This window comes from Mytilus californianus, unplaced genomic scaffold (genome assembly GCF_021869535.1).
Source record: "Mytilus californianus isolate M0D057914Y unplaced genomic scaffold, xbMytCali1.0.p SCAF_15, whole genome shotgun sequence".
Lineage (NCBI taxonomy): Eukaryota > Metazoa > Mollusca > Bivalvia > Mytilida > Mytilidae > Mytilus > Mytilus californianus.
Genome location: NW_026262637.1, coordinates 29229494 through 29517851, shown reverse-complemented (window position 1 = coordinate 29517851; position 288358 = coordinate 29229494). Strand labels below are relative to the sequence as shown.

Here is a 288358-nt window from a genome sequence, read left to right as displayed (position 1 = left end):
TAATTTATTACCAAACAGAAAACAATAAACTTGCGGAAAAGATGGTATACCGCAAACATGAGGTGCAAAGATTTGTACACCATATCCGGATTTCGACAATTAATGTCTCTTCAGTGATGTTAGGAATCGAAATGGTATTTGGAAGGCCATATACTTTACCTCAATTTAGGATAGACTCTTGAATTTTGTACGTGTGCATGCAAAACAAATTTCTTGGTAGAGGGGTCTACATACAGCACAAACAACATTTTCCAAAAGACCAAATGAGTGAAAAAGTATATTTTAACAAGAAATCAGCCCAACAATGTTAGATCTGTAAATTTGCATTCGCAAATTTTTAGTTCTTCCCTCGCCGAGATTCGAACTCATGATACTGAGATATCGTGACACCAAATCGCCTGCACTGTATCCGACGCGCTAGACCACTCGACCACCTAGGCTTCATAATAAAGCTTTCGGTGGCCGGGTGTTACCTTTCCTCGTCAGTTTTAATCTAGCGTCGTAATACAGTACATGATATATAAGGCATGAAGATGGAATTGTTACAGATCAGCTGAAATATCTATTGTAAAGGATCCTACAAATTAATGCAAGATACAGTCATAGAAATAATTATATTTATAAGTACGTCTGAACCAGTGACAACTCTACACCAGATTTATCCATCGGATCACCAGTAGTGATGATGATACATGGCTGTGTACATTCTGTATATACAACTCGTCTAAACATCAGCCCAACAATGTTAGATCTGTAAATCTCCAGGGCGTGTATTTCCTATCATGATTTCCTTGATAGAGGGTTGTCGCTCACAAGGCAGCTATTAAAACCAAGAGTTCCAAGTGGTGACGTTGAAATTGTCTCTTCGTAAATTTCATGGACGCCATCACAAGTTTGTTTGCCGTTATGGAATATCCGTTTCACAGAAGTCAATGGATATGTTCAAACTGTTTTAACAATCCCGCCCCCTTTCCTCCGAATGTGACCTACCGAATGTTTGTACTAGCATGAGCAACACGACGGGGTCCCACATGTGGAGCAGGATCAGCTTAACTTTCCGGAGCACTTGAGATCAACCCAACTGAGTATTTGGTGGGCTTCGTGTTGTTCAGTCTTTGGGTTTCTATGTTGTGTTTTGTGTCCTGCTGTTTTAGTTTTCTTTTTTAGCCATGACGTTGTCAGTTTATTTTCGACTTATGAAATTGAATATCCCTATGGTATCCGTCGCCTCTTTTTTGTCCTTTAAGAAATCTACATGGCTTAAGCGCGGATCGTGAATGAACTGCAAAACGTAACTGTTGGATGATGAAATAATCATATTATTGCATAAATGTTTGCTTAACATGTAAGAAGAACCCCATTAGACTTTATTAGATAAAACAAGTCATTTGTATAATGTCGAGCTAATTGTAGGATAAATTTTAAATAATCGTTTGTATGTTTGAACAAAAGTCCATCATTAATTTACTGTATGTATTACTTGAAAAAATGACCCCCTTTTTCCACAAATGTCGCATTAAAACGTGTTAATCCCGACATAAGGATTCTCGAAATATACATAATAAATTCAAGTGAAACAGTGGCGTATATCACTGCCTGATTATTTTTTGAAGCAAGAAAAAGGACAGTCACATGTATTCTAAAGTAACAGTGACAATAGTCCAAAACATTGACTACCTTAAATATGCTTAACTAATGCTTAACTAATTGTATAGTTTTATTGTTGATATTCACCCCATATGTACCAAGTGTTAGATTAGTTTTATTGATATTAAAGAAATTTTTTGGTATTCCTAAACGGAAGATTTTCTACACACAGAAGAAGACGTATACTTAACAACAAAATTATTTTCATTTACCTGTGTATATATGACGCAGGTTTCTTCAAAAGTGATGATTTTCTAAAAATTGTTTGACATTTCACAGTGATATCATACTTTAACTGGGGCCTCGGTGGCTGAGTGGTCTTAGTAATTACTACTGTAATCACTAGCCAGTCAACACTGAGGTTGTGAGTTCGAACCCCGCTCGTGCGGGTGCACTCGACTCCAGTCTTAATTGACTAGGATTGTCAGTTTTCCTATCGAAGGTCGGTGGTTTTCTCCGGGCACTCCGGCTTCCTCCACCAATTAAAACTGGCCGCCACGAAATAGCCCAAAAGCGGTGCTTAAAAGTGGCGTTAAAACACCAAAAATCAAAAATCAATCATACTTTAACTTTGTTTAAACCTGTTTATTTACTTTTGACTTTAATTATTTATCCCTTGTAATTTTTTATTAACTGTGTATTTGCATTCAGGTGTCACAGGTCAAATTTATTCGTTCATTGTGTGTTAATTTACGTTTTTTTGATTGAGTTAAGCCTTCCAATTGATATTTTATAGTGTGTTTTTCTATGTTGTGATGTCATACTATTGTTTCAGAAAAGGGAGAAGGTTTGGTACCATTAAAACGTTTAATCCCGCTGCAAATGTTTGCACCTGTCCTAAGTCAGGAATCTGATTACAGTAGTTGTCGTCTGTTTATGTAGTTCATATGCGTTTCTCGTTTTTATATAGATTAGACCGTTGGCTTTTCAGTTTGCATGGTTTTACACTAGTAATTTTTTGGGGCCCTTCATAGCTTGCTGTTCGGTGTGAGCCAATGCTCCGTGTTGAAGGCCGTACCTTGACCTATAATGGTTTACTTTTATATATTGTAACTTGGATGGAGAGTTGTCTCATTGGCACTCATACCACATCTTCCTATATCTATTAACTTTAACTACATGTTCAAATATATTTAAGAACTTAGACAAAATGAAATAATAACTTTCTTTTGCTTCATTATAATGAATGATACAGATACAAATTATTCTTTGTTAAAAACTCTACTTCAAACAAGAGTTTGCAACTGTAAAACGGAAATGACATTTTTTGTTTGTATACGTTTGATCGACATTTTTCAACGAAGTACGCATTTATATGGGAAATTATTGTACAAGAAAATAAGGAGATGTGGTATAATTGCCAATGAGACAACTATCGACTGAAGTTCAAATGAAGTGAAAGTAAGCAATTATAGGTAACCGTACGGCCTTCACTAATGAGAAACATTTATTCCGTGTGGTCGGTTATAAAAGGCCCCAACATGAAAAATGTAAAACAATTCAATTGAGAAAATCAACGGCCTAGTTTGTAACAAAACTATTTACGAACAACAAACATAACAGACATATTAAAACCTGACTTAGGAAAGGCACATAAAGAATGTGCGGGATTAAACAAGTCTGTGAACACTCAACCCGCTCTTGACCTGGGACAGTTGTGTTACAGCACAACATAAGAACAAACTGTAAAAGCAGTTGCAATCGACCTAACTCAAAAGATCGCTTCAAGACACAAAACAACTAATATAAAACAATAGACAAAAGCATCGAAATAAGAGTAATCGAGGTTACTGAAAGGTAGTTCAACTGAGACAATTTCAACTAATAAATAAATCTTGTTCTCCAAAACTGAAGTATCACTCATTACACTTCCAACGGATTTAGTGTTAAAACATTCTGAGAAACGCATACACGACCTTGTGCAATGCCAAAATATAAGTAAACTGTATCGACAGGATGGATAATCAAATATAGTTATATATTTAGTTATGTTTTAATTTAAAAAAAAACAATGTGAATGCCAATAAAAACAATTTAAATTGATAACGTTTTAAGATAACATTATTTAAAGGACCAATTAATTTACGTGGATCGTATATATATATATATCTAAATGTGCGGGCTTTATAAACCATATTGCTGTATTAGATTAGGTATGATATACCGTTTATAATAAGAACTCTACAGATACAGCCGACCTTCCCAACCAAATCAGTGCATTTTTGAAAGATTTTGGAAAGGTTACAAAACATTTGTGGTAATGAAATTCCTGACTTAAAACTTTATCGGACAGTAAGACATAAATTACGTTCATTGAAACCTAAAACAGGACTACAGTAACGAGCATGGTTAACACATTGTGAAATATGTACAGGTAGAAGGGGGCTAAAGGAAAATCAAACGGAAAATTAACAATTGGGTACGAAAAATCGTCTCTTTTGTCGTTAAGTTTAGTCTAAGATTTCCCGTGAAGTATTAAAATCTAGATAAGGACAGGTATTGCTGTCTGTATTTTATTTACTGTGCTCTTTTTCTTCTTAATTCATGTCGGACATCTCGGATATCCTCTACGTGTAATTGCTGTTTTTTTTTCGTTCGGTTGTTTTCTCACGACGTCGATCTCCCATATCCTTGTATTCTTATGATATACCCAGATACCGTAAAAAAATACCCCTCTCCTCCCCAAACTCATAAAGCAATGAAAACTTATATATATAGCAAATTTGTAACTTGGATATCACATAATCCTAATAAAATTACTTGTTCAAGTGATCATGATTTAATCATTTATTTTTCTATATCGATAACGACCTGTCTTAACTCCAAAATCTAAGACTTGAACCAACAGATACATATTTTAACAAGCCATGCAGTAGCCAAAAAGGGGTTTCAGGGATTCGCACAAACCCCTCTTTGAAAACAAATAAGCTCATTTAAAGTCGACGTTCTGATTGAACTTTGACTATTAAAGTTGAGATTTTGTTTGAACTGTGACTATCAAAGAGTCGATGTAACCCCATAGAAATTCCTGGCTACGGACCTGAAATTAAATGTACGGATTTAATTCCATTATTATTGATTATTACCTTTACACACATGTAATGAGAAAAGAAATAAATATAGAAGGAAGGAAAGAGAGGGAAAACAATAGAAAATTTTATTCTAACATCAATAGATCAATAGTTGCAATTTATATAAATGACTGAAATCTTCATTTTTGTCACTTAACCATTTTATACGACTGCAAAAATGTAATCTATCATAATTATGAATATCATGGTTTTTTCATCCTATGTAAAATTACTCCGATAGTGATCGAACCCGATTTGCGTATAGAAATATGGTCACCATGAATTGTCTCGTCAGGCCATAACATCTTTGTAGAGGTTGCTGGGATGACTTTTGTTTGGTGACCGTTTTATGAATGTGCATATAAAAGAGAAGTCAAGATGTGGTGTGATTGACAATGAGACAACTCTTCAAAAGAGACCCAATGACACAGAAATTCACAACTATAGGCCACTGTGCGGACTTCAACAATGAGCATAGTCAGCCATAAATAGCCCCGGAATCACATATGTAAAACAATTCTAACGAGAATGTAGCCGGTTACTGTACCGTGTTAAGCTTTAACCTACCTTCGATTGCAACTTTAGTCATCCCGTTAAAGCTAGTATACGCACTATTTTCTTTCAATAGCCCCTTTAGCAATTAAACAATGGAGACAAACAGTTTATTCAACATCAAGTTTCTATTCTTGATCTTTACATACATACTCAATATAAAAAAAATATTAAAAAAAAAGAAATAGATTGCTAATCGTATTTTTTTTGGATTCACGGGTGATCGTGCGAAAACTGAAAGATTTGCAATCGATTTCAAGAAGAATTTTTGGGATACAGACGACAAAGTGAGACAGTGGTACAACCTAGAAAATAAAAAGACACCAGGTATGTAGACTATACCTTTACCAAAAAATTTCTTTTTTTGAATCTTCATGTGTTAATTTATAACAATTTACATAGAAATTTAAACAGGTTTTCTAGATGTTGAAGATAAATGTTTACGTCCTATGGACAAAATATAGTACAATCGTTGAATGAAATTGTTTCAGAAAATGACAAAAAAGAGCAACATGAACATGGGTTCAACGAAAATCCTGAGGAAATTAAAGCAGATCTTCAGAAGAGTGGTAGGTGTGAATCAAATGATATGAGAGTGAAAGAAAATTAGTCAGAAACCCAACGGCACAAAACAAAAAATCATCGCAAGCGAGGTAGACATGTATCTCAACAAACAACACAGGGATCAGTGTCCCAATGTACAAACGCACAAATTTAATTCACTACTAGTGAAAATAAAGTTGTGAATATGATTATTGTATCTGTCACTCAGCTTTTTTCGCAGATGATAGATCAATTTTGTTATAGATGTTCTAAATTTACCATTTTCTCACCAATTTTTGAAGCGATATTTATGTGTAACAGTACTCCTACCCGAGGAAACGACCCGAGATGCATTGATTTTTTTTTTGGGGGGGGGGGGGTGGGGAGGGAGGGGGTTATTGAAATGATGTGAATTGTTTACTTCAAAAACTTATTGTGTACAAAAAAAGCCAGCTTAGAAACTATAACCCTCTACAAAATCGTGCTATATAAGTGTGAACTTTTCTACAAATCTCAAGAGTTTCAAAGAATTAATTGGGAAACTTGTATTTGGTTAACATTAAAACCAACGATATTTATCGTATGTAATATTGATTATAACATAATTTGTACCAAAATAATTTTGTTGATATTGCAGGGGCTACATTCATATCATATCATATATAATATAATAAATTACTTAGTCTAGTATAACTCAGTGTGAATCTCCGTTCATTTATTTTACAATATCTCTGATCAATGCTGAATCAGAAGGTTTTAAGTGACCTTGTTATTATCTTTAATTGGATCTTGCAGAGTTGCTCTTTACCTCATTAAGCTGTGGTCATTCATTGAAATTCCGTAACACCCATCCCAATGTTCTCAACTGTAATAAATCATAGGTTAAGGTTAATGTAACCTATGTATAAACAACATTCCGCGCTTAAACTGATTTGACAGGAAGACGTTCAGTTAAAAATTTAATATAGACATTGATCTTCATTTGGTAGTTCCCTTTAATTCATAAAATTGGCAAAGTTAGATGTGTACTCGTCGTTGGAGACTTACCACCTATCCTAAAGCTCTAAATAGGTAAGAATTCCACAAACCACCTTTATCAAACACCTTTTTTCAAGGAAATGGAGTTTCTTTAATTTCTTAGACGTTAGATTTATAAAACACTATCAGACTTTTTGAAGACGTGATATGGCACTCACACAAAAAGAATCAGTACGAGACAACTGTGGGAGATAGAGGGCATCAGGCTCCTAAAAAACTATAAACACAATGTGTTCCCTATTATGTTTCAGGGCCCCTGTATTTTTCTGACTTCAAAATATAATTAAACTGTTCATAGGTACAAAAAATGAAAAGAAAAGGTTTATGATATATCAGTTTAAAAAATCTCAGTGTTGCCATGTGTTTACGCAGTTTGAAAAGCGCGCTTTATTTATAAACCGGAAGTATACATATACTATAACCAGTATTGAGCTCTTTTAAAATACAAGGTAAGAAAATTAAAGAACTCTCTCAAAAACTGCAAAGGAACTTAAAATTTTTAATCAATATTCGACAGTCAAACTTAGGAATTGAAATCTGAACATTCGAAAATGATATTGTATGTATCGAATACAGTAAATTGTAAGCCTTTTACGGATACTGTGGTTCCACTGTAGTGACATGCGCAAACAGATTTATGGATATCAACAACGATAAAATTATACTTAGGAAGGATAAAATCTAGGACGCCTTACTTTCCATTAACTCACTGAGAAAGACTTTGTCGGACGGGACAGTTGCATCGAAGAAAATAAATTCTTTAATTTTTCACAGTCCCAAATCAGCAAGAATATGTGATTAATAAAAACAACTCCTTATCAGATATCCTATAAATAGTACGGGAAAATCCAAGTCAGTAAACTTATAAATATATTATGAACTTTGGGTAATTTTCCTCTCTATTGGCACGAGAACATACAATAGATTAAAAAAAATCACACCAGTGCTGCTCTATCACAAAATAAAGTTTTTACAGCGTAAAACACTAATTCAGTTGGAACAAGTGGCGTATCCAAGGGGTAAGGGGAGGGGTGAACCCCCTTTTTTGACGGTCAATACCTCTGAATGGGTACATAAGGTTGGACACCCCTTTTGAAAATGGTTAGATCCCCCCTCGGCCCTGGGGACAAATTATATCAAAATTACAGAAAAATCTAGCCCAGCTATATCTAAAAATATGGACAATTCTATATTAAAAAAAGGGGGTGTCTTTTATGCTAAATTGTATTAGGTATTTTCAAACTTTTGTTAACTGTTATTTTGAATAAATATGTGCTGTAAACTGTTATTGACTAATTAGCTGTCATCTTGATTTTTTCCATTGACATTCTTGTAAACTGTTATCTTTAAAAACAAATACCCCTGTTCACTGTCTTTTCAGTCATATTGGATTCATTGTTTTCTGTTTTCTTGTTTAAGATCGATTAAATTGCTGCTTGTGGTTATCAGTATTTTAAATTTACTGTTACATGTTATGAGAAAAATCTAAAAGTGATAGACAGCTTCAGACATTCTAAACGTTTACATGTAATTTCATTCCATTACGTAATGTTTCATGCATAAGAAATGATGAATTAAGTGTAGAAAATGACAACTGTTTGTTTGTGGAAGTTTTGTTTACTTACTTAGCTATATGTTATGTTCTGTTTTTGGGGGTATTTTTTTGCTTTAGAATAAGAAATACTATTTTGTTTAGACTTTAGTAACATGATTTTTTTCTCCCCTGTAATTTCCAAGAAAAAGCTATTTTTAGATTTTATTTTTCAAAACACTTTTTTCCAGGACACAAAGATTCAAAACATCAATTAACAATTTTAGTAAGAATTTCAGGTTAAGGAATTTTTGTCAATGCTCGATCTCCGTGTTTTTTTCCCTTCGATACATAGTGAAATGTTTTGCCCCATATCACCCCCTTTTCTTTTCATACAAGACGATTATTCATAAAAGGAGTCTCAATTTCTTTTGAGACCCAAATAATGTCAATGCTAAATATAAGGCAAAATACCGAGTTAGTCTTTTCCCGCCCTTTTTCAATAAAATATTTCGAAAAAGAGTTCAATAACCTATGAACTTTTTTTATCTCCTTTTGTTTCAGAACTAATGCTCTTCTGATGTTTTTAATAACATCAATTTTAATATCCAGTTTAAAAAAAAAATTAATTGACGTCATCTTTAAGCAAGAATAATTTAGGTATAGCACGACCATACAAATCCTTGCATTTAGGTGAAAATCATTAAACAATTACAATATGTTGTATTGAGGTTTCTTTCGTCACATCTGGCACCCTAACCCAGTCTTACATTTCGTCAGCGTTAGCTAATACTCCGTCGATCTATCGTCGAGCAGTGGTTCAGGATCACAGGCTTAACAATCTAGCGAGGTAGCAGGGTAGCGAATTCTGCCGAGGTTTCCCGCTTGTTTGAGGTTTAAATTGTTGCACCTTCTATGCAGGATCGAAAGTCATATTGTTTGCAATTACAATTAATTTTGATCATTGCCAATAACATTTTAATACGACGGCAAAATTTTTGTTGGTGTCGTATAATACTATGATGTCGTCGTCGTCGGCTTAGGCGTCTTCCAAAGACACATTTGGTTTCCGGACAATAACTTAAGTTTAAGTGAATGGATCTCTATGAAGTTTTACCAGAAGGTTCAATACCACAAAAGCAAGGTTAGGATTTTGGGGTTATGGTACCAACAGACTCGGTTTATAAATAAGGGGCCAAAAACAAGCATTTTTCTAGTTTCCGGACAATAACTTGTGTTTAAGTGTATGGATCCCTCTGAAATGGTACCACAAGGTTCCATATCACAAAGGGAAGGCTGGGATTGAGTTTGGAGGTAATTGCCCCAAACGTTCAGGAAAAAGGGGCAAAAAACAAGCACTTTTTTAGTTTCCAGACAATAACTTGTGTTTAAGTGTATGGATCTATCTAAAATTGTACTGCAAGGTACCATACCACAAAGGGATGGCTGGGATTGAGTTTGAGGTTAATCACTCCAAGGGTGTTAAAAAAAATTGTGGAGGGGAGAAGTTTTTTCAAATTTTTTTTTTTTTACCTTATTAATAATATTTTCCATTTTTACATTGATTATTTCTGATTTATATATAAAAGCAAAAAATACTGATATGGCAGGGAATACACACCAAACCGGACGTGTAAATTATTATATATAACAGATTAACTTAGTATTGTGCAACAGCACAGTATTGCGCAATTGCAAGAAATCTTCAACTACAAAGAAGATCACTTCTAACCTCTCATCAAATCTGTCAGAATCTGTCAGGAGAACTGTTCTAGGACAGTATGTAGAACTGTCATCCTGACACCTTTTAGACAGTTCTAGCTAGAACCGTTCTAACCTAGAACTGATTTAGACAGTTCTACCTAGAACTGATCCTGACAGTTCTACCCTAGAACAGTTTTAGACAGTTTGTGTGGCTTTATCAACGATAATAATAACACTGAATGGTGACCAGTGAGATGCTCTAACTGCAGTGACGTCATTAATTATAAAAAAGAAGATGTGGTATGATTGCCAATGAGACAACTCTCCACAAGAGACCAAATGACACAGAAATTAACAACTATAGGTCACCGTACGGCCTTCAACAATGAACAAAGCCCATACCACATAGTCAGCGATAAAAGGCCCCGAAATAACAATGTAAAACAATTCAAACGAGAAAACTAACGGCCTAATTTATGTACAAAAAATGAGCGAAAAACAAATATGTAACACATAAACAAACGACAACTACTGAATTACAGGCTCCTGACTTGGGACAGGCACATACATACAGAATGTGGCGGGGTTAAACAAGTTAGCGGGATCCTAACCCTCCCCTAACCTGGGACAGTGGTGTAACAGTACAACATAAGAACGAACTATAAAAATCAGTTGAAAGAGGCTTAACTCATCAGATAGATAAAAATTTAAATACTACAAATACATTAAGAACTGTTCTACAATCCTGACAGGTTTGGTCTGTTCTACGGCTAGAACTAATTTGGTCAGTTCTGCTGACAGTTCTACGACAGTTTTAGACAGTTCTACCCTAGAACTGATCCTGACAGTTCTACCTAGAACTGATTCTGACAGTTCTACTTAGAACTGTTCTAGGACAGTTTAGAACAGTTCTATGACAGATTATTCTGACAGTTCTAATGAGAGGTTAGAAGTGATCTCCACTGTACATATTATTGCACAATTGCAAGAAATCTTCAATTGCACAGTATTAAATCTTCAATTTCACAGTATTGTGAAACAGCACAGTATTGCACAATATCAAGAAATCTTCAATTGTACATGCGCAATAGCACAGTATTGCATAATATCGCAGTATTGCGCAATAGCCAGAAATCTTCAATTGAAAATTAATACATATATTCTAACCCATTTCAAATTTTTATGATCTTTCACTGGCCACATAATTTATTTTGTGTCAGAAACCTATATTATGTCAAAAATGTGATCAAATCCAGACTTGAATATTGTGTCCAAACTTGCACCAAGTGTTCTTAGAGCGGTCGTATCAGGCTGCGCTCGGCGAAGCATTTCATTGTTATTTTATTATTTTAATAAATATTTGAATGATTGAAAATTGTGACTTCAGTTTACAACACTATAACATTTATCATTGCAATTTTCATTGATACAAATGCATTTCTGGAATTTCCGATACTATGAAATAAATAGAATAATGTCCTTATGTTTTATTTAAACCGGACTTGAATCAAATGCTTTTGATTTGTGTTAACAAAAACCAGAGACATGCATCCCTACTGTCACTGTCGAAAAAAAAACCTGAACCAATTGTGTACGTGTGATAAATGTTTTGATAATTTGCAAACACAGATTTTAGTTCTACGGTCTACATCTCGAGTCTTTTAAAGCATAAGTGGGATAGAAATTTTATTTTTTGGGGGGAAGGGGCAAGAAAATTTATAATTTCACCTGATAAAACCATTTCGTACCTCATGGAAGATATTTATGTCTGTTATCTCCAATCGTATGAAAGATTAATTATATACGTATGCAATGGAAGATTTTTTTCAGAAAATTATCAATAAGTTCCCTGTTATTTCGAGTTCTTTGATTGGTTACATCCAGAGTTGCAAGTTTTTATGCAAACATGCGTTCCTTCCTGAGTGAATGTCAAAGTATTGGTGCGGCTTGTGTAGATTTTGAATCGCCTGTGACGAAAGTCGTAGTATCCGAGGCATAGGTACATGTATTACAAGAATAGATTAACAAAGGCCAGATGGGAAAGGCGCAAAATTGTGGCAGGGATAAACATATTTTGTGTGATCTCAACCCGCCCCCTATACCTCTAACCAATGTAGAATAAACAAACACACAGCGAAACGCACAGTAAAACTCAGTTCAAAAGAAGTCCGATTCCGATGTTAAAATATGCAACAAAAGAATATAGGCAAGATGACAAATGCACAGCGTTATAGGTTGATTGTGAACTGTACAGACAAGTTTTATAGATTTTTTAAAGACATTGTATTTATAATAAATGATATTTTGGATTTTTTTTCTTTTCTTTGGTCAGTAAATTGTTTGAAGAATTTTGTGGTTCATTTCTTATTTTTTTAAGCCAAACGTCAACTATATTTCATGTAAAGTGTACCACCTCAAAACAACCTATCCAAATTATACTCATTTTAAAGATTTATTTTGCTTGATTTTAATAAGTAATAATAATGAACGTCTAGATATTCATATTTAAATATAAATAGTGTCTTTATAGTCGTTAAAGATAAACTATATAAGAATTAACAAATAAAAATGACATAAAATTTTAAAGAACCGATTTCTTTGCAGGTAGAACAAGCTTTATGAGCAATGGACTACTTAGAGAAGTTAAGACTGGCAACTGAGGATAATAATGATATAGAGGTCCAGAAAATAAGAGTGGAAAAAATTAAGAAATCACAGTTACAGGGTTTTATAAAAATTGCCCTCTTGATCATTATGAAAAAGACAGTTCATCACAAGCATTGCTACCAACCGATCTGGACCCAGCCATAGCTATCAACTGATTTGCTATCAAAGCTACTGGTAATGGAATTGTCTATACCGTTATGTCTCTAAAATGAACATGTTGCTGATAGAATATGCCTTCTATTAGCATTAGAGTTATACCAGAAAGTAGTATGAAAAGGCCGATTCTGCCGCAATCGCATTTTCAAGGGGAAATCCTGCATAGGACCCCCAGCCCCGACGGCCAAATGCAAACGGACGGCATCCCTATTGAGCATAGGGTAAATACAAGAATGTCATATGTATTCGATGGTAGAAAAGTCGTTCCAGAGGATAGTGGGGATAAGGATACCTTAAAGGGAAGGATGTCACAGATTAAAATAAATAAAGATATGACATCCGAAAGAAATATGATGGATTTCTTTCTGGAGAATGAAGAAGATTTGGAGGATAACACCCCAACCCCCCAAAGGCAGCAGCAGTGCTGCAATGCTCCAAACATAGTGCAGATGGATGAGCATACCGAGCAGTGTCAAAAATGCGGTTCACAATCCACCAAGTCGCGATTTGAGCATCATCAACTAGGGGAGCAGAAGACCACTTGCAATGTTCCGCTCAAGAGGAAGAAGGGTCAGTTCTGCAAGAGCAAGCCCGGGAAGGATGGTCTCTGCTGGAGACATAGCAAGCAACCACGCCAGCAGGAGGAGGAGGAGACCATCCCAGTCGAGGGTAAGATGGTGGTAAAAGAGACCATGAAGACCCTCCGTCAAATAGCTAAGGATGAGGGTCTGAGGGGGGTCAGTAGGAAGAACAAGGAGGCCTTGGTGAAGCTCATCGAGGAGAAAACCACCCATAAATTTGCCCGCCAGGAAGTCTTCAGCAAAAAGCAGCTCAAAGCGCTAGCAAAGAATCGTGGCCTCACCAAGTACTCTCAGCTCAAGAGAGACGATCTGATCCAGCTGGTGGAAGAGGACATCAAAAACGCTCCAGTCGAGGATGAGATCAAGGTCATCGATAGGCGGGAAGCTCTGAATGGCGTATTTGGCACGGTCGTCATCGAACCCGCGAAGCCGCACGATATGACCACTTTTCTGAAGGTAAGTCGGAGCACCATCACCAGCGCCATCTCGAATGCACTCGTTCAAAAGAAGGGATTGAAGGTGCACTTAGTGCTTCTAGCAGAGCTGGTGAAGACCAACCTTGCGACCGGAGAAAATACCTACATCACCCCTACCTTCAGATCACGCACGACAATGATCACGGAATCTGACGACCTCGAATTGGAGATTGCCTTCATGATGGAGAAGGTCAAGGAAAATATGGCAAAGTACATGCGGGAAGGGAGCGGGTGGACTTTCAGCAGCGTCGAGAAGCTAGAAATCCACCTCAACCAATTCAAGCCACTCAAGGGGGGCTCCTTCATATCAACCCCATCGGCTCTCGTGAAAAAGAAGGCGATCGTCAATGTGAAAAATGAGGATGATCGCTGCCTCCAGTGGGCAGTGCTGGCAGCCCTTCACCATGAGGAAGTCGACCAAAAATCCACCAACCGCGTATCGCAGTACAAGAAATGGGAAGAAGAGCTAAAATTCGAAGGCATCGACTTCCCAGTCTCGCTCAGGGCGATCGATAAATTTGAGAGGCAGAATCCCACAATCAACGTCAACGTCTATGGCTTCAACGGCGTAAAGAAGGGTGAGGATGAGGAAGAGGATCTTCAGATTTACCCCCTCAGGATATCTAAGAATACGGGCCCCACCCACGTAGATCTCCTCTTCTTGACTCGCGAAGGTAAGCAGCATTACTGCTGGATCAAGAGCCTCTCACGACTCTTGAGCTCTCAAATCTCTGAGCACGGTCATGAGCTTTTCTTCTGTCGCAGATGCCTTTCCCACTTCTCCAGGCAGAATATCTTGGACGAGCATATGGAATATTGCAGCAAGAAAGATGCAGTCAGGATCGAGATGCCGGAAGAGGGGACCACCATAGCCTTCCATAGTATCAAAAAGATGATGAGAGTCCCCTTCGCGATCTACGCGGATTTCGAGTGCTTCACAGAGAAGCTCGACACCTGCCAGCCGGATCCATCCCACTCCTACACGAATGCCTACCAGCTTCAGCGACCTTCAGGCTTCTGCTATCACGTGAAATATGCTCACGGAGACTACAAGGATCCGGTCGTCTACTGCGGGGAGGATGCGGCAAAGAAATTCGTGCAGTGCGTGGAGGAAGAAGTGCAGGCCATCGCCAAGCTATACAAGGAGAATAAGCCCATGGAGCTGACTGACGACGATAAGGTGAGCTTCGCAGAAAGCACGCACTGCTACATTTGCGGAGACGAATTGGGAGAGGATAAGGTCCGGGACCACGACCATCTCACCGGGAAATATCGCGGCGCAGCACACAACCAGTGCAATCTGGATTTCCAGCTTCCGAAGCACGTCCCCATCCTCTTCCATAATTTGAGCGGGTACGACGCCCACATCTTTGTCAAGGAGCTTGGCCACACCGAGGGTAAGATCAACTGCATCCCCAATACCGACGAGAAGTACATCAGCTTCTCCAAGCAGGTGGGTGATCTGGAGATGAGGTTCATCGACTCGTGTAGGTTTATGCTCAACAGCCTGGATACCCTAGCTAAGAATCTCACCCCCGACCAATTCGCGACCGTGAAGACGAGATTCAGCGATCGCCACGAGCTGATGATTCGGAAGGGGGTATTTCCCTACGATTATATGGATGGACCAGCCAAGCTGGAAGAGACTCAGCTCCCACCTAAAGAAGCCTTCTTCAGCACGCTCTCCGGAGAGCATATCAGTGATAAGGATTACGCACACGCTCAGAGAGTCTGGGAGACCTTCGAGTGCAAGACCCTACGCGATTATCACGACCTCTATCTCGAGACTGACGTGCTACTGCTAGTCGACATCTTCGAGAATTTTAGGGATATCTGCATGGCCAACTATGGACTCGATCCTGTCCACTACTTCTCCTCCCCCGGGCTATCCTTCGATGCCATGCTAAAAACCACCGGGGTTAGATTGGAGCTTCTTTCCGATCCAGATATGCTGATGATGTTCGAGAGCGGGACAAGGGGAGGGGTGGCCATGATCTCTCATCGTCAAGGTAAGGCCAACAACCCCTACATGGAGACCTACGATCGCTCCCAGCCCACCAAGTATCTCACCTACCTCGATGCCAATAATCTTTACGGGTGGGCGATGGCGCAGCCTCTTCCCACGGGGGACTTTGAGTGGGTGGAGCCGGAGGAGATCGACGAGATCCTGAGCTATCCCGACGACCACGAATATGGCGCCATGGTAGAATGCGATCTCGAATATCCGCAGGATCTTCACGACGCCCACAATGACTACCCTCTCGCGCCCGAGAACGTGGAGATCGGTAAGGTGCGTAAGCTTGTGCCCCATCTAGGCAAGCGCGAAAAGTATACCCTCCACTACAGAAATCTCAAGATGTATCTGGAGATGGGGATGAAGCTTACGAAATGCCGTCGTATCATCAGATTCAGACAATCCCCATGGCTCAAGCACTACGTGGATCTGAATACTGCTCTTCGCGCCAAGGCCAAGACCGACTCCGAAAAAGACTTCTTCAAGCTGATGGTCAACTCCGTCTTTGGCAAGACCATTGAGAATATCCGAAAGCGGGTAGACGTTAGGCTGGTCACCACCGAGAAGCAGGCCCTGAAGCTCGTGGCCAAGCCCAACTTCGATCGCCGTGTCGTCTTCACCGAGAATCTAGCAGCCGTCCACATGAAGAAGACCAAGCTGAAGTTTGATAAGCCGATCTACCTTGGAGCCTGCATCTTAGATATCTCGAAGCTCCTGATGTACGACTTCCACTACGGATTCGTGAGGAAGACCTACGGCAGTAAGGCCCGGCTGCTCTTCACTGACACCGACAGCTTGGCCTATGAGATCCAGACCGACGATTTCTACCAGGATATCACCCCGCACGTTGAGGCTAAATTCGACACTTCCAACTATCCTCCTGAGCATCCCTCTGGCATCCCCACCGGCAAGAATAAGAAGGTCCTCGGGATGTTCAAGGACGAGTGCGGCGGTAAGACCATGACCGATTTCGTGGGGCTCCGGGCGAAGCTATACGCCTTCAGGATGGATGACGGTAAGGCCACCAAGAAGGCGAAGGGAGTCACGAAGAGCGTCATCAAGCGCAGCATCGCCTTCGAGGACTACAAGCGATGCCTGGACACCCAGCAAGAGATCCATCGACCGATGAATATCCTCCGGAGCCATCTCCATCAGATCTACGCGCAGGAGATCAACAAAATCGCTCTTTCCGCCAAAGATGATAAGCGTCACATCCTCCCCGACGGCATCAGCACCCTCTCGCACGGCCACTATCGAATCACTCACGGGTGAGGGCACTTAGCAGACTCTGACGGGTGCGGATGCCCATCCCGCACTTGGCCCATACCTAGATAAATGAGCATCATTCGCGTGCACAACATAACCCTTCCCAATAAACCTCTTTCGAATGTAGACCTTGTGAAAGCCACCAAGGACCTAGGAATCCCATGTTTCAGAGGGGTATTCATGCGAGATACCCTACCACCCAGCCCGCGCCGCATCGAATGTGGAATCTTGAATCACGATAGCTGGGAAGGTCCTGGAACGCATTGGACCTGCTGGTATAAACGTGGGCCGGTAAAGTATTACTTTGACTCCTATGGATTGCCACCGCCTGACGAGATGGTGAACTACTTACAGCCTGAAATTCGATATAGCACGGATGAATTACAGCAGCGAGGCTCGGTGGTGTGTGGTCACTTTTGTCTGTACGTGTTGAATATGCTGTCGGCGGGGAAGTCGCTAGAGGACGCGGTCTTCTCACTCTATAAATAAATGGATAAGTTTGGATCTCATGCAAGAAAGCGCGCATCCCTTTGGCGAATGCTGCAGGATTTGGATATGAACGACAATCGCATTACTAGCCTAGGACATCCCAAGGACAGCTCGGATGCTGTGACAAAACGGTGGGTAACCCAAGAGTTGAAAGATGGTATGAAAGATATTGATAAATTAGATTCTGAGTGTAAACAGATGCAGAGGACCATCAAGCGAATGCAAAAGGAGTATGACTCATCAATCGGAGAACTCACAAAAAAAGTGATGACTCTAAAAGATAGTAAAGTCGATAAGTCAAAATGTGCCTTAACTAACGGGGGTAAGATAAATGCTGAGCTGGATATGCAAAAGTTTCACGTGCTGAATCTCCCACTCCCAGAAACTGACAATGAACCCGTCACCAAAGCCCTTTACGATCGTCTACAGTCGGATTTGGATGCATTGAGGGTTTTTGTCGAATTGAAGCATGCTTAGTTTTCCAAATCTTTCCAGTCTCAAGGTTGAGACCGGAAAGGTTGTTGAGGATTATTGTAGATCTGATTGTGGGACCCACGAGTTAAAATTCTTAGGATAACCCTTCCACTTCACAAACACCTCATTAATCCCGTTCTTGGTTCGCCTGCGGAGGATCTTCTCTATGCGGTAGATGTTTTGATCAGTTTTTTGAAGTTCGGGCTCATAGAAGGATCCCTGAATTTCCTCACCACTAAAATCCTTGAGATGATAGGTGGGCGGCTGAGTGTTCAACACTAGGGAAATGGTGAATACTTCCTCGGTCCAGCGGGGTGTGTATCCCTTCTCGAATGTACCTTTCTTCTTGGTGATTCGGACTTTGTCACCAGCACGAAATCGTGGTGGTTTCATGGGAAGTATGCTGCCGTAAAGGTTCCAATACACCTTGTTTTCATGCTCCTTGTGACTTGCGGCGACAGGGGTCATTTTGATGGATCGGTGCTTGGTGGTATTGTACTGGCGAACAAGATTATCCAAAACATTGATGTAGGTGCGTGTAGAGTTGGCCGAGAAATATTTGAACATTTTCTCTTTCATGGTGCGATTCCAGCGCTCAACCACACTCGACTTCTCCTCATTTTCGGTGGAGTAGAGCTCAATATCATGCTTTTGAAGCAGCTGATTTACATCCTTGTTGTAAAACTCAGTGCCTTTGTCTGTCCAAAGCTTCTTGGGCATACGCTCCTTGAACACCGCTTGAAAGGCATCCCGCACCGTCACCCCCTTCTTGTTTTTGAGTGGTATCAACCAGCCATATTTGGAGAAGACATCGATGATGCTCAGGATGAACTTATTTCCCTTGTTGTCCCTAGAAAAGGCACTCATATCAACAAGGTCGGCCGCCCAGGTCTCATCCACACCACCCACTACCACACGGCGTTTTTGAAACTTACGTCGAACTGGTTTGTGCAACTCCTCAGCTAAATCATCGGTCCAGCGAACTTTTTTTTTTTAATACCCAGACCGAATCGAGCTTTGGTACCGATGATGGGTCCGACGATGCTGCGGTCCATGCGTTCGCGTGTGGTAGGGTTGGGAATGGTGTTAAGCGAGGCTAGCATAGCTTTGTCACAGATGGAGTTGCGTGAAGCGGTATCCTTATGCTGAGCATAACAAAGATCGTGGTGATATGCAGCCTGGTCCACTCGATTAATGGGTTTGGACCAAGCCTTTGGGGTGCCATCGGGGAGTAGTCGCTTGCTAAGTTTAGTCCCTGGCCCGGTGAAGTTGTGTCCGGGGAGATGCATTTCCATGGGTAATCGGTTGATTAGTTTGTTCATGAACCCTGCACCGGTTGTAGCAACAAACTGAGACTTCTTGGCACCGCACACCTTGCAGTTGCCAAACTTCCTCCGTCGCCCGTTGATGGTATTTGTTTCACCAGGGTTAACTGTGTCCGTCTTCCTACGACATTTCACGCAGAAGATCATCGTTATTTTATTTAAATAAATGAACGTCGAAGACATTTCCTACAGTGCCAACGCTCCCAAGAGGAGCAATCACTACCTCCTACCGCAGCGGTCGATCAGAGGGTTGATCATTGGGAAGTCGGACTGTGGTAAAACAACGCTGTTGAACAACCTACTCCTGCGCGATGGATGGCTCGACTACGATCGATTGTACGTCTTCGGAAAATCGCTTCACCAGCCCATCTACCAGCTGTTGCAGCAAGCGCTGGGAAAAGGCTTCCCTAAGGAAGATATCCGAGACCTCTTACAGTGTAGGGGTAAGTCACCCTACTCGTTGATCGATGTGGTCAACGCCTTACCATCACCACGACACCCGAGTGGTATCGACACTGTTTTCTTCGAGCAAGGGAGTGATGTACCAGACCCCCGAGAACTCGACCCCAGTCGCAAGAACCTCATGGTGTTCGACGATTTGATGCTGAGCAAACAGAACACGTGTGAAGACTACTACGTGCGCGGTCGCCACAACAACGTCGATTGTTTCTACCTGTGTCAGAACTACTTCAAACTACCCCGACAATCGATCCGAGAAAATGCAAACTTCCTCTGCCTCTTCCAGCAGGACGCAAAGAATCTCGACCATATTCGGCGCGATCACTGCAACGATCTTACCAAGGAACAATTTGACGCTCTGTGTAAGCATTGCTGGTCCCAACCCTATGGATTTGTAACCATCGATCTTACAAGCCCCAAGTCAGCAGGGAAATACCGATGCAAATTAGAAGAGTTCTATGAGGTATAAAATAAAAAAAATGGATCACTTGCAGGAATTTTTCCTGGAGAATCAACGGGACTTGGATCGGGAGTTTGAGAATGCTCCCAAGCCCTCACGACCACCCCCTGAATGCAAGCACGAGTGGGACTCGGTCGATATGACAAGTATGTGTTGGAAATGCGGTCGCACGATCATCCGCCCGATCGATAGCAGTAGAGGTGATTTCGACGCATGGAACTCTGACCGTCTGTATGGTAAGGTGCAGCGTCCCCCACAACCCCAATGCCCTGCCAAGACGATTCGAGGCCACCAGTGCACACACCCATGCCAACCGCGTAAAGACCTCTGCCTAAGACACTTGAATCTTTCGAAGAAAAGGGATCCGTATCAGCTGTGTAATACCTTCATGTGCAATTTATCGCGTAAAGACCTTTGCCTAAGACACTTGAATCTTTCGAAGAAAAGGGATCCGTATCAGCTGTGTAATACCTTCATGTGCAATTTATCGCGTATGGACGTTCGAACCAACGCTTCGGGGCGTTCACACCAACGCTTCGGGGCGTTCACACCAATGCTTCGGGGCGTTCGAACCAACGCTTAGGGGCGTTCGATCCAACGCTATGGGGCGTTCGATCCAACGCTATGGGGCGTTCGGACCAACGCTTAGGGGCGTTCGACAGCGTTCGATCTTATAAATAAATGACTTTTATCAAGATTACCGACCCTAAGCAGCGTGAGGCACTTGCTAGGGAGTTGCAAGACACCAAGCGGAAGATTCAAGCCAGTAATATGCAGCATCGTCTCGACAAGATTGGACTCAGCCGAGACCTTTCCAGGGTGTTCAAGCCTGTGGTTGAGGCTCAGCGGGAAGCAGCTTCAAAAATCACCAAAACAATCGAAGATTTACCTCCAGCAGTGCCAGCCCTCCCTCCTCCACCGCCCGAGTTTGCCGACCCACTACCCATCGCACCACCTACAGACACCGTCCTCAGACCTCGAGCACAGCAGTATTTGCAGCTCAGTATGACTCCTTCCGCCGACCACACCTTTGGATTGCGATCTGAAAACGATGGTATCTTCATCGGAAGCTCACCAGTTACTTTTGACGATGATGATATTTTCGTAGATGGTGTGAGGTACAAAGGAACCCTTGGCCTCTGGGAACTCATGGTGAAAAAGAAACCAGAATCGTTTGAGCCCGACGACCTTTACGACTATGCAGAGATCCTGAAAAGTTCCGGTGCCATGTATCAAGGCAATTCCACCCTCTCGAGAACCCCGAAGGCGAATAAGAGTTACAAGTGGAAGGAAATCGTATCCCACATCTACAAGAAGGATAAGTTTGGCAGTGGGCTGCAAACCGTGTTTCTTCCTTCCAACTTCAAGCAGCTTCTCGATCGCTTGGAACTGTGTGCTGCAGCATACCGAGCAGGAAACAATGGTGTGCGCAACGAAATTGTGTCGATTATCGATGCTATGAAAAGGGGTAGACATATCAGCATCGAGGAATATAAGGCACTGCATCGTAGCATCCTATAAATAAATGTTGCAAATCAAGAAAGGTTACGCTCGAAAGTACGCCTACGGTGGTAAAGGACTGTTTGACACAATCGCCAGTTTGGCTGCACGCATGTTTACTTCCTCTGCCGCCCAGACCCTAGGAAGTAAGGCCGTGAGTGCTGCCACCAATGCGGCCTTGAAAGGTGTTGAAAAAGGGGCTTCCAAAGCCGTCGACCATGTGGTTGATAAAGTGACCCGCCCCAGAAAACGCAGTAAAACCCCTCAACAGCCTAGTGTTCAACGCAAAAAGCCAGAGCAAGTTCGGTTAAACAATCTAATCTCCGGCTCTGGTATCAAAACCATCCACGACTTCGTCCAACGCTATAAATAAATACATTATGTCTAACATTCTTACAATCACCGAAGGGTTGACCTTCGACGAAAGTCTCCAGGAATATCAGGTTCGAGAATACGAACCACAAGCCGGTGCCCAGCTGAACAATCCCGGTGCTGAAATCCGAATCAACATCGAAACCCAGGATTTGTTCCTACACCCCGCCGAAAGTTATCTCGTGGTGGAAGGTCGACTTCTCAAGAATGATGACACAGCATATGCCGATGGCGATCTTGTGTCGCTCACCCATAATGGTATCATGTATCTCTTCAAGAGCATCAGTTACAGGCTTTCCGGTCAGCAGATCGAACATATTAACGACCCCGGCATTGCCACCACTATGCTTGGAATGTTAACCTACCCCGACGACTTCTCCAAATCGCGGGGTCTCAACCAACTGTGGTATAAGGATTCTTCCACCGATGCTGAGGCTGAGAACACTGGATTTGCAGCCCGCCATGGATACATTATCACCAAGCCCACCAACAAAGGATCGTTTTCGTTTGCCATCCCCCTAAAACATATTTTTGGATTCGCAGATGATTACAACAAAATAGTGTACGGGTTCAGACACGAACTCTCACTCGTTCGCGATTCAAATGCTAATGCCATTTTGAGAGCAGCTGCCGTCAACGATCCGGCAAAGATCGTCCTGAGTAAACTATCGTGGTTCGTCCCTCACATCACCCCCTCAGACGAAAATAAGATGCAACTGTACAAAACCATCCAAAGTAAATCCAAGATCCACTGTGGATTTCGCATGAGACAGTGTGATTCCATAGCCGTTCCCCAAGCCTCACAGTTTAACTGGCGCCTAGCTGCCAAGAGTGGTCGCGAAAAGCCTAGATATATCATTGTTGCCTTCCAAACCGACAAAAGTGGTGACCAAACCCATAATGCTGCCGTGTTCGATCACTGTCGATTGCGAAATATCCATGTCACCCTCAACGCTGAACGTTATCCAGCAGTCGACTATAATGCAGCTTTCAACGAAAATAGGATCGCCAGAGTGTTCAAAGAGGCCTCCGACTTCAGAAAGAAATTCCATAACATGGACAGTCTCCTCAGTAATGGTGGGATTAATCCCTCCGATTTCATCGACTTGTACCCCTTGTTTGTGATTGATGTGAGTCATCAGTCTGAGCGTCTCAAAGAATCCACGGTGGATATTCAGATCAGAGCCGAATTCGCCCGTAATGTTCCAGCCAACACCGAGGCGTTTGCACTTGTCATTTCCGACAGAATCCTACAGTTTGAATCCGATGGTCAAAAGATGAACGTTGTGTACTAAAAGTAAATGGATAAAATTCACCTACAACTCCTCTTTGCCAGTCACCCCGCCGAAGTCTATGCGATCGTAGTCAAGGCTAGTAAACAACTCAAGGAGCAGTATGACGGTATCGAAGAGTGGAAGCAAAAATATGTGACAATGGTCTACCATAAATAAATGGATAACACATTGTTGCAGCAAATTGCTAATAACACCGACCCCAAGCATGGGTTTTCCTTCATCGTCTCTGGAAACGATAGCCAAATCCTTACCCGGTTCAACCCCCCACTACAACTCAAGGAATCTAAGACCTACGAAATGGCATTAGTAAACCTCGAAACCTATAACTCCATCCCCAACATTCATACAGGTAACAATTCCTTCCGCTACTCCCCCGACGATGGTGCCAACTGGTTTCCCATCGCACTGAGCACAGGTTCCTATGACATCGAAGACATCAACAATGAGATCCAGCGGCGGCTACGGCTCAACAAACACAAAACGAAGATCATCATCGATGCCAACCGGGCAACCCTAAGAGCAACGCTGACCCTCGCCAGACACTATCAAGTAGACTTCAACGTTGTCAATAGCATCAACACCGTCTTGGGATTCGAGCGGCAGATTTACACATTCGATATGATCACAAACGGCTATACGGAAGGGGAACATATTGTAAATATCATCAGCATCAACAGCATTCTGGTGAATAGTGATATCATCCATGGAAGTTATGTGAATGGTACACAGCAGTCTACCATCTACAGCTTCTTTCCCGCAGACGGTCCTGGTATGAAGATCATTCAAACCCCAAAGAATCTAGTATACTTGCCGGTGACCTTGCGAACCATCAATCGCATGCAAACGTATCTCACCGATCAAGATGGTAGGCCCATCGATTTCAGGGGTGAACATCTCACCATCCGCTTTCATCTTCGTGAGGTATAAATAAATGACTTATCACGAACAAGGTTTGAACTTGACAAAAGGTCAAGCTGATAAACTACAACGGGCTTCCAAAAAAGGTTGTCCGGTCTCCATTCGTTTGTCCCACGCAAACCTGCAAGGTGAACACAAGATGTTGCTCACCACCCGCCAGGTTCAAAAGATCGCCAAGCTCCTACAAAAGGGTACTGGTGGTATGGTCCTAGAGTTGAGTGCGACCCAATTGAAGGAAAACATGCAGAAGGTGGGTGGCTTCCTACCAATGTTGGCGGGGCTGGCAATGAGGGCACTCCCCATGTTAGCAAAAACCATTCTACCCGCCTTGGGTGTTGGAGCCTTGAGTGGTCTTGGTGGTGTAGCCGTCAACAAGGCCTTAGGGTCTGGATTGTACCTGAAACGTGGTGGATGCGTTTGCACCGTGAAACCTAGTGGCAACGGTCTCTACCTCAAACCTTCAAACGCCCGGATCACCTATGGTGATGGACTCTACTTGAAGCGTGGTCAGCAATTCCACGACGGAGCTGGTCTAATCTTAGGTGCTAACAGCCCCTTCAAAAATATTCCCCTCCTCGGTATGCTCCTATAAATAAATGGATGATTTAGATTCTGGATACCGACAGACCAGAGTCGAATGTATGAAGATCAACTCAACGCGGATATTCATAAGTATCAACGTACCTTAAACAACTATAAACGACTCGACAAAGAAGTGTCTATATTACAGGGTGCGTGTTCCGTAGCCAGTTTGATGTTGACCAGCTGCACCATGGGTTCAGCTTTGACCGGTATAGGTGCTATAGCCTCCCTTCCCCTAGGATCCCTAGCTTGCTTGAGTGCCACTGCCGTGATTGTACTCACACTGATCTCAAGGCGTATAATAAAAAAGAAGAAGAAACACCGCGACACCTTGCGATTGGTACAGTCCACAAAATCCTTGGTCGAACAACGTATCAGTACTGCTTTGGCTGACGATGAACAGATCGATAATGCTGAGTTTGGGAAGATCGTTACCTGCCTCAAGAACTACTACAATGAGAAAGATCAGCTGCGACAACCCCTATCCAGTTTCAGTGAGGAGCTTTCGAAGTGTGCTTCCTAATCCCCAAAAAAGGCTTTCCAATGGGTAAAAGTCTCACGCCGTAATACTACTTTCACGCTATAAAACGTCTCACGCCGTAATACTACTTTCCCGCTATAAAAAGTCTCACGCTGTAATACTATTTTCCCGCCGTAAAAGTCTCACGCCGTTATACTCTTTTCCCGCTATAAAAAGTCTCACGCTGTAATACTATTTTCCCGCCGTAAAAGTCTCACGCCGTTATACTCTTTTCCCGCTATAAAAAGTCTCACGCCGTTATACTCTTTTCCCGCCGTAAAAGTCTCACGCCGTAATACTCTTTTCCCGCTATAAAAAGTCTCACGCCGTAATACTCTTTTGCCGCCATAAAAAGTCTCACGCCGTTATACTCTTTTCCCGCCGTAAAAGTCTCACGCCGTAATACTACTTTCCCGCCATAAAAAGTCTCACACCGTAATACTATTTTCACGCTGTAAAAAAAAAACCTGTGATACAAGATTTAGACTCTTTTTTAATAATGTGGGTGGTCCTTAAAAGGACCGAGATATTCATGTATTGATTTAATCAAAAGTCACCATTCAAGTTCAATACATATTTCATGTAACATGTCGAGATGTTTGAAAATGTCTCTTACTGGTAAGTTACATTTCAATATTTTCTGATGTAGATCAGCAATCTGGTAAAATTTGACCAGTTTATAAATATAACTAGCAGAATACACAAGTTCGTGCTTTGCGAAGTAGGGACACAACTCATCCTTATGTAGCTTCAATTTTTGTTTCAAAACAAAAATAGTTTCTCCTTGTCCGAACGTATAGAACAGTACATTTCGTCTTGTGTGATCGATTTTCTTCTGTAGATTTTTAATTCTAGTGATACAGTCCTTTTCATTTCGCAAATCAGGCGGTAATTCTGTTAAATCATCATCTTCTTGTTCTTGGTAACTTTCCATCAATTTTCGTTTGAACATTTCCCTTTCTTCCTGCTTCGTTCGTTTCTGTGCATTTTTTTCCCTCTCTTTTTCACATTTCGATATTTTCGCTGATTGCTCAGCAAAGCGCTCGAGTTTTGTCCAGTACTCGTTCAATTCCTGATCGCTAGGATAAGCGTTGCATACGTAGTTTCTGAAATCATCCATGATTGTACAAAATACCTTCCAGTCTTCTTCGTTCATTTCTGTATAATCCAAACAAAACAACGTCAAGTTAGCAACACTGCAAAACGATAACGTCTTAAAGCCCGCGTAAAAAGGACTATTGACGTACTGCTATACAATAAGGACATTACTAAAATCTTGTGCGTATCAAATGCGCATGCGCCGTAAAAAACGTCACACATCATTCCGTTACACTTCACTCCACACATCGTTTCACGATGTGCTCCATTCCGCTTCACTTCATGATGTGCTCCGTTTCAAGCATAAAAAAAAAACTTTTCCAATCCGGCAGAAATGTCGGATCGGAAAAATTTTTTGTACCCCACCCGGCCCATTATTTTTTTTTTTGGACTTAATTTCTCACAAGGTCGTAAGAGAAGTACTCCTGCTTGGTCTTTTTGCTGACTTTAAAGCCTGTACTTCTCACGAAGGCTCCTACCATGGGTCCCGTCTCTCTGTTCAGTCCACTGCAGGCCCACACCCTATTCGTTTCTCCTTCTCTGTTTTTCAAGGTGAGGATCTTACTCTTTCCAAACTTACCATCTACTTCCACCACTTCCAGGATTTTATAGATCACACCGGTTGAGAGTTCCTTCCATTTCAGGGTTTCCAGGCTCTGATCCTTTGCCTTTTCCTCGAAAACATTATCGTTCATAAAATCGTTGTCTACGATTTGTGGACTTCTGAGTTCCTCCATCTTTTGTACGAAAGCCATATTTTGTTTCTACCCTAGGATTACATCCTTCTAAGGTGTTTGGGTTTTGTGCTAAACTGAAAGACATTCTTGTATTTACCCTATGCTCAATAGGGATGCCGTCCGTTTGCATTTGGCCGTCGGGGCTGGGGGTCCTATGCAGGATTTCCCCTTGAAAATGCGATTGCGGCAGAATCGGCCTTTTCATACTACTCCAGAAGATAAAACTATATGCCAACCTTACACCGCTTGAAGAAGTAGCAAGGCATCCTGAAACAGTCAATAGGAATCTTGACCATCTGTTTACCGGTTTACCACAAGATAAATTATTGAAAATCTATGACGTGGCTAAAACCATGGAAGATACCATAATGTACGAAGCACTACCAACATGCCATACTGGAAATTTGGCAGGGAAGATAAACATAATGGCCCAGCAAATGTTTTTAACGTCTCAATTCATTCTGTTTTCACAGATGCCTGTAGAAGTACTCGACCACTTCTGCATAGGAAAATAGATCCAATCAACATGACCAACCAAACCTGCATCAGCGAAACTGACTATGTAGAAGTAGATACTCTTGGAACAAGAGATGGAGATTTAGTTGCATGGTGGTAGATAGTTGTTTGTTTACAGTTTAGTGTTTTTATTTATTCATTTTGGTGTATACATCCTATCAAGACATTGTAGGATGTTTAATTGTAATATTCCTGAGTGACAGGTCGAAAGAGTGGAAGCTTAAATTACATACAAACTTTATTGCAAATAGGAACTACTACACACAATTATTGAATTTTGATATTAGTATATATAAATATATGTGACTGAATTCAGTCATAGACTTAAATTTAAAATTTGTTTTGTATATTGTATAGATATTTCTACTGTACAAACCCATGTACCTTTTGAATTATGGTACCGGTGACTGAATTCAGTCAAGATTTTCATCATTGTTAACATTAATATGTGTATTTAAAACCAATTTGGAATAAATTATCTATACTAAAATCTATTTTTGAAAAAGAATATGATTCTTGATGTTTGTAAATTGACTGAATTCAGTCAACAGTTTTCCAATGTACTACTTTCAAAGCTGTACCCCTTAGAGCATTTAATTGTTGTGTGGGGTATTACACACACCCAACTACTACCAATCTCTAATTTTAAACGTATTATCCATTGAATATTGCAAAGGTATTTCATTTAATTAAGATGGAAGTTCCAGTGCATGTTTGATATATAAATAGACAAGATGACTGAATTCAGTCATCACTTTGGTGTCACATATGCAGTTTTTATTCATACAGATGACTTGGACAAAAAGAATTTCATCAAAAATTAATCATAATTTAAAAGTTCGAATAAAAAGTTATACCGTTCATATGTATATGCTTATTCTCATTTATTTTGTTTTTGAACATGCTCAATAAATTATTGTTGAAATGTTTTCTCTGGCTTATTTCATATGTTGCTAGTCCTATTTGAATAAAATAGTATATTCAGCATGTGGAAGCAAGTACCCAATGTGATTTTATTTTGCCAAAAAGGGACCGAAATCTTCATGTTTTCCTATAGACTAAAAAAATTGTATATTTACATTTGTCATCTTGCACTTCTTACAAAATAGCTGCATATACCTAAGGATACACTTTGTATCAACAGCTGTCAAATTCTTTTAAGATGTGGAGAAAAATCAGTTGTCTAAATTTTAAGGAGGTGTTATTAAGCAGAATCTTGCTAACTCTCCATATTTGACAAATCAGAATATTGACAAGTTGAATCAGAAGGTGTTTCTGCTGTATGTGTTTCATTTTTGGATTTTCAATTTCTTCAGAAGCAATCCTCTTCTCATTTTCAGAGCTAAATTCACTTAAATTCCTCTCAACTTTCTTCTGTCCGTCTTTCAGCTTTTCCTTTCTATCATATAGTTCCTCTTCATCTACCAAGGTATGTCCATTATGGACCTTGACGATACACTTCAGACAGATAACTTTACTGCATGTTTTACAGTAAAGACTGCATGATAAGTTAGTATGATCTTGGCATTTCACGTCACCGAAAACGAAACTGTCCCATGAATCATCATGTTTGCCTATCTCCTGGATGTTTATGATTTTATGGTCCTTTGCAATCCTTAAATGAACTCCAACTTTACATCGATCACACATCAACAGGTTACAGTCAATACATTTCCAAATAATCTTATCAAAACCTTTACACAGCTCACAGCCAACTGGTATCTGTCCCTTTGGTAAGGACTTATAAAGCGCCATTTATATCATCAAAATGTCGAACTTGTATACTTCCTTGTATACTAATATACATATTATTGAGTGTGTTATCAATTAAACATGTACCTGTAAAAAAATGTGCTGATTCATACGAACTTTAAATCAAAATAACATATTAAAATAGTCACAGCCCTTGGGTTTTTTTTTAATTTACAACACACATGTTCATTCTTTCATTTAATCTTTTTTATCTTATTTTCATTTCATTTGTATAAAATAAGTAGATGTGGTATGATTGCCAATGAGACAACTATCCAACAAGGTTCAAATGTCCTGGATGCAAAGAACTATATGTGATCGTTCAGTTTTCAATAATGAGCAAAACCCATACTGTAGGTCAGCTTTGAAAGGTCAAAAATGACATGACAAAATGTGAAACAATTAAATCTCAAAAAACCAACAACCTGAAATTATGACAAATAAATTCATGAAAATGAATGACAGACAGCAACAAACCACAACCACTGAATAAATGACTCCTGAATAGGGAAAAGGCTTTCCCCCTTAAATATGAAGGCAGTTATTATGGAAGCAAGCTAGGAAATGTACATAATTATATTCCCATACAGAAAATTTGACACATCTACATCATGGGTGAAAAATTGCTTCAACAAAATTCTTTGCCAGAAAGATAAAGATAGGAATCCAGCATATCTTGCATGTGCAATGTATACATGTAACAGTGGAGGTTCCTACTTTTCTACAATATTCCTATATTTTATTAATCAATTAAGACTGCTTTTTGTGATTATAAGTCCTTGCAGATTTGGAAAATAATTAATCTGGCCCTACAATATTCAAAATTGTTTTGCCTGGCTTGGTTTTTCTATGAATGTGTGTCTTCTTACCAAAAACGGTGATTAATGAATAAGAGAATGACCATTTGAATAGGGGGAAGGACTGACAGCTTTCGTGCCACTTTTTGCATTTGAAGAAAATGAATAGTCTGAATCTAGTGATAGTTAATAATTTGCCTTTTTTAAGTGGAAATAAATATTCTTCAAATTTGCCAAGCCCAATAAAAGTAAATGGCTGTCCCCTTATAGCACATCAATTATAATACATTCCATTATAAAAAAATATGGTACCATGGTGCTATAAGACCCCGGGGTGAACATCGTTCCATGTATATATAATTTACTAGTTCCCTTATCATTTTCTAATGAATACGGTTCCAGACAAATGTATATTTATACATGTAAAAAGATATACAATGATTATACATTGTATACATGCACATGAACAAATTTCTGGCTATTTTGATAATACGGAGCTCCCTCTTATTTGTTATGTTTATAAAAAAATCTACCCGGAAATATGTGTTTAATTAAAGCGAAGTGTGTTAATATGTTAATATCAGTGACAATTCACCCCAGGTCCCAGTTCCCATGTTATAACAGGAGACCTTAACATCGTCCATTGCCGAGAGTTGAAATCATTCCTCAGTAAAGGACCTAAATATCGTACCCCGTCAATTATTAATTGGAACGAGTGTCGTAACATCATCCACGACTTTCTCCGTACTTACTGCACGAAATGGATAAAACGAGAAAAAGCTGGCAAAAAATCCTTAGATTCTTTTTTTAATTTAGTAATGAACATAGTTGATATTCGTATTAAACATTTTAAAGAACATTTCACTCCTATCAACAACAATAATAACCCTATTTCTCGTATCAAACATACGCTAAAAGAACTCGCCAAGGAATTTGTTTTTGTCTCGTCTGATAAGGCTGTCAATAATATCATTATTGTTTCACGTAAATTTTATATTGAAGTTCTGCAAAAGGAAATCACGAATTCACCAACATTCCAACTGACTCCATTTTCGGAAAATGACTTCTGTAACAAACATAAATTTTTAGCTACCTCTTTACAAGCAGAACCAAATATAATGAATGTTCCAACTATGTACTGGCTTCCGAAGCTGCACAAAACACCTATTCTATTCTACTTACTAGTACACTTGGTACAATCAAAAACCTGGTAATAAATTGTTCAAATAAGGCGTTTGAAAATAGTGGAATTAATTACTTTTGGAGTGTCAAAAAATCGTTGGAAGTACTTGATAAATTGCATGCTCATATTGGTGATTTCGAATCTGTTCAAAGGTTTGATTTTTCTTCCCTATATACCACTTTGCGTCATAATTCCATTAAGAAAAAATCACAGACCTAATTAAATGGGCATTTAAAAAGTCAGAATGCAAATATATATAATCAAACTCTTTTAGGTCATTTTTTAGTAACACAAAAAAAAACTATGTCAATTGGACCTGCTTTGATACGATAACTGCACTTGAATTTTTACTAGATAACATTTTTGTTCGCTATGAGGATTCCGTATATCGTCAAGTTATCGGAATTCCAATGGGGACTAACTGTGCACCACTTATTGCAGACCTGTTTCTGTATTGCTATGAGTTACAAGTTATAACTAAAATCAGCAAAGATCCATCGAAACAACATCTGATACAAAAATTTAATAACACTTTTAGATATTTGGATGATATATTGGCTCTCAATAATGACGGCTTTAGTACGTACACTAAACCGATTTATCCTGCTGAACTGACTTAATTTAAATACAGCTAATACTAACATTGAACACTGCCCTGGATCTTGATATCTATATCTTTAACGGGAAGCTTGATACCAGAATTTACGATAAAAGAGATGATTTTTCATTTCCTATTGTTAATTATCCATTTTTAGATTGCGACGTTCCCTTGTCGCCATCTTATGGTGTTTATATATCTCAACTTGTTCGATTCGCTCGTGTATATAACAACGTATTTAATTTTAACGAAAGAAATATCTGTATTACTGGAACATTATTACACCAGGGTTTTCGATATCACAACTAGTCAAAACATTTACTAAATTTTATCATTGGTACAAGGACATCATTCGAAATATAGTCAACATGCAGACATCTTATACGTTCAGGTATTTCACATCCAATCTTTTATGGTAATATTCTATACAAAGCACAAAAATGTGGTCATTCACCTCAAAAGTTAACCAAACTTTTAAACAGACTTATTCAGAAGGAATATAGTTACGATACTGTTGTCAGGTCATTAAAGATGGCATATTTTGGAATTAATATTGATTCACTCATAGGGTCTTTGCATCGGAAATAAACGCATTTATTCTAAAACCAGTAACTGTTGTTGGCATGGTACGGGTTATGTTCTTCTCATATATTTTATGATGGTATGAGACTAAACCCCTAACGGGAGGGATTGTGCTTGATTTTCATATGATAAAGACATAATCTTTCAATCAGTTTAATTGAGGTCTGGAGCTGGCATGTCAGTAACTGCTAGTTGTCCTTTGTTAATTTATGTATCATTGTCATTTTGCTTAGTTTCTTCTGTTACCTTTTCTGACATCGGAATCAGACTTCTTTTAAACAGAGTTTTCTGTGCGTATTGCTGTGTGTTTGTTTATTCTACATTGGCTAGAGGTATAGGGGGGGGGGGGGGTTGAGAACTCACAAAAAATGTTAAACCCCGTCGCATCTTTGCGCCTGTCCCAAGTCAGGGGCCTCTGGCATTTGTTAGTCTTGTATGTTTTTTTTAATTTTAGTTCATTTATATGTTTTGGAGTTTAGTGTTACGTCCATTTTCACTGAACTAGGACACATTTTTGTTTAGGGGCCAGCTGAAGCCCGCCTCCGGGTGCGGGATTTTCTCGCTGCGTTGAAGACCCATTGGTGGCCTTGGGCTGTTTTCTGCTCTTTGGTCGGGTTGTCTCTTTGACACATTCACCATTTTCCATTCTTAATTTTAAGTCGATTGACTTATGGTGTTTAATACCCCTTTTGGCACTCTTGGCTTCATCAAGGTGGCAGTTTATCCTTGTGAAGGAGTACCAAGTGAGAACATGCGATCTTCAACAGGAAAACTGGAAATCTTAGTATATTGAGATCGGAGTCTAATGCACCTTGCACGAGAAGGGCTTAAACTCAAAATCTTAGTGATCAATGTAGTGTAGATGAACTACACTGTACTTAGACCACACGGCAACTAAGGCCCCCTATACACATTGATATATACATGTACATGTATAATCTGTGGTAGCTGTAGGATGTATTTGAAAAGCACTTATAAATGTTAATCAAAGTACTGACGTGCCGTTTACTCGGATAAACCCAAGATCTGATGGCTGGCAAATGAAATAAAAAAACGTTCTGCCTCAATATAGACTACTAGCAGTTGCTATTTCAAGTCAAATATCAAACATTTCAGCCATATTTAAGAAGTAAACCTACTAGTATTCAACATGTAATCAATTGTCTAGGTTCTGTGGGCATAGGGGGTCGAAAGGGATAACAAAAAAGAATGAATGTGTTTTGCGCCGTACTGGATAATGCATTTCGATCAGACGTGATTGTGTTTAAAACAGATCCCCTTCCCCAATACAAGACTGGAGAAGTTTATGTGACTATAATTCTATACTCAAGTGTATCTTGCTTGTGTAAACAGTATGCGTAGACCTTTTTTGTTCTTTGATTAGTTTTAAATATTTCTAACTTACTCACTGTTTCTTAATAATGCCATGAATCCACCATTAAATTCATGTAATTTCTACCATGTCTATAGTAGCAATTGTTTTATTTGTCTTTATGAATTTTTCAAACGGAAGAGGTAAATCACAGGAGCATATTTTGCTTTGCGTAGTTTAATCAGTAGTGGATCAAGGAACTATTTAAAAGGGGTGTGGTTTCATGTCAGTTAGGAGAGGAGGAAAGAGCAAAACATTCTTTTATACTAAATACTAATATTTAAGATATGAATAAGGAGATAATTAGTTAAAAGTCAGCGGGTCGGCAACCTAACATAAAAGATTGACATGCATAGACATCTATTGACTACTTGCGATATTGAAAATTCAAAGTCTATCGGAAATATCGTTTGGTTTGCTTGAATTCAGAAATTGAATTAAGTGCCTGCTAAACTTTAACCCCACACAGACACATTTTCAGTATAATCCACATCATGTTGCAGAAAACAGTTACCTACTACAGCGATGCCTACCACATATTCTATAGAAAATGCCCTCTTCCCAGAGTATAGACCAAGCATGTCAAGACTCGAAAACCTAAAACTATTTTGGTGTTTAGTAAAGTGGGTTTTCTTTCTGGCAAAATACAAAAGAAATATTGCCCAAGGTCAGCAACTGAAAGCATAAAGAAATGCATCAAGTTTGACCATCCAAATACATCGTTGTAATTCTTAAGTTGTCTGCATGATAGTAACCATTTCCGAATGTGAGTGTTTCAATAGTGAGATCATGTTCCTAAAAATGGATTAGCACTGATGAACGTGTACTATATATTTACACTTATACCTTGATATGATAGTTTACACTTTTCGGGCATCATAAAGTCAGGTGATATGATCAGAGTATAAAGCCTGCTTTGTACTGAACCGACACAATAAGTTTGATTCTTATCGTACTTTTTCACAAGGAAACTGTCCACATGTATAGACATGTCAGCCTACGCGGAAAATTATTCTGACTTCGTGTCGACCAATCTATGCTCTTACTACTAAATGCCCAGCCTACGCGGAAAATTATTCTGACTTCGTGTCGACCAATCTATGCTCTTACTACTAAATGCCGCGTGACTAGCGGAAACGCAGCAAAGACGTATTTCCAAGTCTTTGGTTTTATCCGGCCGGAATTCGAAATCCACAAGTTCCCGCACTCGAGGGGAGCAAGCTACAAAAAGACCACGAGGCGGCAAAAGAAAAATAGAATTTTGTAAACCATGTCTTTTGTTACTACCCATAATGACCTTAATATCAACTAAAACAATTGAAATATTTTTGAAAGTTCATTTTGGTGACACCCCCTGAAAATTTTCTGGATCCGTTACAGTTGATCCTTACAAACATTTGACAAAAACAAAATAAGGAAAGGGATTGTACTTTTATACTTCCGTCTTCTTTACTTCAAATTATATGTTATCACGTTAATCCGAGTAATATTATTGTACAAAATAAATGCATTCAGTTTCATGTATTAATCCCATGGTAACCATAATAGTTAAGAGTTGCCAGTTATATTGATAAGAAGTGAAACCTGATCGATCGATGATGTATAGATAGTGATAGTATTCAAACGGTATATAACTCTGTATAATTACGTCCGTCATATTGTTATTTACAAGGAACATGCATATGCATATAATTCTTAAAATCTTCCGCGTGCATTATGGGTAGTTAGATGACCCACGTATCTACCTGTTCGTTAATTATTATGATATTCATGATAATTACTGATATATATTTCTCAAGACAAAACACGTTGATTACAAATAAATGTTTTTAAAAAAGATGTTTTCATGAAATTTCATTGATAATATTAACATATATGAAGCGATAAAGGATTCCATTTTGCACTCGATAACGTCAGTGTAATCACATGTATACGCAGTAATGCTGTTTTAAAAGCACACACAGAAACTCGGCCATAACATTACTTCGGATTCCCTCACGGAAATCCGAGTAAAAATGAATCAGAAATGATAATACTTTGGAGCTAAAAGAGTGGGTATTAAGCATGACAAGCTATTTGTCTTGCCTCAATGAAGTTGCAGGTGACCTGTTCAAAAGTGGAGATTTCAAATTTTGAAAGAAAAATTAAGTAGTCTTCTCTTAGATCTGGTATGTTGGCAGTCTGATTTTTTATTTATTTCTTGAGATATTTTTTTTTACAAAATATAATCAAAATTAAAAACCAATTGTTCAGAGAACAATTGAAGGTCTTTCCACCAATAAAGATCTATTTTGATATAGAACTATTAAAATATCATATCCAGCGTCAAATGATAGCTTATTGTACACTGATTCCAAAAATACATGGTTTCTATACATTTTTTTCTAAATAAGGGAGATAAATTGTTACTTCCGGTTTGAAAAATGTCACTTCTGGGTTTTTTTTTATAGTTTACTTGATACTGATTCCAAAAATATACGGTTTAATATACTTTTACATTAAATAAGTACAAAAAAATAGCTACTTCCGGTTTACACATGGTAACTTCCGGTTGGCTTTTCCATGGTCAAGTGGCTTGCAACGTAATGCAAAAAGTCCCATGGCTTTATCATGTATACATATGAGGTAAAAGCAAAGGTCAATATCTAGAACGTCAAATTTACCTATGACCTTCAGCTCAATTTCAAGGTCATAAACCAAGGGCTTCAAATCAAAAGACCATAGGTCCTAATTATATATGGTTAATGAGTTATATTATTATATGGCTTATTTTTAATATAAGAGGGGAGAAAACTCCAATTTAATGTTAGTGTACCCTTTCAACCAAAATTTATGTGTTACGACATGTCGCAACTTACAATTTAGTAAAAATATGTTGTCGATATCTTATACGGTTTTTGAAAAGAATGGAAAATAAGCCAAAATCAAAATTTAAAATATGACCTTGACCTCTGACCTTGACCTTATTTTCTTTTCTTTGGACCAAGGACCTCAAATAAAAAGATCCTAGGTCTCTATCACTTATGGTTTACAAGATAGAAATGCATATCACTAATAACAAACGCATAAGGGGAAATAACTCTTATATGGAGTGTTCATATCGCTTCGGTCAAAATAGGACAAATCATACGAAGGATATAACGAGCTATTTTAGAAAATAAATTTGTCGCTTTCTTTTACGGTTACGGAGGAGATGCAGTCACAAGGAAAACAGTGTTCAGGGAGATAACTCCTACAAAGAAAATTGTTCGGCTTAGAATGGGTGAAAATAAAAAGCGCATAAACTGTATGATACTATATAAGAAATATCTAAGCGACATCTTGCGAAACAAAAATTTTACGCGAGAACAAAATTAGGCGGAAGAAAAAAAAAATAATAATAATGATAATAATAATAATAATAATCAGAACAAATACAAATAGGTCTTTCCACAGAAAAGTGGAAAGACCTAATAATAATCAGAACAAATACAATAGGTCTTTCCACCGAAAAGTGGAAAGACCTAATAATCAGAACAAATACAATAGGTCTTTCCACCGAAAAGTGGAAAGACCTAATTACAATTTTAAGTGCTATTAGACGAGATGGATGCTTATGGGATTAAAAATTTCTGTAAACCTGTTTTGGTAAAATAACCTTCATTAACATTATGTATCAAACAATATTAGTACAAACATTTACATCTTCTTTAATTTATTTTTTGGCATATTTTTGTCTGAACCACATTTGTATTAGTATGCATATGTCCTTTTTGTGATCAGATTTTACTAATATGCATTTACATGTTTGTATCATTTATGTTTTCAGAGTGGCAATCATTAAAATACAAAAAAAAAGTACAAATGTAAAATCCAAACATTTATTTGATATTAATATATACATAAGGCTAATATCTAATTCAAATTGATTAAATGCCAAATTTTAATAGCTGGTCCCTAAACAGCTGTCTTTTCATTTCATTCAATTTTATCTTTTTTGTGTTCAAAAAGCTTTGATACACTTTTGTTTCCTTTGTTTGAAAATTTATTCTTATATACTATACTTTTATATATTGAAACAGTTCCATTTGCTCTTTTCTATTCAAATACTATTTTTATCTCTCCCCTCACATGCAAAGCCTACTGATGAGTCCAATTGCATATGATCACATTTTACATGTAAACGGGACGAAAATCACAAGGTCAAACAGAAATTTAATTCAATCTTTTCCTTTTTGGTATCATTGCCAAAATATTTTTCTGTTTAGTACCTTTTTTGGTAATATCCTTATGGCGTGGCTCGGCACTTATGCATCCCGCTAAGGTGTTGTTGTGCTGTGGTCATTTTTTGTCTTCTTGTCTTTCATTTTTGCTTATGTGTTTTGTCTTTATGCCATTTTGTTTTTCTATGTTGACATATTTGTTTGTTTTTATAGTGATTAAGATTATAACACAATGTTGTCTGCTGCACCCCTTTTTTGACATTTTTACCTATAATGTCTGATTGTTTTGCCCACACATTGTTGTCAATATGATGGAATTTCATGCGAATGTAATGCAGGTGAGAGGTTTAGCTAGCTATAAAACCAGGTTTAATCCACCATTTTTAACATTAGGAAATGCCTGTACCAAGTCAGGAATATGACAGTTGTTTTCCATTCGTTTGATGTGTTTAAGCTTTTGAGTTTGCCATTTGAATTTTCCTTGGAGTTTGGTATTTTTGATATTTTACTTTTTTCTCTGATATTCTGAAGTATTAAAGTAATTCAACTTATATTATTAAATTAAAATTTTAAAAGATTCGATCAACTTTTATTATTCATTATTTCCTTTCAACACTGTATCCCTGAAACATCACTGGAAGATTTGCATATATGTTGAAGTTATGCATCCGCATTTTAAGACTTGGGAACTTATCATTTTTCAGCAAAATTTCGAAAGAGGGTGCATGTTTTGTGTTATCAACTTCTCCTACAGATTACAACACAGATCCCTGAAACTTCACAGACATACCGGTATGTTGAAGTTATGCACCTGCTATTATTGAATTGTTTGAAGATTTTTTTCACATTTTAAACATTATATATTGATTAGTCACAAATATTGCAACCCGACCCATTTTAAAAATTTGTACAGATATTCTGAAGTATTAATAATTATATCTTGCATTAACTCATATTTCAAAGATTCGATCAAATTTAATTTTATCTAAATCCATTAAATTTCAGTTTGGTCTTTCGGGTCTGGGCATTAAATCAAAGCGCGAATGCGCTGTAAAGGCAGTTACCTACAGGTTTTGTGATTTTATACTACAGATTATAATCAAACATATTACTTTTCAGGAAAGTCTAACAATATCAGATATTTAGACATGTTTCATTCCAGTTCATCATGATGGCTTGGTGCAAATTTATCTAAAAAAACATTGAGTTATATAATGTTCAGTTTTTAGTTTAAACATATTTTATTTACTCAAAGTAAAATGGATTGGACTTAAGTAAACCATACTTATGAAGTCCGCTCCGAATAACAATAAATAACAATACAATATTAATATGAGCATGCAATATTTCAAAATATACAATACTTTACGAGTCTAGCTATTGAAAAAAGATGAAACAATAAAAACGGAAATATTGGTAATGATGATGAGGATGATGTGAATGTACACTATTCATATGACAAGAAATCTCTCAGACCTTTTAATAAACTCGAATACATGTTGAAATATATGGACGTTTTGTTAAATACTTTTTGTTATATAATTCATCTCACAGAATCCACTCTTTCCAAGAAAATTTTTATTCTTCAAGAAAAAATTCTGAGCAAAAAGTTAATAATTCCAAGTATGTCATTGACTCTAAGAAATTGCCATGCCAGGTCACCAATTATTGTTTGTGATTGTCAAAGTGCAACTCAAAGAAAAATGATACTACCATATTTTTGTTATGTATGTCAGACTGGTAACTTTAGAAGGATGTAAAGTAGCTTCAGATAGTAATTCAAAGTACGGTTGGATTATGAAAAGTCCTATATTTGTACTAGTGGATGTATTACTATGCATATGGATTTTACCATGTACATTTATACTCAGGTTTACATAGGAATATATAAATACCAACTTCAATGTTCAATTTTGTTGAATTATATTCGAGGCTTGAGCATTTCTTCAGATATATTAACATTATTTGAAAGATCATGGTTAAGAGTGCTCCGAATGAATGATGCCTGGATGGCAAGAGAGTCAAGACAGAAAATATAATTTCACGACAGAGATAGGTATACAAGCCTGTGTTTGTCTATGAGAAACACATTGTCTGTCATGTCATCGATTCTAAAGGAAGAGAATGGGGTAAATGAAGTGTATAGGTAACTTACTGCTGTGTTTCAAACAATTTAAAATATATTAGCTATAAAAGCACTGTCTATATTACATTGACCAATGTTATTTAATAACTAAAGCACTGGTCTTGGAACACTGGGTTTTGTAAGAAGTACAAGCCATCTTGGCTGCCTTAAATACACTTGACTCTGTACTAAAGTAATCCTGATCCTTGTAACAGTTTGTGTTTGTTAATTTAAACACTGAGGAGGCTGTGAATTATCTTTGAGTCATTTTTGACGCTGCTGTCAACTGGGAACTTCTTGAGAATGTTTAAGATCCTTAAATGTCCACATTGGAGTGTGAAATAGTGAGCATTACTTTGCTGAGTTGAAAGTTAATTAACAAAAATTTCGGCATCAAAACCTTCCAATTGATGTTAGTTTAAACATATTTTATTGTTCAAAATGACAAATGGATCAGACACAAGTTTTACAACTTAGTAACGTCTTCTCCAAAACAATAAGAAATATACACATTAATTAATGAACACATCAAATATTTCAGGCTAACAAATAATTTAAGCATAAAGACATGAAAACAAAAAGAAACCTGTTAAAACGAATCAATGGATTTTAATCGAGTGCATCTTTTTTACAATATAAATAAAAACAACCACACCGAATTGTCAGTGTGGAATTATTAAATGCGCAAATCTTGTCTTGTGTAGACATAACTATAGGTTGCATTTCTGTAAATATCAACAATGCAATTTCCCATAGGAACTCCTTTTACGGCCTAAACTGTACCACGTTTACTATGAAGTTTTGAAAAAAAATTATATCCTAGAATGGAAAGTTCATATGCACTACAATTTTTTTCAAAGGTCAAAATATAGGGCTGTGCGGCATATTTTAAAAATTTGTACAGATATTCTGAAGTATTAATAATTATATCTTGCATTAACTCATATTTCAAAGATTCGATCAAATTTAATTTTATCTAAATCCATTAAATTTCAGTTTGGTCTTTCGGGTCTGGGCATTAAATCAAAGCGCGAATGCGCTGTAAAGGCAGTTACCTACAGGTTTTGTGATTTTATACTACAGATTATAATCAAACATATTACTTTTCAGGAAAGTCTAACAATATCAGATATTTAGACATGTTTCATTCCAGTTCATCATGATGGCTTGGTGCAAATTTATCTAAAAAAACATTGAGTTATATAATGTTCAGTTTTTAGTTTAAACATATTTTATTTACTCAAAGTAAAATGGATTGGACTTAAGTAAACCATACTTATGAAGTCCGCTCCGAATAACAATAAATAACAATACAATATTAATATGAGCATGCAATATTTCAAAATATACAATACTTTACGAGTCTAGCTATTGAAAAAAGATGAAACAATAAAAACGGAAATATTGGTAATGATGATGAGGATGATGTGAATGTACACTATTCATATGACAAGAAATCTCTCAGACCTTTTAATAAACTCGAATACATGTTGAAATATATGGACGTTTTGTTAAATACTTTTTGTTATATAATGCATCTCACAGAATCCACTCTTTCCAAGAAAATTTTTATTCTTCAAGAAAAAATTCTGATCAAAAAGTTAATAATTCCAAGTATGTCATTGACTCTAAGAAATTGCCATGCCAGGTCACCAATTATTGTTTGTGATTGTCAAAGTGCAACTCAAAGAAAAATGATACTACCATATTTTTGTTATGTATGTCAGACTGGTAACTTTAGAAGGATGTAAAGTAGCTTCAGATAGTAATTCAAAGTACGGTTGGATTATGAAAAGTCCTATATTTGTACTAGTGGATGTATTACTATGCATATGGATTTTACCATGTACATTTATACTCAGGTTTACATAGGAATATATAAATACCAACTTCAATGTTCAATTTTGTTGAATTATATTCGAGGCTTGAGCATTTCTTCAGATATATTAACATTATTTGAAAGATCATGGTTAAGAGTGCTCCGAATGAATGATGCCTGGATGGCAAGAGAGTCAAGACAGAAAATATAATTTCACGACAGAGATAGGTATACAAGCCTGTGTTTGTCTATGAGAAACACATTGTCTGTCATGTCATCGATTCTAAAGGAAGAGAATGGGGTAAATGAAGTGTATAGGTAACTTACTGCTGTGTTTCAAACAATTTAAAATATATTAGCTATAAAAGCACTGTCTATATTACATTGACCAATGTTATTTAATAACTAAAGCACTGGTCTTGGAACACTGGGTTTTGTAAGAAGTACAAGCCATCTTGGCTGCCTTAAATACACTTGACTCTGTACTAAAGTAATCCTGATCCTTGTAACAGTTTGTGTTTGTTAATTTAAACACTGAGGAGGCTGTGAATTATCTTTGAGTCATTTTTGACGCTGCTGTCAACTGGGAACTTCTTGAGAATGTTTAAGATCCTTAAATGTCCACATTGGAGTGTGAAATAGTGAGCATTACTTTGCTGAGTTGAAAGTTAATTAACAAAAATTTCGGCATCAAAACCTTCCAATTGATGTTAGTTTAAACATATTTTATTGTTCAAAATGACAAATGGATCAGACACAAGTTTTACAACTTAGTAACGTCTTCTCCAAAACAATAAGAAATATACACATTAATTAATGAACACATCAAATATTTCAGGCTAACAAATAATTTAAGCATAAAGACATGAAAACAAAAAGAAACCTGTTAAAACGAATCAATGGATTTTAATCGAGTGCATCTTTTTTACAATATAAATAAAAACAACCACACCGAATTGTCAGTGTGGAATTATTAAATGCGCAAATCTTGTCTTGTGTAGACATAACTATAGGTTGCATTTCTGTAAATATCAACAATGCAATTTCCCATAGGAACTCCTTTTACGGCCTACACTGTACCACGTTTACTATGAAGTTTTGAAAAAAAATTATATCCTAGAATGGAAAGTTCATATGCACTACAATTTTTTTCAAAGGTCAAAATATAGGGCTGTGCGGCATATTTTAAACGTTTATATGCCCGAACTTCTAAGAGTTTAAACTTACACTAAAACTCTGTACTACCCCTACCTTGACATCAGGTTTCACACGGATTTCAATTTGACCGATACGCATATGTATATTTACTGGTAACATTCCCAAGTTATGTTTTTACGAGATGAAACATTGAATGGAAACCAGTACGTAAACAACATTAATTATCTATGAATATTATATATCTCCCCAAAAGAGGCGTGGTTTGAGAAACAGCTGTATTTACAAAGTGCAACCTTTACTAACATTTATTCAATTAGAAAAATCTCTAAAAACACTTTTTTCTCACAACAATACTTATTTATCAGAATTATAGCCTTAAAGAAATCACTGCATATACTCTAAGTTTTCTTTTTCAGTACATTTTATACCCCCACCCCTGTTTCACTTTTTTTAAGAATTTGAAAACATGACTTTAATTATTGCCAGCTTACCCTATGTGCATGTTTTCTGACATCAAATGTCTAGAACCTGTTTTAAACTATTCTGATAACAAATTGAAAGCATTTCAGAATACTTTAAATGTAATGTTTAGCAGATAATCATTCCAACATTCAAGACTATATAAAGTGTCCAATCCTGCCTCTGTCTCCAGTCCACATCTTACTGTATGCCTATTTGTCAATGAAAGTTCACAATTTCTGCCTCAAGTGGTCAGTTTAGAAATCTTGTCACAACAGTATCATCTCTAACCATATATCTAACATAATTTAGCTAATATATGAACTAGAAGTTTTTAAACAAAGTCATATTTGCAAAAGTTGTATGTATGAAGATTCCACTCTTATGTATGAATTCATTAAAAGTTTTATAGAAATGACTGCTAACATCTGATTTTTGCATAACTTCCAAGCACGGTTATTGTTTTCTATACAAAAGACCTTTAAAATAATAAAATCATAGCATTTACAAGTTAAATTATTTGTTTTATGACGCAGGGGGTAGGCATTTTTCTCTGTTTTTTGCCCTTGGGGCCTCAAATTTCCTAAATTATTCTGCTGATTCTAGCAATATGGAATATTTAGTACATAATTAGGATAGAACATACTATTGTAAGTTTTATTGAGGTATTTTTGTATTTCTAGCTTGTATTTTTTTATGCCGCGGTCACAAAAAAGCACATTTAGGTATTACGGCTTACTTTTGGGTTATCGACAGGACAAAAACACCCCACCAATAATATTCAGGAAGGATCTATGAGTTTCAATGACTTCGAAGAGTAAATATAAGCACTTCTAAACAATTTAAATCACAAATATGCATATATATTATGAATTCATTTTGCATTCAGGGCTTTAAGTAAACTATGCATACTGTAAACTGTGAATTTATGCTGAGTCATCATAGTTATGGCCCAGGATTTTCTCCATCTTCATGAAATATTTATAAAACTTCATATTTGAGTTAATTTCATTAAAATCTCTGAGATAAACCAAATTTAGTGAAATTCTGTATGTTCTCTTTTTTCACACAATATACTAATATTTATTCAATTAGAAAACTCTCTAAAAACACTTTTTCTCTCAACAATACTTATTTATCAGAATTATAGCCTTAAAGAAATCACTGCATATACTCAAAGTTTTCTTTTACAGTTCATTTTATACCCCCACCTCTCTTTCACTTATTTTAAGAATTTGAAAACAAGACTTTAATTATTGCCAGCTAAGATAATACCCTATGTGCATGTTTTCTGACATCAACTGTCTAGAACCTGTTTTAAACTATTCTGATAACAAATTGAAAGCATTTCAGAATACTATAAATGTAATGTTTAGCAGTTAATCATTCCAACATTCAAGACTATATAAAGTATCCAATCCTGCCTCTGTCTCCAGTCCACATCTTACTGTATGCCTATTTGTCAATGAAAGTTCACAATTTCTGCCTCAAGTGGTCAGTTTAGAAATCTTGTCACAACAGTATCATCTGTAACCATATATCTAACATGATTTAACTAATATATGAACTAGAAGTGTTTAAACAAAGCCATATTTGCAAAAGTTGTATGTATGAAGATACCAGTCTTATGTATGAATTCACTAAAAGTTTTATAGAAATGACTGCTAACATCTGATTTTTGCATAACTTCCAAGCACAGTTATTGTTTTCTATACAAAAGACCTTTAAAATAATAAAATCATAGCATTTACAAGTTAAATTATTTGTTTTATGATGCAGGGGGTAGGCATTTTTCTCTGTTTTTTGCCCCTGGGGCCTCAAATTTCCTAAATTATTCTCCTGATTCTAGCAAGATGGAATATTTAGTACATATTTAGGATAGAAAATACTATTGTAAGTTTTATTGAGGTATTTTTGTATTTCTAGCTTGTATTTTTATATGCCACAGTCACAAAAAAGCACATTTAGGTGTTACGGCTTACTTTTGGGTTATCGACAGGACAAAAACACCCCACCAATAATATTCAGGAAGGATCTATGAGTTTCAATGACTGCGAAGAGTAAAAATAAGCACTTCTAAACAATTCAAATTACAAATATGCATATATATATATTATGAATTCATTTTGCATTCAGGGCTTTAAGTAAACTATGCATACCGTAAACTGTGAATTTATGCTGAGTCATCATAGTTATGGCCCAGGATTTTCTCCATCTTCATGAAATATTTATAAAACTTCATATTTGAGTTCATTTCATTAAAATCTCTGAGATAAACCAAATTTGGTGAAATTCTGTATGTTCTCTTTTTTCACCCAACATACTTGCATTTATTCAATTAGAAAACTCTCTAAAAACACTTTTTCACACAACAATACTTATTTATCAGAATTATAGCCTTAAAGAAATCACTGCATATACTCAAAGTTTTCTTTTACATTACATTTTATACATCCACCCCTGTTTTACTTTTTTAAAGAATTTGAAAACAAAACTTTAATTATTGCCAGCTAAGATAATACCCTATATGCATGTTTTCTGACATCAACTGTCTAGAACCTGTTTTAAACTATTCTGATAACAAATTGAAAGCATTTCAGAATACTATAAATGTAATGTTTACCAGTTAATCATTCCAACATTCAAGACTATATGAAGTGTTCAATCCTGCCTCTGTCTCCAGTCCACATCTTACTGTATGCCTATTTGTCAATGAAAGTTCACAATTTCTGCCTCAAGTGGTCAGTTTAGAAATCTTGTCACAACAGTATCATCTCTAACCCATTGAAGACCTGTTGGTGACCTTCTGCTGTTGTCTGTTCTATGGTCGGGTTGTTGTCTCTTTGACACATTCCTCATTTCCATTCTCAATTTTATTTTTTACAGAGTTTGTCTTTAGTGCCGTGTGGAGACAGTAGAGTGCCTCCCCGTGCTTCAGGTTTATGCTCTTATAATATACTAGATTATGGAGTGTGTGTCCGAGCGAGAACTTCTCTAGTTCATTACTTTAGGAATATTTATCAAAAAGTAGTATTTCAATATTCAGCCCCATTCTACTATTTAGTCAGACGTCAGTCGCTACCCTAATATACCCTTTCTTTTTCGGGTAATTAATACAGATAGCGCTTGACATCTTTAGCCGAACAGATTTATCATTTTTACATAATTTAATTCATTGTATGCTGGTTCATATTCTGGACGCCAGTCTTTGCTCCTTTCTAATATAATTCACAAACAAAAAACAAATATGAAGCTTAGAAATGGAAAAATATTAAATACTAAACTCGTTCAAAGGGTATCTACACGTCTCAATCTTCAAAATCGCTTATCTAAAAATACTACCATCGCTAACATTTTTAACAATAAAAATCGTGGTTACCCTTCTATCGATAAGTGTCATGCCAAAAAATGACTTACATGTCCCCGTCTTTCCACCAACAATACGGTAAGGTCCACGTTTAATGGTCGCACATTTTCTTTAAATTTTGAAACTGATATAACTTGAAAAACAAACAGTATAATTTATTTACTCACATGAAACAAACCGGGATGCGGTATTCAGTACGTAGGTGAAACTGGACGATATTTATCTAAACGCACTCAAGAACATCTGTATCGTTTTAAAAGACCAAATAAATTCAAAAGTATCATTTATCAACACCTTAAGAAGCACAATCATCCTTTTAAATATTTAGCAGTTCAACCTTTAGAAGTAGTAAATAAGCAGCCTGGTGAATCTCATTCAAAGTTTGTACGATCGCGGAAAATAATTGAATTAAATTGGATTAAAATATTACAGACAGTCTACCCTCTCGGTCTTAATGATAATATCATGGGAATTGGTAATATATCAAGAACCGATTCTGTTAACATTTTGGATATAGTTTCTAAAACTGTTCGTAAAAACCGTTCTCATGGTCGTAGAAAAAATCGCAATCAAAGAAAATTTCGGACCAATCATACCAATATTTCGGACCTAATTTCTATTTCAAAAAACAACGGCAGACATTATCTGTTAACAAAGCTCTGTTCATTACCGGTTAATAAGTTAAATAAAATTTTAGAGGATAGCAACACAATTTCATATAGCAGTCCTAAGTATGAAATCGTTCAAATTATAATGGCATATTGTTATTCTAAACTGTTTCCTAAAATTGATCGCCCTGAAGATCATAAAAAACAGTTTATTAAAATTAAGTATGTCAATAAAGGTTTTGATTTTGTAAATATTGCCGGTATTTTTAACGACCATTCTGTTAAAGAACAAATTCCGGGATATTTTGATAACACTGAGCTCCCTCTTATTTGTTATATTTACAAGAAATCTACCCGGAAATTTGTGTTTAATTATAGCCAATTGTGTAAAGATGTTAATATCAGTGAAAATACACCTACTTCATGTAATTGCAGTAATTCCGAATACATTTATGGACCCATTTCCCATGTTATAACAGGAGATCTTAACATCGTTCAAGACCGAGAGTTAAAATCATTCCTCAGTAAAGGACCTAAATATCGTCCCCCGTCAATTATTAATTGGAATGAGTGTCGTAATATCATCCACGACTCACTCCATACTTACTGTTTGAAATGGATAAAACGGGAAAAAGCTGACAAAAAATCTTTGGACTCTTTTTTTAAATCAGTAATGAACATAGTTGATATACGTATTCAACATTTTAAAGAACATTTTACTCTTAACAATAACCACAATAAACCTATTTCTCGTATCAAACATAAACTAAAAGAACTAGCCAAGGAATTTGTTTTTGTCCCGGCCGATAAAGCTGCTAATAATATTATTATTGTTTGACGTAAATTTTACATTGAGGTTCTGAAAAAAGAAATCACCAATTCACCAACATTCCAACTGACTCCATTTTCAGAAAACGACATCTGTAACAAACATAAACTTTTAGCTACCGCTTTACAAGCAGAACCAAATACAATGAAAGTCCCAACTATGTATTGGCTTCCGAAGCTACACAAAATACCTTACAAATATAGATTCATTTCGTCTTCAAGCCATTGTTCCACTACTAAATTGTCTATTCTTCTTACCAGTACACTTGGTACAATCAAAAACCTGATAATAAATTGTTCAAATAAGGCCTTCGAAAATAGTGGAATTAATTACTTTTGGAGTGTCAAGAAGTCGTTGGAAGTACTTGATAAATTGCATGCATATATTGGTGATTTTGAATCTGTTCAAAGTTTTGATTTTTCTACCCTATATACCACATTGCCTCACATTCTCATTAAGAAAAAATTCACACACCTAATTAAATGGGCATTTAAAAAGTCAGAATGTGAATATATATGTTCAAACTCTTTTAGGTCATTTTTTAGTAGCAATAAACAAAAAAACTATGTCAATTGGACATGCTTTGATACTATATATGCCCTTGAATTTTTACTAGATAACATTTTTGTTCGCTTTGGAGATTCCGTATATCGTCAGGTTATCGGAATTCCAATGGGGACTAACTGTGCACCACTTATTGCGGACCTTTTTTTGTATTGCTATGAGTTACAATTTATGACAAAAATCAGTAAAGACCCATCGAAACAACATCTGATACACAAATTTAATAATACTTTTAGATATTTGGATGATATTTTGGCTCTCAATAATGACGACTTCAGTATGTATACTAAAGAAATTTATCCTGTTGAACTTACTTTAAATAAAGCTAATACTAACAATGACCACTGCCCTTTCCTCGATCTTGATATCTATATCATTAACGGAAAGCTTAATACTAAAATATATGATAAAAGAGATGATTTTTCATTTCCTATCGTTAATTATCCATTTTTAGATGGTGACGTTCCCTTGTCACCATCTTACGGTGTTTATATATCTCAACTTGTACGATTCGCTCGTGTATGTAACAATGTTTTAGATTTTAACGAGAGAAATTTATGTATTACTGAAAAATTATTACACCAGGGTTTTCGATATCACAAACTAGTCAAAACATTTACTAAATTTTATCATCGGTATAAGGACATCATTCGTAAATATAGCTCAACATGCAGACTTCTTATACGTTCAGGTATTTCACATCCAATTTTTTATGGAAATATTCTTTATAAAGCACAAAAATGTCAGTATTCACCTCTGAAACTAACAAAACCTTTAAATAGACTTATCAAGAAGGGATATAGTTACGATACTGTTGTCAGGTCATTAAAGATTGCATATTTTGGCGTTAATATTGATTCACTTATAGGGTCTTTGCATCGGCACTAAACACATTTATTTAAAAACCAGTTGTTGGCATGACACGGGTTATGTTCTTCTCATATATGTTATGATGGTATGATACTAAACCCCTAACGGGAAGGATTGTGCCTGATATTCATATGATGAAGACATAATCTTTCAATCAGTTTAATTGAAGTCTGGAGCTGGCATGTCAGTTAACTGCTAGTAGTCTGTTGTTATTTATGTATTATTGTCATTTTGTTTATTTTCTTTGGTTACATCTTCTGACATCAGACTCGGACTTCTCTTGAACTGAATTTTAATGTGCGTATTGTTATGCGTTTACTTTTCTACATTGGCTAGAGGTATAGGGGGAGGGTTGAGATCTCATAAACATGTTTAACCCCGCCGCATTTTTGCGCCTGTCCCAAGTCAGGAGCCTCTAGCCTTTGTTAGTCTTGTATTATTTTTAATTTTAGTTTCTTGTGTACAATTTGGAGTTTAGTATGGCGTTCATTATCACTGAACTAGTATATATATTTGTTTAGGGGCCAGCTGAAGGACGCCTCCGGGTGCGGGAATTTCTCGCTGCATTGAAGACCTGTTGGTGACCTTCTGCTGTTGTCTGTTCTATGGTCGGGTTGTTGTCTCTTTGACACATTCCCCATTTCCATTCTCAATTTTATCTAACATAATTTAGCTAATATATGAACTAGAAGTGTTTAAACAAAGTCATATTTGCAAAAGTTGTATGTATGAAGATTCCAGTCTTATGTATGAATTCACTAAAAGTTTTATAGAAATGACTGCTAACATCTGATTTTTGCATAACTTCCAAGCACAGTTATTGTTTTCTATACAAAAGAACTTTAAAATAATAAAATCATAGCATTTACAAGTTAAATTATTTGTTTTATGACGCAGGGGGTAGGCATTTTTCTCTGTTTTTTGCCCTTGGGGCCTCAAATTTCCTAAATTATTCTGCTGATTCTAGCAATATGGAATATTTAGTACACAATTAGGATAGAACATACTATAGTAAGTTTTATTGAGGTATTTTTGTATTTCTAGCTTGTATTTTTTATGCCGCGGTCACAAAAAGCACATTTAGGTATTACGGCTTACTTTTGGGTTATCGGCAGGACAAAAACACCCCAACAATAATATTCAGGAAGGATCTATGAGTTTCAATGACTGCGAAGAGTAAATATAAGTACTTCTGAACAATTCAAATTACAAATATGCATATATAATGAATTCATTTTGCATTCAGGGCTTTAAGTGAACTATGCATACTGTAAACTGTGAATTTATGCTGAGTCATCATAGTTATGGACCAGGATTTTCTCCATCTTCATGAAATAATTATAAAACTTCATATTTGAGTTAATTTCATTAAAATCTCTGAGATAAACCAAATTTGGTGAAATCTGTATGTTCTCTTTTTTCACCCAATACACTAACATTTATTCAATTAGAAAACTCTCTAAAAACACTTTTTCTCACAACAATACTTATTTATCAGAATTATAGCCTTAAAGAAATCACTGCATATACTCAAAGTTTTCTTTAACATTTCATTTTATACCCCCACCCCTGTTTCACTTATTTAAAGAATTTGAAAACAAGACTTTAATTATTGCCAGCTAAGATAATACCCTATGTGCATGTTTTCTGACACCAACTGTCTAGAACCTGTTTTAAACTATTCTGATAACAAATTGAAAGCATTTCAGAATACTATAAATGTAATGTTTACCAGTTAATCATTCCAACAGTCAAGACTATATAAAGTATCCAATCCTGCCTCTGTCTCCAGTACACATCTTACTGTATGCCTTTTTGTCAATGAACGTTCACAATTTCTGCCTCAAGTGGTCAGTTTAGAAATCTTGTCACAACAGTATCATCTCTAACCATATATCTAACATGATTTAACTAATATATGAACTAGTAGTGTTTAAACAAAGCCATATTTGCAAAAGTTGTATGTATGAAGATACCAGTCATATGTATGAATTTACTAAAAGTTTTATAGAAATGACTGCTAACATCTGATTTTTGCATAACTTCCAAGTACAAAAGACCTTTAAAATAATAAAATCATAGTATTTACAAGTTAAATTATTTGTTTTTTTGACGAAGGGGTAGGCATTTTTCTCTGTTTTTTGCCCCTGTGGCCTCAAATTTCCTAAATTATTCTGCTGATTCTAGCAAGATGGAATATTTAGTACATAGTTACGATAGAACATACTATTGTAAGTTTTATTGAGGTATTTTTGTATTTCTAGCTTGTATTTTTTTATGCCGCGGTCACAAAAAAGCACATTTAGGTGTTACGGCTTACTTTTGGGTTATCGACAGGACAAAAACACCCCACCAATAATATTCAGGAAGGATCTATGAGTTTCAATGACTGTGAAGAGTAAATATAAGCACTTCTAAACAATTCAAATTACAAATATGCATATATTATGAATTCATTTTGCATTCAGGACTTTAAGTAAACTATGCATACTGTAAACTGTGAATTTATGCTGAGTCATCATAGTTATGGCCCAGGATTTTCTCCATCTTCATGAAATATTTATAAAACTTCATATTTGAGTTAATTTCATAAAAATCTCTGAGATAAACCAAATTTGGTGAAATTCTGTATGTTCTCTTTTTTCAACCAATATACTAACATTTATTCAATTAGAAAACTCTCTAAAAACACTTTTTCTCACAACAATACTTATTTATCAGAATTATAGCCTTAAAGAAATCACTGCATATACTCAAAGTTTTCTTTTACAGTTCATTTTATACCCCCACCCCTGTTTCACTTATTTTAAGAATTTGAAAACAAGACTTTAATTATTGCCAGCTAAGATAATACCCTATCTGCATGTTTTCTGACATCAACTGTCTAGAACCTGTTTTAAACTATTTTGATAACAAATTGAAAGCATTTCAGAATACTATAAATGTAATGTTTACCAGTTAATCATTCCAACATTCAAGACTATATAAGGTATCCAATCCTGCCTCTGTCTTCAGTCCACATCTTACTGTATGCCTTTTTGTCAATGAAAGTTCACAATTTCTGCCTCAAGTGGTCAGTTTAGAAATCTTGTCACAACAGTATCATCTCTAACCATATATCTAACATAATTTAGCTAATATATGAACTAGAAGTGTTTAAACAAAGCCATATTTGCAAAAGTTGTATGTATGAAGATACCAGTCATATGTATGAATTTACTTAAAGTTTTATAGAAATGACTGCTAACATCTGATTTTTGCATAACTCCCAAGCACAGTTATTGTTTTCTATACAAAAGACCTTTAAAATAATAAAATCATAGCATTTACAAGTTAAATTATTTGTTTTGGGTATCCCATGAATAACAATGAATCCACAGTAGTTACTACTCAGTTATTTGCCAAGGGTAAGTTATTTATGCAAGGCCCTCTGATTTCCTCTTAAAATAAAACGACAGTGAATGAACACAAACAAGGACCTAAAATTCTAAAAGATTAGATAGTAAAATTCATATAAATGAATGTGCAGTATTTACAAACTTGATTTCATTGTACTAATCATGATAGAGTTTGTCTTTGAATTGCTGATGGTTTTAATTTACTCCTTGTACTCTTCTTCCATGAATCAAGAACATTGTCTCCATATAATACACTATTCCATATTAAATCTTGTAAAACATCACCAAACAAACAGTTATTTCAAAAAAAATTGTAGACTATGTACCGTAAATTGCCTTCTTATCCAACTTGCAACAAAATAAGGTATACAAGTTATGAGTGAAAATAACTTGCAACAAAATAAGATATAAAAGTTATGAGTGAAAATGAATAATAGACACATCAGATGTGAACAGTCAATAGGTATATCATTTTAGAATGTTAAGAACAAAATAGATCTTAGTCTTAAAGTTGAAAGTATAGATGGATGGACCTTTAAATCAAAACAACCAGTTGTGTAGCTTTGACAAAATTACACTTTTCCATTTCAGAATTATGTACACCTTGGCCAGAGGGTCTAGAAGGACACGAGATTGATAGGCTTTTTCCATTAGAATCAGAAACAAATGACTACTGTTTTGCAAGTAACAACATCAAGGATCCTAAAGCTAGGAATGTCACAGTTAAGTTAATTAGATATGAGATCTTAGAGCTAGGAATGTCACAGTTAAGGTAATACTATCTGAGGTCCTAGATCTAGCAATGTAACAGTTGATTTAACATCATACACGATCTTATACCTAGGTGTATTACAGTTAAAGTTACATAAGGGATCTTAGAGCTTGTTCGAATTTTAAGCATTTCTTTACTAAAATCCTTGCTATAAATAAATAACGAAATCTAGGTATAGATATGGTCGCTAGCAGTATCTTATTTTTTCTAGCAAACAATGTTTAATAACATAATAATCCAATATATAATATTTATAACAACAATATTCAAATTTTTCATATCACAAAATGTCCAATACATATTAATGAACTGAAATCAAACTAAATATTATAATCATACATTAATATGTGACAATAAATGGCGAACTGACTGACTGTTGTAGTTACTGTTTACACCTTCGATGAACTGACAACCCAATTAATTTCTTTATATAGTATAACTGAACCCCACCTTTTAAACCGCCAAGGTATTTCACAAGCATATATTACCCATATATTTATATCCAGAACAAGAACCCGTTATACAACTACATGAACCAGTTTGAACCTATAAATAGTATAACTATAGTACAGGGAAAACCCCAAGTCTCAAAGAAAAGAAATACAAAAATTATAAAACATTTAACAAAGATTTTATGCCAACATGTATTCATAAGTATTCTGCAGTTGTCTCCCTTTGATGCTAATCAACAAATTTTCAGCTGTTGGATGATTTTAGTTTGTATTGTCATCAAATAAATGCACAAGTTGCAAAACATTTCCATGATTTGAAATCACAAATGTATCCACAACTTTGTCATGTTTACATGTAGGAAAAACTTATGTTATCCATGTGTAAAATTATAAAGGTTTTATACAAAGAGCAATATATATGTGGTTATGTCAAAAATATGCAATCAAGCCATCTGAAACAAATTATTTGTCATGTTAGACTTCAATTTTTACAAAAGGTACATCAACATGATGTAGAGCAAACTAATTTTCAAAGTTTGACATTTTTTTCTCAGAATTCTTAATGAATTAAACTGAGTGAAGCATATTCTAACATTGTTTAATGTTTATTTATTTAGTCAGTCTAAAGCATTATTCAACATGGTTAAATCAGTGTATTTGTTATGACAAGCTAGAATTTATATTAAGTATAAATTAAATGGCACATTTTTGTGTTTTGTATCAGCTTGATGTAGCACATTAGAAGTTAACCAAAGCAGCCAAAATAAAATTTCTTCGTCTAGTTGGAGATCGTTATGACAATGTCAACAATGAAGTTACTCTTACATCTGATAGGTTGGATAATGTTTTTATACCCCTCTCCAACAAGATATACTAATTTACTTCTGCTGTCCACCTTTCTTTAATACATTTCTTTTGCATATTTCTTAGAAGAGCTTCTCTATATACGGTACCAAGCCTTATATTGATAAGCTATATTATGGCACACATTTTCAGATTCGTTTCTTATCTACTTCCTATTTAATGAATACATGCAAGTTATACACATTTATGCATGAATTAACATTTCGTCCCATTTTGCTCATCAACTACAAATCAGGGCTTCTTGATATATGGTATCAAGCCATGGCTTGGTAAGATATATTATGTCACATATTTTTAGATTCGTTTCTAGATGCATTCAAACATTTTTTCGAGAAGAATTTCATTAAAAGAACAAGACAGCTTGATTGTAGAGTATAGTTAACTTTATTTAGAAGTGTAATCAGTAAATTGTTATATAAAGGAGAACCATTGTGAATATATCATTTGTTTAGCATCGTTGAATTGTTTAAAAATAAATATATAATTTTCATCGATAGTACATAATTAATTATCACATTGCTATATATTCATTGACAGAAAAAAAAAAGCCATAATCATGAATAAAGGCAACAGTAGTATACCACTACACAGATATTTCCATTACTGGTACTTGTTTCCATATAAGCAACCATAAATAAACGTTTGTGTCACTATTTTTTTCATATGCATTGAGATTTGTTCCTGCTTGATCCTTTACAATGAAAATACTTCTCCTTGGTATAGTGAAGTCTGAAGATCTGGCTGCTACAATGACTTTCTGGTCCCTGGTAATGAATTGCTCCTGCTTTGAATGATGCAATATTAAAAACAGAGTCAGTCCATCTATTTGTTCTTCCATTGATCAATTTCAATATAGGGTTGGAAGTTGACAGAAGAATGTTGCTGATTATGTCAACTTATCCAGTAAGTACAGTTCTAAACCTATATAAGACCTTAACATTATATGTTTCTTTTAAGTATCATTTGTTGTAACCTTTCGGTAAAATTGTCACCTACCAACAGAGTGCCATCAATACATCTAAAAACGTATTGAACATTTTCCAACTCTGTGGTCAATTCATTTGTGACTTTTTATTCAACTTGGGAACGGTGTTCTCTCAACCCTTTACCACATTCCAGTTTTCCAAAATTAAGTACTGTTAATTCCCCAGGAACAAAATTTGTTCGGTAAAGACGACATATTCGTGATTTCTTGAGACGTTTCTTCATTCAATGAAACATTAATTTGTGACTTTTGATTCAACTTGGGAACGGTGTTTTCTCATTCCAGTTTTCCAAAATTAAGCACTGTTAATTCCCCAGGAACAAAATTTCGTAAAGACGAAATATTCGTGATTTCTTGAGACATTTCTTCATTTAATGAAAAATTCAGTTTATCAAAATCTCAGTACTTCGTAAAATCTTTGAATGTGATGATTATTTCCAAAGTCTCACTCTTCAAATTCATATTTCTTATATCTTTATCAATTTTTTTTCATGCTCTAAGGCTCCGTAATCTTGATCAACATCTCGAACAAGATTATCAGGATATTGATCCACTACCTTGTGTAGTTTTGTCTTCTGATCAAGAATATCCTGCTTAAGGTGTTTTTGGATTTTCAAATAATTCATGAGCAATTCTCTTCTCTTCCTCTAAATTTGTTCTTGTCCTTTTTCGGTTTTTCCTTTCTATCATTAGATTCCTCTTCATCTATAAAGGTATCTTCATTATGGACCTTGACAATACATTTAAAAGAGATAACTTTACTACAGGTACTACAGTAAAGACTGCAGGGTTGCTTAGGATGATCTTCACATTTCAAGTCACTGAAGACGAAACTGTCCCATGAGTCATCGTTTTCGTCTATCTCCTTGATTTTTACGACTTTATGGTCCTTTGCAGTCCTTAAATCAACTCCATCTTTACACCGATCACTCATCAACAGGTTACAGTCAGTACATTTCCACTCTATCTTATTCACACCCTCCTACTGGGATCTGTCCTTTTTGTAAAGACTTAGAAAATGCCATTTTTATAATAATAATATAGGAGTTCCTTGTGTATGTACAAATATTATCTGATTCGTCCGAACTTTAAACAAAAAATATAAATAGTTACAGTCCTATTTTTTTCTAATATTTGCAAAATTTAATTGACAACACACATGCTCTTGCCTTCATTTTATTTTATTGTTTTGTCTTGATTTCATTTTCCTTCGTTTAAAACCTTACACGCAATGACTGTTACACGTTACTGAATAACTTGTACTCAACCTGAAACAACATTTTGCATAGGTCACTGTTTGTTAGTAAACTACAGATATACACTTCAGAATATTTAAATATCTTTTATATCTTGTGGACGTATTAGATATCTTCTACTAGCACAACCTTCATTCTATTCAAAGCTAATTGATTTGTATGTATATCATTATGCAGACTATCGATGTCTGTATATTAATTAAAATTTCTAATAAAATGAGTAAAGGTAATTGAATATACAAACATATTAGTAAATCACAAAGCTTATCCGATAGCTAAAACACATTTTATCATTTATAATACATATTGTTTAATATTTCTACAAACAGTGCTCAGTTTAATTGAACACTAACTTCCTTCAAACATAGATGTATAGACCCATGGCTTTATACATCTATGCTTGAAATGACATGAATACTTTTAATTACATGAAGCAAAATATAATATTTGATGACAAATAAAAATTAATCTGATGATTTCTTTTCCTGAATTTTTTTAAAAATAAAAACACAAACAAATACTCTAATAGTGAATTGTAAACACAGTATCATTATATATCCAAACATTCATTACTGTGACTTGATTGTAAGTGTTTTCTTTCCACCTATTGCAATTTTTTCATCAAATCAAACTGTTCGTCTGGTCAGATATTTCAACCAACTGCTGTAAAAGAACGACAGTCAAGTCATCTGAGTGCAAAGTGATAGAGAAAAGCATAATAACAATCCATTATGATTTGAACCACTTCATGATAATGTTGAAAGTGTTGCCTAAATTGCTAAGCTAAGTCTCATTTTTATTGTAATTCGAAAGGCCAGAGGTGGTTATTTTCGAATTGCTATAAAAATTACCTAAACTAAGTTTTCATACTATTCCTTTTAAAAAGTTTTCTAAATTGTTAATAATGAGACATCAGTTTGAATTAAAACATGTAATATTCGGTAAATTATATGTGAAGTTATGATATTTGGTCAATAAGTTTCCATGGGAAGATAATCTAATATCTTTTTATATCAATATTGATATGACTATAAATAACATATTTTACAGGTTTGAAGCATTTGTAGAAAAACACTGTTTTAGAAAAGTTAGATTGGATCATAAACAGGAACTAGATGCAAAAAAATGTTCACATGTTACAACTCATCACTGTTAAGTTACTGATCAAATATGAACCATTCCGTTAATCAGTATTCAAGAAATAAGTGACCAAATTCATTGAAATATTGAATAAGATCAATACCAGGTCTGGAATTGATTGAGGTAACATGTATACTGGAGCATAACTAATCACTGCCTTCCTTAAAAAAATAACTTACGCTTTACAGCTCAACATTATCAAGCTGCAGACCAAATATAAAATCTTCTCTTCCATAGTTATAATATAAAATTGTTTCTTTTATTTCAATTACCTTGCTTTATTATTTTTACATCCATAGTAATGCTACTTTCACTTTCTTTTCAATTGTTTATCATGAATTTATGTCAAGCTAGACAATGTCCTTAGTAACACAGAGCTACACACCCATGAACAAATGTTAATGAACAGTGAAACCAATAGGGAAAAAAAGATGCGACTTTATGGATACGTTGTAACTTTTTTATTTGTTTTTATGTTATTTTCATTATATTACTGCATATTCGACGTTATATTTTATATATATATATATATAAGCTGAAGAGATATTTATTGTCGAAATGCGCATATGGTGCAGAAAAATTGGTACCGTTAATGTTATTATATATATTTTGGTTCTGTGTATGTATAAAAGTTGTTATTATTTGTCATGTGTTGATGCTTTTGTTATTTTCATGTGCATATACAAATATTTTACTGGTCATGTTCATATACTAATGATCTTTGTACTTCAGAATAGTTACATTAGAGGAAGGTTTTGCACTATAATTGAACTCAACACAGAAAATAATGATGATGGATGACTGCTTAACTTCAGGTGCGGAATTTAAATGCATATTCAGGATGAAAACATGTTATATAAACTCATGCTGCTTTGTATTAAAAGTATACACAGAGCCAGATTTTAAACAAGCTAGTTCACTAGGTAATATATGTCACCCTACACAGACATATTATGTTGACTCCAAGCTGACCAGTTTTTACTCTTACTTCAAAATGCTCTATGCTAAGCGGAGAAGCAGCAAATACCAATTTTCACGTTTTTGGGATTGACCAGGCTGTGGAACAATAATGAAAATAAAATATATATTTGTTTTTGTTTCAGACATCACTATGATTAATTTCTCATGACATTCTCAAGATTTATAATTTTTCCCTCCGTAATTTGGACAGTGGGTAAATTTAAAATTGTATCTTTCGCTTTTTCAAGCAGGCTTTATTGCATATACTGTATCTTCAACATAAACAACCACTACATATTGTTTCTTTAAATTTAATGGACTTCAAATTTTGGTAAATTCATCAATTCTAAAACCGAGTTTTTATAATTTTCATTGTTTTTCTCTGTTTCTCCTGCATTCACTAGGTTTTAGACAGTAGATTTGTATGTTTTGTATTTTTCATCAATTTTACTGTCCAACTGTTTTAACTTCTCTTGATCTTCCTCTGTTAAATTCTCATCCTATAAAAGAAAGAAAGAAGAATAAAAATCCAGCAATGCAATTATATGGTAAAAAATAAAATATTCTATACAACACAATGATAAAATAAATTCTCATCCTATAATAGAACTAGAGGCTCTAAAGAGTCTGTGTAGCTCACCTTGGTCTATATGCATATTCAAGAAAGGACACTCTCCAACATAGTATACGAGAAAAGAATTCATGACAAAAATCTCTGTTTTGTTGATCTTGTATTGCTGATCATTTAGTCTGTTTAGTTTCTCTCTATCTTCTTTAGTTTTTGATTAAAAAAACAAAAGAGGGTATAAAAAAAATCCTCATTCAAGGACAACCACTACTATTAAGAGTGACAGTCTACTAACTATATAGGCAAAATTTGACTTGTTAGTAGATCTTGTCTTGCGGATCATTTTTGCTTATTCAAGTTTCTATCTATCTATTATAATTTTTAAGATATAAGGCAAAAAAGCAAAAAAAAAAAATCGTCATCAAAGGGCAATAACTCTAATAAGGAGTCGACTGACAATTTGAACCATTAGACTATTTGTAGAACTTGTCTTGCTGATCATTTTTACAACTTAAAGTTTCTCTCTATCTATTATGGTTTTTAAGATAATAGACTTTATGAAAAAATTGGTAAAATTTGTCATTTAAGGGCAATAACTCCTATAATAAGTCGTCTGACAGTTTTTGACGTATATGGACAATAGGTGGAGCTCAACATTCTGAACATTTCTGGCCTGGTCAGATTTTCTCTATTTATAACGGTTTTCAAAATAAAAGACAAAACTTGCATTTTACCCCTATGTTCTATTTTTTAGCCATGTCGGCCATGTTGGTTGGCAAGCGGGGTCATCTGACATATTTTTTAAACTAGATACCCAAATGATGATTGTGGCCAGGTTTGGTTAAATTTGACCCAGTAGTTTCAGAGGAGAATATTTTTGTAAAACTTAACAGACTACGACGGACGACGACGCCGTGTGATGATAAGCTCACTTGGCCCTGTGGGCCAGGTGATCTAAAAAAGGAAGAATAAAAAAAATGATTTCACTTTTTTTTTCAGAAATGTCAATGAGAGAAAACGGGTCAGTATATTTTCATTTTCTTTCTATTATTATGTTTGTTTTCCCCCTTTTCATACGTGACAATGGACAGAAAAAATATTTAAAAAGGACAAAACACAATGCAATGAAAATGACAAATTAGAGTATATCATTGTCAATAAAACACTGCAGTGGACAATTCTAACTGTGATTGTTTTTTTGACTTGCATTAATTAAGAAATAATTATTTCATGTCATATTATATGCTCATTTCAACATGGATAGCAATTATATTTGTTAATATCTTTATACCCAGCATTAGTGAGTTGTAAAATTTTAACAAATATAATACTTACCCATTCTAAAGTTACACAGAGCATGACATGAAAGAATTATTTCAATTTAAATTCAGACCTATAAGACACGATTGCTTGACAGCCATTTTGAATTGATGAAGCTTATCGTCATCAAAGGGCAATAACTCTAATAAATGGTCGACTGACGATTTCAACCATGTACAATGTATTTGTAGAACTTGTTTTGCTGATCATTTTTGCATTTTAATGTTTCTCTCTATCTATTATAGTTTTCAAGATATATGGCAAAAATGAAAAAAAAAAAAAATGGTAAAACTTGTCATTTAAGGGCAATAACTCCTATAATAAGTCGTCTGACAGATTTGACGTATATAAACAATTGGTAGAGCTCAAATTTCTGAACATTGTTGCTCCCATCAGATTTTTGAATTTTCTATGTATAACAGTTTTCAAAATAATAGACAAAACTTGCATTTTACCCCTATGTTCTATTTTTAGCCATGTCGGCCATCTTGGTTGTCAGGCGGGGTCATCGGACACATTTTTAAAACTAAATACCCCAATGATGATTGTAGCCAAGTTTGGATAAATTTGGCCAAGTAGTTTCAGAGGAGAAGATTTTTGTAAAAGTTAACGACGACGGACGTTGTATGTTTTATATATTTAATACTGTGATATTACACATTATATAGTCAAAGATCTGTACTTTTAAGGGACATCTGAAATAGAAATACATGTAGGGATCAGGAAAATACTGTGGTCTTGAGATTTAGAAATAACTATGTATTCTTTTAAGTTTTATTAATTTTTTCAAATAATTCCATATAAGGAAATTTATCTAATAATAGTTTATACACAATACAATGTATCTTCTATCTAACAGTTTAGAAGTCTCAGTGAATCTATTTTTAGGTACATGAATTTCAATTTATTTTTAGATTCTATTAGCAATTACTCCAAGAGGGGGTATGTGTATTGCTGACCTGATTATAAAGTAGCAATACGTTTTTATAATCAGCTATTATTTCACCGAAATCGAATTATCTACATATATTGTTAATCTGCAACAATTCACATAGAATATATTTAATCTTTGAACTTTAATGGACATTTATTCTTTTGATTGTGAAGACTGTGTTTATGATTTTTATCAGCTGTTTATTATCTAACATCACATTTAACAAACTACAGTATGGGTCCTAAACGAAGTGGATTTTTGGAGAATTGGACTTTGACAAGTAGAAATAACATTCGTTTCCCTTTAACGCTCGTAGGATGGTTCAAGTTAGAATTCCGGGCCGATGTCTTAGATGTCGGCCATGACAGCATGTACATAGACAAGACACGCCCACTGATTTGAATACGGGTGCGCGATCTCAAGATGCATCAACATCTCCAAGACAAAATATAAACAATGAGAATCGGACTGCTGTTCTCGTTGACTTGGTGTCAAAGCTAATGTCGAATGTCCAGAACCTTCAACAGAACGTGATTTCTTTGAACATGATTTCTTTGAACAATAGAGTTACTGCATTGGCAAATCTTAATCTTTCTACTAATAGTAACAACTTAAATCGTAGCGATAATCTTATTCCTACTTCTACGACACCGTTGGTAAAGAGTCCGCCAGTCCTTCCAAACACGATCCACACTAGTTCAGTTGTCCCTACAATTCCCAATTCAACAGCACTTACGGCAACTCCTAGTTCATCCAAAATTACACAATTGGGACAGCACTTCAAAGCCAACACACATCGTCTGTAAATAGCAGGGTTTCCCCTTCTGCTGCTGCAGGGGGGAAGAGCAAGTACGGGGATTCGAGGACAAACAGGAGAGGATATGTTCGCACCACTTACGGATATGCAGCTGAATCTCTTCCATTGGTGGAAAGATGGCCTTTATAATTTGAGGGGAATCATACTCCCCCAATTCAATAATACTTCAGATAGATTAATTCCTGCCGGGATCTACCCAGGAACAAATATGTATTTTAATGTATTATTTTTACTCGGCTAGGATCTCCCAGGAGTCTCGTTGGCCTGCTGTCATCTCCCCCTGGCCGTCTTAGTCTATATAGCTTTACACCTGCCGGGATCCTCCTAGGTGAACATTTCATACAGCATACAGTTAGCTGCAGGGATCTCCACAGCAGTAGGTTAATTCCTGCTGGGATCTCCCCAGGAACAATTATGTATTTTAATGTATTAATTTTACTCAGCTGGGATCTCCCCGGAGTATCGTAGGCCTGCTGGGATCTCCGGGCCCTATGTCGTTTATTCTCTTTAGTCTATATAGCTTTACATCTGCCGGAATATCCCTAGGTGAACATTTCATACAGTATAAGTTAGTTGCAGAGATCTCCCCAGTAGTAAGTTAATTCCTGCTGGGATTTCACCAGGAACAATTATGTATTTTAATGTATTATTGTAACTCCAATGGGATCTCCCCGGAGTCTCGTAGGCCTGCTGGGATCTACCCAGGTCGTTTATTCTCTTTAGTCTATATAGCTTTACACCTGTCGGGATCTCCTCAGTTGAACATTTCGTACAGTTTAAAGTTAGCTGTAGGGATCTCCCCAGCAGTAGGTTAATTCCTGCTGGGATCTCCCCGGAGTCTTGTAGGCCTGCTGGGATCTCCCCGGAGTCTTGTAGGCGTGCTGGGATCTCCCCAGGTCGTTTATTATCTTTAGTCTATATAGCTTTACACCTGCCGGGATCTCCCCAGGTGAACATTTCATACAGTATAAGTTAGCTGCAGGGATCTCCCCAGCATTGTAACGGCCATGACAACATGATGACAGCAGTTACATCACAAGCTATAGGTACAGATACAGATACAGATACAGGTATTAATAACAATATTGCTGATTAGCTATCTCGTTATCAGATGCAGAAATTCAGAATGCTACCACCGGAAGTAGAAGGAAAGCCATTACCTTGCCTCCTGTCATCACAAATAATGATGTGTTAGAAAGAACGACAGGTAATTAACTTATGGGACTTATCGTTAAGGATAAGAACGCAACAAACTTATAAATCAGCTTTACAATGTTTTATTTTATCATTTCTGAATATAAGCGGCATACAGGGTTCCATGAACTGTCTTCCAACTATTACAGAGGACCATCTGATTTACTTTGCAACACACTGTAAGAACAGTAAAAAATTGCAGCATGACACTATTAAATTGTATATAGCTGGGATTCGATATCATTATTTGCGTTCAGGTCATAACGACCCAATAGCAGGGACCGAACGACTACCTTATATATTGCGTGGAATCAAGAAATCGCGACTTAATGTTTCTATGAATTAGAATTACATCAGACATATTACAGCGTTTGTGCAACATGTTTTCAACAGAACTTTTCTCACTTTTCATAGATTTAATGTTGCATTGTGCATTTTTGGTTTCCTTCGATGTGGAGAATTCACTTATCGAATTAGCACTGACAATCTAAATTGCTTACTAATCAGTGATGTTGATACCAGTGTAGTTCCTTTACTTTTAGTGTTGAAACTAAGAACATCAAAGACTGATCCTTTTTTTTTTTTTATTCAACAACAATATTGCACATGCTGTTAACAGATTTCTTCACTGGTACAGCTATTTCAGTGGAGATCCCTATATATAAGTACCTAAAGACCAAGGTATCTTCAGGTATATATTTATAATTTTGTTAGTATATATATTATTTATCATTTATACATAATTTCTCTATTATCGTACTGTTATAACTCTTAATATGAACTTTATATAAAAAAACTGTAACCCTTAATATATCATTGTTAACTATCTGATAGATGTTGAGAGTAAAAAAGAATAACGGGTTATAGTAGTATTTTCGGAATTTGGTTTGTGGTTTAGTATGTTTATCTATTTTCCGGCTATACCGGTATTTTCAGCTTTTTTGTGTGGATTAATTACTTTCACTAAGTTTTTCTATTCCAAACATAATTGTATAAGCCACAGAAAGTATGTATACGTAAAATTTAGGTCTCAAAAAGTAAACATGATATGTATTTCCTCTGTGTAATCTATGATTAAAGTATATAAATATGTGGGACAAATAAACAGGTACCTTCGAAACTCATTGAAATTGTAAAATGAAATGATCATCTATCAAACAAGTAAAGTACACAGAGCTCTGTAAAGTACATATATAATAATAATATTGACAATTAAAAACCAATGTCAGAGAACAATTAAAGGTCTTTCCACAAAAAAAACAAGAATTTTGATATGAAAATAGTAAAAATTCGGTTAAAAATGTCATTTCCAGCGTCAAATGATAGCTAATAGTACGCTGATTCCAAAAATATATAGTTTCTATACAATATTTTTTAAATAAGGGAAATTATTTGTTACTTCCGGTTTGAAAAAGGTTACTTCCGGTATTGTTTCACTGTTTAATTGACATTGATTCCAAAAATATATGGTTATATATACTTTTACATTCAAAAAGTACAAAAAAAATAGCTACTTCCGGTTTACACAGGTTCACTTCCGGTTCGTTTTTGAAGGTCATATGACTTGCAACTAAATGCAAAAAGTCCCATGGCTTTATCATGTATACAAATGAGGTAAAAGCAAAGGTCAAAATCTAGAACGTCAATTTAATCTATGACCTTGGGCTCAATTTCAAGGTCATCAACCAAAGACCTCAAATCAAAAGACCCTAGATCTTAATTATATTTGGTTCATGAGTTATATCACCATATGCATATTTTTAAATAAAGAGGGGAGAAAACTCTTATTTGATGTAAGCGCACCCTTTAAACCATTATGCATGTGTTACGACATGTCGCAACTTGCAATTGAGTAAAAATATTTTGTCGATATCTTATATCGTGTTTGAAAAGTGGTGAAAATAAGCCAAAATCCTAATTTAGAAATGACCTTGACCTTTGACCTTGACCCTATTTTCGTTTTTTTGGACCAAGGATCTCAAATCAAAAGACGCTAGGTCTTTATCACTTATGGTTTACAAGCTACAACTACATTTTCTTATTAAAAATACAAAAGGGGAAATAACTCCCATATGTAGTCTCCGGACCGCTTCGGTCAAAATTATTTTTAAAATCCTGAAGATATAACAAGCAAATTGGTGAAATAATTTTGTCGTAATCTTTAACGGTTGCGAAGGAGATTTTTACACAAGAAAAACAGTGTTTGGGGAGATAACAGGGTCAGTCTCAAAATCGTAATAACTGTTCGATATCATATGCAAAAAATCTAAGCGTCATCTTGCGAAACAAAAAAGCACCGTCAGAAAAAAGTGGCGGAAGAAGAAAAAAATAATAATAATAATAATAATCAGAAGAAAACCAATAGGTCTTTCCACAGAAAAGTGGAAAGACCTAATGATATAATAATTATGCAGTTCAAATATAAGAATAAATCTTTTCTAGTATCCCTTTTCCTTCAATATTAATATATTTTTTTTTGTAATAATAATCCATTTTTAAATTCTGACTTAAAAACATTATACAGATTGATATACTTTGTCCTATATTCCGACAAATAGTGTATTTTATGTATAGTAAACACAATAACTGTAAGTAAAAAGTTCATTTCATAATAATGTTCGTCATCAATTTTATAACCCCAGATTAAATTCTTTAACCCTCTTGCTGCCAGTAGTTTTTCAAGGTTGCATTTCGTGTGCCAGAAAATACGACAACTCGACGTCTGTGAGTCACATGCCTAACAATGACGTCATTCGATATATGACGTCACGTCCTAATGACCGCTACATTTAAGACCCATTGAAGAAAAATATTACACTGTTCAATATTCGGTCTTTTATTTGAAACAGATACAGCAATGATGAGAAGCTTGCATAAATAAAAACATGGACATATGTGTCCCTCCGGCACAGCCGGTGTGGACACATTTGTCCCTCCGGCAGCAAGAGGGTTAAAGTAAATATATATGTCTACCAATCCTAACTCTTTCAAATAACCTATATATTATCCCCAAAACTCATCTTAAAAGTGACAAGTTACAAAAAAATGTTCATAGTCTTCTGTAAGGCTACAAAAATTACAGTTAGAGTTAAGGCTTATTTTCCATTGTTTTAATAAAACTTTGTTTGAAAGAATAAAGTGTAATAGTTTACAGCTGCACATTTTCAGTTAATTATCTTTAAAATATTTATGAATAAATTTTTGCATATATTGAGCTTCAATTTGTACATTTTTACATTTTAATATTCTGTTCCACTTAATATACCCAATTGGAACTTCTTTATCATATTCTATTAAAATTGTATAAATTTGCTTCGAATCTAATTTTTCTAGTTTATGTTTGCAATTATTCTTTTCACTTATATACAGTGAGTTATTTGTTAAAACTAGTTTTTCTTGAACTTTCTTCATTTGATATTTTAAACCATTCTTTTGGGATTGTTTTTCTTAATTTTGAGAATTCAGCTATCCAATTTGATTTCTTTTTTAGTTTTAAACTTATAAGTTTTTCTTCTGAAATTTGATCAACTGATTTCCCCAAATGACGTCTTGACGGATACATCTGTAGTTATTTGGATATTTAGTTATAGTATTTTTATTTTTTAACCATACTTTAATCATATCAAGATAAAATTCTGGTAGCTCATTAGAACCTGGTAAAGAGTATATATTATTAGCATTCATTCTTAAGATAAGTAGATCGTTTCCAAATTTATTTAGATAAAATTTTGGTATGACCATCCAATTAAGAAATTTATCAGCAGTATTTCTTTTTATCCAACCTATCTTAATAGATTCTATATATTTATCTATATTCACCATTTTTTATCCGCCATCTAGTTGGTCGTAGCTGATTACAGTGCGTTTAACTTTTTCTGTCTTATTGTTCCAAAAAAATTCATATATAATTTTTTTTAAATTTGTCTAAATACTCTTTGCCCAAAGTTGAAACTGTTGCCAAAAAGAGTAATATTAGGAATAACTAAATATTTACTAAATGTTCCTATCATGGTTAAGTTTCTTTTTTTCCAGTTAAATATAATATTTTCAGACTTTTCTAGCTGTTTTCAAAATTTAGTTTCTTACACTCTTCTTTGTTATGCCCAAAATATATTCCCAGACTTTTAACTGGTTTTTCTGTAAAGTTAACGTTTTCATATTTTTCTTACTGTGTTTTTGTTTCCCTAGCCAAATACCCTCTGTTTTAGATCTATTATTTTTTAATCCCAAAATTGAACCAAATGTTTCAATCATGTTAAGAGCTTTTGAAATATCTTGTTTTGACTTAAGAAAAAGAGTAGTGCCATCTGCTAGTTGACTTATCTTTAATGTATGGGTTTTTCCATCTATCTTGATTTCAAATTCTTTAAGGTTATGGTCTTGACTAATTTTACAAGCAAGAATCTCCACAGCAATAACAAATATTATCGCACTACAAGAACAGCCTTGACGTATTCCACGATAAATACTCATGGGTTTTGAAATCCACCCATTGTTTAAAAATGAGCTTTTTATGTCAGTATATAAAAGTTTTATCCATCTCAGCATAGAATTTTTAAATCCAAATTTTTGTAAAGCTTAAAACATAAAATTCCACTCCAGTGAATCAAATGCTTTTGAAAAAGAACAGTAAAGCACCCTATATTAAAATGTTCTGCATAATCTATGACATCTTTAATTTGTCTAATGTTATATCCTATATATCTATATATGACTGATCCTTTTAGAACAGGAGTGAATATAACAATAAATGAGAACAGTTTTGAACCAGTTGTGACAACGAATAAGTACTTAAAGTACCGTTTAGAAATGGGAGCCGTACAACTTTCTCCTCTATTCGTTGAAAGTGACTTTGATACAAGGCTTTTATATAGGGATTCTTTTATTATTTATGACAACTTTTAATACGCCTTGGTTATAACGAAAGCAAGTTTTGTGGTCATTCCTTCAGAATTGTTGCTGCTACTTCAGCTGCCGCATCTGGAGTCGAGGATCATGTTATTGAAACACTTGGCCGATGGTCCTGAGACTGTTTCACCAGATACACCAGGACTGATAAGAAGGTTATTTGTAAAGCTCATGAAAAAATGTGGTTTTTTTTAGTCTTTGTTATAGTTTTTATATAACCAATTTATATTTTAATGAAGCATCATTTCTTGGGGGCTTTCACTCATTCATTATTATGAATTCATTCAATTGGCCTTTATAATTCAAGGGGAATTATACTCCCGTAATTCAATAATACATCAGATAGGTTAATTCCTACCGGGATCTTCCCAGAAACAATTATGTATTTCAATATTTAAGATAATTCCTGCCGGGATCTCCCCAGGAACAATTAGGTATTTTAATTTATTAAGTTAATTCCTGCCGGGATCTCCCAGGAACAATTATGTATTTTAAGGTATTAAGTTAATTCCTGCCGGGATCTCCACAGGAATAGGCCTGCCGGGATCTCCCCAGGTCGGTAATTTTCTTTAGTCAAGTTGCTCACACCTGCCTGGATTTCCCCAGGTGACATCTCATACAGTTTTAAGTTTGCTGCAGGGATCTCCCCAGCATTGTTATGTAATTTATGTAAAACTTTTTTGTACAGGTTTTCACAGAATTTTACCAATTCTTTTAGGCATTTTCAATTTATATGTATTTTATTAGGTTTATAAAATTTTTAAGTTAAATTTTTTCAATGAATGAGTAGCCCCAAGAAAGCCAATAATGTAACATTTTTTAGAAATGTATATTGTTATGTAATGGTATCTAATTTGGATAATGATAGATATAAAAACATGTGGTATGAGTGCCAATGAGACAACTCTCCATCCAAGTTGTTTAGATGTTTAGATTCAGTATGTTATATAATAAAAGTTTTTTTGGAAATGTGTTGTGTATAAATTCAGAACAACAAAATTAATTTTCAGTTAATCCTTGAGAGAAACATACCGTACATATTATTTGATATTATGTTTTACCTAACTTTGGAACATTTATGTTTTTGTATTTCTTAAATTTTCTTTCATAATTTTTTTCTAAAACAAAAGTGATACATAATACTTATATACAACTATAATTTTGATAAAAGATTTTTTTATAAAACAGAAAAAAAAACAATAGATATTGTGAATTAGTGCTCACTAATTTATACCCTTGTTTTGGACTGGAAAGCACAGTAATTAGCTACCTTATATTAAACTAAGTATCAAATATGATACTGTGATGCCTTGTTGTTGAAAAATTTCTTTAATATGCATCAATGTAAAGAACAAACAAGTATCTGACAAACAGGAAGTAAATAAGTAACATATCTGATGGTGTGTCACAAGTAAAACTGACAAATATGAACCTTGGTACCAAATATCAAGAAATCCTGATGTATAGTTAGTGAGCAGAATGCAACAGAATTTCTAACATGAATTAAATGCATTGTATATCTAAGACACAAGCAGTATGCAGATAAGTGATGGTCTGAAAATATTATTTATACATGTACATGTAATATACATTGAAGCTTACCAGTATAAAGCTTGGTACAAAATATCAATAAGGTCTGATTTACAGTTGCTGAGCAAAAAGGAAGGAAAATTTACATGCATCAATTTGAATAACTTACATGTATGTGTCAAGTAGGAAGTAGATAAGAAACGAATCTAAAAATATGTGACATAATATATCTTACCAAGCCATGGCTTGATACCATATATCAAGAAGCCCTGATTTGTAGTTGATGAGCAAAATGGGACGAAATGTTAATTCATGCATAAATGTGTATAACTTGCATGTATTCATTAAATAGGAAGTAGATAAGAAACGAATCTGAAAATGTGTGCCATAATATAGCTTATCAATATAAGGCTTGGTACCGTATATAGAGAAGCTCTTCTAAGAAATATGCAAAAGAAATGTATTAAAGAAAGGTGGACAGCAGAAGTAAATTAGTATATCTTGTTGGAGAGGGGTATAAAAACATTATCCAACCTATCAGATGTAAGAGTAACTTTATTGTTGACATTGTCATAACGATCTCAAACTAGATGAAGAAATTTTATTTTGGCTGCTTTGGTTAACTTCTAATGTGCTACATCAAGCTGATACAAAACACAAAAATGTGCCATTTAATTTATACTTAATATAAATTCTAGCTTGTCATAACAAATACACTGATTTAACCATGTTGAATAATGCTTTAGACTGACTAAATAAATAAACATTAAACAATGTTAGAATATGCTTCACTCAGTTTAATTCATTAAGAATTCTGAGAAAAAAATGTAAAACTTTGAAAATTAGTTTGCTCTACATCATGTTGATGTACCTTTTGTAAAAATTGAAGTCTAACATGACAAATAATTTGTTTCAGATGGCTTGATTGCATATTTTTGACATAACCACATATATATTGCTCTTTGTATAAAACCTTTATAATTTTACACATGGATAACATAAGTTTTTCCTACATGTAAACATGACAAAGTTGTGGATACATTTGTGATTTCAAATCATGGAAATGTTTTGCAACTTGTGCATTTATTTGATGACAATACAAACTAAAATCATCCAACAGCTGAAAATTTGTTGATTAGCATCAAAGGGAGACAACTGCAGAATACTTATGAATACATGTTGGCATAAAATCTTTGTTAAATGTTTTATAATTTTTGTATTTCTTTTCTTTGAGACTTGGGGTTTTCCCTGTACTATAGTTATACTATTTATAGGTTCAAACTGGTTCATGTAGTTGTATAACGGGTTCTTGTTCTGGATATAAATATATGGGTAATATATGCTTGTGAAATACCTTGGTGGTTTGAAAGGTGGGGTTCAGTTATACTATATAAAGAAATTAATTGGGTTGTCAGTTCATCGAAGGTGTAAACAGTAACTACAACAGTCAGTCAGTTCGCCATTTATTGTCACATATTAATGTATGATTATAATATTTAGTTTGATTTCAGTTCATTAATATGTATTGGACATTTTGTGATATGAAAAATTTGAATATTGTTGTTATAAATATTATATATTGGATTATTATGTTATTAAACATTGTTTGCTAGAAAAAATAAGATACTGCTAGCGACCATATCTATACCTAGATTTCGTTATTTATTTATAGCAAGGATTTTAGTAAAGAAATGCTTAAAATTCGAACAAGCTCTAAGATCCCTTATGTAACTTTAACTGTAATACACCTAGGTATAAGATCGTGTATGATGTTAAATCAACTGTTACATTGCTAGATCTAGGACCTCAGATAGTATTACCTTAACTGTGACATTCCTAGCTCTAAGATCTCATATCTAATTAACTTAACTGTGACATTCCTAGCTTTAGGATCCTTGATGTTGTTACTTGCAAAACAGTAGTCATTTGTTTCTGATTCTAATGGAAAAAGCCTATCAATCTCGTGTCCTTCTAGACCCTCTGGCCAAGGTGTACATAATTCTGAAATGGAAAAGTGTAATTTTGTCAAAGCTACACAACTGGTTGTTTTGATTTAAAGGTCCATCCATCTATACTTTCAACTTTAAGACTAAGATCTATTTTGTTCTTAACATGCTAAAATGATATACCTATTGACTGTTCACATCTGATGTGTCTATTATTCATTTTCACTCATAACTTTTATATCTTATTTTGTTGCAAGTTATTTTCACTCATAACTTGTATACCTTATTTTGTTGCAAGTTGAATAAGAAGGCAATTTACGGTACATAGTCTACAATTTTTTTTGAAATAACTGTTTGTTTGGTGATGTTTTACAAGATTTAATATGGAATAGTGTATTATATGGAGACAATGTTCTTGATTCATGGAAGAAGAGTACAAGGAGTAAATTAAAACCATCAGCAATTCAAAGAAAAACTCTATCATGATTAGTACAATGAAATCAAGTTTGTAAATACTGCACATTCATTTATATGAATTTTACTATCTAATCTTTTAGAATTTTATGTCCTTGTTTGTGTTCATTCATTGTCGTTTTATTTTAAGAGGAAAGCAGAGGGCCTTGCATAAATAACTTACCTTTGGCAAATAACTGAGTAGTAACTACTGTGGATTCATTGTTATTCATGGGATACCATTTTTTGTTGATTTCATAGGTACAGGTGAACCACAAATTTGAATGTTGAAGTAAGTACATATTTTCCATAGGCTTGTAATCAGACTGCAAAAACCATGAAATCAAATATCCCAGAATATACAATTTTCCCTATATCCATGAAAATTGGTACCCACAACAATAAAAGAATCCACAATATCACATACCGGTAGAAAGAATACTTCTCTTTTTTATGTTTTAAGTGGATAATACTTGGTTGTTCCAGTCATTCCTTTGATCTATTCGTACCTTTCAAAGCTTGACCATGTTTTTTATGTGAAGTGGTGTTAAGTGTAGAAAATTTAGTATCTTCATCAACTTCAAGTTTCCCTACTTCTCGTGTATCATACCTTCATTCTCAGCTAAATTCTGCAAATATTTAGTAAAAACAATTCATAGCAAGTATTCACTTGCATGAGAGTGTTGTATGTATATGCATGCTAAAAACCAACAAATACCCATGCATTAGTATACCTTATATATTATATATATTACAGTGATTGTATTCAAAAAGAATTACAAGCTAAATTACTGTCAACAAAGTTTGGTTTTCTGTAAAATATACAATTAATATACTTGAGGTACCCCCCCCCCCCCCCCCAATTACTCCCCAACAATTGTCAAATCAAAACAATGATACAGTATAGCCAACTAAGAACAAAGATAAACAATCCTTCTAAGTAGGAGAGCTTTCTGGCAAGAGGTCTCAGCAGGGTTAGAGCTTTCTGGCAAGAGGTCTCAGCAGGGTTGCATTCACAAGATATTATTTTATTACAGTAGTAAATAAAATGGTCAGAGTCCGATAGCTCCTACAACAATTGACAAATCAAAATGGCTGTATAGATGGTATGGTCTAGAGAATATAAAGACAAATAATACAACAAAAAATGAAACTTTTTAGGCAACAGTCTCTTAAGTGATTTACAGATGGAAAGAGACTATTTAAAAATATGTGTTTTAACTGTTACCTTACGAAGTAAATGTTTGCAAAAAAAATGATTATGAACAATAATGTACAATAATATAAACTGTTGACACAGAGATATGTCTCGCCTATCGGCATTAAATTTAGAAAAACACAATCTGATGGACAGCAACATTGCTTATTCATTCAGTCACTGGACCATGATCTAATGGACAGGGCCTGAAAATAGTCGACAAACTGATATGTACAGACAGTAATGTAACTTTATAGAAAATATCGGTGTTATTGTAAGTAGTTCCTATCAAACTAACTTAAGCAGAAAAACTTAACATTGAAAATTGCTAATTAATTCAGTCACTAGACCATGTCTTTGGGGGCAGGGCCTCAAAATAGTCGTCAAACTGATATGTACTGATAGTAATGCGACTTCATACAAAATATCATTGATCTATCACAAGTAGATCCTATCAAACTAACTTAAGCAGAAAACTTAACATTGAAAATTGCTAATCAATTCAAAGTCACTGGGGGCAGGGCCTGAAAATAGTCGTGAAACTAATCTGTACTGATAGTAATGCAACTTTATATTAAATATCAATGATCTATCACAAGTAGTTCCTATCAAACTAACTTTAGCAGAAAACTTAACAATTGTTGACGCCGGAACCGTCGCCGGAAAAGCAATCCCTATGTCTCGCTTTCCGCGACTTTCGTCGCAGGCGAGACAAAAATGCAATTAATGCAAACACCTTTTCAGACTATATAGGTACGCTTTGCAAAGGATCTAATACTAGAGATCCTGTATCGGCCAACCTGGCTTATGTATAATGGCCTACAGATATTGACGGTCTTCTCATTTGGCACCGGGTCTTTAATAGCTAACTATTCAGTACAATTTTGCTCATTGGTAATGGCCAAATCAGAGACGGGTAATTGATCATATCTTTTTCATACTTTCATTATAGATAGTTGTCTCATTAGCAATCATACTACATTTCCTAATTTTTATATTCCTACTGAGAGTTACCAAGATATCAACTTGGACATAAAACTTAACTTAAAGTCATGGAAGCATAAACTGTGAGTTACAGCAACCTCGGTTTGCTAAGAAGCTGTCCTTCCCCCAAAAACGCATAATTCCACAAGTATAGATGATCATATTATTTATGGTTCCTGAAATATATACTTGGGTGTAACACCTAACCAAAGTCAATGAAGCATCAACTGTAGGTCATAAAAATCCATGTATGCCTTAATGCTGATCTTCTCTGTAAAATGCATACTGAGGATTCATAATTATTCTTGGGATACACATTTTTGCTGATTTAGTGGGTATAGGAAAACCACAAATTTAAATGTTCAACAAATACAAATTTTCCATAGGCTTGTATGCAGACTTGGGCAATAGAACAAAATCAAACATCCATAAAAATACAATCTTTCCTCGATCCATAAATAAAGTGACAGGGATAAGTCATGTCTTCTTTGACTGTTCATGACGTTAAAATACTAAATTCCTGGGATGTATTTTAGTTGATTTTAGTCCCTGATGCATGATGTTTTATTATTAATTGTTTTGGCTTTGAACTAGCTGTCAGTAACTGCGAGTACTCTCAAATCGTACTTTCTTTTTAATTTGACCTGTTGATACTATTTGTAATGCTTTTTTGTTATTTAATGTTAACATGGATCTTGTCTATATACCAGCTTTGATTATTTGGTATTTAATTACTACAAATTTTCACTTCTTCGTACTATGAACATCAAAATTATTTCATGTTTCCTTTGATGCTATTCTTGGACCTGTACAGGAAGTTTTATCTAGCACTAATTGTATATTTTTATTGTTGATATTCACCCCATATGTACCAAGTGTTAGATTAGTTTTATTGATATTAAAGAAATTTCTTGTATTCCTAAACGGAAGATTTTATACACACAGAAGTAAACATAAGTATACATAACAACAAAATTATTTTCATTTACCTGTGTATAATATGACGCAGGTTTCTTCAAAAGTGATGATTTTCTATAAATTATTTGAAATTTCACAGTGATAACATACTCTAACTTTGTTTATACCTGTTTATTTACTTTTGACTTTAATTATTTATCCCTTGTAATTTTTATTAACTGTGTATTTGCATTCAGGTGTCACAGGTCAAATTAATTCGTTCATTGTGTGTTAATTTACGTTTTTTGATTGAGTTAAGCCTTCCAATTGATATTTATAGTGTGTTTTCTATGTTGTGATGTTATACTATTGTTTCAGAAAAGGGAGAAGGTTTGGTACCATTAAAACTTTTAATCCCGCTGCAAATGTTTGCACCTGTCCTAAGTCAGGAATCTGATTACAGTAGTTGTCGTCTGTTTATGTAGTTCATAAGTGTTTCTCGTTTCTAGTTTTTATATAGATTATACCGTTGGTTTTTCAGTTTGAATGGTTTTACACTAGTAATGTTTTGGGGCCCTTTATAGCTTGCTGTTCGGTGTGAGCCAATGCTCCGTGTTGAAGGCCGTACCTTGACCTATAATGGTTTACTGTTATAAATTGTAACTTGGATGGAGAGTTGTCTCATTGGCACTCATACCACATCTTCCTATATCTATTGTACATTAATCTAACAAAAGTCAAGAGGCTGAAATGTAGGTCTCAGTGATCTACTTCCTTAAATGCATGTTACACCTCTGCCGGTGGACTATCAGTCATGAGGTATCATCTGCTCAGTAGTCAGTACTTCAGTACTGACATGATTTATAACAAACCTTTCTAAAATTGTCCGTTGATAAATTGTGAAATTATAAACTTTAAGAAACTATGAATGTTTCAACTCCCTCAGGCAAAGTTGACTTTTATGTATTTGGCTATTTTTGGTCCTTTTTGGTCATATAGCTCTTCAACTGTTTCGGTTCTTATTTTTGGTCCTTTTTGGTCATATAGCTCTTCAACTGTTTCGGTTCTTATACATCCTTGGTTTTCAAATATTCGGCTTTGAGCGCTCCTGATGAAGGAAAATCCGAAAAGCGCTTCTGACGCATGAAAATAACATGTTGATTTCATTTTTCACACTATATGTAGTTTGAATTACACTTTTACTTATGGTTTCAGAGATGTAAATTCGGGTGTAAAACTTAACCAAATGTATGTCATAAAGATCTACTTTTACATTGATGTTTGTCTAATTTAATTAAAGGCTCTAAAGAGCCTGTGTGGATCACCGATATCTTTGTATATCTTCAACAACGGCCACTTTCCAACATTGTAAACTAGAATATAATTAATGACTAAAATCTCTTTTTTATGACTAAAATCTCTTTTTTGTTGATCTTGTATTGTTGATAATTTTGTCTGTTTATAGTTTCTCTATATTTACTAAAGATTTTGCCCAAAACACAAAAATGGGTTGAAATCATCCTTAAGATACCTCCAATTAGAAGTTTACTGATACTTTCATCTTTGTTGACCGACTTCTAGACTTTGACTTGCAGATCATTTTGCAGTTTACAGTTTCTGCATTCTTCAATTTTTGCCCAAAACGTACAAAACGGTATTAAGGGCAACAACTCCTAAAAGGAGTCAACTGACAATTTTGTATGTGTTGACTTTTTTGCAGATCTTGTCTAGTTCATCAATTTTGCAGTTTTCTTTTTTTAATTTTCATAAAAATTGGCTGAAAATAGTCAGTAAATGGCAATATTAGGGCTATGTTTGTGAATTTGTAGATTTAGCCCTGATGATCATTTTTGCTATTGAAAGTTTTTCTCTATCTATTATAGTTTTCAAGACAATAGGCAAAAACAAAAATTTGGTGATAAATAGTAGACACAGAGATATGTCTCGCCTATATGTAATTTTGTTTTAAAAATGCAAATGTTCAAATCAAAAATGTATATACATTATGGCCAAAAAACTTGGTTGAAATAAAAAATGCTAATTCTAATGCAAATGCATACCAAATACCATCGACTTATCATAAATGGTTCCCTTTTACTGACTTAAACACAAACTTGAACATGTAATTTGTAGCCTTGGCATCTATGTTCGTGGGTCTGTCAGATCATTGAACACATTGTGCAAACTAGATACCTCACAGATGATTGTGGCCAAGTTTGGTTTAATTTTGCCCAACAGTTTTAGAGGAGTAGATTTTTGTTCAAATTTAAAGACGATGGTTAGGAACGATGATAATGAATAACTGTTTAATGTCCAGTGGCAAGTTGAATGCATTCAGGATGAGAACATGTTAATATGATATGAATATTAAACCTGCTTTGTACTAGATCGACACGCTGAGCCTGATTTTTTACATGCTATTTTACAAGGTAATAGTCCGTAGGAAAACATGTTTCACTTCCCAGGCACATTAATCTGACTCCAGGCCAACCAGTCTTTGCTCTTAAATGCTGTGTTTGATTAACAAAGTAGCAAATATCAATTTGATGAAAGTCTTTGGTTTGACCAGGCCCAGGATTGAACCCACAACCTCCCACATTTGAGGCAAGCACTCTACCATTGATGAACCTATATACAAGGTAAAGATTATGGACCAGCCAGATTCTGATATCTGGTTGCTGATACAGACGTTGACTAGATGGTACTTCAATACTTCATCTGTAACTTTTTGAGGTACTAAAAATCACCTTACAAATTGTTCTGTAACAGCTAAAACTATGAATTTCTTCATTTGTGTAAAACTTAATACAATTTGAAAAAGTTGCCACATGAAAACCATCCAAAGTCTTAATCCTTAGTCTTAATAACCCATTTAACAAATTGAATAACAGACGTATGTTACAACAGAACAGCAACATTTTACAGCGATAAATATATCTTTAAGTTAATATAGTGTTCTCTGCAAATTCTCTACTTTTTTTGGATTTATTTTCTATATAATTCAGTGATGCATGAATAAAATTTTAAGTTCAAGTTTTTGTTCAGTTTACACACGCTTAATATAATTCTCAAAAGTCTTCCTACATCACATATTCACCTAATGTCTTTCCTTGATGAAGGTTAACACTTTTATCATGTTTCTAGATAAATATGTCATCTGTCTCTAAGGTTCAGTTAGATATACAACTTTTAAATGTCTACAATAGAGTTGATATCTTCTACCCACTATATTCCTGAATATTCAATCTCATAAAGTTTTGCTCTATAATTTTCAGGACTTTCCTCACCATATCCACATCCTATGTAAAGGGTTCCTGATGTGGACAGAGCAAATAAATGAGGATATTGGATTCCAATGTCATAAACGCAGTAGTGTGAAATAAAATCTCCATCACTGTTAAAAATATGAACTACACTAATCTTCCAATCTGCAACCAAAATATTATCTGACGGTGTAGCAAGTATATATGTAACACTCAGAAACGTGTCCATCCCCCCAAACGTGTCCGATTCCCCCAAACGTGTCCATATAACGTCACTGAACCGCAAAACATGTCTAGGTGCTAAAGGGCACCAGAACGTGTCCTTTTTAAGAACGCCTTTTCGTGTCAATTTTTTTAAGAACGCCCAAACGTGTCCCTAAACGTCTCCTTTATATGAACGCTCAATCTTATTCATATTTTTAAATGCCCATTTAGTTATTATAAGTTAATTGTTTGCCTTCAAATAGCAATAACATGTCCACCAATATTAAATATATAATGTTCTTCAATAACAAATTTGGTTATTGCTCTTTCAATGACGTATACTCCTTTTACTCTTTCATCTATTGTCCTATCACCAAGTAAGACTAGAGAAGAGAAATATGGGCACTTAGGTCTTCTTCCGACCGACAGTAAAACCCTTGCCAAAGTAGGGCGTCCTTTTGGCTGTGCGGGATGTAAAGTACGCAGCCACGTCCGGTCAGAATGGGGATGTTAAATCCGAAGCCTTGTGTAGGGAGAGATAGATCTACATATTGTATTTATTGTAAATATGTTCTCGTCTTGAATATGCATGAAATATTTGCTACTGGACGTTAAGCAACAAACAACCAATCAATTTATAGACTTAAATATGCATGAAATAATTGCCTCAAAACGTTAAGCAATCAGTTGATCCATTATTTGTGTCAGTCGATTATTACCTCTTTCACAATTGATTTAACGTAATGTGACAGTTAAAAAGATGATGCACATTTTTTATCAGCTCTTCAAAGTATGTACTGGTATTAAGTTTTTAGTTTTAAAATATTTTTGGTTCGAGTATCACTAAAGAGACATGAACAAGAAGAATAAATTTGCATGTATCATTAGCATCCCTGATACCAACCTTATAATTCATAATCGTTAAGTACCCGAAGACATAATAGCGCTAAAAGTTTTGAGACGTTAAGGCGATTTAAAGTGGACACGTTTTGGCGAATAACAAATATCGGACACGTTTGGGGGATTAGAAATAGGACACGTTTGGGCGATTTGGGATTTTGAGGACACGTTTGGGCGGAATAGACACGTTTGGGGGAATCGGACACGTTTGGGGGGATGGACACGTTTGGGAGTGTTACATATATATAGGTGTAAATGGTTTGTCTTCAGTATTGACATCGTGATGACCAGTATAAATCCCTTTGATGTTTCCGTCCTGACCTATTACCACCACTCTCCCTCTAAAATCTTTATCTAAGGTATCAATTATACAGATATTTCCATTATTGATGCTTGTTAGCCTATAAGGAGATGTAAATAAAGGTTTTTTGTTACTGTCGTTCTCATATTCAGCTAGACGGTTTCCTGCTTGATCCATTACAATGACAGTACATTTTTCTCGCCATAGAAAACTGGTTGATATGAGGACTTTCTTATCCTTAGTGGTATGAATATTCCCTGCTATGTATGGTGAGATATCAAAAACAGAGTCAGTGACTCGTTGGGTTCTTCCGTCGATTATTTTTAATTTAGTATCAAAGGTTGACACAAGGATGTTATTGGAAATGTCAACTGATAGGCCACAAATCCTAATGCTTAAACTTGATAATACTTTAACATTGTGTTTTTCAAGTTTAATATGTTGTAACAATTTACGTGTACCGTCAGCTATCCATAGAGTGCCACCAGGACATCCAACAACGTAATGAATATCTGTTAACTTTGTGGACCATTGATTTGTAACCTTTAATTGAACTTGGGAACGGTTTTCTCTTAATCTTCCTTCTAGACTTCCAAAATTTAGTAATTTAAATTCACCAGGAACAAAATTTGGCAAAGAAGACATACTCATGGTTTCTAGAGACATATCTTCTTTAAATGTAACATTAAGTTTATCAAAATCTCTAAAGAACTTCATATAATCACTTGAAGCGATGATACTTCCCAAAGTATCATTCTTCACATGCATATTTTTAATCTCTTGATCAATTTTAGTTTCTTCTTTTCGTTTCAAGGATCTGAAGTGCTGATCGACATCTTGAACAAGATCACCGGCATATTCGTCTACTTTATTGTGTAGTTTTTTCTTCTGATCTAGAATGTTTTGCCTAAGCTTTTTCAGTTTCTTCAGGAACCATCATTTTCTCTTTCGCCGAGCTTTATTTGCTTAAATACCTCTCAACTTTTCTCTGTTCTTCTTTTAATTTCTCCTTTTTATCATCAAATTCCTCTTCATCTACAAAGGTATGTCCATTATGGACCTTGACAATACATTTCAGACAGATAACCTTACAGCAGGTTCCACAGTAAAGACTGCATTGTTGGTTGGGATGATCTTGACATTTCAAGTCACTGAAGACGAAACTGTCCCATGAGTCTCCATGTTCTGCTATCTGCTTAATGTTAACTATTCTATGGTTCTGAGCAATCCTTAAATGAACTCTATCTTTACAGCGATCACACATCAACAGGTTACAGTCAGTACATTTCCATTCTATCTTATTCCCACCTTCACACAGCTGACATCCCACTGGGATTTGTCCCTTAGGTGAGGACTTGGAAAACGCCATTCATATCATCAAAATGTCGGACTTGTATACTTCCTTGTGTAAAAAGGGTACACACTATTGATTGTTATATCAGTTACATATGTAAGTGTATAACAATTAAAATCTGCTGATTCATTCGAATTTTAAATCAAAATAACATAAATAGTCACAGCCCTGGTTTTTATTTTTAATTTACAACACACATGCAAGGTTGTTTCATTTAATCTTTTTAATCTTGCTTTTATTTCATTCGTATAAAATAAAGAGATGTGGTATGATTTCCAATAAACAAATGTATAACCGAGTCCAAATGACCTGGATGCAAACAACAATATGTGACCGTTGAGTCTTCAACAATGGGAAAAATCCATAATGTATGGTCAGCTTTAAAAGTTCCCGACATGACAAAATGTGAAACAATTCAAACTTTAAAAATCAACAACCTGAAATTATGACAAATAAATTCAGGAAAATGAATGACAGAGAAACAGACAGACTCCAGAATAGGGACAAGACACATAAAGAAAGCATTTTTTATGGAAGCAAGCTAGGAAATGTACATATATTCCAATGAATTTAATTTGACACATCTACATCATTGGTGAATTGTTGCTTCAACAAAATTCTTTGACGGAAAGATAATGATAGGAATCCAGAATATATTGCATGTACAATGTATACATGTATTACTTTGTACTTGTTTGGCTCTATAACTATTTTGATCTGAGCGTCACTGATGAGTCTTATGTAGACGAAACGCGCGTCTGGCGTATTAAATTATAATCCTGGTACCTTTGATAACTAATTACTTGAGGTTTCCACTTTCCTAACAATAATTCTTTTAAGACTTTCTACCTTATACTGTGGCATTTATATTTATTCTAAGGAGATGGGCTTTTTTGCAAAGAATAAAATGACAATTGTACATGAAATTAAGACTGCTTTTTTGTGATTATGTTACAGTTCACGATATTGAGAAATGTCAACTTTGTACTGCATTAATATTACTTCATATACTTGTTTAGTCCTGTAAGTTTTCATTTTGCTACTGTATTTCTTTTTTAATTAGTGCTTTACATCGTCTAAACTTTTAGAAAACAATAAACTAAACTTCCAGATATCACCAAAGCCATGAAAACATCTTATTTATATTAACTCCGTTTTTTTTTCTTCATCACATCCTGCTTTTGGAGTGAAACTTGTCAAAAGTCATTTATCGTAGATGAAGCTCCATAAGGGGGACCAAGGCCTCCTGTCCCCCTCTTAATCCGCCTCTGAAATAAACAACATTCTTCAAATTTGAGATGCTTTTAATATTGATCCAAGGTAAAAAAAAAAAATAAAAAAAAGGAGGTGTGTAATATAATATAGTATTCAAGCTTGCTTACTAACACAAAAGTAATTTTTCTTCTCAATATTTTCATTTAGCACTATGTGGTTTGAAAATAGCAAATTATCCCAAATTTAATTTAGATTATTTGACTCTGAGGAGGGGGGTCCTCGCAGATTTGGAAAATAAATATTCTGGTCCCTATTCAGTTGGAAATAAGTAATCTTACCTTATCATACATGAGCATATATATTCTGGCGCTACAATATTTAAAATTGTTAAATTGTTTTGCCTTGCTTGCTTTCTGTATGTATGTGTGTCTAAACAAAACGGTGACCAATTAATAAGAGGATGACCATTTGAATTGGGGGAAAGGACTGACAGCTTTCGTGTCACGTTTTGCATTTGAAGAAAATAAATATTCTGGATCTGGTCGGAGTGATAACAAATAATCTGGCCGCCTTTTTTAAGTTGGAAATAAATTTTCGTCAAATCTGCCAAGCCCACTCAGAATTAAATGGTTTTCCCCTTATAACACATCACTTATAATACATTCCATAACAAAATCTATTTAGATAGCATCACGGTAAAAAATATGGTACCATGGTGCTATTAGACCCTGGGGAAAACATCGTTCGAGTTCTTTATTTATATATATATATAATTTCAATTTTGCTAGTTCCCTTAATATTTTCTAATGAATACAGTTCCATGGAATTAACACAGACAAATGCACATTTATGCACGTAAAAAGATGTACAATGATTATACATTGTATACATGCACATTGATTGGTTGATAACTTATGGTGTTTAAAACCATTTTCAGCACTCTTGGCTTTATCAAGGAGGCAGTTTTGTTTTGTAAAAGAGTACCAAGTGATAACCTGTATATCCTAGTATATTGAGATCCGAGTCTAACGCATCTGGCACGAGAAGGGCTCAAACTCACAATCTAAGTGATCACTGTAGATGAACTACAAATGTACTTAGACCACTCGGCCATTGAGGCCCCCTATACACATTGATTTATACATGTACATGTATAATCTGTGGTAGCTGTAGGATGTATTTGAAATAGCCCTTATAAATGTGTTAAATGAATCTGAAACGGTAATTCTTTGGAGCTAAAAAGGTGGAGATTCTTTCTCTTGCCTTAATGAAGTTGTGTAGGTGAGAATTAAAAGTGTGATTTCCGGCGGCGACATCAACACTTTGTTAAAATTTGTGATTAAGTCAATAATGTTATATCGATGATATTTGGTTTGCAGTTGGGATAGCATTGGCAAGTCTCGTTTACATAGAGATTATTGGGCCAAGCCCCCTCAGTCATGGTCTAATGACTTTGAAACTTTTGATTAGTTTAAATGTTAAAGTTTCTCAATAAGTCAGTTTGAGGGGAACCACCAATGACGAAATAGTGATATTTAGTGTGTAGTATCAGCAAACTGTAAAAAGTTTGATTAGATCAGTTTGAGGGGAACCACTAAGTGTAAGTCAATGATATTTGGTATGAAGTTTTATTATGATTGGTATATCTCATTTCCATTGAGATGGTTAAGCTCGACCCCTCAGTCATGGTTCATTAGCTTTGGATGTTTTGCATAGTTTACAGATTAGGTCACTTACATGTAGGATAAGTCAATGATATTTGGTGTGCAGTTGTATTATGATTGGCATATGACATTCACACGGAGATGATTTTGCCCTGAAACTTAAATCATGGTTTATTGACATTGGATTGCAATTTTAATAGTTTTGCATTTTACCATCAAAATTACATACAGACATATCTCTATGTCAACAGTGTATTTCATTCAAATTTCTGTTTAAGGTTCAAAGTATTTAACTTGTTAGCACACACAGATATAATTTAATTATCTACAGGACATACATGGAATTCATTAGTTAAAATAACATTCTTGGTGACCCATGATATCTTTTTACTATTCAAATTATAAGCATTGTACAGTGACAGTCATCCACATAAAATACTATCAAAACAACTCTAATGGTAAAAGGGAGAGCGAATTTGGAGATACTTGTCAAAGAGAATGATGAAAGGGAGTGAAAATATGGGGATATTTTTAAAAGATGGCATTTTAACTTCACTCACAAGTGACCTGTCCAAATGTGGAGATTTCAAATTTTTAAAGGAAAAATAAGGAGTCTCCTCTTAGATCTGGTATGTTGGCAGTCTGACTTTTTATTTATTTATTGTGATATTTTTTACAATAAAAATTACAATTTTAAGTTTTATTACAGGTGACGGATGCACAGCAGTTGATTCCTTAATTGTCAACATCATGGATCTCACTTTATAGGGAGCTCATGGGATTAAAAATGTCTGTAAAACTGTTTTTGTAAAATAAACCCTTTCATTAACATTATGTATAAAACAATATTAATACAAATATATTCTACTTTTACATCTTCTTTTATTCATTTGTTTGCATGTTTTTGGCTTGAACCCCATTTATATTAATATGAATATGTCTTTTTTTGTGATTAATTTTAATTCTTTGTTTATTTAAAGGGGATTGCCAACAGCCAGAGTCTACGTGTGGGTCTCCTCAACATAGATATATACAAATTCACAATTAACAAAGAGTTTCTTTTTACAAACATGTTTAACACAAGACAAGACAATATGTACAGGACAAGACATAAGAATGTAAACTTCACACCCATCCAATCACTCACCCATTCTTACTCAGACGCACACGACTTTACAATCATGTTGGACTCAGTAATATAAGGTAATGATTAAAGGGGCATTAGCTACGATATATAAAAAAAATTAAAATATGATTTTTTTGTTCAATCATTAATGAAAGTGAAATAGTGAAATAATAATTCGCTTTTAGCAGCCAGTTTGGTTCAATTTTGTCAAAATAAGCTAACAAACATCGCTGATGAATTATTCACTTGCAAGTGAATAATTCGACCTCATTGAATCCGTATTCATGTGACCTTCAATTTAACCCCTTCGCTAAAGATGGGTTACGCATGAATTAGGCGTGTTCGATCAGTTATTAAAAGAAAAAGAATGTCAACATTGAAAGTGAACCAAGGGTAAACCATTTGATTAACTGATTCGATCCACAAACACTTATTCTTATACAGGTAAAAACGATGATTAACATATATTTTTAACCTATAATATGAAATCAGACAGACCTAGAAAAATGCAATTGCACGAGTTCACTATCTTTTTATATCTATATTTATGTTTATATCGGGATATATGACCGTCGGCAGTCTTCGGAGGTCACCTCGATAGTCAATAAGATGACGTCTAGACTAAAAAACACACGAAATGATGATGCATATTATCGAACTCATGCATTGTAAATTGTTTATTTTAGACTTTTCATAATTTGGATATACGTTTTAGTGTGTTTTAAATCAAATATGAGAATTTGAGTCAAATCGGTGAACATGAATTTGACAGCTAATGCCCCTTTAAGGAAAGACGATTTTGAGTACAATCAGGTCAAATGAAAAAAGAAGTATATATATAAGTGTATTCTTACCTAATATGTTTTATCACAAGGAAAACAGATAATACAAACAAGTAATTGATCTATCGAGAAAACCTGTTTGAAGCTTTAAAATATTGAAAAACACTCAAACAGCTCTAAATTAGCATCATCAGACAAATCGTCACTACCTTCTATTAAAATTTTCTTCAGGTAGTTAGGACAGAGATCCTGCAATATTGCTATATTTATATCTGGACAAATCAGATTCTTAATACCAACCAAGTAGAAGAGTAATCCGATAGTTCATGTAACAGACGATACCGATGCAGATGAATTAAATAGTGCTTTCAATACGGTTACCTGTGCAGAAATCGCAAAACCTATGTAATGTAAGATTACATTTGTACAAATGGTCATTTAATAAGGGCACTAAGCCCTAAACGTAATCTAGTACGAATCTTTTTCTCATAACCATGCCCACGTGAATATATTTTTTTACTACACAAATTGGATTCTTCTTTAACAACCTTTTGAAACACGCCAAAGATGTTGCTGAAATTAGTTCAGCTGACAAGCTATTCCAGTCTCTAATCGTAGCTAGAAGAAAGGAATCTTAGTATGCTACTGTTCTTGACCTGATTGGTATCAAGTTGGCATGACGTCTTAGGTTATAGTTTTCAGTGTTATGATGCCATTGGAATAATGGATGAAAATTACAGAGATAGTCTGGAACAAGATGATTTTTAAGTTTGTACAGATATGTAAGTCTGCGAACTTTACTGCATGTTTTAAGTAGCTCAAGTCCAACCTTTTTCAATAAAATGACGTTTTGTGACCCTGATTTCCCCAGTAGATATAATGCAGGCACGTCTCTGTACATGTTCAATGTTTGCAGAATCAGCTCTAGAAGAGTTATCATAGATAACATCTGCATAGTCTAGTAATGATCGAACAAATGTTTTTGTAACTTTTCAATGCATAATCTAGGTAATAAATGTCGCATTCTCAGGATAGTGTTTAGTTTACTGTGACATTTCTTATAAATATCAGCAATATGATCGGTCCAAGAAAGTTTATCATTCAAAATAAGACCTCAATGTTTATGGTGTGTAAATCTCTTTATATTTACATTATTTAAGATCAATGGAGGGTAGTGGGGTATATTTTTCTTTAAAATTATGAGATACTCAGTTTTTTGTGCATTGAAAGTTACACACCTTTACTGGGACCATGTGTTCAACGTGTCTAGGATAGAACCCTGGGGTACACCAGCATAAGTGTTTTTAACTCGATGATGTCTGGCCATTAATAATGACTCTTTGAGTACGACCCGAAATGTAATTTTCTATAAGAGACAAAAGAGAACCACATATGCCAAATTGTTTAAGTTTGAAAACAAGACCTTTGTGCCAAACTTTATCAAAGGCCTTAGTCACACATCTAAAAAGATCTTTACCGTTATCTAATGACTTGTAAATTTCATGAGTAAAAGTAATTAGTTGATTCACTGTTGAATCGTTTTTCTTAAAGCCTGAATTCTCAGTGTTAAGTAAATCATTAAATTCACAGAACTCATAAATACCCTTATAGATGATTTTCTAAAGGATCTTGGACACAGATGATAGTAGAGCAATAAGTTGATAATTAGACATCATATTTTTACCGCCTTTATTTTTGTACACTGGACACACATTAGATACTTTCCAGACAGATAGATATACTCCAGAACGAAGTGAGAAATTGAACAGTATGCATGGTGAGTGGCTTATACAGAGATTGAGCACAGTACTTCAGAATATGGTTTGATATACCATCTGGACCACATGACTTACGTGGGTTAGACTGAAGTAAATATTCAAGAACATCTGATTCAACAGCCGTTATCTCCTCAAGTCGCTCTATTGTAAGAAAAAGATAATGGCAGTAGAGCAGGCACGTCGTTTTCATGTTGACCTAAATGCATCTGAGCAGAAAAATTACAATTAAGAAGTTCTGCCTTTTCAAGATCATCAGATATCAGATTCATGTTTTCTTTCAAAGGATGGATAGCTCTATATGAATTGCAACCTAAAACAGATTTGCTAAGGGACCAAAACTTGTCTTCGTCTCTGCGAGTCCGTTGATATTTTTTGAAGCAACGATCACACTTTCAAATCGCTCGCCTAACCTCGTTACTCATCCATGGTTAATCCTTATGACGAATAGTTACAACTATATTTGGTATAAATTCAGAACAAGCTGAGGTGACAAGGTCAATCGTAAAACTAGAAATGTCATTTACATCGTCAAAAATTTCGTATGCGGTATCAAATGTTTTCATAGTGGCAATCATTAAAATTGAAAGTACAAAATGTAAAATCCAAACATAATATTTTATATTATATATAAAATAATTGTAATATCTAACTCAAATTGATTAAATGCAAAATTTAAATGGCTGCGACTCATTTCACAAAAAATCGTACTAGTGAAAATACTCGTAAGTCATGAACATTTCAGCATAACTTACAATCAATTTTAATCGTTAGATGTTTTTGTGAAATGAGTCCCTGGTCCCTAAACAGCTGTCTTTGCATTTCATTTTATCTTTTTTTACTTCAAACAGCTTTGATACACTTTTATTTCCTTTGTTTGAAAACTTATACCTATATACCTTAATATATTGAAAAAGTGCAATTTGCTCTTTTCTATTCAAATATTTTTTTAATCTGTCCCCTCATATGCAAAGCATACTGATGAGTCTCATTGCATTTGATCACATTTTACCAAGTGTAAACGGGACAAAACTCACACGGTCAAACAGACACTTAATTTATTCGTTGCATTTTTTGGTATCATTGCCAAAATATTTTCTCTGATATTCTGAAGTATTAAATTAATGCAATTTATATCTTTAAATTCAAATTTTAAAAGATTCGATCAATTTTATCATTACTTATCTTACATTACATATCTGTACAAATATCCTATAAATTTCAATTTGGTTTCAGGAGTCTATGCTGATGAAGTACCCAATGCAAAGCAGTGTAATTTGGAAGAAATTCACAAGAGGGAGGATGGTTAAGTGGGTTCCCAATTTGTGTTATCAACACTGTATCCCTGAAATTTCACAGGAAAGTTGCAAATATGTTGAAATTGTGCATTAGAGTCAAGATTTCAACACAGATCCCTGAAATTTCACAGGAAGATTGCACATACTGGTATGTTGAAGTTATGCACCTGTTATTATGGAATTGTTTGAAGACTTTTTTCACATCTTAAACATTCTACATTGATTAGTCACAAATATTGCAACCCAACCCATTTTACCAATTTTTACAGATATTCTAAAGTATTGTTAATTTTATCTTGCATTATTTAATTCATATATATAATATTCGATCAATTTTATTTTTTTATCTTAATCCATTTAATCTCAGTTTGGTCTTTGGGGTCTAGGCATTAAAAAATCAGAACCACATCAGTCATGGTAATTTTCAAGTGTTTCTCTTCATAGTATTCCTTCATTTTTAGTTCAATTATAAAAAAGACAGACAAACAAACTCTGAAAAAACCTAGTTACATTTTGCAAAATTTCAATCTGAAGAGTCAATTCCCACAGTGAAAAAAAGGCAGATACTCAAACTCAGATTATGTATCAATTTAAAGATGGCAAATAATTCATATTTAAGAGATGACATTTATAATGTGCTTCTGAGAACCTTATTTATATTAATTCATGTTTTGAGTTCTGTTATGATTGCATCGGACAAACTTGAAGGACAATAAGGAAGGGATGACCTTACATCACCAGCAAATAAGAGACCATCAACCAGAAAAATTAGTTTATGCTTCGAAACATGTGCAGGAAATTGCTACCCTACTTTTACCTTATTCCTCCAGTATCAAAAAGGCAACAGAAATAGAAAATAAATAAGCCTTTTTATTCAAAAGTAATTTATAATATCAAAATTTATTATGGTATATACCTAAAAATAAATTTGCTGTAAGGTAACATTATTACATGTCCTGTTACTTATTTCAATACAAAATATATTCTTATATATTTACATATATATATTATTTATAAACATATACAAGTATATATATATCTATATAAAAAAAAAGATTTGAATCAACATAAGTAGTAAAGATAAAAAAAAAAAAAATAGGAAATGAACAAGTGCATAAAGAAATATCTAAGAAATATGGTAACTATTAGAGGTTTTGCAAAATTTACGTTACCATATTTCAAGAAAATTGTTTCTTTTATTTCAATTTCCTTGCTTTATTATTTTTACTTCCAAGGTAACGCTTCTTTCACTTTCTTTTAAATTGTTTATCTTGTGTTAAGTAATGCTAGACTATATCATTAATAACACAGAGTTACACAGCCATGAATATCTGTCATGTAACAGTGAAACCAACTGGAAAAAAAAATGACTTTATTGATACATTGTGACTTTCTTTTGTTTTTATATTATTTTCACTATATTACTGCATATCCGACTTTATGTTTAACTATATATATATACAGTTAACTCTCGTTGTCTCGAACTCGGTTGACTCGAAATTTCGGATGAGTCGAAGTTTTCTCGTGGTCCCGAACTTTGTTCCATATAAATAGATGTATTTCGACTCCTGATGAGTCGAAATTGGATGAGTCAAAATTTCGGTTGAGTCGAACTAAATTTACGGTCCCAAATTTAACAAAAGCATTCAAAATTCATTATTTGTCTCGAACTAATACACATATGTCAAAACATGACCTCCGGGATTTAAATGGATTGAAGAGTTAATCTGACAATACACATGTAATTAAATTTCTGGTCACTGACCAAGGTATTGATTTATGACATTCTATTTCCACAAGTGTTTACCTAAGATTATCTTTTATCACCATGATAATTAATTAGTGATACATTGTTAAAGTTTATGAAAAATTATTTAAAATGTTTACAAAAAAAATTGATTAAATTAATCGTGATTTACACTGATGAGCTTGAATGTGTATAAAGTGGGAATTAAGACTTCCGTTGGTGATCACATAAAAACTACTCAATCGGCGTCTTTTATCTTTTTGTATTTTTTATTAAAAGAAAGATTGAGATAAAAGAAAATAAAAATAAATCTAAATTTCTAAAATATCTTGTATCCAAGAATAAACAATTTTGTCAAATTTAAATGACTTAAATAACGCTTAGATCTATTGGAAATTACTCTCTCGGATAAAAGCCACAGAAAATTTTTTTTAACTGTTCAAAGAAATAATTAAATAAGTGAAAACAATGTTATTATAATAATGAAAGACCATAACATACAAATCCATCGATATGAGACCAGAATATTGATCCCCTTCCTATATTCATCCGGATTTATTTTAGCTTTACCAAGGTAAGCAAGAGTTGTGTCCCTTGGTCTGTCAAACTTCCGGTTTTCGTTTGAGTCGAACTACGGGTATCTCGAAATATTTCTCTGGTGCGACTGACTTCGAGATAACGAGAGTCGACTGTATATAAATGTTGTTTTAATTTGTCATGTGTTTATGCTCATGTTATTTTTCATGTGCATGATATACAAATGTTCCTTGTACTTGTGATTGTATATCAATTGAAGACTTCAGAACAGTTTCACGAGAGGAAGGTTTTGCAGTATAATTCAACTCAACACAAATAATAATGATTATGGATGGCTGTTAAACTTCCAGTGGGAAAATAAAATGCCTATTCAGGATGAAAACATGTTAATGTGATATGAATATAAACTCTGGCTGCTTTGTACTAAAACGATACACAGAGTATTAAGATTTTTCAACATGCTAGTTCACAGGGTAAGAGTCCACAGGATACATGTTACCCTACACAGACATATAATTCTGACCCCAAGCCGACCAGGTTTTCCTCATACCCCAAAATGCTGTATGCTTAGCAGAGAAGCAGCAAATACTAGTTTTTAAGTTTTTAGGATTGAACAGGCTGGCAATCAAACCAACCACCTCCCACACTCTAGTAAGCCTGCTACCACGAGAGAAGTGAGGAGGTTCAACAATAATGAAAATAAAAATATATTTTTTGTTTGTTTCTGACATCACTATGATTAATTTCTCATGACATTCTCAAATTTTATAATTCTCTCCCTCTGTGATTTGGACCGTGGGTAAAGTATAATTGTCTTGTTCGTTTTTTGTTGAGCTGGCTTTATTGCATTTACTTTATCTTCAACATAAACATCCACTACTTATTGATATCTTTAACTTTAATGGACTTCAAATTTTGGTAGATTCATCAATTCTAAAACAGAGTTTTTATAATTTTCAATGTTTTTCTCTGTTTCTCCTGCATTCACTAGGTTTAAGACAGTAGATTTGTATGCTTTGTATTTTTCATCAATTTCACTGTCCAACTGTTTTAACTTCTCTTGATCTTCCTGTGTTAAATTCTCATCCTAATATGGAAAGAAAGAAGAATAAAAATCCAGCAATGCAATTATATGGAAAATAATACAATATTCTATACAACACAATGATTAAATAAATTCTCATCCTATAATAGAAAAAAGGAAGAATAAGAAAAATGATTTCACTTTTTTTTTCAGAAATGTCAATGAGAGAAAACGGGTCAGTATATTTTCATTTTCTTTCTATTATTATGTTTGTTTTCCCCCTTTTCATACGTGACAATGGACAGAAAAAATATTTAAAAAGGACAAAACACAATGCAATGAAAATGACAAATTAGAGTATATCATTGTCAATAAAACACTGCAGTGGACAATTCTAACTGTGATTGTTTTTTTGACTTGCATTAATTAAGAAATAATTATTTCATGTCATATTATATGCTTATTTAAACATGGATAGCAATTATATTTGTTAATATCTGTATACCCAACATTAGTGAGTTGTAAACTTTTAACAAATATAATGCCTACCAATTTTAAGGTTACATAGAGCATGACATGAATGCATTATTTCAATTTAAATTTAGACCTATAAGACATGATTGCTTGGCAGCCATTTTGAACTGATGAAACAAAAAAGGTTCTAAAAAAAACAAAATTTTATTATTAAAAAATGTACAAATAAAATAAACTTTCTTTTTTAAAGATTTGATATAATATCATGACAAGCAATTCTTGCAGAAATGTCAATTTTGACCTCCAGCATTTGTAAAAATACAACAGATATTGCAAATTCAATAGTGACGCCAAGCATTATATAAGAATGTTATACAAATATAACTATTTATCCCTCCCATTTAGGCTGGTGACAATGTCGGTGGAGAAAAAATGAAGTACCTGAAGAAAATTAATGCATGTTTAATATCCAGTGGCAAATTCTTTATTCAGGATGATAATATCTGATGTGATATGAATTTTGCCTTGTTCTTTGTATTAGACTGATAAGCTCAGTCTAAATTTTATCACAAAGCAGTCTGTAGCAAGATCCTACCTGCACAATTACACTATATTTCCTAAGCTATCAGTATAACAAATACTATTTTTGTTTACTTTCTCCCCTCTGGAAGAAAAAAACATTCTTTCAAATTTTCTCACCATCAATACTTTTAAATCTATAATAAAAGTAGGTAAATCATTGTCATTGAATGTGAGAGACACAATGTGATGACCTCTAATAAGAACTCGATTTTGTAACATGCATGCTTATTTTAAAAGCTGTTAAAGCTTTGGTATACCTTTATATTTATGTTATTTGTGGTTGCTAACATCTTTAAAGGTTCTTCCTGGATGAAGAATATTTCCATGGAATTCTAGACATATCCTCTAAAGTGATCTCATCTTCCCATGGTTCTTTAACCTGAAAATTACATGTTTTTAATGATTTGAATTATGAAATTCCGACACATTAGTTGTCAGAAAATAATTTTAAAAGTTTACGAAATTCATGAATTTACATCAAGTTACACTAGTGAAAATTTGAATATACAACAGAATAGCATATGGAATTCGTTTTTCTTTAAAAAAAAAAATATCAGAACGTAGGTAGAATTTAGTATTTTTATCTTCATTCTGATGATATTTTCTGTATTTCCCAAAGAAGGATTATATTTGATGCATTTATAACGCTTTTTGATTTTCCATTTCAGAGAGCCAAAATATGCCCTTGTCATTCTTTCTACCTATTATTTTTTTCGTGGGTACCAATTTTCATGGATTGTGGAAAAATTTTATTTTCATGGATATTTGATTTCATGGTTCTTCTAAAGTCTGCTTAAAAACCTATCAAAAATTTTGTACTTTATTGAACATTTAAATTTGTGGTCCACCTATTCCCACAAAATCAATGAAAATTGGTATCCCATGAAAAATAATGAATGCACAGTATTGCATGGTCCTGTTGCAGACAAAGTTCTTTGGTGACAGAAATCATCATACAGTGGATGTCTCAAAGTTATTGAGTTTACTCAATGAGGAAGACATTCTTTCATTAATGTGAAATGATGACATATAGGAACAGTTTTTTGCCTTTTCTTATCATTTCTATGTATGATAACTGTTGATTGTTGTATGTTTTTTACAATTTATACAGCTTACCAATGATTCATGATATAATACTGCGATTAGATACATTATATAGTCAAAGTTCTGTGCTTTTAATGGACATCTGAAATAGAAATACGTGTAGGGATCAGGAAAATACTGTGGTCTTGAGATTTAGAAACAACTATGTATTCTTTAATAAATTTTCTCAAATAATTCCATATATTCAGAACAACAAAATTATTTTTTTAGATTAATCCTTGAGAGAAACATACATGTTATTTAATATTATGTTGTACTTAACTTTGGAACATTTATTTTTTTGTATTTCTTGAATTTTCTTTCATAATATTTTTCTATAACTTCAAAATTTCTTTTTTGTAAAAGTGACACATAATACTTATATACAACTATAATTCTGATATAAGATTTTGTTTTATAAAACAGAAAAATACATAAGATATTGTGAGCTGGTTCTCACTAATTTATACCCTCCCTTTGTAGTGGAAAGACATACATATATACCAAACAGTATGGAGGTAGACATCAGAAAGTAGCAAAGCATAGGATTTAGGTAACTAATATTTAACTTAGTATCAGATATCTAGAAGCTGTGTTTAAAAATGAATTAAAAATTTGTTAAATATGCATCAATGTAAAGAACAAACAAGTATCTGACAAACAGGAAGTAAATATTGATTGATTAACGTCAAGTGGAAAATATTTCATGCATGTTCAGGACATGAACAAATAAATGAAGTAAATAAGTAACAGACCTGATTATGTGTCAAAATTAAAGCTTACAAATATGAAGCATGGAACCAAATATCAAGAAACCTTGATTTGTAGTTGGTGAGCAAAATGCAACAGATTTTTTTACACATGTATCAATGTGAAGGACATAAATTTTATATGATAGCAGCAACCAGTAATCAGATGTCATGGTCTGAAAATATGTCACACATTACAGCTTACCAATATAAATTTTGGTACCAAATATCAAGAAACCCTGATTTGTAGTTGCTGAGCAAAATTGGATGGAAATTGCTTATACATGCATCAATGTGAAGAACTTACATGTATGTGTCATGTAGGAAGTAGATAAGAAACGAATCTGAAATTATGTGACATAATATATCTTACCAAGCTAAGGATTGATACCAAATTACAAAAAAGCCCTGATTTGTAGTTGCTTAGAAAAATGCTACAGAAATGTATGAAATAAAGGTGGACAGCAGAAGTAAATCAGTATATCTTGTTGGAGAGGGGTATAAAAAAAATTATCAAACCTATCAGATGTAAGAGAATCTTCGTTTTGACATTGTCATTACGATTTACAACTAGATGAAGAAATTTCCTTTTGGCTGCTTTGTCATAACAGAAACACTGTTTGATACAGACTCAACTATGTTTATATATAATACATTAGACTGACTTCATAAATAAATATTTAACTTTGTTAGAATATGCTTCACTCAGTTTCATTCATTAAGAATTATCAGAAAAAAATTTCAACCTTTGTAAATTTATTAGTTCTATATCATATTGGTGTTTTAGTTTTTGTACAATTTAAGTCTAGCAGGACAAATACTTTATTTCTAATGGCCTAATTGCATATTTTTGGAAATACCCACATGTATTTGGCTCTTTATCTTAAAACAACACTGTTATACTTAAACATGGATGTCAAAACTTTAACTTAACAAAGTTATGGATCATTTATGATTTCAAATTGTGCAAATTAATTGCAATTTGTGCATTTATTGGATGTCAACACTAACTAAAATCACTAGCCCAGTAGGTGCTGTCATGAATTATCATTGATATGATAATATAATTATAAATTAATCATTTTTAGACTTATACCTCGAATTTGACATCAGCGGTCATCTCAGTACCTGAATCTATGACAAACGAGACGATTTTAATTTTGAAAATATCAATTTCCCCCACCTTAGTAGCAATATACCAACTTCACCTGCATATGGGATATACATTTCCCAACTCATTCGGTATTCAAGAGCTTGCAGCTGCTACTCAGACTTTGTAAAACGTCACAAGTGTCTGAGCAAAAAGTTGATGAACCAGGGTTATGTCAAAGAACGTCTCGTCCTTTTTCTAAAAAAGTTCATCGGAAGATACCAATACCTTGTTGATAAATATTCCGTATCAACTTCACAAATAATACATGATGGTCTTGATGTATAGATTCTAGGTACTGACGTTGTTTATCATCTTTATAACTTGTTATAGTGTTCTTTTATTTGTCTTTGTAAATTATTAACGTTAACTGTTTGGTCCATTTTTGGTAATATCCTTTAGACGTGGCTCGGTACTTGTACATCCCGCCATTGTGTTGTTGTGCTGTTGTCATTTTTTTGTATTCTTGTGTTTCAATGTTGCGTATGTGCTTTGTGTATATGCCATTTTGTTTTTCTTTGTTGACATATTTGTTTGTTTTTATAGTGATTGAGATTATAACACAATGTTGACTGCTGTACCCGTATTTTTGACATTTTTACCTATTATGTATGTTTGTTTTGTTCACACATTGTTGTCAATACAATGAAATTTTATGCGATTGTCATACGAGTGAGAGGTTTAGCTAGCTTTAAAACCAGGTTTAATCCACCATTTTCTACATAAGAAAATGCCTGTACCAATACAGGAATATGACAGTTGTTTTACTTTCGTTTGACGTGTTTGAGCTTTTGATTTTGCCAGGGATTTGTTCAGGGACTTCCCGTTTTGAATTTTCCTTGGAGTATATTTTTGTTATTTTACTTTTAACTCTTTATGAAACTTTGAATTTTTTGAAATACTAAGGATTTATCACCCCAGGAATAGATTATCTTCTATGTATTTGGCAAAACATTTCGGAATTTCGGGTCCTCAATGCTCTTCAAATTCGTACTTTATTTGGCCTTTTTAACTTTTTGATTCTAGCGTCACTGATGAGTCTTTTGTAGACGAAAAGCGTGTATAGCCTACAAAATGTTAATCCTGGTATCATTGGTGAGTTTATTCTTAAACAGCTGACATTTTGTTGATTAACATCAAAAGGAGACAACTTCTAAATATATAAATGCGGCAGCACAAATTCAAATAAAAACTCTGACAGGGCATATTCAAACTTGACCTGTATTTAAGGGTCAATGGAATTGTGTAATTTTTTTATTATTTACCTATTTCTATTATATTTCTGTTTTTAGATAGTGGTAACATCATTTTTAAGTTTTGCAAATCGGGTTCAATAAAGGGTAAGTTTTAACATTCTTCATTCTGTAGAGAGGTGTCCTGACCACCATGCATTAGTCATCTCAATGACTTTGTAGCATTTTTCTTAGCAACTACAAATCAGGGCTTTTTTTGTAATTTGGTATCAATACTAGTATGCTAAATGCTAAATTTTATAAAAAAAAACAAAAAAGGAATTTCAGGGCAATAACTTCTAGAAGAAGTCAATCAACTGTTTTTGACTTTATAGATCTTGTATTGCTAATCATTTTAGAGGTGGTTTTCAGCTTCTACCTATCTACATTTGTATCATAGTTCAAAGATAATAAACAAAAACCCATTAATTAGTAAAACATTGTAACTTAATGATAACAACCAGGAATTTTGATAGATCTTGCATTGCTGATCAACTGCGTCCAAATCAAATTTCTTCCTATCTATTATAGTTTTTAGGACAAAAGAAAAAAACATGAAAATCATTAAAAAATTGTCATTTCAAAGCAATAACTCCTATAAGTCACCCAAATGTTTCAGTGATATCGGCATTTATAAACACCTTGTATTGCTGATCATTTTGGCTGCCTACAATTTTTATTTATCTGTTTCAATAGTTTTTAAGATAATGGACAAAATAAGAAAATCACCGGTATTCAAATATCATCATTAAAGGGTAATAACTCCTATAATGAGTTACTAATGGTTTCGGTCATATTGACATATTTGTAGATCATGTATTGCTGATCTTTTTTTATGTTTTTTTTTATTTTCAAGATAATGGGAAGTAACACATAAGTTTGTAAAAATTCAATATTTAAGGGCAATAACTCCTATAAAGAGTCATCTGATCATTTAGGTGGAGGCCTTAAGTTGGTAGATCTTGACATTCTAAGCATATTTGCTCCATTGGATTTTTCCTATTTACATGTATTATGGCTTTCAAGATATTAGACAATTGATGCATTTTACCCTTATGTTCTTTTTTAAGCCATTTCAGCCATGTTTATTGATTGGCTGGAACAAAAAACACAATTTTTATACTAAGGATCATTCAGAGCAAAGTGGTTTTAGAGGATTTTTTTTAGTTAACGATGACGACAATGACGGACGCCAAATGATAGCAACAGGTTACATGGTCCAAAGGGCTAGGTGAGCTTAAAACGAGTTTACCCCATATGCACAATGCATTGGCTCTTCTTTCACTGTACCCACCTGACTGAACAACTGCTATCTCTACAATCCAAGGACAATAATATATAGACTGAAAAATTTCTAGCTCTATGATATAACTATGTTAACACTTTGACTGGAACATTTCAAGTTGTAGGATGTTATTACCTAAACTGTGATATTTCTAACTCTATGAACTTAGATGTTATGACCTTGACTTTAAAGTTTCTATGTCTAGGATTTCGGATAGTATTACCTTTGGATCCCAGACGTTATTACCTTGACTGTGACATACCTAGATATAGGGTCTTGATAAGTGTAACATCGACAGTGACATTGCCAGCTCTAAGATCTCTTATGAAATTACCTTAACTGTGAAATTCCTAGTAATACGATCGTGGATGGTATTATGATGACAGCGAAATTTCCACCTCTAAGATCGCTAATGTAATTACCTTGACTGTGACATTCCTAGCTCTAGGATCCCTGATGAAATTAATTGCAAAACAGTAGTCATTTGTTTCAGATTCTAATGGGAAAAGCCTGTCAATCTCTTGTCCTTCCAGACCCTCTGGCCAAGGTGTACATAATTCTGCAATAAAAAAGTGTTCTGTTTGTCAAAGCTACACAATTGAATGTTTTGATTTGAAGGTCGATCTATGTTTTCACATTCTGATTGATTAAGATTTTTTTTTTCTTAACTTGCTTAAATGATATAACTATTTACTGTTTATACCTGATGTGTCTATTTTTCATTTTTCAATCATAACTTTATCTTATTGTGTTGCAAGTTGGATAACTGTAGATAATAAGGTACTTTATTGTGTCTAATTTTAATTTTGAGATAACTGTTTGTTTGGTGACGTTCTACAAGATTTTATATAAAATGGCATATTATATGGTGACAATTTTATTGATGCAGGAAAAAAGAGTATAAGGATTTAAATAAACCATCAGGAAATAAAAGACTCTATAATGAATACACAACGAAAGTACCATTTAAGTTTTAAATATTGCATACACATCTAAATACCGAGTAAAAAGAAGTTTAGCAACATATATTTTAATAAGAAAAACTTCTAAAATTACATTAATTAGATTTAATAATTGAGTGTTTGTCGAGTTTCATATGAATCTGATGCTTTATTTTTTGTGTATCTTCACTATCATATTTTTCTTAATGTAATGTGTTTGTTTACGCTTTTAGTTTGAGAGATTCATTCAGTTATACTTCAAGAAGGAGGCAAAACAAAAACAAAAATAACTTACCTTTGGCAAATAACTGCATTGGATTCATTATTATTCATGGGATACCAATTTTTAGGATTCCTTTTATATTGGTGAACCTCAAATTTAAATGTTCAACAAAGTACATATTTTCCATAAGCTGACTCTGGAAAAACCATGAAATCAAATATCCACAAAAAATACAATTTTCCTCGTTCCAGAAAATTCGAACACACGAAAATAAATGTATCAGATACACCTACCAGTAGATAGAATACATCTTTTTTTCTAATTTGATAACAGTCATTCCTTTTATGTATTCCTACATTTCAAAGCTTGACACTGTTTTTTTTTTTCATTCATGTGAGGTGGTGTTAAGTGTGGAAAATTATGTATCTTCATCAAATCCTACTTTCCATACTTCTCGGGAATCATACCTTCATTCTTGACGAAATTCTACAAATATTTAGTATAAACAATTCATATTAATTATATACTTGCATATAAGTGTGTATATGCGTGATAAAATCAACCAAATACCCATAAAATTGAGGATGGAAACGGGGAATGTGTAAAAGAGACAACAACCCGACCAAAGAGCAGAAAACATCCCAAGGCCACCAATGGGTCTTCAACACAGCGAGAAAATCACACACCCGGATTCGGGCTTCAGCTGACCCTCAACAATAATGTGTACTAGATCAGCGAAATGGACGCCACACTAAACTCCGATACATATAAATGAACCAAAATTCAAAAACACATAAGGCTAACAAAGGCCAGAGGTTCCTGACTTGGGACAAGCGCAAAAATGCGGCGGGGTTAAACATGTTTTGTGAGATTTCAACCCTCCCCTGTACATCTAGCCAATGTGAAATGAATAAACACACCGCAATACGCAAAGTAAAACTTAGTTTAAAAGAAGTCGGAGTCCGATGTTAGAATAGGTAACAGAAGAAACTAAGTAAAATGACAATGATCATCGTAACTTAACAAATAACTACTAGCAGTTACTGACATGCCAGCTCCACATCTCAAATAAACTGATCGCATGCATAAATTTACATTCTTTTATATTACAGTGATTGTATTCAAAGGGAATTACAAGCTAAATTCTGGTCAAAATTTGAATTTTCTGTAAAATATACAATTTTAAAACGTGAGGTTATTACCTCCATCTTACTCCCCTTACAATTGTGATATCTACTATGATACAGTATAGCCAACTACACATGATGATAAAATTTTCTGGCAAAAGGTCTTATCAGAGTTCCATTCATAAGGGAACAAATAACACCCACTGAAAAGTCTCGCCTGTTTGACTGACCATTGATTTTATGTTGAGTCTTAAAGATAAAGGTTTTACTACAAGTAGCACATGAACTTAATATTTTTTAAGGTTCATGACAATGATATCAAGGTCAGATAAATCCTGTCAGACAAACATGTACACTTTAAAATTATTCCATACACCAAATATAGTAGACCTATTGCTTATAGTATTTGAGATATTGACAAGACCACGAAAACTTAACCATGTTCATTGATCCATGAAATGAGGTCGAGGACAAGTGAAAACTTTCTGATAGGTCAGATGACGCCTGCAAGGTAAGCACATACCAAATATAGTTATCCTATTACTCAAAATAAGACAGAAATTAACATTACAAAAAATCTTAACTTTTTTTTAAAGTAGTCACTGAACCATGAAAATGAGGTCAAGGACAATGGATATATTACAGACGGAAACTTCATAACATAAGGCATCTATATGCAAAGTCTGAAGCATCCAGGTCTTCTAATTTTTGAAATATTAAGCTTTTAAGTAAAACTGTGAGCTACTTCTCACTAATGCTATCCCCGCTTTCAGAATTTGTCAAACAGGAAGTTGATTAACAATGAATCTGAAAACATTTCACACAATAAAGAATGTTCATATGAGCCTTAAATCTGAAAACGCATCAAGGGGTAAAGTATGATCGCATAAACTGAATTACTACAACTTAGGTTTGCTTGGATGCTGGCAGACTCCCCAAAATGCATATTTCCACAAGTTTGGATGATAACATCCATTATGGTTCCTGAGATATGCACTAGGATATAACACCTAACCAGAGTCAATGAAGCCGGAAAATATAGGTCATAAACATATAAGTATGCCATTATGCTGATCTACTATGCAAAATGCATACTGTGGATTCATTATTGTTCTTCGGAAATCAAGCTTCGTTCTTCAGAGGCCTGTGGGTATAAGTTAACCACGACTTTAAATTTTCAACAAGTACAAATTTTCTATAGGTTTTTATAGATTTATCAAAACAACAAAATCAATCATCCACGAAAATACAATCTTTCCTAAAAACACGAAAATATATGAATCCTCAGTACAACCATGAATACAGAAGTGTTTCTGATCTTATTACTTATAGTGACAGAGATAAGCACTTAGAAATGACAAAAAGTAAAAGGCTGAATTGTAGTGCCTTCCAAAATGCATGTTAAACTACTTGTATTTTGGATGACCCATTAAGTTAGGGTTTCAGAAATGTAAACTCGAATGTAAAATTTAACCAAAGTCAATTAAGTCAAAAATGAATGTCACGAAGATATTATTTTGCATTAATGCTGGTCTACTTAGCCGACAGGTTCTAAAGAGCTTGTGTTGCTCAGCTGAAGTTATGAGCATCTTTAAGAACCACTTTTCAACATTGTAGATTGATTAGAATATAATTAATAACTAACACATCTTTGTTGTTGATCTTGCATTGGCATTGCTGACAATATACAAACTATACTGTTTGCCCAGAACACAATACTGTGTAGAAATCATCATTAAAGGGCAATACCTCAAATAAGAAATGCGACAATATAGTCTATGTTGACCAATTTGTAGTTCTTCTCCTGGTCGTCACTTTTGCTGTTTACATTGGGTTTTTTTTACTTTTCAGTAGTTTCACACAAATTCTTCTATGTTGACCAATTTGTAAATCTTGTCTTGCTGATCATTTTTGCTGTTTAAAGTTTGTCTTTACCTACTATAGTTTCATCAAACATTATTAGGATTTTACTGACGAATTTGTAAATCTAGCACTGTGGATCATTTTTGCTATTCAAAGTTTTTTCTCAATAAGACATTAGGCAAAAACGCAAAAATTTAGTTAAAACAATCATGTAAAGCATATAATTCCTATATACCATTTACTTATCATAGATGGTTGCCCTTAAACCGACATGAACAAAAACGAATAAATGTCATGCGTCCGAAGCGCTTTTCTGGGTAAACCTTCATCAGGAACGCTCAAAGCCGAATATTTGAAAGCAAAGGATGTAAGAGTTCCAAAATCAATGAACCATGATAATGATATGAGGCAGGGTCATATAATCTCCATGAAAAATAAAAAGCCAATTTTTATACAACTTCATACCAAACATCATTGACTGGCCATAAAACATTTAATTACACACTTTAACATGCAAACTAGCAAAAGCTTCTGTCAATAGACCATGACAGACGGAGCAGAATTAATCTCAGATGTGCAAATGATAATATAACTGCATACTAAATATCATTGACCTTTCACGAGTGGTTCCCCTTCAACTTACCTAATCACAAACTTTATAATGTAAACTAAACAAACTTTCAATAAATAGACCATGACGAGGGGGAGGGGCCAAATAATCTCCATGGAAATGGGACCTGCCAATGCCTATATATCTGAATAACAAATATGAATAAACTTCCATTAGTTGATTCCCTTAAACTGACATAATCACAATATTCAACATGTAAACGAAGCAAAATGTTCAAAGTCAATTGACCATGACTGACGGGGCTGGGCAAAATAATTACCATAGACATAAGATGTGTGCCAATGCGATTTTGCTCAGTAGTTACAGATAAGTTTTTGTTGAAGTTAACAGAGGACAACAACGAATGGGGATGATGGATGGCTGTTAAAAAGTTAAATGCATATTCAGAAAGAAAACATGCAAATGTGATATGAAAATTAACCCTGATTTGTACAAGACAGACACGCTGAATCGGATTTTTAACGTGCTTGTCCACAAGGTAACAGTCCGCAGGAATAGATGTTACACCACCCATGCAAATTATTCTGACTCCTGACCAACCAACCTTTGCTCTTACTCCTCAATGCCCCATGCTTTGCGGGGAAGCAGAAAACACCAATTTTCAAGTCTTTGGTTGAACCCGGCAAGGGATTTAATACACGAGATGAACACGCTACCATGAGACCACCAAGGAGGTCAGATGCCAAGTGACGACAATAGCTCACACTGGCCGTTTTCGCCAGGTGAGCTTATAATGTTTAATTACAAAGGTTTAACTGATCCTATTTGTTCGTGTTCACCAAGATATGAATTCAGACAGATCAACCACAATTAATAAAGTGTGAAATATAGGTCAAATAGTGTTCTTATTGTTCCCTGCTTTGCATGGATGATGATTTATAGAAATAAGATGTGGTATGAGCGCCAATGAGTCCACTAAAATGCAAAATTTCTCTAGTCAAGATAATCCTTCTACTTATAGTTACAATGATGTGAACTTAGGTGTAGAACTTTATAAACTAATATGGGTAACATGACCTTCTTCTTACACCACATTTATTGACTCCCATAGATGAACAATATAAAGTAACAAGGTAATTGACCAGCTAGTTTCTGATATCTGACTGCTGGCACATACGATCACTGGAGGTGTGCTCAAAAAGTTCTTCCTTCAATTTTTTTTAGGGAAACTGAACACACCTTATCAATTACTCTGTTACAGCTAAAACTATGAATTTCTGCATTTGTGAACTACTAAGTACAATTTGAGAAAGTTGCCACATGAAAATCATGAAAAATCATCTGAAGTCTTAATAAGACATTTAACAAATTAAAAACAGAATTATCTCACAAAAGATCAGTACAATTTTACAGCTATTACACTTTTGCTCAAGTAATACATCGTTAATAAATCTCTTTTTTAATAGCATTCAGTGATACACAAATAATAATTTCAAAATTCAGGTTTTTGTTTAATTAACACAGGCTTAATATCATCCCCAACGGTCTTCCTACTTTACATATTTAACTAATGTATGTCCTTAATTAAGTTTAAAGCTGTTATCCTAATGCTAGCAATTTAAATGTTTGGTTGGCTTGCTCAAGCATTGTAATTAAGATTGGCATCTGCAATCAATAGATAGGCGGGGCTTCAGCTTGTATATACATTATTGATACTTAAATGCTATTGGGTGTCATGTATAATGTAAACAAGTTGAAGTCCCGCATATCTATTGATTGCAGATGTCAATCTTAATTACAATGCTTGAGCAAACATTTATACAAACAAAGCAAGCAAGTTAACAAAACCTATAAATTGCTAGCATTAGGATAACAGCTTTAACACTTTAAAATCAACACAGATTGCCTTACATGTTTGTTTTAATATCCTTCTATGAAAATATTTAAATTATCTTAAAGGTTGTGTTATGAGTTTGACTGTGCCTCTGGTATCTTTCGTCCCTCTTTTAGATATACAACTTTTAAATGTCCACAATGATGTTGATTTCTTCTGCGCACTAAAAACCTGAATATTCAATATCGTAAAGTTTGGCCCTGAAAGTTTCAGGACAGTCCAGATATCCTGTACATCCTATAAAAAGGTGTCCTGGTGTTGACAGAGCAAGAGATTGTGGATATTCGATTCCAATATCATACACGCTATGGTATAAAATGAAGTTTCCGTCACTGTTCAAAATATGGACTAGATTATTCTGCCAATCTGTAACCACAATGTTATCTGATATCGTAGCAATCAAACCAGAAGGCACAAATACTTTGTCTTCAGTATTGACATCATGATGACCAGTATATATCGCTTTGGTATTTCCGTCCGCATCAATCACAACCACTCTTCCTCTATTATCATCATCTAAGCGATCTCCTACGCAGATATTTCCATGATTAGTGCTTATTGCGGTTAAAGGAAGCATGAAATAAGGTGTGTTCTTGTTATCATTATCATATTCAATGAGACGGTTTCCTTCTTGATCCATTACAATGACAATACGTCTTCCTGTAACCGGGAATGCTTTCCCTGGAATTCTGGCTGTAATAATGACTTTCTTGTCCTTAGTGATATGAACAGCCCTTGATATGAACGGTGCAATATCAAAAACAGAGTCGGTTATTTTTTGTGTTTTTCTATTGATCAACTTCAATCTAGTTTCACCTGTTGACACAAGAATGTTGCTGGAAGATATTTCATCTAATCCATAAATTTCAATGTCGAAACTTGATAAAACCTTTAAATTGTCTTGTTTTAGTTTTATTTGCTGTAACAGTGCATTTACATTGTCAGCTATCCACAGAGTGCCATCAGAACAACTTAGAATGAAATTAATATTGATTAACTCTGTGGTCCATTCATTTGTTACCTTTAATTCAACTTGAGAATGGTGGTCTATAAATCTTTTACTACCTTCTAGTGTTCCAAAATTAAGTCGTGTAAATTGACCTGGAACAAAAATTGGGAAAAAAGAAATATTCATGGTTTCTTGAGGCAAATCTTCATTTAATGCAACCTTCAATTTATCAAAATCTCTGAAAAAATGCATAAAACCCCTAGATGTGATGATACTTTCCAAAGTTTCATTCTTCTCATGAAAATCTTTAATCCTTTCATCAATTTTGGTTTTTTCAACCGGTTTCAATGTTTTGAAGTGCCGACCTACATCTTTGACAATATTATCAGCATACTGTTCCACTGCCTTGAAAATTATTTTCTTCCGTTCTAGAATTTTCTCCTCAATCTGTTTTAGTTTTTGATTTTTTGTTTCTTCAGGAGCCATCATCTTCTCTTTTTCAGCGCATAATTTGCTTAAATTACTCTTAACTTTCTTCTGTCCTTCTTTCAATTCCTTCTTTTTATCCTCAAGCTCCTCTTCATCTACAAAGGTATGTCCATTATGAGACTTGACAATACATTTCAGACAGATAACCTTACTGCAGGTTTTACAGTAAAGACTGCAAGGTTGGTTTGGGTGATCTTGGCATTTCAAGTCACTGAAAACGAAACTCTCCCAGGAGTCTTCGTGTTCCCCTATCTTCTTGGTGTTTACAATTCTATGGTCTTTTGCAATCCTTAAATGAACTCTATCTTTACATCGAACACACATCAACAGGTTACAGTCAATACATTTCCACTCTATCTTATTTCCCCCATCACACAGTTGACATCCTACTGGGATCTGCCCTTTCGGTAATGACTTTGAAAACGCCATTTATATAATCAAAATGTCGGAATTTTACACTTCCTTGTGTACAAATGGTACATACTAAAGGGGTGTAATAAAGGTATTGGTAGGAGAATTTCTGCCAATTCATTTGCATTCACAGATAGCACTCACGTCCTATCTACCTCTGGACTTTTAATTCATTATTCTGATTTCAGTTAAAAATGTTTAAAACCAGTTATATATAGATTAACTTTGCTATAAGTATTCTATTTAAATAAACCTTTAACACTTTGCATAGGTCACTGTTCGGCGGTTAAAGACAGCTATGCACTTCAAAATTATTAAATATCTTGTAAAGCTATAGTTATCTTTAATGTTCGGATGTGACTTTCAACCTATGTATCATATCATAATACAAACTGTCTTTGTGTGTATAATATTTATAAATCGAATAAAATGAAATAATTGCAATTAAATGTACTAGTATATTACAAAGCTTGACTGGTAGCAAAGGATAATGGCATTGTTATATAGTGATTAATATTTCTACATACAATGCTCAATTCAATAGTACATTATCTTCCTTAAAATGACATTATATGCAACCATTTTGTAAAACTTCATGGAAGTATGATAAACGAATAACACCCAAAAAAAACATTGTTGATTTTTTTGTTTTGGAAAAATAAATAAAAATGAAAGCAATTCGATTGTTTTACACAAGGTATTTATTTATATGAACATTTTTAACTTCAACATTCTGGATTAAAAATAGAAGTGAGTTGAAAGCAATGGAAGCGATGACCGGATAGGATACCAGGTATCTTACTTAAATTCATTATTTTATATTTTATTCCAAAAAAACAAGACTAAACAATAATAATTAGATGAGCTAAGCAGCAAATGATATATGACATAGATATCAAATTATATAAAGTTTCACATTTATTATAAGTAATCAACATCTGATTAGTAGTTGATATTTATACATTATCATATAAAGTTTATCAAATATTTTATCTCCAATCCACATCCTTTTTCTATATTATGAAAAAGTTGACACGGTTGATACCAACGTTCTTTCACTAGGTGATACAATTGTATTATTACTATTTAATCAACTTGATTTTTTACCCCAAAAATGTATATACATCAACCTAACATTAAGCGCTGTCCTCTTTGGTGTGAAGCTACTAATGAGGACAGCAGATTGAGCTTGATTCTATTTATACTTTTTCGTTATATCTTGAAACCAGATTTTAAGTCCCCAAAATATACCGTAATGGCATTGTAAAAACTAAATTCCAGTATTGTGTTTATGGTTATTGCAAGTGATCATGAAAATATGAAAAGGATTAATAAATCAAAGACAGTGTTTTGTTTGTTTGTTTTATCCAATTATGTTGAAAGGGCATTAGCTGTAAAATCAATCTTCACCAATTTGACTCAAATTCTCATATTTGATTTATAACATACTAAAACGTATATCCAAATTACAAAAAGTATAAAATAAACAAATAACAATGCAGGGACTTGATAATATGTATCAACATTCCGTGTGTATTTTTGTTTTTATTATACAATGTGACTTTATGTGATTATATGAATACATTTAAGTTAATTTTCATCTTTACCTTTTTATTATACAATGTGAATTGTTTGGAATATTACAACAACCTGTTTCATCTATCTATATATATAAATATATATCATCCTTTTTAAGAGCAAAAAAACAGCTGATCTGCAAGGTATACCATCTACTTGCCACTATTCATCATGTACGGTTTTACAACCCTAGATAAAGCTAATGAGGAAAGGCATTACTCAACTTACGAAAGCTATTTTTTTATATAGCCTAGTTGGTCGAGTGGTCTTAGGCCCTGGACACGGTGCAGGCGGTGTTGCCACAATGTATCAGATGCAAGGGTTCGAATCCCGCTGATGGAAGAAAAAAAAATTGTTTAGCAAATTTGCAGATCTAACATTGTTGGGCAAAATGTGAGACTAAGTATATATATTCATATATATAATTCGTCTTAAACGCAAATTTGCAGATCTAACATTGTTGGGCTAAATTTCAGACAAAATATATAACAATGTTAGATCTGCAAATTTCTGTTGAGACGAATTATTATACATATATATAATTCGTCTCAAATTTAGCCCAACTGTTATTACAATGTTAGATCTTCAAATTCGCGTCAGCATACCTTTGTTCTTCCCTTAGCGGTATTCGAACAATGCTTATGTATATATATATATATATGTTTATATTTATTTAGGTCCCCCTTTGTGTAGTAACAACTGTATAATTAAACCTTGTCCATTGGCTTTCTTATGATTAAGAAATGCCAGGCGTTAGATTTATTATAAAGTGCCTAGAAAATCAACTTAACAATGATGGAGTAGATCTGATTCTTCCTCCCCAACCAGGGCTGGAACCTCTCTTTGGGAGGTGTTACCTTCTTGTAGGTTTTTAACAAGGACAACTAATCCCAATACACGATGATCGACCTACTCATCTCATTAGTATAAATGCAGAATGATCGTCTTCTCATCTCATTAGTATAAATGCAGGATGATATCCTATGATATATTTTAATCAGCTATAGTTAAGAGGAGGGGACAAGGCGACTGTGCAATCTAGGCATGTTAAGACGTATATAATACAATTATAAGTTGATGTAACGGCATGGTAAGTAACATTATCACCCTAAACAACAGACAAAACATAGATGATCTGAAAGATATACCATCTACTTGCCACTATACATCATGCATTGTGTTACAACCCTAGATAAAGCCCACAAAGAAAGACATTACTCGATTAACGAAAGTTATATTTAATATAGCTGTATATCATATTTGTTTTTCGTTCATTATTTTGTACATAAATCAGGCCGTTAGTTTTCTCATTTGAACTGTTTTACATTTGTCATTTCGGGGCCTTTTATAGCTGACTATGCGGTATGGGTACCTATAGTTGTTAATATCTGTGTCATTTGGTCTCTTGTGGAGAGTTGTCTCATTGGCAATCATGCTACATCTTCTTATTTTTAGCTCACCTGACCCGAAGGGTCAAGTGAGCTTTTCTCATCACTTGGCGTCCGTCGTCCGTCGTCGTCGTCGTCGGCGTCGTCGTCGTCGTCGTCCGTCGTCGTTAGCTTTTTACAAAAATCTTCTCCTCTGAAACCACTGGGCCAAATTTAACCAAACTTGGCCACAATCATCATTATGGTATCTAGTTTAAATAAAATGCTCCGCAGGGCGCAGCTTGATACGACCGCAGAGGTCGAACCCTGAACAGTTGGGGCAAGTATGGACACAACATTCAAGCTTGATACAGCTTTGCATTTGGATTGTGATTAAATATTTGACACAGCATAGGTTTCTGACACAGAATGAATGTGGTCTAAGAACTTAAAAATTTTAAATTGGACATTCATCTATTATGGTCCAATATCCAAAATCTAAATACATGGTTAGATTCAGCATATCAAAGAACCCCAAGAATTCAATTTTTGATGAAATCAAACAAAGTTTAATTTTGGACCCTTTTGACCTCAATGTGGACAAAGTTGATAACGGGGCCCAAAAATCAAAAATCTAAATACATGGTTAGATTCAGCATATCAAAGAACCCCATATATTCAATTTTTGTTGAAATCAAACAAAGTTTAATTTTGGACCCCGATTTGGACCAACTTGAAAACTGGGCCCATAATCAAAAATCTAAATACATGTTTAGATTCAGCATATCAAAGAACCCTAAGAATTCAATTTTTGTTAAAATCAAACTAAGTTTAATTTTGGACCCTTTGGACCTTAATGTAGACCAATTTGAAAACGGAACCAAAAATTAAGAATCTAAATACACGGTTAGATTCGGCATATCAAAGAACCCCAATAATTCAATTTTTGATGAAATCAAACAAAGTTTAATTTTGGACCCTTTGGACCTCAATGTGGACCAATTTAAAAAGGGGCCCAAAATCCAAAAACTAAATACACGGTTAGATTCAGCATATTAAAGAACCCTAAGAATTCAAGAATAAAACCCCATTGAAATTGGTCAAGAAATAAGCAATTTATACGAAGTATCTTCTTTTGCACAATACTGTGCAATTAAATATTTCTTGCTATTGCGCAATACTGTACTATTGACAATTTCTTGCTATTGCGCAATATTGTGCTATTGGATATTTCTTGCTATTGTGCAATAATGTGCAATTGAAGATTTCTTGCTATTGCGCAATACTGTGCAATTGAAGATTTCTTGCTATTGTGCAATACTGTGCAATTGAAAATTTCTTGCTATTGCACAATACTTATTATATAATAATTTACACATCCTGTTTGGTGTGTATCTCCTACCATATCATTATTATTTGCTTTTAAATATAAATCAGAAATAACCAACTTAAAATGGAAAATTTTAAAAGAAAAAAAAAAAAAGGAAAAAAAGAAAAAAAAGGAAAAAAAAAAAATCCCCCCCCTCAAATTTTTTGAACCCCCTTATGATTCATCATCCCCAAACTCAATCCCAGCCTTCCCTTTGTGGTATGGTACCTTGCAGTACAATTTCAGAGAGATCCATACACTTGTCAACACAAGTTATTGTCTGGAAACTAGAAAAATGTGTTTTTTGCCCCTTTTTTGCCCCTAATTCCTAAAATATTGAGGCAATTACCCCCATCATCAATCCAAGCTTTCCCTTTGTGGTATGGTACCTTGCAGTACAATTTCAGAGAGATCCATACACTTGAACACAAGTTATTGTCTGGAAACTAGAAAAATACTTATTTTTGGCCCCTTTTTGGCCCCAAATTCCTAAACGTTTCGGCAATTACCCGCAAACTCAATTCCAGCTTTCCCTTTGTGATATGGAATCTTGTAGTACTATTTCAGAAAGATCCATACACTTACACACAAGTTATTGTCATGAAACTAGAAAAATGCTTGTTTTTTGCCCCTTTTTTGGCCCCTAATTCCTAAAATTTTGAGGCAATTACCCCCAAAATCAATCCCAGCATTCCTTTTGTGATATGGAACCTTGTGGTACAATGTCAGAGAGATCCATACTCTAACACACAAGTTATGTCTGGAAATTACAAAAATGCTTATTTTTGGCCCCTAATTCCTTTACTGTTGGTACCATAACCCCCAAAATCAATCCCAACCTTCCTTTTGTGGTATTGAACCTTGTGGTGAAATTTCATAGAGATCCATTCACTTAAACTAAAGTTAGAGTGCGAAAACCAATGTGTCTTCGGACGACGCCAGACGACGACGACGACGCCGCCAACGTCATACCAATATACGACCACAAAAATTTTTTTGCGGTCCTATAAAAATGTGTTCGATGACCCCGCCAACCAACCAAGATGGCCACCATGGCTAAATATAGAACATAGGGGTAAAATGTAGATTTTGGCTTATATCTCTGAAACCAAAGCATTTAGAGGAAATCTGACATAGGGTAAAACTGATTATCAGATCAAGATCTATCTGCCCTGAAATTTTCAGACAAATCTGACAACCTGTTGTTGGGTTGCTGCCCCTGAATTGGTAATTTTAAGGAAATTTTGCAGTTTTTGGTTATTATCTTGAATATTATTATAGATAGAGATAAACTGTAAACAGCAATAATGTTCAGCAAAGTAAGATCTACAAATAAGTTGTCATGACCAAAATTGTCAGTCGACCCCTTTAGGAGTTATTGCCCTTAATAATCAATTTTTAACAATTTTTCGTAAATTTTTGTAATCTTTTGCAAAAATCTTCTTCTCTGAAACTACTGATACAAATTTAACCATACTTGGCCATAATCATTATTAGGGTATCTAGACTCTAGTTTAAAAAATTTGTCCGATGACCCCGCCAACCAACCAAGATGGCCGCCATGGCTAAAAATAGAACATAGGGGTAAAATGCAGTTTTTGGTTTATATCTCTGGAACTAAAGCATTTAGAGCAAATCTGACAGGTGGCAAAAATGTTCATCAGATTTAGATTTATCTGCCCTGAAATTTTCAGACAAATCCGACGACCCGTTGTTGGGTTGCTGCCCCTGAGTTAGTAATTTTACAAAAATTTTGCAGTTTTTTGTTATTATCTTAGATATCATTATAATATCTAATATCTAATACTATTAATTATGATTTTAACCTTATTTTACATGATTTCCAAAGCATCAGTAAATACAGGTGAGCAACACAGGCTCTTGAGAGCCTCTAGTTATATTATCCTGTTGCCTTTTTTGTAATAATAAAAACATCACAAAAATTTCCAAATTTCCATTATGTTTATATATTCTTTTTATTGGTCATGTGCAAATACCATATGTTCGATATATTGGTCATGTTCCTAACAAATGTTTTTTTTTATATTGGCCACATGCATATAATAATTTTATTGATAATGGTCATGTGTTTATACAAATGTTCTTATCATTGGTCATGTGGATATACAAAAGTTCTTTAGGTTGGTCATGAACACATATAAATGTTCTTTTTATTGGTTATGTATATGTTCCAGACCATATGAGTATTTGGACCATACACATATGATCATGACCATATGCGTATATACTCATATGGTCAGAGTACGGGTAATTAAAATAATGAGCCTTCATAAATTAAAAGTTTCTTAAAATCAATTTTTGACTTATTCAATTAAATGGTAATTAAAGTTGCATGATTTATAGTAAAACGTTAAAATCATAGTAAAATAATGTTTGCATGGTCATTATCAATTTGTCCTTACGAAACACAAATGTCAACTGTGGAAAATAACTTCAAGGAATATCTAATTAAACTGATAAACAAGAGGTCAATTGTTTTACTCACAGGCATTTATGTCATTGAATACTCTCTCTTTTTGTATATATTTTGGTGTTTATTATTTTTTCTCTAGGAAATTAAAATTTCTTCAATATTTCAAATTGTTTTAAATTTGAATTGTTTAAAATTTGTCATTTCCAGGCCTTTTATATTATTTATTTATTTTTATATCTAGCGAAGGCAAGATAACAGATACATCAAGATAAAAGAAATTCAGTAAGTAAGTTGTGCCGTTTTGTGTTCAAGAATAAGCTGTGTGTTCCTGTGAAGGAAGTAGGAATTTATTCTAAAGATACCTATATGATCTGAATACTTGTATGGTCCGGCTCTTTAATAACCAAACGAGTATATACTCATATGGTCCGACCATATGAGTATACGCATATGGTCCAAATACTCATATGGTCTGGAACATAATTATAAATGTTCGTTTTATTGGTCATGGCTTTATCAATTGACGATTTAACAACATAATGCAAGATTGATTGATTGATGTTTAACGCCACTTTCAGCAGTATTTAGCTATTTCGTGGCGTTCAGATTTTATTGGTTGAGGAAGCCAGAGTGCTCTGAGAGAACCATCGACCTTCTGTAGGAAAACTGACAATCCTAGTCAATTAAGATTTGAACTCACAACCTCAGTGTTCACAGGCTAGCGGTATAGAAGTTGAACCACTCAAGACTTATCCACGACCGAGGCCCCTGTATTATGCAAGAGAAATGTTTTGCACTGTAATCCAATTCAATACTAATAATGAAAATAACAATATGATTTCTGTTTCTGGCAATTCTATGATTTTTCTCATGACATTGTCAAGTTTTATAATTCTAAAATATAGACCATGGAAAAATCATAATTTTCATTCTTCCTGTTTTAAATTGTTTGTCTTCAGCATAAACAACCACTTAATATTGATAACGTCAGATTCTAATGGACTTCAAATTTTGGTAAATTCATCAATTCTAGAACCGAGTTTTTATAATTTTCCATGTTTTTCTCTGTTTCTCCTGCATTCACTAGGTTTAAAACAGTAGATTTGTATGTTTTGTATTTTTCATCAATTTCACTGTCCAACTGTTTTAACTTCTCTTGATCTTCCTGTGTTAAATTCTCATCCTAATATGGAAAGAAAGAAGAATAAAAATCCAGCAATGCAATTATATGCGAAATAATAAAATATTCTATACAACACAATGATAAAATAAATTCTCATCCTATAATAGAAAAGAAAAAGAATAAAAATAAACTGCTTCGCTGAGCGCAGCTAGATACGCCCGCAGAGGTCTAACACTGAACAGTTGGGGCAAAAATGGACACAATATTCAAGCTTGATACAGGTCTGAATTTGGATTGTAATTAAATATTTGACATATTATAGTTTTCTAAATAAATGTAGTCAAAGAACTTTTAATTGGTCATATGAATTGAATTTATATTCAATTAAAGATTTCTTGCTGTTGTGTAATACACTGTGCTGTTGCGCAATACTTAGTAAATCTGTTGTCAGACTATAAACAAATAAAGTTCAATTTCTTCTCAATGTCATATTTGAAATTTATGAAAATCAATAGGGAGATTACATTAATAGCTATAAATAATTCACCAAAGTTTCATGAGAACTGATGAAAGCAATTTTGAGAGATTGTCCAAAAACTGGAAAATCCCCCCTTTTTTAATGAATAAAACCCCATAACTCAGAAATGTAAAATCTAAAATTTATACAATTCTAAAGGGAGCTTACATCAACAGATATAAACAATTCACCAAAGTTTCATGAGAACTGCTGAAAGCATTTTTTAGTTATTGTCCGAAAACTGGAAAATCCCCTTTTTTTTATGAATAAAACCCTGTAACTCTGAAACGTTAAATCTAAAGTTTATAAAAATCCAAAAGGGAGCTCATGTCAATAGATATAAACAATTCACCAAAATTTCTTGCAAGTTGGTGAAAGCATTTTTGAGTTATTGTTGGAAAACTGGAAAATTCCCCCCTTTTTAATGAATAAAACCCCAAAACTCAAAAACGGTAAATCTAAAATTTATAAAAAACGAAAGGGAGCTCACGTCAATAGATATAAACAATTCACCAAAGTTTCATGCATATTGGTTAAAGCTTTTTTGAGTTAATGTCCAACATGTTGAAGACAGATGGACAGACAGACAGACGGACGGACAGACGGTCAACGGTATACCATAATACGTCCCGTAAACGGGCGTATAAAAATGATTTCACTTTTTTTTCAGAAATGTCAATGAGAGAAAACTGTTCAGTATATTTTCATTTTCTTTCTATTATGTTTGTTTTCCCCCTTTTCATACGTGACAATGGACAGAAAAATATTCAAAAAGGACAAAACACAATGCAATGAAAATGACAAAATTCAAGTATATTATTGTCAATAAAACACGGCAGTGGACAATTCTGTGATTGTTTTTTTTACTTGCATTAATTAAGAAATAATTATTTCATGTCATATTATATGCTTATTTAAACATGGATAGCAATTATATTTGTTAATATCTGTATACCCAACATTAGTGAGTTGTAAGATTTTAACAAATATAATGCCTACCAATTTTAAGGTTACATAGAGCATGACATGAATGCATTATTTCAATTTAAATTTAACCCTATAAGACATGATTGCTTGACAGCCATTTTGAACTGATGAAACAAAAATGATCTAAAAAAACAAAATTTTATTATTAAAAAATGTACAAATAAAATAAACTTTCTTTTTTAAAGATTTGATATAATATCATGACAAGCAACTCTTGCAGAAACGTCAATTTTGACCTCCAGCATTTGTAAAAATACAACAGATATTGCAAATTCAATAGTGACGCCAAGCATCATATAAGAATGTTATACAAATATATCTATTTATCCCTCCCATTTAGGCTGGTGACAATGTTGGTGGAGAAAAAATGAAGTACCTGAAGAAGATTAATGCATGTTTAATATCCAGTGGCAAATTCTTTATTCAGGATGATAATATCTGATGTGATATGAATATGCCTTGTTCTATGTATTAGACTGATAAGCTCAGTCTAAATTTTATCACAAAGCAGTCTGTAGCAAGATCCTACCTGCACAATTACACTATATTTCCTAAGCTATCAGTATAACAAATACTTTTTTTGTTTACTTCCTCCCCTCTGGAAGAAAAAAACATTCTTTCAAATTTTCTTACCATCAATACTTTTAAATCTATAATAAAAGTAGGTAAATCATTGTCATTGAATGTGAGAGACACAATGTGGTGACCTCTAATAAGAACTCGATTTTGTAACATGCATGCTTATTTTAAAAGCTGTTAAAGCTTTGGTATACCTTTATATTTATGTTATTTGTGGCTGCTAACATCTTTACAAGGTTCTTCCTGGATGAAGAGTATTTCCATGGAATTCTAGACATATCCTCTAAAGTGATCTCATCTTCCCATGGTTCTTTAACCTGAAAATTACATGTTTTTAATGATTTGAATTATGAAGTTCAGACACATTAGTTGTCAGAAAATAATTTAAAAAGTTTACGACATTCATGTATTTACATCAAGTTACACTAGCAAACATTTGAATATACAACAGAATAGCATATGGAATTCGTCTTTCTTTCAAAAAAAAAAAGATCAGAACATAGGTAGAATTAAGTATTGTTATCTTTATTATGATATTTTCTGTATTTCCCAATGAAGGATGATATTTGATGCATTTATAACGCTTTTTGATTTTCCATTTCAGAGAGCCAAAAGGTGCCCTTGTCATTCTTTCGTGGGTACCAATTTTCATGGATTGAGGAAAATATTGTATTTTCATGGATATTTGATTTCATTGATTCTTCTAAAGTCTGCTACAAACCTATAGAAAATTTTGTACTTTATTGAACATTTAAATTTGTGGTCCACCTATTCCCACAAAATCAATGAAAATTGGTATCCCATGAAAAATAATGAATGCACAGTATTGCATGGTTGTGTTGCAGGCAAAGCTCTTTGGTGACAAGACATCATCAGACAGTGGATGTCTCAAAGTTTATTGATTTTCCTCAATGAGGAAGGCATTCTTTCCTTAACTTCAAATGATGATATATATAGGAAGATTTTTGCCTTTTCTGATCATTTCTATGTATGATAACTGTTGATTTTTGTATGTTTTTTACAATTTATACAGCTTACCAATGATTCATGATATAATACTGTGATTAGATACATTATATAGTCAAAGTTCTGTGCTTTTAATGGACATCTGAAATAGAGATTTAGAAACAACTATGTATTCTTTAATAAATTTTCTCAAATAATTCCATATATTCAAAACAACAAAATTAATTTTCAGATTAATCCTTGAGAGAAACATACATATTATTTAATATTATGTTGTACTTAACTATGGAACATTCATTTTTTTTGTATTTCTTGAATTTTCTTTCATAATATTTTTCTAAAACTTCAAAATTTCATTTTTGTTAAAGTGACACATAATACTTATATACAACTATAATTCTGATATAAGATTTTTTTTATAAAACAGAAAAATACATAAGATATTGTGAGCTGGTTCTCACTAATTTATACCCTCCCTTTGGAGTGGAAAGAAATACATATATACCAAACAGTATGGAGGTAGACATCAGAAAGTAGCAAAGCATAGGATTTAGGTAACAAATATTTAACTTAATATCAGATATCTAGAAGCTGTTATGCCTTGTTGTTTAAAAATGCATTAATTATTTGTTAAATATGCATCAATGTAAAGAACAAACAAGAATCTGACAAACAGGAAGTAAATATTGATTGATTGTTGGTTGCTTAACGTCCATTGGAAAATATTTCATGCATATTCAGGACATGAACAAATAAATGAAGTAAATAAGTAACAGACCTGATTATGTGTCAAAATTAAAGCTTACAAATATGAAGCTTGGAACCAAATATCAAGAAACCTTGATTTGTAGTTGGTGAGCAAAACGCAACAGAATTTCTTACACATACATCAATGTGAAGGATTTACATTTTATATGAAAGCAGCAACCAGTAATCAGATGTCATGGTCTGAAAATGTGTCACACATTACAGCTTACCAATATAAAGTTTGGTTCCAAATATTAAGAAACCCTGATTTGTAGTTGCTGAGCAAAATTTGACAAAAATTTCTTATACATGCATCAATGTGAAGGACTTACATGTATGTGTCAAGTAAGAAGTAGATAAGAAATTAATTTGAAAATATGTGACATAATATATCTTACAAGCTTAAGCTAAGGATTGATACCAAATATCAAGAAGCCCTGATTTGTAGTTGCTAAGAAAAATGCAACAGAAATGTATTTAAGAGGAGTGGACAGACATACAGTATATCTTGTCGCATATGGGTATTAAAAAAAACATTATCCAACCTATCAGATGTAAGAGTAACTTCATTGTTGACACTGTCATAACGATCTCCAACTAGATGAAGAAATTTCCTTTTGGCTGCTTTGGTTAACTTCAAATGTGCTACATCAAACTGAAACAAAACACAAAAATGTGCCATTAAATTTATATTTATTATAAATTTTAACTTGTCATAACAATTACAGTGTTCATGACAGACCATGTTAATAATGCATTAGACTGACTAAATAAATAAATATTCAACTCTGTTAGAATATGCTTCACTCAGTTTAATTCATGAGGAACTTGAGAAAAGCATTGTCAAGCTTAGTATAGTAGTTTACTCTAGATCATATTGATGTCATTTTTTGTGAAAACTGGTCTCTAACAAGACAAATAATTTGTGTCTAATGGCCTAATTGCATATTTTTGACATTACCACATGTATTGTGCTCTTTATCTTAAACAAAAACTTAATAATTTACACATGGATAACATAGGTTTTCTTACATGTAAACATGACAAAGTTGTGGAAACATTTGTGATTTCAAATCATGGAAATGTTTTGCAACTTGTGAATTTATTTGATGTCAATACAAACTACAATTCTCCAACAGCTAAAATTTTGTTGATAAGAATCAAAGGGAGGCAACTGAAGAATTCTATCTTGGCAGAAAATCTGTAATCTTTGATAAATATTTTATAATTTTTATATTTCTTTTCATCAAGACTAAGGGTTTTTCTTCCCTGTGCTATAGTTTTGCTATTTATATGTTCAAAACCGGTTAAGAGTAGTTGTATAAAGGGTTCTTAATTTGGATATAAATATATGGGTAATATATGCATGTGAAATACTTTTGCTGTTAAAAAAGGTGGGGTTCCGTTATACTATATAAAGAAATTAATTGAGTTATCAGTTCATAGAAGGTTCTCACAGCAACTACAACAGTCAGTCAGTTTGCCTTTTATTGACACATATTAAGGTCTGATTATAATATTCAGTTTGATTTAAGTTCATTTATATGTATTGGATATTTTGTTGTATGAAAAACTTGAATATTGTTGTTATATTATATATTGGATTATTATGTTATTTTAAACATTATTTGCTAGAAAATGGAAGTTACTGTTTGCAACCATATCTAAACCTACATTTTTGTTTTATTTATATTTAGGATTTCTGTAAAACAATGCTTTATATTAGAAGCTCTAAGCAAGATCTATTGTAACTTGAACTGTGACACATCTAGGTATAGGATCTCATATTGTGTTACACCAACTGGTATACCTTGACAGTGATATTTCTAGCTCTAAGATCTCTTATGAAATTACCTTAATTGTGACATTTCTAGTAATAGGATCTTGGATGGTATTATAACGATGGTGACATTTCAACCTCTAACCTCTAAAATCGCTAATGTAATTACCTTAACTGTGACATTCCTAGCTCTAGGATCCCTGATGTTATTACTTGCAAAACAGTAGTCATTTGTTTCAGACTCTAAAGGGAAAAGCCTGTTCATCTCTTGTCCCTCTAGACCCTCTGGCCATGGTGTACATAATTCTACAATAAAAAGTGTTCTGTTTGTCAAAGCTACACAACTGGTTGTTTTGATTTGAAAGTCCATAGTCAATGTTTACAACTTTTGATTTGGATCTTTTTTTTCTTAACTTGCTAAATTGACTTTTCACATCTGATCGTCTGTTTTTCATCTTCATTCTTACTTTTATATCTTAATTTGTTCCAAGTTGGCATCATTGTGGTAATTCTTAAAAGTTTAAAATTTCAATTATAAGCACTTTTGTTTGGTGAAGTTTGATTACAAATTACATATCATGTAGTGACAATTTTATTGGTACAGAAAAGTATAGTACATGTATAAGACAAATCAAAACAATCAGCAAGTCAAAGAGAAGCTCTATCATGAAAAGTACAATATTAAAAAGAACCATTCAATGGTACTCGTTTATATGTTTTTATACTTTCTTACTTTTCAATGTTTTAGGTGTTTGTTTATTGTATTTGTTTAAGAGATCCATTCACTTTTATTTCAAGCGGAAAGCAGAGGGTCAAGGGTCAACTTACCTTTAGGCAAATAACTGAAAATTTAACTCTGTGGATCCATTATTATTTAAGGGATACCAATTTTCTGGATTTCTATTGTATAAGTGAACCTCAAATTTAAATACATAAATTTTCCATAGGCTTGTAAGCAGACTTTGGAAAAGGATGAAATCAAATATCCACAAAAAATGCAATTTTCCCTCAATCCAAGGGAATTGGTACACACAAAAATAAAAGAATCTACACTCCCATATGAGTAGATAGAATACATCTTTTTTATTTTTTTTTTGGATAATACTTGGTTGTTCCAGTCATTTACTTCGATATATTCCTACCTTTCAAAGCTTGACACTGTTTTTTTATGTGAAGTGGTGTCAAGTGTAGAAAATTAGGTATCTTCATCAACTCCAAGTTTCCATACTTCTCAGGTATCATACCTTCATTCTCAGCTAAATTCTGCAAATATTTAGTAAATACAATTCATAGTAGTGTATCCACTTGCATGATAATGTTGCATGTATATGGATGCTAATACCAACAAATACCCATGCATTATCAATTTACCTTTCCGTATATAACAGTGATTGTATTAAAAAAGAATTATAAAAAAAAATAAACATATTTTTTGGGGGGCAAAAACTTTCTTTTTGTTTTGTTTTTCTGGTTCTTCAAAACTTTTTATAAATATCTTTCAGAAATAAAGACTTATGAAAGAGGGTAGGAATGCCCTTTACCATCAGGCGTCAAACAGTCCTTGTTTCTGAGATATAAACTTGGGCATACTACCTCACTAAAGTCAATGAAACCTGAAATGTATGTCATAAACATCTATGTATGCCTTAAAGCTGATCTATTCTCTGCAAAATGCATACTGAGGACTCGTAATTGTTCTTGGGATATAAATTTTTGCTGATTTTGTAGGTAAAGTAAAACCACAAATTTAAACTTTCAACAAAAGTAAAAATTTCTATAGATTTGTATACAGACTTTGGATATAAAACAAAATCAAACATCCATGAAATACAATCTTTCCTCAAACCATAAAAATATGGTGACATGGATATGAACCTGGACATAAAATCTAACAAAAGTCAAGAGGCTGATATGTAGGTCACAGTGATCTACTTCCTAAAATGCATGTTACACCTCTGCTGGTGGACTATCAGTCCCGAGATTATCATCAGCTCAGTTGTCAGTACTTCAGTACTGACATGATTTATAACAAACCTTTCTAAAATTGTCCGTTTATAAATTTCGAAATTATAAAGAAACTAAGGTTCAACTCCTTTAGGCAAAGTTGAACTTTGGTGGATTTTGAGTCCTTTTTGGACATATATGGCACTTAAACTGTTTCTGTTCTTATACATCCTTGGCTAATAAATGAGGAATGTGTCCATGGGACACAGATGATGCCCCCGCTTGCATATCATATTAAGTTATAAAGGGACATAACTGAAGAACAGTAAAAGTGACGCTACCAAAATTTGTTCTTGATCTGAGTTTTGTAGTAATAAGTATTGTGTATAAGTTTCATAAAATTTGGTTGAGGCAAACTTAAGTTAGAGAACGGAAACGAAAAGTTCAGCAATTTTTCCATTTGTAAAGGGGCATAACTCTAGAACGGTTAAAGTGATGCCACCAAAATTCAAACTTGATCTGTGTTTTGTGGTAATAAGCATTGTGTATAAGTTTCATAACATTTGGTTGAGGCAAATTAAAGTTAGAGAATGGAAACCAACTATGGGACGTACGTACGGATGTACAGACGGACAAGGGTAAAACTTAATGCCCCCTCCGCTACGACTAGGGCATAATAAATATTCGGCTTTGAGAGTTCCTGATGAAGGTAAATCCAGAAAAGCGCTTTGGACGCATGAAATTTATAACATGCTGTTTTCATTTTTTACACTAAATGTAGTTTGAATTACACTATTACTTATGGTTTCCGAGATTTAAAATCAGAGGTAAAACTTCCCCAAAGTCAATGAAGCCCAAAATGTATGTCATAAAGATTTAATTTTTCATTGATGTTTGCCTATAAATTTAATGAGAGGCTTTTAAGAGCCTGTGTGGCTCACCTGAATCTTTGTATATCTTCAACAACGGCCACTTTCCAACATTGTCAGCCCTGATGATCAAATTTTGCTATTAAAAGTTTTTCTCTATCTTTTTTAGTTTTCAAGACAATAGGCAAAAAACAAAAATTTGGTAACGAACAGTAGACTATGCAAAACATTCAAGGTCAATGAACCATGACCAAAGGGGCATGGCCAAAAAAACTGGGTTGAAATATAAAATGCCAATTTTAATACAAATGTATTACTAATACCATTGACTTATCATAATTTGTTCCCTTTTACTGACTTAAACACAAACTTTAACATTTTATTTTTAGTCTTGGCACCTCTGTAAATGGGCCTGTCAGATCATTGAACACATTTTTAAACTAGATACCTCACAAATGATTGTGGCCAAGATTGGTTAATTTTGCCCAGCAGTTTTAGAAGAGTAGATTTTTGTTCAAATTTAAGGATGATGGTTAGGAACAATGATGATGAATGGTTGTTTAATGTCCAGTGGCAAGTTAAATGCATTCAGGATGAGAACATGTTAATATGATATGAATATTAACCCTACTTTGTACTAGATCGACATGCTGAGCCTGATTTTTTACATGCTATTTCACAAGGTAACAGTCCGTAAGAAAACATGTCACACATCCCAGACACATTATTCTGACTCCAGGCCAACCAGTCTTTGCTCTTAAATGCTGTGATTAACGAAGAAGCAAATATCAGTTTGATGAAAGTGTTTTGTTTGACCCGGCCCAGGATTGAACCCACACCCTCCCACATTTGAGGCGAGCACTCTACCATTGATGAACCTATATACATGTATAAGGTAACAAGATTATTGACCTGCTAGATTCTGATATCTGGTCGCTGATACAGACGTTCACTAAAGGGTACTTCAATACTTCATCATTAACTTTTTGAGGTAAACTAAAAATCACCTTACAAATTGTTCTGTAACAGCTACCGGTAAATATATGAATTTCTTCATTTGAGTAACACTAAGTACAATTTGAAAAAGTTGCCACATGAAAACAGTAAGTCTTAATCCTTAGTCTTTAATAACCTATCTAACAAATTGAATAACAGACATATGTCACAACAGAACTGCAAAATTTTACAGCAATAAATATATCTTTAAGTGAGTATAGTGTTATCAAATTCTCTACTTTTTGTTCTCATAAGTCTTCCTACATCACGTATTTAACTAATGTCTATCCTTTATGAAGGTTAACACTCTAAAATCAACACGGATTCCACTTTATTTTTATCATGATTCTAGGGAAATATGTCAACTATCTTTAAGGTTCAGTTAGATATACAACTTTTAAGTGTCCACAATAGTTTTGATATCTTCTACCCACTAGATTCCTGAATATTCCACCTCATAAAGTTTGGCTCTATAATTTCAGGACTTTCCTCATCACATCCACATCCTATGTAAAAGGGTTCCTGACGTGGACAGAACAAAAGAATGTGGATATTGGATGCCAATGTCATAAACACAGTAGTATAAAATGAATAGGTGTAAATGGTTTGTCTTCAGTATTGACATCATGATGACCAGTAAAAATCCCTTTGATGTTTCCAGCCTGACCTATTACAACTACTCTCCCTCTATAATATTCATCTAAGGTATCAACTACACAGATATTTCCATTACTGGTGCTTGTTAGCTTATAAGGAGTTGTGAAGAAAGGTTTGCTGTTACTGTCGTTCTCATATTCAGTTAGACGGTTTCCTGCTTGATCCATTACAATTCACTTGGCCCTGGAGATATGGCTGATATTATGACTTTCAGATCCTGAGTGATATGAATATCACCTGCTACAAATGGTGCAATATCAAAAACAAAGTCAGTGATGTTTTGTGTTTTTTCATTAACCAATTTCAATCTAGTTTCAAAGGTTGACACAAGAATGTTACTGGATATGTCAACTGATAAGTCAAAAACCTTAATTGTGAATCTTGATAAAACCATAACCTGGTCTTTTTTCAATTCAATATGCTGTAACTCATCTTCTTTATTATCAGCTATATAAAGACTGCAGAGCTCCAGATAAGAATTCAACTATTGGGGTTTTTACCCTTGTATTTTTTAAGTAACTGAGTGAAATACTTTTCCAATTGCATTATGTATTCCAATTCACCCCTCAGGCTATTATCTTATTGGATTTTTCACCACCAAGTTCATGGATGCATTGGGTTTTTTTTCCAACTCCAAGATATTGAAATTAATTTTGTTATGATGTAATGATTTCATACCAAAATGTAACCTCCACTGTTATCTTAAATATGTTTCTTTCATTATATGTTTGATTCAACCGTTCTGTCAGTTTTGTATTTTCTGTAAATTTTTTTAAACCTGGTGCCCCTAGTGGAGAAATAACTTATTACCTTTCTAGAGCAAGAAGTAGAAGATGTGCCAACGAGACAATTTCATCCAAGTCACAATATGTAGAAATAAACCATATATGAAGTTCTTAGATGTTAGTAGTATTTGGGGACTATATTCATTTTGTTGTCTTGCATTTCTTGCCATGGTGTTGTCAGTTTATATTATACTTAAGTTTATTGGAAAAGAAAGATATCAAGAAAGTAAGAAAAAAAACCACTTAGTAACTGACTATGTGGTATTTGGTTTTGCTCATCGTTTAAAGCAGTACAGTGACCTGCCTCTGCTATAGGTGTTAACATTTATGTCATTTGGTCTCGGATAGAGAGTTTTTTCATTGGTAATTATACCACATGGATCTTATTTCATATTACAAGTACAGCAAATTTATCTATGGACTATGATGTGCTTAATCCGGACAAGTTTTCTATATACCAAGTTGGGTACTTTAGTCACTGTCACTGCAATTCAGTACCAATTGTTAATACCTATAACAGGTATAAGATTTATTCAATATGATTCAAGCACAAAAAAAATGCTAATTGAATTTAAATAAAAATTCTTGGCAACACAAATATTTATTTTTATTTCCATCTGTTTCTACCTGAAACAAAATTTTGGTTAATTATGTATTGTGATCATTGTCTCAGATTGTCAATTAAGAGGACAACTTTGGAATTTTAGACGGTCTTGGTTTGTACTGAGCATAAAGTCTCCCTCGACGTCGTTTCTTCTTGGTCATCCATAAACGAATAGATTGATAGGGATTGAATGATGTCGAAACTGGACCTAACATACTAATTTTCATCATAATGTTAAGTTGTATTTCTTTAAGAGATGCCCTATATTTACATTTAAGACGGTTTTGTGTACTAAAGCTTCTTTCACATTCTACGCTTGTCAGACTTAAGCATAGAGCTATCATTGCGAGCTTTGAAAATGCTGGCATGATGTCTTTGTGTAACAGTATAAGTCTTCTACAAAGTTGATAAGTGTCACATTTGGAGTATGCACCATTTATCATTCCTTTCAGTCTGATCCATTCCTCCTTTAGTTTTACTCCATCTATTAATGGTTCTACAATCTTTTCTTTAACTTCTGTTCCTTCAATAAGATTTCCTTCAACAATTTTGGTTTTCTTTTCCTGACCATAAAATTCAGAAAGTCTTTCAACAGCATTGTCAGTGTCTGTGACATCTGCGGCGATAACGCTCAGAGGTTCCAAAACCAAACTAAAATCTGTCAACAGATCTCCGTCCTTCCTGTGAAGTCTTTTCTTAATATTCTTAGACAAACTTTTTACATAGTCATCTCTGATTGTTTGAAATTCTTTATCCATGGTTGCTGAAAATGAAAGTTTCTCTCCCTTAAGCATTTTCTCATCTCCTGAAGTTTCAATCATTTTTCGCATTTCTAGTAGAGCTTCACCATCAGACACTTTCATGGTTTCAATTTTTGCAATTGTTCCTTCAATTAGGGGACGAATTTCACTAAACGACAAATTTTTCTTTTGGAAGCTACAGCTAAGTATACTTAGCTCTGTGTGAACGTCTAACATAAAAGCTGTTACTAGTACAACTTTGTAGGAAATGAAGTATTTATGCAATCCCTTAGCGACAGGTGATTTTTCAGCAGCAAATTTTGATAATGTGATACTATCGAAGAGTAAGATTCAAAAACAGCTTCCACTGCATTTTTTAGGCCAAGCCACCTTACAGAATGAGGATCCTTAACTGACAGTTCTGGTTCATTTAATAATGATTGAATATTTTTTAAGGCAAAAACTCGATTTGCTGATGCAGTTATGAAATTGAATAAATTTGTGAATTTGTCTCTAAATTTAACCAAAAAGTCTTTCTCCTTAATGGAGTCAACACAAGCCAGGTTCAGTCGGTGGGCCACACAATGAGTTTGTAGACAATATGGTGCATATTTGCTTTTAATCTGCACACCTACCCCAGTTGTATGCCCTAGCATAACTGCTGCACCATCAGTGGCTAAAGAAACACAATTTTCTAGAGAAATTCCAAAATTTGAAAATTCATCAAAAACACAATTTACTATTGTAATAGCACAACCATCATTTAAATGTATATTACTTAGAAAGGTTGTGATAGGTTCAGCATTTTTAACGTATCAGACACAAATAGACAGTCTTTTTTCTACCCCTATGTCAGTGCTCTCATCCAATATAACTGTGTATATAGGTGATGATTTAATATCATTTACTATAACATTGGTGAGTGTTTTGGCAATATAAGACTGAATTTCCGAAATAGTGTCCCAGCTTAAATTTGAATATTTGCATACAAGTCCGTTTTGCTTTTGTAAGTCTAACAATCCATTGACATTAGTTGTTGGCATTTCATTTTTCGATGCATGGTAAATTGTGTTGAATAAAATTTTATCATCATTTATAAGGGTGAACTGCGAGTCAGAATCTGTTTCAATCACATCACATTCAATATCCGAGTCAGTTTTAGTAATTGGGAAATTTTTATTGATAATATCCAAGTGCTCAGCACTCTCGTTATGTCTTATAACTGCTGAGAGTTGAATATTTGAGGTCCCTTCATGGCCCCAAATGCTCGTTATGTTTTTGTCTCTTGTGGCAGATTTACATTCATTGCAATATATATATGCGACCCCCGATTTATCGACTTTTTGTAGCCAAGTATACTTTTCTTTCCAGGAGAAGAAGGTCTTATCTGACACTGTGTGTCTTTGTTTTTTGCTAGTATTTTCATTTGATGAAGAAACGGCATCGTTAATTATTTCGTTTATTATGTCATATGTAAACGGAGTTGTAGCCTCCTCCACTATAGTATTAATAATTTGGCGTGCATACTTCTGTGCCTCCGCATGGCGGTCTGTTGTCATATAATTCAAAAGACTGTAAGATTTTGCAACTAGCGATGCTTTTTTTCTGCCTCGCCAACTCATGTTTTCTGAAATAAATTTTATCAACTGGTCCCTTATGTTTACCGGGGATACAGTTTTGAGCAACAGACGGCCCGAGAACACAGTTATTTTGTAGTGCATTTCTTTTAGACAATAAATTCAAATTAGAAAAATTGCACCTGCTCTATCTCAAAAAGATTTTTACAGTGTAGTGTACTACTATTGATACAAATAATATCAAAATTATAGAAACTTCTACCAGCTCTAACTCAAAATATTGACAATTCTGTGTTAAGGGGGGCTAAAATTCAGTTTGACAGCTTCAGACATTCTAATTTTTGACCTTTTTTAACTGGACCAAATCACTACTTAACATAAAGATTCAGCACCCAAATTTTTTTAACATGTAATTTCATCCCCTTACTTAATATTTCGTGCATAAAATATCAAGAAATAAATTGGGAAAGTGTATCAAAAAAAAATGCAAGTTATACACTGTTCACACTAGGGACTATATTCGTAGACAACGAAAACCAAATGACGATAACTGTGTCCTTGGACCTAATAGGATAGAATGACTTGACCAATTTTTATAAAACTTTGCATGACCTAAGCTTAGGAAATTATAAGATAGTTGGCTAAGTTTCATGGCCATAGAATCTATATTATAGAAACTAGGGCCAGTTTAATATTGAAATTTGGATGTTTATTTTTGACGTTTAAATCAAATATTTTCAACTGTCAAGATTTTGGCCTAAAAAATTTAAATATTGCAAAAATTTGCTTTTTAAATACTCTTGAATATAATGTAATAAGTATTAAAAGCAACGGAACACTCATTTGGTTTATCAGATCTATTACAGCTATTCAAATGTCAAATTTATATGAGCCTGTGCCTGAAAATAGAGATTTTCGAATTAAGGGAAGCCTTACATAAACAAACATTTTTTTCAACCAAGTTGAAGTTTTTGAAGTTTTTTAACCATACATTATTCTTCCATATATATTAAATGTACTTTAAATGTAAAGAAAAGTTACAAAAAGCATACCACATGAGTATAAAATGGTCTTAGGCCATGCAAGACTGAGAATTATTTAGAGTCGATTTAGGCCGTAGCCCATATTTACATGTAAAAATGCACACAGAGGCTATAAGAAATAGAAATTTGTTACTTTTTGCTCATTTCTATGCTGAGATGTCATGATACAAGAAGTCTAATTGCAAAAGTACTCTTGAATTCAACTTTTTTTTTGCAGACAGTACTGTCTGATGCCCAGTTTTTCACTTTTCAATGGAAAACTTGCATGTAGTTTTAGTCTCAATTGGCATATATTTGAACCACTTACTATCCTAAAGAAGAAAATTATGGTAGCATATAAAATGAATAGGGTGTACTGATCATTGTAACATGGTTTTATTTTTACAGATTTAGTGAAATATTTGTGATGGACTACTGATTTCATGTACAAAGCTCTTCACATTTCACATACATCAAACAGACCGTTTAACCAGGGACATAAATACAAATATTCTGCACATTTTTTCTGTGATAATCTACTTTTCTTTAGATTCAGATTTCACAAATGGTTAATTAAATTTGATTTAAGCATAGAAACACAAATATCAGGAACATAAAAAGCTGTCAGATAGAAAGTCAGCATGGCTCTTAGGCATAAAATGGAAACTGCTTTAAAATGCTTATTTTAGCCGTATATTGGCAAAATGGGACATTTCAACAGAATTTCTGTCAAACAAAGATGTAAATCCTTTACTATTATTGAGTTTGACAAATTGAAACCAGCAAACCATTCAGGAAAGTTGCCAAAGTACAGAATCTACATTTACAGAATTAATCTCTTAGGCCCGAGAACACAGTTATTTCGTAGTGCATTTCTTTTAGACAATAAATTCAAATTAGAAAAATTGCACCTGCTCTATCTCAAAAAGATTTTTACAGTGTAGTGTACTACTATTGATACAAATAATATCAAAATTATAGAAACTTCTACCAGCTCTAACTCAAAATATTGACAATTCTGTGTTAAGGGGGGCTAAAATTCAGTTTGACAGCTTCAGACATTCTAATTTTTGACCTTTTTTAACTGGACCAAATCACTACTTAACATAAAGATTCAGCACCCAAATTTTTTTAACATGTAATTTCATCCCCTTACTTAATATTTCGTGCATAAAATATCAAGAAATAAATTGGGAAAGTGTATCAAAAAAAAATGCAAGTTATACACTGTTCACACTAGGGACTATATTCATAGACAACGAAAACCAAAGGACGATAACTGTGTCCTTGGACCAGACACTTCATACAGGGACCCAGATCAAATTTAATCTGTGATCGTAGTTCTGACAATCAAGATGCAGATGTTATGCTCTATTTATAGAAAGTAAGTAGAATTCCCTCAGAGAATTCCTGTTATAAATATTACAAAAATAGATTTACGCGTCAACATTTCATTGATAAGGGTAAATAACGCACTCGACAGCGACTAGAAGGGTTGAAAACGCATAGTTTTGACATATAATTGGGTTTTTCTCTGCATGAATTGATCCACTACCTTGTGTAGTTTTGTCTTCTGGTTTAGAATATCCTGCTTAAGGTGTTTTAAATTTTCAGTTTCTTCTGCATCCATAATTTTCTCTTTTTCAGAGCTTAATTTGTTTAAATTCCTCTTAACTTTCTTCTGTACTTCTTGCATTTTCTTCTTTCGCACAGCTGACATCCTACGGGGATCTGCCCTTTGAGTAACGACTTGGAAAATGCCATTTTTATAATCAAAATTTGTTACTTTTATACTTCCTTGTGAATAAATGGTAAAAACTGTTGAGATAGTTATCAATTTCACAAGTGGTTGAAGATGAACTTCCTTCTATATCAAGCTTATCAATTTTGATGTATCATGTCATAATTGAAAATACAATGTATCATCAAACTTGTATTGAGAGATGAATCAAGGAAAAAGAGAAAGGCGGTCTCTTTTAAATACATGCGGCATACCTGCCAACTTTTCAAAATCTCCATGGGGGATTTTAAGCGCAAGAGGACCTAATGCTCCTCTTATATTGTCACAAGTGTTTTTAATCTACTACTATATTGTATGAATGAGTATGTATGTGCTTAAATATCCTTTTAACTCATTTGAATGCCTGTTTTGAGGTGTTCAGTTTACATAATAAAGAATTTCAAAATTTAGGTCAACACCTCTCATGGGGGATATCCCCCATAAATCGGGATGGTTGGCAGGTCTGTGTTGTGGTATTTGAATACAGAATCACAAATTTTACTCAAGAAACTTAGATTCACAGATATACTCTAAAATGTTTGTGAATAATACTGCATTGCTCTCATGTGTAGTTACACCTTTGTATGTACTATACAGAAATGTAATAGCATTACCCTGGGATGTTTTAGAAATGAAATGTATTTGCCCTGTTTATTTTTATTTTTCTTTGCCTTTATCATGTTAATATTGACATTTCCTCGTATGTTTACTAAGACTAAGACTTTACTGATGCATGTTGATGTAAAATAAACTCATTAAGATGTCTTTAGTGTTAAACAAACATGCTTTAACACAAACTAAAATGATTCAGAAAAAAAATTTTGTTTTGCCTTTTCATTTTGCAGTTTAATTTATTTAACCCTTCTTTAAAATTTTTTAGGATTCATCCAATTTTTTTCTATCAAAACTGTATGTTGCAGAAAAAGTATGTAGTTTTATTTCCAAAATATCCTGATTGTCTAGATAATGGTTTTATTTTTTCACCTGTTAAGGTGGATGATCATCATATATTTCCTCAGATAGAATTTTCTTATACTTTGCCAAAATGTAGATTTTACCTTGCTTTTTTCAAAGATATAATAAAAATTATGGGTCACTGTGCTAATTTTGCATTGATTATTACAAAGTGCAAGAGTCTTTATTACATGCCTGCACAATATTCCCCTAATTTTAGCCATCCTCCTCCTGAAACTCCTGGCTTATCCATGTTATTTGTATCAGGGGTCTGTAAAAGGTCATATTTTCCAGTCATGACTGATTCTAAAAGGTCCTTGACCAAAAAGTATAAAATTACACTGCTTGTCTTCGGCTGGATATAATTCTTATAAAATTCAATTTACATTTTCAGATAAGAACTTTCCATTGGTGGATTACATTATAAGGGATCAAGAACTGGTTGCTAAAAAATATTCCTGCCATTGATTGTTGTGCCAAAAGACACTGACTGTTACATTTATTTTGTTACACTGTTTTATTCCTGTCCAAATGGACATTTATCAGTTATGTAAAATTTTGTACTTTCTTATTACAGTATTTGTTTTATTATTCATCTAAAACTATGGTTATATAGTTTGGGGAAATTCAAATCTCCTTTAGCTAATGATGCTTAAGCTCGCTAAGTTGGAGAATGAAACCAAATCTTTGCAACAAAGCATTTAAAGGGGTACAGTGCTGCCATCTATCAACGGCCAAGGGGAGTAAACACTTTCATATCTTGTCATCGGTTATTCATAAAATAAGGATTCCATTACGCACACTTCGTGTGCTTATGAAATCTAAAATTATTGATTACAATGCCTTTTAGTCAATATTGCATTTTTGTTACAAGTTAAAAAACCTTGATTGCAATTCTTTTCCAGTAATAAATCTGTCACTCAGTATTATATGATGCTTTGTATTATTGATATACACTATTAGAACTAGAACTGGAGTGTACTCAGAAAGGAACCCAAGCCGAAAAATCAGATCATCTCCCCTTTAACATGTTAATGGAATAGGTTAATATTCCCTAGGCTTTGTTTCATCATAATTGCCTTAAAATGGAATAAAGAAAATGTCCAACCTAGCTGATCTTTTTAAAAATAGGATATATAAACTTTGATATACACCAATTGAGAATTCTGAGGATGTCATCTACTTCGACAGTGTTATCAGTAAGGACAATGGAGCTGGAAAGAATATCAAAGCCAGACTGAAAAAAAGCATAAGGCATTTTTGCACGACTCCAGCTCATATTGAAGTCTAGCCAATACAGTCTTAAGAACAAACTAAGAATCTATAACAGCAATGTTAAATCTGTTCTTCTGTAAGCTTCTGAATGCAGGAGAATAGTAGTTACTGATCTACAAAAAATTGATGCTTTCCACAACAGCTGTCTCAGAAGAATACACAAATGTCACAAGATATTTTGGCCCAAAAAAGAGGATATGTAGGTAGGATAACTTATTTAGTTATGACTTGATTTTATCTCCTTTATTTGAAAAAAATAACTGCACTTTCATTTATATAATATCTCATATTGATAGATTTACAATTGTTTATGCATGATGGTTTTCTCATCGGTACAAGGACATCATTGGTAAATATAAATCAACATGCAGACATCTTATACGTTCAGGTATTTCACATCCAATATTTTATAGTAATATTCTTTACAAAGCGCAAAAATGTCGGCATTCACCTCAAAAGCTAACCAAACCTTTAAACAGACTTATTTGGAAAGGATATAGTTACGATACTGTTGTCAAGTCATTAAGGATTGCATATTTTGGTATTATTATTGATTCACTCATAGGGTCTTTGCATCGGAAATAAACACATTTATTCTAAAATCAGTTGTTGGCATGATACAGGTAATGTTCTTCTCATATATTTTATGATGGTATGGTCCTAAACCCCTAACGGGAGGGATTGAACTTGATTTTCATATGATGAAGACATAATCTTTCAATCAGTTTAATTGAGGTTTGGAGCTGGCATGTCAGTAACTGCTCGTAGTCCTTTGTTTATTTATGTATCATTGTCATTTTGCTTAGTTTCTTTTGTTACCTATTTTGACATCGTCTCGGACTTCTTTTAAACTGAGTTTTACTGTGCGTATTGCAATGTGTTTCTTTTTTCTACATTGGCTAGAGGTATAGGGGGAGGGTTGAGATCTCACAAAACATGTTTAACCCCGCCGCATTTTGCGCCTGTCTCAAGTGAGGAGCCTCTGGCCTTTGTTAGTCTTGTATGTTTTTTAATATTAGTTCATTTATATGTTTTGGAGTTTAGTGTGACGTCCATTTTCACTGAACTAGTACACACTTTTATTTAGGGGCTAGCTGAGGACCACCTCCGGGTGCGGGATTTTCTCGCTGCATTGAAGACCCATTGGTGGCCTTCGGCTGTTGTCTGCTCTTTGGTCGGGTTGTTGTCTCTTTGACATATTCCCCATTTCCATTCTCAATTTTATTTCTGCAAACAATATTCCACTAGCATAAAATTTTTAAATATACATGTATGTGTAAGCAGCTGATGAACAAAACTTTGGCATTCAATCTATTGAATGTTTTTCTATTACTGAGGAACACATAGAGTAAAATGCTACTTGGAAATGAGTGGTTTTTTTAATCAACATAAAATGATGACCAAATTATTGATGTCTAAAAAAAATATGAACAACAGACTGAACCTGAATGTCAGATTGCTATGTCCCACTTCTTTGCATTTTGTTGCAGGCTCCATAAAGAGATAAATGGGACAAAATAACAAAAATCACCACTATCTATCATCTGGATAAGGATGTACAAAGCAGCTTCTAGGAACTACATTGAATTCCCAGTAATGACTTGTTTATATACTAGTAATGTTATCTAATCTATAAGGGAAGGCATGAATTATGTAACACTCTATTGTACACTTACTTTAACATGTCCCTGCCTGACAGGAAATGGAACAACAGACCATTTGAATGAGTGAGCTGTTGGCCATACATTTGTCCAGTCCTGGTCAACTTTCATTTTTAAATGTCTAGGTGGTTGTCTCTGGAAGTTAAAAACAACTATTACTGATGAACACATAGAGCATGTAGAGTAAAATGCTACTTGGAAATGAGTGGGTTTTTTTATTGACATTAATCAACATAAAATGATGATGTCTTTTGGTTTACGTTTGAGTAGCTGGTTTGCTTCTATATACCAAAGATCTCCTTTTATTCATATGAAAAACTGCTTTGCTAATAATGGAGTTAAAATTGTCTATAAGTTTGTGTTTTTCTTTGGTGTTTTTTCTTTAAACCATAACTCATGGTGGTGCTCTTAATGAAAGGAGGCTTATATGTACCATATACGCTAGAAAGACAATATAATGGTAGGGTTTTCTTTCTGATCACATGCTTGTCTTTTTCATGCTTTTTCCTTGGTATGTTTTTTTCCGATAATGAAATCAATTTTTCTATATTTTCCCTTTGATTTATGGAATTAAAAATTTATAGAGTATATTGATGAACCATGTAGAATAAGACTTTAAAACAAGTATTGGCAATTATTGTTACTGTAACAGTGATTGATTATAACATAGTAATGCTAACTTTATGAAATGAACACCTGAAAACAATAATATCATTAAAGACTTTTTCAAGTTGAAAATCAGATTGAAGTTTGTTTGTCTGAGCGTCAGTTGCACTTTTCACAAAAAAACTGTAAATTAAATTACTTGTAAGTCATGCACATTTCAAAATACCTTACGATCAATTGTAATCATAAGATTTTTTGTGAAAAGAGTCGCAGGACCCCAAATATCTCTTGACAGAGACATCCTGACCATGAACCTGATACATGTATATAATATTATATAGGAACTATTCACATACTACTCGTTGAAATCTGGTCCTTTGTATTCTCTCTTTAATTTCATGGACACCAGCAATCTTCAGCTGTCTAAAGTTTTCTTTCTGCCCTGAAAATAATTATAATAAAATGTATTCCTTGTAATTTCGAAACCAACAGGAGGCCTGGGTTTTTTTGTTTTTTTTAAATAATCCGACCTCCACTTGGATAAATAAAAAATATTCTGGCTTCACCTTCTGCAAGTATGACAAAAAAAAATTTCTTGCTTTGGATTGACTGAAAAAAAATTTGCATGGTAGAAAAAAAAATCTGGCTTGATAAAAAATTCCAGAGCCCCCTAGAAAATCAAATGGTTCGTGCTTAAATGGGAAATGCCTGATTTGAATCCTTTCAACAACAAAAATGCATAGCTAATTTCATAAACCTTTCAGCTAATAAAACAACTAGCACAGACATCATTCAAAATAATTTGCCATTTAGTATATACGTGTATAATGATCAGACATGCCAATGAGATAACTTTCATCACGAGACCAAATAACGTAGAAGATAGCAACTATAATTCAAAGTACAGGCTTCAACAACAAGCAAAACCCATATGGCATAGAAAGCTATGTTCTCAATTGATAAACAATATATTTGAACATCGATCAGTGGCGGATCCAGAAATTTTCATAAGAGGGGGCCCACTCACTGCCTAGGAGGGGCCCGCTCCAGTCATGCTTCAGTGATTCCCTATATAATCAACCAAATTTTTCCCAAAAAATTTTGTCACATGACATAAATCCACCTCTGTCGATATATTACTGTTGCCTCTAATATGAGAGTTCTGGGATAGTTGTTGTTTCAATGTGGAGATTGAAAAAGTTGTATCACATGACATTTTCTTATGGATCTGTCAAGTTTTTACACAAGTGAATGATTAAGCATATATGTAAAGATTTAAAAAGATTTTCATTTAAAAGGTTGACCATGCTTTTCTGGTTTGACCCCTCCACCAACTACATGCAAAGTTATACAAGAATGATCCTTAAATGATTCTAACTTTACATGACGACAAACCCAAATATGCATGTTGGAAATTATTTTAGATATATCTCTACTTCTTTAAATGCTAAAATTGAAATTTACAAAACATGTATTTCCACTATCAGAATAGAATGACCTATATAGCTACCATACATTTTATATGCCAAAACTTTCTAGAAAGCAAGTTAATAACTAAGAGGTCTGCATCCAGCAAATTTTGGTCGAATAAAACAAAGTAAATAGGTTTAATAATAGGATGAATAAGGAAAGTTTATATAAACCTGGTACATGTACACTGGTTGTAATTTTGACTAATCATGCTAATGAAAAGATCAAAACAAATGAGTTTCATTTTAAACAGACAAGATATTGAAAACACAATTCAACTCCTCATAACCTCTAATTTATCATGAATAGATAACAGCATGCTTGAAAACACCAATTTTTTTTTTTTGAAGTCTAAAGCTATGAAATTATATTTTTGAATATATGACAAATGCAAAAGTTCTACATCTATCTTGTTGAACAAATACATGAAAAGTAATGTTCTGATCTTAAAAAATGAAAAATTATTTAGTTTTACTATCAAAATGAACACCATTCATGCCATTGAAACATTGATAAAATCTTGATAGAAAAATCTCAAATATTATGAGGCCAAATCTACAGCAGAAAATTTTTAAATCTCCAGTTGTGACTAGGCAACTCTGTCACCTGTCTGCACTGTATGAACACTGTGTGGAGGAATTCCTATAACATGATCATGAGACCTCTGGTGACAATTTTTACATTACTTTTATTTTTTTGTATTTTCTTTTCATTTATTTTGCTATTTAATATTTTTTGTTTTTCTATCAAGCTGCCGCTAGTATTTAAATAAATTTAAAAAAAATAAAACAGCATAAAAACGATAAAAAACGAATAGGAAATGTGAAGGCATATTTTATAGAACTGTGTGTGCAGGCATCAAAGCTTTCTAGACTGACCAAATGACCTTGTTTATTATGTTCCGAAAGGATGTATAAATGGAAGAAGGGTCGATTTAATTTTGGTCTATAAACTGTGCCTCTAAAAATCTCTAATAATGTTCTTTCCGATTTTGGTTATTTTAAGGAAAAACTAGTAGCATTCAATTAATAATTATTTTGTTGGCCTTTAAACTTTGAAGAATTTATCAGGTTGGTACCTGCCAAAGAAAAGATTGTGACAAATACACACGGAAACAATCTTGAAATGTCAAACTGCAGAAATTGGTCATCTGTTCATTTTAATTCTTTTGTTTTAAAAAGTTATATTCCAAAAATTACAAACTGCTTAATAATACAATATCTTTAGACGGAGCAGATGCACCAGACATAGAAATATCTAAAGCTGTTCAGCACTGGAAGGCTCAAAGGAACAGTAGCCCAAATAATTATGACGGCGTCACAGCAAAAAATTAAAATAGCCTTTCATGACATCATAATTATTTGGACTAAAAGGAACAGAAGAATATTCTCTTGAAAGTTCTAAATTTAGACTCTTAAATTGAATTTTAACTCTATAAATGGACTTATCATGTGATTTCAACATGATCAATGTGTTGAATATGGGTGTATACCCGCCAACTCCCATTTACTTCCATAATTGTCATAAATTTCCGTGAATATTTCGTCTGCTATTTTATTCATAGGAACTGTACTTATCATCACTGCATGTTCAAATTTTAAAGAAAAATCCTTTATTACCAAAATATTTAGTGATATATATAATACAGTTCCTAAAGCTAATGATAATCATACTACTGCTTACAAAACTCATTTGTGACTTGAAATTTATTTTTTTTCGATTGTCTGGAATCCCTTTATAAATGGTCTGTTAATAGATCACCTTTTCCTTTCAGAAATATGTGATAAACTGGCCCTCCATACATATTTACTGCGCATGGGTGGATTTACCGGTCAAACACATTTCCGATAAAAACACAGATGACCCACTTGTTTTTTTTATTTTAAAATTTATATCAGATATTTTTGGGGAAATGAGATAAACTACATTTACTCAAAACAGATTTGTCAGTGAATCGATTTATATTAAATTTGATACAATTTGTATATACATGATATAACGAAGCAGAAATACATACAATCAAAGCCTTATGAGGGCGGATTTACCAGACTGCATTGTATATGTAAATATAACTGTATTTCTGACGGATTGTTTCGCATCACAATAGTTCACTCCAAAAAAAAAGGGTTTACGTGCTACAAATTTTAGGGCCTTCAAAAATTTCTGAGGAGAACACTGTGCACCCATGGAGCACAGGTTATAGGGCAAACAGACCCATATATCACTAAGGCCAAAATAAAAAATGTTTGTTTCCCCTCCCCCCACCCGGTTCAAAAATAAGCCCCCGGGTCAAAAAATTATTTTCCACAAAAAAATCGGATTTTTTTTTTATTCCAAAAATAATTTTTTTCCATTCCGACATTGGTTCTGATATTAACTGAAGTCTTCCCGGAACTCTCTGGAGTTATCTATCAATTTAGCAGTATGTATCGAGGGTAAACTGTCTGCTTGAAAGATGGGCAACAAGATCGCATTGTCGTCTTCTACACGAATAAATTTTAGCACAAGAACGTGTCAAAAGTGTTACCCATTGGCAGGAACAAAAGAGAAATCTGACTTTTGTCAGATATAATCATGTAATGTGTGCTTGACCTGTTGACCACAAGTCAAGGTAGCCATTATCTTTTGTTTACATAATGTGAAGAATCGTAGCGAACCATGACTTAAACATTAACAGTCTTCAGAAAACTTAAACTTAATGCAATAATATTTATCAATCATGTTTATCTTCATAGATATCCAAATTAATTTAATTATTAAAAGAAATAAGATATATAATACAAAAGACACAAACTATGGGTGGTAGATATTTATTCACATAAATATTTCAGGACATTTGATTTATTTTAAAAAAAAATCGTAAAGGTTCCGCAGAACCCAGTGTCTCGCCTACTTTTGCTGTTAATCGCTCAACAAAAATGAGATGAGGAAAAAATTTAATAAAAATATTCCTCTCGATACAATTTTTTAATTGTAAGAAGCTTCTGTCCAAGTTTGGTAAAAATCAAGGATAGTTTATGAATCTAATAAATGTTTTAAAAAATTTAACTGCAGACTGTATGTAATGTTAACTGGAAGAAAAACTAAGTCCATTTATAAGTAAAATACGGAAAAACAGGAATTTTCTTTTTACAAAATTTACTTCTGGATACTATCTTATGATCATAAACAAGCTTCTGTCCAAGTTTGGTAGAAATCCAAGATAGTTTAAGAAAGTTATTAAAATTTCAAAAACTTTAACCACAGAATGAATATTTGTGGACGCCGCCACCGCCAACGGAATGTAGGATAGCTATGTCTCGCTTTTTCGACAAAAGTCGAAGGCTCAACAAAAATATAGGATAAAAAAAATGAAAACAAATATGAGCATTACATAACCAGAAGTCAGAATTTTTTTTTCACAAACATCATGGGGATGGAAATTATATTTAACTGCTCTGTACTAAACTCATTGAGTAATCAGCCAATAGACAAGATATTCTTCAAAAGGGAAACATAAGACCTATGCTACCATTTACACATGAGGCTTACAAAACTACTATTGGATACAAAGTGACATGAAAATTATTAATATTTTAAGCATTTTAATTTTCTTTAGTTTTTAAGTAATAGATGTTACTTGCTAATGAACTCTAAAGTATACACTCCATTGCAATACAACACCGTAATATTAAATATAGTCTGTACAGTCTGCATGGGATGCCAGCTAACTGGTACAGTCTATAAATACCAGCATACCAATATCAATAAATGGAGTGCTCCGAAAGTAAAAGGAGGCCATACATACCTCAACAGAACAAGTGATGTATCTGATAAAAAATCACCCCAACCCGTTTATATATATATATATATATATAGCAGTGGTCAGGGTTTGTAACATCTCAGGATTAGGTCCCATAACTCATTATTGCAGAATATTTAATGAATATACATTTATCGTCTAATTGAATATATCAGGTAATCACTAATGGGACATTTTTGATGTCCGATTTGCCAGAGTCTACTACATTGTATATCAGTCAGGGGACTTACTTAAATGAGTGATTTTCTAAATCACTGATTCAAGTAACATTATGTCCATAAAGGTTGGAAGTAAGAGTTGTCTTTCTTTAATAATCACCTATTTAAGTAGTACAAATTAATCACTGGACTAAGTGATTTAATTCTATAGAGGCTTTAAATATAGAATACTAATGATCCAGGGACTAATTATGTTGCTAAAATTATCAGAACCAACATCTGTGTTGATAGGATGACCGGGTCATGTCAGGTGATGACCTTGTACTAAATCTAGGATAATGACATAAAAATCACTTGTTTAAGTATCATACCTCAATTTCCTTCCAAAAAATCACTTCTTTAAGTATCATTATTTTAATAACCCCCACTAATTTCAACACCCCCGAACAGTGAAATTTTGATCGCGAACAATAGAATTTTATTACATAATCTATAAGATGAAACCTTGAATTTTACAGGAAAAGTACTCCCACTGCTGGGAAAAATCTGTTAAGAAAGTATCAGTTCATTATGTAAAGCCATTTTTATAGCATTTTTTCAACTAAAATAGAATTTGCAGCTAAATGATTGCATCAAAGGCATAAACCTTGCTGCTTAAAAGAAGCAAAAAGTTCTTTTTTTTTTAATTTTACTAATGAAAAGATATTATCTAAACCTATGTGTTTAAAATTTTTGTAAAACTACAAAATCATAATTTGAGACAAAACTTCGAATTTGCTACTTAAATAAGTGATTTAAAAATCACTTATTTCAATAAGTCCCCTGACTGTATATAAATATGTTAATAAATTGTTCAAATAAGGCCTTCGAAAATAGTGGAATTAATTACTTTTGGAGTGTCAAGAACTCGTTGGAAGTACTTGATAAATTGCATGCATATATTGGTGATTTTGAATCTGTTCAAAGTTTTGATTTTTCTACCCTATATACCACATTGCCTCACATTCTCATTAAGAAAAAATTCACACACCTAATTAAATGGGCATTTAAAAAGTCAGAATGTGAATATATATGTTCAAACTCTTTTAGGTCATTTTTTAGTAGCAATAAACAAAAAAACTATGTCAATTGGACATGCTTTGATACTATATATGCCCTTGAATTTTTACTAGATAACATTTTTGTTCGCTTTGGAGATTCCGTATATCGTCAGGTTATCGGAATTCCAATGGGGACTAACTGTGCACCACTTATTGCGGACCTTTTTTTGTATTGCTATGAGTTACAATTTATGACAAAAATCAGTAAAGACCCATCGAAACAACATCTGATACACAAATTTAATAATACTTTTAGATATTTGGATGATATTTTGGCTCTCAATAATGACGACTTCAGTATGTATACTAAAGAAATTTATCCTGTTGAACTTACTTTAAATAAAGCTAATACTAACAATGACCACTGCCCTTTCCTCGATCTTGATATCTATATCATTAACGGAAAGCTTAATACTAAAATATATGATAAAAGAGATGATTTTTCATTTCCTATCGTTAATTATCCATTTTTAGATGGTGACGTTCCCTTGTCACCATCTTACGGTGTTTATATATCTCAACTTGTACGATTCGCTCGTGTATGTAACAATGTTTTAGATTTTAACGAGAGAAATTTATGTATTACTGAAAAATTATTACACCAGGGTTTTCGATATCACAAACTAGTCAAAACATTTACTAAATTTTATCATCGGTATAAGGACATCATTCGTAAATATAGCTCAACATGCAGACTTCTTATACGTTCAGGTATTTCACATCCAATTTTTTATGGAAATATTCTTTATAAAGCACAAAAATGTCAGTATTCACCTCTGAAACTAACAAAACCTTTAAATAGACTTATCAAGAAGGGATATAGTTACGATACTGTTGTCAGGTCATTAAAGATTGCATATTTTGGCGTTAATATTGATTCACTTATAGGGTCTTTGCATCGGCACTAAACACATTTATTTAAAAACCAGTTATTGGCATGACACGGGTTATGTTCTTCTCATATATGTTATGATGGTATGATACTAAACCCCTAACGGGAAGGATTGTGCCTGATATTCATATGATGAAGACATAATCTTTCAATCAGTTTAATTGAAGTCTGGAGCTGGCATGTCAGTTAACTGCTAGTAGTCTGTTGTTATTTATGTATTATTGTCATTTTGTTTATTTTCTTTGGTTACATCTTCTGACATCAGACTCGGACTTCTCTTGAACTGAATTTTAATGTGCGTATTGTTATGCGTTTACTTTTCTACATTGGCTAGAGGTATAGGGGGAGGGTTGAGATCTCATAAACATGTTTAACCCCGCCGCATTTTTGCGCCTGTCCCAAGTCAGGAGCCTCTAGCCTTTGTTAGTCTTGTATTATTTTTAATTTTAGTTTCTTGTGTACAATTTGGAGTTTAGTATGGCGTTCATTATCACTGAACTAGTATATATATTTGTTTAGGGGCCAGCTGAAGGACGCCTCCGGGTGCGGGAATTTCTCGCTGCATTGAAGACCTGTTGGTGACCTTCTGCTGTTGTCTGTTCTATGGTCGGGTTGTTGTCTCTTTGACACATTCCCCATTTCCATTCTCAATTTTATTGATAAAAGCTTTAATCACTGTCAAATAAGAAAGTAGTAAATATACACTTTAATGCTACACTAGTTTTATGTGCATATTTTGAAAAGTGCTTGGTAATCGAAATAAATACACTCAAATTGAGCACAAACAACTGATAAGTGGCCTCGAATGGACAAGTCAGACCATCCATGAACATGCTATGACATCCAGTTAAAAAAAAAGAGAAAAAAAAAGGACCTGCCTGCCTGGTCTGTTTACAAAGGGTAGACCCGGGGGAGAGGAAACAGACATTCTTTTAAATGTGGCCTTAGCCTTAGGCATGCAAGATGCAAGGGTATTAAACTTTGTGTTTAAACCATAAACTTGAAAAAGGTGCATATAATTTCCTGTAAATTTTTATTTTTGATTGTCAAAGGTAAGATGACTAATAAAATCATATTCTTCAGTAGCTACCTTCTCAAATTATTAATAGAAAACCGAAATATTGAAATGACATGAATTATTTGTCATTGAAGTTTTCACATTTTCGTGAATTTGGTTTGCCTGACAAAAGCCTTATATGGGAGAGCACTGCAACCTTGTTCCTGTACTTTCTCTGCACTAGATGAATACTGCAATCTACAACAAGCAACGAAAAATCTTGAACAGAAGGCATGTTTCTTCACTGTCAAACTTGACATGTTTGTGGCCACTGAATACCCCCCTTTTTCATAAACGTGAAATGACGTGAACTTCCGGGATTTGGATATTGTGTTGCAGCTGTCATGGCGGACGAATCTCTCAGTGCCCTAAATAGACGATTTAATCAATTAAAGCGTTGGGAAGAGTCTGAGACAAATAAAGCTTCACATTTACCAAAGGAGAAACCTCGAAAAGTTAAATTTCAAGATGGATGTGTGTTCCTAGCTGCTTGTTCAAGCGGTGACCGTGATGAAGTTTTGCAACTTCTGAAAAAGGGTGCCGACATAAACACTTCGAATATTGATGGTCTTACAGCCCTACACCAGGTAAATGACACTCAGAAATATCTGCCTACTTCCATAAGAAATGTCCCTCTTGATTATAGCACTTAATATATGTAGGCATAGTTGTTTCTGAGGCAGATTTCTAAGCAGTGCAACAGGGTCATAAAAAAGTCATTCATAAATGGTCCTCCTTTTATGGGTAAAGTGAATAGATATATATCATTGCAAAAATCAAAGCGAATGGTTAATTCAAAAAGCAAGACTCATTTATTGCATTAGAAATCAAAGTAACACAACACATAGCAAATTTTAGATCAGTGAAAAAAGATGTATCTGATTACCAAATAAGAATAGAGAGGACTTTCGAATACACCAATCTAAAGTTTTGTGAATGAGCTTCACTGGCTGCACAGGGGCCAATCGGCGTAAACGACGTCATCAAACAATTGATTCTTACTATGACATTATAACATAGGCATTGTGACATAGGAAATTTACGGGAAAGTGCATGAATTCGTAAGTTGTCTATTCATGCACTTTCCCTTCAATTTCCTCATGCAACAAGCACTTTAATTATGACATCAAATGATTTAAATAGTGAAGTGAAATTTTACCAGAACTTGTTTGGCTTTAAGTGACAGTGGAAAAGGTATAAAAAGCAGAGCTCCAGATGTGAATTCACAACGGAGATAAAAAGTGAGAGACACATTAAGGTATTCTGTTTCAAGCATCTGCAGCAGCATCAACAATGTATTAGTTGGTGATTAGGTCACTCTATGGAGAACTACTAGTGGTACATGTAGGTCAATGATAGTTGGTATGCAGTTGTATTAGCATTAGCAAATCTCATTTCAATGGAGATTGTTTGGCCCTGTACCTTCAGTCATGGTTCAACTGCATTGACTTTATAGATAGGCTGGGCTTCAGTCTGTATACATTATACTCTGCATAATACTTAACATCCAATAACATTATACAAGCTGAAGACCCACCTATCTATTGATTGCAGATGTCAATATTAATTACAATGCTTGAGCAAACATTTATACAAACAAAGCATTGAAAGCAAGCAAGCCAACAAAACCTTTAAACTACAAGCATTAGGAAAATAGCTCTAAAAGTAATTTTCCTTACATATAATTGTTAATTCTTAATATTAGTTATATTTTAATTAGTTACAAAAATTAATTGAATTCTTCGACTTTAAGACAACACTTTGACCAATCTAGACAGAATGGCATTTAGAAAGATTTTTAGGGTTATTATTAAAATTACTATCAAAAACATGAAACAACCAATACAATAAAAACATTTATTAGGCTAATGAAATGGATTCACACAACACAATAGTTCAATACTATTCAATAAACAAATTTAAGAATAACCAATATACGATCCAAAAAAAATAAAATTCTAGCAAAAATATAAATTTCCTTCTCAGTAATTAATCATTTTTAATAAAATAAAAATTTCATTTGTGTATGGAATGATTGTAAGGTGTGCATGTCTTTCGGGCAGGTTTCATATGACCTTGACCTCATTTCATGGTTCATTGGTCAATGTTAATTTTTCATGTGTTTTTCAGTTTATCATGTACTTTAAGCAATAGGTCAACTATATTTGGTGAATGGAAGGATTTTATGGTGAACATGTCTGTCTGGTAGGGTTCATTTGACCTTGATCTCATTATTATTATTTAATTATGATTAAAAAATAAGCTAGCCAGACATTTCAGGGTGTGCACTCTTGTGTATTTTCTGTCAACTTATATAAACTGGTGTCACTAATGGAGCAGTAACTGATTACCTTTCTAAAGCACATTTGATCAGCCTGGTTTTTGATGGGGTTAGTGTGGCTAAGTTTTTAGATTTTTATGTAGTATTTGTGGACTTCTTTTTGTTGTCTTGGGTTTCTTGCCATGGCGTTGTCAGTTTAGTTTTGACTTTAGTTTTGAATGTCAACTAGGTATCTTCCGCCTCTATTTTATACTACATTGGAAAAGGAACAGATATGATACAATGACACAAAGACAGTACATAACCACAGAATTCAACCTGCAAAACAGTCAAGACATCTTAGACTTTGCAAGTTGCATGATCCTTAATGCAGTGGGAACTCAAAAAAAAAGTCAGTATGAATATATGCAAACAAAATAATGACACTGTTTAAATTATTTGCGTCGGGATCACTCTTCTAGATTGACCTTCATTAGGAAAGTTCAAACCACAACATTTGTAAGCAAAGGCTTTCTAAATACATAAAAATGTCAGGAGTTATATAATCAAAAAGGACATAACGTACAAGTTCAGCAAATTCATCTATGATCAAGTGTTAAATTCCACAACTTTTCTTTAAAATCTATATACCAAGTGGGGTATGTCATGTGTACGTTAGTCACTACAGTTCAGTACTTTTTACTACCTATAAAGATTTATCTACTATGATTCTAGCACATAATATTTGCTAATCAAGTTTATTAACTGAAACTTTTGTCAAAAGAATACTTATCTTAATTTATATAAACGCTTAAAACCAAATATTCTCCTTTAACCAATAGGGACTTAAGACAGATAATTTTTCTAGGTAACTGCAAATAAGAATTTCCTGAATTTTGTTATCAGACCATGTAAGCATGCTTTACCCTGTAACACGGTTTCAGATTCAATGCTCATCAACTTCTTGTTTACCTAATACCTATATATATATATATATACATGCCATGTATGTAATTTTTGTCACATTTTTCTTGTAGTTGTACATATAAGAGCTTCCTGAAATTTGTTATCAGGTTTCATGTGAACATGCTTTACTGTACATGTGTAATGTGTTTTCAGATTCTTTTTTCTTCAACTTCCTGATTACTGAAAACTTAAAGTGGGGGATATAATTAGTGAGCAATAGTCATGATAGTTCACAGATTTATTTGTTAAATCTGGTGTACCCTAGCTCTACTATTTTATAGATATAAGGATGTTTTTGTTAAGTGTCGATAAATAGTGTGTCCAACTGCTAAGAGATCATAGAATACACTTTTTCTTACAAACTTCTTTTAAAAGCTAAAAAGATACACTAGGGACAATCAAAGTCTGAACATACACGTACCTTTGCACTTTGTCCAGATTTGGAAAAAACAAAATTTTTATACGACTGCAAAAATTAAAAATTTTTTGGTCGTATATTGGTATCACGTCTTATGATCATAAGATAGTATCTAGAAGTAAATTTTGAAAAAATTTGTAAAAAAAAAATCCTGTTTATCCGTATTTTACGTATAAATGGACTTAGTTATAAATGGACTGTCAGTTAACATTACATTCATTCTGTGGTTAAAGTTTTAAAAAATTTTATAACTTTCTTAAACTATCCTGGATTTGTACCAAACTTGGACAGAAGCTTGTTTATGATCAAAAGCTAGTATCTGGAAGGAAATTTTGTAAAGATTTTGTGATTTCAACTTTAGTCAAAGATCATTGAAGTCAGACCTTTTTTCAGTATGGCTTTTCCCTTCATTCCAAACTCTATTTTATTTGAGGATTAACCAAAACCACAAGCTTGCAATTCCAATGAATAAGTTTCTTGTAGAGGTTAACTCCATTCTACAGCTGTTGTATATTTGCATTATTGCCAATTGCAAGTTCTTGTTGCTAGCTAAATGTGACTTCTGGCTCTTCTGACATATCTTTCTTGCTGTTCTTAGGAATATTGCTTTGCTAACTTTAACTTCTGTATGGACAAACTACAAAACATGTAAATTGAAAATTAATCCTTCAGTTTGGGTTGTAAAGTGTCACCTGAGTTCACACATCTTATTTTTTTGCAGTACACACGTTTTCTTAATTTCCAGTATACATGTATATGTGATTACATTATGAACAACATGTACTTGACCTGATATCCTGCACTAGTTACATGTACTGATGAAGTAGTACTACTATTCTCAGTCATGAATTGAATACATGTATGAAATGTATTATATCTAAAAGTGTTTCTATAGTTTATGGGGACCAGGGGTCCAAAGAAAATTTTCAACTCTGGTGTGCACACAAAGATATTTTTTTTCCCATTTACTCTCTTTTCCCAAGTAAAGGAATAAAATACTCCATTTATATGTAGAAATGTACTACATGTAAGTATGAAAAATAATACTATCCTAAATTACTGATAGTTCCTACAATGCTTTCAAGTGTGTTTTGTATTGCCAGTTAGAGTTGCTGAGCAATAGATTAACTATATTTGGTGTATTGAATAATTAAAGGATGTACATAGGCATGTTAATCTGGCAGGGTTTGTGTGATCATGACCTTGAAATTGTTTAATGGTGTAGGTCTGTTTCTCCAATCAACTGTTTCAGATGCTATAAGCAATAGATCAAATATATTTGGTGTATAGACTGATTAAAGGATGTACATAGGCATATCCATCAGGCAGGGTTTGTCTGATTATGACCTTGACAATGTTCATGGTTCAGTACATGTAGGTATAGGTCCGTTTCTCAGATCAGCTGTTTTAGGTACTATAAGCAATAGGTCAACTATATTTGGTGTTTGTAATGATTGTTGGGGTAACATATCTGTCCGGCAGGGTTCATTTGACTACCTCATTTTTAACATTCGTTGGTCATGGATAGGTCTGTTTCTCATGTACATGTACTAATAACCAACAGATCAGCTATATTTGAGGTATGGAATGATTGTAATAGGTACATACCTGTCTGGTTGGGTTCAACTGACCTTAACCTCAATTAAATGAGTCTTTGACAATGATAAGTTTATTTTATGCCTGTAGTAAAACCTTTATCTTAAAGGCTCTCAACATAAAAAGACTTGTGGCTGTAAGCAGCTTCCAGAAATAGTACCAAAAGTCATGTACAAGTGATCCACATTAAACTATACAAATGTTTGCTCTTGTTTATTTGCAACTAATTAACTGATTAAACAAATTAATGCAGAATGTGTCCATGGGACACAAATGATACCCCCACTTGCATATAACGTTATAAAAGGGGATAACTAGAGAACTGTAGCCACCCAAATTTGAACTTGATATTAGTTTTGTGGTAATAAGCATTGTGTAAAGGTTTCATAACATTTGATTGAGGCAAACTAAAGTTAGAGAATGGAAACCAATTTCGGACATACATATGTACGGACAGATGGACGTACAGACGGACAAGGATAACACTTGCGACGGGGGCATAGTTATGAGATGTGGTATGATTGCCAATGAGACAACTATCAACCAGAGTTCAAATGAAGTGGATGTAAGCAATTATAGGCAACCCTACGGTCTTCAACAACGAGTAAAACCCATACCATATAATCGGCTATAAAAGGCCCTGACATGAAAATATGAAACAATTCAATTGAGAAAACTAATGGCCTAATTTATAACAAAACAATTTATTAACAAACAAATATGACAGACAAGAACCAATGACAACCACTGAACTACAGGCTCCGGACTTGGGACGGGCACATAAAGAATGTGGTAGGGTTAAACATGTTTGGAGGCACCAAACCTCCCCAACCTGATTTATTGTTTATTTTCTAAATCCCAGCACAAATATCTTTATTGTGGAAGGTCACCACCAGCTGCCAGTGACATTTTTATATTTGGGTGATATGTCACATGTAAGACTCATGATCTTTTTTGAAAGCTAAGTACTAAAACATAATAGTTTCCTGTCATTTCATATACACGTATATAAAATTCTGGATAATTGCAGCACTCCTAGTGATTTGACATCTTATTAGGAAGTTGCATCTAATGTAACGATATATTTCATATACGAAAAAAAACATAAATGTAAGTCTCTTTTTATAATATTGATAGTATTTTTTAAAGATTATAATATTTTACAATATTTTTTACAAAAATAACCGTTATCATTTTCAGCATCTTTTATTCAGTACAATTGCTAAACATGCTAAAGGTACAATGTTGGCAACTATCAAGATTAGAAACAGCAATGTAATCACTTAATATTTTATTTATTGATTATTTCTTATATTACAGGGTTTTCTTGTCTAATAATGTAAACCCCTTAAACAATAGATCATTGGTCATGTTAAGGGTTTCTTTGAAATATGTATATATGTTAACTGTTTTTTTAATTCTTGCTTAAATCTTGTGAACAATTGTTAAAGTCAGTCATAGTCACTGTTGACAAGCGGATGATGGTAACTGAAGTTACCACGATCCCAATATGGCGGAGGGGAATCCGCGTAAGATCTTTCCCTCTTAATTTCTTTGTTTTTACATAAATGTGGCTAACATTACTCGGCCGTCGTTTGGTTATTAACATTTGCAATGAGTCTGTAAAATATTAACCTTAAACAGCTGGTCTTTACTGAGATAATTGAACACAATAAAAATGCGATGATGATGGTAACTCCAAGACGGGATGGTGGTAACTGTCGATCAAAATAGTTAGAAGATAATGGTAACTTTTATATTACACGAGGTTTCTTTTCAATCATACAGTGTTTAACATCACTATACATGAAATGAAACACAATAACCCATCTTAACTGAAACCACTATATTGGAGTATAGACCAATACTAGGCGCAAGAGACAAAAATGTGTCGGAGAAACAAATTAAAATGTTTTGTAAAATGAAACTTTCTTTAATGCAACAATTTCACAAACAGTGTTGTAATACCAACTAAAAAACTATATATGTTTCAACAAAGAATCAAATAATTAAACAAATGAAAATTCAAAAGACTAAGCCTTAAACAGATTTATATGCAATTCCTGTTTCTTGTCAAAAATGAATAGATATAGAGTTTTATAAAAAAAAACCATTTTACTTGGAGGTAATGATGGAAAAATCAAAAGTTAAACATATTTCAAGAAATGCTAGGCATAAGAGTATGACTTCTTAGGGCATCACAATATGGGGTGGCGACTTTTTTCGGGACTCAGAGATTAGGCGGTTTTAAGCTCGGAATTTCGGGATTGATCCATTTGGGATACAGGAATTCCTATTTCAAATTTAAGGATGTCGGGATTAAAATTTCTTTAAATTCGGGGCCTCTGGTTTTAAGCTTTTAAGCTTGGGATTTCGGGATCGGACCCCCTACTCCCCTCCTCAATATAGTAGGTTTGGGAAACAGAAACAGGAAATAAACATATAATTGTGTTCAGCTTTAAAGTGAAACCAGAGAGGAATCTCTGGAAAACATTTCATACCATTCAAACTTGTCAGACACACATCCTTTAAATCGACATCATATTAATTACAATTATTAGGTATATATGTCATTTAAATTCGCAAATTCCTGAAACAAAATGTTAGCCCCCAATCATTCCATATTTTTCATTTTCTAAAATCATTGCCGGAAAGGTATTTTTTCCCTATTGATATCTCAAAATCAAAGCATATAGTGAATAGAAGGAACCTTTTACACATTTTATGTTTTACATAAGTAAAACAGAAATTCTAGATGTCCTGTGATGAATATATTAAAAGCAATTATCAATTTTAAGGACTTTAATGGTGCAAATAAATAATTTTAAAATAAGTGTAGACCAGTGTACAATGTAAAAAAAAAACTTACCACAATCAATCTACTTTCACTTTAGTAGGTGACTTCCATAGTATTGTCTTTTCGATAGAATACAAAAATATCAATGGTGAATATATATGATGAAATTGGTTATTTATAAAGATCCAGAGCAATACTCAGTGGCGGATCCAAAAGGGGGAGGAGGGTGGGAGGTGCAGGGGATTGACACCCCCCTTTTTATTGGAAAACGTGTCTTTTTCATGTGACAAATTGACAAAAAATGTTAAATAAAGTACTAGCACCCCCCTTTTGTCTGAGAAACCCTGGCTAGCACACCCCTCCTTTTCTCACAGTGTCTGGATCAGCCCCTGATACCGATACGTAGTACTCAACTATGGGTCATAATATAGGACGAAATACGTAACGTAAATTAAGGGTGAGGGGGCCATATGTCACGGCTAAAATTGTACATAGTTTTATACAACCTTTTGGCAAGTTACCACCATCCCAGCAATCAGTTACCACAATCTTTCAAAAATAACATGAACAGTAACCATTATCAACATACTTTTTTCACTCTCTATTTTCTAAGTAATGGACAACTGTTTAAGGTTAATATTTTACAGACTCATTGCAAATGTTAATAACCAAACGACGGCTGAGTAATGTTAGCCACATTTATTTAAAAACAAAGAAATTAAGAGGGAAAGATCTTACGGGGATTCCCCTCCGCCATATTGGGATCATGGTAACTTCAGTTATCATCATCCGCTTGTCAACAGTGATAGTGTTCTTCATATGATATTTTTTAAAGTTTGATTTTATGCAAAATCTTTAAAAATTGTAAATGGGCAACTTTATGTTCAGGTAGATAGTTTAACCATGGAAATTTTACAGTACTTATTAATGTTTTGAAATCTTCATGAATTCATTATGTCAGTTCGGTATTAAAGTGTCGCTGCACACATTACATACAATGTACATGAAGCAAAAGTGTCCAGAGATAAACTTGTTTATTGCATTGGATTGTATGTGCAATACATATTTAGTAAATACTCATCAGTATTCAGGTTGGAATCCTTTTATTCTGGCTTTATTAGAACACCATGTCAGCATTAATATTAACATAGCATATGATCATGATTTTTATGAAACCATTATTCCATTGTATCTACTAGAATATTAGTTACTATACATTGTATAGTATACAATCAATGCATTTTGAAAAATAAGACACTCTACTTAAATCTTACCATGTGGGTCCTGTCAATGGGTTAGGTACCACTTCAGGTTAAATTTGAATGGGAGTAAAAAAAAAGTTTTTTTTATACTTTTCCAAAATGAATTTTTTTTTTTACCAGTAAATGTATTGGATTTTTGTCAAAAATATAATATTGTTTTAATGCTACAGGTTGTCCAAATCCTAATAATTTGTTGGGATTGTTTACCACATAAAAAACATTATCAACCATTACTGTAAAGGAAACTAAATGAAAGAATGTAAGGCAAAATATGAGAAGAAAGCACTTCATGAACATCCATGAAAGTCAACATTTTGGAGAATTCCTGGACAAAGAGGCATAGGTCAAATAAAAACATGTATAGTCATCAACTATATTTTTTAATGACACTTTATTTCCTTTTAAGGCATGTATAGACGACAACTTAGATATGGTGGAGTTTTTGGTCCAGCATTCCGCAGATGTGGATGTATGTGACAATGAAGGGTGGACTCCTTTACATGCTACAGCTTCATGTGGATTTACAGAAATAGCCAGGTAAATATCTATGTAGATATTGGTTCCAATGGTAGATATTGTTTACAGGACAGATACATGTATATAACTGAATCGATAGTTCTCTTGTCATGACAACAATAGGAGTGTATGATAAGAGAACATTTTTTAGCCCTTGAAATACCTTGGGTAGAAAACTTTCTGGAAAGTTTTCTTGGCTTCTATAAAAGGGAATGATTTTTAATAATTGATCTGCAACTGAATAATGTTGAGTTGTAGCGAGTAAGCAATTTTTACATCCGCCGTGCAGCCACTTTCTGTCTGCAATCTTTTGAAATGTTATAACACTCATTGTACAATAAAAATTTTCATCAAACTTTTCATGGCTTCTATCAAGGGGAATGGTTTACATTTGGTCTGCTGCTTTATAATGTTGATTTGTAGCAAAAAGCTATTTTATATCCTCCGTCCAGCCCCTTCCTGTTTGCCTATAGTTTGAAATTTACAGCATCCATGCATTTTACAAGAAAAATTGTGTAAAACTTTTCTTGGTTCTTATTGAAGGGAATAATTTTATTTTTTTGTGTGCAGCTTGATTATGTTCAGTTGTAATGGGTTATCAAATTTGAATCCACCATGCAGCCACTTACTGTTTACCATTATTTTGAAATTTTACCATACTCAGTAAACAAGGAATATTTGCATCACATTTTTTCTGTCTTTAATGAAAGGGAATGGTCAGTTATGCTTCAGTATACATGTTACCTGATTGCATGAAGCAACGCAGGTCCAGACCCAGTATTGGTCTTGTTTTTTATACGACCGCAGGTAGTATTATGTTATGGTGTTGTCTGTGTCTGGGTCTGAAGACATTTTGGTTCGCAGACAATAACTTGAGTATAAATTCATGGATCTCTATGAAATTTTAGCCCAAGGCTCCATACCAGTAAAGGATGGTTGGGATTGTTTTTGGGATCTATTGTCCTTGTTTTTATTAAGGGCCAAAAACTGGTTGTATCATTTACACTTTTTCCTTTGGTAGAAAAAAACCACCAGAATAACAATAATGGTTACAAAATGATGTTGATCCATTATGACATTCACTTCCCTGAAGTTTATGTGTCCATGTATAGAAATGAGTGTCTTCTGTCTCAGGCTTATTGAAGTTCTGGAATAGATCTTTCATGGGCCATAGTACTGCAATAGTTGCTTTGATGTACTTCATAATGGAAGTAGTGTCATTCCTAGGTGTAGAATCTAGTTTGAAAAGTTTCTGATTCCATTTATGCTTATATTCTGATTCCAAACCTATCATATTAGCCTGATTTAGTTTATTTGTAGTTGACGTACATATTCTCTTGCTCATATCTTGTAAACTTGATTTTATTGACTTATCCCAGCTTTATTATACAATATTTCTCATTCACAAAATTGAAAATCTATTGTAAATAAAAGGTATTTAAATTTCCCAACCTGATATAGTGATATTTTTTCACCTCAGAACTATATATATTATACTGTTGTCTAATATTATTCATTGTTGTGTAAATAATAAATGTATATACCCCATAGGAATTTCATTGAGAAATACTGGTAAACAAAACTCTGGTCCGTTTATAATCTACCTCAGGTATTGTACAACCTGGTCCTTTAATTAGGACAGCCTATTTAATATTTAATTATCATTATATGGGTCAGGTTCACTTAAGACTAGGCTAGTTTTATTCATTTTAAAGGTACATTTATCTTGAAATTGTATACAAATGTGTTCTAATATCATTCTTACATTGTAAAATTGGAAATTGAAATATAAAGTTGTCTACATGTACCCTTTTTGATTTGTAAACAATTACAATTATTTTCTTTTCTTTGTTTGTTGATTAAAGTTAGATAGGGTAAATAAAGGAACTTTAAAGTTCAAGTCAAACACATTGAAGTTGCTGCATTTTAAGCACCTTTTTGATTAACTTTCAAATGGAACACTTCACGTTTCGGAATGTCAAAGTTGTATAAACATATTGCAGTTTTGGTAGATCCATGATGAATCACAGCAATCAATGAAAACACAGTTACATCTTTGTATCTTCAAGTTTTATCTTGTTTTATTTTTTTTCAATACATAAGGTGGAAAGCAAGCAAAAGAAAAGTCAAACTTATAAGATAAGGGATATATGAACAGTGAGAGAAACTCCAACATACTTTTAAGTTATTTATTATCCCATTGATTCAAGAAGATTGTTTGATGATATCATATGGATGAATTATGAAATACTATGATGTAGAAATACATTGTACATTTTAAGTAGTATATACTTTGGAGAAGTGCATGTACTATAAAGATAAAAGATAATTTATCAGTCAGATGCACAAGATAGATAGTATTTCCTGTTTCTAAATATAACACAGTAGAAGTGGTTTATTCATATGTTCTTTAAGTATACAGTTGTCCATAGTAATACATAAAGTATCATAGAATCTATCTGATATGTTTACCATGTTGACACTAAAGTACATTCAAGTTAACAAGAGTGAAGACTGGAATTTTTGGAGGGTTGTTCATGTGTTGTGTATGTCAATTTCAGCAGAGTTGCTATATACATGTAAATAAATGTATAGACAGTACAAGTATGATCATGTGTATATAAAAATAAGGAGATTTGGTATGATTTCCATGTTATCAGAGTTTCAATTCAAATTAATATTCAAATTATTAATGTACATGTATATAATCCTCATGATTCATTGGTAAATGTGAAGTTTTTGTGTTTTGGTCTGTTTTTCAAATACTATAAGTAGCAGGTCAATTATATTTGGTATATTGAATAATAATTGTAAGGTGTACATGTCTGTCTGACAGGATTATCTGACCTTGACCTCATTGCCATAGATATTTAAAGATGTTAAGTTTTATGTGATATGTAGTAAAACCTTTATCTTTAAGACTTTCTACATAAATTCAATGGTCAGTAAAGCAGGCAAGACATTTCAGCGTGTGCACTCTTGTATATTTTTTGTCTCGTCTCAAAAGTCGAAAAAAAAAGATAATTGGTATGCAATTGTATGAGCATTTGCACCTCTCATTTCCACAGACATCAATGACCCAGCCTGCCAACCAACATGGCTGACATGGTTTAAAATAGAACATAGGGGTAAAATGAAAGTGTTTTTTTTTCAATTTTCTTAAAACCGCTATAGATAGAGAAAATCTGATGGGGCAAAATGTTGAGAATGTTGAATTCTACCTACTGTTCATTTACATCAAAACTAGCAGATGACTTTTTAAAGGAGTTATTGCCCTTAATTTTTTTTCTTCATTTTCTTGTATTTTTGCCTTTTATTATGAAAAAATCCATTAGAAAGAGAGAAACTTTAAATAGAAAAAGTTATCAGCAAGACAAGATCTACAAATAAATCAAATGGCCAAAATTGTCAGACAACCTTTTATTGAAGTCATTGCTGTTAATGATGAGTTTTACTAAATATTAGTGTTTTAGTCGATTATCTCGAATACTATTATAGATAGATAGACATTCAAAATAGCAAAATTGATCAGCAAGACAATCTACAATTAAGACAACATGGCTGAAATCATCAATCATACTTTTTATCGGAGTTCTTGCTCTTTAATGCTGATAGCTGCCTATTATTAGTCCCCTACCGACTTAATTGAAGGGGACTTTAGGTTTGCACTCTGTCCGTCTGTCTGTCCATCCGTCAGTCCTGCATATCAGTTTTCCACACTTTTTTTCCTCGTGCTTGAAGATATTGAGTTGATATTTGGTGTATTGTTTAATCATGACAAGTTACAGATCAAGTTCGAATTTTGTTCTGGTCTCATGATTTTATGCAGAGTTATGGTCCTTGAACTTAGAAAATTCACTCAAATAATCAGTTTTCCGATTTTTTTTTTGTTGTGCTTGAAGATATTGATTTGATGATTGGTATATAGTTTTATCATGACAAGTAACAGATCAAGATGAATTTTGTTCCAGTCTAATGATCTAGTGCAAAGTTATGGTCCCTGGACTTAGAAAATTCACTCAAATAATCAGTTTTCCTCACTTTTTTCGTCATGCTTGAAGATATTGATTGGATATTTGGTGTATTGTTTAATCATGACAAGTTACAGATCAAGTTTGAAATTTGTTCCGGTCTTACGATTTTGTGGAGAGTTATGGTCCTTGAACTTAGAAAATTCACTCAAATAATCAGTTTTCCGCACTTTTTTTTGTCATGCTTGAAGATATTGATTTGATGATTGGTATATATAGTTTTATCATGACAAGTTACAGATCAGTTTCAAATTTTGTTCCAGTCTAATGATTTTGTGCAGAGTTATGGTCCTTGAACTTAGAAAATTCACTCAAATAATCAATTTTCCACATTTTTTGTTCGTCATGCTTGAAGATATTGACTTGATAGTTTACAGCATGACAAGTTATAGATCAAGTTAGCATTTTGTTCCAGTACAATGAATTTTTAACCGATAGGGGACTATGTATTGCCAGGCAATACTCACAGAATACTTGTCATATAAAAGATAGATAGACACTTTATGTAGCAAAATTGATTAGCAGTAGAAGATCTACAAATAAGTCAAATTTTGTTTTACTTTTTTTTGTCTTTTTGGCTATAGCTAAAACTAAAGAAGATAGATAGAAGGTTACAAGAGTGCAATTATTTGTAATGCCTTTTCCATGGGGTACCAGTGGTGTTCTATATTTTATTTCTCTAAGACTACAATCTAGAAAAAAATTGGGTAGCAGTTCCTGTTACTAGAAATGTCAGCTTTGCATAACAGCCAAAAAAAAATACAGCAAAAGTTAACTTAAAATGCAGTTGGGAAAACAATGTTGTTTTTTTTTCTCGCTTAATGCAAAAAGGCAAATAATTAACGTGCAGAAATTGAATATATTTTCTATACTTTGTAAAATATGAATTTGATTTTCTGGATTTTGTAAACCTATTTGGATAGCTGTCGATTAAAAGTAATTCTAATCCTGTATCATCCAATCAAAAGGCGTACAAGATTCTATTCTGAGTACCATCTTGGGGTAAACAAATAATTGCGCTCTTGAAACCAGAAACTTTAACACAAAAAATGATCAACAATACAAGACAATAAAAGAGATTTTTGTCATGAATTTTATTCTAATCTACAATGTCGGAAAGTGTCCATTTTTATACGTCCGTTTACGGGACGTATTATGGTATACTCTTGTCGTCAACATGTTTGACAATACACTAATAACTCAAAAACACTTAAACCAATTTTCACGAAACTTTGGTGAATTGTTAATATTTATTGACGTAAGCTCCCTTTTGATTTTTATAAATTTAAATTTTATGTTCTGAGTTATGGGATTTTATTCATAAAAAAGGTTGGATTTTCTAGTTTTCAGACAATAACTCAAAAATGCTTTCAGCAGTTTTCATGAAACTTTGGTGACTGGTTTATATCTATTAGAATAAGCTCCCTTTAGATTTAAATTTTTTTTTGATATGACATTGAGTAGTTGTGGAACTTTGTTCATTGAAAAAGCAACATGCGTATCATGCGCTCATGTCGCAGCTCTTTATTGAAGATGTACATAGACCAAGGTGAGAGATATCATTATTATTCTTAAGAAATCTTTTAACATTGATCTTTGTTTTATAATGACCCACACTAGAAACCTGTAAGGGTACATAGTTGTTTTATGAAATTTCCTATTTTTCAGATATTTAATAAAAGAAGGAGCTAACGTAGCTGCCGTAAATAATGATGGAGATCTACCAATTGATATTTGTGAGGATGAAATTATGGAACAGATGCTGCAAGAGGAAATGTCGAAACTAGGTATAATTATATTAGATTTGAAGGGGATTTTAGTTTTCATTAATCCAAAGAACTTATAAAGCTTCTAGCAAAGTATGCCTACAGGAAATGTTTTGCCTTTTTGACTTGATTTGTAGCAATATACCCCATTAAAAAAAAAGAAAACAGATAGATAGATGATATTTAAGTTAAGTAACCTGTTTCACAACTGACCACAAGATCACTAAAATGAAAGGGATTTTACTAATTATGAAATTTATAACATCTTATAGAAACCTTCTATGGTTCAGTGGCATTAACCTCAATATGGCAATATTTATTCAAACTTGAAATGGCCTTTTATAAGAAGGTATGGCTAATTGATAAAACACAATATCCATCTAGGCAGTGCAGTAGATTGTCTGTGAATTCTACATTATAAATTTTATATTCATTTTGATTTTTAGATTTTATGTGTATGATTTAGTTATAGGGCAATTTAGAATAAGTGTCTGGCTAGATAGATAATATATGTATGTCAGTATGTTTTACATATATTTTAAATGACTGGGAAATTTAAAATTATTCGTTTGAAGATTGACACATTGTTGAACTGATCTTTAACTCTTTGATGAACTGATAGTAAGAAATCTTGTTTGACATACAAAAAACAAAAGATATGTCAATAGAGATACTTTATACAGTTTCTACTTGATTAGGTAATCATACACTAGCTACTTGGCTAATTATGTTAATTAATAGTACATACACACCTCACAATGTAGGCTAGTAGGTACATTTTTGTGCAGAGTACAACATTCAAATGTAATGTACAAAGCAAATATTTTACCTGTGAAAAAAATTGGGAAACAATTAAATGAGATACTCAAGTAGACCAAATAAAGTTTTATAATGTCCTGAAATAAGCATGTGTACAAATGTAGCTTCTTTAAGTTTTATTGGAGAGAAGAGAAATTGGTTTTAATGCAGAGAACTATTGCCATTGAAATAAAGCATTTAAAAAATCTAATCTCATAATCAGTAAAATCACTGATTGTTTAGCTTAGCCTTTTTTTAGTTAATAAAGATATTTTGAAAAGAGATAAAGTTACAAAGTATGCATTCCTCTGTGTGTTACACTCTTAGGTTCAGTAATGCATTCCTTATAGGTAGAGTTACAACACACTGAAACAACAATTATGTGATATGAGTATAAGAAGGTAGCAGGGTAACCCATTCAATGATATAAGAACAATTCTCTGTCCCTATTGAATTGCATAGTAAGAAAATGTTCAGTTTCTTTATGATAAATCTTGCATTTTTTAACTTGGCCATAAACAAAGGACACATACAAGTTAATAGCTGCTAACATGTACCCCCAAAGGCATACTGCTCCCAGAATTGACAGTATTTTGTTATTTCTACAACAGATGGTTAGTTCCCATGTAAGGGCTTAATAATGTATAGGATATAAATATTAAGGAAGTAAAAGGTTAGGAAGTTCCTGTCCTTTATTTATGTTTTTCTAATGATGAAGAATATAATAAAACTAATATATTTATCTTGTTTGACAGAATCACTATTGTGCAATGTCTTTCAAAAAAAAAATTCCAAACTTTATTCCTTGGTAACTATGTTTAACAAAAAAACAGAACATCTACACTTGAGATATTTGAATATATCTTATAGTTTTATATAATCAGTAGTAATTAGCAGATCTTTAGACTGACTGAACCTAATGAGATACAACATTGGCAGTTTGCCTGGTAGAAAGGTCATTCACTTCAGGAAACACCCATTTAAGATCAAGTAGCTAAAATTTGGATAACATTATTTCTTTAATTTAACTTTCAATATGTTAGGCCTTTATTTACATTCAAGGGCAATTAATGAATGATATATTGTCAAATAAAATGATATGTTCTGACCTTTAACTCTTGTAATACAATGTAGTTTTGTTTTTACCTAATACATGAGGGTTATGGTTTTGTTCAGGTTTGAAGATATGACGAGGAACCTCAATGGCAGAGTGCTTTGAGTAGTATGTCTACAGCAATTACTAGCGTGTCTTGTCTTAGGTTATGAGTTCTACCCCATTCCTCCTCCCCTCCCTCATGGCTTGGTTACACTAGACTCCAATCTTAATTGACGATGATTGCAAGTTTTCCAAAGGAGGTACTGGTTCTCTCCTCATAAACAGACTTCTCCACCATTAAAAACTGTTGTTATGATATAGCCAAGAGCTCTGAAAGTGATGTTAAATACCAACAAATAAACAGGATATGATAAGGACTAGCGTCAGGATAATGGTATGATAAGAAATTCCAAAATTTGTACACTGGAAACCACATTGAATTGCTGTTCTTCATCTTAAGTATTGACTGTTAAAATTGTCATATTTTTCTTATTTTTAAATTTTACATTTCAAAGATAATTTTGTGTTAAATCTGTGTTGAAGATATTGATGCTGATGCAGCCAGACAAGAGGAAGAGAACCAGATGTTAGAGGATGCCAATAAATGGCTGAATAACAAGTCCGTCAAGGAGAAACGGCACCAAAAGACTGGTGCCACTGCTCTCCATGTGGCAGCTGCTAAAGGCTATATGAAAGTCATAAGGTAGGTCCAACAATCACACAATAAGACATCTATTAAGAAGATATGGCACCGAAGGACCACTTCCATTCAGTTTTGTAGGAAACACTTTAATAGGTTAAACAGTTCATATTTTGACCACAATTATCCACAGCGAAGAGACAGTTTTTATGGTATCTAAGTCTAAAGTTTTATTGAAACATCTTTTGTCAGTTACAATAGAAAAATTTTAATCAAGTGAGCTTTGACTTGATCAATATTTCTAAATTTTCTGCATTTTTCATATCCTTGAAATATATACTATATTTCACAGCATATATAAGGAATCTAGTCAAGCATACTAAAATAAAGAAAAAATTTCACCATAAACAAAAGCACACTAGATGAAAACACTTGTTATGAAAAAAAAACTTTTAACGTTGAATATAAGTGAAGGTGAATGGTATTTGTACTTTTATGAAAGACACTTGTACATGTTAAAGTGACAGTGAATGTTATTTGTACTTTTATGAAAGACACTTGTACATGTTAAAGTGACAGTGAATGTTATTTGTACTTTTATGAAAGACACTGGTACATGTTGAAGTGACGATGAATGGTATTTGTACTTTTATGAAAGACACTTGTACATGTTGAAGTGACGGTGAATGGTATTTGTACTTTTATGAAAGACACTTGTACATGTTGAAGTGACGGTGAATGTTATTTGTACTTTTATGAAAGACACTTGTACATGTTGAAGTGACAGTGAATGTTATTTGTACTTTTATGAAAGACACTGGTACATGTTGAAGTGACGATGAATGGTATTTGTACTTTTATGAAAGACACTTGTACATGTTGAAGTGACGGTGAATGGTATTTGTACTTTTATGAAAGACACTTGTACATGTTGAAGTGACGGTGAATGTTATTTGTACTTTCAGTGTTCTCCTTCAAGCAGGAGTTGATGTGAATGCTAGGGATAATGATGGGTGGACTCCTCTCCATGCTGCAGCACATTGGTGTCAGGAAGAAGTTTGCAAGGCTCTCGTCGATCATATGTGTGATATGGAAGTTAAAAATAATGCTGTAAGTCTTGAGTTTCCTACTTGGGAAATATACTAGAGAAAATTTAAGGGTGATGTGGCGAGTGATATTTGAAAGAACTTGAAAATCAAACAGAGGTTGTTAAATAAATGAAAACTATGAAATCTAATGAACAGTAACAGCAATAATTGTTCTTTTCTTGATTTGGATATTTCAGTTTCATATGGGAAACTCTATACTAAAATTTATGACCAAAGGGATGAGTTTTGGTCCCTATTGTTAATTTTCCTTTTTTGAGACTGATATTTTTTTCCTCCTTTTTACAGTGTGTATATTTCCCAACTTGTTCGCTTTGCCCATGTCTGTAATTGATGTTTTGGATTTCAATAATCAAAACCGATATATAACTGACAAATATTTTGTCAGGGATTTGGTTACCAAAAATTACTTAAAACATTTACAAATTTCCTTTTAGAGAAACAAAGACTAGGCTTTGAATTTTAGTTTGTACATGTAGAAATCGTTTTACAAATGGATATCATATCCTAATTTTTATAGGAATGTTGTTTATAGAGGTTATAAATTAACATATGATCTGTATAAACTTATTGTTACTTTGAATAAATTCATTTTTAATAACTTTATAGTAAGATCTTTGAATGTTGTCTTTATTGGTACTTACATTAGTTATATTTATAATATTTGAATACATAACTAACCTTGTGTTGCTATCCCAGTATAAACACTTATGGTCCTACATCCTGTCGAAACTTATATTTTGGCATAGCACAAGGTCATGTTTTCCTCAGACTGCTGATGACGTCTTTACTCTAAATAAGTATTGTGTACAGATATGTACTGATTGACATTTTTGTCTGAAAGAACATTGTTTATTTTTTAGTTGAAATTGGGCTTTGAACTAGCCATAAGTAAAGGTGAATTCTCTTAGTTCGGTACTGTTGATTGTTGGACAGAGACAAGTAATTATTTTAGATAGTTGTCTCATTGGCAATCATACCAGATCTCCCTATTTTTATACTAAACTAAGTTTCCTTTCTTGATAAGGAAGTTTTTAATTTGACTTCATTAAGAATCACATTTTGGAGGTTAGAAATTAAAGGATCTTTGCTGCCGACACTTTGTAACTTATTTGAGTATTCAAATTTATACAATTATTGTCTAGTTGTAAAGTACCTGTTAATGTAGAATACACTTTTATTAGAGAAAATATATTTAGCATGGATCCTTTTGATTACTATTTAATGTTAAGTTTTGAATTTTAGAATTGTGTAATTAATTTTTAATTTAGGAAAAGGTACATGTTTTTGTATGTTTTAACATTTGTATTGTTTATTCCAGGGTCAAACATCAATTGATGTAGCAGATAGTGATATAATTAAATTATTAGAGGAACTTAAGGCCAAGCAACAATCAGTAAGTTATAGTATACTTATATAATATATACAAAAGATAACAGATATTTCCAAAAATATTTGAAAGTATACCAGACCACACCAACCACCAACACCAAACCACACAAACCAACACCAGACCACACCAACCACCAACACCAGACTTCTATGTACAAACAAAAACAAACATGCATGTTCATCATAGTCTAACTTGGTACAAAATTATTGTAACAGTTCTTTTTACTTCATCCAGTCTTAGAATAGATAAATCTTTTGCGTTTAGAAGAGTGTAAAATTTAATCACATCAATCTGCAATACTGTAAATTTAAGTCATACCTTTCAGAATGGAGAATAAAAGATAACTTTATAACTTTTGATTATATATCAAGATATATTTCAACTGTTTGTATTATTTATTTTACAGTTGAAAGACAAAGAAAACGAAGACACTAATGAGATTATACCTCATAGGAACCAGCATGGGAAAAGAAGGTATGGACAAATTTATTACAACATGGAAAGGCTTTTCAAACTCAATTACAAGCACATGTGATAAAGATCAGTTGTGTCCCTTTATTACTATGACTTATAGAAGGGGACATAACTCTAAAAAAAAATATGTAAACACACTAAAAACTGGAAATGTTACTAATTAGCATGTAAGGTGTGAGCACATGTGCACATTAGAAAGGCATGCATATTTAAATTTTGATGTTGTGAATGTAAATTTGAGTTGATCCTGATTTTATTTAAACAACCTGGAATATTTTTGTAGTTTTTATTTTTCTATGTTCATCACTGTTTATCTATCTTCACAGTAATCAAATAGAAAGATTAAGGTTGTGTTTACATTGTATATCCTATATTCATATTTGGCATGTTTTGGGAATGTTTTTGATTTTGAATACCAAATCCCTTATTGTAACTGATATATTATTAAGATCTATAATTTTGTAATATTATGCTATTCCAGAAATAAAACAATAAAAAAGTCAGGGGAGGGACATTTTGCATACTCAAATGAGATGAGAAAAAAATAAAAAATTCTATAGTCATCACATACCTTAAATTAAGAGCATGCCAACTCTTATATAAGAGAAACTTTTCAAAAATAATTGTGTCCACATTCTGGTTATGAGAAATTTGAATTAAAGAGTGCTTACAATTTTAAACAAGTTCATATTATAGGACTTAGAATTACAAGTAGGTATTGCATATCAGTTGTCGTTAAACATAGTTCTAAAATACAAGGTCACTGATTGTGAAAGACAATATTTTCCTTTTTAAATTAAATGTTTTCAGTTGAAAGGGAAATTGGGACAGCTATTTCATAATTTGTTATATTTAAAATGTAATATTATAAAAGTACTTCACTCATTTATTTCATCAAAAAGGGGATTGTGTTTAAAATATTTAATTGGTGCAATCAGCTCTATATAGAAAAAAAAGATCCAAAGATGGAAAGTGAAATCATGATATCAGTTGACCTGTAGAATTATCCCCCATTTTTGCTTACTAATTTTTATATATATTACATGCTTTGTTTACAGCAGGAGTGATTCCCAAAGGTTTAGTTTACTATTTTTATTTTACACACTGATTCACATTGTGTGCTACTTAGATTTGTTAGCTTTATAATATACATATATCACAGAGCTTTTTCTTCATAGTTAGCTTTGTTGACTAGTTCCCTTGTAGTCTAGGTAATTAACAATGTTTGTCATCATCCAATGGCAATACACAACCTAAAACTAGTCGCAGTTTTATCATGACAGGAAAGGGTATTTACAAATTAATTTAGGCCCATTTATGGATGTATTAACTGAGAATTTGAAGGTGTATGCAAATGTCATAGCTCTTAAAACTCATCTGGCCCAAGGACAAATGTGAACTATTGACACCGCTTGGTGTCCTTTGTCAGTTTGCAAGTTCTTCTTCAAAAATATTCATCTCTTGTACATTATTGCCAATTGGAAACAAAGTAATTTTTAAGGTGTTTCTTATTTTGTTTTTAATTTGTTCATTGCAAGTATATTAATCTGTTGATTTAAGGAACTTAATTATGCACTGCACGTTCAGTCATGGTTCATTGACTTTGAATGTTTTACAAAGTTTACATGTTAATAGGATTGCCATTTTAATTTCAACATTTGCATTATAAAATCAAAATTACATCCAGGAGAGACATATCTCTGTGTAAATATTTTATTATTCTCTATGCAACAGGTATTAAACTGATTTTTGGTGTATAGTTGTAAATTGATAAGTTAGATGTTGCAGCTCATTTATGTGCATTTCTAAGATGAGATGAATGATACAGACACCTTTAAGGCAGCAGTTTAAAAAAAAAGACAAATTGTCTTTCCTTTGTTACAGCTAAACCTTTTATAAGTCATTATCAAAATCATGAATCTGACTCTAAAATTATAATTTACATAAATTATCTCCCTTGATGAGAAGTACTGACTCGCTGCAACAAAAAAGATTCAAGGAAAGAGGATTTAAACCCATCATTTGACATGGTTTTGTACTTTAAAATGGCAATGGTATTTATTTAGTTTTATTTCACAATTCTGGAGATTCATTTTGGGGAAGGGCAAAACTTTTAACTCTTATTCAAAATCCTGTCTTAGTCCATTACTTTTTTATGGAACATTAAATTAAAAAAAAAAACACCACACACACACACACACACAGTAAAATGAAGAACAGGCCAATATAAGTAATATATTAGAAGAGAAAACATTTTTAGATAGTTTTATTATGCCCCACTTAGGGGCATTATGTTTTTCGGTCTGTGCGTGCGTCCATCCGTCCGTCTGTCCCGCTTCAGGTTAAAGTTTTTGGTCAAGGTAGTTTTTTGTCTCGCCTTGACGAAGTCAAAAAGCGAGACATAGGTATGCTGTTTCCGGCAGCGGCGGCGTCAACAATGTATTAGTTTGTGATTAGGTCTAGTTCATGGTGAACCACTAGTGGTAGGTCAATGATATTTGGTATGCAGTTGTTTTAGCATTGGCACATCTCATTACCATGGAGATTATTTGGCCCAGCCCCCTCAGTCAAGGTCTATTGACTTTGAAACTTTTCATAGTTTACATGTATTAGTTTGTGATTAGGTCAATTTATGGGGAACCACTAGTGGTAGGTCAATGATATTTGGTATGCAGTTGTATAAGCATTGGCATATCTCATTTCCATGGAGATTATTTGGCTCCGCCCCCTTAGTCATGGTCTATAGACTTTGAAAATTTTGCTAAGTTAACATGTATTAGTTTGTGATTAGGTCAGTTCAAGGGGAACCATTAGTGGTAGGCCAATGTTAATTGGTGTTCAGTTGTATAAGCATTAGCACATCTCATTTCCATGGAGAATATTTGGCCCGCCCCCTCAGTCATGGTCTATTGACTTTGAAACTTTTGCTTAGTTTACATGTATTAGTTTGTGATTAGATCAGTTTAAGATGAACTGCTTATGTTAAGTCAATGATATTTGGTGTGCAAATGTATTGGCATTTGCAAGTCTCTTTTCCATGGAGATTATATAGCCCCATCCCTGATCATGGTTCATTGACTTTGAAACTTTTACATAGTTTACAATTTAATGTTTGTGTTTAGGTTTTTTTTAAAAGTGAATGACTTATAATAAGTCAATGGTATTTGGTATGCAGTTGTATTAGCATTGGCACATCTCATTCCATGGAGATTGTTTAGCAATGTACCTTCAGTCATGGTTCATCGACTTTGAATATTTGCATAACTTACATGTTAAAGTATTGCTATTTTCAACATTTGCATTATCAAAATTACAAAAAGGCGAGACATATCTCTGTGATAACAGTTTATGATGAACTTGAAGTCCAATCAACTTGAAACTTAGTACACATGTTCCCTATGATATGTTCTTTCTAATTTTAATGCCAAATTAGAGTTTTGATCCCAATTTCACGTTCCACTGAACATAAAAAATGATTGTGCGAGTGGTGCATCCGTGTACTATTGACACATTCTTGTTTGTAAATTAAATCAACACATTGACAGAAATATAATTTTGCATGCTTATGTTTGCTGTAAGACTGAGACTGGTTCTGATTCTGTTAGACATCAAATTCAATAAATAAAAGGCTTCCAAATATGTCCTTGACATGCTTTTGTTACTTGCTGTCAAAGACTTTAGTATAAATGTATAATTTATAGTATTACTACCTAAAGTACAAGGACAATAATTTTGAATGCTGCTAATTTGCTGTGATGTGACTGAGTATATAATGTCTTGCTTTTACAGTTGTTTTGATGTCCTGTACCTATTCTCCTTATATATATATATATTATATGTAATGCAAGTGGTCAATACCACTTAATCATTATTTTTACTTTAATTACATTGAAGTTTTTAAATACTTTTGTCCAAAAAGGATATTATTTTATCTTAAGTTTTAAAAAAATTACAGTTAGTTTTTATTTTTCAAGACCAAGGTATTGAATAGTTTGAAAATATACAGATTAATTGCGACTTATCAATGAAGTTCAACATAATCAGAAGGACTAGTTTGAAACTTGTCTATTTTTCTTTTCCCATGATTCATTCAGTTTAAGCAGAATTGGCCTAAGATATCTATAGCATGGCAGACATGTTAAAAATATCTTCAACACTATTGCCTGTTTCCCATAGGATGTGGCATGAAACTATTATATAGATCATAACAAAATATTTTCATTTATTTATATTTCGTCTTTATATCAGATGTAAAATTATCAACTCCTTTAAGGTAGATGGGGTGTCTAAATTATAATCCATAGAATTTTTTAATAATTTGCCAAAATGTAGTTTATATCATGCTTTTTTGGAAAAAATAATAAAAAGAATGGGTCACGGGGCTTATTTTCACGCTACAGGTTGTGCAAAATTGACAGATTTTGTATAGATAATGCATGGAAAACGCAATTTTCTGCCATAAAACGAAAACTGCACCATAGAATTTTGAGATAAAACATGAGAAGATAGCTCTAATATTATACTTTCAGATAAGAAAAAGAAAAAATGGGGTCACCGGGCCCGTTTTCTTGCTACATAATAAAATATATAAATTCCTAACACATTCTATTGTAAAAGTAACAATATTTGAATTATCTGCCCTTACATTTGAGTTGCCTCCCCTTATGTGGCAAAGTTAGAAAAAATTGAATCAAACAAAAGTATTCTGTTTTTTGTAAAATACAACCATAAATATAATTAAACATGTCATTTTCTATATTAAAATGTAAATTCTTACACATGAATTACCCACTACTCTCAAAATTTGCACATTTTATTAAAGGTCTAGACCGATTATTTTCTGGTATTTCAAAATCCAAGATGGAGGAAGACACCCTATCTACCTTAATATCATTTAGAACTTGAAAAATTGTCTCCATTATTATTGTCATGCCAGGCAATGCTTTAACTTAGGTTATGGTTGTGTCATAAATTAACTCTTAATGAATTTTGTGAAGCTTTTTGCAGTAATTAGGTTTAGTTAATATTAATTGGCACATATCAAATGAAAATCTAACAAGATTCTACCTGTTCAAAACAGAATTGTCAAAACTTTAATAAAATATCTTCAGGTCTGAAATATATTTTTAGGTTTTGATCTGAAAATAAAAAAATAGATTATGTCAAATCACAGAGTCCTACTACAGTGTCGAGTATTTTATGAGTATTAAGGGATGTTCTCTGGCATTTTTTAATATCCAAGTTTATAAAGGGAGATAATTCAAATATTACCTCTTTGATCTGATATTGAAATAATCAAACAATGAATTTACTCTATTACCTAACAAGATGGAAATTTTACCTACAGTATTTGAATAAATCTATTTTTTATGGATTTTTTATCTTTCATAACATTATGTTATTCAGTATTAAAGACTGTTTTGTATTATATTGTTTACTTTTTAAATATAACAATAAAGCTATTATCTTTCAATTTTTCTTCATCACTGAATAATTATGGTGATTTTAAAAGATTTTCAAATGAAATTTGTTTTTTTTTTGTAAAAAAAAACCTGTAATCCGTGTGTGAACAGATATGGAAAGAAATTTATATTTGCTGACAAAGATTTATGGATATTTAGTCCTCAAACTTTTGGCATTGACTGTACCTGATGAAGGTCATTTCAGAAAGATGTTTTCATATAACGTTAACATCAAAGTAAAAATCAAAATATTATATAATGCAATGATGTAACACAAACAACTTCAGTCAGTACAGAAAACTTAATATGAACATTCTCTTTCATCCCAAAGAAGTATTATGCTAATTTTGATTGGTTCTGATAAGTTTCTGCTAGGCTTTATTATGACAACAGTGGCTAGACACTTGTTCCAGATTCATAGTGAAGATAAAGATGTTTATCAATTTAACATTGTTTTTATTACATCATTTAAGAAAAAGAACTAGGAATTCTAAAGTAAATTTATTCTGCTTTTTTTTTAATGATGATTTTCTAAAACTTCATTCCGTTAATGTTTATTAAAGTTCTCTCCCTTTCAAGTTTAGTAAAGTTGTCTCCCCTAGGTCACTTTATAGAGTTAACCCTGTAGCCCTTGGTACACTTGAACCAAATTGTTTAACCATTTATAATTTAAACAAGGGCCTTTTTTAATGTCCATTGCATGTATGCAAATAATAAATAGTTGTTTTGAACAAAATGACATATAAGTTTGAGGCGACATAGGTAAAAGTTGTGAACTGTATTTTTTAAAGACATAATTTTCAATTGTATGATTCATAATTGACCAACATTATTTTAATAGTATATCGTCATGATCATACTACATGTATCACTTGAAAAGAAAATTTTACTTTTAAAATTTACCTTCATATAGACACTTTCTGAAAGACAAAATATACTATTTTGAATGCTTCTAGATATTAAATTATCAATATTAAACTTAAATTACAATTTACTTGCATTTTGTTGTCCAATTAATAAATTGAAGCAGAATTTTCCAAATGAAGGAATCCTATACCCAAATTGAATTGAATATTATAAAATCTTATTTAATTGATTCAAATGTGTTTTAAAAAAATCCATTTAGAAGTAGTTTAAGGCTATTTTTATAAAAACTGTTGATCTCCACAATACATAGGAATTAAATGGCTTATTATAGACGAATTATTAATAATTTAATTGTTCATTGGAATTTTAAATATTAAAATTGTAATGTCATCATAACCATATATTTCGCAGCTGTTCCTACAAGAATTTGGAATAATTTATAAATAATTGAGAGAGACATAATTTAGTAGTGAAGTTAACCCCATGGCGTAATGAACCATGAAAAGGAAATAAGACAAATTCACTTTTTTTGTTTTTGTTTTGGTCTAATGATAAAAAGTTTGGTACAGGTAAAATTGGCCATGCATCAAAACCTTTGCACACCTATGAAGTTACCTAAGGAATTTGATGTTATTTAATTATGGGTTGTTGCAGGTAAGCTTTCTCATTCATATCTTAATAAGTCATTCATAATATCAAATTTTCCAATTAAATAATTAAGCTGATTTCATATTTAAAAGTGAAATTCTCTGATTTGAAAAAAAAACAAACAGCAGTTTTTTGCAATTTTATATGCATTAGCAATAAATAATTACAAATTAAATTTAAAAAAAAGTAACTGTTTATTAAACAATGATATTTTATTCAAAACTGTTTTCAACAATTTAAGATTTGATTAATGAACCGCTCCCTGCATTACTCATCGCTTAAAAGTAACTTTTTTTTGTAAGTAAATAAAGATTACAAGATGGAAAGTTTTTATTTGATCCACATAGGAATTTTCCCATGAAGTCAATATTGATCTTTCCTTGTAATGCAATGAGAATGTTAATTTCATGATCTGTTAAACTTATGTTTATATCAATTGTCAAATAAGAAATGTTTTCATCCATATTTCATTTTGACTTTAATATGATTTTTCTTGAATTACTCATTCCCCCTACAGCATGTTTAGATTTTAAGTTTTTTTCTGTCAGTCTGACAAGGATAAAATCAGTGCATGATTTAATACTTTTTTGTGTCATCAAATAGGCATGCCGAGAAAAATCGGGATGATGAAGATGTCGGAAGGTTAGATGGCATTAGTTACCTTGTTGTTCTTGGAATCCTTGTTTTGTCCCATTTGCAGCATGGGCTACTGAAACAAAACCTTGAAAAATCTTCTAAGTCCTTGAATAGTGGAAAAAACAATATATTACTGTGGGCCTATTGTTAACATGGACCCTAGGGCTCTTGAGCTGTGGAATGAGATTGACCTTATGTATGTCGTTACTGGTTGTTTATTTATGTTAGGCTTCAAACCAATGACAGTCTGATCTCCAGACTTTTGTACATCTAATCCTTACTTAAGCTTAATACAAATGTAGATACTATACTGTAGCTTTAGAAGGTCACATTAGCAAAATGTTTTTCAAAATTTGTTATTGGATATTTAATTTTTCTTACCAATTTTGGATGTACTATACTCCCTCTGGAGAAGAAATAATCCACAAAATAAGATTCCCTCACCTCACCTAGTTTAGATTGAATGAGGTTGGTATGCTTGACATCCAGTGACAAATATTTCATGTTGTGAACTGTTTGAACAATGAATAAAAATGTAGATTCTGCTCAGTTGGTTGATGAAGTAATAGAATGGGTACTTTGAATAGCAATAGGAGCAGACGTCATGCCTTTCAACAGACCACATATGGTCCCCCATAAGAGTTATTACAAGGGTTCTATAAGGTGCAAAATTTATGCCCCTCTCCCAACATGGAACTTAGATTTAATTTCCCAAGATGTGACTGCATTATATAAATTCTGTACAACCAATTAGACAACCTCCTCTATATGGTTACTTCCTGTTGGAGGAAGAAGTCCTGGTATTATCATTTCCATACCCAAGTAACACTTGCTGTAAGTTGTTAAGAAACCCAGGTTTACTATTAATTGAGATTTTTAAAATGAATATCTGTCACATAAAAAACTATGTGATCACTACAAATACCAAGTTTAAGTAGAACAATTGTCAGATCTATTCAGAATCAGTATCCAATAAGTTAACTGCAGTATAATGTCAAAATAGAATTAAAATTAAGGGTCATTTTAAGGATGCTTATATGTATGGCCTTCTTAAGCAATTTGGATGGTGTTAACGTTCTATACCATATTTTCTTATTTGAATATACATCTGATTTTTGACTTGACTAACATCTTCACTTTAGTATCTATGATATTTAGTGAATTAACTATCTAGCAGTCAGGGGCGTTACTTAAACAAGTTATTTTTTTAAGTTACTTATATAAGTAATTTTTGTTTTTAAAAATAATAAAATTACTTAATAGAGTTATTTTAAATTTCAATAGAAGCATAGACTAAATGTAGTTTTCATGAATTTTTACATCATTTTATATCATAAAATAAAGAATTTATTAGATTTGAGAGGAGTATAGAGATAAAGGGTTACTTTAAAAATAATGACAAAAATATTACTTGAATAAGTTATTTTATACATTTTTGAAAAAAATAGTAATAACACTTATTGAAGGAACATATGTAATTGATTTTGGTTACAAGTTATAAATAACTTCAAGTCTTAATTAATTCACAAGTATCTATCTATTTATATCAGTCTACCTTCAAGATTTTGGAGGAAAATGATAATTTAATAGTCCCATGAGACCAATCTTTGACCCAGAAGCGTCAGTATGAAAGATAAGTGCGTCAGAAAGTTAATTAGTGTTTCAGAAGGATTAGATTTTATATTTCATGGGAAAAATAACCAGATGACTGTGAAAATTTGTTAAAGCTACTAAAATCTGTATAATTGGACACCTATACAAATAATATTCAGAAAAGTTACTTATATAAGTAATATTTAAAATAGCCTCGTTTTCAACATTACTTGTATAGGTAATTTTAATTGTTACTTATTTAAGTAATGCCCCTGACTGTCTAGTGTACTAACACAGTTTGACTGATGTAATTTGATTATTATTATTGACTGCAGAACTAAACTATGATGGTTCTCTTGTCTAAAAGTTAACAAAAACAATCTCAGTCCCATGATCACATTTGCTAGTCCTATTGGCAAAGTTGTCCAGGTTCTTTCAATGTTCTGTATTGGACGACCTGGTAAAACTTTTGTAGATAGAATTCCAGAAAGTTGTAAGATAATGGGAACATCAATTTCAATGCAGGCTGACTTCTGAAATTTAACATATTTAGTTCATTGTCAGTTTGTATCTTTAGTCCCAGTCCTTTACATTTTGCTTTACATGTAATGCTTCCTAAAGTTTTGTAATATGTTAATGCTATTGTAACAAAATGATTGGCTCTGTTTGATATGAACATTAACAGTGTTTAAAGAGTTCATTCATACTTTATTAATAATTTTGAACATCTCAAAAATTAATTTCCAAATTATTATATATAAAAAAAGAAGAAAAAATTTTGTAAACATTGTGATTTTTGCAGTTATGCTTATAAGATGAATTTTGTTGAAACTTTTGTCTAAAAAGGACATATATATGAAAATAGAAAATTGATCTGTTCTTAAAATATTCATAATAAAGGTGTTCTATCCTTAGACATGCAATTTAAAGTAGGGTACATGTAGATAGCCATATCTCTCTCTTTTTTGTAGATTTAATAGTACAAATATACTTTATATGTTATATATACAGTTTAAAAAATGATTATTTAGATTATGTATACTGCATGATTGTTGTAATTTAATAAATAGCTGATTATATAGTTTTCCCAGCCATTATTCTGTCTATATTATTTCGCTACAAAAAATGTATGGTATAGTTCATATTATATTTGCACTGTTTAAAAGTCATGGTCAGACCTAGTTTAGGTTTTTAGTATGAATAATACCTCAGAACAGAACATATGTAAAACTGAAATTATATATTAATTTGTTTCAGAAGTTCTGTAACCCGAATGAGTGTAGATCAAAAACAGAATGTTATTTTGAAGAACGTTGAGCAGGAGAGGACCACACTGGAGGCTAATCTGAGTGGAATTAAAAGTTCTTCTAGCTCTGCAAGTGAGGGAGAGAGTTCGGAATCTGACACAGGTAAGTAGTGACCTGAGAAAAGAGGTGGATATTTGATTTTGTGGTTTTACCAAAGTCAGTATACAAGTCTACAGTTATTTGTGCTTTGTTGGGCATTCAAATTCTTGGTTTACATATATTTATAAATCTCTGAAAATTGGTACCCCATGAATAAAAACAAATCCTCAATATGTCAATATTTGAAGGAAATATACAAATGTTAATATATTTATACAAAGACATTTGATTAATCCAATTAAGAATTCTTTCATTCTAATGTGCTACAGAAAAAAATCATAGTAAATAGTTAATGAATGTAACTGTAATTCTTGAATATTCATTTTTTGGAAAAAAATTAATAAAAACAAAACACAAGCTGCTCTAATTCTTCTAGTTTTTCCACATAAGAGAATATATCTTGACTTACCACATTTCAAATTTTAAGTAACAGAATTCATAATAATATAAAAAAAATAAGATGATATGCATAGTTGTATTGGAGTTTACATTTGTCGATATATTGAAATCTTTATCTGGTCAATGATTCCAATCTGTTCTCAAATGGGCATTTAGTTCAGTAATGAAGACATGTTTCTTTTTAAAAGACTTTTACCTATATTGTACTTGATGTTAAATCCAAAATCATTCATAGGACAAGTCTATATGATACACGCCACAATATAATGTAATGTTTTATGTTTGTTACAGAAAAACAGAATGAATTGAACAAGCAGTCAACTGAGGCAAATCAGGTAATAGATATAAGAAGATGTGGTATGAGTGCCAATGAGACAACCCTTCATCCAAGTCAAAATTTATAAAAGTAAACCATTATAGGTCATAGTACGGTCTTCAACACGGAGCCTTGGCTCACACCAAACAGCAAGCTATAAAGGGCCCCAAAAATTACTAGTGTAAAACCATTCAAACGGGAAAACCAACGGTCTAATCTATATAAAAAACGAGAAACACTTATGAACCACATCAACAAACGACAACTACTGAACATCAGATTCCTGACTTAGGACAGGTGCAAACAATTGCAGCGGGTCTAAACGTTTTAATGGTACCAAACCTTCACCCTTATCTGAAACATTAGTGTAACATCACAACATAGAAAAACACACTATAAAATATCAATTGAAATGGCTTAACTCAATCATTTATATATGATTGGACATGGAATAAAGGACCATGTATTAACAGAAATCTGAAGCCAATTTTTCAAATTTGTGTATATAAGTTTTCAGTGGTGAACAAAAGTTAACATACAAAAAAAAGATTCAAATCACATTAAATACATTATTGATTTGTAGAAACTTCAATAAAATGGCAGTAAAAGAAAAAGTAAACCAACTATCAAAAGACAACCTTCTGTTTTACTCAGAATTGGCTTAGATTGTATTTAATGGACTTGAATTCTTTTATGAATTTTTGCTCTACGTTTTCATCGAAAAATAACAAGTGCTTAAGAATGGATACTAAAACTAGAAAACTACATAAAGTCTATTTAAAATGTCACCAAAAAATTACCAAGACACCTCAAGGTTGCATTTCTGTAAATATAGACAATGCAATTTCCCACAGGAACTCCCTTTACGGCTAAAACTATGCCACTTTTACCATGAAGTTTCGTGAAAAATTATATCCTAGAATGGAAAGTTGATATGCACTATTATTTTATTCAAAGGTCATACATAGGGCTGTGCGGCATTTTTTCAACATTTATATGCACCGAATTTCTAAGAGTTTAAACTTATACTTAAGTTCTGTACTTCTACTACCCCTACCTTCACTTTAGGTGACCCTCAGAATTCAAAATTCCCTGCAACCATGTGTAAATATACTGGTTACATACCCAAGTTATGTCTCTATGAGATGAAACATAGAGATCATATCGGGGAACCAGTACGTAAACAAACAAAATATCTGTGAATATTATATATCTCCCCAAAAGAGGCGTGATTTGTGAAACAGCTGTATTTACAAAGTGCAACCTATAATGTTGAAGCCATTTCAATCTACCCAAAACTCTTTATTTTTAAATGATGCAAATTTGAAATACAACTAATACTGTCTGTATATAGTAATGCTTTATTATTTTTGTCACAAAGCATACATATAATTAAATAGCCCTACATACTGGACTTTGCTCTCTGTCAGGATAGAATGAGAATATAGATTTCAGTAAAAAATGAAAACAACACATTATAAATTTAATGCATCCGAAGCCCTTTTCTGGATTTACCTTCATCAGGAAGGCTCAAAGCTGAATATTTGAAAGCCAAGGATATATTAGAACTGAAACAGTTATAGAGTTTTTGACCAAAAAGGACATAAAAAATAGCCAAATCAATCTAAGGTCAACTTTGGCTGAGGGAGTTGAAACCTTAGTTTCTTTAGAATTTCAAAATTTATAAAGACAATTTGAGAAAGTACCAAAGTACTGACTACTGAGCTGATGATACCCTCGGGGACTGATAGTCCACCAGCAGAGGTATAGAGTAAGAATGGATCACTAGACAAGTTTTTATACTCGAACTCCATGAGTGGAGGTATATTACAATCACCATGTCTGTTTTCTATTTGTCCAACAAATATTTCTATTACAATTTTGTCAGGGCTTACTGAACAGAATGCTTTCTTATTAGGTCTGCAGCATGACAGTGATGAGTTGTAAAGTGTGAGCACTTGTTAGATCTGTCAGACACCTACTTCCTGTTTGCCAATTCTTTGAATTACAAGTGGGGTAAATTTAGTAGGACAACACACGCAACATCTTATTCAAGTTTGAAGAGTCCATAAGAATTAAAATGGCATATGAATGGAATTCGATGTGCAGCAGATTCAAAAGTAGCCAAACAACACAAGGCTTGTCACAAGCAAATTAAAAAAAGTATCATCTGAAAGTCACAGTCTTAAACAATGGTAAAATCTCCACACCTTATTATCAAGGTTTAAAATTGTTCTGATTTAGGACAGTATTGTACGTTCAACATTTAAATTACCTGTTGTTTTCAGACAAGAGACAGAGATAAGCCTCCAATAACAGCTGTTGTGGAGATACAGAAACCAGAAATGGGAAAGATAGAAGAAAGTAATGAAAATGAAACTGTCAAAGAGAAGAAGAAGGATGAAGATGTTATAAATGAGGCTGACAAGAAAATTGATACACCAAGGATTGAAGATATTAGTGAAACTAAAGAATCTCTGAAGGTTTGCTTTTTATTTGTTTATTGTGAGTGTAGTTATAGCTCTAGGCCTGTGTATTGTAACATGATTGTGATAAGTTTGGCAGAAATAGAATCAAAAGTACTTTTGATATGCTGCTTTATTTTAGGCAATGTTTGAATGTTTTTGTAGTTTATTTTGTAATTTTTGGTATGCTGTAAACAAGCTATTTTCATGAGTGATTTTTCTCTTAAAGTAAAAAATAACCCAAATAAAGATTGTCACAGATATGTCAATCTCAGATCTTCTTATACATGGATACACCAACAAAATAAGTAAATAATGATAAATAAATATATGCAAAAATGTATTAGCAAAAATAAGTTGGTTTACTGTAAAGAACAGAATAGTAACATAGGAAAGAACACACACAAAAAGACGATATTAAAATTCTAAATTCTATTAAAATCATTCAATTTTATGGAAAATATAAAAAATAATTCTTAAAAGGAAAAAGAAAATGCTGAGAAGGAGGCAAAAGAAAAACAAGAAACTGAGCAGACAGAGAGAAAACCAGATGAAAAATCTGTTCGAAAAGACAAAGAATTTTCTAGATCAAATAGCGTTCCTGCAAAGGAGAAGGAGCCTTTATCCCGAACATATAGTGCTCCAAATAAATCAACAACAGAGGTAGTCCGCATGTTGAGTTCTGTTTATAGCAGCATGTGTACACCTTTCTGTTTTTAACTGACACTAGTTGCTGCATTTTGCATTTGTGCCATTCTAAATTTTAGTTGTGCCAAGATATATTTCATTAGCACCAACTTAAAGGTTAAATGGGATCATCATCACGTAAATAAAGCACCTACACTGTTTGGGTGATGTAACTGCAAACACTTTGACGTCATGTGTACATTTATATATTTTAATATCCTAAAGCAACACTTTTATTAAACTGTTATTATGAAATTTAACCTCTAATGTAAAATTTTATCGCATTTAATGTACATCTGACTTTTGGCCTAAATGAAAATTTTGAATCTTTTCAAATGGTGCAAATGCAATATGCCCCAAAACTGTGGCAAGGTGTCTCACTAATCAATTTGAGATTACTAATTATTGGGAAAATAACTAATTGCTGAAAAGTTTCATTAATAATTGTTTTAAACAATGCACTAATATTTGGCTAGGGGTAGTCATAGATTTATGGAATTAAAATAGTCTAAATTAACAATGAGCAAATGGCTAAACTAATGTGTTCAGCCATGTTTCTGATACCGCTTTGATGTAATATAAAGGCTCTAGCGTAGCAGTCATACATTGGGAACAGGAAGTAAAAATGATTTTCAGGTTTTAAGATCAATTTATTTAAGAACTCAAAATCGAGGAAAAGATAATTTTGATACGGAGAAAGTGCATTTTTAGGAATACAGCATTTTTAAATGTAATGATATTCTTGCTATGTTGAAGCCTTCCTGTACAGATATGAAATCTGTCATTGAAAACCGAGCTTATAAAAAGGAATTTAGGATTAACATCACATTGCATACATAGTTTTAATATTTAACTGTCATATTCAGGAGAAATAACAAGGTTTTCTATGAACTTGAAATAATCGACCACATCAAATTAATATTAAGTGCATCGGTTTAAGATATCACAAAAACTTTTACTTTATAATGTGGATTCATTATTATTCATGGGATACCAAATGTCAAATATTCTACAAGATTACATGCAGATTTCCACCCCAAAAAGATCAAATATACATGAAAATACAATTTTCATCTATCTACTAAAATTGGTATCCATGAAAATAAATTAAACCACAGTATAACAACCAAGGGTAACAATTCTAACATAAGAACATTAATCTAGTAATACCACTTGTGATTAAGCCACTTGGTACCCTGGTAAATTTCCTATCACAGTCACTCGGTACCCCAGTAATATCACTTGTGACACAGGCACTTCCCAGTGTAAAGGTATTCAGCCTAATCACAGACACTTTCTCTAATCTATCCTTACTCATACTGGAGTTACTTCTATCCTTATTAGTCCCCTACCGACGAAGTCGAAGGGGACTTTAGGTTTGCACTCCGTCCGTCTGTCCGTCTGTCCATCTGTCCATCTGTCCGTCTGTTCATCCGTCAGTCTGGCAAATCAGCTTTCCACCCTTTTTTTCTTCGTTCTTGAAGATATTGATTTGATATTAGGTATATAGTTTTATCATGACAAGTTATAGATCAAGTTCGAATTTTGTTCCGGTCTGATGATTTAGTCCAGAGTTATGGACCATAACTCTGGACCATATCTAATGTTAGAGTACTATGTTAAACCATATTTCTGTACAAAGGGAGATAACTCATTTTTTAAAAGACGTTCTTTGTTAAATTATTTGAAGAATTTTTTGACAGGCTTGTTTGTTATTTAGTATAAACTAATTTTCTGAATGCTATACATTGTATATATCAAAAAAAAATTATGAAGAGAAATCCTTTAATTAGATAATAATCTATTTTTATTAATGTATATATTTCAATACATTACATTGTGTAGATAAAAGTTGTTGACATTTTATAGATAAGTTACAAATCTATATTAGTTTGTGACAAATGAAAGAAAAAAATATTTGGAACTATTAATTATATCTGATTATAATTTGAAATAGATATACACTGTATTACATCATATCTAATTCTAGAGAACTATTAATCATATCTAATGTTTTTTTCTTCATGCTTATAAGATATTGATTGATAATTGGTATATAGTTTTTTCATGACAAGTAACAGATCAAGTTCAAATTTTTGTTTCTGCCTAATAATTGTGTGCAGAGTTATGGTCCTTGGACTTGAAAAATTTACTCATGTAATCAGTTTTCAACACTGTTTTTAGTCATGCTTGAAGATATTGACATGATATTTACTTTTTGTTTACACCATGACAAGTTATAGAACAAGTTAGCATTTTGTTCCAGTATAATGAATTTTTACCCGGTAGGGGACTATGTATTGCCATGCAATACTCTCAGAATGCTTTTTCATACTGAAGTTACTTCCAAACTTTGTCTGAACTAAGCGTATGCTACAGTATAATTTTGTATTCATTTAAATACATCATTTATTTTGATACTGATAAGTCCAGTTGCAATTTGATGCCTGTGCATACTCAATCCTCATTGTGTAATTTACTCCGAGTTCAGTATTTTTGATATTTTACTTTTTACTCTTCTATCAGTAAATGAGCTTGTCATAAAACAATTGTAATAAAAATATATTATAATTTATTACATATAATCAGAGCATTTCACTCAACTTTCTAAACTCATTTTACATTGTGTTTTGTCATATAACTCGTATTTTTATGTATCAATCTGATAAAAATCAAATTAAAAAGAAACAGCTCAGCCTTCACCAATCATGAATAATGTTCCTGGGAATTTTTAAGCATAAATTGTAATTTTTAAAGTTATATAAGGTGAAATAGCTTTCAACATTTTTCTGGAAATGGTATTAAACAAGGGGATAAAATTTGCATAGCAAATGTCTGATCTTTTGACTTGTTTTTAAAAATCTGTTGCAGTTAAATTTGAAGTATAAAATGCAATAAAACCACAAAATTTCCTAAAAATGAATACATTTTCTTTTTCAAGTAAATAGAAATAGTGTAAATGCATGTTTAGTTTTGATTTCCGGCATGGGTTTTTTATTGTACATTTTGTTGCATGTTGGTACAGGTCCCCACCATAGTTACACCAACCATAACAGAATCAAAGAATGATACAGAACCACAACCAGACATCCTGTCCTGGCGAACTGGTTTACGTAAAACAGGAAGTACCAGTATGGTTATAGAAAATAACAAAGATGAGGGTGACAAAAATCTCTCTCGTTCTTTATCTAGCCCTCGTATTCCTGTAGAAAGAAATTCAGTTGAAAATGTGAGTGTTGTTTTTAGCAGTAACATCATGGCTTGTACAGCTGTATGCGGTTTGATTAGTCAAGTTTTAAGTGTTTTGTGTATTTATTTTTCGTGTCTTTTGCTGCATATGTTTTTTTTTATTTTTGATTTAGAGAAAAAATGCTTAATAGTTAAAGTTGATAAAGTTTAGAAATTGATTCATTTATGTAAATGAAATTTTTTTTGAAAGTTCAGTCATTTAATGTCATTCCTGACTTGAACTCTAAAATGTCAGTGTTGGGAATTTCTTCTTGATTTTAATACCAGTCAAGGTTAGTAATACTTTGAATTTGTAATGTGATATATGCAAATGATATTGCTAATGTCTTACTGACAAATAGCAAAACAATTTAAATTGATTTCAGTACAAATAAAAATCATATATCAGTTTTGTTGATATTTTTCTCAACTAGTCACAGTATTGACTAGATGAAAACATATCACTGTTATTTCTGAATAAACATAGTTAACTGTTGCACAGTTTGCATATTGATTACAGCATTTTTCAGCAAAAAAATCAGAAACTGAAATTTTAAATACTTCAAACAATTGTGAAAGTGATGTTCACCAAATTATGAGAGCAGTACTTCTGAGTAGATTGAAAAAAAACTTAAAAGTTGAAAGGTGAACGAGAAGGAAAATCAGTGGATTATGTATTAGCTATACCACTGAGAGCATTAGTCAGATGGGGTATATGGTTAATGCAAAGTTATAGCTTCAGTAATTATGAAATCTTTCCATGAATTTAACTAATTTTGGGATAAAGAATGATAAATGCAGAATATCCAATTACATTTAATAACATAAAGGTGGAAATGGTGATGTTGATAATGATCCTTATCCAAGTTATTAAAATCAAGATCACAGTGAATTTTGAAAAAAAGACAAACTTAGAGCTCTTTTCTAAATGCTTGTAGTTTAAAGTTTTGGTTGACTTGCTTGCTTTGTTTGTATAAATGTTTGCTCAAGCATTGTAATTAAGATTGACATCTGCAATCAATAGATAGGTGGGGCTTCAGCTTGTATACATTGTACTTAAATGTTATTGGATGTTAAGCAAGCTGAAGCCCCGCCTATCTATTGATTGCAGATCTCAATGTTAATTACAATGCTTAAGCAAACATTTATACAAACAAAGCAAGCAAGTCAACCAAACCTTTAAACTACAAGCATTAGGAAAAGAGCTCTAATTAGTCAAGTAACAGACACAGATAATGCTTGTTTTTCGGATTCTTTCTGTTCTTTAGGAATACTGTCTACACTATCAGCCACACTCTATTATACATTATAATATGAAACATACAGCTTCAATAGCAAACTTTTATTGTGTCTCATATTGTAAATTTTGTATTTTCAGGATAAAGTTCAATTACGCAGAACAACAGATACTCAGGATCATAAACCATTGGACAGGTATGTTACCATTATGTGTGTACTCTCATGTGTTAAACTCTTATCACTTTTCAACAAGCATGAGTTGTATCCCATTGAATAAGAGAAGGTGTTTATTCTTTAATTTCTGCAGAGAAATTATTGAATTGTAGAAATTTCTGTCTGGCATATACCGTTGTCGCTAACCTCATTTTCATAGTTTAGCGAATGCATGTTAAAGGGGTTTACTCTTTGCAAAAATAATTCGGATAGACTTTGTAAGATGTAACACCACCAAATCTGGCCCGGTTAAAAAAGAACATACTGGAAAGTTGTACATATTTTTTTTTAAATCGTTCCTATGCATAGGTGTAAATATCAAACTTTGTAGGTTATACTTTGGTAATTTAGGTATCAAATGAAAGGTGAAGGACTAGTGATCCTTGTAGAACACATTTTGACTGATAATTTTGAATAATACAAAAATGTATTAAGCTTGGTTAAGACCGTTTCTCAGATATTATATGCAAGGTCAACTATATTCAGTGTACGAAATGATTGTTATTTTAGCATGTGTATCTGGTAGGGTTCACATGACCATAACCTCATTTTCATGGTTTGTTGTCAATATTTTATTTGATTTAATCTGTTTCTTAGATACTGTAAGCATAAGGTAAACCATATTTGGTGTATGGAATGCTCATAACATGTACATGCCCATTTGCAGGGATCGTCTGTCATATGGTAGACCTTATTTTCATGGTTCATTGTTCAATGTTAATGTTTTCATGGTTAGGTCCATTTATACATTCTATAAGCAAAAGGTCAGCTATATTTGGTATATGGAATTATTGCAAGTTGTACATGTCTGTCTGGCAGGTTTGATTTGACCTTAATGTCATTTTCAAGGTTCATTCGACATTTGTCAATGTTTAGTTTTTATACGCACGTTTACGGGACGTATTATGGTATACTGTCCGTCCGTCCGTGGTCAACATGTCGGACAATAACTCAAAAACGCTTTAACCAATTTGCATGAAACTTTAGTGAATTGTTTATATCTATTGACATAAGCTCCCTTTTGTGTTTTATAAATTTTAGACTTTAGGTTTCCGAGTTATGGGATTTTATTCATAAAAAAGGGGGATTTTCCAGTTTTTCGGATAATAACTCAAAAGTGCTTCGTCGTCGTCCGAAGAAACTTTAGTTTAAGTGAATGGATCTCTATGAAATTTTACCATAAGGTTCAATACCACAAAAGGAAGGTGGGGATTGATTTTGGGGGTAATGGTACCAACAGTTAAGGAATTAGGGGCCAAAAAGGGACCAAAAATAAGCATTTTTGTAACTTCCAGACATAACTTGTGTGTTAGTGTATGGATCTCTCTGACATTGTACCACAAGGTTCCATATCACAAAGGGAATGCTGGGATTGATTTTGGGGGTAATTGCCTCCAAATTTTAGGAATTAGGGGCCAAAAAGGGGCAAAAAACAAGCATTTTTCTAGTTTCATGACAATAACTTGTGTGTAAGTGTATGGATCTTTATGAAATGGTACTACAAGGTTCCATATCACAAAGGGAAAGCTGGAATTGATTTTGGGGGTAATTGCCCAAAACGTTTAGGAAAAAGGGGCCAAAAATAAGCATTTTTCTAGTTTCCAGACAATAACTAGTGTTCAAGTGTATGGATCTCTCTGAAATTGTACTGCAAGGTACCATACCACATAGGGAAGGCTAGGATTGATTTTGGGGGTAATTGCCTCAAAATTTAAGGAATTAGGGGCCATAAAGGGGCAAAAAAACAAGCATTTTTCTAGTTTCAGGACAATAACTTGTGTATAAGTGTATGGATCTTTATGAAATTGTACTACAAGGTTCCATATCACAAAGGGAAAGCTGGGTTTGAGTTTGGGGGTAATTGCCCATAACGTTTAGGAATTTGGGGCCAAAAAGGGGCCAAAAAACAAGCATTTTTCTAGTTCCCAGACAATAACTTGTGTTCAAGTGTATGGATCTCTCTGAAATTGTACTGCAAGGTACATTGTACCATACCACAAAGGGAAGGCTGGGATTGAGTTTGGGGGTGATGAATCATAAGGGGTTTCAAAAATTTTGGGGGATGGGATTTTTTTTTCCTTTTTTTTCTCTAAAATTTTCCATTTTAAATTGGTTATTTCTGATTTATATATAAAAGCAAATAATAGTGATATGGTTTGAATAGGTTAATTAAAATTTTTTAAGTTCTTAGACCACATTCATTCTGTGTCAGAAACCTATGCTGTGTCAAATATTTAATTACAATCCAAATTCAGTGCTGTATCAAGCTTGAATGTTGTGTCCATACTTGCCCCAACTGTTCAGGGTTCGACCTCTGAGGTCGTATCAAGCTACGCCCAAGCGGAGCATTTTATTTTTATAAATTTCTGATATGACATTGAGGAGTTATGGAACTTTATCTGTTGAAAAAGCGATGGGCGTATCATGGACTCATAGCGCAGCTCTTTATTGTGGTTTGGTGTCCGTTTCTTAGATACTATAAACAATAGGTCTAACTATATTTGGTATATGGAATGATTGTAAGATATACATGTCCTTCACCTCATCTAACGGATCAGTGATCAAAGTTAAGTTTTGTGAAGCAGGCAAGACATCCCACTGTGTGCGCTCTTTTTGACAAAATTAACTTTTAATTGTTTCTAGTAAAACCACTTGAGAATTTGTTGGAGATATGAAAATCACACTTCTAATGAAACAGCTGGAATTTCTTAATTACAGTTAGTGAGTGTTTTTTGTAATGATAAACATTTTGTTTACACATCTGTTCTGAAAGATGTTACAAAAAAACATTATTTTAGAATATCTTATTTGACAAGATTACAGTTTTCCTAAAAGTTGTGATTTGTTCATAAATATTCAGATGAATATGGTAACATTTATTTAAATTTGACAAGATTATTGTGTACATTTGCAAAAGATCAGGAAAACCAATTTGTTATATATAAATATGCATGTGAATTTTTCTTCCATTTTAAAACTGAATATAGTCCCTTTATACATCCTAGAAGCATAAAAAAAACTTGTTTTGTTTCTATAAACATTATCTGACCCATATAAAATATCCTTTTGGGCAAGAATTCATATTTTCAGACCCATATAAAATTCTGTTTTGTGTGTATTCACATTTTCATTGCAGGGACCTACTGCTTTCCATTTTCCTTGCAATCTTACTTTATATTTTCTGGATTTATGAACTTTATTCTGCTTTTTCAGAAAGTGGCAGATTTTTGTCTTATCTTATTTCTTCATAATTAGATTTCTTATTCATGCAAAATGTAAATACACTAAAAATTTATTGTTCAACTTATCGTGGATTCATTTATTTTTTATTTTCGTGGGTACCAATTTTCGTTGAGGAAAAATGGTATTTTCCTGGAACTTTGATTTAGTGGTTTTGCACAAAGTTTGTAAACAAGCCTATAGTCAGTTTATATATTTCATTGAACATTTGAATTCATGGTTTCCCTATCTATACCCACAAAATAAGAAAATTGGTACCCCACGAATAGTAATGGATCCACAGTATGACAATTCTTCAAAACTTGCTTGTGTACAAAGCTTGTGACACACTTATTTCAATATAATGAACACAAATTCTGAAGAATATTGCAATAATCTAATCAAATGGTAAAATGCCTAAAATTACTAGACTGGAAACTTGAGATATATTATACTTTGCTATAGTTGGCTTTTAATAACTACTATGGAATGTTTATTCTCATTTGGAATACATTCTCTGTCTGTGATCTATAGATCTTCCAGTGATGTTACTTCATATAGGATTGTAGATAGTATACAGCTTTTGAAATGATTACAATTGAGTGCGACATTTTCTTGATTACTATGTTACAAATGTAGTCCATCTTCCACATCCATCCTTAGTTTTCTTTTTAAATAGACTTGGACCTTACTGTGGCAGTAACAAATGAAATACACACAATAATGCTACTTTTAATGATGTAGCATAAAATACCTTTTTCAGTTTTCACAGTTTTGAATTGACATCAGTACATCAATTTTAAAGATTTATAAGAATTTTGATTGACCTTTGATATAAGGTTAAAGGTAAATTATGAAGACAATGTTTTATAAAGATTAGTCTGTTGTCCTAGATTATCAAAAGTGTCCACTGAAAAAAAAGAGGGTCATCGGTAAATATCAGAAAACATGTTCTAAAAGAAATAACACAAATTTTCTTCCATAAGGGGAGCCCTTCTATCCATCCCTGTCTAAAGTGAGAGGTGGACTACTTATAACTGTATGATTGCTTGTTATGTGTGCTGTGTAGTATTCCTGCCTTGCATGATAAACTTGTGCATGTTTACATCCTACAGGATCTCTGCATACAGTCGAAGCATCAACAATCCATATCGTAGCTCTTATCAGTCTGCTTATGTCCCCTACTATCGCAGGCAGCAGGAGCAAAATGAACGACGGGAAAAAGAACGAGAAGCCAAAATCATGGAATCCACAACTACACAACCTACAAATAGTACTGCAACATCAGTGTCAGCAACGTTATCATCTGTAACCACAGCAACGACTACTGTCTCCACTCATGGCGGCTCAGTCATGTCTATCGCTTCATGTCCCACATTTGGTACTAACTCAATGTTCAGAAGGTTTGTTGTTTCATCATTATATAACAACATATTCATAATATCATTCGTAATTAGTTTCAACATCAAAAATAAATGTCAGATTCCATTAGAAAAAAAATTCATTGCATGAAGATACATTTCATCTCAACAGTTGATACTAAATTATGTGAAGTAAAATCTATTTATTTAGAAGCAATACCTTTTAATTAATTTGAATATGTTTGAAAATACTAAAAATCAGATTTGCATGAATGATTTAGTGTTTGACGTTTTTCCCCGATGTGCAGTGAAACTTGAAATGTGTAGTTGTTAGAAAAGAACAAAATTGAAAGATGTTACAAATCATCTTTCATTAAAAGTAGCAAACAGTGAATGTGTTTTAATTGGCGTCAGTTGATTTTAGAGGGTACTAATTATCAAATAAAAAAAGTACTGTTAATTCAGAAATTTCGGGGTATGTTTATTATTGTGATTGTTGAACAATGTGCAAAAAACTGAGATACATTTTTGTGATTTCATGAAATGTTGCATACAAATAGTGCTATCAAAATTGAAATGCAAGTTTTAACTTTTTGCAACATCTATCCCGTAGCAATTTTTGCAATCGTTTTAGGAGATAATTTCACATATTTTGTCCTTGACTTTCAACAAATTATGTAATTAAAAAAGAATTAATTCTGCTGAAAACATAATGTACTGTTTGGTATGTACCCCGCTGAAAGTTAGTTTACCACAATTGATATGGAAACCACACAAACACATGTTTCTTATTTTACCCTTGCTCTCAGAGGAACTTAGGTTTTGTAATTCCTTACTAATAAATTAGAGTGAGGCTTGTAATAGAAAGAATTGTGAAAGCTTTTTTTTATCAACATGACCTTGAACTTTTACAGATCATATCAAATACCAAGCAGAGACGAGGAAGCTGAGACTCAAAGAAAGGCTAGGGCAAAGAGAGCTAGGGAGACCAGAAGGTCTACACAGGTATACAGATTAGACAAAAACTCCCTAAAAATGTTATTGAAAGTCTACTTTTATATCAGTGCAGTGCAAAATTTACAAATATGTCTTAAGCAAGATTTAACAATATTACTTTTAATGCTTGACTGAACATGAAAAAAAATGCATTTCCAATGATTAAAGTGGCATGTCTTAGAGCTCTAGTATCATATCCTTTAAATATGGTATGTAATGTAAACCAAATACAGACATGACTATAAAACATACTTAACCAAGGGCTTGTATACATGACCAACTACAATTAAATATTCAATTATACTTGATATAAGGGCTGTTCCAGAAAATACTATGCTCCCCCCCCCTCCCGGGACGGCACTTTTTTAGCTCACCTGGCCCAAAGGGCCAAGTGAGCTTTTCTCATCACTTGGCGTCCGTCGTTCCGTCGTCGTTAGCTTTTTACAAAAATCTTCTCCTCTGAAACCACTGGGCCAAATTTAACCAAACTTGGCCACAATCATCATTAGGGTATCTAGTTTGAAAAATATGTCCGATGACCCCGCCAACCAACCAAGATGGCCACCATGGCTAAAAATAGAACATAGGGGTAAAATGTAGATTTTGGCTTATATCTCTGAAACCAAAGCATTTAGAGTAAATCTGACATATGGTAAAACTGATTATCAGGTCAAGATCTATCTGCCCTGAAATTTTCAGACAAATCTGACATCCTGTTGTTGGGTTGCTGCTCCTGAATTGGTAATTTTAAGAAAATTTTGCAGTTTTTGGTTATGATCTTGAATATTATTATAGATAGAGATAAACTGTAAACAGCAATAATGTTCAGCAAAGTAAGATCTACAAATAAGTTGTCATGACCAAAATTGTCAGTTGACCCCTTTAGGAGTTATTGCCCTTAATTGTCAATTTTTAACAATTTTTTTGTAAATTTTTGTAATCTTTTACAAAAATCTTCTTCTCTGAAACTACTGAGACAAATTAATTTAACCATACTTGGCCATAATCATTATTAGGGTATCTAGTTTAAAAAATTTGTCCGATGACCCCGCCTTACAACCATCATGGGCGACTTGGTTAAAAATAGAACATAGGGGTAAAATGCAGTTTTTGGTTTATATCTCTGAAACTTAAGCATTTAGAGCAAATCTGAAAGGTGGCAAAAATGTTCATCAGATTTAGATTTATCTGCCCTGAAATTTTCAGACGAATCCGACAACCCGTTGTTGGGTTGCTGCCCCTGAGTTAGTAATTTTACAAAAATTTTGCAGTGTTTTGTTATTATCTTAGATATCATTATAATATCTAATATCTAATACTATTAATTATGATTTTAACCTTATTTTACATGATTTCCAAAGCATCAGTAAATACAGGTGAGCGACACAGGCTCTTGAGAGCCTCTAGTTTTAACCCCCACCACCCACAGAAAAAAAAAATTAGGACAACACTCCCTTTGCATTTTGGTATTTCAAATACAACCACCCACATAAAATAAAAAAATAAAAAAAAAAAATTGCCTTCCTTTGGGGGCACATAGTATTTTCTGGAACAGTCCTAAGTCCTATTCTTATATAATTTGATTTATAAAACATGCTTTACCTATAAACTCTCTACCTATTTTATCGGCAGATTTTGTTTACATGCTCACAGGTATCGACTAGTCAGCAGAATTTTGCATCTACTTGATAAAAAGAAATAATACTATATAGGAATTTAAAAACAAATATAAATTTCATTTTCAGGGCGTCACATTAGAAGATATACAGAAGGCAGAAGAAGTATTACACTCATCAGACACAAAACCAAGTGATACAAAATCTAGTGAAAAAACAAACAATGTTTTAAGTGAAAGTAGAACTTCTAATATAGAGTCGACAAGTATAGAACAACCAGAATCCGTTAGGCGACGTTTCAGAACAGATGTAAGTTATTCAATGTGTAAAAAGGAATTTTCTCAGGAAGACTATTTTTTGTGGTTAAATGGCTTTGTGTATGAAATTTGTTAAGATAAAATAAGATAAAATTAGAGTTAGTGTGTGTCTGGTAATGTCACATAAGGGTGTGTCTGGCATGTAATGTCACATAAATGTGTGTCTGGCAATGTCACATGAGATTCATCAATAATATATCCCCTTAAAGATATCTTAGGAAAGATCTTGGATTATGATTAATTTTACCTATTAAAAATAAACTTGTTATTATTTCCCTCACTAGTTCAAGGCCCCCACCGTAGCAGAGGGGGCATTAAGTTTTACCCTTGTCCATCTGTACGGATGTACGGATGTCCCAAAATTGGTTTCCCTTCTCTAACTTTAGTTTGCCTCTACCAAATGTTATGAAACTTATACACAATGCTTATTACCACAAAACACAGATCAAGTTTGAATTTTGGTGGCATCACTTTAACTGTTCTAGAGTTATGCCCCTTTATAAATGGAAAAATTGCTAAATTTTTTGTTTCTGTTCTCTAACTTAGTTTGCCTCAACCAAATTTTATGAAACTTATACACAATGCTAATTACCACAAAACACAGATCAAATTTGAATTTTTGTGGCGTCACTTTTACCGTTCTAGTGTAATGCTCCGTTATAAATGGAAAAATTGCTGAATTTTTCATTTCCGTTCTTTAACTTTAGTTTGCCTTAACCAAATGTTATGAAACTTATACACAATGCTTATAACCACAAAATACAGATCAAATTTAAATTTTGGTGGCGTCACTTTTGCCGTTCTTGTTATGCCCCTCTACAAATGGAAAAACTGCTGAAGTTTTCGTTTCCGTTCTCTAACTTTAGTTTGCCTGAACCAAATGTTATGAAACTTATACACAATGCTTATAACCACAAAACACAGATCAAGTTTAAATTTTGGTGGCGTCACTATTGCCGTTCTTGTTATGCCCCTCTACAAATGGAAAAACTGCTGAATTTTTCGTTTCTGTTCTCTTACTTTAGTTTGCCTCAACCAAATGTTATGAAACGTATACACAATGCTTATTACCACAAAACTCAGATCAAGTACAAATTTGGGTAGCGTCACTTTTACAGTTCTTGAGTTCTATCCCTTTATAACATTATATGCAAGCGGGGGCATCATCTGTGTCCCATGGACACATTCCCCATTTATTATTTCCTATATTTGACTGCCAAATTTCTCATACTAGCAGCCCCCTTGAAGATTTCTTGGGGAATCCATAAAGGGTCATGTCTGGCATTTAAGAGAGCAACACTATATTGTGAATTATTATGGTCATTTTGTTCTCTTCCTTGTTAAAATCGAAAATAAAATTTGAACCATTTACTGTGACAATCATCCACCATATTCATTTCTGATTCACATAAAATTGAACAGAAGTTGAAAGTTTAATTAATACTCTTTAATTTTCATTTTAGTACAATATCCCATTTAAAAGCTAAGATGGTAGATTTATTAAGTGACTTCATTGGTGGGTACTGGACTTGTATCCTGTAACTGGCATCCTATTCCAGATGTTATTCTAGTGTTTTGTCCCTTTGATCATTCATTTCACAGAATGTTATTAGAGTCAAACTATTGCTAACTTAACTTTTCTTTAGTTTAACAACTTCTAGGTACAGGAACTTCAACTTTCATTCCTGAATAAAAACAGAATTAAATTGAACTTGTCATCATTGAGTTCTTACATATATATATATATATAAAATATTTGTTTGTTTGTTTGTTCGTATAAACTCTCACTTAATAAACGTGTATTCATTTAATGTAAGATTGAATTCTTACATATATATACTTGTATTAATTCAATGTAAGATTGAATTCTTACACATATATACTTGTATTAATTTAATGTAAGGTTACAAAAATAGAGTTTGTTTTGCTTACTTATATTTCATGCATATTCAAAACCAGACATATCAACAAGAACTATATGAACTGAGTGCTTGCTTATTATTTTAAATGATAAACATTGAGAACACTTTCCACACAATGAAGCTAGAGTGGCATGCATGTGAATTTAGTGGTAAATTATAATTTGAATATGTGATTGTTTGTTATAGGATGATACACGAAGTAGTTTTAGAAGATCTAGAGATTCCAAAGATTCCAGTATTTATTCTACAGATACAACTTCAGGTAGACTAACCAGAATAATATTTCTGGAGAATTTTTCAATGTTTTGTAAATTACAATTAGAGACTACATATTCACCATAATAGCAATTCTTGCATGGAGGAATTATTTGAATATTCAGCATTATAGACATGCTGAAACTCTTTAGTTAGCCTGCTTCCTTTTAAAATGAAACATCAAAAGAATAAATGATTAAAAAATTTCAGCAGTTGGTCAATCAACAATTTGTTTGTGTGTGATTTTGAATTTGATATCTTAAAGTATATTTGACTTTATTTGAATATTGAAACAAATTACAGAAGTGTCCATTTCATCCTGTGAAAACTAAGCAGTTTCAAATGTTCCTGTAGGAAAAAAGGCTTCAGGTGCGTGATTTTCTTGCTGCATTGAAGACCCATTGGTGGCCTTGGGCTGTTGTCTCTTTGACACATTCCCTGTTTCCATTCTCAATTCTAATTCCTATATGTTGGTAGTTCTGGAAATTTTTATGCCCCCGCCGTAGCAGTGGGGGCATTAAGTTTTACCCTTGTCTGTACGTTTGTCCCAAAATTGGTTTCCGTTCTCTAACTTTTGTTTGCCTCGACCAAATTTTATGAAACATATACACAATGCTTATTACCACAAAATAAAGATCAAGTTTGAATTTTGGTAGGGTCACTTTAACCATTCTTGAGTTATGCCCCTTTATAAATGGAAAAAAATGAAAATTTTTAGTTTCCGTACACGAACTTAAGTTGCCTCAACCAAATGTTATGAAACTTATACACAACGCTTTTTACCACAAAACACAGATCAAGTTGAATTTTGTTAGCGTCTCTTTAATCATTATCGAGTTATGCCCCTTTATATATCGAAAAATTGCAAATTTCTTAGTTTCCGTTCTGTAACTTAAGTTTGCCCCAACCAAACATTATGAAACCTATACACAATGCTTATTACCTTAAAACTCAGATGAAGTACAAATTTGGGTAGTGTCACTGTTATCGTTCTTGAGTTATGTCCCTTTATAATGTTGTATGCAAGTGGGGGCATCATGTGTGTCCATGGGGACACATTCTCCATTAATTTTTTTCTCGTATATAACCCCACCGCGTTAGAAATGCTTTGTTCACATCTGAAAATATTATATGAAATCGGTACTTTTCTTTTCTATTATAGCATATGTACCTCGCAGGGAAAGAAATGCATTGTCCACATCTATAGATAATAAATCTAGTCTAGGTAGTTCAGAAATTCGTAGATCTGCTTCATTACGATCGTCACGGTTACATGCGGAGGACCAAGATGACACAGATTCTAAAAAAGATTCCAAAGGTTAGTATCATTAGTATTATCTACTACAGCAGGAAGCGCTAAAAGATTAAGAATCAACTCCATTCTTGTATTCAAATGAATGATAAAGAAAGTTGTAATCATTGCTGAGACACAAGCCAACAATTTATGGTTTGAAGAATTATCATCTACAGGTCAGTCATCTTATGGCTTTTCAGTGGATAACATACAGACTTTTTGGCCAAAAAAAAACATTCAGATATAGACAGAACAGAAGAAATTTATACCATCTATAAGGTGCTGAACATATTCCAATTTTATTTAAAGTTTTGGAGGGGTAAAGATTTCACAAAGTGTAACTGAATCTCTGAAGTTGCTAGCTAAATTTCAGCCGTCTTCTCAACGGGTTTTTATGCCCCACCTACGATAGTAGAGGGGCATTATGTTTTTCAGTCTGTGCACCAGTTCGTCCGTCCATTCGTCCGTCTGTCAAGGTAGTTTTTGATGAAGTTGAAGTCCAATCAACTTGAAACTTAGAACACATGTTTCCTATGATATGATCTTTCTACTTTTAATGCCAAATTAGAGTTTTGACCCCAATATCATGGTCCACTGAACATAGAAAATGATAGTGCGAGTGGGGCATCCTTGTACTATGGACACATTCTTGTTTGTTGTTGTTTTTCTGTGTGCACACAGCAAAGTGCAGTGAATTGAATACTCTAAGATCTTATCGATGCTCATGTCAAGCAATTTTTTAATAAATTATACTCGGATATTCAATTTACAAATTGATGTATCTGTGTATATTTAACTGTACTTGTTATAATAAAATAAGCAATCAAGTAAAAGTTACACAAGTTCTAGAAAGTAAAGTATGAGTTATGAAGCTATTTGATAAACTTACAATAATGAACAGAGGGAAGAAATATCATTAGGTTCACAATGTCCAGTCAAAGAAAACTTTCCCCCATCAGTGCTGTTGATTATATATTGTAATTGATGTTACTGACAGAGTGTTAAGATAATCATATGTTTCTTAAAAAGATATTGAATATCTACATTTTACTATTGAAATCTACAATTCTAATTGCACATCTTTGTATGCTTTGATAGAAGAATAAATAGTTAGACTATAAAAATATCTTTTGTTTCAGGTGATGATAAAGATGAAAAGAAAGAACCCTCTCATGTACGTGCTCGTCGTAATAGACGAGAACGTAGATCAACAGGAATTGTCACTTACGACCCTAGTAAGGTATGTGTAATGTGTACTGTTAATAAAACTTATTCAGGGATATAAAGTATTTACAGGATTCGTCACTTACAGTCCTTGTAAGCAATATGTTAAAAGTGTCTTTTATTGTATATGCATGATTGAATAATTAGATGGTTGTTCCAAAAACAGTGCCATTAAAATAAATCTCGGACAGCAAGTTCCACTTTATGCACTGTATTTTTATAAGGAAATAGAAAGATAATGGAATATATATATCGGAGATATTGAAGCTTGTTCAACCTATCAAACTTTACAAGCTAATAAGGAAAATGACTTAACTGAGAAAAAAAGATCCACAAGAATATAGAAAACTATATTCCATACTGAAGAATAGGGATATCTTGCAAGAGTAAAAAATTCAATGGTTCACAGATGGACTGCTGTGGAATGTAGAAAAATTCAGTCTTTTCATTAATGGAGTGCAATAGAAAGAGGGCAAAACATGTCAAATTTCTGACATGACTGGATGATTTCGCTAATTTTATGTTCCTATATGTTTTGTTACATTTTGCCTGATAGCATCTTAAATGTTCATGACATTGGAAAATTAGCCTTTACAAATAATTTTCCAATGTCTTGAATCTTTTGAGATGCTATCAGGCAATGACCATTAAATTGCTATGTTTAATTAAACAATTGTTCTAGGTGCAAATTATCATTAGGACTTGTGATGGGACAATTTTAAACAAAATAATTTTGATTAAAAGTAAACCTTCTGAGGTAAAGCACATGCACACTCATCTTGTAATTGGTGATGAATATTTGGGAAAGATTAGCTGTTTATTTCTGTGTTGTCTTCTTAGATTAGAAGGGAAAAAAATTCAAGAAATGAACACATTGATTAAACATGTGGGTACTGCTATATTTCAAAATTGTATATTATGTGTGAAAATCAATGAACTTTCCTAATTTTGACACAGCAAGTGATTTGTGATGAAATTATTTGTAGCCATATAAATAATGGAATATATATGCTTAGAAAGTAAAATTTTGATTACATTATAGAAAAATTTTTTGTTTACAAAGTTGATAAATATTGACAAGTAAATGTACTGAACATTGTTTGCTCAGAAGCATCTTTGTGGAGATATTTTGACACAGAGCTAAATATATTTTCCTTGATATTTAAAAAAAAACATAAGTATTTTTATCTTGACACATTGTGTAAATAATATTACTTTTAATCATTCAACAGGACGATGATGAAGATGAAAAGAAAGATACAGAAGAAAAAGATAAGGTAAGTTTTCATTTTTAATGGTATTATTGAAACAGTGATTTTTATTAAAATAAATAATCAAAAACAAAAAGTATTTTTATGAGAATTATTTAAATATGCTTACTGTAAATCAAGTAATGAGTGTGTATCTATTATTGCAATTGTTGGACAATCAACACAAATGAGAGTTTAATTATGACGATATTAGAAATTGCTGCATACTAATATAAACTGTTGAAATTATTCACACTAGATTTATAATCAAAGAACTTAAGTTGACTGTTTCGTCGCATTTACCTTTATGAATTTTCATACCGTTTTTCTAAAAACGTCTAAGAACAGTTTATGGAATGCAACAGTTTAAAATTGAAATGATTTAAATGACTCAGAATGGTAAATTTCTCAGACATTGCTGACATTTCTTTCGATTTTGAAGACGAACATTAAAGCCGTAATTTTCATGACAATACTAAAGTACGAGTAATTCCTGGATTGGTTCTGTTACTCAAATTGACAGGAAATCACGGGATTTTAAATTTTATTACCTTTAAATGTGCTTTAAATGTTTGAATATTACAGGTAATAGTTGTATTTGTTTAATTTAGCATGAAATTGTTTTGCATTTTACAATTAAGTGGGTAACCTGGTAAAGACAATTTCATGTATGCGTATTACATAGTAAATAAAGCACACATTTGACTCGTGAAAAGTAACTTCTTTAACGTAAATTAAATCAGAATTGTCGATTGTCTTTCCTGAAAAGTAATTAATTAATGAAGACAGTTGTCAAGGAATTTTAATTTCTTAATAATATTAGTTCTGAGCTTGTGATCACTGTCGGTGTGAAATAAAAACACAGGTAAAAAGTGATTAGCGATCATAAGCCAATATTTCCGGGAGGCATTAAATTGATATGGTTACTAGGAGGGCTCTCAGGATTATCATACTATACTGAAGAGGCAGTTTTATTACAGGAAAAGGATTGCAAAACTAAAACAAGTGCAAAATGGTGATAAAGAAACCTGATCTCGATGAAATGAACGAAATTATTTCTGTAAAAAAAATGAATTTGTCCTAAATCCCAATCTGCCATTTAGGACAAATAGCTTTCAGTTTATGATGTGACTGGCAAATATGACTGTTTCCTGGCCCTTGGTCTCATCACAATTTTTGCAATAAAAACATTACAAAAATTTCTGAATTTACAGTAAATGTCTAGTTTTCTGTTATTTCTAGTTAACAACTTTATTAGTATTCATTTAAGAAATTATACAAGAATTTTGTAAAATCCACACTAAGTTGTATCTTGCAATTAAAACATCTATTTTAGTGTATATTCTATCAATATGAATAAAATTTTCTAATGGTAATAATATTAGTTTTATAACTCCTCTAGCCCCATGAGGAAAACAGTGTTTCCACTTTAAAAAGACATTTTCCCTGAAACTAATCCTATAAAGAAACCTTCTGTTGCAATTTTCCCTTTTGGCAAGCGAGTGATCATAGTTTATTGAAAAAGTTCTTAAAATTTCAATAAAGAATTGTAAAAAAAGTCTATAATGGGTCAGTTGCAAAATTATATCCAAATACCTCTGCCTATCATGCAAAATAGTAGCCTTGAATAGGTTAGAGTTTGGTAAAATTTGAAAAATATCCTAAATAATCCTATTGTGGAATATCAGCCAAACTTGGACAAAATCTTTTTTTTTAAGGGTAAAGATTGCATTCATGCAATCAAAACCCTTATCTGACTTGCTTGATCGATTCAGGACCTTTTTGAGAGCAAAAAACAGTATATAATCCTATCCATGCAGATTTAAAGAGATTAATCAATGAGCTATATGCTCAGTTATTCTAGTTACAAAATGATGTATTCGTGTAAAATCATATTTGTCGAGAAAAATAACATAAGTTGTGCATGAATCTGTCTGTTCTTAATCACTGTTAAAGTAATATTTTAAATGGAGTTATCTTCCTTTGTCCATAATTGTTGTTAAACAAGCAACAATTATGGACAAAGGAAGATCTCTCCAATTCATAGTATTGCCTTCCAATCCTTAATACAATACAATGTTTATTTTCCCACTACAAAATGAATGCAATATATACTCTTCTGTGCTCACACGGCACTCTCATTATTCTCTACCTACCATATCTTGATAAAGTTTTGGTTTAACGTAGAATATCATGAAATTGTCGACACATCTACTTGAAACAGTACACATGTTTTTAATGATGTGACAAAATGTTTTAAGATATTTGACCTAGATTTCACAGTTCACTAATCAGGTTAAAGTTTTGGTTTGAGTAAGTCATGCGTGACAACTTTGTTATTTAAATTGGCTTCACTGTGGATTAACATGCAAGTCTTCAGTGAAACTTTCATTAATTCAGGTAAAAATTGTTTCAGTTTTATTTATTTAATCAAAATATCAAAAGTATTGTCATCAGTAAGTTCAAATGAATAAACCAAGATTGGAAAACTGAATAAAATATCCGTGATTTTTATTACTGTAAATTCAGAAATTATTGCGTGCATTTATTATTGCGATTTTTCAAAAATTGACAAAAATGCGAGTTTAATTATTGCGATTTCAGAAAAATCTACATACAGATCTATGTTTTAGTTATCAAAATGCGAGTTCTTATTATTGCGATACTCATCTAGTCGCATTATTCGCATTAATAAAAACATCGCAATAATTTCTGAATTTACAGTATGTTATCCATTTCAATAAATAGAGACATATCATTTCACCTTTAATTCTTTTTCTTCTACATGTGAATACACCACCTCAAGACAATGATTTGCATATAATTGAGCATGACCATTGAATGATTGATTGATTGATGTTTGCTTTACTCTGTGTCAACACAAAAAAGCTATATTGCAGCAATCATGACCAGTGACCTCTAGGACAAATTGATATTTATGTGACATCATCACTTCCAGGCTGAAACCTTTTTCAAACAATATTTGCCATCACCTCAAGACAATGTATTATACATCATTGGAGATGACCTTTGACCTTATTCCCAACTTTTTTATGCCCCCACCATAGCGGAGGGGGCATTAAGTTTTACCCTTGTCCGTCTACGTCCAAAAATTGGTTTCTGTTCTCTAACTTTAGTTTGCCTCAACCAAATGTTATGAAAACTTATACAAAATGCTTATTACCACAAAACACAGATCAATTTTGAATTTGGGTGGCATCACTTTTACCTTTCTATAGTTATGCCCCTTTACAAATGGAAAAATTGCTGAATTTTTATCGTTTCCATTCTCTAACTTAAGTTTGCCTCAACCAACTGCTATGAATCTTATACACAATGCTTAACCACAAAACACGGATCAAGTTTGAATTTTGGTGTCGTCACTTTTACCGTTCTTGAGTTATGCCCCTTTAAGAAATGGAAAAATTGCTGAATTTTTCGTTGCTGTTCTCTACCTTAAGTTTGCCTCTACCAAATGTTATGAAACTTATTCACAGTGCTTTTTACCACAAAACTCAGATCAAGTACAAATTTGGGTTGCATTACTTTTACTGTTCTTAAGTTATGTCCCTTTATAATGTTATATGCAAGCAGGGGCATGATATGTGTCCCATGGACACATTCCCCATTTATTTATATTATAATAACATGAACATATTGTGTTTCATTCAATATTTCTGAATTTCCATTCTTCTAATTTGCTGAATCAGAATCGTCATTCATTCTGGTTAATATTGACAATAGCATACATCAAAGCATTGTGACTGGCTAACAATGTCCCAAACAATGAAAAAATCAACCAATATGTGACGTTATTTTCATTTTGAGCTTCGTAGAGTGAAATTATTTACAATACTAGAGATTCTGAACAGGCGAATTGATAACAAAAGGAATAGCTTTTCAATATATAGTCAACTATAACTATTCTAGTTACTGGTAGGTACTTTTGTAATTAGTCCCCTACAAATCAGTTTTCCACACTTTTTTTCTTCGTGCTTGAAGATATTGATTTGATATTTGGTATATTGTTTTATCATGACAAGTTACAGATCAAGTTCTAATTTTGTTTGGTCTGATAATTTTGTGCAGAGTTATGGTCCTTGGACTTAGAAAATTCACTCAAATATTCAGTTTTCCGCTCTTTTTAGTCCCCTACCGTCAAAGTCGAAGGGGACTTTAGGTTTGCACTCCATCCGTTTGTCCGTCTGTCCATCTGTCCGTCTGTCCATCCATCAGTCCCGCAAATCAGCTTTCCACACTTTTTTTCTTCGTTTTTGAAGATATTGATTTGATATTTGGTATATAGTTTTATCATGACAAGTTATAGATCAAGTTCGAATTTTGTTCCGGTCTGATGATTTAGTTCAGAGTTATGGACCATGGACCATAACTCTGGACCATATCTTATGTTAGAGTACTATGTTAAACCATAATTCTGTACAAAGGGTGATAACTCATTTTTTAGCTCACCTGGCCCGAAGGGCCAAGTGAGCTTTTCTCATCACTTGGCGTCCGTCGTCCATCGTCGTCCGGCGTCGGCTTTAACTTTTTACATTTTGAACTTCTTCTAGAGAACCACTGAATGGAATAAAACCAAATATTGCATGAATGTTCCTTATGAGGTGCTGACCAAGTGTTGTTACTTTGTAGCCGATCCATCATCCAAGATGGCCGCCAGCTGGGGACTTAGTTTAACATAGGACCCTTTGGGAAATGCATACAAATGACTTCTTTTAGAGAACCACTGAATGGAATGAAACCAAACATGGCATGAATGTTCCTTATGAGGTGCTGACCATGTGTTGTTACTTTGTAGCCGATCCATCATCCAAAATAGCCGCCATCGGGGAACTTAGTTTAACATAGGACCCTATGGGAAATACATACAAATGTCTTCTTTTAGAGAACCACTGAATGGAATGAAACCAAACATGGCATGAATGTTCCTTATGAGGTGCTGACCAAGTGTTGTTACTTTGTAGCCGATCCATCATCCAAGATGGCCGCCAGCCGGGGGACTTAGTTTAACATAGGACCCTATGGGAAATACATACAAATGTCTTCTTTTAGAGAACCACTGAATGGAATGAAACCAAACATGGCATGAATGTTCCTAATGAGATGCTGACCAAGTGTTGTTACTTTGCAGTCGGTCTATCATCCAAGATGGCTGCCAGCGGGGGACTTAGTTTAACATAGGACCCTATATGAAATACATACAAATGTCTTCTTTTAGAGAACCATTGAATGGAATGAAACAAAACATGGCATGAATGTTCCTATTGAGGTGCTGACCAAGTGTTGTTACTTTGCAGTCGGTCCATCATCCAGGATGGCTGACAGCGGGGGACTTAGTTTAACATTAGACCCTATGGGAAATACATACAAATGTCTTCTCTTAGAGAACCAGTGAATGGAATGAAACCAAACATGGCATGAATGTTCCTTATAAGGTGCTGACCAAGTGTTGTTACTTTGCAGCCGATCCATCATCCAAGATGGCTGCCAGTGGGTGACTTAGTTTAACATAGGACCCTACGGGAAATACATACAAAATGTCTTCTTTTAGAGATCCTCTGAATGGAATGGAACCAAACATGGCATGAATGTTCCTTATGAGGTGTTGACCAAGTGTTGTTTCTTTGCAGCCGATATATCATCCAAGATGGCTGCCAGTGGGTGACTTAGTTTAACATAGGACCCTATGGGAAATACATACAAATGTCTTCTTTTAGAGTACCACTGAATGGAATGAAACCAAACATGGCATGAATGTTCCTTATGAAGTGCTGACCAAGTGTTGATACTTTGTTGCCGATTTACTGTTCAAGATGGCCACCAGGATATTTTATTTAATAACGGGACCAATATTAATCCAAATTTGGCCTCAATCATTATTTGGGTATCTGTTATGATTTTTATCTATCTTTACATGATTTCTAAAACCAAAGTAGAGCCAGGTGAGCGACACAGGCTCTTGAGAGCCTCTAGTTAAAAGACATTCTTTGTTAAATTATTTGAAGAATGTTTTGGCAGGTTTGTGCGTTATTTAGTATAAACTAGTTTTCTGAATGCTATATATATAAAAAAAAATTATGAAGAGAAATCCTTTAATTAGATAATAATCTATTTTTATTAATGTATATATTTCAATACATTACATTGTCTAGATAAAAGTTGTTGACATTTTATAGATAAGTTACAAATCTATATTAGTTTGTGACAAATGAAAGAAAAAATATTTGGAACTATTAATTATATTTGATTATAATTTTTTGAAAATAGATATACACAGTATTACATCATATCTAATTTTAGAGAACTATTAATCATATCTAATGTTTTTTTCACTCATATAATCAGCTTTCCACACTGTTTTTAGTCATGCTTGAAGATATTGACATGATATTTACTTTTTGTTTACACCATGACAAGTTAGAGAACAAGTTAGCATTTTGTTCCAGTATAATGAATTTTTACCTGGTAGGGGACTATGTATTGCCATGCAATACTCTCAGAATGCTTGTTTTCATCATGCTTGAAGATATTGATTTAATAATTGGTACATTCTTTTATATGACAAGTTACAGATCGAGTTCAAATTTTGTTCGGTCTGATGATTTTGTGCAGAGTTATGGTTCTTGGACTTAGAAAATGCACTCAAATAATCTGTTTTCCGCACTTTTTTCATCATACTTGAAGATATTGATTTGATGATTGGTATATAGTTTTATCATGACAAGTTCAAATTTTGTTCCGGTCTGATGATTTTGTGTGCAGAGTTATGGTCCTTGGACTTAGAAAATTCACTTAAATAATCAGTTTTCCACACTTTTTGTCATCATGCTTGAAGCTATTAACTTGATATTTGTTATATAGTTTACACCATGACAAGTTATAGATCAAGTTAGCATATTGTTCCAGTACAATTAATTTTTAACCGGTAGGGGACTATGTATTGCATGGCAATACTCTCAGAATGCTTGTTATCTTAAAAATGCCAACTGCTGTCTGATTAAGCAGGAGGTAGGCTGGGATGTTATCCTGAATTCCCCAGCAAAATAAACACTGAATTCCGGAATTTCAGAACAAATATAACATTCTTTCCTGATCCCGAAAAATTAATTATTAATTTCTGAGTCCAGATAAGTGTAAACCTGAATTCCTGCAAAAATTGCCCATCTGACATGGAAATATAGATCCACAACAAAAAAAGATCCTTACTTATTGATATAAGTTATTTCAAATCTATAAATAGCTATCAAATTGGTTTATTATTGCATGATCACCATAAATAAGTCATCTTCAAAGACAAACATTTTAATCTTAAGTTGTGAAGCCAGTAATGATTATAAGTTCCGAGCTCTACACATTTCTGCACTGTATGACTTTAAGAAAAGAAACGAAGTAAACAAAATCCAAAATAAATATATTCAATGAAAAAGTAGCACTTACTGGCTATGCAATCTTACCTAGTACAAAAATAAAACATATGGTAAATGAAAAATCAGTGAAAGGAACATTGAATATTCCGTTGTTTAATGAATATCATTCTTATTATTGAAAATTAAAATTTGTAACAAACATTCCATAATCATTGATACAAGTTTCAAGGTCAATTGAGTGCTTTATTGTTTCAAAGAAAATGAATATAAAGCACCAAAAAAAAAACATGTAATCATCCCAACATTGAGGTACATGTATGAAGTTCTTTTAATATCTTCAACAGTGCTTCACTAAAAATTGGTCCTTGAGTTTGAGTTGGTATTCGTTTCAAAAAAGATATTTAACTGTCCAATCTACCAGTGATTACAATAAAAAAAAAATCATTTTGACAACTATTTAAGATCATTCTTCTTGAAGATGATTATATAGTTCTGAAATGGCACATCTCAGATACTTAGTAATGGCACATCTCAGATACTTAGTAATGGCACATCTCAGATACTTAGTAATGGAACATCTCAGATACTTAGTTACTTATTGCTTAAAAACAAAATGAATCTATAGAACATAATCTACTAGGTAAACAATACAATGTGCATGGGGCCTCAAGTTTCTTGGCATACTAATTAAGTGATTATGTTTATTACTGTCAGAACTCATTCTTTGTCAGTCAGTATAACAGATTATTGTATAAAAATAAAAGATGTAGAATGTGGATTAATGTGACAGCAATCCAACAACATGAAACAAAGACATATTGAGGTCAACATATGGTCTGCATGTGTCAAAAAGATATAACAAAAATACATAACTCCACTGTAAATTCAAAAAGGGTGGAAGTCCATAAAAACTGAAAAAATGAAACTTTATCAACCAAAGGAACGAGTGAAAAACAACTGTCATATCCCTGTAAGAAATAGGTTGTATTTTTTCAATTAGGTTAATTTTAATTTCATTTGGAAAAAAGGGAATATTCGAATATGTTGATTGTTCGAACTCTCATCCTGTTTGGTTGAATTCTGTAAAGTGAAACATACTTCTTGGACTAAAACTTTGCAAGAAGCAGAAATAGAACAATAACACTGTATTCAAACAATTGTTATATATAGACCAACAGTTTCCTTACAATACAATGAATTATGAACCATTTAGTCAATGCTGTTCAAATTTTAGTATGTGTTGCTAATGATGACAAATCGGAGATCATTTTCGATATTGAAGATTTTCACTTTTAACAATCAGTAGTTAAGGTCCTTGATAGATTTGAAAATGTCGTTTCCATGCAATGACTTATGAATCATTCAATGGTTTTCAAATTTTGATATGTTGTTAGTGATTGACTAAATGGAGGGTTAATTTTGATATTGATAATTTTCACTTTTGCTGTTCAGGAGTTATGGTCCTTGATAGATTAGAAAATAGGCACAGGTCAAATAAACTTGAAAATGCCTTTAAAATACAGAAAAAACTGGTTTGCTGTCAATTTGACAGCTCATTTCTTGTTCTTGATATTCTAAAAATAGTATGCAAGAATGTGTTTTGAGATTTTGATTTGCATTTTACTTTTAATAAATGAAGAATGATCTAAACTTGGAGCCACTATCCAATATACTTGAATATTTGGCTTGGTAATTGACACATTAATCCAGGTGATTAAGATAATTAATTTCCTGTTGTGAATTAATCTGATTGTTGATTACTAAGTAATCTGATGTAATCCTGCTAATTCTCATATCTAACTACATCCTAACTGGATGTTCAAATATGCTCCAACTGCATATTTACAGAAATATAAAAAAAATCATATGATGGATTATATATAACAGGTCAAGAAGTGGATTTATATGATTTGGGGGGACCATATAAGGGTGTTTTATTATGGTAATTTTTTTTAATAATAATATTTATGATTAATTATATTTTTAATCTACTATTACAAGGTTTTCCTAATACCATTATAAATGTCTAAAAAAAATTGTAGAGCAAGTCAGAATACCTAGAAACCAGAATGTAGACCTTATTTATTTGTATTTATTAAAGAGTCTCTTGTTAAAATTAAATTAGACCAGCTAATCCGTAATACATTCTGAATGAATTTTAAGGTTAATGTTAATTACTAGTCAAAATCAGAGATTCAAAAAAAATCACAATTCAATTCAGTGATTATACAAAACTGGTCAAATTTCTGGGATTTTTCAAAATCACTTATTTTACAAATTACATGTAAGATTTTTAATTTGTTTTGTCGTTGATATTTTCGTATTTTATGTGTTATGTATAAAGCTTTTTTCATGTTTTTTCATTCACAAATAAAGATCATCAAACGCAAACAGAATTTTATAACCCTAAGATGTACCTCAAATAAGTAAACAACATTAAGTATAGTTATAAGTGGTTGAAATGATTTTGGTAGAAGTGGTAAATAAGTAATTGAAAAGGCAAGGTCTATCTTTACACCCTTTTGTTTATCTTTGGATATATAATGACTGTTAGTGTTCAGTTTCCATTCAAATAAAGAGCTATCAATCTTCGTAATGTTCATTCATTGCCATGCTAATTGATAACTGACCATTTAACATTTAAAAACATTTTCTCCCAAGATCAGTTTATATTTAGAAAAAATTTGTAGTGTTTTATCTATTAAACTGATAACCCCCTTAATCAGTCAAATGGGTTGGCCTGACTGATTATCTCCCTAATCAATATAATGGTACAATCCACCTGGCACATCAGCTGTTGGAAGTACATTTGGAAGATGCTGTAACATGTTGTGCTATGTCTTATAATTATAACCGGTACAGTTTGGGTAGTTACCCTGGATTATACAGTAGTTATGGAAGTTCTCCGAGTAGTATCCACAGCTCAGGGATAGGATCGGGATACAGTTCTCGTTCAGGATCTACCAATAGTCTTTCTAGTATAGGATCTGTAGGACATGGATCCACACATTCGTACAGTGGATACCATCCACCAACACCATCAACATACACACCATATCTTAGGGTTTGTACTAATCAGTAAAATTAGGAAAATTAACAACTTTCTATATATTAAAAAATTGATCAAGTGAAGGGTAATTAATAAAAACAGAAAAGAGGGGGGTGCTATCTTTTATTGTTTTGAAACATTAAGATAATATTATTAAAATCAATTAAGAGCAATGTGTGTTTCGAATGATAGAATATTGCTGATAGGGTTATGTAATTCTGTACATAAAAGAAATGAAAAGAGTGGATAAGATAGATCTGTGGCACTCTAAATACCATTGTTTTGTATATTTCTTTCATTAACCAGAAAGTTATGTGCTTATTTACATCATTGTTAACACAGTCACTTCAAATATTGTATAAAAATGTAATGCATGCAGTGCACATGTTTTGCAGATGTTTATGTGGTAAATGCATTTTTTCTGTCTTTTATTTCTGCACAATAATTTCTCTGTCAGGACTGTTACATACATCATTACCCTTATGTAAATACAAGATAAAAATCACATATGTTTAATATGATTAGATAATATGTAAAAAAAAATTCAAATAAAAAAAAAAGTGATCAAACGGATTTTATTAAAACAGTCTCTATATATCATAATTGTTTCAATTAGAATCAAACTATATTTTCAACTGTTCTAAAACACTGCTATCTATTTCTATATTGGACCACCTACATATATGATATTTATAAAATAAATACTTGATTAAATGGTAATTATTTAGAGATAGGTACATAGTTGTATTTACATACTGTGTCCTGTATATGGAATGTTTGGGTTGTTTACAATAACCAAAATATATTCTGATCCAGGCCCATGTATTATGCAGGGTGATGAAATTGACTATGTAGCCCAGTATCTAAATCAAAAGTTCATAAAACGATAATTATTGGCAACTATGAATCGTTTGATAAAATATCCATTATAATTCAAAGAAATAGAGAGTTTCAACAGTCCCTTTTGGAGCTACCTTACCCCTCTTTCAATTAGCCAACCCCTTTTTGTAGAAATATTTTAGGATGTGTAAAAACTGCTGGAAAAAATATGTTCATTTTGTTTTCTGGATGCATATCTAGAATTGAATTAAAGAGTGTGGGAAAAAAAGGGGGGAACTTTTTTAAGCGATATTATAAAAGTACAATATATATACTTGGATGAGAATTAGTTGTTGTTCATTGCACATTCAAAAATGAAATTGAGACTAGATTAAATGACATTTTATCATTCTCCTGTTTTGTTCTGACTCCTACAGTTGTACTGTAAGTACATTTTCATGTTCTAAATACCAATGCATTATTACAACACTAGAATAAATTTTTGTTACGTTTATAGATTTTACCATGCCAACCAGCAGTGGGAATAGTTATAAATCTGTCTGAAAATACTAAAAAAGGATAAAGATCAGTTTAAAGTAGACATAAAAAGCAATTATAATTACTGCAATAAAGTTAAATGATTTATTGTCATGAAAAAACATTCAAAAGTAGGTCTGTCTAGGCTGTTTATTTTGACTTGGCTGGGGGTTCATTCTGTTAATAGAAAACTTGAGTAGGTCTGTCTAGGCTGTTTATATTGATCTGAGGTGTCCATAGACATTGTTACTAAACAGAAAGTTAATACGAAAGCACAAGAGCCAGAAATTGGGGATAACATAGAAACTTCCATTTGTTTAAGGCATTGGTGCCAGCTCTTTAAACCTCCAAAGTCAGAAATTGTTCCTCTGAGGAAATATTTCTGTGTAGGTAATTCTCATTGATATAATGTTGAAAAGGGGTGGGGTGGGATTCCAGAATGGGAAATTTTACCACCCTTTCAGACTAGTCATCGAAGGGAGATTTCAAAATGGTTGGAAAAGATTTTTGGAAGCTGCTACACTGTCAATGTCATAATAGTTATTATGTTTAAGCAATTATATTCAAAATTAAATCTTTTATTTTTACTTTGTTCTGTATTAGGTTTGATCCACAATGAATTGATTTACATGGGACATTAGTTCCAATAAAGACTTTGTCCAGGAAAGGATAAAAATACCAAGCCCATAAACATAATACAAGTCATGTGTGTACAAATGGAAATATTTATTTGAATTCATACAATTACAAGAGACAAAATTTTTTTTACAGTTCAACATATAAAAGATTGCCATTTTAGAAACAACAATTTTGCAGCCTCATTTTCTTCTTTGGTCTATGGCCATTACTTATTTTATAAAGCTTAAGTCTTAATTACTTCAGAATACTTTTGGGTTTACACATACAAAAACAGCCATTCATATATTCTTTGCGAGTAAGTATTTTCAGTGACATTCCTAGTAAATTTAAAAAAAAAAAAACCAGTGAATTTTACAGTAGTTACCCCGTTTATCAAAATGGAACACCTCTTGAAATGGTTATCATTAGAAAGGTACGATTTTTCAGTGCAAAAGAGGAGATATCATTAGAGAGGGAACTACTTTATTTACTTCAATATATTCTGTTTGAACAAAGTCAACTTTGTGGTTTGGGAAAAATGATCATTGATAAAACTTTGTTTACAAGAAGATTTAATATTGTTTGTATTAAAGATATACGAGTGCTTGAACTGACTTATAAAAATGTTGATCTTTACTTATCAAATTGTCATAAATTATTATCAGTGAACTCCTAAGGAGACAGTGATAAGTATCCTGTTCTGGTCTTGTTATGACATGGAATGTTCTTGTAATTTCAATCATTTTATGTCCAAAGATTATCAAGACTTTTTTAATTTCTAAATGTTTTTGGTCTGAAAAGAAGTGTCCACCTCTGTAGTCACTTTTCAATATAAAACACTCTTTCCAGCCCCTCAATGTCATTGTTTAATCCACCTCTGTAGTCACTTTTTAATATAAAACACTCTTTCCAGCCCCTCAATGTCATTGTTTAATCCACCTCTGTAGTCACTTTTTAATATAAAACACTCTTTCAAGCCCCTTAATGTCATTGATTAATGTAGAGCCCTCTATCCAGTCCCTCACAGTTACAGATTAAAGTAGATTCCACCATCCAGCCCCTCACAGTCGCTGTAATGTAGATCCTTCTACCTCCATCCATCACCTCACAGTTACAGTTTAAAGTAGATCCCTCCATCCAGTTCCTCACAGTACTAGTTTAAGGTAGATACCTCCATACAGCCCATCACAGATTCTGTTTAATGTAGGTACCTTCATCCAGCCCCTCACAGTAACTGTTTTAATATAGAGCACTCCATCCAGTCCCTCCCAGTAACTGTGAAATGAAGATCCCTCCATCCAGCCCCTCACAGTTCAATGATGATATTTACAGTAGAGCTACTGTATTTTGAAGTTTTGATCAGTGAGTCATTCTTTGCCTAATTAAAACAGAATTCTGTAGGATGTTTATGATTGCCACATATATTCTTATGTACTTCACAAAGCCAGATGTTATTCAGTATGTTACTTGAAAAATATTACTGTCATAAGAAATACATACATCAGCTTTTAATTGTTCCCCTTGTGTGCTGATGTTTTAACAGATTTTGATTAAGTTTAACTGTAACAAAACGAACTCACCAATAATGGCAGTTTGTAGAGATCACCATTCTGCAGTAGTTTATTCCATTAGAAATTTTACCTCACAATGTTTGACTAAGTACATATACAAATGTACATTATCTCTTTGCCACTGGGCATCCAATGCACATAAATATTGTACAAATAAGAATAAGAATATTTATTATTCCAGGCCCTTGATGGGCAGCACACATAAAACAATACATTATTGTACAAATATATAGTGGACCTAACTGTTAATTATGGTGAACAAAATGATTTGGGGAAAATTACCAAATATCTTTATTTTTGCAATTTGAAAGGAAAAAAACAATAAAAATTCATAAAGCATTGTGATCCACATGTGATAAAGTTGAAAAGGTGTAAATGTCTTGACCTTTACAAAAATGGTGAGGTTTGCCTATTGTTAAAAGATTATGAACTGAATGACTAGCTACAATGACAAAACAAATGACTTTTTTTCTATACTTTATGAAGAACTATATACTCAGGCCACATTTCAGCCTCGGTAATTAGTTTATAAAAGTCCTTCCATGTTAAACATAGTGTATTAATTACCTCAAGAGCAGATAGTATGTAGATAAACCATTAAATAAACTTCCTTTGTCAGTAACCTATTTAAAACCATTTTCACCACAATAATTGTCAAATTATTTTCTTGAGGACTGGATATGAGTGAAGAAGTAAGTCTTTAAAGTGAATATCCTATCTCATTATGTGAATTGTTTCCTTTTTAAAAATTCCTGTTCTAAATATTTGCCACTGGACATTATGCAGCTACAATCAGTTTTTGAAATTACAAATTTCTAACTGTATTCTTATATGTATTTATTAGGATAATTGATATTGATTGACAACACACTTGCAGTATTTATTACATTTAAAATCCTAAATACAAATGTACCTTTATGTTTAGTTCTGAATATTATACAATGAAATTCCTGTCCTGAATAGGTATGTAATATTTGCCAATGGACATTTTACAGCTGCAATCATATTTTTTAAATCAAAATTTTCAATAGTCTATTTATATACATTTATTAGGTTGATTGATATTGAATGACAACATCACTTGCAGTATATTTCTTTAAAATGCCTTCATGCTAAGTTCTGAATATTGTGCAAGGAAATCCCTGCCCTGAACAGGCATGTTATATTTGCAGCTGAATGAGCATTTATATGCAGCTGCAATCATACTTTGAAATTACAAATTTTTATTTGTCTTTTTATATACATTTATTAGGATGATTGATATTGATGACAACTCATTTGCAGTATATGATTAGGTTATAAAGCTCTAATGCCTTCAGTTGTTGGTCTGATGATTGTATATCAAATTTGCATATTTTGTTCATGTTAAAAATTTGTTAGCAAAAGAGTTAAATCAAGATAATCAATGACAGTTAAGAACTGTCATTAAGAAATAAACTGTGCTCACATGTAGAAATATTTACACTGAATTCAGCTCACTCTAAGGTCCTCCTGTATGCATCTGTCCAGAATGTGTCTACCGGTACTCAAATTATTTTATCAGTATCTGTCAAAGCAGAAAAAGGTATAAATAATAGTTTGATTTAATTTTGTTATTTAAGGATGTGGCTCTTGAAATCCAGAATAAAAATGTTTTCACAATGATGTTTTTCTCAATAGATAAATTAAAATAAATTAAAACTAAGAAAAAAGTAAGAATAGGTCCAAGTTCTTTTTTTTGAGATGTGAACACTTAGTACAGGCAAAAAAAAAATTTCCTTGGAAATATTTTTATGCCTTGTTTCTGTACATTGTAAAAATTTATGCCAGTCAAACTGTTTGGGGGTTAATGAGTAACATACAAACTCTTGTCACCAATACAACAGTGTAGACTATGATGAGTAACTGAGTGACAGGTAACAGTCTGACAACCATGACCAGTAACTGACAGTCTGACAAACACGATCAGTAAATGACAGTCTGGTAAACAATGATGAGTAACTGAGTGACAGGTAACAGTCTGACAACCACGAACAGTAACTAACAGTCTGGTAAACAATGATGAGTAACTGAGTAACAGGTAACAGTCTGACAACCATGACCAGTAACTGACAATCTGGTAAACAGTGATGAGTAACTGGGTGACAGGTAACAGTCTGACAACCACAAACAGTAACTGAATGTCTGGTAAACAATGATGAGTAACTGAGTGATAGGTAACAGTCTGACAACCATGAACAGTAACTGACAGTCTGGTAAACACTGATTAGTGAAAGAGAGGAAATATGATGCCAATACACTAACACTAATTTGTAAAACCAATTTTATGGCATATTTGTATAAATTTGATTTTCTTTTTTTCTCTTCAGAATTCATACTCAGGGAGATACAACTCAACATCAGATGTAGGAACTTCAGATCGTTACAGTCATCGGACAGACAGACCCAGTTCATACATTGGTTCTACATCAAGTCTTAACCTAGATTATAAAAAGGTAACACTCTTATGCAATATAAGGGAGGGGGAATGATTCAGTAGTCCAAGGACAAATAAAACATCAATTAGGTCTTAAGTTTTCACATTTGAATTTTTCCCATTTTGTCATGCCTGGTCTTTTATAGCTTACTGAACAATATGATATTTGCTCATTGTTTAAGGCTGTATGGTGACCTCAAGTTGCTTACATCCATGTCCTTTGGTCTTTGATGGGTAATTGTCTCATTGGCAATCATATCTCCCTATTCTTATACCAATTCTTCTAACAAATGTCAAAACAACTCCGATGCAGTAACATAGTTTGGTCAATCATTGGAAGGGGGACAACTCCACATTATATGTTGAAAATTAAAATTTAAAAAAAAAAAAGGTTGAAATGAAGTGGAATTTCATAATATGATACAATAAACTTTCATGATATGCCATAGGGAAAGTGCCACAATAACTGAGTGAAATAAAAACTTGTATAAACTCCAATGTTTATCTAGAAGTAAAAAATTCCAGTTAGCTTGTGTAAAAAAAACCAACACTGAACTTTATCAAAAGTGGACCAATGACCATCAGATTTTTGAATATGCGATAACGTTTATAAGAGAAAATGTAAGATTTAACCACTTTTTTCTCTTAATCACCACAGCTAGTTTATGATTCAACCATACTTTTTTAAAACTTAATTGTCATTTCAAATGATAGTGTTAGCAAGAGTACGCTTGATCTTCATACAACATTCAAATAATACATCAAGTTAAAATTCTTGTATAGGAACATATATAGAGTACCTACTGAAAGAACCAAGATACATATTTGTACCAAACATTTCTTCACATTCTGTCATTCAATTCTGTAGGAGATGGGCAGGACATGGAGGTAGATTTGACAACTTAAGTCAACGATTTAAAGGAGAAAAATTGATATAATTATTATTGTTTTTTAGAAGTACTGATAGCCATAAGAAGGGAGTCTTACAAAAATATGTTCAGATTATTTCAGTTGATAACATACTGGAAATCATCCTAAACATTTGCATTTTAATTATTTTAGTTGGACTTTTATATGCAGGTAAACTCTTCAACCTGTGGTACAATCTGATCTGTATAGAAGCTTCCATTCTTATGATGCATTTAAAAACTTTTCTTAAGCTAATAAATATTGACATTCTTTTGAAAAAACTTCAGGGCATCATATATCTGCAATTTTACTTTTACTACTTGCGTGGTTTTATGCTTACAAGTTTGCTTTGATCGAAAGCCTTTTTGGTTTTACAAAGGTTGCATTGACCATACCTTTTAGTTCTAGTCCACAGTTACATAATAATGATTGTTCCCTCTTTCAGAACTATGTTCTTCGAAAAAGGACACATTTCCAGTTTCTGAATATCATGTGTTTTTATCAAGCAAAAGTCTTGATAATTTAGAATGTAACTTGTTTCCAAAAAGACATTTCAGATTTGATTCCTAGCACAATGCTATAGTTGTTAAAGTGTAATGTCTGTTTAATATTGAAAATAACAAAAAATGTGGATTTCAGAAAAAAAATTTAGGTGGATAAAAAAAAATTTAAGGAACATTGATTTAAACCATGGTAATAATCAGCATGACAACTTGTAACTTTTGAGAATTATGTCCTTAAAATATTGTCATCCTCAAATTATGTATTTTCTGTATTTGCTTTGAATACATCATGCCATATTTTTGTATATAAGTAAATTTGTTTTGTAATACTATTATTTCTGAGCTTCATCCTTAAGATGCATGTAATATTTGCTGCTGGAACTGAAACAGCCAACAATCAATCATTACTGAATACTATATGATGTATGAATCCACACCATGCATGTTCTCAGTTGAAGACTATAGATTTATCACTCTAGATGGGGGTGTAGCAAGTCCTCTAGGATTCTTATTACCTGGGTGGACATCATATAAATCTTATGATGAATAGTTTGGCAGGTCATACTGGGGCAGTCGGTATTCTCTTCCAGGAAGACATCTAATAAAGATAATTACATATAATAGAAATGTTTTATCTAATTAACGAGATGACATGTGCTATTTTCATTGTAATAATTGACAGTACAAGTGTTTTCTGGAATTATCTTTGGTACTTAGAAAATACTTTTGTATCTTTCATACATGATTCTGACCTTCTCTAAATTCTTGCATGGATTATTTTATCTTTGTTGTACAGTTGTTTAGTGGTAGTAATTTTTTTGGAAATCCTGCTATTTAACATTTAAAGTACATACAATGTTTAATTATTTGTTTTATAATTAAACGTACAATGTTTAATTATAAAGATAACAATGCTTTCCCCCACAGTGAATCAGAAGGAGTCTTGTCATGTTGCAATTTTGGTCTATTTAACAGTCTTATAGGTAACATCTTGTTTAATTTGTGGCATTGGGTGAATGCCATCTTTCACACCTTAAATCTATTTCATAACAAAAGTTTTATTGATAGAGCAAACTGGAGAAAATCAGGATAAACCACAAATATATATATATAATGAATATAAGTCTAAATTGAAAACAACGTTCAAAATATATGTATATATTGTGAACTCTCATCTCAGGTTTGATTGGACATAAGAAACTTTGGAGATATCAGTTGAGACTGACATTTTGAGATAACAATCAAATAAGTAATGACAATTTACTACTTGTAGATTGTTTAGTGCATTATGGCACTTTTGAAAATATTCAAAGCAAGACTTAACTTTTGGATAGTGGTAATGGGCTGAGGTAAAATTAAACAAAATGCCAATCAATTAAAGGTCAAGACCCTTGTTTAAGGAAAACTTGAATTGAAAGGAAGTTGTTCAAACTAGGGATTGGAATGTGACATTGTTTATTTTATATTTTTGCAGCTTTACGAAGATGAAAAAGCCAATACAGAAAGATTAAAGAAAGAATTAGAACAAGTCAAGAAAGAATTAATAGAATCAAAAGCTGAATTAGACAGACTTATGAAACGCAATGAAGCAAACAGATTAGCAGATACAAATGATAAACGGGTAAAATATTAAATATAGATATTATATGTACAATGTTGAAATCTAATTGTTCGGGAATATGAATCGTAAAAAGAAATTCTCAATGTACTTATAAATGAAAGCTGAAAGTTCTCACAATTAGCAGAAAAAATGTAAATGTATGATCAAAATAAATCAAGCAGAAAAACAAGATATGGATATCAACCTGTGAGTAAATCTGTGAGACAGCAAGTTGGGAACTTTACAAAATAAAAACACTTAAAGAAATCAAAAAGTGAACTTTACAAAATAAAAACACTTAAAGAAATCAAAAAGTAGTCTAGTGTCTGAAGTTTATATACCTGTGAAAAATTTATTTAAATGTGAAATAAATACTGAATTGTTCTTGTATATAAGTATTACCTACTGTAATAACTATATTAATTTTGTATTTTACAGGAAAAAAGAGCTTTAGAAAGAAAATTATCAGAATTAGAAGAAGAATTAAAGGTAATTTGTGGTGCTTGCATTTCTCCCTTCTGTTATATTACACATACCCGCCACAGTTATAGATAATGTAGAATTCACACAGTTAACACATAAAGAAGTTAATGTAAGTTCTCATTAAAACTTCATTGTGTAACTCATCTTTTATTTGATAAAAATATCAGATGTTAAAATGTTGAGTGCCGTTGAGGCTTTTATATTAATGAAGTTAAAATTGGTGGACTTAATTAAACAACAGTATGATATTTAGCATATTTACTGTAGATGTGGACAGCAAAGCATTTGAATTCAGTCACAGTTGTCTACCTTGTTTTCAGAGCAGTTATCTCCCTTTGCAGAAAATAACTTTTGTTTCAGCAGTTTAATATTGACAGCATTGTTTACTTCCAGCAAATGGACAAAACAAAAGCTGAAAATAAGAAACTTAAGGAGGAAAATAGGGCATTAACAAGGGTGATATCCAAACTGTCGAAATAGGTAAAACATCACTAACTCGCGCATGTACAGATATCTGGAATTTAGTAATGGTAGTATCAAAGCATGATGTTTTTACTAATTTCACGTTCACTTGTTTTCACTTGTGCTTTCAGTATGTTGAATTAAGACGATTTATTTTAGGATATTCGACAGTTGTTTTACCTCACTGCATTTCAAGGTACTCTAAAACAAAACTATTTTGTTTCTTTTATCACCATATTTGTTTAATGATCTTTTACCTGTTGATTTTTGTTTGCATTATTGCTTAGGTTGTTTTGTTTGCATATTGTTTGTTTTTTTAAATATTTTTGGAAATATTTTAAAGCTTACTATATGAAAAGGAAAACAGGATATATTCTATTAATAGTGGTTTTGTTTTAAGGAAAGACATTGGCTGTGGGTTGTTGACTTTTCCAATTGATTAAAGGCACATGACATAAATGAGTAAATAAATTGACTCAATACATTCAAGCATAATTCATGGGACCTTGACCATATTTTTATGGTTCTTTGATCAATTTTTAATTTCTCATGATAATTTATATCTGGGTTACTGTAAAAGGTCAACTATATATGTGGTATGGAGTAGTTGTAAGAAGTATATGTTTGTCTGACTGGGTTTACTTGACTTTTACCTCATTTCAATGGTTCATTGGTCAATTTAAATCTTTCATGATTCTCAGTAACTATAATTATAGGTATATAGAATCATTGTTACTTGTTCATTTCTTGTAATTCATTTCTTGATACAAAAGGAAACGATATGAAAATAAGTTATTTGTACCGTATAACAATTTTAATCTTTCAAATTACTCTCGACAGTTGAATTTTAAATAATGTAAAAACGATCTGCACGCTTCATGTTTACAATTTTGAAAATTTTTAAAAAACAGTTTCAAGTTAAATAATACTGAATCCTACTTGATACAGTGATAGGATCTACATTCATACAAATTATGGCTAAATGATTGTAATTATTTCTCAATATCCAATGGGCATTGGTGAAGAAGTTATTTGGACACTAAGTTCTTGTATTCAGATTCTAAGATTATATAATCTTTACATGTTATTGAAATTTAATACTACATTTCTAAAGTCTGTTTTGGTATGTTGGAATAATAGTGGTAAAAGATTGACCAAAGGCAATTATAAACAAATCCAAGCACTCTCATTGGCTTTTGACTAATGAACAAATATTTATACATTAATTTCAGGAAGGTGGTTATGTTTATGTTGTTAAGGTACAAAGGATTTGTTTTCTGTTAGCATAAAGCTGTGGGACTCTGTATCTGTATTTGTAAAATCAAGCTATTAACACAACAGATGATAGCAATATATAATCCTGAGTCTGTCATGGTAGTTCTTGAGGTATGGTCTTGAAATGACAGACAGATTATATGAACAAATTCAGGAAGTCAAAGTCAAACTTTTGACATTGTAACTAACTTGACAAAGGGAGATAACTCGCTTGATTGGAAATTTATTTTTCCCATTAATTTCTATTATAATAAGATCTAAACAAACATATTTATATAATCTAGAACTGTAATATCTTTATTGTAAAAAATATATTCTATAACCTTTTCTGTATGCTGAATTGTCTCAATATTATGGTACATCTGACTTCCTTTCACAAAAGTCAGAACTCTACTGTATTGAGAAGTTAATATCAAATTACTTCAGTACATAACTACCAGCTTTATAATTAAGATGGATAGCTATTTTGATGCAAGTTAAAACGCAATATTTAAACAAACCAAATGTAACATACAAAATTTTCACAAGGACTTTCACAAAGCTCCATATGGCAGTAAACCAGAACATTGCTCCCCAGAAGAGAGTGATACATATATAATTTTAGAGTCAATTCAGGAAATGACATACTGATGTGAAGAATGTTGATCCATATTACATTATGTATTTATTGCTGTGATATAGCCAGGTCATTCATGTAACGTTCAGCATAAACCATTATGTCTTGTCTTACATATTATTGTTTTGTCTTTATAACATACAGACCTTGATGTAGAATTGAGTGTGACCACAATAGATGTATTGTATTAGTTTTCTTATATTTAGATTTATCATGTATGGTTTATTAGTCAAGGAAAACAATGAAAAAGATAATAAAAAAAAAAAAAATCAAATTCTATAATCCAGTGTTCTCCCCAGATATTTCATTTAGCATCCTGGTAAACAGGGGAAATTGAAATACCATCTTTTTTCTAAAAATTATAGCATCACATCCATAACACATTCTATAAGAAAACCACTTCAGATAGCATCACATTTAAGATTATAGCATCACATTACCATGATGCTAAAAGGCCCTGGGGAGAACACTGTAATCAGATAGAAGACCATTACAGATTGTGAATTTATGGTGGGCAAAATAAAATGCATTACATTTCTGACATTTGAATTTCAGAGAACACATCCAGAATTTAAGATGTCAGGATTTTGCCTTGTTTTCTTTTGGGGTATTACTTTGAGTGTATTTAGTGTATAATATTTCTATACGACCGCAAAAAATTTGTGTTCGTATAATGCTATCATGTTGTCGTCGTCCTAAGACACATTTGGTTTCCAGACAATAACTTTAGTTTAAGTGAATGGATCTCTATGTAATTTTACCAGAAGGTTCAATACCACAAAAGGAAGGTTGTGATTTATTTTGAGGGTAATGGTACCAACAGTTTAGGAATTAGGGGCCAAAAACAAGCATTTTTGTACTTTCCGGACAATAACTTGTGTGTAAGTGTATGGATCTCTCTGAAATTGTACCACAAGGTTCCATATCACAAAGGGAAGGCTGGGATTGAGTTTGGGGGTAATTGCCCCAAACGTTCAGGAATTAGGGGCCAAAAACAAGCATTTTTCTAGTTTCCAGACAATAACTTGTGTTTAAGTGTATGGATCTCTCTGAAATTGTACTACAAGGTTCCATACCACAAAGGGAAGGTTGGGATTGAGTTTGGGGGTAATTGCCCTAAACATTTAGAAATTAGGGGCAAAAAAGGGGCCAAAAACAAGCATTTTCTAGTTTCCAGACTATAACTTGTGTAAAAGTTTATGAAACTCTCTGAAATTGTACTAAATTTACAACACAACGGAATGAAAATTATTTTTTCAAACTTTCAAATAATCTATATCAAGGTAATGAGTTATTATGGTACTGAGAGTGATGCATGTTGAATGCTGTGTCCACACTACAAATAAGAAATTCAAACATCCAAAGGTCATGAAAGTAAATAGTTTTATTTGTGTGAGCATTTTCATAATAGAATTTAGCTTGTATCTTGCATTTGGAAAATTGTCTATCCAGGATTATAATTTCAATGGACTTTTCCTCATTTTGTTTACTTTTCTCTTCATTTAACTAAAAGTTACATTGCTGACTTTAAGGTTGTTCTCCAGTAATGACATTGTTATCATCATCTGAAATGTAGATGGTTACAACAGATCTTTCAATATTAAGTATGATAATATCTTTTTAATTGAATTTTCATTTAGGTGGAGAAACAGATTTAGATTATACTCAGAGTTCACTTCAATATCATTGATTTTCAGAGATACGTTTATTACAAGATCTTAGTTCATTTTTATTTTGTGTTTTACAGAAAATGGAAGTATTAAAAGAAGACAATCGTCGATTAAAGGAAGAAAATGGTGCATTAATTCGTGTGATAAGTAAACTGTCTAAGTAGGGTTAAAGGTCAAAGTACTCAGCAGATGGCGGATTAGAAGTCTAGGTCATTTAAGAGTTTTTCGCAATACAGATCTGAAGATATAGCTGTATAGTTCTTTTCTCAGTAAAATTATAAATAAGTTCTTCCTGTAAAGTATCAAATCAAAGTCATTTTTTTCAATTTCAGTATTGCTGTCGAATGTTTTGCCTAATCATTTCACATTTTTAACTTCACTGCCCTTTAGCTTTCCTCTTTCACTGCAAATAAAGCTTGTGTAAACAATGTTTAGCTTTCACTAATTCACAATTTTAAAAAAAAGATTGTGATAGTCAATTTGATTAGAAAGATTGTTATTGAAATATAAATGCAATGATTATTAATTTTATAAAAAGTTTTTTTTTTCGATAAATGACATCAGAAAATAATAACAGGAGTCAGGATAAAAAGAAATTTGTTGGTAATAAGAGGAGTATTAATAAAAGGTTCAGTGTATATTGGCTCTACGATGTATGTCTTAAAATTAGGTTGTACTTCAAATTTTTTTGAATTTGGTATAAATTAATTCAAAAAATATATTATATACATACTAGTATATAGATGTGTATTTATTTTTTTTCAAGTATATAATAAACGGTGTGGAAAATATACCACTAACTCCAAAACTCTTTGTAAACTAACCAAACACTTTTGTAGAGTATATGTTTAAGCTGCAATATTCAATATCTGTTTTATACATAGTTTTCATACAGAAAATTCATTAATTTCAAGAAACCTAAAAATGAAATCAAGAAATATTTCGATAATAAAATAATCATGGAAACATTTAGTACAATTTTCTTTTCTTGACTTATTTCGTAAATGAAACAATTGTAATCCTATTGTTAGAAGACACTGTTTGAGGGTGATATTTCCTATCCCATGTTATAACAGAACTTGATTGTCTAGATGAGTATGATATAGTGTAGCTTGGTCATTGTTTGTGCTTAATAAGCTACTGGAATTTTAAGGAATCTGATTGTATTGTATTACCTCCCTTTGTTTGGTGCTACTATGGAAACAATCTCTATAGCAACAGTATTTGAATTGTGATAATAAATTTATCAGTACGAATGAATGTGTTGAAATTGTTTAAGAAATATTTTCTTAAATATGGTTAAAATTTTATTTTAGTGCAATTAAGACAGTGCTAAGAATTGTTTTTATGTTTGTTGAACCTGAAATGTTTTATGAGCTATTAAAAGAACTATGTCTTATTTAAATAATTAAACCTTCATACATTTTACAAGACCATTACATTTATGTGCAGTTGTTGTGTCTACAATCTTTTTCTAAATAATCTTTTTAATTGTTTTGCGTATTTATTTTCAAATGTTAATCACATGACAATATGACCTATTTTTAAATTCCTATGGAAAGAAACTATTAAGACACATATAACTTCTGATATTAACGGTTTGCTGATGAAATAACAAGATTTTGTTTTAAGGACTGTTCCATTAAACAACATACATTATACCCAGGGAAGGTACTTACAAATAAGGGTAACCACCTATAGAGACCTGTATAGATTAAAAAGTATTATTCCACTGTATGTAAATAATGATAGCCAAATTAACATTTGATTGGTTGAGACAATTCCACGTGACATTGAAAAAAACTTCATATTCCCCTCTGAGTATCATATTCCTCTCTGAAGATGGGACTACCTTGTGTGACGTTACATGCGGTTAATGTACATAATGTTATGGGCGATAGTAAAGTCATTATTGTGTTCAAATTTTTTCAGATGTAAAAACAATCCAGAGAAAAACTTATCATGTTTGAATAAATAATTAAATTTTGATTTGGTATTATTTATCAATATATGTAAATTAATAATTAATGTTCAGAAAGTAAAAATAGTAAAGGCAGTGGAAAAAAATCATTCATTTCCCTTGGCTTAGGGAGATATAAAGATTTCTTCACCCTCGAAAAGTTATATTCTTGGGTGAACAAATCTTTATATCTCTCTCAGACAAAGGAAATAAATGTATGATATGTCACAACCACCCATATTGGCAAATTCAAGTTGCCTTCCCTGTGTCCCATGTATGTTTTTATAGAACACCAACTGAATTTTTACAAAAAATGATAAAAAAAAAAACTTGCTATTAAGTTCTAGATCATTTCAGAAAGTGTCTATTTTTGTGAATGAGTGCTGATCGTAGTGCTGTGTATATAAGGCCAGTTGAGATTACCATTGTACATATGTATATAATGTAAATATTAGAATTGTCTTATTTATTACTGATGTAGTCAGATCTCATGGGAAGAGTTACAATAAAGCTCAGGCATGGTTTACTCAGTGTTGAGTTTTCCATGATAAATCCAGTCTTTCATTCTGTCAGAGAGAGTCAAATCTTTTACATGGTGCCAAATCAAATGTTGATTCACAAATGACATTTGCATTATCCCATGGAAATTAACTCCAAAAATATTCAGTTTGACAGTAAGCTTTTGTTTTAATCATTGAGGAATTGTTGTTAGAGAATGAACATATTCTGTTGGGAATAATTATTTTTCCATTCTAGTGGGTGAAGAATATTTTGGTTGAAATTTGTTTGTGCATGGTTGTATGTTTGTTATGAATGAACATATATTTTTCACCTGCTAGAAATATTTTAAAATAAAAAAATATCTTGATCAATAAATTCTTACCTTATAATTTGAAGGTATAAAAAAAATATCTATAATAAAGTATTGAATATTATATGAAAATTACAAAATTTATTATAAAACATAAACAAAAAAAAATGGAAAAAGATGAAAATAAGGACAAAAAATAGAAAAACAAAACATTTAAAAAAGATGTTTTGAATATGTGAGGCCAAGTTATAATGTAAGAATGAAACTTGATTAAATACTGGAACATCATCAGAGAGTTGAAGTTATATATATTACTTCTGAAAACATATACCACATGTATGTATACATTAGTTTCTTTACCAGTTTCATATCATTTTAAGGTTGCTTTGGCGTTGCTTGGTAGAGAACTCTTTAGGTGACATGCTGGACCTAAAGTTTGTATACCTGTAACTGGTTCTTGTTGTAGTTTTAATATATAAGGCAACAACATCAGATGATGATTTCATTACTGGTTCCCTGTGCTTTTGTGATAACTTTGTTATGTTTCCTATGGGCTTGTGTAACTTCTGGTTACCAGGAGCTACATATGACCAATGTAAACATCTAGAGTTATTCCCCTTAGGTGACATGCTGGATCTGAGGAAAGCACAGGAATTCAGATATTACCACAAGGCTAATTAGTTGTATATTTTTATTAAGTATTTATGAGGTGAAGTAGGTAACAGAAGGAAGCAATATGTATACATCATATCTCATTAATTCTGATCAGAGATCTTTTTTGCAATATTCAGTTCGGGTTTAATGTTATAAAAAAAAGCTAGATTTCAAAGATATGGATAAGATTGAAATGAAAAAAATAGATCTCAAATATATGGAAGAAAATTTATTTATGTACATTCTAAACAGTTCTGCCTTTTTGCTACTGTTCCTTCACTTCATTCAATATAAACATGATAAAGAATTAACATGAGAGAATACTAAATATTCAAAAATGTTCCCATGAAATTGCATGTTAGTTATAAAGAAATTAAAAGGAATCATGACATGGAATAGTTTATTATAAATATTCATAAAAGATATAGGATGCTTGTGATTCCCTTATATTGTAATAAAATGTTTAATCTATAAGTCATATCATGAAAAGGGAATGAACAAGAAGTATAACTCATTTTAGATTTATCTTTAAAATGTAGTAGTGCAGGAATTAGCAAGTTATGTGTTTATTTTTATGCTTTGAGAAAAATCTGAAATGTTTTTCTTCTGATTTCCAGGAGTAACAAATGATTATTAGCAAACATACAGAGTTATTCCCCTTAGATGACATGTTGGATTTAAGGAAAGCATGATAAATCATGAGAACAAATCAGCAAAAAATAGTGTGATAGTTTTTTAAGCAAAATATGAGCTTGAATGCAATATAGTGATTTTGTTCATGTTGAACAAATATATTATTGTTGTACAAGCCAAACTTATTTATATGATAGCTGTTTTTTTCCATATTTCACAGCAAATACAAGTTAACATCAAATTTGTCGAATCAGTATGTCTATTACATGTACATGTATATTGATAAGAAATTATATTAATGTCCTTTTTCAGATTTGTAGCTTTATTACAATTAAGTTATTTGTAAGTTGATAATTTACAGTACCAACGCATTGACCTACAACTTATTTCACTTTTTAAAGTCATAAATATATATGATATATATATATATATAATGAAATAAAGTTATTTATATTTTACCTATATTTGTACACTAAGAATAGCTCAAATATCCATCCTTTTATTTTCAAGTCCCTAAGCTTGAGATCCATCCATAGTTATAGTAAAGGTCATATTAACTTACCATTAAATACATTTTCTAGATTATGTGCAATTTTAAACACTTATGGGATAAGACAGAATGTACAAATGTGTTGTCTCTCAGAAACCAGTATTCAAGTTACAATTATTTGGTCCTACCATTGATGTATGATTGATAGTATTTGTCAATAACAATGAAACATCATTGACATCAGCATTACTGAAAACTAGCTGACAGTTTGATATATTAAATGAACTACCTATTAATTTGAAACATTTTTTTTCAAATTAATTTTTTACAGATTCTGTATTTTCTTAAAACAAGTAATCACTGACAATTTACATTAGTAGACCTGACCATAAGGGTACCACGAAATTTTAGGTCCTTTTCATTTAAAAGTTTAAATAATATAAAAATAAGGAGATGTGGTATGATTGCCAAAGAGACAACTATCCACTAAAGTTCAAATGAAGTGGGTGCTAAGCAATTATAGGCCTATATGATTCAAGACTTGAAAGGTTTTCTCTTAAAATCTAATGAAAAGTCTTGTTTTCATGTTGAGGCTGCACATTTTCACACAGATATGATTTGATGACATGATACAAGGGGCCTTTATGCTTTATATGCTATTATGGTTATATTAGTAGCATGCTCTTGTTTCTTTAGGTGACATGCTTGATCTGAAGCTGGTATGAATTAATATCTTGCATCTGGCCTACACAATTTTAATCCTGGAATCTATGATGATTTTTTTTTATAGATAGATATAATTGAATGTTTCCACTCTATTAAATATCTAGTTGGTTACTAAATCATTACTATAGTTATTTGTAGAAAAAAAATTATGTACTACATACAACCCAATATACCTTTTTGAATTTATTAACATTAATGTTTGTCTTGAATTTCCTTAATGATTTGAAGACTGAAGTTTTTAGGGTATTTTGAAAGTACCCAGATGTTCTACGCAAAATAAATGTCTTCAAAATTTTGGAAACACTTTCATCTTGTAGAGGAGGTGGTATGATAAAAGCGATTATTTGGCCCCTTATATTGCAAAAATAGTAAACTTATTCAAGCTTTTCAAAGTTGTTAATTTTATTGATAAATTTTGTAGCAAAATATCTTTCTGGGTCAAGCTGTAGCAATTATTAAATACAAAATGTCAAAAATAAGGCTATTTTGTCAGTTAATGCTGTTTTTGTAAGAAGTTTGAAGCAGTAATTCTGATATGTAAGACAAAATTTAAAAAATATAAATACTGACTTATTTCTTATGAACATCTGGTAGATGTTTGTAAATTGATATATAATACTTTTTGATTTTCCAATTCTGGGGCCAAAATTTTGCCTTTTACCTATTCTTGTCTGAGGAGGATTTCTACAGGCCTTTGCAATATAACGTTATTTTAGAAATAAATATTTGGCTGCCATTTTGAGAATGGTACTGATTTAGTAAGAAAACAAAGTTAAACGCTACTTGGCTGTTCACCCACTTTGTCTATTATCGATCTTGAGATGTGTTTTTTGTACTCAACATCTTTCTTTTTATTACATTTTTGTTGAGCCTTCGACTTTTGTCGAAAAAGCGAGACATAGCGATCCTACATTCCGTCAGCGTCGTCGTCGTCGGCGACGTCCACAAATATTCACTCTGTGGTTAAAGTTTTTGAAATTTTAATAACTTTCTTAAACTATCCTGGATTTCTACCAAACTTGGACAGAAGCTTGTTTATGATCATAAGATAATATTCAAAAGTAAATTTTGTTAAAAAAAAATTCCATTTTTTCCGTATTTTACTTATAAATGGACTTAGTTTTTCTGCCAGGAAACATTACATTCACTCTGTGGTTAAAGTTTTTGAAATTTTAATAACTTTCTTAAACTATCCTGGATTTCTACCAAACTTAGAAAGAAGCTTGTTTATGATCATAAGATAGTATCCAGAAGTAAATTTTGTAAAAAAAAAATTCCATTTTTTCCGTATTTTACTTATAAATGGACTTAGTTTTTCTGCCAGTTAACATAACATTCACTCTGTGGTTAAAGTTTTTAAAATTTTAACAACTTTCTTAAACTATCCTGGATTTGTACCAAACTTGGACAGAAGCTTGTTTATGACTAAAAGCTAGTATCCAGAAGTAAATTTTGTAAAAAAAAAATTCCATTTTTTCCGTATTTTACTTATAAATGGACTTAGTTTTTCTGCCAGTTAACATTACATTCACTCTGTGGTTAAAGTTTTTAAAATTTTAACAACTTTCTTAAACTATCCTGGATTTGTACCAAACTTAGACAGAAGCTTGTTTATGATTAAAAGCTAGTATCTAGAAGGAAATTTTGTTCCATTTTTTCCGTATTTTACTTATAAATGGACTTAGTTTTTCTTCCAGTTAACATTACATACAGTCTGCAGTTTAAGTTTTTAAAACATTTATTAGATTCATAAACTATCCTGGATTTTTACCAAACTTGGACAGAAGCTACTTACAATCAAAAGATAGTATAGAGAGGAATATTTTTATTAATTTTTTTCCTCATTTTGCTGAGCCTGTGATTAACAGCAAAAAGTAGGCGAGACACTGGGTTCCGCGGAACCCTTACGAATTTTTTTTTAAATTTTGGGATTGACAGATACTCTCTAAAAGCAATACTTCAAAATGATATACCGGTATAGATGCATTATTCACGTCAAAATCATATTGACATTGTAATTCCTAGTCCCAACCAATGGTTTATAGATTAACCCACATCCCTGTCCCAGCTGTCAAAAATATTTCAAGAATAGAAACATTAACTTAACATTATAATAATGTTGTAAGTATTATTTATATTGATACTCAAATTAATATATATAAAAATGAAAGTTTATAGAGAATATATTTGTCCTGGTACAGAATACGATCACTTGTCAACTTTTTACATTTGTTTTGTATCTCTGCTTGCAATTTTAACTTGGCAGCACAGTTTTAACCTGCCTTCTTCCACTGATTGGAAAGTTATCTTGCCTTTATTTAGATATGCTGTTGCTATAGAGACAAACCATGATTACAAAAGGGAGGTAATTTAGATTTGTACATGTTATCAATTATGTTAATGCTAGGCCATAACTGGCATGTTGTGAATTATGTTATAAATGTAAACAAATGTAAATTAATTTAGCTCTAAACACTTAATAAATTGTTTATAAAGGTCAAAATTTGTTTTTATTTATGCTTTACCTATGATGTTGGGAGGGGGCACTATTCTTTTCTGTTTTGTACATCCATCCTGTTGCCTGACCATTCATCTGTTAGTCTGTCTTGTGGAAGGTAACAGGTCTTTTATATGAAGTTATGGTTGCATCAACTTGAAGTTTGTACATTTATTCGTTATGGTGAACTTTTTATATGACAGCTTTATAATGGTATGTCGTCATATTCCGAAGACATTTAGTTTCCAGACAATAACATGAGTATAAGTGTATGGATCTCTATGAAATTGTACCACAAGGTTCCTTACCACAAAAGGAAGGTTGGGATTGATTTTGGGGGTTATGGCCCTAACTGTTTTAAGCGTTTTAGGCCAAAAAGGAGCCAAAGGCAAAAAACATTCCTCCTTTCCAGACAATATCTTCAGTATATTAAGTGTATGAAATTGTACTACAAGGGACCATACCACAAAAGGAAGGTTGGATTGAATAAGAAGGGTTATGGCCGTATCCGCTTGGGAATTGGGGGCCAAAAAGTGGTAAAAAAACGAGCAATTTTTATATTGGTATGACGTTGGCGTCGTCGTCCGAAGACACATTGGTTTTCGCACTCTAACTTTAGTTTAAGTCAATGGATCTCTATGAAATTTTACCATAAGGTTCAATACCACAAAAGGAAGGTAGGGATTGATTTTGGGGGTTATGGTACCAACAGTTAAGGAATTAGGGGCCAAAAAGTGGTAAAAAAACGAGCAATTTTTATATTGGTATGGCGTTGGCATCGTCGTCGTCGTCCGAAGACACATTGGTTTTCGCACTCTAACTTTAGTTTAAGTCAATGGATCTCTATGAAATTTTACCATAAGGTTCAATACCACAAAAGGAAGGAAGGGATTGATTTTGGGGGTTATGGTACCAACGGTTAAGGAATTGGGGACCAAAAAGGGGCCAAAAATAAGCATTTTTGTAACTTCCAGACATAACTTGTGTGTTAGTGTATGGATCTCTCTGACATTGTACAAGGTTCCATATCACAAAGGGAATGCTGGGATTGATTTTGGGGGTAATTACCTCCAAATTTTAGGAATTAGGGGCAAAAAAGGGGCAAAAAACCAGCATTTTTCTAGTTTCCAGACAATAACTTGTGTGTAAGTGTATGGATCTTTATGAAATTGTACTACAAGGTTCCATATCACAAAGGGAAAGCTGGAATTGAGTTTGGGGGTAATTGCCCAAAACGTTAAGGAAAAAGGGGCCAAAAATAAGCATTTGTCTAGTTTCCAGACAATAACTTGTGTTCAAGTGTATGGATCTCTCTGAAATTGTACTGCAAGGTACCATACCACAAAGGGAAGGCTGGGATTGATTTTGGGGTTGATGAATCATAAGGGGGTTCAAAAAATTTGGGGGGGGATTTTTTTTTCCTTTTTTTTTCTTTAAAATTTTCCATTTTGAATTGGTTATTTCTGATTTATATATAAAAGCAAATTATAATGATATGGTTTGAAAAGGTAAATTAAAAATTTTTAAGTTCTTAGTCCACATTCATTCTGTGTCAGAAACCTATGCTGTGTCAAATATTTAATTACAACCCAAATTCAGTGCTGTATCAAGCTTGAATGTTGTGTCCATACTTGCCCCAACTGTTCAGGGTTTGACCTCTGCGGTCGTATCAAGCTGCGCCCCAGCGGAGCATTTTATTTTAAACTTTGTTTGAATTGCTTATTTCTGACCAATTTCAATGGGGTTTAAATAATCTTGAAATATTGGAGTTTTTTCATATGCTTAATTTTACCGTGTTCATAGAATTTTGATTTTTGGCTGTGTTTCAAATAGGTCCAAGTGAGGGTACTAAACATTTCCCACATATTCTTATACACACTTTCCTCCATATTGACAGTTCTGTTTAAATAAAAATAACTCAAACCACAATTAAATGATAAATCACTCTAAAGCACACAACATTAATGTCACCTTTTAATGTCACTTTTCAGAAGAATTCTTACCACAAATTCACAAATATAATTAAAATAACATCCAAACCTCATAGAATTACAATCCTTAAGCCAGTTGCCATTTCATGCCACAAATTTATCCCATATTATTATCCTATTTTGCAAATAAATTTTAAAAATCTTCAGTTCATCATTATAATATAATTCTATTATCCTTTCAACTTAGATTTAATTTTATTCTGCATTTCATTTCCACTACACCATTCATTCCTAAAATTGCTATATTATCAATATTAATTTCTTAATGCTAACAGTTTAACTGTGCCAAGAAAAATGAATTTCCTCCCCTTTCCCATCACCCAAAGTCACAATATGTTTTAAAACTTCAATCATTACCTGATGAAAAATAAACCTCAATTATCATACACATCCATCTGTACCCCACTTGTAGCAATATTCAAACACTAAAAGAACTGTTAATTTATTTGATAAAAGGTTCCCTACCAATTACAGCTTAAACTAAATTCCTTTATTGAGCATTTTAAAAACTTAGCTAATATTGTACATTTATAAATAGAATTAAATTCTTGGTGTACTTGGATATGCTGAATATAACCATGTATTTAGATTTTGGCTATTGAACCATAATAGGTAAATGTCCAAATTAAAAATTTTTCTGTTGTTTTTTTTCCACATTTATTCCGTGTCAGAAACCTATGCTGTGTCATATATTTAATCACAATCCAAATTCAGAGCTGTATCAAGCTTGAATGTAGTGTCCCTACTTGCCCCAACTATTCAGGGTTGGACATCTGCGGATGTACCAAGCTGCGCACCGCGAGCATTTTATTAACAATTGGAAGAACTTTTTAAGGAAACTATTGTACGGTGCATTTTTATACCCCTTTTCGATTTGTAAGAACAGATGTTTTCATATGAAACATGAAACCAGGTTTAGTTTCCTTCAAGAGTGTTTGAAGTATATAAAACTATGAACACTAGTGTATAATTATTGTTTTAAGGGCTTTAAGTAAATCTTTAATGGAGTTTAGTTTTGTTGTATAATGGTACCCTTGAACATATAGATATATCACTTATTATATTAAATTATTCAATTGTCTTTATCCGTAAGTGTTAAATTTAAAATCATTCAATGATTAATCTTCCAACACTTCAGCCATAAACATTTAAAATGTTATCAGAATCATCGTACATTTATGAAAATGTTAAAATATTGCAGTCTGACATTCTGGTGATTTGTGACAAAAGTGAGTATTCCACTGATTGTTATTTATTTCGTTCACACACTACATTTGAGTCTTCATGTTTAATCTTTATCATCTGGGCAAAATTGTATTTAACAATCACTTTACGAGCGTTGTTATTCTGGTATTTGTTGAAGTTTAATTATAAACCTGTCTGTTTATTTTATTTCCTTTACATGTAAATAAAGTAAAAAATAAGTTATCAGTGATAGACGGAATATTTGACCACTCCACATGAATATATATACTTTTTGTGGCTTGTGATAGAACAACCTAAAAGTAAGGAGATGTGGTATGTTTGCCAATGAGACAACAATCTACCAGAGTACTAATGACGTGGTCATAAGCATTTATATAGGTACCCACACGACAGCCCCATTTACAAGCAAATCACATACCATATAGTCAGCTATATGAGGCTCTGACATGACAAACTGGGGAACAAATTCAAACGAAAAAACCAACGGCATGATATCTGATAAAAAGAATAACGAAAAAAAAACATGACCGACAGCAATCAACGATAAACACGTAATCACAAGCTCCTGACTTTGCATGGATACTTTGAGCAAGTCGGGATAAATTGCATATTAACTTTATGTACAGCATGTGTGGTTTAATTTTATACAAACTGTTAACTAGTAAATGATTAGTACATTTATAGATATAGCTATATACAAGATTCCGTAATACCTCTTCTTCTTCCCGTTTACGAGTCAAACTCTGCGATTGAGTGTAATTGACTCAGACGCATCTCAAACAGACAGGGGACCACTCCTTCGGCCAAAAGTAAAAAAGTCCAGGAAAACTGGATGGTATTGTAACAGGAGGGGTCAGATTCAACACCTCCCGGACGTGTAGTGGCTGTACTTTGTCCCTATTCGATCATCGGGATACCTGATTTAATAGTTTCATATGCGTATTTTCTTAATTAAATGTTTATTTTATGTTTAATTTGATCTAGATATGCTAATATATAAAGTATCTTTACTAATTTAACTATAAAAATATTCAAATTTCATGTCACTTTATATATTTGATGAATATGCATTCAATATTTCTCTGTACTTGCTCGATATCTCGTATGATGGTGATTTGGTGCGGGTCCGAAAATGGAGAATCATATTGTAGGGTAGGTCTTACTAGGGAGAAGTATGCTTTGACTTCTGTTGCTGGAGTACACATTCCCAAATTTCTCCTTAAAAAGCCAAGTGTCTTGGAGGCTTTGCCGATGGTCTGGTTTTTATGTGTTTTGTCCAAGTGAGGTCTTCGCTGATGGTGAGCCCAAGGTATTTCCCACAATTTACTGTTTCTAATGTGTGTCCATGTAGTGTGTAGGACGTCTGGTGGTGTTGACGTCGTCCTGAGACACGGATGGAAACACATTTGCCACTTTTTCAACGAGGTGAGATCTTATCGCAGCAAGTCAGCATCTTCAGTTTTCTTGATGAGTTGGAAGAGGAGACAGTCATTGGCAAACAGTCGAGCGCTTGATGCTGTTGCTTCTGGCAGGTCGTTAATGTAGGCCACGAAGAGTAAGGGACCCATTACATTGCCCTTGGGTACCACATTACGAGGGTCAGACTTGTGATTTTCAAGGATTACAATCTGTATTATGTTGGACAGGAACTGTCTTATCCACTCAAGTTGGAAAGTCTCTTACCCCGTAGTAGTCCATTTTGTGGAGCAGTCTGGCATGAGGTACCTTATCAAAGGCCTTGGCGAAATCTAACAGGGTGATGTCTGTCTGGTCGACATCCTCCGTGTTCTTCACCATGTCATATATCGTAATCAGCAGCTGGGATTCGCATGATCGTTTGGTTATGAAACCATTCTGTTCATTGCATATATCTTGGTTTGGTCGAAGTGGTCCATGATCGTACTGTGGACTATTTGCTCAAGTAGTTGACATGTAATTGATTTCAGGGATACTGGACGATAGTTTGCTGCCGAGTATTTTCCACCTTTCTTATAGACTTTGGCTGTCCTCTTGTCTTCTCGGGTCCATTGACAGTTGATATAGTTTAGTCAGGTAAGGTGAGAGGTGATTTGCTGTTTTCTTAAAGATGATTGGTATATCATCTTGGCCAGTTGTCTTAAAATGTCTTAGTCTTCTGAGTAATTTAGTTAATACCCCGTTCTGGCTAATTTTTATTAGTCTCATCTTGGGTATGGGCTTGATCCTTTATCTGGCATGTTGTTATGGTCTTCCTGAGTATACACTTGGTTGTTCCGGATAACCCCTTTAGTTGGTGTGTCGCTGTGGAGGTACCCATCTTTATTTTTCAGAGTTTTTATTCCTGAAGATTCCTGTTTTCGGCACTTAATGTATGACCAAAATCTTTTAAGATTTTTGTGTAGGTCTTCACTTGCTATGTCTTGCATGAATTTGTATGAAATCGTCTAGACTCACGTTGTAGTTTCGCTTTTATGTTCTAATACCGTATCCATTCCTTTGGTGAGTTCATTGAGTATTCATCCAAGGGTGGCTCTGTCTAGCAAGGGAATTTTTTGTTGGTACATACTTTTCCATGGATTCTTGTATGATCTTTTTATTGATGCCCATATGGTGTTAATATTATCAAACTGTGTCTTATCAAAATAATCAAGTCTACTATCTATGTGTTTCCCTATACTATCTAAGTCTGCATTCTTCCAAACGTATATTTTTCTCTTTGTTGGTTTTGGTTTGTTGACATTTGCTGATATGTCAACTAGTACTATGTCATGGTCGCTATTTCCTATAGGTGGCAGTATTTTATATCTCTCTTAGCGTCCTGGATGGCTGGTAAATACCAGGTCTAGTATGTTGTTTCCTCTTGTGGTGTTGTCATTTATTTGCTGAATTGACAAATCAGCTGTGAAGATCTGTAAGAATGCCCTATTGATTGATGGTGGCAGTTGGTAACTTTTTATCTCATTTTTTCTCAGTCTATATCTGGTAGATTGAAGTCGACTCCAAGTAGAAAGGTACTCCTTTCAGTTTTGTTTCTCATGTTTTGAATCTTTTTGAATGTTCCCTCAACATATTTGTTGTCTGTGTGTATGTGGTCTATAAAAGCTCGTAATGGTGTACGGTTTAGTTGCTTTTTTATTTTACCTGTTATCGTTTCTGATTCTTTGTGGATATATACTCGGCTCAGTTCCAGTTTGTTCTTTGCACCTACCAGTACGCCTCTACATATGAGGGTCTTTTTCACGGTCGCGTCTAATGTCATCATATCCAAATTCAGGTGGAAAAATTTCACGATTACCGATGTCGTTTGATAGCCATGTCTCTGTACCTATAATAATATCAGGTTTGGCAGTTTCGATCAGTATAGACAGTTCATGAATCAGTTTGTTTATTCTTGATGCTGTGAAAGTTTTTAAGTTCTTAGCCCTTTCTTGTTCTTGTCCCCATGGTTGGTTTGTTTATCCCTTTTTGGTGACGATGCAGCTATAGGATCTCCAAGACTTATGTTGCTATCATCTTGATTGATTGATGATGACTTAGTCTCATCTGAGATGGAAAGAATTGAAAAAGTATTACTTTCTGCAGAGTCTATCAGGTCATTCAATACAGTTGTGTGGTTGGTTGCATTACATACCATACAATAGCAAGAGACCAAAATATGCTAGTTTTGAGTACTCATGAGCGTTGATCCCTGCAAATGATGCATGATATCATGTGTCACATTCATCACATACTAAGGCTATGTCTCCTCATGTACATACCTTGGAGCGTGTCCCAAGGATATTTAGGCTGGCGGAGGCCTGAATTTAGTTCAATTCCAGCTATTATAAGTAGCAGTGTTCGGTATAGGCCGGTATACTAGTTCTTACTGAACATTATGGGGTGCCTGGGGATTATGTCAAGATTAAGAGAAGGTTGATTCGGCGGACGTTGAAGTTTTCAACATTCTGTTACCAATACTATTAATATAGGTTACAGTGGTTTACTGATGTTCAAAACTCATAAATCGATTAGGAAAAATCAAAGTCACAAAAAAGAAGGGGGGGGGGAATTCGCAAAAGAAGCGAGACCGGTATGTCGACAGGGTTAGTGGTTCCTGCTATTCGTGCATTAACTGCCATGCAAATTCACACTCAGTCAATCGGGAATAGGGCACAATCGGAAAAAAGAACAGACCACACAAATTTTCTGGAATTTAAATATCTAAGACCGAGAACACATGTCTCTAGTGAGTTGGTCAACTTATTTTAGATGGTGACCATAAAACGTTTGCAGTCTTGATTTCAGTCGTTCTTCCTGATAACTCTGTTAGGTCAGCTTTTGCGTAAGCAGTATACCCCCTATAATTAAATTCGTATAGTGTGAACATGCACGAGCCTAACGTTTCAATTGGAAAGTTGAAATAACCGCTATTTTCATAAATCCAGTTGAAATTGTTCAACTGTGTCAATATTGATAAAAAAAAATCAAGATATGTAGCAGCTCTTCTAGTGTCGGTAGTATCCTTAATTTCAAGTTCACTGGAATATATAAGATGAATGAACTCACTGAAAAAAGTAAAACAACAAAAATACCGAACTCCAAGGAAAAATGTTCGATATTTAGTGACTGAACATCACCTATATATCTGAAAGTGAAATTAAAGATCTTTGCAAGTTTTTTTTTAATATATATTTTGTCTGAGAATGTTTTGTGTGATTCTGCTTCATCTATGAATACAAAAAAAGTCGGCAAGAAGGGGTGCATAATAAGTACGCATTTTAATACCGTATGTCTTGAATGTCAATCAAATAAACTCAACAAACATGTTGTTGTTGAAAAAAAATCCAGCATTTCGCTTATATCACCCTCGGTGTATTTGGTTTTAGAAAAGTGTGGTTCGTCAATAAATGAAAACAACACGTTAAATAATTCCATGCGTCCGAAGCGCTTTTTTTTATTTATCTTCATCAGGAACGCTCAAAGCCGAATATTTGAAAGCCGAGGATGTATAAGTATCGAAACAGTTGAAGAGCTTTATGACAAAAAATACCCCCAAAAATAGCCAAATCCATTAAGGTCAACTTTGCCTGAGGGAGGTGAAATCTTAGTTTCTTTACAATTTCAAAATTAATAAACGGACAATTTTAGAAAGGTTTGTTATAAATCATGTCAGTACCGAAGTACTGACTACTGAGCTGATGATACCCTCGGGGACTGATAGTCCACCAGCAGAGGTATCGACCAAGTGCTGTAAAAAATGAAAACAAGTTAAATAATGTCATGCGTCCGAAGCGCAAAACGTATGTATTTTCATGACTATAAACAAGAAATTTGTATACGTATATATGCGATTGCCATGTTTGTTTCGCCTGCGACGAAAGTCTCTGAAGATGAGATATAGGAGTTGCTTTTCCAGCGACGACGGCGACAGTTTATTGTAGAAGAAGCTCTTAATAAGGAGACGATGTATTCGATCTTTTAATTGAGCATGGGAATAGAAGTGTTAACAATAGGGGAAAATGTGAACAGAATTACTGCAAAATTATAAAATTGTGATTGAACATTTTGCAGTAGATCTTTAGAAGTTTATTAATAATCAACATATGATTGACACCGCTAGTATAATATACCTCTGACATCACAATATTTCTGTAGGCAATCTTTTATTGTAGAAATGATGGTGGTAAAAACTTTAGAAAGATGTTTAGTCGATCTTCCTGACGACCCGCGGTTACATATCGATCTTTATCAGGATTTTTGTGAAATTTATGTATCCTGTACAAAGACGAGAGATTTCCATCGTCTTTTTTTTTAGCTCACGTGGTCCAAAGGCTCAAATAAGCTTTTCTCACTATTTGGCGTCCTCCTCCCGTCGTCGTCGTCGTCATCGTCTGTTAACTTTTACAAAAAAGTTCTTTGAAACTACAACTAGTATGCAAAATATAGGGCTCATTTATCATTAGTTAAAAAATGTGTCTGAATGTCCAGCCTGCCAACCAACATAGCCGACACGGCTAAAAGTAGAACATAGGGATAAAATGCACGTTTTGTGCATTATCTTAAAAAACTGCTATCAATAAAGAAAATGTAACGGAACAGAAATTTTCAGAATGTTGAGATCTCCCTTCGGTCTTTTTACGTCAAAACTGTCAGACTACTACTTATAGGAGTTGTTGCCCTTGACAAATGACACATTTTACCGTTTTTTTTCAATTTTGACTGTTATCTTGAAAACTATAATAGATTCAGAGAAACTTTGAATAGGAAACATGATTAACAAGACAAGATCTACAAACGAGTCAAACACTGCCGAAAGCGTCAAATGACTCATTATTGGAGTTATTGCCCATAAATGACGATTTTTACCATTTTTTTGCGTTTTTTCCTAGTACTACTATTTTAAAACTATAATAGTTAGATGGGGCATTTTAAAAGACAAAATGATCAAAAGACAAGAATTACAAATAATTGCTCTTTAAAGACGAGTTTTACCAATTTCTCGTGATTTTTCCTGTCATCGTGAAAACTATAATACATAGATACTGTAACAGTAAATTTGGTCCCGTAGTAAAATTTGTCCGCCAGACTTTTTTTCCTAGTTAATCAAGTCCATGACCATTATTTTACTAGGAATTTAAGTCCCAGGACAAATTTTCCTAGGTAAATAAGTCCATAGCTAGTAAAATATGTCTGGTACTTATTTTCCTAGGAAAAATTGTCCTAAAACTTGTTTTTCTAGTAATTTTTATTATATTATAAAAATTATTGAAAATAAAAAAAAAAACACATATTTTCTTAGTTAAGATTGGAAAGTTTCATTAATTTTTTCCTGTTAAAATAAAGGACATGGTCGGATGTTATAACCTAGGCATGTTAATGACATGGACATGATGTTCTAGGAAAATTAGTCTGGGGACATAAATTTTATTAAAATATTAATACACAACTCTAAAACAATATTAAAACATAACATTTAAATTTAACTTTCAAAATAAAGGGAATGGACATTTTTACCTAGGAATATTAATAACATGGACATGATTCCCTAGGAAAATTAGACTGGGGACATGGATTTTATTAAAAGATTAATGCACAACTCTTTAACAATATTAAAACATATAAATTGCATTTCCATTGTTTACATGTAAATAAGTTGTTTCATTAAAATTTTCCTTTTAAAATAAAGGGCATGGACGTTTTTACCTAGGAATATTAATGACATGGATATGATTTCCTAGGAAAATTAGTCTGGGGACATGAATTGTATTAAAAATATAAATACACAACTCTTAAACAAAATTAAAATTTAACATTTAAATTTCCAATATTGTTTAAATTTGTTTCATTAATATGTTTCCTATAAAAAAAGGACATGGACGTTTTTACCTAGGAATATTAATGACATGGACTTGAATTCCTAGGAAAATTAGTCTGGGGACATAAATTACTAACATCGGACTAAAAATACTAGTAAATTCTGTAACCATGGACTTTTTATACTAGTAATATGTGTCCGCCCGGACATATTTTACTAGGACAAATTTATCTCTTACAATACCACTTTAAATATAAAAAAAATAATCAGAAAGACAAGATCTACAAATATGTCAAATTTCCCAAAAATCGTTAGTAAAGTCTTTATAGAAGTAAAACTAAAGAAGAAAGAGAGAACCTGGTAGTAGATCAATTATCAGCAATACTAGATCAACCGAAGGAAAGAGATATTTGTCATTAATTCTATCATAGTCTACAATGCACATAGACTTAGGTTAGCGACACAGACTTTTTAGAGACTCTAGTTATATTAATACCAAGGAGAAGGGACGGTTCGTGATTTTCTAAAATCTCCTCTTTCGTGAATGATGTAGGTGTATATTTGGGATTCCCAGTTTTGCTGTGAATATTTATAAAGGATGATAACATAAAATATTCATTTATCTTATTGATTTCCGCCAAACCGAAAGTAGTTTTCCAGAAAACATGCTGACTAAGCGGATTGAAGGTTGACAGGGAAATCCTCAAATGTTGACTGTTACAATACGAATAGCTATGTGGTTTACTTTTTCTTGAAACTTATAAAACCTGAGTACCTGATTTAAGGTTGACTTTGTTCTGACATTTTTCACAAAGTTGATTATTACCAATTGAAAGCTTTGTGATTGCGTCATAGTGGTGTATAGTAATCTCGTTAATTTTGATAAATAATTTCTGCAGTCAACTGATGAAATGGCCTTAGATTTGCAGTGAGGTGAGAGTTTTTTTGCTCCAAGTTAAAGGCCTCACTGTGACTTTGAGATTACTAATTGAGAGCAGCAATAAAAGCGCTGTTCCTTTGCATTTTGTTGTGTTTTTTTTTGGTGCGCATTTATTGATTTTGTGTCATGGATAGATATCCAACATCCTTTGTTTTCTATCAATTTACTTAGCATTTTGATGCAGAAATCTACATCTGTATTCGTTTATATTTGACCAAGTATCATTGAAAATGCATATATATTTACATTTCGCTTTATTTGTAAAACATATTTGACTAAAAAAGTGTACTTGAAATCCAATTTCATATTTTGACATGCTTACGACGACAAGCCAATAATTTTCTTTTTTTTTAATAGTGATGGGGCCATCTGTTTCTCCCCATTTTGTATCGTTACTGCTCCTGAACCGCTTGACATATATGTGTGAAACTTTCACAAAATCTTATTCGCATGATGTATACTTAATGCTATTGTATACCTTCTATATGTTCTTATTTGAAAATATTTTAAAGATTTACTTAAGCAAATCTTAGACTTTTAATTTATGTTGAGATTACACATTTTGAATGCACAACTTTTTTTAAACCCATGCAACACAGACAAAACTTATATCAAAAGTCGCTACTTCTATCACGTGGGAAGCGGAAGATATATGAGTATTTCTAGTTGGTTTTTTTTTTCATTAATTCTATTGCATGTAGTCTTAATGAAGTTGTTAAGGACTGTATGGTAGAAAACGAAAAGCTATCAAAACTATGAACCAAGCTGTCTGTTAAATTATATGTAAAAATTAATATGGATGTATTTTTTTTCTCCAGAAAACAGACAATTTACAAAGAATTATGACAGACAAAAACATTTCCAATACCATCAAATCACTATTTGGACTTCCCGGAATACAACAAAGAAGATGATTCGAGCGATTCAGACAAAGACAACACATTAATTCACCCGTCAGACATATTTTTAGTTACTTTTTTGTGTTCACATCCATTCTTACAACTAACGTTAATATCCAAGATGAATATATGCCGAATGGCAGTGCCATTTATATACAAATATCATAATGAACTTGAATCAATTGTATCCTTATGGTCTCTGAGATGCAAAACGGGCGAACGAAGAAACGAATACGGTCTCCCTTGTAAACCAGAAAAATAAAATCGTCAGTTTTATTAGATGCGGAGAAACATCATCGATTTCTAAATCTGAGCTGCCTAATCATGTGATGTCAAAAAAAGGTCATGACACGTTTATGCACAGAAACCGCCAAATGCATAATAATGACCGCCTATTTTACAATGGCATCGTAGAGACATCTTGGTACTTTCCTCTTGGAATAGAAGAAGACCCTTTCCATGAAACGCTCATGATTCTTAACCTACGAGGAGACTCGTTTGATGCAAGTTTACAAATAAACGCATTATTGCAAATATCTAACGGTTTAGTAGTACTACTGACATTTAGTACTTTGAAGAAAAAAGCGAGTAGCATAAATGTGATTTTTGATACGGCGTGTCAGTTGGGAATTCCAGTCTGTTGTTCAGTTGAAGATAATACTTTTCATTCGGTAGAGGAATTGCTTTCTTTTTATCAACAAGTCGATACAAAATCTAAAACACTCATAGAAATTACAACTAACTATTCAAAACGAAGACGAAAATTTGTAAGCAACATGGTAAATGATATAAGACAGGCAATAGTAAATTTCACACACAACCGGAGCGAAAATCAGTATCAGAATGTGTTCAAATATTAAATGAAAATTATAATAAAATTAGTTGAGACGAAAAATTGACTATTTCTTTCGAAGTGGGGGGAATCACTGCTCATGGAATTATGGAATTGGCAAAATGAAAACAAAAACACACTATACTACCCATGCAAGGAGAACTATGGTCACTCTGGAGTGATGCCCAAAAAAATCTTCACAAACTTGGAAAACCTACAGAAATCTCTGAAAAGGATGAATTAGAAAAGAAAATGCACAGCTTACGTTTAGACCAGTTTGAATCATTTGAAGAGTTATGGAAAAATCGCTGCGTCTTAGATGAAATATTGGATGCAATAAAAAACAATGTCTGAAAGAAGATACATAGAAAAATTGCAATCATTTCTATATATGTTGAAACTACTTTTAGAGGAAAAGTGGAGGAACGAATTTCCTATACATAAGCAAATGTATGAAGCTAAATAGAAAGCCTGAAAACAAGCGTTAGAACAAAATCAACAAGAAGAAGCAGAATTATTACAAACAGTATTAGACAGCGCAGAAAACCGTTTAAACGAATCTGCTTGTCTCATATACGATGTGTTCAGAGAATTTGGACAAATATTTGAAGCAGTTCAAGAAACAGATAATGATACGGAAAATACATCTGTTAAAACCATATCAAAACTTCCATCTATTTTTGCAAAATTAATGAGAGCAGGACATCCTCTTGGAATTATGGACGGTAATACCGCAAATGTACCATTAGTATAGGTGAATGCAGTTCTGAATGAGCTGCAGAAATTGGTTGGTAATAAGAAAATGCTGTTTTTGTCAGTTCTTGGAATTCAAAATTCAGGGAAATCCACATTACTGATTGCTATGTTTGGCCTTGACTTTGCAGTAAAGATATCTAGATGTACCAGAGGCGTTTTCATGCAGTTAGTCGCATTTCCGGAAGGTATGTTTCCTTTCGAATATACGATGTTCATTGATACTGAAGGACTACGATCACCAGAACTCTCCAACCTGTCATATGATCAAAACAATGCTTTAATAACATTTGCAATAGGCCTAGGAAATATAATCAAGATAAATATCAAATGTGCAAACACAGGTGAAGTAAAAGATGTCCTCCAAATTGCAATTCATACTTTTATGAAACTGAAGTTAGTAAATGGCAACTTGAAGTTACAACATTCTTGCATCTTTGTTCACCAAAATATTTCTACAAAAGAAGGAAAGCAACAGCTAAGCCAGGCAAAGCTAAAGACTGTAGAAACGTAAAAAAAGGCAATAATATGATTTCAAAACAAAACAAATGTTCAGATTGTTTAAAATGATAAAGTATCCTATTGTATGATCCATAAGATATGAATTGATATTAACCTTATTCTATAATTAGGTTTATATCCTTCTCTATCATTAAGCATAGTTTCAAAGGTGGCTGTATAAATGATCCCTGTTATTACATAGCAGAAGATATCTAAACCTGTCGAATGGAAGGTTTTATAAGAATTTGGTTTAACAGGTTTTCAAGATATTTGAACAGAACAACAATATTTGTCCAGAACAAATCGGAAAGCAACGAAAAGTAGTAATTATATATTTTGACATTTGAGAAGAAAAGGTAAATATCTTTTGGTGCCTACGTTGATTGTAAGAAGGCATTTAAAACTGTAAAAATACAAGATTTATGTTTCTACTGATCTTGACACAACATCAATGGAAACCTTAGTATTATTGAAAAAAACACTTATAAACTGTTGTAAGTAGAACTATCGATGGTTTAACCGAAACTTTAAAGTAGTGTTAAATATTTCAAGAACCATCATCTTTTCATGGTATTTTAGTGATTTAGTATGTAAATCATGTTTACCTTAAATGTTGTTCAATTGATTTTCAAATTCAACTTTATATCCTGCATGTTATAACTTAAGATGACATTCCAATCTCATAGAACTGGTATCAAAGGATACAAAATGTCTTTTTTTTTAACTCACTGGATAGATTAAATGGTGTGAACATGAAACTTCCAGGTTAATATAGAAATATTCCGTATCAACTTCACAAAAAATACATGATGGTCTTGAAGCATCAACAAATTTTGTTTGCAAATGTTCTCCGAGTATAATGATTGTCGAAAACAAACAAAGAACTGCCTTGCAAGCGTTTTTTGATAAAAGATTAATTGCTTTTAAAAAAAAGATTATTACCATGTATATAATTATGACTATGAGGCTTTGTTTCAGATATTTTAAAATCACATGGTTTCACTATAAAAATTAAAATAACAAAAATGCCGAACTCCAAGGGAAATTCAAAACGGAAAGTCCTTTATAAAATGGCAAAATCAAAAGCTCAAACACATCTAACGAATGGAAAACAACTGTCATATTCCTGACTTGGTACAGGCATTTCCTTATGTAGAAAATTGTGGATTAAACCTGGTTTTATAGCTAGCAAAATCTCTCACTTGGATGACAGTCGCATAGAATTCCATTATAATGACAACAATGTGTTAGCAAAACAAACAGACATAATAGGTAAAAACGTCAAAAATTGGGGTACATCAGTCAACATTGTCCCAATAAAAACAAATAACTGTTTCAACAAAGAAACACAAAATGGCATATAGACAAAGTACATAAGCAAGAAATGTGGAAAGTGTCCACATGTGGACACATATGATGCCCCCGCTTGCATATCATATAGTTATAAAGGGACATAACTGACGAACAGTAAAAGTAACGCTACCCAAATTTGAACTTGATCTGAGTTTTGTGGTAATAAGCATTGTGTGTTAGTCTCATAGCATTTGGTTGACGCTAACTTAAGGAGAGAACAGAAACTAAAAATTCGGCAATTTTTCTATTTGTAAACACGCATAAATCTAGAACGGTTGTGTATAAGTTTTATAACATTTGGTTGAGACAAACTGTTGTGGTAATAAGCATTGTGTATAAGTTTCATAACATTTGGTTGAGGCAAACTCAAGTTAGAGAACGGAAACCAATTTTGGGACGTACGGACGGACGTACGTACGTACGTACGTACGTACAGACGGACAAGGGTAAAACTTAATGCCCCCACCGCTACGGTGGGGGCATAAAAAATGAAAGACAAGAACTCAAAATTGACCATAGCACAATAATACGATGATAAACAACGTCAGTACCTAGATTCTAGGTACTGACGTTGTTTATCATCTTTATTACGTGTTAAAGTTCCCTTATTTTTGTCCTTGTATATTTTTAACCTTTACTGTTTATCCATTTTTGATTATATACTTATGATGTGGATCGGTACTTATACATCCCGCCATTGTGTTATTGTGCTATGGTCAATTTTGAGTTCTTGTCTTTAATTTTTTTGCTTATGTACTTTGTCTATATGCCATTTTGTGTTTCTTTGAGACCGTTTTTCGCCGATTTTATAAGTGTTTTATACAAATGTCAATCTATTATGCAAGAATGCATACAGTCATATTTTTGGAAACAAAAAAGGTAAATGCATTATGTTTTCGATTTTCATATATAGTTCAACGAGCTAAAGTTATTTGGAAAATTTTACCAATTCGGTGACATATATATTAAAACAAGGAGATGTGGTATGGTTGCCAAGGAGACAACTAACCACGTTCAAATGAAGAAGATGTAAGCAATTATAGGCAACCGTCCGGCCTTCAATAATGAGAAAACCCATACTGTATATGATACAGTCGGTTATAAAAGCCCCCGACATGGAAAATATGAAACAATAAAAACATAGTCCCTTTAAAGTAACTTTAAAGTGACCTTAAAAAAATCATCGGTTATTTGTTCATAACAAATGGTCTTACATAATCAAGCGAAATGTCATTTTAAAACCCGCAGAAGGGTTCATTTCATCTTGTTCTAGCTAATGATTATTACATATAGCTCAGTCAAATTTCAGACGAGGTCATTCGTGTGTATTGAGAATGTCCATTCTTTCAAATTATATACATGGAATTGACACCAATGAAAATTTCAACTTGGAAAACATGTTAGATTATCTCATTTAAAATATAATTTTTCAACTCAAAGATTATTTGCCTACACACATCATAAGACAACTATTTTATAATGCATATATTCTACCACATACAGACTACTATAGTTCAGTTTGGGGAAATTTATTACAAAAACATTCAAATAGAATCATTAAACTTCAGAATAGAGTAGCAAGAATTATACTTAAATGTGATATTTCTGTTCCATCATATTTTATGTTTTCTTCTTTAAAATGGCTATTCTTCACAGACAGAGTAAAATACCAACAATCAATCCTAATGTATTAAATTGCAAATGAAATAACACCTAATTACTTATCAATGCTAATTTATAATGATGTTCAACACTTCAACCTACGATCTGTCTCTAATAACGATCTATTTGTTCCAAGGCCAAATTATTTTCTTTTTTCATTATTCTGCAACCAAGGTATGGAATGATTTACCATTCACAATAAAAAATTGTCCTAATGTATTATATTTGCCTTCGGGTTTATATGATCCGTTCATCCTATTTTGACTCCTCAAAGTTCAAGAGTCTATCCTAAATTGAGGTAAATTGTTTGGCTTTCCAAATACCGTTTCGATTCCTAACATCACTGAAGAGACATTATTTGTCGAAATCCGGATATGGTGTACAAAAACCTTTGCACCGTTTGTTTGCGGTATATCATCTTTTCCGCAAGTTTATTGTTTTCTGTTTAGTATTAAATTCAAAATTAAGATGCATTTATTACATCGGTGATCCGTTTATTTGGCAATCGCCAATGGCAGTCAGCAGGGTTTATGAACATTTGTTGTTCGACCTGTTAGTCAAATGCGTTTTGTTAAAATATACTTTTTCACTTTTTTTGGTCTTTTGGAAAATGTTGTTTGTGCTGTATTTAGACCCCTCTCACAAGAAATTAGTTTTGCATGCACACGTATAAAAATTGCGGTTTTTATCCAACGCAATCATAGGTTTGAACGTGGTTTTCAATTTATACTTGTTAATATTTCTTCGTTTGGGCTGGTATTATATTTGCCTTAGGGTTTATATGATCCGTTCATCCTATTTTGACTCCTCAAAATTCAAGAGTCTATCCTAAATTGAGGTAAATTGTTGGGCTTTCCAAATACCTTTTTGATTCCTAACATCACTGAAGAGACATTATTTGTCGAAATCCGGATATGGTGTACAAATTTTTGCACCTCATATTTGTGGTATACTATCTTCTCCGCAAGTTTATTGTTTTCTGTTTTGTATTAAATTAATAATTCAGATCCATTTTTACATTTGTAGGGGTTAGGGCGTAGTGACGGCATATCTAGAAGCATTTTATCTTTTCTAAAATAACGACAATCCGCTTTAGAAGTGCATATGTAAATATATAGAACATATCTCTAAGTTTTAAGCGTCTATCTATCTATTATTTATCTGGACATCTTACTAAATAGTGCTTCAACTTTTTTCTTATCCTGCATATTTGCCGTATAGTGCTTTAATGTGCCCTAAATGTTGAACATATTCTACATAAATTGCAAATGAACGCATCTATCCAGTATAAACAGTATATTTAAATTATAAGACATTAACCTTTAGTGCTAACCTATAGACTGTTATAAAGCTAATGTATATATCCGCACAGCTAACATATACTAGCACCAAGTATTTTAGGCATGGAGCAATAATGATCATTACACGCATAAATTATCATCCGTCTTCAACCGATTTAACTGTAATGCACGATGTATACACAGTATTTGTACAGCACGCTTTTACCGTTACCGTTTTATATATAAATATATATGACTGAATTGATGGATTAGTGGCACGTTCTTTTGTGTGTTGATATGAGTTTTTAGTGGGTCCTGGTGTATATTTGCATATAGCGCATTAGCCATCCTACTATGTCGGACTGCGCCGATAAAGAACGGCGATTCATACCTGTAGAAAGAAAGAAAGAAAGAAAGAAAGAAAGAATACAATCTTGACAATCTTCGATTTACAATAAACAAAATAAAAATTTATATATATATTATCATACATCCAATATCAGTGCTCCAAAAAAAATAACGTCCTTCCCCTCAGTAGGGTACACAAAAGGAGAACCTAATGCTTGTAAATTCAAACACTTTCCCCCATAATTTTCGCAGTCCTGGTCAGGGTTTCAGACCAAAGTCAGGGCCCGGAGTCCCGTCCAGCCCGGTTTCAGTGCGTACCCAATCAAATACACTGTTTCAACAGCAACGAGGTATCCCATGATGCAAATTATTGAACGTGTTTATAAATTTTTAAGAACATATATTTTATTTTATGAAGACATATTGTTAATTTTTTTAATGAAAATGTTGTGTGTATGAATATATATTGAACTTTTCTTGAATATATATTTAACTTTTTATGAACAAATGTTTTATTTTATGAACACATATTTTGACTTTTTGAATATTTATTTTGTTTTTATGAACATATACTCGTTTTTACGAACAATTATTTTATTTTATGAACATATAATTTATTTTTTTGTGAATATTGCAACGTTTGACACGCCACAGAAAATATAAACCAGTGTTGATCTTTTAAGTTGAAATTAAAGTTAAATGATCGATCTCCTGGAAGTTTATATAGCATTGCATGCTCAGTTGGTTTTATGTTTTTTTGCTGTTGAGTTATTTTTATGAAACAGTTCTTGCATCCTATATTTTATTATACAAATAAGATATATCGTTAGTTTGTTCTTGAAATTTGTGTAATAGAACAGTTCATCATTTTAATTTTATAGGTTGGATACTTTTCTCCTGATAGTTCTTTTCTCATTTTCAGTTGAGGCTTGTGAATACTTATTGTCGACATCTTTATAGCTAAGATCATTGAAAATGCTTTGGAATTCAACACCTTCAATTTATAACTTGTTCTTAATTGGTTTGTATTAGTAATAGGAAATTAAAACATAGCTATAGCTAAGGCATTTCAGTGACTTTTTAGTATCTCCCTTTAAAAGTGTCCTCTTATTGAAAATAAACCTTTACAGGACAGAATTTAATAGTATTTTATCATGAAATTATGTCCGATTGAATGGACACTTTTTCACAGCATCGGACACATTTAAATGTACCTTTTCTGTGAAATTTAAAAAGTGTCCACCCGGACACTTTTTCACAGGATACTTTAATGGCTCACAAACCAACATTCTGTTCTGTTACAATCTTAATACATGAATTCATCTGAATGAAAAATGACGCTATTTAGCATCTTAATTACGTGTTGTAGTGTTGTAGTGTTGTAGTGTTCTTTTTATTTGTCTTTATATATTTTTAACCTTTAATGTTTAGTCCATTATTAGTAATATACTTTTGGAATGGCTCGGTATTTATTGTGCTTATGTCATTTTTGTATTCTTTAAGAATGTCTTTCATTTTTGCTTTGTATTTACTTTGTCTATAAAGTGTCTATATGCCATTTTGTTTTTCTTTGTTGAAAAAGGTATTTGTTTTGATAGTGATTATATGCGACTGTCATACAAGTGAGAAGTTCAGCTAGCTATAAAACCAGGTTTAAACCACCATTTTCTACATAAGGAAATGCCTGTACCAAGTCAGGAATATGACAGTTGTTTTCTATTCGTTTAATGTGTTTGAGTTTTTGATTTTGACATTTGATAAAGGTCTTTCCGTTTTGAATTTTCCTTGGAGTTCGGTATTTTTGTTTTTTTACTTTTTAAATTGCTGTTTTTGTTGTCCATTTATATTTCACAAGGACATTTAGTCTTACCCCACTTTTCGGCCAATTTATTTTAGCAGATATTGCTATATATGTACTGTATGTGACGGGATTGCTTCCCTTAGTAAATGTGGTAGATACTTAGTCAGCCGTAAGCGGTTGAGCTAAGAAAGTACTTCTTTACCTCAGTCGGTATACGCGCTGCCTAGTAACACAGAGGTTCGAGTTCCGGTGGAGACAGGCAATTTTGTAATGAAATTCATGATCTCCGGTTACATTGGCGCCCAATTAAAAAACCCACGGTGGTTAGAGAGGAATTCTAGCTAGGGTAATGAGTGTGAGAGTCATAATGGTATGATGACTCTTGAGGTGGGAAAGTGTGACGGGATTGCTTCCCTTAGTAAATGTGGTAGATACTTAGTCAGCCGTAAGCGGTTGAGCTAAAGAAGTATTACTTTAGCTCAGTCGGTATTCTGCCTTGTAACACAGAAGTCCCGAGTTCGAGTCCCGGTGTAGGTGTAGTTGTTGTGTAACTATATTTTGTTTTGCTTGTCACATTTAAAGGATGCTCCTAGTCTTCAGTCTGCTGCCCCGCCCTAGCTTATTTTAGATGAAATATGCATGGGTGCCAACAAAGAAACACATGTCGCTTATAACGAAGCAATAAACATGGATGAGCTGAGACTAATTAAAGGCATGTAAATATGTAGAACGTATATCAGATTTCACGGTTATCCTTTTGATTGCATTTGGATTGTTAGCTTGTTCACAGACACTTGCAAGTTCTTGAATTGGTATTTTTCTAATGTTGTGATAATATTGTGGGCATTCAATTTTCCGTTTTCGATAGTTTCTAATCCTTTGACAAATTTATGACAGTTTTATTTCCGAAAAAATGTTCGTCCGATCTATTAAATCGAGTATAATGAATAACGCAGAAACAACAATACTCAACAGTTACGGATATCCTTTTCAAAACGTTTATTACAGTTACGGATATCAGTCTTTACAGTTACCCAAATCACGTTTTTTTTCTTTTTTTTGGACGGCTGCTTTCTCCATTTAGTGGTTGAACAATGAAAAAAAAAGTTAGTATTTCAGTTTCAAATTTAGTAATATGTCGAAATTGACACAAAATACCGAAGAATAATGCATTATTATTACAAAATCGAAAAAAGAAATACTAACCAGAAACATCGTCTGCCATCTTTGGATATACGTATCATATTTACCCAATTGAAAAAAAGTCGGTAATTTTGTCATTTAATCTGCACGGCTCGGTGACCCTACTTGATTGGTCAATAACTGTTTTAGCACATTATGCCATCAATTTACATGAACGTTTTGGAAATATTTGTACGATATTCAGTTCACGGCTCCTGGGAATGTTCAAGTAATAAAAGGTTGGTAACTTTTAAATTATAACTTTTTTTATATTCAGGCTTTCTCCTAAATTATACAGTAGTTGTCCCGTCTAAACGAAGTCTGTTTGATCTCCAACTTACTAGTATATTTTATTTTCTGTTTTGGCGCATACTTGTATATAAACCTCATTTGATTCGATACCAAAATAGTCACTTAAAGGAATTAATATTTAAAAAGTCATATTAAATCAGAAGCGGATACAGGTGGAAAGGGGTGTGTGGGTGGTCGTAGAGGGCATACCCCGTCCTATCTATTTATATTTATATTTATATTTATATCGGGTTATGTGACCATCGGCAGTCTTCGGAGGTCATCTCGGTGGTAAATCAGATGACGTCTAGACAAAAATACACACGAAATGCTGATACATATTATCGAGTCCAGGCATTGTTTATTGTTTATTTTAGAATTTTTGTAATTTTGATGCACGTTTTACTATTACATAAATCAAATGAGAATTTTAGTCATATCGGTGAACATGAATTTGACAGCTAATGCCCCTTTAAGGTACTTTCTAATAACATCTTCTGAAGGTATAGGATTTGGAAACCTCCCACAAGCATTACATCTGACTTCCTACCAGTAATATAGAGATCCGTTATCATCAATATATCCCAAATAGTCCATGATGGACCATTCTTTTGATGATTATATTGCATCGTTTTTCTCCAACTAGTTAACTTAGCCCGAAAATGGTATAGTAGATCTCACGACTATTTCACCAATATGACGTCTTGGCACGTTCTCGCTGAAATCATTAATGACTTTGAATCCAACACGTGGTAAAGGATTTCCTACACAGTAAGAGCCCGAGGAGGTATTGATTATGTCGGTTTAAGTAAGAAATCCTATTTCCTCGTACCGTATGCAGCAAAGAAATTGTATGCTATCGACCCTACAATTTCTGCACGACGATGGGCCATAGGCAAGTCACGTGTAAAGACGGTATTTAAAGGTAGTTGAGCGCATTTGGAAAGGTCCAAACGAAGCATCACTTGTAAACACTGTGGAAACAAATAAGCTGCAGTACAGTTTTCTATATCAAATATATGAATTGCGAAAAAAATTATGTCTTCTATGGAATTAAAATAAAAATTAAAAAAGGTCTTCTACAGTTACTTTTGTTATTCCCATGGGATAACACGCTGGAAGACCCACACTCCATACGAATCTTTGGCCGTTGAAAATACATCATTTTACCGTTAGTTCATACATATTCTTAAACTGTACCATATAAAAAGTGTCCATAAGTTGGTACGGGAAACAGCTTTTGGGGTTACTGTGCTTCCTCCAGTAAAACAGTACAAAAATCTTCTGGGCTCAGTTTACTAGGCAGCTTAACGTCATATTTGTTGTTAAGAAATATATCATAGATTCTGTATGATATCTAAACCATCTTTCCTGTTAAACTGAATTGAAAGAAACAGTAACTAACCCAGCACTTCGTATTCTGAAAGCACAAATTAACGAATATTATTACTTTCCGGTGGAGTACTATGTTTTGATTTGTATAATAGCTTTCTAATTGTGGAGCATATTGTCGACCGTTCGTAATCAGTCACTTTAGTTGCATGTTGACATTTTGCAACGTTTTCGTGAATTCAATTTTATTTGCACTTTTAATATTTCCTTTATCCGAAAGTTTGTGTGTTCATCTTATCTAATAAAATAATTTACAGTAGAAATGTAATAGTGCTTGGGTGCTCGTGCTTCGATGCGTGGCTCTATGTTTGGAACGTACTGTAATGTCAGTAAAACGTTGGGTTTTTTTTATCATTTTTCTATGAGACAAAATGATCATGAAATATTTAGAAAAACAGGTTTGCAAAAATGTGTAACCCCATTATCTCCGATACGGAGTGAAACCTAAGGCGTCGATAGTGAAATGTATGCGTCACATGTCATACAGCTTAAATTTTAAATTTTAATTCAAAGTTAAATATATATAACTGTATCTAATTCAAGTATAAAACCACAGATTATACATGTATATCCATATGCATGTACACATTCGTTGTACATTTTCATACATATAAAAATAAGATGTGATATGATTGCCAATGAGACAACTATCCACAAGAGACCACATGACACAGAAATTAACAACTATAGGTCACCGTACGGCATTCAACAATGAGCAAAGCCCATACTGCATAGTCAGCAATAAAAGGCCCCGAAATGACAAATATAAAACTATTTAAACAAGAAAACTAACGGCCTGATTTATGTACAAAATATTGAACGAAAAACAAATATGATATACAGCAACAAACGACAAACACTGAATTACAGGCTCCTGACTTGGGACAGGCACATACAAAATGTGGCGGGGTTAATATATATAAGAAGATGTGGTATGAGTTGCCAATGATACAACTCTCCATCCAAGTCAAAATTTATAAAAGTAAACCATTATAGGTCAAAGTACGGTCTTCAACACGGAGCCTTGGCTCACACCGAACAGCAAGCTATAAAGGGCCCCAAAAATTACTAGTGTAAAACCATTCAAACGGGAAAACCAACGGTCTAATTTATATAAAAAACGAGAAACGAGAAACACTTATGAACCACACCAACAAACGACAACCACTGAACAGCAGGTTCCTGACTTAGAACAAGTGCAAACAAATGCAGCGGGTTTAAACGTTTTAATAGGCGCCAACCTTCACCCTACCAGAAACAATAGTGTAACATCACAACATAGAAAGACACACTATAAAATATCAATTGAAATGGCTTAACTCAATCAAAAGACATATTAACAAAAACAAGTGAACATACACTGAACGAATGAATTTGATATATGACACAATGTAAATACAAAATTAATAAAACAAGGTGGTATGATGTAAAACAATATCAGAACGACAACCATAACCTTGGACAAAATGCCACCAAATAAAATAACGTACACAGGTAAATAAAAATAATTTTGTTGTAAGGTATACATGGAGTACGGAAATAATTTTTAAACATGTTAGCGGACGCCCAACCCACCCCCTAACATGGGACAGTAGTGTAACAGTACAACATATGAACACACTATAAAAATCAGTTGAAAGGGTATAACTCATTAGATAGATACAAAGTAAAACACAGAGTGGACTTGGCAGGGTTCTTTGTATACATTGCCGTTGATTTTTGAATTGTTTCACATTTTATCATGCCTGGGCCTTTTATATCTTACCTTATGGTATAGGTTTTATTCATTGTTTACGCCATGCGTTGTACTACGTTTACAACAATGTAGTTGTATAAACGTCATTTTAACACTGGATAGTGGTTTTATTGGCAATCATACCACATCTCCTTATTTTTTTTATATATAGACTAGATGTTCATATGTCAGTGTCAAGTCCGTTGTATTATTAGGGAAATTGCAAATTACAGAAAAGGGGTCACCTTAAGTATATACAGATTACTGTTAAAAATCTAAACATATAAAGAACGTAAGTTAGAAAACTCTGACACATATCCAACACACCAACCTAGCCATATGGATATAAAACTGATGTTGCATGCATACATCCAACACACCAACCTTCATATGGATATAATTGATGTTGCATGCATACATCCAAAACACCAACCTAGCCATATGGATATAACTGATGTTGCATGCATACATCCAACACATCAATTTCAGGAAATGTTGCAGATTTATTCCTGAAAGCATTCTGCTGAACGTGCCCATACATTTTGACCCTCTATCATTATTTTCCCCTAATTGAGGTTAAAATATTACAGAATATTTCAAAAAAAATAATTAAAAAAAAAAACAGAAAAAGGGGAAAAGGGGGGGGGGGGGGGGGGGTTTCATTCCACGAGAACCTGTGATTTTATTCAGGGGCAAATTCAGAGTTTGAGAAAATGGGGCGTAATTCTCTGTACTTTTAGCAATTTCCGGGAAGATAGCGAGATGATTATTTTTTACGATATTAAACAAAAAATGTCCCTTTTTTTATAAATGGTGCGAGGGTGAGGGGTACGCTCTTGGCGCCTTAGCTGAATTCTCCACTGTTTTTTACTGCGATAAAGCCCACTCCTTATAACGCAACAACTAGAAATAGTCAATGCTTCAGCAGAAGGTCTTATGATCTCTTATTGTTGACCTCTATCTGATCGATTTTACGATTTAATGAACATGCAGCGGATTATGATTTCCATTTTTCCATTTTTTGAAGTTTTTACAAATTATAATAGATAAAAATGTTCAGCACAATAAATTTATAAATCAGTCAACATAGCCGAAACAGTCAACCGACTCCGTATAGAAGTTATTTCTCCTGAAAGAAGATTTTTTATTGATTTTTGCATTTTTGTCAAAAATTATAGGAGTTAGAAACGTTAAAATGTCCAAAAATCAGCAAAATAAGATCTACAAGTAAGTCAACATGGTCAAACACATTTCTAGGATTTATTGCCATTTAATGACGTTGTTATTTCTCAACAACTTCAATAGATCGTAAAATTATTCATAAAACTATACAAAAATTCCACTAAATAAGATCTACGTATAAACAAACATAACTGATTGCAATAAAGGGAAAAATTGAATATCAAAATTGTATATGTTTATGTTTTACTAGGTTTTACCTTGTTTTACTATTGACAGAGATTTCAAGTAGTAAATTATGCGGAATGTCTCAATTTCATTTTGCCGTATATGATAATATCTTATGTTTAGCTGAATATTTGAATGTTTTATTTCATGCATAAGGAAAGACTCTTAAATCAGTTAAAAAGAATACCATCATTACATCACTATGCATACTTTGACGTAACGATCACAGCAATATGACTGGTCACGTATTAGTTTCATTAATTTAAAAGTAAAATAAGTCGGAGAATTAATACATGCTGAATTAACATAAAATTAATATTATAAACTGCCTATTTCATGTCTTTACTATATAAATAGGACTAGCAAATGAGGCACAATAGCACATTATTCGAGGAAAGGTATTTCTATCGTAGAAGAATCAACATGGACCAATTTTAGTGTAAGCTACGACCAGTTACCTATGACAGAGCCTTTCATGCATCGCACCATTCCCGATAGAAGACAATGCTATGCTACAAACAGTCCGGACAAAGCTGCATTCATTATTCATTCTACGTCAGGAGGTCGTGAAGTTATAACATGTGAAGATGTATACCAGCAAAGTCAGATATTTGCTAGGGGTCTTGTGCATCTTGGAATTCAGAAAAGTGACACTATAGGTCTGTTTTTCCAAACAGTAAGGAGTGGCTTGTTTCAACCTTTAGAATATTAATGGCAGGAGCGGTTCAATTACACATGTCATTCAATTACAATGACGGTCGAGATATTATACCAGTTCTACAATTTCCAGGAAATTGTAAAGCTATATTGATGGCTAACGAGAAGGATAGTTCCATTCGTGATTTTCTGGATAATATTCTTAAGAGAAGCAAATCCGATACTGAGAGTACGGAGCTTAAAAAAGAACGTCTACTTCATTTTCTGAAATTTGTTGCTTTAGAGAATTCAATGACAGGCTTTGAAGATTGTTGCACGATTTCGGATATCTCGAATATCGGTACTAAGTATCAGAATATAAACTTAACACTTCTTGATCCAGATGACATTGCTTTGTTTATTGACGTCTGGTAGTACCGGGATCTCGAAACTCGTCCCAAAGACGCATTTGCAAATGCTTAAAATGGGACAAGGATTTGTCGCTGCATTTATCATGGAATCTTGCGATGTATATTTCAATGACAGGTTATTTAACTGGGGAGCTGGGTACCCGACCGTATTTTTGGTTTGTGGTGCTACACACGTGACATCATCTGACCAGTTTACTTTACAGAGCATCAGTGAAATCTGCAACTTCGCGATTGAAATAATAAAACAAGACACCTGTACGGTGTCTCAGTTCCTACCAGCTTTTGCGATGGAAATTCTGAAAGGAGATGAAAATGAAATAATTCCAAGCGTTGTAGCTACCTGTGGAGCTCCTGTTCCAAAAGAATGTGCTCAAGTTGTTCCAAGATTTTGTAAAGAATTTTTATGTATTTATGAATCAACAGAAATGGGATGTGTTTCGGTGAAAAGGTCTCAAGCGGCGTCCGACTTTTCCGACTATAATGTCGGTAAACCTTGGCCGGGAGTCAAAATGAATGTCGTCGATACCGAAGGAAAAATAATGCTACAGAATGAAGCAGGGGAGCTCTTTGTCCGACATCGAGTTGCTTTTGGAGGTAACCATAAAAATCCAGATAAAACAAATCAAGTACTGGGAACTGATGGGTGGTACAAAACAGATGACATAGCATTCATGAATGAATATTGAGATTTTACAGTCACAGGACTTGTTTAGATATCATTTTATGTCATGGTGAATCAATCTCGCCATCTTACATCGAAGACAAGATTAAAATACATCCAGCAGTAGCAGAAGTTTGTGTAGTTCCTGTCAGTGATCCAGTTTGCTTTCAAAAGGTCTGCGCGTGCATCGTTTTGCGAAAAGGCTCACTACTTTCAGAAGATGACCTCAGACCATTTCTATCAGTTGGTGCCAAAAGTCATTTTAAATTCGAAGAAAATACTAGAATCCATCTTTTCTTTGAAAGTTTTCCTAAAACTGCGATTGGGAAAATTAGTTATGTCATTGCTGAAGACCCCATGGTTCTAGAACCTTTGGTTATATAGTTAAAGCTGATTTTGTCTTTTCAGAAACCTAAAAAAGGGGTTATGCCCCTTACACAAAGGTCAAATCTCTTCGATCAAAATGTAAAAAAGTTGCGCCTTTATGTCCCAAACATTTTTCACTATTAACTTTTTCTGTAAGTATAATCGTTTTTGAGATATCCAATAAAAAGAAGTCAGGTCAAAGGTCAAGGTGAATCTTAAAAAGCTTTAAAACACATTTAAAATCCTTCAAATAAGGTCAAAAACACATTATTCGCTATCTTGGACATGACCTTGACATTTGACCTTGTGACCGTTCTCAAAGTTTATTTGCCTACACACATCATAACACAACTATTTTATAATGCATATATTCTACCACATATAGACTATTATAGTTCAGGTTAGGGAAATTTATTACAAAAACATTCAAATAGAATCATAAAACTTCAGAAAAGAGTAGCAAGAATTGTACTTAAAATGTGATATTTCGGTTCCATCATATTTTATGTTTTCTTCTTTAAAATGGCTATTCTTCACAGACAGAGTAAAATGCCAACAATCAATCCTAATGTATTAAATTGCAAATGAACTAACACCTGATTACTTATCAATGCTAATTTATGATGATGTTCAACACTTCAACTTACGATCTGTCTCTAATAACGATTTATTTGTTCCAAGACCAAATATTATTATTTTTTCATTATTCTGCAACCAAGGTATGGAATGATTTACCATTCACAATAAAAAAAAATGTCGTAATGTGAAATTATTCAAGAAACATTATTACAATAATTTTCTTAAAAATTCTATGCGAACTGGGACCATTATATTAGTAAAATTATCATAGTCCCAGATGCAAATTAATTTTTTTCTTTTATTGTTTTAATATGAAAACTTTATTAACTGTTGCCATCTAATTGTATGAATGATTGATTCAAAAATGGCGGACGATGTTTCTGGAAGTACTTCTTTCGTCGATTTTGTAATAATTTTTATATTATTCTTTGGTATTTCCCGTCTTTTTTTTAACGTATTACTAACATTGAAACTGAAATACTAACGGTTTTTTTCATAGTTCAACCGCTAAATGGAAAAATCAGCCGTCCAAAAAAAAAATCGCGATCATATGGGTAACTGAAAAAGATAAATTGTCGTTGATATACGTACCTGAAAATAATGATAGCCGTAACTAAACATTCTCGTTTGAAATAAAACAAGAGTCTCTGGTTATCGCGATCGTTATAAATCGGAATCTAAATTGTTCTTGAAAGTCTTTACAAAAATTGTGTATTTCTGTAGCAGCAGCATGCCTAGTGAGCTAGAGGTAGGATCTTTGGTTGTGATAAGTATAAAAAATATTTAATATTTATTGATATTCACAAGTTGGTGCGGAAATGTACACGGATTGGGTAAGTCCACTCATAAAAGGGAGCGTATACAAATTTAAAAGGCTACAACCCTATAAAAGTAAGGGCATTTGTTTTGTTAGAAGACTGATTTCAGTTTTGTTTAAACGCATTTTGACTATGTTTTTGATATATTTGAAGTATTTCAATTATTAGTATTATATTTAAGCCCCATCTAGGGGCATTATGTTTTTCGGTCTGTGCGTCCGTTCGTTCGTTCGTCCGTCTGTCCCGCTTCAGGTTAAAGTTTTTCAGGTTAAAGTTTTTGGTCAAGGTAGTTTTTGATGAAGTTGAAGTCCAATCAACTTGAAACTTAGTACACATGTTCCCTATGATATGATCTTTCTAATTTCAATGCCAAATTAGAGTTTTGACCCCAATATCACGGTCCACTGAACATAAAAAATGATAGTGCGAGTGGGGCATTTCTTGTACTATGGAAACATTCTTATTTCCATTAAAATATTTAAACGATGTGTCACTTACCTCTGTTAACGATAACTATTTTAATATCAAAGCCATGATGAAACGAAAGTATGGTAAAATAAAATTCACTGGAAATAACGCATTTGGAAAGTGATTTAATCATCGTTTGTTGAAAATTAGAAATAAATATATCATCATTCACTTAGAAATTAGAAAAAAAATAGTTTTCTCTTAAGGAACGATCATTTAATTTGAAAGAAGTTTATATTCTTTTACCGAAATTTATGGCGTGTCAAACGTTGCAATATTCACAAAGTATAAAATATGGTTTATTCCCGATTGTCCCACTTTTTAAAATTTTAGAGTTATGATTGTCCCACATGAAAAGTTCTAATTGTCCCACATTATTTTATTATGTAATTTGTTCTTAAATTAACAAGGTAGTTGTTGTTTGTTTTACTAAATAATCAAGAATCAATGATTGCATGTTCAAACTAATTATTTGATATCAATCTTATAACTGTATAAAATATCATTTTTTAAATCATCAGATTAAAACCTTTTTGATCAAATAAATAAAATTTCTGAGTTATAAAATATAATTGTAAAACAAATATCAGTATATTATAATTTTTCATTACTTATTTTTTTTTAAAGTTTTTAAATAAATTTAAAAATAATACATGCAATTAAAACAAGTTGTTTTCTTGAAAAAAAAAGAAAAGTAATACGTGAACCCAAGACCGCTGACTGGTCACCAAAATATTGTTGCTGAATTTGTGTTTGCTTTTGAATTGAAATAATTGACTGTGAAAAAAAGAAGATAATGATGAAGTTAAACTACCTTAATCAAAAATATGTTATAGCGTGTACAGTCTTGCACAAGTCAGTTGAAAGCAATGTTGGATAGTTGTGAATAGAAAAGTGTATATACAACTACTATTTGAATACACATTTTAAAGCTCGACTATTTCATTTATTACTTGGGATTGTACATCAACTTTTCATAATCCTATTGCAAATACCAGTTTCTACAAACCGGATGTATAATGCAATTTAATTGCACAAACCAATCGCAATATAAATTTAAGCACTCAGTTTAGTTTATAATCTGGATGCATTTATTTTATCTATCATATCTTTATATTTTGTTTCCTGCATGGGTGCCTTCATATTCTCAACTCGTTATTGAAGTTGTCTGTACTCATTATAGATGTTGTATAGATATATTTAAAGTCCATTTTCCATGTGAAGTGAAATCCTGTGGCAAGCAACTTATAAGAAGGTTTCGTATATTTTTCTTGAGAGTAACACACCAGCTTCATTTGGACCTCTTACAAATGTATATACAGACTTATTTTGGTCTCATAAAACATCTCAAATTTTAAGGATTTCCTGATTTTACTTAAAACAAGCCAAATATTCTACAGGGAAACTTGGTTTTGAAGAATATCTTATTTCCAGAAGTTTTATGAATACATGAACATACTCTCAAAAGAACCAATTAATATAAAAAGACTTGTAGATATAAAAAGATACCAGGATTAACATGTTGTACGCCAGACGCGAATTAAGTCTATAAAGAATCATCAGTGACGCTCGAATAAAAATAGTTAAAAAGGCCAAATAAAGTACGAAATTAAGTTATCTATTCCGTTGGTAGAAAATTCTTGGCATTTTAAAAATGTCAACGTTTATAAAAGGACAGTGACTCAAAAAAGAAAACAAAAGAGAAACAGCTAGAGGTCCGAATACCGTAAGCAATGATGACCGTGCTTGAAAGTCACATGTCAAGCTCTTACTGTCGTGTCCTGAATTTAGATAAGAAAAGCGAAAATTCGCATTCGCGAGTGAAATTAATATTTATGCATGAACGTGGTATTTTTGCGCAAGAAATAGTAAATAGAAAGCATACGAAATGATACTCTAGATAAGAATACGCATTTTCGTCATCACATATATTAATCTAATAGTTGAATTCGGATGTCAAACTACCTACCTCAAGCGTTTTGACTCCGGACTCATTGACATTTTATCCGGAATTTTTGTGAACGCAAACCGATAGTGTGCATGAGAACAGGGTGATGTATAATGTGAATGAATCAAGACGTGTAGGATACCTGGTCAACACAATGAATACAATTTTAAATACCGTACCATGGTACAAATATTTTGATGCCATAAGGTTGAACTAATAAAAGAAAAAAAAAAGAATTGAAATCTTATAATAAACATACATTCCTGTTAGTGAACTTTTTTCCGAAAAAAGCTTGAATATAATATCAATAAACACAAATGTCAAGTATTTATGGATGGACATTTTATTCATCAAATGAATCCCTTTTAAAGTCTAACATTCCACTATATGAATATATTGCTATACAAAATATAACAAGAAACTTATTAATCCCTACTAAAACAGTACAAAATAATTGGCATTATGATAGTAATTAATTTTGTTATAATTATTGTAAAATATTAAGTACGATTTTGTGAGATGCAAGGATTTAAAATCCTTGTGAATTGAAACCACGCAAGTATTTTTTCATTCACGACCGTTCAAAATTTAGATATTTAGCTAATTTTGGGTACGCATCCCTGCTCATTGGTGCTCATACGATACATATAATTTTCATAAATGTAATGACTGATCAAACCTGTGAGACATAATGCACGTACACATTACAATTTTAATTATATTCTATAATTATTAGGAATAAATTCAGTCTCAGTTTTAACAATACAAAGAATATTCTCTTAGTCTGATAGTATCTATTAATGAAATTAGATATTTTTTTTACAGAAAAATCCTTTTGTTTGATTATTTTTCTGCTTTCCGACCACTGTGTTTCCGACCTTAGATAAATATTTTTAACTGAAATATCGTTTTCTTAATTTTCTTCATGCTTTCCGACATTTTCTCATGCTATGATTGTAATACCAAATATCAAATGATAAACGTTCAGAAATAATCAGTTTATTCTGGGTCATTGTATATCAATAAACTATTCCCAGGTTTAGTAAATACTACACACATAACGCGTAGAGGGACCGTCTCAAAGCATGAATTATATAATTGCGTTATCATTATACTTGATATTCAATAAACATTCACATTATTAAAAACATATATGTTTTGTCAAAAGGCAAATAGGTTCTGACATATAAATGATTTAGAATGCAACCTAGTCTTTATTGTTTTACTTTCAAATCTACAAATGAACTTTGCCGGATTATTGAAATATACAATGTCACGTGGTAGCATATCCATAGAGGGACCGTATCAAAGACATAAATAACTACCAGTGGTAAATGATGGAAAACTTTCGAGACGTTCCGAGAATCGTGATTTCGAGGATATCGAGTGGCCGATAGACACTTCCAAAACTCGCTAATATATCAGCGTTGAACCCCTCAGGGGGTTCACGCAAAAAGTCTTTACATATTAAGATTCTTTACACTACTAGGGCCTACTTCGATTCGTCCAACTCGGGTTGACTAGAGTTATAAAAATCAGTGTTTATGCGCATGTGCGCACCCTTCCCGAATCGAAGTGAAAACTCTTCTCGAGTTTAAGTTATGAATCATGTGTGCTTTATTGTTGTACCTTATGCATTGTGTGTGCCTAATAGTATCTGCTCTTCGTGTCATGTGTCATGTGTGTGCTTTAACGAATTAATTTGTTTATTGTGTGTACTTTATTGTATTTAGCTGTTTATTGTGTGTGCTTAATTGGAACTCTTTTTCTTACATATCAATGTAGAGTTGAGAAGTGCTTGATATGTACTATTTTATGACTTAATATTATTATTTGTTCATGTTTATTTCTTAGTTTATAAGATACATTGGTTAGTTCCCTTTATCTACCTGCTACACACTATAAACACAAATTAATTACTATCAAAACAATTCCCAATTGTCCCAAATTTAAAACTCCCAATTGTTCCAATTGTCCCACAAACATCTTCCCGATTGTCCCACAAGATTTCATTACTTTTTTACCTGCAATTTCAAAAAAGTGGGACAATCGGGAAGACACCTAAATTATATGGTCATAAAAGCAAAATATATATTAAAAAAATCAAAATAAGTGTTCACAAAATAAAATATATATGCATGAAACATAAATAATTGTTCATAAAAAAATATATGTTCATAAAAAAATAATTGTTCATAAAAACAATTTTTTTTTTTTTTTTTCATAGAATCAAATAATTGTTCATAAAAGTTAAATGTATATTCATAGAAAGTTCAATATATATTCATGAAAAGTTCAATATATATTCATGAAAAGTTCAATATATATTCATGAAAAGTTCAATATATATCATACACGAAACATTTTCATTCAAAAAAATAAAAATATGTGTTTATAAACTAAAATATATGTTCTTAAAAATTTATAAATCTGTTCAATAATTTGCATCATGAGATACCTCGTTTCTTTTGTAACTGTATTTGATTGGGTACGCAATAAATGGGACTACGGACTCGGGCTAGAGGTGCCGGACCAGGACTGAGAAAATTATGGGGGGAAAGTGTTTAAATTTACTAGCATTAGGTTCTCCTTTTGTGTATCCTACTGAGGAAAGGAAGTTAATTTTTGGAGCACTGGAATTGGATGTATGATAATATATAAATAGAAGTCTATAAAAAAAGACCTATTAGCAAATAGAATAGACGATACTGCGCACATAAGGAAAACATCATAAAAGTCTAAAGATTTGCGCAACGGTACTAATATAAGATGGTAATTTACGAAGATGATGTTATAAAATCGCGCTTACAATTATTTCAGTTGAACAAATAGCCTTCGTCAGTGTCAATATCTTTTTTTTTTATTATTTATATACGAAATTATATAAAATATTGAATAAGTGAGTCAGGGTTGTGACCTAAAATGACCCCGGACTTCAAGTTTTTTTGCATAAGAGAATCACATACTCTTAAGTCCGGGGTCACTTCAATTCACAGCCCGGACTCGCCTATACTTTTTTACGCCAATAATTTTATGTGATCCCGGACTTAAGAGCATACGATCTCGAAATAAATACACATCGACAGAAATGTAACTTAGATAATTTTTTATAACATGTATAAATATAAATACTGCATGAAGTATGCTTTGAAGACTACTCCAATAAAAAGACATTGAAATACCTTCAAATACAGGATAACCATTCGTTATGCCGCATAATATCTGGCAGTGTACAGGAAACAACCCAACTAATGTGAAAACAGGAGAAATAAAGAGCAGACTAATAACTCACACATACAGTATATGCCACATACAGTTAGTTCTAGGCACAATAAGAATATATCCCCAATATGTACAGTGTGTAATACAGTAGATGAAGATCTAGAATACTTCATACTTTGATGCCGTAGACATAAGCTTTACACCTGAAAGGCACCTCCAAAAAATAAAATCCTACCTAACTTAAAGAATGGGCTCTATCAGAATTTGGTTGACTGTGACATGCCTATACAAATTATGATGGACTGTAATCACAAAAGCATTAACTATAGATTCCATATGAGACAACAACACTACATAGAGCTAGAAAACCTCACACGGCTGGTCTGCTTCAATATGCATACCAGTAGAATGAGACAGAGACCAAGGTAGGGGTTAGAGCGTAGTGAAGGCATGTCTAAAAGCATTTTATCTTTTCTAAAATAACGACAATCCTCTTGAGAAGTGCATATATAAATATATAGAACATATCTCTATCTTGGTTTTAAATGTAACAACAACATAGTAATCTATAACATCTGTACCAGTTTCAACATAATCAAATTCCATAAAAAAAGACATTGATTGTGACTCTGGACATCTGCATACCTCCTTATTGAAATTACGGATACATAAACGTGTATAAACATTTTAAGTATGTCATTCTTGTCATACGTATGGTCTTTTCTACATTATGTTGAAAAGAAATAGCCAAAAAAATATGTTTTGAGGAGATGCTTGAAAAGCTATTTACACAATGAGCAATTAACTCCCCAGTCAAATTTAACTTTTAAATCCCGAAGTGCAGTTGCAGCTTTGGCGCATACGAACTCTTTAATAGTCAGCGATCTATGAAGTCGGATATCCTTTTTGCCTTGCAAATTAAGTTCTTTAAGTAAAGTACTAGCTGCCTAAACGGACTCGTAATCTGCATTAACAAAGCAGCTAAATTAACGTCCCTGCCTTCTATGATTTGCTTTTTAAGCGCTGGTGAAATGATATTCAAGAACGGCACAGACGATGGTGTTAAGGGTAGGAGTTATCTCCCAATCGCTTTCATTAGCAGAAACACCGTACCATTTGTAAAATGTAAACACATGATCATCTGATGTGTGCACTTGAGGAAACCCGTTTCTTCGCGTATCTTGTAGAATCCCAGAAAACACCGCCGATAGAGGAATATTAGAATTTTCCCTGTTAGTGTTGTTAGAATTCCTAGAATTCCTTCGTTCCATAACGACTTCTGTTAAATTTCCAATATGCGGAAGTTCATCAGGCGAACTACTGGTCACAGTTTGTAAATTTGGCGAGCCTTCCTGGTCTTCATTCGACAATTCTTCATGTTCGGAAACTAATTTGAGGTTATCCAAATAAATTGTTTTAACACTGTTCTACTTAATTCGGAAGTAATATTAATTCCAATATTTTTGGTTAGACAAGACTTCTATCAAACTGAATGAAAACAAGAAGACTGAGCGTTATCTATCCAAATAATTTCAATATTAGTTATTTTTACGGCTATGGTCTGACCGCTAAGCTATAAATTCCTGATGAGACACAGAAACAAAAACAAACTCCCGAAAGTTGTTATAGATCATTAAGAGAAGACATCTCTACCGAGCAATAAAATGCAGCTGTCGAAACAATTATAAACCAAATTATATGCTATATATCCAAATAATTTATAACTAATGCATATATCCGCACATCTAGCATATACTAGCATCAAGTATAGGCATGGAGCAAAAATGATCATTACACACATAAACTATCATCCGTCTTCAACCGATTGAACTGCAATGCACGATATATACACAGTATTTGTACGGCACGCTTTTACTCCTTACCGTTTATATATATACATGCCTGAATTGATGGATTAGTGGCACGTTCTTTTGTGTTGATATGAGTTTTTAGTGGGTGCTGGTGTATATTTGTATATAGCACATTAGCCGTCCTACTATGTAGGAGTGCGCCGATAAAGAACTGCGATTCATAATTGTAGAAAGAAAGAAAGAAAGAAAGAAAGAAAGAAAGAAAGAATAAAATCTTGACAATCTTCGATTTACAATAAACAAAATAAAAAATTATATATATATTATCATACATCCAATATCAGTGCTCCAAAAAAAATAACGTCCTTCCCCTCAGTAGGGTACACAAAAGGAGAACCTAATGCTAGTAAATTCAAACACTTTCCCCCCATAATTTTCGCAGTCCTGGTCAGGGTTTCAGACCAAAGTTCGGGTCCGGAGTCCCGTCCAGCCCGGTTTCAGTGCGTACCCAATCAAATACACTGTTACAAAAGCAGCGATGTATCCCATGATGCAAATTATTGAACGTGTTTATAAATTTGTAAGAACATATATTTTATTTTATGAAGACATATTGTTAATTTTTTTAAGAAAAGTTTGTGTGTATGAATATATATTGAACTTTTCTTGAATATATATTTATCTTTTTATGAACAAGTCTAAATTGAAAACAACGTTCAAACCTATGATTGTGTTGGATAAAAACCGCAATTTTTATACGTGTGCCTGCAAAACAAATTTCTTAGTAGAGGGGTCTAAATACAGCACAAACAACATTTTCCAAAAGACCAAAAAAAGGGAAAAAGTATATTTTAAGAAAACACATTTGACTAGCAGGTCGAACAACGGATGTTCTTAAACCCTGCTGACTGCCATTGGCGATTGCCAAATAAACGGATCACCAAATGTAACAAAATGCATCTTAACTATTAATTTAATACCAAACAGAAAACAATAAACTTGCGGAAAAGATGGCATACCGCAAAAAAAAAGGTACAAAAATTAGTACACCATATCCGGATTTCGACAATTAATGTCTCTTCGGTGATGTTAGGAATCGAAACGGTATTTGGAAGGCCATATAATTTACCGCAATTTAGGATAGACTGTTGAATTTTGAAGAGTCGAAATGGGATGAACGGATCATATAAACCTGAAGGCAAATATAATACAAGCCCAAACGAAAAAATATAAACAAGTCTAAATTGAAAACAACGTTCAATCCTATGATTGCGTTGGATAAAAACCTCAATTTTTATACGTGTGCATGCGAAATCAATTTCTTGTTAGAGGGTCTAAATACAGCACAAACAACATTTTTCAAAAGACCAAAAAAGTGAAAAAGTATATTTTAACAAAACGCATTTGACTAGCAGGTCGAACAACGGATGACTGCCATTGGCGATTGCCAAATAAACGGATCACCAGATGTAACTTTTTATGGATATATAATTAACTTTTATGAACAAATATTTTATTTTAGGAACACATATTATGACTTTTTGAATATATATTTTGTTTTTATGAACATATACTCGAATTTACGAACAACTATTTTATTTTATGAACATATAATTATTTGTTGTGAATATTGCAACGTTTGACACGCCACAGAAAATATTAACCAGTGTTGATCTTTTATGGTGAAATTAAAGTTAATTGATCGGTCTCCTGGAAGTTTATATAACATTGCATGCTGTTGGTTTTATGTTATTTTGCTATTGAGTTATTTTTAAGAAACAGTTCTTGCATCCTATATTTTATTATACAAATAAGATATATCATTAGTTTTTTATTGAAATGTTTGTCCCGAGCATAACAAAATTGGTAGATTAAATATACAAGTAATACCTCTTCTAAAAAGCTAGACGTCTTTAGCTGAATGAAAGTGGAAAATGTTTTCGCTTTGTAGTTTAATTCATTCAGAATAGCCTTGTATTTAAATTGTAGTGGATTACAAAACTTATAAAAGGCTTATACATTTTTTTTTAAGATTTACCAATATCTTTTTGGGGGGAATGTATTATCACTGGAAACGGAGGGGTAGTGTCTTAATCATCTGCGTTTGTAGCAAACTTTGAAAATATTTTTTTTTTATTTTCAGTTTTTTTCTGATAGATGGACTTAAGTTTTACAGTTAACATTTACAGACAGTGTGGTATTAAACTTTTTTTGACATTTTTAAACCTTCATGGATTGTTTTGAAGCTTGGACATAAGCTAATCTTCAAGATCTAAAGAAAAAGTTTGAAATTACTGTCGTAAAAGCTTAAGACATTTGCCAAAACTGTTCATCTCCCGTTGAAATAACGTAACAATGATAGCTATATGAAGGTATAATTATTGTAAAAAAAATATGATAGCTAGGGTTTGTTCTTTTGTTATTCAAGATATATGAAAAAGGTGGGGTATTGGATATCTCAGCTAGTCACCCCTACCATAAAAAGGTCGAAGTGCCGCAGACCCCTAAGATGAGATAAAGATTCGATCCATTGTAAACTAATATTAATTATATGGATATCTGCGTTGTCAATATTTTTTCTGCCTTTTGATTATAATAGTTACTAGTTTATTTTATTTTCTGTTTTGGCATATACTTGTATATAAACCTCATTAAATTCGATATCAAAATAGTCACTTAAAGGAATAAATTTTTAAAAAGTCATAATAAATCAGTGGCGGATACGGTTGGAAAGGTTGGGGTGTGTGTGGGGTGGTCGTAGAGAGCATACCCCCCGTCCTTTCTATTCATATTTATATTTATGTTTGTATTGGGGTATGTGACCATCGGCAGTCTTCGGAGGTCATCTCGATGGTAAATCAGATGACGTCTAGACAAAAATACACACGAAATGCTGATACATATTATCGAGTCCATGCATTGTTTGTTGTTTATTTTAGACTTTTTGTAATTTTGATATACGTTTTACTATGATATACATCAAATGAGAATTTTAGTCAAATCGGTGAACATGAATTTGACAGCTAATGCCCCTTTAAGGTACTTTCTAATAACATTTTTAACTTCTGAAGGTATGGTTCGGAACATCTGACTTCCTACCAATAACATAGAGATTTCCGTTATAATCAATTTATCCTAAATAGCCCATGATGGACCATTCTTTTGATGATTATATTGCATCGTTTTTCTCCAGCTAGTTATCTTAGCCCGAAAATGGTATAGTAGATCTCACGACTATTTCACCAATATGACGTCTTGGCACGTTCTTGTTGAAATCATTAATGACTTTGAATCCAACACGTGGTAAAGGACTTCCTACACAGTAAGAGCCCGAGGAGGTATTGATTATGTCGATTGAAGGAAGAAATCCTATTTCCGTCGTACCGTATGCAGCAAAGAAATTGTATGCTATCGACCCTACAATTTCTGCACGCCGATGTGCAATAGCCAAGTCACGTGTAAATACGGTATTTAAAGGTAGTTGAGCGCATTTGGAAAGGTCTAAACGAAACATCACTTGTAAACACTGTGGAAACAAATAAGCTGCAGTACATTTTTCCATATCAAATATATGAATTGCGAAAAATTTATGTTTTCTATGGAATTAAAATTTAAAAAAGGTCTTCTACAATTACTTTTGTTATTCCCATGGGATGACACGCTGGAAGACCCACACTCCATACGAATCTTTGGCCGTTACATCATTTTCCCATTAGTTCATAGATATTCTTAAACTGTACCACATAAAAAGTGTCCATATGTTGGTACGGGAAACAGCTTTTGGGGTTACTGTACTTCCTCCAGTAAAAGAGTACAAAAATCTTCTGGGCTCAGTTTACTAGGCAGCTTAACGTCACATTTATTTACACTGATGAGTCTTTTGTAGAGACGAAACGCACATCTGGCGTACAAAATTTTAAGCCGAGTATCTATGATGAGATTATTTACAGATATCAATGATATCGTTAATCACTAAGGATAATCAGTTACTTATAGGTGTTTTGTTGTAAATTGCAAACCTGAGTGAAGGTAGTCCATTTCTGAACATTGTACCCATTGTTTCTATCAAATCAACAAAAGACAAAACTCTTTTCCAGTTTATGTCATCAGGTCTTCCTGTTAAACTGAATTGAAAGAAACAGCAACTAACCCAGTACTTCGTATTCTGAAAACACAAATTAACGAATATTATTACTCTCCGATGGAGTACCATGTTTTGATTCGTACAGTAGCTTTCTAATTGTGGAGCATATTGTCGGCCGTTTGTTATCATTCATTTAAGTTGCATGTTGACATTTTGTAACGTTTCCGGGAATTCGATTTTATTTGCACTTTTAAAATTTACTTTATCCGAAAGTTTGTGTGTTCATCTTATCTAACAAAATATTTACAGTAGAAATGTGATAGTGCTTGGGTGCTCGAGCTTCGATGCGTGGCTCTATGTTTGGAACGTACTGTATATGTAATGTCAGTAAAACGTTGATTTTTTAAATAATTGTTCTATGAGACAGAATGATCATGAAAGGGTTTAGAAAAACAGGTTTGCAAAAATGTGTAGCCCCATTATCTCCGATACAAAATGAAACCCAGGGCACCGATAGTGAAATGTATGCGTCACATGTTATACAACTTAAATTTTAATCAAAATTTAAGTATATATAACTGTATCTAATTCAAGTATAAAAACACAGTTTATGTTGATAATCATGTACACATTCGTTGTTCATCTTCATACATATAAAAATAATGATTTCCGCATAGTCAGCTATCATTTGAAAAGGCCCTGAAATGACAAGTGTAAAATAATTCAAACGAGAAAACTAACGGCCTGATTTATGTACAAAATAAAGAACAAGAAAAACAAATATTATATACAGCAACAAACGACAACCACTGAATTACAGGCTTCTGACTTGGGACAGCCCATACAGAATGTGGCGGGGTTAAACAAGTTAGCGGGCGCCCAACCCTCCCCCAACCTGGGACAGTAGTGTAACAGTACAACATATGAACAAACTATAAAAATCAGTTGAATAGGGCTTAACTCATCAGATAGATACAAAGCAAAATATGTAACAAAAACACATAGTGGACGTTGTAGGGTACTTTGTATACATGATCGTTGATTTTCTGGTTGAATTGTTTCATATTTTATCATGCCGGGCCTTTTATATCTTACCTTATGGTATAGGTTCATTGTTTAACGCCATACTTTGACCTTCTTATAGTTGTATAAACGTCATTTTAACACTGGATAGTGGTTTCATTGGCAACCATACCACATCTTTTATTTTTATATATAGACTAGATGTTCATATGTCAGTGTCAAGTCCGTGGAATTGTATTATTAGGGAAATTGCTAATTACAGAAAAGGGATCCCCTTAAGTATGTACTGTAAAAAATCTAAACATATAAAGAACTTAAGTTAGAAAACTCTGACACATATCCAACACACCAACCTAGCCATATTGATATAACTGATGTTGCATGCATACAATATAGTAGTGGTGATCTTGACCTCGATGTAGCTATAGATTTCATATTGAAAGCATCTCAAATTTTAAGAAATGTTGCAGATTTATTCCTTAAAGCGTTCAGCTGAACTTGCCCATAAATTTTGACCCACTATTATTATTTTCCCCTAAATGAGGTTAAAAATTTATAAATTCTCTGTACTTTTAGAAATATCTGGGACGATAGCAAGGTGAAATTTTGTCTACTATGTTAAACCAAAAATTTTCTTTTTTTTCTATAAAGGATGCGTTGGTGAGGGGTACGCTCTCTACGCCTTACCTGAATTCGTCGCTGCTTTTTATTGCGATAAAGCCCACTACTCATAACGTAACAACTGGAAATAGTCAATGCTTCAGCAGAAGGTCTTATGATCTCTTATTGTTTACCTCTATTGTCTATCGGATCGATTTTATGAACATGCAGCGGATAATGATTTCCATTTTTCCATTTTTTTGTAGTTTTTACACAAATTATAATAGATAATCAAAGTACTGAAGTACTGAACATCGGATGACCGCAAGTTCTTGCGGATGGTCAAAAGCACTTGTCACAGAAAAAAATCACATCTCTATACCTGAAACTGAGGTTAATGTACAGAGATATTTTTTTTTCTATGACAATTTCGTGCGTGGATGATGAATAAATGACAGGAAATTCAACCTCACCGTAATACCTATTATATTGTAGTGATACAAATCAGTATACACTGGTTTGTTGTTATATATTATATTAATATAACAGTTACATGTATATATAATTTTCATCCATTTGTATATCATTCTATTCTACCATTCTAATAATAGTGCAATGCAACTACATGGTGGACACTCTTCTGTAAAAATTCGATTTTTCTAAAAGATTGGATATGAGTAGGCATTCATATTTTCCCGCAAAAAAAAAATCTTCCATGCAGAGTTACCGGTCCTTGTCGGGATTGTCGCAAAACGTTCTTGAGATATTCTTCCGCATACTTCACAACAATTTTTCGGTACGTGTGCATAGATATTATCAATGATTATTTACTTATATATATATATATATATATATATATATATATATATATATATATATATATCTAACGACAAAACATTTTCATATTATTAATTTATGTTCTAAACAAAAATATTTTTACCAGTATTCATTGAAGAGATGTATTTATAACAAACGATAAGGAATGTTATTTTGCACTCGTTAATATCCGCGTATTTATCATGTTTATAGATTGGTTAAAAACCCAAAACGAATGTTACGCAATGGAAATCTAGGCGATAGCAATACATCGGAATGGCCTCACGGTCATCCCGATGTAAAAATGTTTTATATAAATCAGTCATATTAAGTGTAGTATTGCGGAGCATGTACGGAACGGATATGAACTCTGCGCCGGAGATTGGTCAACATGGTGAAACACTACAGTTATAGGATTTATTGCCATTAAATGATGTTGCTATATCTCAAAAACTTTAATAGCTCATAAAATTTTTCAAAGCAATATACAAAAATGCCACTAAATAAGATCTACATATAAGCAAACATAACTGATTGCAATTAAGAAAAAATGAATATCAAAATTGTATATTTCTACCAGGTTTTACTGTGTATTACTATTGACAGAGATATCACGAAGTAAAATATGCGGAATGTCTCAATTTCGTGTTGTCGTATATGATAAATTCTTATGTTGGACTAAAATCTTTAAATTTTTTATTTGATACTTAAGAAAAGCATCTAGACTCTTTTAAAATCAGATGAGAAATAATCTCATTATACGTCACTATGCATAATTTGACATAACGACCACAGCTAGATGACTGGTCACATAAGTTTCATTTATTTAAAAGTAAAATAAGCCGGACAATTTATACATGCTGAATAAACTAAAAAATAACAATATAAACCGCATACTTCGTGTCTTGACTATATAAATTGGACTAGCAAATGAGGCACAACACTAACACATTATTAGCTGAAAGGCATTACTAACGTTAGAGAATCAACATGGACAATTTTAGTATAAGCTACGACCAGTTACCTATGACAGAGCCTTTCATGCATTGCACCATTCCCGATAGAATACAATACTATGCTACAAACAGTCCGGACAAAGCTGCATTTATTATTCATTCTAAGTCTGGAAGTCGTGAAGTTATAACATGTGAAAATTTATATCAGCAGAGTCAGACATTTGCTAGGGGTCTTGTACATCTTGGAATTAAGAAAAGTGACACTATAGGTCTGTTTTTTCCAAACAGTAAAGAGTGGCTTGTTTCAACCTTTGGAATATTAATGGCAGGAGCGGTTCCATTACACATGTCATTCAAGTACAAGGACGGTCGAGATATTATACCAGTTCTACAGGTTCCAGGAAATTGTAAAGCTATATTGATGGCTAACGAGAAGGATAGTTCCATTCGTGATTTTCTAGATAATATTCTAAAAAGAAGCAAATCCGATACTGAGATGACGGAGCTTAAAAAAGAATGTCTCATTCCTTCTCTGAAATTTGTTGCTTTAGAGAATTCAATAACAGGTTTTGAAGATTGTTGCACGATTTCGGATATCTCCAATATCGGTACTAAGTATCAGAATATAAACTTACCATTTCTTGATCCAGATGACATTGCAGCTTTTTTATTGACGTCTGGCAGTACCGGGATCTCGAAACTCGTGCCAAAGACGCATTTACAAATGCTTGAAGTCGGTCAAGGATTTGTCGCTGCATTTAACATGGAATCTTGCGATGTATATTTCAGCGACAGGTTATTTAACTGGGGAGCTGGGTATCCGACCATATTTTTGGTTTGTGGTGCTACACACGTGACCTCATCTGACCAGTTTACTTTACAGAGCATCAGTGAAATATGCAACTTAGCGATTGAAATAATTAAACAAGATAACTGTACGGTGTGTCAGATCCTACCAGCTTTTGCGATGGAAATTCTGAAAAGAGATGAAAATGAAATAAGTCCAAGAGTTTTAGCTACCGGTGGAGTTCCTATTCCAAAAGAATGTGCTCAAGTTGTTCCAAGATTTTGTAAAGAATTCATATGTATTTATGGAACAACAGAAATGGGAGGTGTTTCGGTGAAAAGGTCTCAAGCGGCGTCCGACTTTTCCGACTATAATATCGGTAAACCTTGGCCGGGAGTCGAAATGAAAGTCGTCGATACCGAAGGAAAAACACTGCCACAGAATGAAGTAGGAGAACTCTTTGTTCGAAATCGAGTTGCTTTTGGAGGTTACCATAAAAATCCAGATAAAACAAATCAAGTATTGGGAACTGATGGATGGTACAAAACAGATGACATAGCGTACATGAATGAAAATGGAGATTTTACAGTCACAGGACGTTGTTCAGATATCATTTTATGTCATGGTGAACCAATCTCACCATCTTACATCGAAGACGAGATTAAAATACATCCAGCAGTAGCAGAAGTTTGTGTAGTTCCTGTCAGTGATCCAGTTTGCTTTCAAAAGGTCTGCGCGTGCATCGTTTTGCGAAAAGGTTCACTACTTTCAGAAGATGAACTAAAATTATTTCTATCAGCTGGTGCCAAAAGTCAGATTAAATTCCTAGAACATTCTAGAATCCATCTTTTCTTTGAAAGTTTTCCTAAAACTGCGAATGGGAAAATTTTCCGAAGAGGTGTGAAGGAAGAAGCAGAACAAAGACTAAATGGAAGAAAATGATAACTTGATGTATATCATTATCTAAATTTCGTACATATATATATTTATATATTTATATTAGATGACTGAATAGTAGCCAACGATAAATCTTACGGGGCGATGGATCATAAAATTATGATACAGTACACTACAAGATATAATATATAACCAGTCTAAATATATTTATATATAGTATACACAGTTCGATATAATCTAACCAGATACAGGTACAATTACAACAGAAATACGAGTATTTACTAGAAATAGAATAGAAGTAAATATTGGTAATACGCCAATGAAACAGCAACCAGCCAAACGAAACAAAAATTCAAAACCCATCTAGCGTCCTGTATACATATGTGTATGTATAAGTGTGAAATGACACAATGATTTTTACGGTGATGTTGTTTTATATAGTTTGTATAAAGATCTTAAGATATTTTGTCTTTATTGGTAATCAAATTGATTATGTTATTTACAAATTAAAACAGCTATATATATGCATTCTTTACAGTTCTAAACACTTTATGCCCAACATCCTGTCGATATGACATATTTTGGCATAGCACAAAGTCGTGCTTTTTCTCAGTCTGTTTGTTATTTTATTCATTGATTGTATTTTGTTTTGAACTAGCTTTCAATAACTATGAACACTCTTAGATCGGTTGTCCTTGTATATTCGTAATTCTGCAAATTGTTTGCTGTTGGTGGCTTTTCTGGGGAATGTAAGATAAAGTGATTCATATATGTGCAGCATTTACAGTATATGTCACCACAAGAGTGACGCTTTCCAGATTCGGAAGCAATAATTGGTTCACTTCAGTCCGTACCTGCAATTTCCCAAGAGAACGCTATCATACGGGGCTCGACAAAGGTTTTGAATGGTTTGGGATTTTTTTTCAGCTGAGTTCCAACGTTCCCGAATGCCACCGAAGATATTATTGGATACAATGTCTCTACACCCAGATTCAACTCTTTCCACATATTGATTCATGGTTCGACATATTGATGAAAAAGTGTCATAATTTTTAAAGGTAAGGAGAAAAGAGTCTTTTTAGAAGAATTTTTAAACTTTTATTCAAAGGATAGATATCTCCCTCATTTTTTCATATCAAAATGTGAGATGGAAAATTCCTGATAATTTAGAAGGCGATTTTATTTATCCTTTGGTTAAAGTGTTTAAGGGGAAGCATCGGTCAAACCTTATATTTTGGGAGATAGAAAAATGATGTCATGTTTAAGGAACAAAGATTTCAACCATTTTGAAAGTATAATGATTACTAATGTATTCTGAATTGCTAGAATTTTTAACAAGGAAAAAAACTTAAAGGTATTGGACGAAAGTCAATGTAAATGCAAATACATCTGTTACTAGAAAACTACGTATCATAATTTCACATATCATACCGATTTGGTGTGTTTGTTAATCTCGTTATCTCCAAAATTGGGTAATGTCAGTAAACATGGACGTAAAACTGTAAAACTTACATGTAACATATATCCAAATGCAACTAACCTACAAAGAAATCCTGGAGATGTTGTTTTATTCTTATTGATTGCTTATTATTCTAAATTACTTAACAAAAATAAAAACAAAAACACAAAAACAAAAAACATATCAAATACACAACCAAAAGAAAGAGCCAGTTTTACGAAGATTTGGTTTTGATTTTTTGTGTTTTAACGCCACTTTTAGGCACTGCTTTTGGGCTATTTCGTGGCGGCCAGTTTTTATTGGTGGAGCCGGAGTGCTCGGAGAAAACCATCGACCTTTGATAGGAAAACTGACAATCCTAGTCAATTAAGATTGCAGTCGAGTGCACCCGTACGAGCGGGGTTCGAACTCACAACATCAGTGTTGACTGGCTAGTGATTACAGTAGTAACTACTTAGACCACTCGGCCACCGAGGCCCCAGTTTTACGAACAGGAATAACAATAGTCTTATTCGTCTAACAAATCAAATACGTAACATATTTGCAGAATAATATCAGTCATGGTCATTTTCAAAAGTTTCTTGTGAGAGTTGTCCTCCATTGTTAATGTGTTGTTACTTCCTTAAGAATCTATTTTACTATTTCAGTAATACAGTGTCCATATTCGCCAACCGTGAAAACAGCTCAATAGAGTTTCAGATTTTTTAATCCATCTGCGCCTGCAGGCACCCTCCTGAAACAACACCTGCATAAGTCATTATAAAAAAACCGCTCATCAGACTTTACAACTCAGTGTCCACACTTGTTCATTCGCAACCAAAAAAAAAGAAGAAAAAAAACGTTTCTCTGCATGTAATAACCAGTCAATAATATACAGTGACAGGTGATATCTATATCTAATGAGGTTCTCTCCTCATTTCAAAGGTTTTTAATAGATAGTCACAAATTTAAATATTAAATTCTATTTCTTCATTAGAGAGGGACGAAAGATACCAGAGGGACAGTCAAACTCATAGATCGAAAACAAACTGACACCGCATTGGCCATAAATAAAAAGACAAACAGACAAATAATAGTAAAGATGACACAACATAGAAAACTAAAGACTAAGCAACACGAACCCCACCAAAAACTGGGGTGATCTCAGGTGCTCCGGAAGGGTAAGCAGATCCTGCTCCACATGTGGCACCCGTCGTGTTGCTTATGTTATTACAAATCCGGTAAATAGTCTAATTCGGTAAGTCACATTCGTGAAAAGGGAAGGGTATTGTAGTTACGACATAAGGAACATATCCGATATCATCTGTGAAACGGTTATTCCATAACGGTCAACCAACTCGTGATGGCGTCCGTAAAATTTACGAAGAGATGATTTCAACTTCACTATTTGGAACTCTTGGCTTAATAGCTTCCTTGTGAGCAGCAATCCTCTATCAAGGAAATTATGATAGGAAACACAAGCCCAGGAATATCGTATCAATTGGGAGATATATACTCCGTATGCAGGCGCTGCTGGAATGTTGCTACATAGAAATGGAAAGTTCACAATTGGGAAGCTGAAATCATCTCTTTTGTCGTAAAGTTTTGTTTTCAACCGATCCTCATTGTTAATTTCTAGATGTAAGTCAAGATATGAGGCAGACTTAACCGTATCTGTAGTATTCTTTATCTCTAGTTCGATGGGATAGATTCGTTCAACATAGTCACCAAATTTTGTATTATTTAGTGAGAGAACATCATCTATATAGCGGAACGTAGAGTTAAAGGATATTGCTAACTTCTTATCTCTCTTCCTAAGAAGTTCATGTATGAAGTCAGCCTCAAAATAATAAAGAAACAAATCGGCAAGAAGAGGGGCACAATTGGTTCCCATTGGAATTCCGACAGTCTGTTGAAAAACACGTCCTCCAAACGTAACAAATATGTTGTCAATCAAGAAATCAAGCATCTTGATAATGTCAGTTTCAGAGAATTTTTTGTTTGAATCAGAGTGATTCTTTACAAAGTAGGATTTATCCCTCCCTAAGACAAGATACTTGTATCTACGTTCGCCATTCTTTTTATTGAAACAAAGTAATACCAACTCTTTCAATTTGTCTTTTAGTTTGGAATAGGGAATACTTGTGTAAAGTGTAGAAAAGTCAAATGTTTTAATACTATTGCAAGATGAGAGAGTCTTAGATTTTATGTACTCTAAAAGATCTTTCGAATTTTTTAGTATCCACATCTGATTCACGCCACCTCTAGAATAGGCAGTTTCACAATAACTTTGGAGCCCGCTTTGATTGCTGATAAAATAGATGTTAATAATTTAAAAAGAGGTTTCGTGGAGCACTTGGAAGATCCAGCAATATACCGTTGTTTGTAAGGACACTTATGTAGTTTAGGTATCCAATACAGTGATGGAAGATCCAGTTCTTCATCTTTGGTTGAAAGTCCAAAGGAACATAGAACAGACCTATGATTATCCAGGATTTCCTCTTTGGTAAGTGTCGTGAGGGTATATGTTGAGTTTCCAAATGAATTGTCAATACCTAATTCATTTATCAAGCAGTTTATGTAAATTAATGATATTTACACACAAAAACGATGTTGTTTGGGGCTTTATCTGCGGGGACAACAACATATTTGTCATGGAGGTAGGACAAGTGTTTTGCAACATCTGGGTCTTTAAAAATTGACGTAGCGTGGGTATTGATATGCCCATTTAGTTTCTTAATTCGGATTTGTATCAACGACCTCACAGCCTTAATCCATTCGGAAAGAGTATCTACGTCTTCTTTCTCGCGTTTAGCCCATTGCCTGGCATAATCCTCGACTGAATCCATCAGTATTTTGAAGTTGTATTTCCAATTGATGGATTTAGGCTCACGATATTTCGGACCTTTGGATAACAAATTTCGCAGGGAAGTGTTATTGACAATGTTGAGGTCTCCGGTAATAACGTGGCCAGCCGGATAATATGTGAATTGGGAACTAGCACAGGTGCAATCAGGAGGTTTAGACTTGAAGTCGTCAATGTTGAGATCCTGCAAAACCTGTTTGTAATTGAAAATTTTAGTTGCAATTGGTTTGGTATAGGTATAAGAAATTATTGGTACGGACTGATCTTTAAAATAAGGAGGTATTTTCGACTGAACTAATTTATGATGAAAGATATTGCCTAAGTTGACGCCATCGAGACCTTTGTTGGCAAAGGAAAGTTTAAGAAAAGATCTTTTCTCTTTTTCATCTTTTCCAATGCGAACTGGTTTGAAAAGTCTGTGACTTGCATAACAGAGAATGAAGTTTTGAAAGGGGTGATGAATACAGTTGCGTGCGAATGTGATGAATACCTAACGGCTTTTGTATAAATGGCAGCAAGTCATTAATAGAGACATCATGCAAAGTAGGTGATGTATAATGACGATGACCATGACTGCGTCTACGTCGAGGAGTAGAGTTGAAAATATTCATCACATTCACCGAGCTACAGGAAGGACTAGATAGAATACCTATACCATCAATTTTGTCATTGCAACCATATAGTGTCGCAGTTCCCAATTGTCGAATCCGTTAGTCCTCTTTTTGTCTTCGGAGAGCCGTTGCAAGTTGAGGATTGTTAGTCTTGTTAGTTTGCATTGAGGTTGATATCTGATCTATGGCCGCATCCAAATTAATAATGTAAATTAATTACATTGGAGGCCTAGGTTTAGATTGAACATATTCGGAAACTTTTGAAAAATATTATTCAAGAATAGAATAAAGAAGACATGTGAACATAAAATGGATTTCATCTTCTACCCCGCTGAGTGTGCAATGCTGGCAGAGTATTCTATACATATTAATTGGGAGTATCCCCTGCTTTCCAGATTTATGACTCTTTCGTCCGTGTCTCCCAGCTTCGATTCTTAAAGAATTCTACGTTTTTCAGGGGTTTCCATAGATAAGTAATGTTCATAATTAAAAGAATACCTAAGTTCAAAGTATGCATGCGTTACGTTTTCATCTGTCATTTGAATATGTATCTCTGCTATTTTTCCATTTTTCCAAATTAATCATTATGTAGACATCTTTTCAAATACACCTTGAATTTATATGATCTTTACAGGCAGATAAATCAATTTTCATCTTTTCATTATTTATTTTTTTACTATATTGATTCGCTTATATTCATTATAAGCCCTACTTAGCATGTCTGATGAGGAATGTTCAAGTCTATACCAATACATGAAACGGGTTATGTTCTTCTCGTAAATTTTATGATGGTACGACACTTAATCCTTAACGGGAGGGATTGTGCTTGATTTTCATACTAATACTAAACTACATTAGCTTCAGCTGGCCCTTGAACAAAAAGGTGTACTAGTTCAATGAAAATGGACGTCACACTAAACTCCAAAACATATAAATGAACTAAAACTAAAAAACATACAAAAATAACAAAGACCAGAGGCTCCTGACTTGGGACAAGCGCGAAAAAAATGCGGCGGGATTAAAAATGTTTTGTGAGATCTCAACCCTCCCCCTATTCCTCTAGCCAATGTAGAATAAACAAACACACAGTAAAACTCAGTTTAAAAGAAGTCCGTCGGAGTCCGATTGTGAACAGTATCGTGTTCATATTTAATTGGATTCATTGGACATGATTTTTCAGATCCAACGCGAAACCAGAATAGTTATTTTCTATCATGAACAAATTAATTTTACGTACTTGAGGTGTTGAAAGAGGTGGGTTTCTTCAAAGAGAGGCGAAAGGTATCCAAAAAGATAATCGAACTCATAAGTCGAAAATGAACTGACGATGCCATGACAAAAACGAAAAACAACCAAAGGGAAAACAACAGTATGAAAAACACAACACAGAAAACGAAAGACTGAGCAACACGAACTCCACCAAATTCGTTTACATGAGCGTTTACATCACAACCCTTCAAAGAACAATATATACAAATTGTTCTTGAAAACTAATGTTGTCGTCGACAAGAACGACGCAAACATCTTTCATATTAGGGTACATTCTTATAGCATCTCCAACTTATGAAGGTAGGATTCTGAAACGTTCCAAAAGTAAGACATCTGACTTCCTACCTATAACATAAAGATTTCCATTATCATCAATATACCCGGAACGGTCTATGATGAACCATCCTTGTGCATCGTTTTTCTCCACCTGGTTAACTTTGCCCGAAAACGGTATATTTATCAGATCCAACGATAATTTCATCAATATGACGTCTTGGCACGTTCTCGCTGAAATCATTAATAACTTTGAATTCATCATGTGGTAAAAGGTTTCCTACAAAATAAGAGTAGTATTTGTCGGACGTAGTAATCATGTTGGTTGAAGTAAGTAGCCCATATCAACCATAGTTGATCCATATCATATATGTGAAGCCCGCCTCGTTGTGTTGAAGACCCATTGGTGGACTTCGGCTGTTTTCTGCTCTTTGGTCGGGTTGTTCTCTCTTTGACACATTCCCCATTTCAATTCTCAATTCTATTTTCGTCGTACCGTATGCAGCAACGAAATTGTACACTACCGACCCTACAATTTCTGCACGACGATGGGCAATAAGCAAGTCACCTGTAAATACGGTATTCAAAGGTAGTTGAGTGCATTTGGAAAGTTCCAAACTAAGCATCACTTGTAAACACTGTGGACAGAAATAAGCTGCAGTACATTTATCCATATCAAATATATGAAGTGCATGCGAAATAATCTATGCCTTCTATGGAATTAAAATTAAAAAAGGTCTTCTACAATAACTTTTGTTATTTCTATATAGGGATAACACGCTGGAAAACCCACACTCCATACGAATCTTTGGCCGTTAAAAATACATAATTTTACAGTAAGTTCATAGATTTTTTAAAACTGTACCCGATAAAAAGTGTCAATAAGTTGGTTTGGGACACAGTTGTATGGGTTACTGTGCTTCCTCCAGTAAAAGCAGAACAGAAATCTTCTGGGCTCAATTTACTAGGCAGCTCAACGTAACATTTACTGTCACTGATGAGTCATTGTGACAATATGATGGGCTTCAAAATATATATATTTATATATATATATATTTATATTCTTAATATGTTTAATATGTTTAATAAAATTCATTGAATAAAATAACACAGGGAAATATCTATCAAGAACATTATACAAATAAGATTTAGACTGATGGTTTTAATTCAAGGTTAAAATTATATGTACACATGTAGGCCAATTATGGAAATAAGTATCATATGATTAATCGTTATAATCAATAACGCGATACATCTTCCGACGAATATTAATGTGATGCTGATGAAAAAAAAAGGAAATCAGCAAGCCAAGAAAAAATATGAGAGAAGAGGGTCATAAGGTCATCTATAACTTCCGGTTTAAATGAGATGACAAATGATAATAGTTCTGATAGATATAGTTGAGAAAGTAGCCAGAACATGCCTGTTTATGAAATATGTATACTAAAGAAAAATAAACGAAAAAATTTATAAGTCTGAAAGAAAGACTAATTAATGTTAAACATTCTCACATTTTTTGTTTGTTTAGGACTAACAAGATGTAGTTATAGGCTTCGTTATAACTAGTTTGTTTATTTATAAGTATAATTTTTATGTGTATATGAAATATTTTTGTAAATAATATACCTTTTTTAATTAAACATATTCATTCTAATTGTCGCTTCAGATGGATCACTGAAAAAAATATTGATTGTTTAGAATTCGTATTAATATCAGCAATCTCTTAATCACGGCTTTGTTTATGAAAAAGGAAGGAAAGTGTTGGTTGAATGTCAAACCTTATTAAAACAATTTTCAGTCCTCCCGAGGGAAAAATATTTCTTATTTTTTTCAATAAAATTTTAGAGGTTTTTTTTTTTGGTACTTATTTAAAATAGATAACACATTGATAATTTCATTTAGCAAATTAAAGCAGTAAGAACTAATTGAGGACGACTTTGAACTATCAAATTTAGTAAATGCATTAATTTATTTTGTTGCTATATTTATAGGTATTTTTTGTTATATTTATTTTGCAAATATATTCAAAAGTTTAAGTGAAGGTGTTTAGCCAATTGATAATTGAGTAATAGGAGAGGGTCAAATAGTCACTAAATACCTTGGTGGCGATCAAGTGGTGTCAACTAATGTTGAGGGCGATGGTACTGCCTCCAGAGACGTTAAACTAGCTTCTGCACCACTACTAGAAACAGTCACTAAGAACCATTATCCAGTACTCAACTTGTCAAACAATGAGCGGTAACAATTGAGTAGACTAACCACAAGAATGACGACTGGACAAGAACACTGGATATTGGCTTTGATTATTGGACACAACGCAGACATTTGTATGTAAATAAAACTATACGATCACACAACTTTATATTGGTAGAGGGAATCGTTCTACAACATCACAGGTAGATTTGCCTGATTTGTTCCAGCCGGTGATAACTGAGCAACCTAGTCAGGGACCCTGAATCAACAGGGTAGGTAAGCTAGGTCAGTTTGGAGTAATATCAACGACAGATGGTGGATTACATGGAGGTCAGAGTTATCAACGACAGTCGGAGTAGTTGTACTTGGCGGTCAGAGTTATCAACGACAGTCGGAGTAGTTGTACTTGGAGGTCGGAGTTATCAACGACAGTCGGAGTAGTTGCACTTGGAGGTCGGAGTTATCAACGACAGTCGGAGTAGTTGTACTTGGAGGTCGGAGTTATCAACGACAGTCGGAGTAGTTGCACTTGGAGGTCGGAGTTATCAACGACAGTCGGAGTAGTTGTACTTGGAGGTCGGAGTTATCAACGACAGTCGGAGTAGTTGCACTTGGAGGTCGGAGTTATCAACGACAGTCGGAGTAGTTGCAGAACTTTTGAATGTTCGAAAATTACGAAGAGTGTAATGATAGAACTGTTACAACTTAGTTATTCACACAAGAATTGTATGAACTATGCATTGCTGGATATTTAGATGTTGTTGAACTGTTGAAATGATTTTGTTTATGAATGTTGTTGTTTTTTTTTAATTTGCAAGCATTCATATTGTCGCTGATTCAAAC

General features: G+C 33.0%; 3 protein-coding genes, 1 long non-coding RNA gene and 1 pseudogene across 21 annotated transcripts in view; 4 read left to right on the top strand and 1 right to left on the bottom strand.

Annotated features, from left to right (window-relative positions):
• Positions 1-60398: 60398 nt before the first annotated feature.
• On the bottom strand, positions 60399-146782 carry LOC127725833 (28S ribosomal protein S35, mitochondrial-like). 6 transcript variants are annotated; one of them, XM_052233147.1, is made up of 9 exons: positions 146619-146782; positions 138339-138424; positions 137392-137511; positions 123655-123775; positions 122682-122818; positions 121278-121387; positions 120058-120127; positions 119214-119336; positions 60399-60603 (listed from the first exon to the last, which is right to left on the bottom strand). In XM_052233147.1, the coding sequence occupies exons 1-9, from the start codon at positions 146719-146721 to the stop codon at positions 60511-60513; spliced, it is 963 nt and encodes a 320-aa protein (XP_052089107.1). In that variant the 5' UTR covers positions 146722-146782; the 3' UTR covers positions 60399-60510. The 6 variants fall into 6 exon arrangements, with proteins under 6 accessions (XP_052089107.1, XP_052089108.1, XP_052089109.1 ...); XM_052233148.1 differs by lacking the exon at positions 119214-119336 and adding an exon at positions 95356-95477; XM_052233149.1 differs by lacking the exons at positions 119214-119336; positions 120058-120127 and adding exons at positions 95356-95477; positions 96215-96284.
• A 5-nt stretch (positions 146783-146787) lies between these two features.
• Positions 146788-231922, top strand: LOC127725825 (protein phosphatase 1 regulatory subunit 12A-like). Of its 12 annotated transcripts, XM_052233118.1 has the most exons (27): positions 146788-147048; positions 156167-156297; positions 161976-162094; positions 164511-164670; positions 165573-165717; positions 167035-167109; positions 167513-167580; positions 168639-168656; positions 178044-178195; positions 178883-178926; positions 181196-181390; positions 181856-182035; positions 185085-185288; positions 186666-186721; positions 191074-191361; positions 192234-192324; positions 194061-194240; positions 196357-196432; positions 197588-197743; positions 198859-198959; positions 200176-200220; positions 216521-216646; positions 217690-217707; positions 219514-219660; positions 220078-220128; positions 220516-220602; positions 224223-231922. In XM_052233118.1, exons 1-26 carry the CDS (start codon positions 146806-146808, stop codon positions 220600-220602), a joined length of 3156 nt encoding a protein of 1051 aa, XP_052089078.1. In that variant the 5' UTR covers positions 146788-146805; the 3' UTR covers positions 224223-231922. The 12 variants fall into 12 exon arrangements, with proteins under 12 accessions (XP_052089078.1, XP_052089080.1, XP_052089079.1 ...); XM_052233120.1 differs by lacking the exon at positions 220516-220602 and having other exon boundaries at positions 168642-168656; XM_052233119.1 differs by lacking the exon at positions 220516-220602 and having other exon boundaries at positions 178047-178195.
• A 26628-nt stretch (positions 231923-258550) lies between these two features.
• Positions 258551-260600, top strand: LOC127726019 (luciferin 4-monooxygenase-like; annotated as a pseudogene).
• Positions 260601-277215: 16615 nt separating this feature from the next.
• On the top strand, positions 277216-278983 carry LOC127726018 (putative acyl--CoA ligase YdaB). Its single transcript, XM_052233314.1, has 3 exons — positions 277216-277575; positions 278131-278655; positions 278972-278983. Exons 1-3 carry the CDS (start codon positions 277216-277218, stop codon positions 278981-278983), a joined length of 897 nt encoding a protein of 298 aa, XP_052089274.1.
• Positions 278984-287538: 8555 nt separating this feature from the next.
• Positions 287539-288358, top strand: part of LOC127725845 (uncharacterized) — a 16114-nt gene continuing 15294 nt past the window's right edge. For both annotated transcript variants that reach the window (XR_007993227.1, XR_007993228.1), the window contains exons 1-2: positions 287539-287845; positions 287928-288132. This is a non-coding gene — a long non-coding RNA (uncharacterized LOC127725845). The remainder of the gene's footprint in view (positions 287846-287927; positions 288133-288358) is intronic.

Bases quoted from the DNA above. Each gene is read 5' to 3' on its own strand.
- LOC127726018 (XM_052233314.1), top strand. From the start codon at position 277,216: ATGGACAATTTTAGTATAAGCTACGACCAGTTACCTATGACAGAGCCT. The intron at 277,576-278,130 runs GTTCCAGGAAAT...ACGGTGTGTCAG, and splicing joins ATATTATACCAGTTCTACAG to ATCCTACCAGCTTTTGCGAT.
- LOC127725825 (XM_052233117.1), top strand. From the start codon at position 146,806: ATGGCGGACGAATCTCTCAGTGCCCTAAATAGACGATTTAATCAATTA. The intron at 164,671-165,572 runs GTAGGTCCAACA...TTGTACTTTCAG, and splicing joins GGCTATATGAAAGTCATAAG to TGTTCTCCTTCAAGCAGGAG. The intron at 197,744-198,858 runs GTTAGTATCATT...CTTTTGTTTCAG, and splicing joins TTCTAAAAAAGATTCCAAAG to GTGATGATAAAGATGAAAAG.
- LOC127725833 (XM_052233146.1), bottom strand. From the start codon at position 146,721: ATGTCAAGTTTGACAGTGAAGAAACATGCCTTCTGTTCAAGATTTTTC. The intron at 138,425-146,618 runs GTTGCAGTGCTC...AATTATTTTCAG, and splicing joins AGAGAAAGTACAGGAACAAG to GGCAGAAAGAAAACTTTAGA. The intron at 120,128-121,277 runs GTTGGATAATGT...TCTCTATTTCAG, and splicing joins GTTACTCTTACATCTGATAG to ATGTCCATTAAAAGCACAGA.